The sequence below is a fragment of the Lytechinus pictus genome, chromosome 5 (genome assembly GCF_037042905.1).
Source record: "Lytechinus pictus isolate F3 Inbred chromosome 5, Lp3.0, whole genome shotgun sequence".
Classification (NCBI taxonomy): Eukaryota; Metazoa; Echinodermata; class Echinoidea; order Temnopleuroida; family Toxopneustidae; genus Lytechinus; species Lytechinus pictus.
Genome location: NC_087249.1, coordinates 16,051,246 through 16,339,603, shown reverse-complemented (window position 1 = coordinate 16,339,603; position 288,358 = coordinate 16,051,246). Strand labels below are relative to the sequence as shown.

Genomic DNA, 288,358 nt, shown 5'->3' with positions numbered 1-288,358 from the left:
TGTATTACAATTGATTTGTTGTGATTTAAAGTATAATTAATATCAATATGCGAGCGAGTGAAGCGATAGAGCGAATTGTCAGTAGTTGGAAGACAGGATGGTGTCCAAAGACCTCTTTCAAGTAGTGTGTATATTTATCACCTCACGCACGGGCAAAATAAGTAGGCATATTTGTGTACATCATACTACTATCTTTCAATTAAATGCTTATCAAGATTTCTTTCGATGGGTATATACAGTAAATATCAATATGCGAACGAGCAAAACGAGCGAGAAAATTTTCAATAGTTGGAAGACAGAATATGACCAAAATCTTCTTTCAACGGGTGTGTAATTATTGGAGAAAATCAGCGAGTGAGCATAGTGAGCGAGTCTTGAAACAATAAGTTGCTCCAGTTGTTTTAAATAAAATACATTAACAGTGGATTATAAGGGTATATAATCAATAACTTAAACTTTAGAAGAAAAGGAAAAAGAAGTACACATATTTACAAGACCTTGTCATGCCTTATACACCAGCTCGTAGCATGATAACACCATACCGCATATTCGTTGTTGACATTTATTCATCGTACACTTAACCTGTTAAGTATAGGCCTATATGGTATGCCTATATATTTTAGGTACAAGTTATCCCCCGCTTCCACAAAGATGCTTGGATACGACCCCCTCCCCCCCAGCAACATTCACGCCAGTGTATTCAAAGAATGTTTTGGTTGATTTTTTTTATCAAAGTAATATTGGTATCATATACAATTCATAAATGCATACTCTCATGATATAGCGATATGATCAAAATGTAGGGATTTGTCACGGCCAAAATCTTGTAAGACTATGAGCGAGGGAGCGGAGCAACCGCGCGAGAAATGTTGTATGAATTTTTTTAGAACGCAAAATTGGGTAAATTTTTGACTGCATGTAAAGATGAATCCACACATTAACAGTAGTATTAATTGTTTACTGATAAAAAGAAATCGTGTCTGTCTTGAAAAGTTGGGGATGATTGCCATCCCCCTCTCCTAAACAAGGGGAGGGGGTATGTCCCCCTTCCCCCGTGATTTACGCCCGTGTTTTACGGTAGTTACAAAGATGAACGGAATTGGTATATGATGCAAGAAGGAAGCGAGCTGATTTTTTCTTTATTTATATAGCACTCGGCAGAACAGGATGCGTATATCGCTAGAGATATAGAATAGAGAGCATTTAAGTTTAAAGGGTCATACAGGATCAAACAGTTTCTCTACCAGGGATTTCAATCCTTTTCTTTTTCTTTTTTAATCGTTTGTAATTTGAATAGGCGTTTCCCGGATGCATACCCGGATCTGGAACGAAGAATTCATTCTGGGCGGTTAAATAATTATGCTTTGCTCAATCAAAACATCATACTGACGATACGATATAGGTACAAGGTAGAGCACTGTCTTTCATTTAGTATTTGATAATTCTGAATTACCCAAAATGAAATGAAAAACCTTCCAATCCTGCATCAGCGATGCGGAGACAGACGATGAGACAGACCCCCCCCCCCCAGTTTTTTCTAGAACGTTTTCTCTTTCTCCCCCCTATGCACCTCAACAGTCATGACAGTGCCAGTAAAACCCAGCTCCACACACTTATTTTATACTTCATTCGCAATCTTCACACAACCCGCCAAAACCTCCTCAGCAACTTTTCTAGCTCTAACAACAATAAGAAGTGTCTGCGGTAATTTTTACTGAATATACCAGTGATCTCCGACAAACGCGTAGCCAGGATTTAATTTTGGAGGGGCGGTAAGTGCACGCGAAGCGCGCTCCCTAGGGGAGAGGGTGCAGGGAGGGGGGGGGGAGTTTTCCCCCTTCCCGTCGCGGAGCGTGAAATTTTCGATATTTCATCAAATTCAAATAAAAAAAGGCGTATCTTGCGTCTCTAGTACCCTTACCAACTCGAACATTGACTTGCAGTGATTGAAAAAAAAAATGTTTTCGAAAGAAATTGTGAGCGCCCCCAAAAGGGGAAAAGATTGAAGAATTTGAAATAATTCCTCTGGGACCTTAAAACGTTTTATAAAAATAGAGAACAGAAATTATACAATGCCTACCTTGGTCACATCAGATTTGATTGTAAAAAGTGTATCCACATTAATTTTCGTTAACTCAAGTCGCAAAACAGAAGTAGAAGACGGGTATACAGGAGCCGCGGAAGCGGTGGGGGGCTTCAGCCCCCAACTTTTTTTCCCAAACCGTGTACAAAAACGAAAAAATGACCATAATATGATTGTGATTTTTTGCATGGTCAGCCCCCCCCACTTTTGGCTCACTTTGAAAACCGTTCCGCGTCCCCTGATACAGAAAGGAAATGGGCGCTATTCCTTCCCGCGAATGGCATAGAAGCTCTGAATATTAAAAAATTTCTCTGAAACTTTAACCTGTTCTAGTTTTGATATTTCTGTGATTATACATAACTCGAGTAAGAAGAAAAACGAGCACAAAATGTGAAAGGGATGATGCAAGCTAGAAGAGGGACCTTTCCTTTCCCGTGCTCGTGAAGCACGGAAACCTATGTGATTTATTTTGGAAGAAAAACAATTGTGTGATTTCGCTCATATTAAGCGCTTCCTTTTGATCAAGAAACTTCAGTGATATATAAAATTTCAAATCAATGGCGCAAAACAAGACATGGACGAGCAGCGATATATAATAAAGTTCAATATCGTACATATACTTTTGCATATAGCACGGCACGAAGTTAATGCCTCCCCCTTTGAGCAGATACTTTGCCAAAAATGACTTGCTGAAAAGTGGAAGAAATAGTATTTGGGGACTCAGGGAGTGACGGAAATGTTAATCCGCTCGAACAGGAGAGCCAAAATTTTGTGTCAATGCAATATTGAAAAAATGCTTGTCATGCTTTTTACATCCATCAAGATCCATGTATAATCTCTGGCAAGAATATACGATTCCCGCAGCCGGGAAGGGGAAAAACGGAGCAGAAAAAAGGTGTGGGAAACAAAAGGGAATGGCAATTTTGATATTTTTTCCCGCGCGGAGCGCGGAAGCAAAATTTTGTATGAAGAGAGAAGAACGCCTCATTTAGTTTTTTTTATTCTTTTGACCAAAAAAGGAGAAAAAACAACAAAGCTTTACCTTTCTTCCCTTTTCTCCTTTCGCTTTTTTTTTGGGGGGGGGGGGGAAGCGGTTTTTTTTTTTTTTTTTTTTTTTTTTTTTTTGAGGGGGGGGGGCGAACGCCCCCATCGCCCCCCCTGGCTACGCGCCTGATCTCCGGACCTTAAGAAGGGAGGAAGGATACAAGAGAGAGATGACTTTCGAGCTACCGATGAGGACAGTACTCGACCTATTTAGCTTTCCATACACATCCAGCCTATCATGACAACATTCAACACTGGCCGCATAATAAAAACACAATCATCGTGAAAAATTAAACAAGGTCCACTGCAGGAAAGGACAAGTTGATGATTACCGTGATCTCGACATTATCACTGTGGATGTATGCGTTTTTTAATCATCGAAGGAATGATATTATCTCGCATTTGACATATAACACTTTTGGAGTAACCTTGGAACGGAATTTTATACTGTAGCTGTTTGGCGTGAATAATTAATTGATTATGCCAGCTCAGGGGAAACCCACCCCCGACGGAGGGAGCCGAGACGCCAAAGCTGCTGCGGCGCTCAACACTCAAAGCGTGCAGGACAATTCGATGAAAGTATCTCAAATAACCGAATTTGAATCTCTGTTCACAATTGATAAGGAACTTGGCAAGTGAGTTGGATCTTATATTTTATTTTCCTTTTCACTATTGGAATCTTTGCTCTATTAAACACTATGATGAGGAAGGTTGAAAAACAATGTAAATGTTGAACACGGGTCTTACAAATTTGGAATCTATTGTTGGTCTAGGGCCTATTGTTTTACCTTTTTTTTTTAACTTAAAAAATCTTTGTCGGCCCAGCAGTCACAGATGTCAGACTCAAGTCAAGGAGCCAGTTGTTATTTCATAACCTGTCCTTGTTCATTGAATGAGTGTTTTTAACTTAAATTGAGTATGTACAACAAATGTACAGTTTGTGCTTAAACTACCATCATCATGATCATTTTGGAACATAACCCATTCTTTTCCAGATGAAAACAGGGGCATCCAGCCCAGCCATTGGCGATGCTGATGCAAGAGCATTGGACAGGCTTGACACTGCCGTTCCTTTTTTTTAAAAGAAAGTTGGAATCATGAATTTATGTGTCACTTTTTCAAGATGATGGACTACTGTCGTAAAAGAAATAATACAAGTGCAAACCTTAATCTCAGATACTTAGAGATGGTTTCCCTCGCGAGTCTTCAGCATTTTCACTGGGTTATCTGTTGCTCGTCATGCTAGTTGCATGCATAATCTGATATGGAAATTCAAAGATTTCTGTGCCAAGTATATTCTAACAACTGCAATGCATTATTCTAACAACCGATGCATCATTCAAAGTGTTATTTTATCAATTCAATGTTTACATACACTGTTAAAAAAGTAATAGTACCCTGTATGCTATTGCTTACAATATTATGCTGTTGGGAAAAAAAGTTTCAGTTTATCATTAGATTCATTTAAACTGTCTATTTTGTTACTGGTACTTGAAATGTTGAGCTAATGCCGTGGTATAAAAATACCACTTTAAATGTTTTATGTAGGAGGGCCTATTTTTTTTAGATGTCTTAATAAAGACTTTAATAAGAAGGTATACTGGTAATCAATATCTCATCCAAGTAAAAGTCTGAGTCAGTGTTTAGAAACAATTATACCCCTAAAGTTGTTTTGCTGAGTTGTGCTTCTCATAGACAAAAAATGACTACAGGAGAAGTGTCCATTATTCGACAAAACTGCTCTAATAAACAATGGAGTATGAGACACACTGACTAATGCCTCTTTAGTTTTGATCTTTTGTGATATATTTTTGTTGCGACTTTTTTGATGTGCATTTTGAAGATGGAATCCCAATGAATGAGAAATTGAAATTCTGTTCATGTACTTGTATTTGTACCCTTTTCATCTATTATATAGGGGTGCCACATCAGTAGTGCATAAATGTTTTGAAAAAGGAACAAATCGACCGTTTGCAGTCAAGAAAGTAAAGAAAACGGTAAGTATACAGAATTATTAGTTCATAATCAATTTCTTTTTGCTTGAATTAGCATGTACAGTGTGTGATAAATCATTTTAAATTGTAGATTGATTTGTAGTGAAAGCCCATGTTCATTCTGTACAGGCATGCACAAGACATGTCCCTATGAGATTTGGAATATGCTTTATAAATTGAAATAGGATTTTTGATTTGCCTTTCCTTGGTAGAGGACTTGGGTAAGTATGAAATAAACACAGATATTACCCATAGTTTGTGACTTTTACAGTCTGGCAATAATGGCATTGAAAACATTTGGGTCCTTTCTTCAGGTCACGATGTTCCATTGCCACTTGCATGGGTGATTTATTGAACACCTGCCTGCAAAAAAAAAGAGTTCCTCTTGCAAAATGGATTTTTGACCAATGAAATGAATCGATTGTACAATATTTTTCCCTATTAAGCCAAATAATGAAACAATTTTGAAATGTTGCCATTTTCTAACTTTTAAGTTTCCATTAAAAATGTAATCAATTTTCTGAATGGCACTACCAAATCCATAATACCAATATCTTTTCATTTGTTTTGCATGGCTTCACCCATTGATACTTGATTGTATGGCATCACCAATCATATACTTGAGTGTACATGTGTCATCATGTATGGTATTGATATTGAAGGTTTGCATTAAACACTGTTTCATTCATATTCATTGAAACATTTGTGAAATTATTGAAGTTTCATACCGTTTAACCAATTCATATCTAAAGGCAATGGACGGTGATAAACTAGATGACATTGGGCAATATTTCAAATTTCTATAAAAAATCCTTAACTCTGATACATCATGAATTCATTATTGATTGTATAAAAACAATCTGGAATAAAAAAAAGTCAAATTCATGTAGACTCTAAAGTTCAAGATATCTGTGATTGAAAAATCTTCCAGGTAGATTAATGTACATGTAATAATGGAATAACATTTGGAAAGTCTTTTCCATCACTTTATTTTTCACCTTTTTAAAAGCCCTATTATAATGATATAATGCAAGTTTTTCAGGACTTCATATTTTTTTTTACAACATCACAGATACAGAGGTGACAAGTGGGGACTTGCAGCACAGACTTTTGAAAGAAAATAATTAGTAGTAAAATAAATGTTAACCACTATCAAGTTTGTTTTAATAATAAAAGTCAGAGATACATTTCAGGAAAATCTATCAAAGAATGACAGTGCTCTGCAAGCAAAGCTCTGTGAACATTTTTTTTTGTATTTGTCATATTCCATAAAGTGCAATATGGATTAAAGTGAAGTGAAAATAAATTCCACTTGTACCTTTATCTTTAATAATCACATCCTGTCATGAACATTTCTTATACAAACATGTATTGTGAACCATAAAAAGTCAACATCATTGCAGATGAATAGGGTGTTGCCCACACCACAAAGCTTTTGCCTGTAGACATTGATACATTAGTTCTCATGATTATGTTTTTATTTTAAATTGACAACTTGACTTCAGTTTTGACTTCCCTTTTGAAAGTACATACACAATACTTCAGTATCAAAGTGAAACAGAAAGTATAGACCTTCATTTCCATTTCCACTCTTAATCAATTATAATTGTTTACATTGTACAATGTCAAGCCCTCAAAGAGTGAATAGTACTATGGCTACAGTTTTTTTTTACCATGTCCGTGATTGGCTAAAGCTAGTACTGCAGGTATGGTGTCAGATTGCTTCCAGATTACAGCTCTTAGCACTGCAATAAGCCAGCTAACCCTGCTTTTTATGTACATGTAGAAGAGACAGATAGTACCACATAATTAATACTGTTCATACCCTAATAGACCCACCTATTTCCCAGAGTTAAAGGAACTTCTTTTTTGTTTGTATTCTGAAAAGCGTATCCATGTCTTAAAGGGTGCATTTTACTTTTATATAACCATGTATACATACACTGTAATTATATTTTCAAGCAAAATCAGAGCTTTTTGTTAAACGCGGTAAGGTGAAAAGGTGGTTGCGTCTGTGCTCATTTTCATTTGAACCATGGATTCAAATTCAAATTCAATTTATTCTTGATAATAATTGAAACATCATCAAATTGTACATTCGTATATAGAAATATCATTACAAGAAAAGGAGGGCAACAAAAAGTTAACACTTGATCGTAACTCACTTTGAAAAAGATTGTTTATGATCAGTGTTTCTCAATAGACCGTTGCTGGGGAAAGCAAACGTGACATAAATTTTGTATTTTTTGTGTGGCTTGACTTTAACATTCAACAATCTTTAAAAAAAAAGCAGGTACCCAAGGTGTAGTCTACAGGCACAGACCCTGATTGAAACTTTGATCAACAAGAGGGTCTTGGCACAACACTAGCACAAACGCAACTTGCTGGTTTACCCATACGAGTCACTGAAAAGTCTTTAGGCTGCATATTCAGACCACTTTCCTCAAGTGAAATGTTTGGACAACAAACTACCCAAGCGGACATTTTCTCCCGGTTCAGCGTATGAAGCAAAAACAAGCTTAGAAAATACAGAGCATTTCAAAATTCTGCTTTCCCAAAAGGGGGTACTAAAACATGCACCCTAAATTGATTTATTTTAAAGATTGTAATGTTGAACCACACGATAATAATCAATATTTATCAAATTTTTATCTTGCCTTATAGCCTGACATGAAAGTCTTCAACGCAGAAGTCAGTATACTGCAGAGTATAAACCATCCAAACATAGTAAGTTTGATTTTCTTTGAACCCTCTTCATCCTTTGACACCTCGCCCTCCTTATGTCTCTCTGTTTGTATAATTTTGGGATAGTTTGAGATAAGTTTCCATTGTTGTTTCATGTGTGCATGTTTCATTTGATCCCACTGAACAATTGCCTGATTTATAAATGTTTGATATCCAAACATTTACACAAGTTCAAGTGGTGTAAGTGTAATGAGTCAACAGAAATCTTGTGATTTTTTCTTTCTATTTGCAGGCAACCATGTATACACTGATTTTTTTTAATGGTGGTGTAGGTCTATATTGTTATTCTTTTTAATAGAAATGCAGTATGTTTAATTTTGATTTTCATTTGTTTTCATTCAGTATCAGTATTCTGTACTTATTATGAAAGCTACATACTGTACATTATTTTCCCCTTTTAAACTAACTTACATTTTCGCTCAAATATTTTGTTTATGGTGAATTGGCAAAATCAAATCTGTGCAATAAACAATTTGCTGCAGAAATGTAGTTTACAGTATTTGATCAAAATATGTCTCTTCTTTATATTATACATGTATCATCCAATTACGAAAGAGGTTCTTGTTTGTGAACCTCCATCTGGGCATAAATCCAGGTTTGCTGTACTACTCGCAAGGTTTGGCAACCCATACATAAATGTACATACCTGTGGCCCGTCACATAAAGCTTTAATAGCAATCATCGTCGAACATATTTCTACGATCGATTCCATTGACTACAATGTACAATCAATCATAAAATTCAAGCGTATGATTAATCAATACCTTTGTGTTACAGGACCCAGTACAGGGAGTTTGCAAATTGATTTTCTACTTTTCTCCTCTCATTTCATTTAGGTATCATGGATCTTACCAGGATCCATGCATCTATTAAGCCAATGTATTGCATCATATGAAATATGAGAATCTACTTGTGTACAGTATGTCATTCATTGCTCATACTGTATTGTGTACTATTAAGTAGAATCCAACCCATGTAGAAAGTCATTTTGAAGAGGGGGAGAAAAGAGAGAGAAAAAAAAGAAAAGTAGGTAGGCATACACTGTACATGTAGGTAAATATTTGAGAAAAATGTGACAAATGAAATCAGTAAGGAAATTTTTGAAAGTTGGAACAAATTGAAATCACTATTACCTGAAGTACATTGTACATGTATGGGGATTGCATATTTATATGCACTTGTAGGTAATTCTCCTTTTAAATACACAAAATGACTACCAGCAGTCATATTTGAATTTGAATTTATTAATAAACTTCATTCATTTGGCATGAAGTTAAAAAAAAAAGGGGGGGGGGCATTGACAGATATTAGCCCCGATGGTAAAGGTGCGCTAACAAAACTACAAATTTCTAAAAATGGAATGACAACTGGGAGAGTTTGCCTACTCTTTCAATTTGAGATAGTCAGTGGTTTTAGTGATCACTTTTAAACTGCTAAACATTTTGAGGACATTCCTGTACTACATGTACATAAATATCATATTCCTGTCTTCGTGTGCAGTAGGAATTTATGAAGTTGTCAAGGCTTTGTACATGTCATGTTAAAAGCGAGCTACCCTGTATCATAACAGGAAGTGTCTGTAGGGTATAAGAAGCGAATCTAAATAATGTAATCAGATTTGAGGCTGCCCTTCCCATTTCAAATTCAATGGCCCATCAAGGATATCCTGGTGATTCAATGGGACCTGTTCCCATTGAGTCAACTTGATGCTTTTTTGTGTACAAGCCTCGAATACATGCTCAGTATAGTGTATTGATTGCAAAGTCCAGTGTTAATGAAGGTGCATTCCTTCATTAAAAGTCCACAAGCTGAAACTTAAAACTGAAGCAGAAGTCATTGAACTGTCACCAAAAAAGAGAAAAGAAATGTGTCTTGGTGTCTTATATCGTATCAGGAATTCAGGATAATGGGAAGGGGGGGGGGTGGATTTTGGTTTGCAAGTCAAACTTGCAGTCAAACTCAAATTTTACACAGGTCTACAAATAATACCATGTCAAGGTTTGAGACTAGATACATTACAAGTGGAACGCCTCTGGCAGTCTCGCCTGCATTACGTGATTTAATATAGCAGCAGTCCTAACTTTGAAAACTACTACAAAATAATCATTCACAAAAACACCATTCATATAAATGACATAATACCACGTTCATTGACCATAAATGACATTTGAACGGTGACTTAATACTTGTCAACTACACTCATGTCCACATTTCATTCACTCTATCCATAAACTTTCAAAGTTATGATGGCAATTCAACAATTACCCCAACATGGCCTAATTTTATTGACCTTAACTGACCTTTGACCTTGGTTTTGTGACCTGAAACTCACAGGGAATGTTCAGTGATACTTGATTACTCTTATATCCCAAGTTTTATGAACTAGATCCATAAACTTTCAGAGTTAGGATGTTAATTCAACAAATACCCCCAACACGGACAAAGTTAGTTGACCTTAAATGACCTTTGACCATGGTCATGTGACCTGAAACTCGTACAGGATGTTCAGTGATACTTGATTACTCTTATGTCCCAAGTTTTATGAACTAGATCCATTAACTTTCAGAGTTAGGATGGTAATTTTACAAATACCCCCATCACGGCCAAAGTTCATTGACCCTACATGACCTTTGACCTTGGTTGTGTGACCTGAAACTCAGGCAGGATGTTCACTAATACTTGATTAACCTTATGTCCAAGTTTCATACCTAGATCCATAAATTTTCAAAGTTATGATAGTAATTCAACAAATACCCCCAAATTGACCAAAGTTCATTGACCCTAAATGACCTTTGACCTTGGTCATGTGACCTGAAACTCAAGCAGGATATTTACTAATACTAGATTAACCTTTAATATGCCCAATTTTCATGAACTAGGTCCATATACTTTCTAAGTTATGATGTCATTTCAAAAACTTAACCTTCGGTTAAGATTTTGAAAATAATTCTCCCAACATGGTCTAAGTTCATTGACCCTAAATGACCTTTGACCTTGGTTATGTGACCTGAAACACAGGCATAATGTTCAGTAATACTTGATTAACCTTATGGCCAAGTTTCATATACTTTCTAAGTTATGTCATTTCAAAAACTTAACCTTAGGTTAAGATTTGATGTTGATGCTGCCGCCACCGCCGGAAAAGCGGCGCTTATAGTCTCACTCTGCTATGCAGGCGAGACCAATAATTGTCTCTTTTTTTGCCAATTTTATGGGGTGCGCCTGCACCCTTTGCTACCCCTAATTGCAGTCAATTAGAAAATAAACTTGCAGCATCAGAAAATTACACGTCATACATTTAAAGTGATGCATGCCTATCTTTTTGAAAAGCTATTACTGTATATTATTTTCGCAGATTTCGCAAATTGCTGATCGGCCGCGAACTTAACAATGCACCAAAATATTGACACATTTATCGTAATCACCGCCAATGTCCCCAACACTAATTGCAATTGATATATGCACTTAATATAGGCTATACAAAAAAAATAAGGTTCAGAAAGTATACAGGTGTAGTTAGTAATTCAAAAAGTTTGCTAGAATTTAACTTTTTTATTTCTCAAACAATATCAGAGCCTAAATTATTAATACCTAACATATTATTTATTCAATCTCTAATACAATGTATTTTCTATGAAATAATTTGATTTTGATTATTCATAAGTCACATGACCAGAGGTTAGAGGTGTACATGTAAGATTCTGTTCACAAAATTCAACATTTTTGCACTTAAACAAACTTTAAAAAAATGAAATTGAATCTAACAAAGCATAACTTCCAAAGATTGCTTTTACATATATATCGAACTGTGACATGATGACTTTTCAGATCTAAAGGTACAAAAAAGGTGAAATTTAAGCCACTTTTTTTCACACTTTCTAACTGTTTGTTACAGGGACATATTTATGTGCAAAAGACATCAGCATGGGGGCTTTGAGGAGCATATTTTTACTTTTCAGAAATGCTGTGGAAGTGTTTGGTATGTACATCTTCCGATCGCGAATTCAACAACCAGCGAAAATGTCGGGAAAAAAAAAGTGCCTTTGGATTTTTTTATCAAATCAACATCCAGTATATTTCATTGGGATTCCATCTCTCCCAGTATTGAGTATGTAGTGACCGTACTTGTACTTTACAACATGAAATACATGTACATGTAGATGTTTGAATCGAACACTTTTTTCTGTGGAGTTAGCATATTGTACTGTATGTGAGCACTGTATACAGCACTTGGGGAATAACTTTCTTGGTATCGCATTACAATTTGCTCTTTTTTATGACTGCTGCACAAAATGTCCTTGATACATTGTAGCAATTTCTTCTTTAATAGGACTGTGCAGAACATATACATGTAGTTGAAAGCTTGATTCTAACATCCAGAAATGCCCTACATGTATATCAAGTTTGAGTTCTAAGTAATACCTTATCATGAAGATGTCTGTAATTATATGTTACATGTACATGTTAAATATAAAAGAATTGAGAAGTTACATTATTCCCTGTTAACACTGTACATTTTCCATTTCAGGTCTTTAAAACTGTGTACAGCACTGTTGCAGTTGCGCAAGCTTGCAATGAAGTCATGCTGGGTTGGGGGTGCATATTAATAAACAGCATTAGATATGAACTTCCCAACTCCCTGATATGAAACTGGCATTCGCAGAGCCTCTCTCTGCCAATACAGCTCCTCTGTACAAACCCTATAGGAGTCAGTGATCCATGGACAATATCACTTTTTATGTACAAATGCCGTCTACATCTACAATGCGTACAGTATATATACGGTACACCCACCTATGATTCTTTCTTCTCTCTCTCTGTCTCTCTCTTTATATCTTTCTACTCTAGACTATGATGATATGGATATGAATGCAAGTTATCCTTTGTGATGTGTGTACCTGTTCAGCCAGGTTGCCATGGAAATGCAACATGAATGGTTTATAGTCATCATTTGACAATTTTTGTGTGATTGTGACACAAATCAGCATGCAGATCGCTTTGATATACTGAGCATAATCTACAAAACAGAACAAATTCTCTGAAAAATCTCGTAACTAATAGTAATTATGCTAATTTATTCCAATAATAAAAAAAGAATGCTTGAGTAAACTACATGTACATGTTATTAAGGCCCTCAAACTGCTGATTTCTATTCACAATCTCTCTTCTCTACTCTAAATTTTAATAATAATATGATATAACAAAGATCTTCTCATGTATTGTTTTCGGGATTTGCTAGGGTACATGTACAGTATGTATTTTTTTAATTTTTGACTCTTTGTTTTTTATTGAAATATAGGCTTGCTGTATTATTGCCTGATTTTTGTTAAAAATCAAACTTGAAAATTCCAGGAAATGTCTATATGAATTTGGGAAAATTTGGGATTCAGTTTCAGGAGATTTGTTATGGATCTCTGGAAACACTGAGGCCCGTAAATTCTGAAGTTGGGTTTAACTTAAACTCGGGTTAAAAGATGTGGTTTAAGTATGGATAGCCAATTGTTACATAAATCACTAACAGTAGAGATATCATATTTCAGCTCATTTGGCTCTCAAATCATTTATAATTGTCTAGGAAGTATAAAAAGATGAGTGTCTTCACCATGAATGAATCAGGAAAGAGCACAGTAAACATAAGAAACATACAATAGTAAAAATGTTGACACTTTTAAAGCTTCCCATAATTTTAGCACAGAGTTAGACCATGGTCAAACCTGACTTCAGAATACAGGCCTGAGTGTACATGTACAGTGTACATATCCATTGTACAGTATCTAGAGTAGACAGTGATAGTACAGTGTACCTTGTCTGAATCTTTTTAAAAAATCCGAAACATGAACTAAACACATCTGTATAATTACATGTAGTCTTCTACATTGTAAGTACACCATTGTTTTTTTTTTGCTGTGCATCCTCATCACCACCATCATCTTGTGTGAGGGAAGGGCAGCTACATGTACATGTACATGTACTTGTAGTCTCACTGTACATTTATGTGTAAACATATAACAAAATAATCAAATTGTTTTCTCAGGGGGAAGTCAGAAAATATTGGCCCATCAGTGGCATTTAAATCCAGTAATTGCATTGAACTGCATCTAGTGCAGCCATGGAGTGAAGTCCCGCTTGGGTTTTAGAAAAGGACTCTGTGATACAAGTTCTACATGATTGTGTACATGCATGAATTGAATGTACTGCTGCATTTTTGTTTGTGGCAGTGGGGGCATTTTTGGTCCATGCCCCCCTCCCCATTCCAATGAAAGGGATATGCAGTTTTTGCTTGCCATCTTTGCTCCATCATACTGATTTTAACTTCATGGTGATAATAACACTTGTGGATTTTCATACTTTTCTCTCACAAAATAAAGACAAAAAAATAATTTGCATTGGTATGAATTAATTTGAAATTCATATGTATGCAGGGGGGGGGGGGAGGGGAGGTGGATGGGACCAAAGAAAGGGTTTTTATCAAACTATGAATGGGGTTGAGGTTTGGTAAAAGCATTTTTTTTTTCAGCTTTAAGAATTCAACAAAGCTTACACTCTTAAATTTAATTTAGATGTTGCATGGTTGCCATCAAGTGGCAAATGGCATGTATGAAAAAATAGATTTCCCTTTTTTGCACACATACATGTACATGTAAATGCCAGTGAGATCAGGGTTGAGTTAAAACCAAAGCAAGACCTTTCCCCTTTCCTCAGCATGCATGCACAGGAAATGCATCGCATTCACAGTCAAACGTTATGAAAATGGCCTGGGATATTTATGGACGGTACTCAATGTGCAAAATTGATTCTTTGGTGGGATTTGCCCTTGCGTCGTCGTGTGCGTTTCCCTCAGGGATTCGGAGGGAGCGTAGAGGGGTAATAGACTCAGCATCTGCGTCTGTTTAGATCACAAGGTTGTCCTCTGTCGTGCCCAGCCAATCATCCTCCCCCTCTATGTCGCCTCAATTCAACACCGACCATTGTGACATCCGGTTTAAGATGTCTCAGCGGGGATGATCATCTTTAAAATGTGTAGCATTCTTTTAGCATCCCCAAACTTCTGGAAAAAAATTGTGAATCTATATTAAAATATGTAGCATGTGATTGTTCAGCTGAGCACAGTGCATACGTATTAAAAGTGAAATAATTCATACCTTATCAACATAGAAATTTGTGATGTATGGGTTTAGGCCTTTATTCTGGTAAATGTGGCAGCATAAGTTTGGTGAAGACTGATTTGTTTTATGATCATTTCATCTATTAATGTCCTATTTGAATGTCCTTTTGAGTCAGCAACATTTGCAGACCAGAAAGAGAAGAAAACTATGTTCATATCTATAGCTGATAGCAGTTATCCTCAACTGATCATGATAATAAATATACATTTAGGAATTGTACCAGATCTTAAACAACATTTATTTCATTTCAATGTAAACTCTACATAATTTGTGTTATTACATGATAATTATTATCTTCAAATATTGACAATATTATTTACAGTGTACATGTTCATGTAATTCCATCTACTATTTTTCTTGAGGTGAGTTCAGGGAAAGTCCACACATGAATACACTCTACATCTACAATGCGATGTAAACCCTAGGAACTTGAGCTGCACAATAAATGGAATCACTCTTTTTTATGATTACAAAAATAAGGAAGTAATTTTAGGCTATTTATATGTAGATATGCCCCACATGCAAATTATTTTGTGTGAGGCATGAATGTACATGTAGAATCAATGCGCTTTCTTTGACTGCAGAGTACTTGTAGAGGTTGTTGGCATTATTTTTTAATGGTGCAATATACTAATTGATTTTTTTTACTGAAAGGGAATGATGTACATGTATTTTGGAATGGGGTTTAATTTCTTGCAACTTTTTTTATTTTCAAAATGTTTTTTGCATTGAACCAAATGTTAATTTATGGGAGGCACTTCATAATCTAGTCTGATATTTTTACATTTTTGGGGCTTAATATTACATTTTCCTTGTGTATTCTCTTTGACATCACTAAATAGGCAAAACTTCTCTGTCTCTCGACTTCTCTACAGTACCTCTGAAAGTTTCCTTTCATTTGGGGAAAAATAGCATTTAAATTTTGATCATTGATCTAACAGTATTGTTTGGTAGTATATTTTTTTGCATTCAGGCACTCATACAGTGTATACATGTATACATGTACAGATTTATTGTTCCAAATTGTCTATCTATAAACAAAATGTAAACAAGATGGAAGATCTATTATTATAGAGATGCTTAAAAAAATAGAATGAGAAAAAATATCACATTTACATGTAACCAAAGCATCCTTGATCACTGCTACATGTGTAGAAAGGCATTGTGTGGGAGATACAGGATACCGGATAGAGATAGATAGATAGATGAATGTACATGTAGGTAGATGGATATTAGGAAGGTAGGTAGATCAGAGAAGTAGATAGAAAGATGGATGGCTAGACATTGTTAGAAAGAAGAGATATGAAAGATGGAAAGATGAATAATAAGATACTGTAGGTGGGGACGTGTACGTAGATGAATATGCATGTAGATAGATAAAGCTAGCAAGGTAGATACAGGTGCTGCGGAACTGTTTTGAAAGGGGGGGGGGGTACTGACCATGCAAACAATCAGAGTGAGGAGGTCATTTTTTACGTTTTCGTTCATGGTTTTGAAAAAAGTGGGGGCTGTAGCGCCCCAGCCCCCCTCACCCTGTTTCCGCGGCCCCTGAGATAAATCTATACAGAGGAGAGAGATCGAGAAAAATAATAAATTATGAGAGTACAAGATTGAGTGAATGATATTGAGGAAATAGTCTGTTTCTGTTGGAGAGGTGGTGTCTGCATATTATTTTGTGGAGAGCACAGCCCAGCTGAGTCAATTTTCTAGGGCATGTTTATTCTATGTGCTATGGTAGGCTTGACGGACAGACGGACAGTGAGGAAACAGGAGATTGTGTTTCCCAAGTCATGGTTTCCCTCAAAGAAAAGCTGTGACCCATTTTGAAAGCACCAAGCACAGTGGATACTAGTATTACTTGGGAAGGCGGAAGTCTGATTTTTTTCTGTTCACAAAAATAGATGCACTTTATTAAAGCCTGCAGGCGTTTTTCCAGAAAGTCTTCGCATATTGATAAGGGATACATGTATGTACATGTACATTGTAAATTGTAAATTGTAACGAGTTTAGAATATTCCATGTCAGAAAAGGAAATAGGAAATTTGTAAGTTCCATTGATACCCATTGATCAAAGCACTGTAGTTCACACGTGAACATTGCCATATGAAAATATTATGAAACTAATATGAACGTGTACATGCAGTAAAGGCTACAGATTTGAGTATAAACTTAAACAACATACTACAAGTGTTGATTTGTTTTTATTCAAATTATTGCTAAATTTTGATTCTTGAAAGTCTTTAAGGCATCCATTTAAAATTCATGCATAAATTGGCATCAAGTTGATACAGGGTCTGCAAAATGGTTTTGAAATATATGCGACCTGCAATAAATTGCGGATACTGTGTTTTAGTGATGCATCAAAAATGTGTATCTTGGTCTGCATCATGTTCAATATGAGAGCGTATTGAACAGAGTACCAAAATCCGACGAATTTCCCTTGAGCTCCTGTACAAAAGTTGCTGAATTCAATGTAGTACCGTATTGAATTGTCTGTCTAATGAGCATGCGCGAATGCTCGAGAAATACAATGCATTCAACAACTAACGCGATGTGCAGCATATACACATACGATGAAGGCCACGGCACACCTTATGACCTGACTGGTTAAAAGATTATTTGCAAGTGATTTTTAATGATTGCCAAAACCAGCGTGCATTTGCATAAATTTACCTGGATTTTTCTCCAAACAGCTCTTAAAAAAAAAATAATCAAAATTTCATTATTAAAGGCTACATGTACATTGTAAATTCCAAGGATTCAAAATAAATCCAGATTGGCTTTGAAGAGCGACCAGCCGAATATTAGATTTTGATTTAAATATAAATCTGAAAGATTTGAATTTGAATCTTTTGAATAAGATTTTGAATGAATTCAAAATTTGGCTGGTCACTATTCACAGCTGATCTGGATTTATTTAAAATCCTTGGAATTTAGAATGTATGATCTGGAAATAAAAGCCACAAAATTTCCTGCTATTTTGCATTTCATTACAAATAATCTTAAGATTGCTCTGATCAGAACAAACAGACAGACCTTGTTAAATCAAAAGTTGTGAAAAGTCTCTATCTGCTATTCAGAACAGCCCGTGGCTGAAGAGGGCCATCCAGCCCACGAGTGGAAAATAAATGAACAAATGAGTGAATGAATAATAGAGAAATAAAAAGGAATTATTTAACAAAACAGAAAAAGAGTGATAACTATGTGAAAAATAATTTGAACCTTCTTGGTATGATCAAATGGAACCTATTACTGTGCTCTACATATGAACTTTCTGTCTGCATGTGCATGCATGCCTGGTCCTTGCCAACATCGCCTGTTTATGAGTATTGGATGAGTATACCAAGGAAAGGCATGTCGATGAATGATGAACTGTAAATTTGTATTTAGTCTGTGCTTGCTTGCTTTGCCAGAGGCCACAGGGAATATAAAGCTCTATTTTCTAAAGGTACTTCAAAGTTCTCTCGCTCTACCTTTCACTGTGCTGTGCGTTCACTGTAAAAATACAAGCGTGTCTGTACTGTATAAACGTCATTCAGAGGCAGTTTTTTTTTACATTTCATTTTTTTTCATTAAAAGTGTTAATACATACAATATTTCATCCTTCTAGCTAGCACAAAAACATTATGAAAATGATCTAAACGTTTTTGTCAAAATTTAGGTCAATAATTACTACAAAAAAGAAGACATTTTCACATAGCAAAAATGATTTTAAAAATGTTATTAAAAATAAACAAAAAACAACTTTTCTATAAATTGGAAATGTCATCGCAATACTTAAAATAATCCAATGTGGATGTGAAACATTATGACATTTTATACATGTACATGTACTTATACTTTAAAATGTCTTGTGATGAATATAATGCTGTCTTTAATGTTACATGTTTTAAATACAAATCTTAGTCCTTTTTTAGAACTGTAGAAATAATCAAGGCCCTACATGACATGTCCTAGTGGTTGCTTTAGCATAAAAGTATATCAAAATTTAAATAAATAGACATGTTTGTCGACACTTCATTCCTGCTAGGGCAGGAACAAATCATGTAGCAATCTGTCATAAGTATTGAGTGAATTGCAACTTGATTGTGTTACATTTTCCACTGGATGGCATGCAAAGAGCTCTGTTCACACTGCAGTGACTTCACGAAAATGTACTGCAGGACTACAGTGTACCCATCATCGGTCAATGTCAGGGTCAAATGCACTGTTCAAATACTGTTCGGGTAGCAGACTAGAAATTCTACACTCTTGCGTATCTAGATAGACATTTGTTGCATCTATAGACACTCCAATGAGTAGATGAAGCCACGACCGGGGAACTTCGTGATGGAGAAAATACCATAACACCTGTCCACCCCATTTTGCCACTTTTCTTGTCATTCTGTCAACGCCACATACATGTATGAATGCAGCCTAGACCATTTTTACATTCGGTTTTCTGAACTTGTTCCCTCTGAACCGATCAATGAACCAGATGACCTCTACATGTATGTTGGCATTTTTGTTCACACCATTTGCAAGGACCACATTTCGTGTGGCCAATTTGTTACGTATGATCCTTTGAATAGTGTACCTACAAGTACCTGCAAATCTAATTGTTTCACCTGTTATTTAAAGTGAATGCAAACCAGTAATATGATGTCATATCTTATGAAACTAAATAAAATTCAATTTAAAAGTGAGCTCGATAATGTTATTTAAAAAAAAAATGTGCCTCATGTGAATCCTGCAATCGGCCCCAGATCACTTCTCGGATTCCTTGGAGGTGTTTCATAAAGCTTTTCGTATAAAGTTTTATAAGAGTGACTTTGAGAACAACTGGTGAGGTGAACCTTTCTTATGCGCTAAACCATCGCCAATGAACATTTTGGTGTATACCATTTACCACAAGAAAGGATCACCAGTCGTTCTTAAGGTCGCTTTTACAGTATGAACAGCTTCATGATACACCCATCTGCAAGGGAGCACTCACTTTCATGCAATGCCCACCGTTCAGGAAGGTGTCTGTGAACAGGGTCTTGGAGATGATGGAGATACAGTTCATCTACTCCAGACTGGTAGACTGTTAAGCCCATCATTGTTCTCTTTTTTAGGGAAGTGGGGTGATGACTCTATAGGTGGTTTCAAACCGCCTCGATCAAAAGAATCCCCGTTAAATTACGAGAACTTTTTTAGGCTGAAAAATACCCATTAATTATTCCTGCATTCACACCGCCCTGAAACATACCCTTCGGGATAAGTTCCTGAAGTTACGAGCATGCGCAGTATGGTCTGATAAGCAGCAAGGCGCGAAATTCAAAATCATTAGCCCAGCAGCAACCCATGCACGGCGCCGCACCCAACGACACGCTGGGCTAAAAGTTCCCGTAATTTGCTTTCAGACCGCCAAAATACCCACGACCTTGGAAAAATCCCCGCGAAAGTTCTCGTAATTTCGCCAAGTACCTACTATTTATCGGGTATTTTCTTTCGGGGATATTACGCGTAGTTTGCTTTCAGACCGCCAAAATACCTGGTATTTTCTGATCGGGGTAAATTTCCCGATCAGAGAATACCTGGAACTGGCGAACTTCGAGGCGGTCTGAAACCACCTTACCACGTTTTCTTCTGTAGGAGTATGTTTCACCAACTGTGTACGTAGATGTAGGCTAGAATCCTCATCATTAGATGTATTGAAAAAAATTGTGTGATTTTATTTCAATATATTAAACATACATGTACATGCTTATTTGATAATCGGGTCTACTTTGATATGTTATATTCTTCAGATGATCTGTGGCCCGTAACAAAAAGCTTAGCAATGATCGTAGAACATATTTCTACGATTGATTCCATTGGCTACAATGTACAATCAATCGTAGAAATTAAGCGTATGATTAATCACTAACCTTTGTGTTACGGGACCCTGGGGTCATTTCATAAAGCTGTTCGTAAGTTAAGAGCGACTTTAAGAACGACTGGTGATCCTTTTGTACGCGCTAAACCATCGCCAATGAACATTTTTGTATACCATTTACCACTTTAAGAAATGATCAGCAGTCATTCTTAAAGTCGTTCTTAACTTTGATACAAACAGCTTTATGAAACACCCTCCAGATGGGTAATATGCACTTTTGCACATTTCTCAAATAATTGAAGTACAATTGTAAATTGAGAGACTACAGTACTAATGAAAGATGATATATTAAAAGCCTTTGAAAACACAAGACTGTAGGGTCCAGGTTTGTGGATTATTATGTAACTCTGCAAAATAACGGTTACACTTTGTAATTCCATAGGTTCGTAATTCCGAAGGTTCGTTATTCCGAAAGTTAGTATTTCGGAAACACGTAATTTGCCTATACCTCAATGTTTGTTAATCCGAAAAAAAAGGGTTCGTTAATCCAAAAGATTTGTGGCGATATTCCGATGGTTCGTTATTCCGAAGGTTTATAATCCGAAAACAAAATAGGGTTCGTTATTCAGAAAACGAAATAAGGTTCGCTCTTCTGAAGGTTCATTAGTCTGAAAACGAAATAGGTTCGTTTTACGAAGGTTTGCTAGTCCGAAAACGAAATAAGGTTCAAAATTCCGAAGGTTCGTTAGTTCGAAAATGAATAAAGGTTCGTTATTCCGAAGGTTTGTTAATCCGAAAAATGAAATAATCTGTGGTGAAACGGGGAAAATCGGAAGGGCAAGCGTGGTGGAAGGGGGCTGGGTAGAAACACCATATCATTTTCAATTGTTATGAGGATGGGAAGGCAGGGGTGTGGCGGAACATATTTTCCGTTTGGGGGCAAAGCAAAAAAGGGCCACTTACTGTATATATCTCAATATTGGCCTTAGGTGATATTTTCACTATGAGATAATCAGTGTAATGTCGTTGTGTGAGCAAAGCCTTCTTGAAGTGATTTCTGATTATTATTAGGCTATATAGTTAGGCTTTTTTTTTTTAGCTTTATGCAATAACCAAACAAATTAAAATTCGTAGGTGATCGTGACAGGCTGCTCATCACTAATCATTTTATTTGAAATGGTGGGAACGTAGCCTACATTGTACATGTCGTTGCAAGGCATTGACAAAAAAGTACCAACATTCACGTAACCCAGGCCAAAGACAAGGCTGAAGCCAGTGTTAAGATGTAGCACCAGCACCAGCCAAGGCTCAATGTACCAATGATTGAGTCCACAACTGGGCGTTGTGGCGTGCGTCTGTAATCCAAGCTATGTGGGGAAGTTACAAATTGATGCAAAGCTTCGAGGTTCGAGCCCTGGTCACGTCTTTCGGATGGTGACGTTAAAGGTCGGTCCCAGAAGTAAATTATCATATTTGATTGATACACGTCTGACAAAACTCAAATACACACACAGCATTAGGAGGTTACTTTTTTGCAGAGCTACATGTATCATACAAAGATGTATTGCTGTAACAACAATTATGCGCACGCAGGTGAAATTGACAATAACACTATAAAGCACTTTCATCTTTCAACCGTCATAGAACCTTGTTCATACTACCACAAAACATATTCAATGAGAATCATTATATATTCAAGTGGCTTTAATAGCTATTGTGTAGTCTGTATTCATATTCAACACTTAATTTTGGAATGCAATGTTTACTTTAAGTCTATACACATGTATCAAAATAATAAAAATATATTGTTTTTTCAGTCAAGTGACTATAATGACATTTTAGGAAAGGATTTTCATGAAGAGTACAGACTTTTCCGAAGCATAATTTACTGTGGCCACAAATTAATATTTCTGTTCGTCTATGAAATTCATTAAAGGTAAAAGAAAGAAGTTTCAGAAAACGAATTTTTTCATGAGAAAGCCTTTATAATCAAGGTTAATTACCACCGTATTATCATAGATCTAGATATGGCACATTGAAAGGCATATGTGGGACTGTGAATTGATTATTGCTTGGAAAAATACCCAACATTTAATGGAATTCCGTGCTTATTTTGCTCATTTCTCAGCAATTACACATTTTTCCAGAGCCATTTGGCACATATTTTTTTACATACAAACACTTTGGTGGTAGTTTTATTGGATTCTGTTTTGAGATCATTACCACAACTGGTATTTATTTTTAAACATATAGTGCATCCCAGAAAAAAAAAGAAAACAGAGAAAATTAAAATGAGTTATCATATTAAAGTTACTCACAAATAAAATAGATAAATCTATCACTGTAAATAAAAAATCTTTTCTTTTTAACTGACAACCCAGAAAATTGCTCATTCATGCATGAACAAGTATTATACAAGTTAAAGAAAGGATACCAGAAAGTCACTTGGTGGGCGGTATCTGAGTTTCAAAAAGAAAATAACATGTTAATAGAAAATTCAATATCTGCTCTTTGATATGATAAACATGTATCAATCATACATGTAGAAAATGGTCAAGAAATAACAAATTCTGTTTATGCTAGAATTCCAATAAGTTTATAAAGTGGAGATGTTTTCATAACAGTCTAGCTGACTGACTTTAATACTTGACACTCTTTTGTTTACAATCAGCCATGTGTAAATAGTCTTTTTGTTAATCATGCTATAGCTACAGTCTGGAATCCGTTAAAAGCATTTGTTTATAAATGGAAATCATGGTCCAAATACAACCAATTTTTTAAGGAGACAGAACTTTATCATATATCTCAACCATTTTCTGTGATTGAGGTATTAAATTAAAGAGTAGATATTGAATAAAAATTTTAAAATAATTTTTACTGTGTAGAATGCACTGTATATCAGCATAGGCCTATGCATACTTTTTGTTTCTCTTTCTCTCTCATATATACTTGTATACTGTACAGGTACATGTACCCAGGGGCGGATCCAGGATTTTCAAAAAAAGGGGGGGGGGGCACATTTTTATGATGAAAATCTGACAAGAAAGTAAAGGGGGGGGGGCACACTTGGGTAAAAGAGGTACATAATACATTACAAACTTTTATTATGGCTCTCATACAAATTTTTTATTATGGCTCTCTGGCAGATCCAGGGAGGGGGGGGGGGGCACAGCCCGTGCCCCCTGGATCCGCCAGTGCATGTACACCTCTCCAATATATGATATTCTTTGTTATTGCAAGAAGTTCAGATTTTGATTGAAATGCTAATTTGATAGAAGCAGTGGCAGACCCAGGTAGGGGCACTTCTGGCCCTTGCCCCCCCCCCCGCTTTTGAGAGGCATAACAAATTATTTTTATGGGGATTATGTCGTGCATACGCAAGTGAGGACTTTTTTTTTAGCTTGTCAAATTTTTTTCTGGAACGAAATGACCTATATTTTTATAATTTTTCCTGTACAAAAATACCCACCCCTTTTTAATAGAAAATTCTGGATCTGCCCCTGGATAGAAGAATCTTAATGAAATTGGCACGCTACTCCAGTACTTCTGAAATAATTTCTTTGCACAACATCATATTTATAAAAGTTGGTCGAATTTTCTTTAGTCGGAAAAATACATTACTGCCAGTTATTTGATTAAACTCTGAATACAATACCATTGGATTAGATAATGATCTTTCCCTGAAATACTAGAATTTCCTCTTGCACGGTATGATTATTAACATTTTTTAACTTTTCTTCTCGAATGGCTGAATATAACAAAAAATGGAATCAGATTATTATCGCGAGAACAATCTCTGCGAAAGTGATCGTGATCTTTTTGCTCAATCAACATTTTGCTTTTTATAAAGTGCATTATCATTATTTATCAAAAATTCATAATAACCAGCTATCACCCCTCGAGGATGGCAAATGCATAAATTGTGCTGTAAATCAAATAAAATGTACATGTATGTTAATGAACGGGAAAGAGGGAAGGTAGAATTTGAGGTTGTTAATTTGATTTACCGTGTAGTCCTTTTAATTTGTACAATCCTTCAAAGTAACAAATGTATGACCCCTGAGTAACATTTTGTAAATGTGGCATGGGTTTCTCTTGAACATCCTAATAATGTGTTTACTATTTCCTTTGGAAAGAAAAAGAATCAGCCTTGATTTTATCAAGATTATGATTTAATATAGAGTTCACAGTAGGCCTACACCGATGCAATGGCAGGATGTGATTTTTACTCTTTTATTATTGATTTCTCTTGCTTGAATAAGGAAGGAAAGTAGTGGCCAGCTATTAAAAGAAGTGCTCCATGCGTATGCATGAAATTGTATCGAAATATAAAGACGATGCTGGTTTACAATAGTCCGAGCTCTCTCCATAGTAATACAGTGTGTGTGTGTGTTTCTCACTGGTGGCGTATGGATCTTCAGTGAACTGTAGCTTGATGATACAGATAGACTTGCACTGATTGAAATGCAGCACCATGCCATGGGGGATACAACTATTGGTTGAGGGAAGGGTAACCAAAGGTAAAGGATGGAATGAAGGAGAAAGAAGGGGGTGAATGGGGCTACAAAAGAACAAAAAACATAAATGTTTTAAAATATGAATGCCAGTTATGGTATGAACAAAAAAATGGGTTTAAACTGAATTAAATAAAATGACCACCTAGATGATTGTACATGTACATGTATATATATATATATATATATATCAAAATAAACTGTTGGAACAAAGTACAATGCATTACCACTTTGCCTCATTAATATATATATATTTATATATATATATATATATATATATATATATATATATATATATATATATATATATATATATGTGTGGCGTCGCGCAAAAACCAGACTATTGGTGAGAGACAATAAATGCGCTAGGACGTCATTTAAATACGCGTGTCATCAAACTTTTGTCTGGCGCGCGTCGCGAGGAAAAACAAAACAAACAACCCGCGGGGGAAAAAAAAATGTCAGGCGCATTTTAATTTTTCAGAACTGTGGATATCGGCTCGATATATTTGGTGGCGGGTTCGGATACATGTTGATTGAATTTAATTCCCTTGGCTGAAATCCATGAAGGTAAGTTAAATTATGTTGCAGATTGAGTTGTTTTGTTAAATTCATTGATAATTGCGATGCGAGGAACATGGCAACTAAACACGTGAATGTGAATTTTGTGTTGCGTGTTTATGTGGATCGATCGAGAGAGAACTTTTTTAGGAACGACTTTAAACGTCAAATTACATGCGACTGCTGCAGCGATTCGCGGTATTTGTCCGGGACTTTGACGGCCTTTTTAAGATCTAACTTATGTATGCCTAGGCTATCAACTAGATCTAGATCTGCACGTACTTAGATAGGCCTTCGTTACATACTTGTAACCATTTAAGTTAAATCTATCACATGCAACAAGTTTGTAAAAAATGTATATAAAAAAAAAATCAAAATTGGACAAGGAGTAAAAGAGCTATGATAATTTAAAGATATGGATTTCGGTGAAACAGTTCTATGCATGTTTTTATGAATTTACTTGACAAACTGATGCAAAGATGTCTCACCTTGTTACATGAAATTATGTTTGTTCTATCCCCCCCCCCCCTCCAAGACTAGATATTAATTCATGCAAAAAGGTGACATATCATTCACACACGTATGACCAAATAAAATAAGTATGATTTCATGTTTTGTTATAAGAAAAGTTAAAGTGGGGTGTCATCATCAGCCCATCTAACGAATATTTATTAAGACGTGCATATAACTGTTTTTATAATGCATGAAAAACCCTTTTAGATCTAGTTGTTATCAGATTTTGATGAAATTTGCTTACATTTGATGAAATTATTTTCAGCTCGGAGTACCCTTTTAAATCGGTTAATTATGGACATTTTTCAAATCCCCTCTTCTAACAAATTCTTATTTGTCGGACTTCTGATTTCAATTTTTTTTTTTTCGGAGGGGGTGGGGTCTATTTGGTATGAGCTTCACCAAAGCTGTGCAAATGATATCGAAATTTTAACTAGAAAACAGATTGTCACAATTTATAAGAAATTTATTCAAAAATAACAATGTATTTTGGGGGCGGGTGTGGGGGGTATTTCTTATTTTTTCTACAATCTGGTCGAGCTACATTACATGAGGTTCGCCAACTTTCTACACAAAATCATTCAATATTATAAAGAAAAATGAAAAGACATATTTTTGAAAAAAAAAATTATAGTTTCAATTGTTTTTTTGTTAAGTTTTTTTTCTTAAGTAGTGTTTTTTTTTAAAAATAAACTTTAAATCTGAAAATTTGTTAACTAATTGGCCTTGTTTTCTTTCGTTGTGTTAAACATGTTAAAGGCACGGGATCTACAGAGCAACTGTATTAGTGCAGTGAGAACAAGACATCTCAGAACCAACATACAGCTGACAGCAGCCCTTCAAGAAGTACTTTAAGACTCTGATATGGGATTCACCATTACCACAGCTTCAGGTAGCTTTCCATGCTTTATCCATATTCTATATGGAAATAGTGTGCCAGTTGTTACTTTATCATGTCAGTTGTAACCGATTTTTCCACGAATTAATTGCCGTTTTATAAGATATTGTTTTAAAATTTATTTTACCACTATTAGTACATGAAATCTAGAATTATGGAAAATATAAAAAAATATAAAATGATAAAAACAATGAAAAATGAAAAAAAAATATAGAATTTGGATAAAGGCTCATGCAGAGAAAGCTTTTTGCAAGTGATATATCAAATTAAACATTTAAATATGAACATCTCATGAATTTTGGAGGGATTTTTTTACCCAACAATAGTTAAATCTTATTATTTTTGGTAGAAAAATATGACATCAGGGAGTACTTCCACCTTTATTAGAAATACAAGTAACATTTACACAAAGCCAAAGAGTGAAAAGTTAATGTATTTTAAATATCATGTTGTTGATAAATGTCCATGAATCATGAAGAAATGAGAGTGTAATGTGACTGTTTTTATAACACATTAATATCGGTGAACTTTTCAATTGCATTCATCAAACATGTAGATTTGAGTCATCGGAACGTGGCATTTTTAAGACTGGAACATGAAGAAAGCAAACAATGCAGAGGAAGAAAATTATCCCCTTTGGTGAACCCTGCTGACATAGTCTCTCAGATACTCCCTGATAAGCTATCAACTGGATTTTCCAAATAGAGGGAATATGATATATGGAAAGATCTTAGATGAGGACAAGGCACCTCGCGGCCTCCCCGGTAGGAGAGGAAATTGAACAATGAATACATGTTTTACTTTGAATGAACAAACTCTGAAGTTTTTCGATAAAAAAATTAAACTTAATTTGTAACGTTTGCTAACCAATTAGAAGGATGTCATTGTAGAAAATTGAAATGTGGTAAGTTTGCTGCTGTATTAAGAAGTTTGTGATAATGTTAAACACACACACTAGGGAGAGATTATTGTGTTTTATATAATTTTTAGTGCAAATTTGGACAGTGGAGAGCGATGCACATTCCTGAGTTTTGCTAATACTGCTGCATAGAAGAGAGTAAATGTATGTAGTCTCTTCCATATCAAGAATTAAACTCTGATATTATTTTTTTATTCAAGCACAAGATGTTTACAACGCATATCATTACACACGTGTACAGAGTTTAGCGGAGAAAAGATGACTATGTATTTGTGAGTATTTGTTAGTTATAATACCTGTCGTATTAATATGTGGAGCCAAGTTTTTACGCACAGTTTTATTCTTCTTTTCAAACGAAGTGACCTAAAAAAAATCCTTCAGTGATCCAGATAATTTGGCAGCAATTTGTGAAATATATTTTCATGACTACCCCATCCCTAAAAAGAAACCAAATGTGGCCCATTTCATTAAATATGGATATGATCCCTTGCTCGAATGAAAACTACCATGAAAGCAGTGAACCTTCTGCTTCCTGATTTGCTAGTTCAATGAAAGTTGATATTTCATCAAGAGTTGCTGTCATATTAAATCTTTATGAAATGTAGCTCGCATCAGCTTTTCACTATTGTGTATTGCCACCGAAAAAACTTGGTTTTGCAAAATTGAATTTTGTTTGTGGTTATTTTCCAAAGCTTAAGCATGATTTTTTTTAGATTTTACTTTGCGACAAAGTGAAGTATGGACAAACAGCATGGTGGTGTCTTTTTTTTTTTGGGGGGGGGTTAAGGGCAGGGACAAATCTAGGATGGAGGTGGGCAAGGGCTTTGGCCCCACTTTTTTTTCCCCAGAACGCATGTATAAACATGTAAAAAATTACCATTTGATTGTGATTTTTTTTTTGCATGGACAGCCCCTCCCATTTTCAAAAAATGTTCTGCGGCGCCTGTGGGGGTGGGCACCCCCCAAAAATATGATAAGCTGCCCCTCCCCCCCCCCCCCAACAACAAAAAAATCAGATGAATTACCCAACCCCATCTTCCCCTGGTCATTGGATCTGGGAACCTCCTCTCATGTTAAAAATACGCGCTATGACGAACTATATATAGTATGACAAAAAGTCTCCATAAGGGTTTTTTTGCATGTAATGTGAGTGTGTGGGTGTGGGTTCTAGTGTGGGTGTGGTTGAATATGTAGAATAATTTGTTTTATTGTATTCGCCTAGCTGTGTATATATAAAAATTATGTCTGCACTACAAAAGATCACCTCGCCTATGCCAGGTATGTTGGGCGTTACAAAAGAACCAACATTTCCCTATCATGAAAAGATGAATAATAAGCCCGACTACCATGACGACCCATACAGCCAGGCAGGGGGGGGGGGGGGTACCCCTGATTAAATTGGCCATATCTCTAATTTAAATATGAATTAGACTCTAATATTTCGTATACACATTGTACATGTGTCCATGTACCAGAAAACATTAAAAAACCAAAATCCAAAATTTCACCTATAATACCCATTTTCCCAGGATGGCACACATATATATATATATATATAAATAAATGCACCAAATATGTGCAAATGATTCTGGTAAAAAAAATTACAGAGTAAGCATGGCATTCCAGCAGGTGACTTGGGTCTTTTCCTAGTGCTCAGTAAAATTTTCGGTCCCATATCTGGGTTGGTGATCTTCTGTCTTCTGTGTAATGATTTTCAGCCTAGAGTTTATAATTTTGTGAGTGTTAGGTTTTATTTAAACACAAAGGAACGAGATCTACTATGATAAGGAAGAATTTGAAATCATGTACTGTACTTTGCGGTATGATATCGTTGGCGTTCATCCAAACCGTCGTATCAATCAATTTTGGTAAAAAAATAATTATGAGATTTTTGCAGAAAATGAAAGTACAAGTCCTTTTCTATTCCTAACTAAATTTCGAGGCAGTAATTTATTTTAGTTTCTGAGATATGTGGGGGTTACATTGTTGATAAATTGTTGATAAAGTGCAAATCCCGTAGGAAATGTGTATTGTAGCAAAGCAAACAACAGCTGCGCGCACTTACATGTACATGTACATGTAATATGCAAATGTATGGTCGGTCAAACCATTGCACTGACTTTGCACATGAATAAGCTATACAACATTTTGACTGACCGCGCACATTGAAATAGCGGTCAGGGTTGTTGTATCGCCTATAGCGTTTTTGTACAGGAAAATCTAATCCACTCAAAGCAAAATTTCAAGCAGGTAGCTATTTTGCAATTTTTTCTCTGATCCTTGGTTTTGTGTAAAAATAAAGGTACCAATGTCAAGCGATTGTCTTGGTCTTTCCAACCATGTATTTTTCTAGCAATGAATATGTTGCAAGGCTAGGGAACTAAAAAGTATGAAAATTACACAAACTTTAAAGTCGATTTTCTTTGAAATGGAATTGCATCGTCGTATGTGTGATACAGCATTTTGGATGGCTGCCAACTATATCGCCTGAGGAGCATAGTGACGTTAACTCAAAAATTTCGTCCCCGGGTTGATTTTTTGCTTTACATATCATCTTTTAGAGTTTTTCTTTCTCTTCCGTTTGATCTAATCGAGAAATCACAAATTCAAATATTTATAAAGATATCTATCAGAAACATATTGACGTTAACTCTTTTTCGCACAATTCCTGAGAAGCATACTGACGTTAACTCGTATTATGTTTGTGCGCATTATGATCTGCGCATATTTTACGCTACGCGCACTGACGTCACAAACAATGCCACTCTATGCACACTGACGTCATAATGGATGAACATGCGATTACTAGTGATCAGTATTTGTAGGCATCAGCTGATTTTTCACATGTTTTGCAATCTAACTGCAGATCCGATCTAGCTAATTAGCTGAAAATAATCCACAGACCAATGTTTTTAAATACAATTTCTGAATATTTTTCTCTGATCTTAAGTGCTGTATAGTTTGACGAATATGAATATATTAAAACAATATCATTGTAAAATTAATATGTATGAGAACAAGAAAGCATAGTAGGATTAAGAATAAGATTTTGATAAAATTGCAAGAAAATTTTGGACAATTTGTATTTAAGGAATAAAAAATAAGACATTTTATATACAATAGTTGATTGGTGCCCTTTGACATTTAGCCTTATTTTTGGATAGCCTGCACTAAAACTTTGCTTTATTGAGAATAGAGATAGCGCTCAACAAAAAGAGGTAATGCTTATGAAAATATGTCTTTAAAATAGCTGCAATTATATATTTTTTTATTTCAGCCTATTTTCATTTATTGAATGTATTTTATGAAAATATTATGAATGAAAGAGAGCAAAAAAGATGAAGAAAATTAAACAAAGTAATAACAAGACTACAAATAGAGAACATGGTAATCAGAGAATAAAAAAGAAAGCAAAAAAAGTTGAGAGGGAAATAATATAAATGGGAATATGACGAAGCCACAAAATAAAGAGAAGAAGACAAGGAGAAAAAAAGTTCACCACTAATGAGGGGAAAAAAAGGAGACGAACATGTTAGAAATAAACTGAGGAATAAAAACAAGAAATTCATAAAGAAAGGACGATAAAAAGAGGGAGATGAAGATGGGAAAAACAGAAAAATACAAATGACCTGTGAAAGGTTCTAAAAAAATAAAAAAGGAGAACGGAACAATCATAATCATGTGGTTTACACTTCTTGCGATTCAAAATGCGCATTCGCTGTACGGGTTTCCGCCCTTTAATTTCTCATGAATTGAATAATCAATTGAAAGCATAAGGGCGCTAAGTAGCTTTACGCCCCCACGCGCGCCCACCGATCCACAAAGATTCGGGGCGCTAAGTAGTTAACGCCCCGATGCGCGCCCACCGATCCACAAAGATTCAAGAAGCATAAGGGCGCTAACTTTTCAATCTACTGTATTATCTCGAATAGCGTATATTTTCTCGTAATTCCTTGATATGAGTTTAAAGACATCTTTAAGTTTTCTTGTGTGAAAAATTAAAGGAAATATTTAACGATAACATTGCGAAATCCATCTTCAAACATTGTCCACAAACTTAAAATGCGATTTTCTCGAAATCGTTTTTGCGCGCGTGAAATCAGTTAACGTCACTATGCTTCTCAGGCGACGATATGTTCATCAGCGATCTGTACTTACCACCACACAAAAGAGTTCTCATTGCACAAAAAATAAATTAATTCTAATTGTATTGCTTAGGGGGAAGTGGCAGATTATTTAATCTCATTGATTTAATGAAATTGTGATCATTACCAAGCTCCTAATTGACGTTGAACCTTGAATCCATTCGTCTATTAATACTGCTCGAGTAGTCCTCCTCCTTGCATTGTAATAATTGTACTCTTGTATTATAGGTACATGTATACATGTTTTTCTGATGGATATATTCAGAGATAATATGCTGATGCAACATTCATTGTAGGCCCATATTCCAGTTTAGATTGGACCATGCTGTAACGCTGTGCTATTCATGGAAGCCAAAAATAAAAAAAACATGTTTATAATATTCTTATACATGTTTACTATTCTATTTCCCCTTGCTTTATAGTTTTCATGACGAAGAAAAATACTTATTCCCATTTATGATTTGAGTCTCGAGTGAGTTTAATAATAAATTGAGCATTAAATAGAGATTTGTGCTACACGTACAATCTGCTGTCCATAGTTAACCACAATTTCAAAAAAGAGTTGGATTTAAACCCTAGTTCAGAATGTATATGGGCCATGGAGTTTGCAAATATCTTAAATTTACATGTATACAGTTGTTTATTTAAAAAGATCTGAAATCAAGAACAGTTGGAAAATGAAAAAAAACAAACAAACAAAACAAAACCAAACACAGAAAATATCAAAAGTGTAGTACATGTACATGGGTATGCAAGTGGATTGTAACTTGCATTTCAAATGTTTAAAATGAATTCACTTGTTAACTGATTGATAAAGATGTATAACTGATTGATCGACACAAGCATGATATCTCTGACCTGAAGATGCGTGGGTTTCACTATAGGGTATTCTGTGAAGAAGAGCCCTGTTGCATTGGAAACAAATATGGAGCAGCAGTTCTCCTGGGAATGGAGGACAAAGAGGAACGAGACAGAAGGCAAACAAGTGGAGAATGGAAGAGAAGGGATGAGAGAAAGATAGAGAGAGGGAGGGGGGTAGAGATGAAAAGGGAAAGAGTGATACATGTATGTACATCATACACTGTAGATAGACAGATATTAAAGAGACAGATGAATAGAGAGTGAGAGTGAGGAGAGGGAGCGCAGTAGCGGCGAGGGCCTTCACAGATGTACATGTGGATGATGACTATGATGATGAAGGTGAGATGGGGTTGATGATAAAGGATGATGATGATGACTTTGTTGATGAGGATGACGAGTTAAGATGAGAGAGTAGAGAGTGGGTACTAGTATAAGAAGGACGCAGAAAGCATCAGAGAGAGATTCGCACTGGGCGTTTTTAGAACCGCCTCATAGTTTGTCATTTCCAGGTATTCTCTGATCAGGAAATTTGTCATGATAAGTGAGTATGTACTTGCTGAAATCATGAGATCTTTCGCAGGGACTTTTCCAAGGTTGTGAGGATTTTGGCAGTGTGAAAGCAAATTGCAAGAACTTTCCCAATCCAGCGAGCAGTTGGGCATAAGCGCTGTGGCCTCGCCTGCTAATCGGACAATACCGCGCATGCTCATAACTTCAGGGGTGGTATGAATGCAGAAAATAATTTTCTGGTACAGTGGTATTTTACTATTAAAGGCCTGAACAAGTTTGCATAATTTAACTCTTTGCATGCTGAATTATTTTTTGGGGGATAATAATGACAATTGTTAACATGCTGTTTCCTTTAATTCAACATTTCCATGTTGCACCATTGGTACTTATTATTATGTACTATTGCTTTTATAAGTTTATCTGATTTGAAGGTAAGGGAGAAAACTGATTATTACGATTGTTGAATTTAATTGTATGAATGTGCAATATTGCAACGTCAGTGTGCAAAGGGTTTAACAGGTAATCTGAAGATCAAGGCGGTGTGAATACACCTACTATGGTACAAGTGTAGAGGAAGTGATAGAAAGAGTAGAGGAAATGGGCGTAAAGAAACACCTTGTAAAACACCTGTGATTAAAATGGAAGTGTATTTTGTATTTGGAAATGTCGGAGCTCCTTTCCCTGTCAGACTGCCATGTATGTTTACTATGATGATCTTTTAAACATGAAGATGTGAGAAATGCTGCTTAAAGTATTGTATTAACCAATATGTTTGATAATTCATATGGACCTATTAAATGTTGTTTGAAAAATAGAAATCCCTTACTCTTTGACACGAGTACCTGCAATTTTGTTAAATCCGATTGGTAGCTACATGTACGATGATCATATAAAGATTTGAGCAATTTGCAAAAATAAACATTTTAACCAACCGATAAGTTTGTTTTAACCAACATGGTAGCGATGATGATGCATGAAGAGGCGAATAGTTTTCACTCACATAGATTTTCATTTAATCAACCTGTTGGATAATATGTGCATGTACAGTATCTACCAACCATTGGTAAAAACGGAAATCCTTCAAAGTATGCAAGCTTGTTACACGATAGCAATGATGATCAAATGAAGATGTGAATGTGTTACTGAATATTTTTTTATGTACACAGATTTTTATTAAATCAACCTGTCAGATAATACATACTGTACATAAATTGGTTTAAAAAGAAAATGCCTCACTCTTTGTTATGAGTAGGCAAGCCTGGCAAGGCTTGTTTTATCAACAAACATGGTGTCATGATCATATGAAGATGTGAACATGTTGCTATTACTTATCATACATGTACACATTTTAAAAAAAATCAAACTGTTGAATGGTAGATGTAAATGTATGTGGGCCTACCAATCATAGGTAAAAACAGTAATTCATCACTCTTTGACACCAGTATGCAAGTTTGTTTTAACCAACACATGATCATATGAAGATGTGAACATGTTAAAATATTTCATGCATAATTTTTCAAATATTTGATACAGAATTTTTTTTTCTCCATCAACCTGTTTGATATCTATATGGACAGTTCTGTAAAAAGAAAGATATTCTGCGTCTCTTTAGCATGGTCATAGTATGCATGTTTGTTTTAAAGAACCTGGCCGCGATGATGATTATATGATGATGAGAACATGTTGCTAAATATTTTTCATGCACTGTGATGCACACATATTTTTTTATTGTGTTGGTTAAGACTTGTACATGTATATGTGGACCTACAGTATACATACCAACTTTTGGTTTAACAAGAAATAGCTCACTCCAAATTTTCTTTTACCCAATGTGGTAGTGATGATGGTCATATAGATATGAACATATTTTTATTTTTTGTGTTCACACACAGATTTATTGAACTATAAACTTGTTTATTCAATACATGTATATGCCTATTGACCTACCAACCATTTGTAAATCAGGGAGTTTCTATCCCTTTTGATGAGTATGCACTGTCATTTGTAACCAACAATGGTTATCATATGAAGATGTGATCATGGTTCTTTAATCAATTTATGCAGATTTTTTTTACCAATCTGCTGAATATTACATTTATAAAGACTTACCAAATGTTGGAGACAAAAGGAAATCCCTTAACGTTTAACATTTTAACCAACATCCTAACATTATTTAATGATCTTTACAAGGTCCCAAATATAATTTGTTTATTCAGAACTCAGGGTTGCAGTCTAATTGAGACTGGTATCTCTGTGGTGTTTTGGCAGGGGTTGGGGATGGGGTGCAGTGTATTTGAGACTGGTATATCTTTGTTGTTTTTGCAGGGGGTGGGTGGGGTGCAGTTTAATTGAGACTGGTATCTCTTCGGTGTTTTGGCAGGGGTTGGGGTGGGGTGCAGTCTAATTGAGGCTGGTATCTCTTCGGTGTTTTGGCAGGGAGTGGGGATGGGGTGCAGTCTAATTGAGACTGGTATCTCTGTGGTGTTTTGGCAGGGACTAGGGTTGGGGTTTAGTCTAATTGAGACTGTAATCTCTTTGGTGTTTTGGCAGGGGATGGGGTTTAGTCTAATTGAGACTGTTATCTCTTTTGTGTTTTTGCAGGGGGTGGGGATGGGGTGCAGTCTTGTTGAGACTGGTATCTATTTGGTGTTTTGGCAGGGAGTGGGGTGTAGTCTAATTGAGACTGGTATATCTTTGTTGTTTTGGCAGGGGGTGGGGTGGGGTGCAGCCTAATTGAGACCGGTATCTGTGGTGTTTTGGCAGGGGTTGGGGTGGGGTGCAGTCTAATTGAGACTGGTATCTCTGTGGTGTTTTGGCAGGGGTTGGGGTGGGGTGCAGTCTAATTGAGACTGGTACCTCTTGGTGTTTGGGCAGGGGGTGGGGTTTAATCTAATTGAGACTGGTGTCTCTGGTGTTTTGGCAGGGGTTGGGGTGGGGTGCAGCCTGATTGAGACTGGTATCTATTTGGTGTTTTGGCAAGGGGTGGGATGGGGTGCAATCTATTTGAGACTGTTATCTCTGTTGATTTGGCAGGGGGTGGGGTGGGTGGGGTGCAGTGTAATTGAGGCTGGTATCTCTTTAATGTTTTTTGCAGGATTTGGGGTGCAGTCTAATTGAGACTGTTACCTCTTGGTGTTTGGGCAGGGGGTGGGATTTAGTCTAATTGAGACTGGTATCTCTGGTGTTTTGGCAGGGGTTGGGGTTTAGTCTAATTGAGACTGGTGTCTTTGTTGTTTTGGCAGGGGGTGGGTGGGGTGCAGCCTGATTGAGACTGGTATCTATTTGGTGTTTTGGCGAGGGGTGGGATGGGGTGCAATCTATTTGAGACTGTTATCTCTGTTGATTTGGCAGGGGGTGGGGTGGGTGGGGTGCAGTGTAATTGAGGCTGGTATCTCTTTAATGTTTTTTGCAGGATTTGGGGTGCAGTCTAATTGAGACTGTTACCTCTTGGTGTTTGGGCAGGGGGTGGGATTTAGTCTAATTGAGACTGGTATCTCTGGTGTTTTGGCAGGGGTTGGGGTGGGGTGCAGTCTAATTGAGACTGGTACCTCTTGGTGTTTGGGCAGGGGGTGGGGTTTAGTCTAATTGAGACTGGTGTCTTTGGTGTTTTGGCAGGGGTTGGGTGGGGTGCAGCCTGATTGAGACTGGTATCTATTTGGTGTTTTGGCGAGGGGTGGGATGGGGTGCAATCTATTTGAGACTGTTATCTCTGTTGATTTGGCAGGGGGTGGGGTGGGTGGGGTGCAGTGTAATTGAGGCTGGTATCTCTTTAATGTTTTTTGCAGGATTTGGGATGCAGTCTAATTGAGACTAGTTTGTCCTTGGTGTTTGGGAGATGGATGGGGGAAGCGTGCAGTCTAATTGAGACTGGTACATTTGTACTTAGCAGAACAGATTTAAACTTGGGTGACCATGAAATGTAGGAATTCCAGTAAAAAAGTAGACCAATATTATCAATGAGCATTACCTAAAAAAAAAAAAATCCCAGACAACAGTCCTCAAAGAGTGAGATCATTCCTCTCTGAAACTTGTTCAAACCATCATATACTTGTGTACATGTACAAAGTCTCAAAGTATTCCAAGCACAAAGAATAGCAGCAATTACAGTAATTTGCATGTAGCATGGTGTTAAAAAAAGGAGTTTTTATCATGCCATTTTCTGAAGCTGATAAAGCAAAATTGTTCATTGCCAGTGGCTTCAACAGATAAGGAAAGAATCTCATGAAACAATTTTCAGTGATCCTCACTGTTATAATCTACTGAAATCATTGCATCTGATTGGCTCAGACTTCATTAGTCAAGTGAAAATTGCTGACTATTCACTTCATGGAAAACCCCTTATATTGCTTTAGTAGAAGTCAAAACCTAGTTTGGCTCGTGATCGTATTTTCTCTGTTTTTCTTTGACTGTACATATTGTTGCAATTGGATTGGCTCGAGTATAATTCTTGAGCCAATTATCTAGAGATTATCTCATGGTATTGCTTATTTCCTCAAGGGTGTATCATAGAGGTCTAGTATTAGAGTGGAAGTTCACCCTGACATAAAGTTGATTTTATACAGTAGAAGCAGAAACCCTATAGAAACAAAATTGGTGATAATTTATTGAAAATCCATCTAAGATAAACAGAGTTTAATATGGATTTTTGAAACTCTTATTTTGTGACATCACAGGCAAACAGCTTCCCATTGGTTATGTGATAGAGATAATGCCATGCTCCCAGAAAGAAAAGAAAATGATTTTACATGACATTATATCATCAGGCATGTAATCTTTCAATTCCAAGAAACTGAGTCATCATGAACCGGGCATGGTGGCTCAGTGGTAGAGCGTCCGCCTCATGAACGGGAGGTCGTGGGTTCGATCCCTGGCCGAGTCATACCAAAGATTTATAAAAATGGGACCTTCTGCCTTCTTACTATTCGCTCAGAATTTAGATTGGAGAAGGGTAATAACATATTATGTTTAATATGCAGGGCCCGCTGGTAGAGCAGTATCCTAAAAACCCTGGGTAAATAAAACATTATTGTTATTATTATTATTAAATATGAGAATTTTTATCAAATTTGTAGTAGATGACACGTGGGACAGCTGCTCGCATATGGAGTCACGAATTTAAATCTTTATAGGTCTCTTCTTCTGTGATGGATTTTCACCAACATTCACCAATATTTTCCTCTATCTTTCCTACTTTCAAGCAAACATTTTATCAAGGTAAACTTCTCCTTTAATCTGTTCCCTACCTGAGCTGAGTCTCTCTACAAAGCTTATCATGCCTGAACAACCAAATTTTAATAGCTAGACCAGGTGGGTGTTTCATAAAGCAGTTCGTAAGTTAAGAGCGACTTTAAGAACGACTGGTGATACACCATTGGCGATGGTTTAACACGTAAGAAAGGTTCACCAGTCATTCTTAAAGTCGCTCTTAAGTTACAAACATCTTTATGAAACGGCCCCCAGGCTTGCCACTTGCCTGCTGAACTGTCTTATTCTATAAATCATTACTAGATGCTCATTTGAAATATATATTTTTCTTTCTTATGTGTCATGTTTCTCAGCTCTGCTTTGTCTATATCAGGTTTAGAGACTACTATAATATTGCTGTAATGTACCAACGATGTATAGCTTGCATAATATAAATATATACAAGCTTGGGCATGTGTGGCATGCAAACAGCATGTCTCCATTACAGAATAGCAAGGTACTCACAGGGGCTGCTCCTCAGTCAGAGATAGATGCATGTAAGAAGATTAGTAGGAGAGGAAGAGTGATGATGGATGAAATAATGGACAGGGGATTAAGTCGGAATGGAATAAATTTGAGCCAGCTGACGTTGTATACATAGGCCCGTATTCTGAAGCCAGGTTTAACTTAGATCATGGTCTAGTAACTCTGTGCTAAAATTATGGGAAGCCAAAAGTGTCAACATTTATATTGCATTGTATTTTTCTTATGTTTACTCTGCTCTTTTCTGGTTCTTGAATTGTGAAGACTAAATTCCTAGACAATTGAGAATGATTTGAGAGTCAAATGAGCTGAAATATTATACCTCTACTGTTAGTGATTTATGTCACAATTGGCTTTCCATACTTAAACCACAACTTTAAACCTGAGTTTAGATTAAACCCGACTTCAGAATATGGGTCATTGTGTTTTTGTCAAGGCCTTGGCAGGATATTGAATTCTTCTTCTGTAAAGGAATGGTACCCCTTGCTCCACCCGTTGGAACAAGGTGGTCCCTTCTCCATGTACTTTAATAACTCGGAATAACAATTACAGAAGTCAGTAGTCAACAGGCTCTGAGACACTTTTGCAGTATCTTCTGATCATGAATTCTGGCCATTGCTCATGTTTATGATCAGAATGAGGAAACAAAAGTCAATCTTGTTTCCAATGTAAAATTGTTTGTATTTTTCTAGCATTATGAGTTATGACCATTTTCAATTACAATATTAATTATCCTCATTGGAAATTCATTTCATAGTCAGTACATGTCATTACACAAATGTTTGAATTAATCATTTATTGAATGATGTGCTAAATACGCTCTCAATAAAGCAAAATGCAAACCGGTAACTTTCTTCATTTTGAAATGTGAAAGAGAAAAGGATGAAGGAGGAGAAGAAAGAAAAGTCTAGCAAGTTGGACATTTTACATAATAACAGCCACCATTTCTTCTATAGGTATGAATATAGAGTAATCTACAGTAAATTGTCGCTGCATCTTGATACAATATCATTATTTTCAAATGGGTCACGTATTTAAAAAATATCAGCAATTGATCTTGAACAGTTGCTTTGTATGGTATATAATGATTGCATATTATTAGTCATTTAAATATTGACCACTAATGATCTTGAAACTGAGTCTTTCATGTCTTTCAATTCTGATGGAAACTCTAGTTGTATTCGTGAGAAAATATTTTGGTAAACTGTTCCCTTTAAGAGTAAGATTTAGGAAGGAAAGGCTAAAATACCACTTTCTATTTTGTCTGTTTCTCTTCAGATCAAGCTAGTAAACCTGTTTGAGGATGAATGCAATGTCTATCTTCAGTTAGAGTTAGTAACGGGAGGAGAACTTTTTGAAAGGATTGTTGAGCGAGGGTACTACAGTGAGAGGGATGCCGCAAAGTGTGTCAGGGAAATCTGCCAAGCCGTCTCGGTGAGTACACATACAATTTCTTATGAGCCAAATTTCCCTTAAAGGGGGTGGTTACTTCAGGCTGAAAAAATAATTTGTGATTTTATTTGGTAAAGAAAAAAAATCAAACAAGACACTCAAAATTGCATCAAAATTGGACAAGGAATAACGCTCAGCATGTTTCTACAGAAAATCGCTTAAGAAACGGTTTCTCTTTTCAGTAATCTAAAAACCGTATCACCCTTAAACCAACCTGTTTCTACAGAGTGGATAATGCGATAAACTCACATGCCGCGTCGCAAATACCGCGTCAATCAAAAATCGGGAAATTCAACCAAAGTTACGACATTTTAAATTTTTACATTATTTCTGCGATACAGCTATGCGATGAACAAGCTGATGATGCCATATGTCCCCACTTATATTCTTTTGTAATTGTATCTTATTTTATGAAATTAAATTTATTCAAATTTGGCAACCAAGAGTGAAAAAAATTTGATTGACAGCTGATTCAATGTGTAGAAAAATCTTTGCTGCAACTTGTTTTGTCACTAGGGAGACATATCTTACATAACTGTGAAATAATTATGATTTCTTGTTATACCATACAAACAGGAAAGTGGAAGTCATAACATCATCAGCACACCTACATATATTGCATATTCATGAAAGCAGGCAAAATTGCTTTTTCACAACATTGCCCAACTTCAAAATTTGATAACTTTGTTTGTTTTTTAGCAGATTTTGATAACATTTTTTGCTCGATGGATTTTACTCTATTACGAGTCAATTTACAGATTATTTTTGATAAGTCAGAGTACACCTTTTATCACCTCATAATATGGGGGGGGGGGGCTATATATGGCAAGGCACAAGGTATGATTACTCCACTTTCAGAAAGTTATATGCATGGTGAGTTAACCCCAACCAATAATTTAGAACTCTGTGGCCCTCCAACTTTATAGCAGGGATAGCAGGGCAGTAGCGGTGGTATAAGCATATCTATACAGTGCGTATAAAAAAAAAACGGGACAGATTTGTAAAGTCTATAAAATTTTAGTTTCAGATTATGATGTCTATATTTTGGCGTTAATAGGTGCTCTGAAGTCTTATCTTTAAAATGCAATTAAAAGAATTCAGTTTCGTTCATGCTTGAGCGAACACGGAATGTTTTTGTCTGGGTTTAGAAAGGAGGCTTGCGCCAAAATGGCATAGAATATGATGATCGGACTTCTTGTAATCAGCAGACTTCCTCTTAACCTTTTCTTTATCTTTGCCATAATTTTCAAATCAAGCGGTCAAAATTCATTTTCAAATCTGTTTATTTGCTTGAAATATTCTGTTGTTGTTTCCTCTTTTAGCTTTGAATATTCCTTCTTCAAGCAAGAACAATTTTTTTTCAACGGAAGTATGGGAAAGCGTGTATTTTTTCCAAATCCTTTCATTGTATGCTACAAAGGCTATGGTGCCTTTAAACAGTGGCATACAGATGGGCCGGGCTCAGGGGTGCTCCCCCCCCAATAAACAAAAATTACCAAGAAAAAAAGTGGAAAGGAAATAAAAGGAAAGATAGAAAGTGAAATATGATTTATTTTCTGAATATAATGTCAAAATCAATCACATATTTGGATTTTTTAACAAAAAAGTGGAAATTTTTGCTTGCTAGCTCTGCTCGCCACAACTTTTAAAAACATTTTATCCGATCTGCCATATCTACATGTAGCTCCCTCAAAATTGACTCAATACACCATTGCCATTGAAAGACATGAATCCTTTCCTGTTTGTCCTGTTAAAGGTCAAGTCCAATCCAGAAAAACATTGATTTGTAGAAAAAGAGAAAAATCTATGAAGTATAACACTGACAATTTCATCAAAATCGGATGTAAAATAAGAAAGTTATGACATTTTAAAGTTTCATTTATTTTTCACAAAACAGTTACATGTATATGCACAACTCAGTGATATGCAAATGAGAGAGTTGCTGATGTCACTCACTCACTATTTCTTTTGTTATTTATTGTTTGATTTATACAATATTTCGATTTTTACAGATTTGAAAATATGCACCCTCATGTTAGAACAAAAAAATGTTCGAACAAGGATAATTACACATGTTCAGGAAGGAATAAAACTTATTTCACTTGACAACGAGGAGAAAATTTGAATATTTCACATTCCATGTAATGAAATACAAAAGAAATAGTGAGTGGATGATGTCATCAGTCTCCTCATTTGCATACTGACCAGGATGTGAATATAACTATTACATGAAATTAAGCAAAAACTTTAAAATGTCATAACTTTCTTATTTTACATCCGATTTTGATGAAATTTTCAGTGTTATGCTCGTTGGATTTTTCTCTTTTTATTTAAATCAACATTTCATTGGGGTGGACTTGTCCTTTAAGCACATAACTTGGTCAAGGAATCAATAAACCCTTGAAAATAAGATTCATGTTTTTTATAAAAGGTACCATAACATAATTTGTTTCACATAATAACAGGATTTGAACCATTTCAAGTTTTCCCAATTAACAATGCAAATCTTCTTGCTTGGGTTGACAAAAAGTCTTCTTTTCTTATTTATGAAGGAAAATGCAAAGGTAAAAGAAGTTGAAATGAAAAAAAAATATAATAATTCAAGTAAATAGATAATTTTGTAAATGAAATTTGACAGCATAATTCAAAACTCATTGCGAAGAAATGAAAAGGTTAAGAGGAAATCTGCTGATTAGCAAGAAGTCTGATCATCGAATTTCTCATTTCTGTCATTTTGGCGCAAGCCTTTTTTTGAAACCCCTACAAAAACATTCCGTGTTCACTCAAGCATGGACAAAATTTATTTTTTTAAATGGCATTTCAAAGATAAGGTTTCAGAGCATCTATTAACATCAAAATATAGATATCATAATTTGAAACAAAATTTTTATAGACTTTTCAAAACTGTCCCGTTTTTTTATACGCACTGTAGAGCTGTTGCTCAACTCCCAACTTCAGTAAACACATATTTGCTAGAGCTCTACATTGTACGGTATACATGTAAATGAATGCTGTCAATTCATCTTATGTCGAATAACCTACTGGTTCTTACCTCCTTTAAATGTCAGCATAGATGTACAGTGTATTTTTATATATGCCTTGCTATTAAAAGAAATAGGTGTGATATGACCTATATAAATGAAGAAATCTCTATAGTTCTGATTGATTCTGAATTCTGATAGCTTCATTTGACTTTCAAGACTTGAAATTTGAGCGTTGAAATTGAGATGATGTGTCATTCATATGGATTTGGAGTGGATGTTATGGGGAAGTATATATCTCTAAAGCAGGAAATACATTTACCTTGTTGCTCTTTGATTGGTCTGACACAATAATCCATTGTCTTCATTCTCTTTTACATGTAATTGAAAAAAATAATGGACTTGAGAATATCCAAATAACAATCAAAACAATCTGTATCATTTCCTTATAGCCCATTGCATCTTTATCATTACTGCATTGTTACTTTTTATATACATACAGCAAAACAATTCAAGCAGAATTTTAAACACTGAACAAAATTGCAATAAATGATTATCTTTGAAATCTTTCTTGGACAATCAGAGCTCTGCATTATTTAGACAAGATACATATTTATGTTATATGAAACGGTTTGCCAACACCATACATGTTGATATGTTGGTTTAAAACAATGAAAGTTAAAAGCCAAAATGAAATAGATCTATCACAGTCAAATGACTCCACAAATGAATGAACGAATGATTCAAATCCATTAATTAATCATTGAATAATACCTGAAATTTCACCTTTGAATTAATTAACCACTCCAGCCAATCGATTTACTACTGAATGAATTGATTAATTAATTAATTAATTAATCAATTAATAAAGTCATCAATCAAACAGTCAATTAGTAAACAAATCAATTAGCCTGTTTGTCAGTCAATGAATGAATGATTATTAAAATCAACTTTGAAGTGAAATCAAATAAAATCAATTTTTAAAGCATTCAGTAATCAAATAGAGTCTCCTTCTCTGACTATAATATTGAGCTGCATGTAGGAGGTCACTTCATATCATCCAGCGCTCATGACCGACAGTAGCCCTCGTGGGAGATGATGATATTTCTTGGGTGATATAACCAGAGATAGTGGGAGGGAAGCGGATCATTCAGCGTTCCCTCCTTAATGAGAAAATAGCATTCGAGTGCAACACCAAAAGCCTATTGGAGCGTTGTAACAGACATATGGGCATCACCTGTACATGTTATTTAAGCTTCTTCTTCTTTTTTTTTTTTACTTCTAACTATACATATAATGATCAAGTTGAAAGAAAATCCTACTGTTGAAAGAGGTACAGGCTTTAAAGGACAAGTCCACCCCAACAAAATGTTGATTTAAATAAAAGGAGAAAAATACAATGAGCATAACACTGAAAATTTCATCAAAATCGGATGTAAAATCGTTAGGACATTTTGACATTTTGCTAAATTTCAATAAACAGTAACATGCACATTCTGGTCAGTATGCAAATGAGGGGACTGATGACATCACCCACTCACTATTTCTTTTGTATTTTATGAAATATTCTAATTTTCTCATTGTCCTGTGAAACAACAATTTATTTCTCCCTGAGCATGTGGTATATGTGGTATTACCATTGTTTTAATGGTTCAGTCAAGTTGGTCCTTATTATCATATTGCAAAAATTTAAATATAGTAATAATGCAAAGTTGCAAACAATAAAAAGCAAAAGAAATAGTGAGTGAAGGACATTATCGACCCTCTAATTTGCATGTCACTGAGTTGTGCATATATTTTTGTGAAAACTATTAAAGCGAAACTAAATGTCATAACTTTCTTATTTCAAATCCAATTTTAGTGAAATTTTTATTTTGCTTGATTTTTCTCTATTGATTCAAATCAAAATTTTCTGGGGTGGACTTGACCTTTAAAAACGTAATTAGTTAACTATATGAATACAATAGAGAATTGAATTATAATAGAAGTCGCATTTAAAATGACTTATGAAGAATCGTTTTTGACTTGCTCAAGGTTGACTTCTAAATTCAAATATGTGACAAGCTACCCCAAAGCCAACAAAAAGTCACCATTTTAGGTTCTATGTAAATAGCCAAAACAATAATGTAGAGCGTAGTGGCCCATTGGATAAGTCTTCTGACTTTGAAACAGAGGGTCGTGGGTTCAAATCCCAGCCATGGCATAATTTCCTTCAGCAAGAAATTTATCCACATTGTGCTGCACTTGTCTTAACCCAGGTGAGGTGAATGGGTACCCGGCAGGATTAATTCTTTGAATGCAGGAGCGCTGAAAGGCAGCTCGAGCTAAAGCCGGGGTAATAATAATAATAACAACGCGTCTCGGAATAGAATATTTCTAGATAGATGGTGCTATATAAATGCCTATCATTATTATTATTATTATTATTATTATAATTTGGTCTTCAAAAAAAAATTCTTCCTCACACTGTCAACATTTGAAGTTGTTAAGTTGAATAAAAGACAAGATAAAAAAGTTTCTTTCACACCCTTTTTGGGGTCTGCTCAAAAGCAAGTTGAGATCACACAGTATGCACATCTCATGCTTGAGAGAACCCCAAACTCGTCTTTAAATTATTTTTAAAACTCTCAAATTTTTGCATTCAATCAAACACGTTTGTGGGTTGTTGATCAATTTTAACGAGTGACATATCATTTGAAAGCTTAGGACAGCAATAGAATATACCTTTTCAAACTTGTCCAGGTCTTGCACATCGTTTGATACCAAATTTGTGATGCCCGGGGTCACGCTTCCGAAATTATGAAACATTTTGTAAGTGCATGTCGGACCAATAATTGCTTAAAAAACGTGATTCCATGTACAAAGCAAAGGCAAATGGTGTTTTCCACCAAAAATCTAGTAATATTTTTTTTACTTCTGCTGATTTATTATAGATCGATTTTATACCAATTATAATAATCACAAAAGGGTCCCTGACAAAGATCAATGAAAAAGCTACAAAAGCTTGAAAGAACAAAGAAATGCACAAGAAATTCACCAAGCAATAATATACATAGGGAATTTAATTGTTTTGGCATTATTTTCATATTTGTTAGATTTGCAAAAATTAATATTCCCCCCCACATTCATCTGTCTACTAGCTATTTTAACTAAAAGTCAAAGGCAGTAACATACACATAAAGGCAAACATGTAATATCTATTTCATAATTAATTAATTATAATATATAAGAATTTGATAAAAAAAAAAACTATACTGTAAAGTCTTGTAGTTTACATCAGGCTTTGATATGAGAGTGCAAATTTTTGTGCAGATCACACAATGTGCAGCCAAGATCTAGAAGGAGGGGAGAGTCGATTTGACTCCCCCTCCGTTAAAGCCTGGTCTGAAACAACCCAGTTTGAACTAAGGGTTAAGTACATGTATGAGTTTTATGTTGGACTTAAAATCTTTATGAGCCATCTCCCTGAATTCTTTTCTCTCACTGTGTCTCCCTGGCAGTATCTCCATTCTCAAGCCATTGTGCACAGAGACCTCAAGCCAGAGAACCTGCTGTACGAGAACATGAGCGATGAGTCACCCCTTAAACTGGCTGACTTTGGCCTTTCAAAAATCATGGACCAGGATGTTTTCATGAAGACCGTGTGTGGAACGCCTGGATACTGCGGTATGTGAACAATTTTTCCCCCCATTATGATTGTAATCTGAATTTAATTTACTACATACTCACAGACAGGTGAAAAGTATTAACTTGTTGACTTTGGGACAGAGGGGAATGTTTCATAGAGGTGTGCTTGGAATTATGCAGGTCCTTACGGGGCAGCCTCGCCTGATGTTTTACCCAGTTTATGCCAACAAACTGCAAGCCGTTTTATTGTCTATAAATCTTTAAATACTTTATAATTATATCAAATATTCCATTTATTATAGAAAAAAAATCAAATTATTGATTTCAAGAAATAGGAATCAGTGCGTCCCAGAAAAAAGGAAGCTGGGCTTCCCGTCTTTTTTTTCAAAGGCAAATGAATCATGATATTTCATTGACATTATCGTACAATTCAGTTTATCCCTCTACATGTATATTTTGATACCTAATATGAGACGAACACTTTTTTAATGCCCGAATCAGGTTGCGCTGAAAAGGTTGGACAAGATTGGTTCGTGATGCAACGGCCATGCTTATTTGACGGTTGGCTCATAAAAAATTCTTTTGTATTCTTTGTAAAGTTTCTCTCACTGATCCCTGAACTGAAAGTGGATCCAGATTCACACGTGAGCTTCTGCGCAAATCGTTCCTGAACTTCCTGATATGCCTCAATATTTATTGTTTGTAATCTACCGTGCGTGAAGGATTTGCTAAGCTGTTGGTCTCAAATTAAAGATGAGATTCCACTCTTACCATAAGTATCAAATTCAGAGTAAAAACGTAATTTAAAAATAAATTGTGAAATCTGTCTCTGCAAACAGGTTTCTTTTTTTGTGGGACGCTTTGTATTATATCATAGTATATTATCATTGTTTCATTTTTTATACTGAAAGTTTTTCACAAGTGATTTTGTGTTTATCTCGACAGCACCAGAGGTTCTACATGGGAAGGCGTACCACATGGGAGTGGATATGTGGAGTATAGGAGTAATTACTTACATCCTTCTCTGTGGATTCGAACCATTCTATGACGAAAAAGGAGACAAACATATCTACAAAAAGATACTGAAGGCTGACTATGCCTTCATCTCACCGTGGTGGGACGATATCTCCACCAGCGCCAAGGTATAATCATTTTTTATCGCAATGTTACCTGGTAAAACTATGTAGATTACTATTTTGTGATTGGTCACAGTGCCATCACATGACTAGGGCTGTAAGGGTGTCAATGGTGGTTGGGCAATATCTCCAGTAGACCAGTTCGGAGTTACATCATTGGCAATTTTGGTCAAATAAACTTTCATTTCTTTCATTGTGAGAGGCAGATTTCAAAGCAAGATATTATGTAAGCATGCCTTACATAGCAGGGTGCAGAAATTGTATAGAACAGGTGACTAGAATAGCACACCAATTAACACTCGAAGGTATTTGTTGCATTTCTGCTTTGAATGCATTACCGTGCTGCTATAACACTGTACTTGGCCAACTGTGAAATACCACTCGCTAGTGAATGCATTGATGTCTCTTGAGGATCTAATGAAAAACACAATTCAAAAGAATATCTGAATAATTAATACATCAAATTGGTGCTTATCTCATTAAATATTAAACCACCATGTCACTTTTGGACAAATGGCCTCCTTCTGATCATGCACAGAATTGAACTCCGAACTGGCTTGTAGTGCAAGGGTGTGGTGATGATAATTAGAAAATTTATAAAGGATTGTTGAATTGATAAAACTATGTACATACTATTTCATGATTGTCATATACTATTGTTTCTTGTGAGGGTCTGATGAAATTAAAGATATTTTTTTTTGCAGTCAACACAGTAAACACTGATTTCACGAGAAAGTCTGTAAAACCAGGGTTAATTGTCACCATATATACTCCTAGATCTAGATCAGGGCCCCGTCTTACGAAGAGTTGCGATTGAGCCAATCAATTGCAACTATGGACGGCCAGCAACGTCAACTTGTATTATGCATGTTTGTTCAAAATATTTTCTAGCTATGATGTATATTCATGCATTAATTTGTTTTCTTATAAATTCACTGTGCTTCTCTTTGTTTACAAAGGACATTGTGCAAATTTCCCGTAGAAAAATTTATGACACTGATGGATTTCCATAGAGATGCGATTGATCCAATCAATCGCAACTTTTTGTAAGACCGTCCCTAGGTAAACTGAACTTTATAAAATCTTGAAATAAGATCATAGGACAATGTTTTGTTATTGCTTGGAAAAAGACCCAACATTTGTGTGAAATGTCATGCTTATTATTATGCTTATTTTTCAGCAATTACACAATATCTTCCAGAATCTTCTGGCACATATTTTTTATTCATATTTACACATGCTTGGGTGGCCATTTTATTGGATTCATTAAACTTTTTGAAATTGTTTCCACAATATTGTGTGATATTAATAAATAGTGGCTACTTGTCAGGGTGCTACATAACTTTTAAGAAGCTCTTGCCCTGTCAGGCAAGTAGATTTTTAAATAGTTGGAATATACTTGCCCGAAAATTAATTTCACTTGCCCGAAAAAATTCTTGAAAAAAAAGTTTTACCTCTTCAAAAGAAAATATTGCGGTTTTATAAAACCATTGACCTTTTTTCCCCTCTCTTTTGACATGAACTGATGTACCTTGTTCTTGCTTTTCTTTTTACAAAGTGATTTTTATCTTGCCCACTATGACCAAATTCATGGTCGATATATCATATCAACCTTAATTTTGGTAATTCTACAAAAATCGGTAAGAATTTTGCTTGCCCAATTCGGGCAAGTAGTTTTGATCTTTACTTCAAAACACTTGCCTGACTTTAACTTTTACTTGCCCCGGGCAATCGGGCAAGTGCTTATGTAGCACCCTGCTTGTTTGGTAATACGATTCAGTAATCACTGCCATGCACATATTGTTTCCTTTCTATCAGGATTTCATCAGAAGACTGCTGGTGACAGATCCAGAGAAAAGACTAACGGCAAAACAAGCACTACAGCACCCATGGGTACGGGCAGAGAACAGCGCAGCAAGTACCAAGAACATACCGTGCGCAACCATAGAGAACATCAAGGAATTCAATGCCAAGAGAAAATTGAAGGTATGGCAAGCTGGGAAGGATAAAGGTGATTGATGGTGTTACCAGCAGTAGAGATGATGATCTTTTAGTGGTGATGGTGTTGGTTTTGGTAGTGGTGTTTGATGTGGCTGTTTTGGTAAGGGTGAAAAGAGGTGTTGGCAAGGTTGATAATGGTATTGGTTTTGATGGTGGTGGTATTGGTGGGGTTCATTGTGATATTGGTGGGGTTGATAGGAGTATTGGCACTGGTGGTGGGCTGGATAGTGGTCTTAGTGTTGGTGATGGTGGTTTTTGTGGACTTGATAGTGGTATTGGTGATGGTGGTGGTTTTGATAGCGGGTACTGGTGTTGGTGGTGGTAGTTTTGGTGGTTTGATAGTGGTATTGGTGGTGGTGGTTTTGGTGAGGTTGATAGTGGTATTGGTGTTGGTTTTTTTTTTTTTGGGGGGGGGTTGATAATGGTGTTGGTGGTGGTGGTTTTGGTGATGTTGATAGTGGTATTGGTGGTGGTTTTGGTGAGGTTGATAGTGGTATTGGTTTTGGTGGGGTTGATAATGGTATTGGTGTTAGTGGTGGTTTTGGTTTTGGTGAGGTTGATAGTGGTATTGGTAGTGGTGGTTTTGGTGAGGTTGATAGTGATATTGGTGTTGGTTTTGGTGGGGTTGATAATGGTATTGGTGTTAGTGGTGGTAGTTTTGGTTTTGGTGATGTTGATAGTGGTGTTTGTGTTGGTGGTGGTTTTGGTGGGTTTGACAGTGGTATTGGTGTTAGTGGTCGTTTGGCGTGGAATATACATGTAGGGTGATATGATGATGCCAAGTTCCGAAAGTATGGATGCTTGTTAGAAGACTGAAGTAGTGGTCAAATTCTGGTGGTATTACTCAATCAATGTCTGATAGAAACAGCCTCTAATTGAATTCTCAAACATCTTGACCACTGCAAAAGTGCACATTCTTTAAAAAAATATACATTTCAGCTCAATTTTCACATGTTGTTTTGAAAACATGTCTTTTAGATAAAAAAAATACATGCACTATTATTTTGAAAGGATAAGTACATGTACATGTAGCTATAATGAAGATATGATAATAAATGCCACCATGGTCAACCCCATTTCAACGTTTGATTTGACATTTAGAATTTGACCTACTTTACCCCAGCTGAGTACGATTGCAGCGGGCGGAATAAATTGTGACTGTAATGATGTATGTCAAGATCATTTTCATGGCCACTCGTGAAATGAAAAGGGAAGGCAATAGATTTCATGCAGCGAAACCAGGCAGGCTGTAATTTTAATAGAGGGTGTATGTTTTAATAGTGAGAAGGAAGACATACATGTAGACAAGGGAGTGATAATGAGTAAGAAGAACTGAAGGGAAGGGGGCTTTGTGTATATGTGTGTGTGTGTGTGTGAGAGAGAGAGAAGGATAAATAGAGAGATGACAATTCATTATAATGTCCCCTGTTTGTATTGTAAATTGGTACTGATGTGAGAGTAAAATAATTGCCCTTACTGCTTCATTAGACCACATTCCTATTAAACAAGTCCTATATAGATAATGAAGAGATGTTGTTATGGGTTGATCAAGGGTATATCAAAAGATATGCAATCAGTTGAGAGTTAATTTTAGTTCCCCAAAGTAATCATGAGCCTTCCTTTATCACAAGAGTTTGCAAATACTTATTGGTCTGTTTTTTTATAAAAGAATACAGATCTGATTTGTTGTAACAAGATGGTTACAATTGAAATTAGCATTCCTGATTGCAAATAGTTTCTTGCAAGTTTGATACATCGTATGATGAAATCTAAACTGCATTATCTACCTATCTTCTGTCAGTATTAGAAATAAATGTACACATACATGTATGTGATGATGAGAGCATACATGTATTCTGGTCATGTACTTAAAGGTCAAGTCCATACCAGAATTTTTTTATTTGAATAAATCAAACGAGCATAATGTTGAAAATTTCATCAAAATCGGATGTAAGATAAGAAAGTTATGATATTTTAAAGTTTCACTTATTTTTCACAAAACAGTGATATGCACAATTCAGTGACATGCAAATGAGACAGTCGATGATGTCCCTCACTCACTATTTCTTTTGTTTTTTATTGTTTGAAATATACAATATTTCATTTTTACAGATTTGACAATAAAGACCAACTTGACTGAACCATTGTAGTATTAAACAATGCTAATTCCACATGTTCAGGAAGGAATTAATTGTTGTTTCACTTGACAATGAGGAGAAAATTAGAATATTTCATATTTCACATAATAAAATACAAAAGAAATAGTGAGTGGATGACATCATCAGTCTCCTCATTTGCATACCAACCAGGATGTACATATAACTGCTTTCTGAAATTAAGCGAAACTTTTAAACGTCATAACTTTTTTATTTTACATCCGATTTTGATGAAATTTTCAGTGTTATGTTTGTTGGATTTTTCTCGTTTGATTCATATCAAATTTTGATGGGGTGTTCTTGTCCTTTAAAGCCAAATTTCTCAAGTATCATGATAATGATATGAAGCTGATATCTTGTCATTCGAAGGCATCTTTGAGCTTTAATACATGTAGATTCACTTCTACTTTAATTGAAATTTTGTTTGTTATTGATAAAACTTATGACAACACAGGGGCTATTTTATTAAGGTGCTTCCAAGTTAAAAATGATTTTATGCATGACCGTAGAAAATGCCCTAGTTGTGCCAAAAATCATGCACAAGGCCTAATAGAATTTCTATGTTGCCCTCATGAGCCCCAAATCAGAAAATTGGCTCGGTTGGTCAGTCATTTTTTAAAATCATGTATTGGAGGACTTATTTATGCAATATGTCACAATGCGAAGTGCCCTTTTTAGAGCCATCAAATACAAATTTGGGTAAATTCTTTGCCAAAATCTGACATTTTCACAAAAAAACTTTGCATTTGTATATTTTGAGTCTGCTAAAGAACCTCTCTCCCCCGCAAAAAAAGAAGGAATAGCGCCTTTTTTTTCATATTACAGCATATTGGATGAGGAAAACGTTCATTTTTTTAAGGCCTCGAGTTGTGCATCAAGTTTTGCATTTGAGGTCATGCATAAAGTCATGCATAAACTCGTGCCTAAGGTTGTGCATGAATTTATTGAACACGATCCTGGTCTGCTATTTGTGTGCCCCCTACATGTATATCACTTACATTTGTATTCTCAGTTTTCTCATACGTTGTGTACACCATCTCTTTTCCTTCCCCCCCCTTGCAGGCTGCAGCCGCAGCGGTAATTGCCATGCAACGTCTAGGAGGTATGGGTGATATTTTCTCTCACTTGGCTGCCGGTGCTGCCGCCGCAGGAAGCTCCGACTCCAACACCATGAAAGGAGCCGTGATGGCAGCCGCAGCAACAGCCTCAGCAGCGGAATAGGAGAGTTCAACCTTCTGTGGGATGGGAGCCCCTTTCCTCGTTTACAGGATTTCTCTTCTGTAAACTGGGACGATGGGTCCAGCCAAATGCACAAGGTTTATTGGGTTTAAGAAAAGCATTGTTAAAGTTACATATAGGCCTGTAAGTGAATCTACGTTAATAAAACAGGCTCATGTCACAAATACTGCCCACTGTACAAAACCTGAACTGTATAGCCAGTTGGTCTATCTATTCAGGCTGAACAACATAATGGTTGAATTGAAGAATGATCTCGAACCGATCTGCACGTCCAGGAGGAAATGGGTCAAATTGACGAATAATCTTGAAGAGAACTATATTTGTGGTCTTTTAGTGATGGATTCAAATTCATTTGCAGGTCCAGTAGGGATCTGGAGTGATTTTAAGTGTACCATTCGTTATGAACCGTTCCCATTATGACCAAAGTTGGTATGCGATAGAGTCAGTGTAACATAATTTTTTGATATATAATCAGGATTCAAACTTTCTCCATTTTGAGATGTAATTTGTACTCAAATATAGACTTTATCTGTATAAAATTTTAAGGTTTAGACCCTTTCTCATAATCCATCCATGAGAAGTTGACTCTTACAAAGCTTACTTATTTTGATTATGATGGGCTCTCTATTCCAAAATATACCGGTACTACATCAATTTCTTGATGAAAATTGAGCTCTAGTTAGCATGCCATTGTTTAAGTAGCACATGTCTTAGAAAAACCCCAAACAGATTAAACCTCATTTGTGATAGTAGTAGTTGGAAATTGCTTTTTAAAATTCCGTAGATACTTGTTTATTAAACTTCGCAATTTTGAAATCATAACTCGTAGTAACATTCGGAACTGAAAAATCCCCCCACCAAATTAAACCTCATTTGTGATAGCAGTAGTTGGAAATTGCTTATTTAAATTCTGTAGATACCTTATTAACCTTTGCCATTTTGAAATCATAACTTTGTAGTAACATCTAGAACTGAGCTCTTCAAATATGTGCCCGTCCATTCCAGTTGTAATGCACAAATTGGTATATGGAATCTAATGGACAAAATAGTCAAACAGACTAATTTAACATTCAACTACATCGCAATGAATATTACAGAGTTATATTGAAGAGTTGAAATGCATGTGTTGTGAGTATAACAGTTACATGTATGGCATTGGATGTAATGAAAAGGCCATGTCTATCTTGCTCATTTTCTCTATGACTGTTCACTGCTTTATGCAAAGTTTAGTTCGTAAAATAGTAAAATAGGGATATAAAGTGATGTAAAACATTAAAACCTGGTAGAGATAGTGCAATTCTTTCACAAACTGGAAATACAATAGGTCTTAGAGAAAGAATAGAGAAAATTAAGTTCCCTCGTCATGCATATTTATGTGTTTTAAACTTCAGGCTGAAAGCGTTTTGTGGTTTAACAATGTAGAGAAATACTACACAATTCAAGAAATTGATTTATCGATTCAAGATCAAACATCTATCACTATTTATTTACATTACCTGTAAATATAATTATTCAAAAACATTCTGCACATGTACATATTTTGCAGGAAATATTTGATTGTTCGTTAGGATAGCATTGTTTTGAGATTTTGTTATTTGGACAATTGGAGGTGAGTCTCTCTATAGTGAGGACCATGTCTGGATTGTGTTTTGGGTAACCTCAAGTTATCTTGCTTTATGAAGAGAGAAGATCATTCGATTGTGCTTTTATTGATATACCAAAAAGAGAAAAGTTTGATTTTGTTAATGACACTTCAAGTAGTTTTGATTATTTTGCACGGTGGGAGAAATCTTTAAGAATTTTAGTGAAACTTGTGAAATTATCATCAAACATGATTTTTTTTATATCTATTGGGACCAATGCTGTGTTAGGCACCTTAATAGAGATCATGTCTATGGCTTTGTTGCTCGTGGGATTTAACAGTGCTTTTCCCCGTCTTAAAAAGACTTACGATTGATCCAATCAATCTCAAGTATATGCAAATCCATCAACATCATTTTTTTCCCCAGGAAATTTGCCCAATGTCCTTTGTCAACATGGAGAAGCACACTGAATTTTCAAGAAAACTATGAATGTATGAATAGACATCATTTCTAGAAAATGTTATTAACAAATATGAATTTTCGATGTTGACTTTGCTGGCTTTCAATAGTAAGGGTTGATTGGATCAATCGCAAGTCTTTGTAAGACGGGGGCCCTGATCTTCCCGTTGGTGAAGATATATAAAGATTAGAAATGGAAAGATGTTCAGCGGGATTCCCCAGTTGTTTACGTGACTCAGACTTTTGTTAAGGTGTCTTTTATTTCATATTATTTTGGCACACATTCTGATTAAAGGACGCACACTGAAACTTCCCAAGACGGATGCGCTCTTTTTGGACATTGTGTTTAATCATATTTTCCATTTTCTCTTCTTAATTCTTTTTAGTAAATTTGCATCAGAGGGGTTTATTGTAAATTCAATTCAATCAATATAATGTTATTTTATATATTGCTGTAATTGAAGGATATCATGGAAAAGATGGCTGTTTTTCACTTTGTTTTTATGAAGAGTCTTGAATTGGTTGAGAGACCCAGAGAATAAAGCTCAACCGTGACACAACCAGTCTCCATCCAATATTTTGGGAAAAATTGCAATATTTCAAATATGAATGTTCAAACAAGGAAAATATAAATGTTACTTGATGCTTCTCAATATACGCACTTAATTATGTGTGCTCAATGCAGAAAAATCTGCCTACACATTGGTTTGAAACATGGACCTATTACAATAGGTCCATGGTTTGAAACCACAGATTTAAAACCACGTTCGTCCATTCAGGCTGTTATTTTCTATGTAAGAATCTTCATGTGAAATAATATGATACAGTTTTAAAAATCGTTTTTGACTGGTCATGTAATAATAATTGGCCATTTGGCCATTATACTCATTAGAAAAAAAAAATAATTGCTACCTTTTCCTTTTAAAGTTGTGTCATGACAAGGTCTATCTCTTCTCCAACCATGCACTTTTTAGTCACCCACAGTTTTAGAATTAATGATCTATACTATAAGTATTCCTGGAGTATTTTGTTTTTTTGGGAAAAAACATGGATATCCAGTAGCCTTCAGTCTAATGTTCAATATTATTTTTCTCTACATTTTGTACTTTGTGTGTTTCATTCCCTTTTACCAACCCAAAGGTTTTGTGCATTCCATAATATCCTTGTGTGTTTTCAATATATATTTCATTTTGGGGTTTTCAGGTTATGCTTTTTAATATCATATTTCTGAATGTTGCTTGTTTGTATAAGAGGTCAAAGCTGCATAGAAAAGGCTCCTTTTCTGTTGAAGTTATTGTGTTGAAGAACCTAATGTACATTTATTGGTCAGAGTACTGCTTTAGACATGTCTCTGTCATCATCCAACAAGACCCTCCTATTTATTGTATGTGTTTTGTATGCAACTTCTGCATTCATAATTTTACAAAGAACTCAAAATAATATTCCTTATTTTTACTGAAAGGAAAAACCTGTTATGCATGTTCTTTTTTTCTATGAATAATTTTGATTACAGGCTCGCTTTACTTTACTTTTTATCGGACTGCGGGACAGGCGTGATTCCGTTTATTCATAAATCGTTTTTTGGTTTAAAGCACTTGTCTGGGTACACTGCAAGTAAATTTGCTTGAAGTAAGGAAGGAATCTCCCCTTCAAAACAAACAACAGCATCTTCAAAGAATACATTCTTTGAGGGGATTAATTTTAACTCGGGGAAATTAAGAGCATAGTTTCGAAAAATTACAAGTTATGTTTAATTCTTGTCATTTATTATGTAACCATGACAAGGTAGAATCATATCACAATTTTCTTATTTTACCCACTCTCTAGATTTAACGTTCTATTGGATATTTTATGCTTCATGTGCATATTTAAAACTTATTTCAGGGTTTATTTTACATCATTATCGTAGAAAAAGTGTCCCTGAATATTTCAAGTATTACTCATAATAACTTAATATTACTTTTGTTATTTCAGGGAAGAATAAAAGAAAATTCATTGTTTTTCTTGTGTTCTTAAAACTAGTTCTTACATACTTTAGAGCAAAAACAGAAAATGGCATCTCTAAATTCAATAAAAGTAGGGGACTTTTAAAGTTTAAGGCGATATAAAATGTGTAGTTAGAAGGCTGAAAAAAGGTTTGTCTTTTATATATTTATCTTTTAAACTTGAATATTCAGTTTATAGCAAAATGTTTTGCATACTACTTGAGCTTTGTATTTTTAAATCCCATCATTAATTAGCTTCAAATTGGCAAACTGTACTACATACTAAATACTCACTTTGAACAATTCTGGCACCTGAAAGGTGCAATTCACTTTTGAATTATGCAAATATTAAATTTTACTTACACTTGTATTTTTTAAACAGGACGATTCTCTAAAATGCTTTTCAATTTAGTGAAAATCACCTTTATGCAAATGTACACTTCTTAAAGGTTTATCCTATTTTATCTTGTATTATGAAAAAAATATATATCATGAGTATTATGGAACAATTTTATCTTAAACCACTTGTATATCGTCATTAAACAATTGAATTACATGTATTTATATTTTTTGATAATTTTTCAGTACTACATGTATTTGTATCTGTATTATCAAATTAAAATAGCATCTTGGTGCAAATTAACATAGATATTTATTGGGGGTAAAAATTAATGCACGTACAAGATTCAAAGAAAAGTAAAATTATTGCACAGTATTGGAGTAATTTATGTTTTGTGTTGAAAATATAAATGTATAAGTAAAGTTAGAGTTGATTCATTTTCTCTAATACGTGTGCTTTCCTTTATTTTCTATTGGAAGTCTGAGTTTAATAATAAAAGGGAATCCAACCTTGGCCATAAAATGATGTGTGAGAGAGGGAAAAAATAAGTTAAACAAAATGGTGAAAGTTTTAAAGAAATCAGATAAGCGATAAAAAAGTTATGGCTGTTTTGAAATTGAGATCCCTAAGGCTTTGTCAATTTCAAATTGGCAACAGGGTATGTAAATCATTAGAAGTGGTTGGGACAGCTTTTGGATAGGCCATGTACTTAAATTAGGGATATGTAGTTCTTGCATAAGCACCTCTTGAAAGAAAAAAAATAATGATAATTTGAAGTTAAACTTTTGCCTTACATCAGAATGACATCACCAATTTTTACAACTTTTTAAATTCTTAACTTTTTTTTTGTCTGATATTGTTCAAACTTTCTACTTGACTGTCTTCTTTCCCTCTAATAGGACCTTTTTTATTTGGGTTGGATTCCCCATTAAAGATTAGATCTTTCATTAAATGAAAGTCAATTATGATTAACCCTTGATGATAAATATGTTAATTAACATTAATTATTTAATATTATGAAGTGCTTTTGCACCTAGATTTTTCAAAAAGTATTTTATAGGTATCCTGCTATTAGAAGCGTGAGTCACCATTTACATACATTCAGTAATTCAGTGATAGTGTGAACAATTTGTGTGAAAACGTAACAAATCTAGGTCCAAATTAAAACAGCTTGAATAAAAAGGAACTTTGTGGTTTCTCCTATAAAGCTAAACCTTAGTACTCCTTTGTCATCACAATTAAATAGTTTGTTTAATAGAACCAGATTCAATGCCAAGGAAAGAATACTTAACAATTTGAAATACAAATTGGATTAATATGTGTAAATGTAATACATCCACTTGTAGTATTAATATCTGATGTGTTTACATGAAAATAATAATAATGAAGTCGATGCTCATTTCTCTTCAGACCTATGCCTCTTTATCTTGCAACAATATCCAGGGGAGTGGGGGGGGGGGGGGGGTATCACTTTGCATTCAGTACAGAATGCTTGATATTTTGTCATTGTGTATATTCAATTCAATTCAATTCAATTCATTTATTTGACATCCTTTAAAAACATATGTACAAGTATACAACAACAAAGGAGTACAATAATTTAAATCACAGTATAAGCGATAAAAAATTGTCAAAATATAAAAGAAATGAAAATAAAATGTAGCGGATGTAGGAAGTCTGATTCTGATTCATTATCTTAAAGGGATATTGATTAGATGATGGGATTAATATTGGATTAGCAAAAACTGATTATATAGTTAATCTAGGAAGAACAGTACTTTAAAATGATAGTATTACAATATTTATCCCTTTATAAGAGTATTTTTATGGTAGATCCTTAATCATTGTACACTACCATATATGAGTATGAATCAGTTGGTTGTTTGCTCTGTGTTAAAATATGTAAAAACACCCTGCAATTCCAAGACAAGTTTTTCACATTTGAAGTTTGATGTTTTATTCCCCCTCCCCAACTCGAACATATAATTTTTGTGATATTTTCCATTTCCAATTATTTTTCTGATGATCAAACTGCTTTTTTGTTAAAAGGAATCCAAGATAAGCTGTGTTTTCATCTTTGTTTTATTGCTGTGATTACAAGTACCTCTTCCATATTTATGCACACTTAAAAAAAAAGAAAAAGGTTGGCTGAGCAAAATGCATCTTTTTTTCTTGATTTATATATATTCTTTCACTCATTATGCATACAATGTAAGAAATAACATTTAATTCGCTTTTACAAATGCATTTTGCATTAACTATGACTATTTTTTGGGAATTAAGTGTATTTTTTCTGTATGGTATGATTGTCGTTATCACAATTTTATTACAGGACTTGTAATTCTGTATATTGTCCTTGTAATTGTATGGAGGGATTCCTGCTATATTAATGTATATATAAATGTGAGTAGGCACTTTTACAGCACTGAACGTTTTTAGAATTCTTATACAAAAAACTTATACAAATGATGTAAATATACAAGTCCAGAATCACGTCTTATTGTGTGTGCGTCTACATTATCCAGATGAGTTTATGGTTGATATAATTAGAAGGTCTAATAAAGAGGTACACATTCAATATCAAAATCATTCTTGGGTATGTTGTGTTCATTTGTCTGATTGTTTGAGGTAGCACTGCGTTTTCATGTATTTGAATGATATCAAGACGACTGCAAGTGCTTATAATAATGATGATAATCATAATGATAATAATAATGATAGTAATAATAATTCTTGTAAATATTGTTTTTTATGATTTTTTTAATAAAAACAGAATTATAAAAATAATTTAGGTTTATAGAAAGTAAAAACTTCACTGAAGTATACTACTAAGCTATATGAGACTCCTAAAATGCTAGTCATGAATTAAATAGATGTGTTTTGTGGAGGATATCTTAACACGATATAGAATGTTGTTTTGTTGGCAAAAGGAATGGGAGAGGAAGTCAATATAAGGATAAAAATACCCCAACCCCCAAATACAAGTTATTCTGATAGCCCAACCACCCTCACATAGATGCAGCTCCACGCACATAATATCACCAACAGAATGATGTTTGTTCAAAAAATTTATTTTGTGACGTCACAGACAAGCAGCTTCTTCATTTGTGTAGCAATATAAATTCCCCAAATACCACTTCTTGTGTCGTGGATTTAGCAAATCATTTCATACCCCCTTCTTTAAGAAAAATATTTGTATTCATCATATTCCATTAAAAAATTGGAATTTATGAAACACTATCTGGGAAAGCTTCTCGCATATGGCGTCAGAAATTAAAAACTATAACTCTCATTCTTGGATGAATTTTCTTCAAAATTTTACCAATACCTTTCTCCAATATTTGTTTTGTCAACTTATCTTCAGGGTAAAATCCCCTCAATAATTAAAGAGATTCGACAAGCGCCACCTTGTTACGCTAGTAAGATAGTCGCTGCTGTTTATTCGACAGAACATGAATCGTTACATATTGTAAATTTAATAAAGCCCTGTAAAGGACAATAATAAATGAAGTCAAGCATCGAAATCATGCTAAACTGAGTCTTCTGAAATAAAAATTAAAACCATGTTCAAATGAGTCTTCAACATTTTTTTTGTCTTAAGAGGTGGAGGAGGGCTGTACATGTCATGCATGGTCTGTACCTTTCCTATTTATTCTTCAGTTCTTTTTAAAATTTGATTCTATCCCCTCTTTCCCTCTCCCTTCTTTTCTTGCCCCCCCTTGTTTGAAATGTGATGGGGGAAGGAAGCGTTGGGTGCACAGACCACTCAAACCACTTTTGGACCACTGTATCCATACCCAATTTTTCGAGATGATGTAAAAGTACCCGCTAAAAGCCCTGATAAATAACTCTTCCATTGGCTATTTTTTTTTAAATGTTTTAAATCATGTGAATAATCACCATTATCAGATGTTATTAATTTTAATAAAAATTGAGCTTTTTAACGCGCGATGAGATAAAAAAGGTTATCCGAATTCAATGGGATGATATAAAAAGATTGAAATTTCCCTTGAGATAAAAAAAAAACCCATGCACATGCACACGTTAGTGTTAATAAAATGCATAGAACGTTTTCATTTATGTCTTCTCTATTAAATCAACATCTTACAAACATCCGAAACAAAAAACGCCATTTCTCTACACTCCTACATTATACTTCCATCCCTCCCAACCAACCAAAACAAAATACACAATATACAATATATATTGAGGGATAGCTTGTGGGACGACTAGATAGCTTGTGGGACGACTAGGAGCCGACCGACCGTTTTTATTGTACATGATAAAACAAATATCGAACTTGCAGAACACCGTTCTTGATAGATATTAGGAATCTATAATGGCATAACATACATCGTGTATTGTAGAGTAACAGTGACAAATGAACCGACCTCTTATCCTATATTATGCGACAAGTCAGACCAGTTGAAAAAACCAGAGGTAAAACTCGATGAGCAAAAAACTCTGGAAAAACTGTGAGAGACTTTTGCAAAACCCCCCTTGTGGGACGACTAGAGTCGACCATTTTACTTGCCAAGTTGTCGTGAAACACAAACGAGAACATATACAAATAACATCAAATCATTGATACAAATGCTCATACATATTTATCCTCAAAAACAAATGATTGGTCAATCACATTCGCTCATCTTATACGAATGAATGTGTACGCCCAGGATGAAAAAACATAGATAAAACTCAATGAGCTAAAAAACTCTGAAAAACCCCAGGCCCAAACTAAAATGCATAAAGCAAATTTATATAACAATATGATAAATTTGTCTTGGTGCTGTCACAAGCTAGAATGATTTACACATACACTTTCCATTGCCACGCCCTATAGCGTGTTCATCTATGACACCTGTTATGCATACCATTGTGCCCATTCTTCCTTTCAATCAAGGCGCCGGACCACGGCGTAAGAATGAATACATTAAAACGATAAAACAACATTTGCCTGCTATACAAACGTACCGCAGGCAAATAATATTGATGCAAGATAAAAGAGCAGTGCAGATAAAATACCTTACTCAATGTCAGACCATGCAGGCATCGAACCCCGACATTCTATGGTGTAGTCAGGCGCCTAGACCACTCGACCACGGCACCTCACCGTAAATCTATGTTAATGATCCTCAGTGGCGTGATGAGCAAAAATAAATTGAGGGGATTAGTTCGATAAAGCGTATCACGTAAAATTCATAAAAAGTTGCGATCGAGGAAAGCGAGCAAGCTGAAAAATTAATACATTTTTATTACAAAAATAAAAGTTTGTGATATAGATCTTGACATAATTCAGATAACATCACATTTCACACTTCTCTCTTTTTTTTTGTTTTCTTTTTCGTGAAAGCCCCCCATGCTGTACGCCACTGATCATGTTTAGATATGTTTTTTTTTAGGAACACTGGCGTACTGATGGGGGGGGGGGGGCAATGATTTTTACGAGCAAGAAAAAGTGAGAAAAGAAAGAAAAGGAAATAATAAATGGGTGAAATATAATTTTTTTCTAAATAAAATAATGTCAAAGTCTATCACAAAGTTAGATTTTCTATTATATAGGGAAAAAAATGCTCGCTCGTTTCGCTCTCTCACAGCTGTTCATTATTATAGCTTATAAGCCACGTCTGCAGGGCCCTGGGAACGATTTTTGGCTGGGGGTGCTGAAGTAGGCCTTAATTCAGGGGCGGATCCAGCTTTCGCCAATAAGGGGGGGGGGGGCAAAAAAATCACCAATATCTTTCCCGATCGGCCACTTAAAGATGATATTTGTTTGTTTCTTCGTAACAGTTACTTCTTTGCTTTATTCTAATAAAACAATAATCTCATAAGCCATATTTAAATAGCGCGAGCTATTTTTTTTTGGAAATTGCAGGAATCTTGTCCTGAAAATCGGACATTCTGGGCAATGTTTGTGATCCTGAACAAAATCCGTATATAACTATTCGAAAAGGGACCTGCTGAGGACTGTCTGTAGTTAGCCATAAAGCGATACATATTCAATAATCAAATAAAGCGAGCGCGAAGCGCGAGCTCAAAATTTTTGACATTCCAACCTAACAAATGGAAATGCTAAGCATATTTTGTAATCATGGGCAGGTTAGGCAAATAAATAAACAATGCGAGCCCGAACCATGAGCGGAAAAAAGAAATTTAGACCTAAAAACGGGTCACTCTAGTCATGTTCTGTAAATCATGAAAAGAATGGGTAACTAGGTATCCTAAATCAATAATGTGAACGCGAAGGGCGAGCAGAAAATTTTAGTCTGAAACTGGATAATTTAAGCATGTTTTAAATGAAGAACAAGCTGTGTATCTCAATAAACATGCGTGCGTGTGTTTATCATGAAAATCAATAAAGTGATCGCGAGGCGCGAGCTGAAAATATTTGATATTCCCATCTGAAAAAGGGTAAATTTAAACACCAATTCAAGCACCGTGTAGGAAAATCGTGAAGTGGATATTATGGATCGCTCTTAATAAATGATGTGAGCGCGAAGTGCAAGCTGATATTTTTATTATTTTTATTTTGACCTAGGGCCTGGAAATTCTAAGAACATTTTGTCATCATATGAAAATGATGACTTTCTTCTATTCCTCTTCCTAAGCGAGAGATATTCCATCAGAAAAAAGGACAATTTAATTATTAGAAATTCATGAAGATATTAATATTAATCTAATAAGCCTAATGACAGCTCGAACTTTGTTGATATTACTTCCTGAAAACTTGATATTTTTAGCATTTTTGTAATTATGAAGATGCATGGGTTAATATATTTTTAACAAATTAATGAGAGCGCAAATCGCGATGTCATGAAAAGGGGATTTCAAGTAGTTTTTTTTAGAATTGCTTATTATTATAGCGGAAATTATTGAGGTATACATTACTCACCAATCAAAATACGAGCGCGCAGCGCTGGCTGATAGGTTTTGACAATCAAACCTGTAAATTAAGGGATATTTTGAGAACTTTATGGAATACACGAAGAGAATAGGTACCTGACAAATCAAATAACGCGAGCGCGCAGCGCGAGCTGAAATGTTGATACCGAGACAATAAAACATACATTTTACAGAGCACTTCTTCAAAATCAATTTATAAATCAAACAAAATAATTAGTGCTCGATGTCAGAGCTGAAATATGTTTTGTATATTGACTTCAAAACTTGATATTTTAAGCTCCATAACAGCCTATTAAAGGTCAAGTCCACCTCAGAAAAATATTGATTAGAATCAATAGAGAAAAATCAGACAAGCACAATGCTGAAAATTTCATCAAAATCGGATGTAAAATAAGAAAGTTATGACATTTCAAAGTTTCGCTTATTTTCACAAAGTAGTTATATGACCGAGTCAGTTACATCCAAATGAGAGAGTTGATGATGTCACTCACTCACTATTTCTTTTGTTTTTTATTGTTTGAATTATACAATATTTCAATTTTTACGAAATTGACAATTAGGACCTCCTAGCCTGAACCACAAAATGTTCAAATAATGGAATTCCACGTGTTTAGGGAGGAATGAAACTTCATTTCACATGACAATGACGAGAAAATCAAAATATTTCATATTTCATATAATAAAATACAAAAGAAATAGTGAGTGAGTGATGTCATCAGTTCCCTCATTTGCATACCAACCGAGATGTGCATATAACTGTTTTGTGAAATGAAGTGAAACTTTAAAATGTCATAACTTTCTTATTTTACATCCGATTTTGATGAAATTTTCAGTGTTATGCTTGTTGCATTTTTCTCTTTTTATTCAAATTAAGTTTTTGTTGGGGTGGACTTGTCCTTTAAGGAAGAATCTCACGTAGGCCTAGCTCACCTTATTTTCTCCTCTCTTTTCCCTTCTTTTTCTCTTTTTAAATGCCTTCCCCCTCTTTTTTTGCTCCGCCAATATGGAGTCCCGGGCCCCTTGGGCCCCCTGGATCCGCCTATGTAAATTTGACAAGCAAAACAAGGTTTCACTACAAAATGAAGGTCATTTTGGTGCCAAGAAATTTGATTAGTCAAAATGAGGGGTGTCAACACAAGATGTTGTCATTTTACATACGTTTTTCCGATGTGACACACCATGGACCTATAGGTCCATGGACACACCAACCAAAATTACAGGGGTGTTGCCTATGGAAAATAATACACGCAGTACCCCCTGGGAAAATCTTGGGGGTGCTTCAGCACCCCCCAGCACCCCTGCTTCCCAGGTCCATGCACTTCTGCCTCCTCAACATTTTTAGCTTTTACACCACTGTACCGGTCAGGAATGTCAACCCTTTCAGCCTTGCATCGTTAACATAACATACATGAAGGCTTTTCAAAAATTACGATGCACGATGAAAAAAAAAATCACTCAGCCATGTCAACTAAGAAATTACTTAGACTTTCGCTTCAGGCTTATTCCCAAAACTTATAAATAAAAATTGTGCCTGGTGTCTTTTGAATTGATATTATTAGTGATGCGAGAAAGGTTATTATCTTTCATATTTTATTCAGGGAATATCATCCTGAAAAATTGGATTACAATTTTTTATACGCACTGTGGATTCAATTATTTCAAAATTGTGTCTGAAACCAAAGTCTGCGCCTGATCTTCCGAGTGCACTTCAAGTGCAATGAATAAGCCAGTTCGTAGTTCCTTTCTGCGCATGATCAAAAGATTCTACGCATGATCAGAGGAAGGTCATTTGTACTAAAGTGACATGGTGGTTTAAAATCTAATGAGATAAGCACCAACTTTGATGTCTTGATTATTCATATATTCTTTTGAATTGTGGTTTTCATTTACATCCACAAAAAACAACAACGCGTCCACGAACGACTGGTTTTCACAGTTTGCAAAGTACATTGTGCAACATGCTATGATATGCATTCAAAGTAGGAATGCAACAAATACCTTCCTTAAGTGTTCATTGGTGTGCTATTCTAGTCACCTGGTCTATTCAATTTCTTCATCCTGCTATGTAAGGCAAGCTTACGTAATATTTTGCTTTGAAATCTGCCTATCATAATGAAAGAAATGAAAGGTCATTTGACCGAAAATTATCCATGAGTAACTACGAACTGGTCTATAGGCCTACACTGTAAGCACAAGCAAGATGGCCGTTTTAGCAGAAAATCTATCAACGTTGTTTGTGTAGAAAATATTCCACTAAAAACTGCATCTCATGATGTTTTTGACCCGAAGAAGCTGAATAAGGAAGCAAAGAGGTTAGTTGTTTCCTTGAACTTCGTATTTTTTTTAAATCTTATGACAAGGAACATCGTGTATTTCATATATGAAAATCATGAAATTTCGTGAAATATGTGGGGTTGTGTGTGTATGTGCTGTCTTTTCAATGAGGTTAATTCACATTAATCACGTAAGGGCACGTGAGTGCAACATGCAAATGAGATTCTACTATAACGTTATATCGCTTACCTGTTGATTTATATTGAATTATATATTACTTGCAAAGAAAAAGGATAAATATGCGTTGGTTGATTAAGACTCAAGGTGCTTCAAATAAACAATTGTTAGTTATGCCAAGAATCTATAAAACTTTGTGTTATTATTTAATACTTTAATGTTATCTGATTCTCGACATTATGCCATACGGAGCTACAATGTATTCTTCTCATTTAGATAAATAAATTTATGGAAATGTTTTACCTAAGAACTAAAAGAAAAGTTTGTTTAAAAAACGATTCACTTTATTCCTGGTAAGAGCAAATAAGCGTCAATAAACACATTCTCAAGTGAAAGCATTTCAGAAGTGATTACTATTATTTATATTTTGCCTTATTAATGGCCCACGAAACGGTTTTGAGAATGGGGGGGGGGGGGGGGGGGGGCTGACCATTGAAATATTGCAATTTAATTTTTTTTCTTTTTTTTTCTTTTGACAATTCAGTAATTGGGTCTTATTGCACTCTTGTTAACAGTTTACAAGGAACTATGGAATGAGGAAAATTGATTGAAGTAAAGATGGCAATCCCGTAAAAGCATTTGTTTCTGCTTTACATTTTAATCCGATCACAATACATCATGTACATCGGAACTTTGCAGAACTTTTTTTCAGGTAAGTTTATCGAAAAGTTTCATCTCACGTTTCGCGCTCATATTATTGTTTATGGAGATAGTATGACACTTATTAATACAACAGGGGCGCCCCTCAGTCCAGCACGCCGGGCCAGCACGTCCAGTTTGAGATCAATGGGGCGCCCCTACAAGTTATTTGACGCCACCCCAATGATAAAAACATGTCGCTCCCCAGTCCCATGCCTCATTTGCTTTTACTTTTGTCATCCCCTCTCTATCCTCCTCTCTTTATACCTTTTCTTTCTTCCCTCACTTCCTTTATCCTTTTTCATTTTCTTTCCTGATCTTTCTCTCTATCCTCTTCCCCTTTCATTTTTCCCCATTCCTTTTCTCTTCCTCCCTTTTTCCCTCCCTTCCTCTTCTCGCCTTTTCCATGCATCTCCCATTTTCCCCGTACCCACTTTCAACTTTGCCCCGCCTCCCCTACCCCGGGGGTATGGTCCCTAAAGCCCCCCATACGTGAACGGTAATGATTACAATAACATAATTCATATTCTGCAATTTCCAGTAATGTTTTACAAATATTTCTTTTACATAATGCATTACTTATTTTTTATTGTTACTGTTGACAATTCAATTCATGCATTTTGTCTGAATTGTCATTTTCTTTACAGATTTCATGGAAACGAAATAAATTGCGTTGAAATGATGGGAGTAAATGGATATGACGATCTAGTAAAGAACCTTATTTCTGCTTATTTTGGATGCGATCACAACCATGATAACTAAACAATAATTACATCAGGATGTCAACGATATTTTTCGAGTCTTTATCGATACTTTCGCCCCGTGTTCTGAAAATAATTTACTTCGGAAACAAATTTGTATGAAAGCCATGAATACCAGGTACGTTCATTATTGCATGGTATCACCTGATGACATTCTTTCTGATACATTCTTCGCTTAGCTACATTCCAGGCTTTGTTATGTAAATTGGCGACAACGTTGACCGCTGCAGACGACCGAACATAGTAACATCTTCATCACGATTCACGTGAGCGAGCGTTTTCCATCCTTTTCCCCGGGCCCGAGGCGGAGACTGGCAGATAACTTTGTACTTTGAACATTGTTAATCAAAACTGTTAAAATTCAACAGGAATAATTTGTGATGCAGGCGAAATTGTCATTGATCGGATGGTTTATTATAAACAATGGAACTGTTCAAACAGGGAATTTGGAATACTGAATCAGTTTGACAAGATTTTATCGACGAGAACTTTCAGCTGTTCATCGTCAGCGGGCAAGGATAGAGGCTCACGCCGGAGCTTGACCGCGCAGTACTGCCGTGTCACCGGGGAGACCAGTCCGAACCTCACGGGAGATTTGTTGATGGGTCTCCGCCGAACACCTTGATATTTCTCTCCAAGGCTCATCAATAAAAACTTGATATTTTATGTGTGAACTTTTGCGGGTGGAGAAATGATTTTGAGGCTACTCGACTGTATCTCAAATGGAAAATTATTTCGGGAACCGAATCATATTTGGATTATTGTGTATTTTGGATGGATGCAATTAAAAGGCAGAGTAATCACCGGCGAGAACAGATGCCAATGCCGAGACTGAACAAAACGTTCCTGTATGAGTGAGTCATTTTACCCGGAGAACAATACAGCAATATCACTTACCGATTTTAATGAAACTATGACATTTATAGAAAAGGGTTGTAAGATTGGATCTAATGCCAGGATTTGTAGTTTAAGTCAGATAGGCCAAATTGTTAGATGATAGGAGCCTGACTTAAATCTGGTCTTAGCTCTTCTCTGTAAGATTCAATGTGTCATATCAAGAAGATTGCTGCGTTGTGACCTTCGGGTAAAGTTTTTTCTAATATTTTAAAAAAGAATTTGATGTGCCGAAAGCTTTACAACTTTTTTTCCAAACAAAAGGTGGTAAAGCTTTTTCTATTTCGTATACGGTATTATTGTAATCGATCGTCGACGTCGGTTTGTAAAATACAGGGGCCACGGAAACGTGTACAAAAACGTAAACATGATAGTCTGATTGTGATTTGTGATCAGCCCCATTTCCGGTTCATTCCCCTCTGACTTTTATTTTAAAAGCAAACCTGAATTAATTTTTTTTTACTATACTGCGGTTACTGCACGACCAGTACGCACCTTTCGCCACCGTTCCGTGGCCCCTGAAATCAGAAATCAGAATATTACAACCGTGCGGTGGTTTTCTAATTTCGAAAATTCGGCAAATAGAATTAAATCGATTATAATTATGGATCGCTTAAACGCTTATTGTTTGCATCGGGCAATTTCGTATCTTTAAAACGGTGAGTTCATTGTAGACTTATTTTTCATTTAATTTATTGTAGAATTATTTTGGGTAAGTTTTTAATTTTTTAATGCATTTTTATATTCATTGTAAATTTATGTTTCTTTGCATATATTTAAATCATTAAAACTAAGTCCCAATGTCGGACCTACTCCGTATACAATTTTAAACAGAAGGAGTAGTAGTAGTAGTCGTCGTCGTAGTAGTGGTGGTAGGGAAAGAGAAAAGAACAAGAGGAAGAAGCAGAAGAAGAAGAAGAAGAAGCTAAATATGAATGAGTAGAAATTGAAGTAGTCTGATAGTAGTATAATAGAAGAGTATTAGTATGGAAAGACGGAAAAAGAAGAAGAGGAAGAAGCAAAAGAAGGAAAGTTAATAGTAGTCTGATAGTAGTAGTATCGTAGGGAAAGAAGAAAAGGGTAGAGGAAGAAGTAATGAAGAAGCAAAGAAGAAGTAGAAATTGTAATCTTACACAATGGTAGAAGGGAAAGAAGAAAAATGATATAGAGGAAGAAGCACAAAAGAAGCAAAAGAAGACGACAGTAGTCTGCTAGAAGTGTAGTAGTTGTATCAGTAGTCGTACATGTCGTATATTGTTGTTGTGGTATTAGTAGGGAAAGAAGAAAAAAATGAAATACAGGAACAAGCAAAAGAAGCAAGAAGTAAAAGAAGAAGACAATGTAATTAATAGTAATCTGATAAGTTGTAGTAGTAGTAGTAGTATTAATAGGGAAAGAAGAAAAAAAGAAGTAGAAGAAGAAGCAAAGGAAGAAGTAGAATTAATAGTAGTCTCATATAGTAGTAGTAGTAGTTGTTGTGTCATTACACTGTAAAAACGCTGTTTAAAATTTCATGCGCGTTGTTTAAGCTCGTCACTCTAACAACTTTTGTTTATTTTTTTAAACAGCTGCTTAAACCTTTTAAACAACTGTGTAAACTTTTTAACAACTTGTTTAAAAAGTTTAAACAATTACAAAAAAGATTAAACAACTTGTTGTTAGAGTGACAGGCTTGAACAGCGTGCTATTTTTTTTACTGTGTAGTAGGGCACGAAGAAAAGAGTACAGGAAGAAGCGAAAAGAAGAAGTAGAAATAGAAGTAGTCTGATAGTAGTAAAAGTTGTAGTAGTATTATTGATAGGAAAATAAAAAAAATGCAGGAAGAAGCAGGAAGCAAAAGAAGAAGAAGAAGAAGCAGGTTTATGAGTAATCGGATAGTAGTATATTAGTAGTTGTTGTAGTTGTTGTATAAGAAGGGGAAGAACAAAAATAAAAGAAGTACAGAAAGAAGCAAAAGAAGAAGTAGAAATAACAGTCTGATAGTAATAGTAGCATTATTATAGGTAGGAAAAGAAGTAAAAATTATGAGAAGGAAAAGAAGCAAGAGAAGATGTCGAAATAACAGTCTGATTGTAATAGTAGTAGGAAAAGGAAAAGGAGAAAAAAGAAGTACAGGAAGAAGGAAAAGAAGCACAACGAGATGTAGTAGATTTAATAGTAGTCTGATAGTAGTGTAGCAGAGTAGTTGCTGTATTAATAAGGAAAAAAAAAAAGAAGTACTGGAAGAAGCAAAAGAAGAGGTAGAAATGATGCTCTGATAGTCCTCGTTATAGTTGTAGTATTAGTAGGAAAGAAAAAGAGGAAGAAGCAAACGAAGAAGACAGTAGAATTAATAGTAGTTTAATAGTAGTAGTAGAATTAAATTATGGAATTATTGTGTATTATAAAAAAAATCAGACCAATTATTAGATCTACACTCTTTAGATCTAAACTATTTTAAACAGGTGGCCTGTTTATTGTTTGGGTAGCACATTAAAAGCGTGCGCATTTTGTGTACATGCTTCATGATTATGACTGACAAGTGTTGTAATGACATAGTCCTACACCAGATAATAAAGAAATAGTTGTAGGCACGTTTCTTACATAAAAAAATTATAGAGAAGTTAGTTCTAGACATAATTTAATAGAATTTTAGTTCTAGACTAGAAGTAAAAAATGAAAGATAAAAAAAACAACCTTTGTTGATAGTAGAATCAGACGTAGGAGCAGTAAAAAGAGAAGGAGGATTTAGTAGAAGTATTTGTCTGGAACTATCGTAAGAAGAAATAGAATTAATAATAGTCTAATAGTCGTAATAGTTGTAGCATTAGTAGGAAAGAAGGAAAACGAAGAAGCAAAAGAAGCAAAGGAAGCAAAAGAAGAAGAAATATAATTAATAGTAGTATGCTAGTAGTAGTAGTTGTACTTTTAGTATTGGTAGGAAAAGAAGAAGAAAATAAGGAAGTAAAATATGAAGCAAAAGAAGAAAAGCAAAAAGAGAAGTACATTTAATAGTAGTCCTAATAGTAGTCTGATAGTAGTAGTTGTTGTAGTAGTATTATAGGTAGGAAAAGAAGACAAAAGTACAGGAAGAAGGAAAAGAAGCAAAAGAACAAGAGAAGTAGAAATAGAAGTAGTCTGATAGTATAGTAGTAGTAGTATTAATAGTAGTAGGGAACGTAGAAAAAAATAAAGGAAGAAGCAAAAGAAGCACAAGAAGAAAAGAATAAGTAGTCTGATAGTAGTAGTAGTAGTAGAAGTAGTATTAGTAGGGAACGAAGAAAAAATAAAGGAAGAACAAACGAAGCAAAAGAAGAAAAGAAGAAGTAGTCTGATAGTAGTAGTAGTAGTAGTAGAAGTTTTAGTATTAGTAGGGAACGAAGAAAAAAGTACAGGAAGAAGCAAAAGAAGCACAAAAAGAAAAATAAGAAGTAGAAATAGAAGAAGTAGTCTGATAGTAGTAGTAGTAATATTAATAGTAGTAGGGAACGAATAAAAAAAAGTAAAGGAAGAAGCAAAAGAAGCAGAAGATGACAAAGAAAAAGTAGTCTGATAGTAGTAGTAGTTGTAGTAGTATTAGTAGGGAACGAAGAAAAAAGTAGAGGAAGAAGCAAAAGAAGCACAAGAAGAAATAGAAGAAGACTGATAGTAGTAGTAGTAGTAGTATTAGTAGGGAACGAAGAAAAAAGTACAGGAAGAAGCAAAAAAGCACAAGAAGAAATAGAAGAAATAGAAATAGAAGTAGTCTGATAGTACTAGTAGTAGTATTAGTAGGGAACGAAGAAAAAAGTACAGGAAGAAGCGAAAGAAGCACAAGAAGAAATAGAAGAAGTCTGATAGTAGTAGTTGTAGTAGTATTAGTAGGGAACGAAGAAAAAAGTACAGGAAGAAGCAAAAGAAGCACAAGAAGAAATAGAAGAAGTCTGATAGTAGTAGTTGTAGTAGTATTAGTAGGGAACGAAGAAAAAAGTACAGGAAGAAGCAAAAGAAGCAGAAGATGACAAAGAATAAGTAGTCTGATAGTAGTAGTAGTAGTTGTAGTAGTATTAGTAGGGAACGAAGAAAAAAAGTACAGGAAGAAGCAAAAGAAGCACAAGAAGAAATAGAAGAAGTCTGATAGTAGTAGTAGTAGTAGTATTAGTAGGGAACGAAGAAAAAAGTACAGGAAGAAGCAAAAGAAGCACAAGAAGAAATAGAAGAAATGGAAATAGAAGTAGTCTGATAGTACTAGTAGTAGTATTAGTAGGGAACGAAGAAAAAAGTACAGGAAGAAGCAAAAGAAGCACAAGAAGAAATAGAAGAAGTCTGATAGAAGTAGTAGTAGTAGTATTAGTAGGGAACGAAGAAAAAAGTACAGGAAGAAGCAAAAGAAGCACAAGAAGAAATAGAAGAAATGGAAATAGAAGTAGTCTGATAGTACTAGTAGTAGTATTAGTAGGGAACGAAGAAAAAAGTACAGGAAGTAGCAAAAGAAGCACAAGAAGAAATAGAAGAAGTCTGATAGTAGTTGTATTAGTATTAGTAGGGAACGAAGAAAAAAGTACAGGAAGAAGCAAAAGAAGCACAATAAGAAATAGAAGAAGTCTGATAGTAGTAGTAGTAGTAGTAGTAGTAGTAGTATTATTAGTAGGGAATGAAGAAAATAGTACAGGAAGAAGCAAAAGACGCACAAGAAGAAATAGAAGAAGTCTGATAGTAGTAGTAGTATTAGTAGGGAACGAAGAAAAAAGTACAGGAAGAAGCAAAAGAAGCAAAAGAAGCACAAGAAGAAATAGAAGAAATAGAAATAGAAGTAGTCTGATAGTACTAGTAGTAGTATTAGTAGGGAACGAAGAAAAAAGTACAGGAAGAAGCAAAAGAAGCACAATAAGAAATAGAAGAAGTGTGATAGTAGTAGTAGTAGTATTAGTATTAGTAGGGAAAGAAGAAAAAAGTACAGGAAGAAGCAAAAGAAGCACATAAAGAAAAAGAAGTAGAAATAGAAGTAGTCTGATAGTAGTAGTAGTAGTATTAGTAGGGAACGAAGAAAAAAGTACAGGAAGAAGCAAAAGAAGCACAAGAAGAAAAAGAAGAAGAAATAGAAGTAGTGTGATAGTAGTATTAGTATTGGTAGGGAACGAAGAAAAAAGTACAGGAAGAAGCAAAAGAAGCACAAGAAGAAATAGAAGAAATAGAAATAGAAGTAGTCTGATAGTAGTAGTAGTAGTAGTATTAGCAGGGAACGAAGAAAAAAGTACAGGAAGAAGCAAAAGAAGCACAATAAGAAATAGAAGAAGTCTGATAGTAGTAGTAGTAGTAGTAGTAGTATTATTAGTAGGGAATGAAGAAAATAGTACAGGAAGAAGCAAAAGACGCACAAGAAGAAATAGAAGAAGTCTGATAGTAGTTGTATTAGTATTAGTAGGGAACGAAGAAAAAAGTACAGGAAGAAGCAAAAGAAGCACAATAAGAAATAGAAGAAGTCTGATAGTAGTAGTAGTAGTAGTAGTAGTAGTAGTAGTAGTAGTAGTATTATTAGTAGGGAATGAAGAAAATAGTACAGGAAGAAGCAAAAGACGCACAAGAAGAAATAGAAGAAGTCTGATAGTAGTAGTAGTATTAGTAGGGAACGAAGAAAAAAGTACAGGAAGAAGCAAAAGAAGCAAAAGAAGCACAAGAAGAAATAGAAGAAATAGAAATAGAAGTAGTCTGATAGTACTAGTAGTAGTATTAGTAGGGAACGAAGAAAAAAGTACAGGAAGAAGCAAAAGAAGCACAAGAAGAAATAGAAGAAGTCTGATAGTAGTTGTAGTAGTATTAGTAGGGAACGAAGAAAAAAGTACAGGAACAAGCAAAAGAAGCACAATAAGAAATAGAAGAAGTCTGATAGTAGTAGTAGTATTAGTATTAGTAGGGAAAGAAGAAAAAAGTACAGGAAGAAGCAAAAGAAGCACATAAAGAAAAAGAAGTAGAAATAGAAGTAGTCTGATAGTAGTAGTAGTAGTATTAGTAGGGAACGAAGAAAAAAGTACAGGAAGAAGCAAAAGAAGCACAAGAAGAAAAAGAAGAAGAAATAGAAGTAGTCTGATAGTAGTATTAGTATTGGTAGGGAACGAAGAAAAAAGTACAGGAAGAAGCAAAAGAAGCACAAGAAGAAATAGAAGAAATAGAAATAGAAGTAGTCTGATAGTAGTAGTAGTAGTAGTATTAGCAGGGAACGAAGAAAAAAGTACAGGAAGAAGCAAAAGAAGCACATAAAGAAAAAGAAGTAGAAATAGAAGTAGTCTGATAGTAGTAGTAGTAGTATTAGTAGGGAACGAAGAAAAAAGTACAGGAAGAAGCAAAAGAAGCACAAGAAGAAAAAGAAGAAGAAATAGAAGTAGTCTGATAGTAGTAGTAGTAGTATTGGTAAAGAACGAAGAAAAAAGTACAGAAAGAAGCACAAGAAGAAAAATAAGAAATAGGCTGATAGTAGTAATAGTATTAATAGTAGTAGGGAACGAAGAAAAAAGTAAAGGAAGAAGCAAAAGAAGACAAAGAAGAAGTAGTCTGATAGTAGTAGTAATTGTATAATAGTAATCATGGTAATAGTAGGGACAGAAGGAAAAGTAAAGGAAGAAGCAAAAGAAGCAAAAGAAGAAATGAAGTAGTCTGATAGTAGTAGTTGTAATGGTATTAGTAGGGAACGAAGAAACAAGTACAGGAAGAAGCAAAAGAAGAAAAAGAAGAGGTAGAAATAGAAGTAGTCTGATAGTAGTAGTAGGAGTATTAAGGAACGAAGAAAAAGAAGAAGAAAAAGAAGAAGTAGTCTTGTATTTGTAATAGTAGTAGTTGTTGTAGTAGTATTAGTAGGGAACGAAGGATAAAGTAAAGGAAGAAGCAAAAGAAGCACAAGAAGAAAAAGAAGAAGTAGAAATAGAAGTAGTCTGATACTAGTAGTAGTAGTAGTATAAGTAGGGAAGAAAAGGTAAAGGACGAAGCAACAGAAGAAAAAGAAGAAGTATTCTTGTAGTAGTAATAGTAGTAGTTGTTGTAGTAGTATTAGTAGGGAACGAAGGAAAAAGTAAAGGAAGAAGCAAAAGAAGCACAAGAAGAAAAAGAAGAAGTAGAAATAGAAGTAGTCTGATATTCATAGTAGTAGGTGTAATGGTATTAGTAGGGAACGAAGAAACAAGTACAGGAAGAAGCAAAAGAAGCAAAAGAAGAAAAGAGGAAGTAGTCTGATAGTAGTAGTTGTAGTAGTATTAGTATGGAACGAAGGAAAAAGTACAGGGAGAATCAAAAGAAGCACAAGAAAAAAGAAGAAGTAGAAATAGAAGTAGTCTGATATTCGTAGTAGTAGTTGTAATGGTATTAGTAGGGAACGAAGAAACAAGTACTGGAAGAAGCAAAAGAATCACAAGAAGAAAAAGAAGTAGAAATAGAAGTAGTCTGATAGTAGTAGTAGTTGTAGTATTAGTAGGGAACGAGGAAAAAACTAAAGGAAGAAGCAAAGAAAAAGAAAAAGAAGAAGTCTGATAGTAGCAGGAGTAGCTGTAGTAGTAGTAGGGAACGAAGGAAATAAGTACAGGAAGAAGCAAAAGAAGAAAAAGAAGAAGTAGAAATAGAAGTAGTCTGATACTAGTAGTAGTAGTAGTAGTAGTAGTAGTAGTATAAGTAGGGAAGAAAAGGTAAAGGAAGAAGCAACAGAAGAAAAAGAAGAAGTAGTCTTGTAGTAGTAATAGTAGTAGTTGTTGTAGTAGTATTAGTAGGGAACGAAGAAAAAGTAAAGGAAGAAGCAAATGAAACACAAGAAGAAAAATAAGTAGTCTGATAGTAGTAGTAGTATTAGTAGGGAACGAAGAAAAAATGACAGGAAGAAGCAAAAGAAGAATAAGAAGAAGTAGTCTGATAGTAGTATTAGTAGGGAACGAAGAAAAAAGAACAGGAAGAAGCAAAAGAAGCACAAGAAGAAATAGAAGAAGTAGAAGCAGAAGTAGTCTGATAGTAGTAGTATTCGGGAACGAAGAAAAAAAGTACAGGAAGAAGCAAAAGAAGCACAAGAAGAAATTGAAGAAGTAGTCTGATAGTAGTAGTAGTAGTATTAATAGTAGTAGGGAACGAATAAAAAAGTAAAGGAAGAAGCAAAAGAAGCAGAAGATGACAAAGAAGAAGTAGTCTGATAGTAGTAGTAGTAGTAGTAGTTGTAGTAGTATTAGTAGGGAACGAAGAAAAAAGTACAGGAAGAAGCACAAGAAGAACTAGTAGTAGTATCAGATGGTATATGTAGAATGGAAGGACGTTTTAAATAGAAGTAGTTGGTTTTCATTATGGGAAATTATTAAAACTCAAACTCTTTTTTTTGTTCTGCGTTCATTAGATCTAAACACTTCGAAACAAGGGGGGGGGGGCTGTTATTGCGAGCGTTTAGGTACATTGTAGCACATGAAATGCGTGCGCAAAGTGATGTTTTACAATTACTGTAGATTGTCCTACACCTATTATTGTAATGAAGAAATAGTTGTAGGCAGTTTTCTTACACAAAACAAGAAAAGATTATGGAAAATATACATGTAGTTGTAGACATAATTGAAAAATAATCTTAGTTGTAGAAAGAAGGAGAACTCTGTTGATAGTAGAATGCGTTATATGGAATAGTTAATTAATAATACTCAAACTTAATTGTTAGATCTATACAAATTATTGACGGGCTTATAGTGTGAGCATCGAGGTAGCGCACATGAACTTAAGCATTATTTGCATTAATATACATTTTGTAAAGGTTCATAATTATGATTGACAGTGTTATAATAATACAAATAGAAAGCCGTAAGATAAAGAAACGGATGTAAAAAGTAAGAAATTGACGAACGAGAATAGGTAGAAGTAGTTTGATGGTAGTAGTAGAGAAGAAGAAGTTAAAGTAAAAGTAGTCTGATTAAGTATTTGTAATAGTAGTCGTAGTAGTAATAATAATAAAAATAGTAGTTGCAGAATCAGATGGTAGACGTAGCAGTAGAAGGAAATTTCAGTGGCAGTATTTGTACGGAAATTAATAAAATTTGATCCTTTAGTTAGGATTGTGGGACCTACTACTACCACCGTTCTAAACAGTTTAGTATAGTAGTAGAAAGGAAGAAGAAGAAAATGAAAGGAAAGAGGATGAGGAAAAATCTTAGTTATAGACATTACTTAAGAATGGTAGTTATAGACTTAATTTGATTCTCAAGGCAAATCGGAACAAAAGTATTCGTTTAACACGATATATTGTTTCTTTTACAGGTCTGAAATGCATACATCAACTATCAACCCAGCGTTTGAGTAGACGCAGTACACAGGCCGGGTACCCGAGACCAAGGAGCTATAAAAGATAGAGAACCATCCAACACATTCCCTTAAGCATCTTTGATGCTGCATGGATAAAGCCAGGTGCTTCATAGGATTTTTTTACTGCCGATTTTAGACAAAAGATTATTTCCTAACTACGGACTTATACTGACCAGTTTCAGGAGGAATATGCTAATTACTTCTCAATTCCCCTGGCACATTCTGGTCAGATAATTATGAAAAGACACATTGATAACTGTTACTGGGGAAAAACCAAAATAAACGTGACAATATTTCTTGAAATGTAATCCAAAATTACTCGACCATGTCGCCATGCCTCATGTGACCACAACTGTGATACATATCAGAAATTGATATATCCCCACAAACTAATCTTCATTTTTGTAATGTGAAAGAGTGTAGAAATCTATAAAATGATGATTTAATAACTGTCAAAGTCTGAGGGCTTTTCACATTTTGAAACCGTTAAGCAATATTTCGCCCAATTTCAGGAGAAAATAGTAAGGCTTTGAGATATATTTGTCATGAATTGTGTCCAATATCCATGTTTTGTAATCAAATAAAATTGGAAACATTCCCAATAAATCTATTTTCAACAGAATTAAATTTTTGTTCTTTCATGAAAACGGCGGCATCAGGATTAGTCGTGATTGCTGCCTTGTTTTCCTAATTTGAAATGAGATGGGCTGTGAGATTAAGTTTATTGCCAGGATTTGAAGGAAAATATAACACAAGTAGGGCCACAGTAGGAATAGGTGCCTGGCTGTAAACGTGGTCTTCGCACATCTCATTTTATTTATAAGTTTTCAAGATGATTGATGCATCGTTTACCTAAAAAAGTCCTCTAATTGACTCCGAAAAGCAGCAGAGAGATTGTAGCATTGTTTACATTCATACATGTAGATGAAAGCACAGCGATTACTCTCGGTGGAAAATGTGCGTTAAAAGAATTATTATAATGTGCAATATTTGACTCCGTCTATTCGTTTAGTCATGAAGCCGTTCGTTTACCCTTTCGGACAACCAAGAGCCTGTCCAAGTTTTTCGTTTGTAAGTTTGTTTCCTGCTTGTCGTTTGCTGGATATGAAAAAAAAAACCGTTTCGTCACCATGGTTAAAGACAGCATAATTGACATGGCCTCATTCGATTCGATTCATTTTTTTGCGGTAAGTTCATAATTTTGACAATTATCTCTAAGCTTATGATTTTTGTATGTTCTTTATTATGATTGATTTCTGCATTATATATTTTGTATAAGTTTTGTAATTGGGACGGGCATTGCTGTAACAATACTGATATAAATAGAATGTACACCGGTTTCTTACACAAAGTAAGAAAATGAGGAAAGAGAAGAAGAGAATGAGGAAGGAGAAGAATAAGAATAAGAAGATGAAAATAGGATGCATGAGAATCTAGTTCTAGACATAATTTAAGAATGATCTTATTTCTAGAAAAATATAAGAATAATCTTAGAAACTAGGCATTTTATTTTAATACATGGACTCTTTATTTCTTTTACAGGTACAATTGTACTTCCCAGCGCTTGTGAAAAGATATACAGGCCGAGGACCAAGATCATCCTCGTAAGTGTGGACCATTAACATGTGAAAAATAGAGCAAAAGCACTATTGATCTTGATGAAAGTATGAATTGAAATGAGATGGGCTGTAAGATTAAGTTTATTGCCAGGATTGGTAGGAAAATAAAACACATGTAAGGCCACAGTAGGAATAGGTGCCTGGCTGTAAACTTGGTCTTATAGTACATTTTATTTGATTTCAATATTCTCAGGAGAATTCCTGCTTTGTTTCGGATAATAGTTCTTCTAATTGGCTCCTTCGAAATGGAGCAGAGTTTATATACCCTTTTCACAATAATCACGATGATCAAACGAATTTTGTCAGGGACAATTTGCGTTTAAATAACCACTATTGGTTTTCGGTATTCGTCCGTCTAATCGTTCAGTTATGTAGTCGCACGTCTATCCATTTGGTCAATCAAGAGTCCGTCCAGTTTCTTGATAGGACTTTTGTTTCCTACTTGTCGTTTGCTATACATATAACATAAGTAAGAAAAAGAAAAGATCCCGTCATCGTTGGTAATACAGCATATTCGCATGGTGTCGTTCGATTCGATTGAAATATTCCGGTAAGTTCATCTTCAAATTCATTTTAAGTTTCTCTTTACATATATGTTTTTTTAAGTTGATTTCTGATTATTCATTTTGTATTTACAAGCAACTTAATTATGTGTCACATTCAGGTGACAGTGTTATCATAATAAGCACAGAATACCCTACACACGTAATACAAAAATAGATGTAGACAAGTTCTATACAAAATGTATGAAAACGAAGAACGAGAAGATGAAAAAGAAGAAAAGGATGACTCTTAGTTCTAGTACATTACTTAATTATCAAGACCAAAGAAAACTATAAGAAACAACGCATTTAATTTACACGGTGTCTTGTTTTGTTAACAGGTCTGATATGCTCCAGATATCTACAGTGTCTGCTTTTGTTCATTATTCTGCAATCTATATCAACGATCGTGATGTCCATGGAGTTTCTTCCCAGACTTCTCGCTCAACCACCCTCGCCTGTATTCGATGTCATCTGTCATCCTTCCTAACGATCCTGACGATAATGCCAGCCGTGTTTCACCTGTAGTCATTCCTCAACCACCCTCACCAGTAGTCGATTTCTTCCCAGACTTCTCGTTCAACCACCCTCGCCTGCATTTAATGTCATCTGTCATCCTTTCTAACGATCATGACAATGATGCAAGATGTGTTTCACCTGCATTCTTTCGTCAACCGCCCTCATCGGCATTCGGATTCCTACGGTAAGTTATTTCAAATACTTTCTTCCTTTATGCCCCTGTCGGTAATCAAATTCGCCTGCCTTAAAGTTTCTTCTAGGTTTTGCTTAGCCCCCATTGTCAACCACTCTACTGTGATTGAATTCTCCCCCCATCGTAACTGTAAGTTTATTCTAGGACCCCATTTGTTACCAACCCTCATCCTTGAGGACGCTTATGTCTGTTGTATTTCTTTTGGCTCTCTTTGTCACTCACCCTCTTCTGTCATCTTACTTTCGAGTTTCTTCCATGACTCCCTTTGTACCACCCTCTCTGGCAATCGACTTTTACAATCCTTACGACGTTCAGTCAGTTATGTCTCTTCCGCCTCCCTTGTCCCTTCTTCGGCAATTGTCTTCTACTGCCATCCTTACTGTCGTTTTTTTTAATGATCCGCTTGGTAGTCCACCCTCGTCGGCAATCGATTTCTCGAATCCGTAAGGCGTTGGTTGCAGTTGTGTTTCTTTTGGCTCGGCGTTGGTTGCAGTTGTGTTTCTTTTGGCTCCCCATGCCAATCTTTTCTCTTCGACAGTTGAATTCTGCCATGATCTTTTCTTTCAGGTTTTTTATGTGACTCTCTTGATTACTCACTCTCATCGGCAATCGAATATGCCGCAATTCTCACTACGATGATGCTAATGAAGTTTATTCAGAGCTACGGTGCATAAAAGCTACTATGCTGGTAACCTTGACATCTAATGGTAACTTCCTTGAATTCCTTGATTCTGATTGGCATTGCTACCATGGCAGTTACCATTGGATGGCAAAGTTATCATAGTAGTAACTTTTATGCAACGGGGCCCTGGTTTCCTCTGTCAACCGCCCTCACCGGTATTTGATTTATCGTGCCATCCTTAATGCCAGGTTTCTTTTGTCTCCTGTGGATGGCAGTTCAGTTTCATCCTAGACTCCCATTTTCACACATCCTCATCGGCAATCGACTTTTGCAATCCTTACGACATTGATGTCAATTGTTTCTTCTGCCTCACCTTGTCGACCGCCCTCTACGGCAATTGAATTCTTCTGCCATCCTTACTGTCAAGTTTCCTGTATCACTCTCTCGGTTACCCGTCGTCATGGGCAATTTAATTTTACTACACACGACGTTGTCACTTATGTTTCTTCTGGCTCGTCACCCGACCTTTCTACCATCCTCACTGCTATTATTTTTGAGACTCCCTCATCGGCGATTAATTTCTGCAGCTCCTACGACGTTAATTGGTCTGCAGGCACAGACCCTGATTGAAACTTTGATCAGCAAGTGTGTCTCCACGCAAAGATTAGCGAAGCAAGAGGGCCTTCAATACACAGAGCATGAGTAGGCTGCACATTCAGATCCTTAACTGGAGTGAAGGGTTTGCCCAGCAGACTAGACGTTGATTGCGGTGATGTTTCTTCCAGCTCTTCGTATCATCCGCCCTCTTCAGCAAATTAAAGATGTCATCCTCAGTCTATCAAGTTTCTTCTATGACCCCCTTGGATATAAGTTTCATCCAGAAGTTCCCCTTTCACTCACCCTTATCCATGTCATCGACAATCGACTTTTACTGCAACTCTTACGACCATTCTGGCTCCGCATTGTCAACATCCATCTTCGGCAATTGGCTTATTTTACCATCCTTACTGGCAAGTTCTTCTATGACTCCCTGGATTATCCTCCCTCATCGACAATCGGCTTCTCCTTCAATCCTTACGACGTTGATGTCAGTTATGTTTCGTCTGGCTCCCCTCATGACCAAACCTCTTTTGCCATCCTCTCAAAATTTCCTCTGCGACTCCCTCTTATCGGCAATCGACGTCTTAAATGTTTTCCAACTACATTGATGTCAGTTTGGTTTCTTTGGTTCCTTCATCATCCACCGTTTTCTGCTAATCTTACTATCACTGTTTTTTATGCGACCCAATTGGTTACCCACCCTCATCAGCGATTTAATTCTCCTGCGATCCGTACTACGTTGATGTCGGTTATGTTTCTTCGAGTCCCAATTGTCTCGCAATATATTCTGCCATCCTTACTGTCAGGTGTATGACCCATTGGTTAACAACCGTTCTCGGCATTTGAATTTTCCTGCAATCTTTACGGCGTTGATGTCAGTTATGTTTCTTCTGGCTCCTCCTAACGATGTTAACCGTCCTCTTCGGCAAGTGAATTCTTCTGCCATCCTTATTGTCAAGTTCCTTCTATGACATCATTGGTTACCCACCCTCTTTGGAAATAGGCTTCAACCCCCTTAACGACATTGATGTTATGTTTCTTCTGGTTCGCCTTTTCACCCAGCTTCTTCTACCATCCTTACTTTAAAACTATTTCTGTGACTCTCCTGGTTGACCACCCTCATGGGCAATTCCGACAATGTTGATATCAGTTATGTTTATTCTGGCTCTTCTGAACGACCGCGCTCTTCGGCATTTGCATTTTGTCATCCTCCATGTCATGTCTCCTCAATGAATCCCTGCTATACTTTCGTCATGTAATTTATGATTCTACTGACAGTCCTTGTTGATCGCGCTCTTCAGCAATCGAATTTTCTGCCATACTTACAGTAATTTTTTTTTTCGTTGACTCCATTGGATGTCTCTTCAGTTTCACTAAGACTTCCTTTTCACCCATCCTTCATTGGCAACTGTGTTTTTTCCAAGTCTTTGTCAACCACCTGTATCAACAAAATGATTTGTCTCCCATCAGATTTGTTTCTTCTGGTTTCCTTCGTCACCCAACCTATTCTGCCATCCTTACTCCCTTGGTTAACCACCCTCATTACCAATCGACTGTTACCGACCCTCATCTGTAATCCTTTGGGTCAGGTTTCTTCTACGACCCCATTGGTTACCCACCGGCAATCGACATCTCCTGCAATCCTTAAGCCATTGATGTCAGTTATGTTTCTTCTGGCGACTGTTGTCAATTTGCCCTCTTCGGCAATTGAACTACACCGCCGTCCTTACTGTCCAGTTTCTCCTATCACTCCCTTGGTTACCCACCCTTATTCAAATCCAACCGCAGCACTAGCGTCCTTTGTCAAGGCGTTTATCTTTTTATATTTTTTTATTTGCCACTGTCGACCCAGGTTTAATAAATGGAAACCCGGTAGGAAGGAATTCCTTGAATGCTCGATGCGCCCGATCAGGGTAGCCGTGCTAATAGTATGCAGCGCTAATAAACATTCGTATTAAGCGGTATATGCATATTGCATATTATTATTATTAGAAATCGGCTTCTGCAAACTCCAAACGACATTGATGTCAGTTTTGTTTCTTCTTCTACCATCCTTACTGTGAAGCTATTTTTGTCACTCTCCTAGATAACCAACTCATGTGCAATCCTAACACCGTTAATGTCAAATACTTTCTTCAGTCCCTCCTTAACTACCATCACGGGCAATCGTCTTTCCTGCAATACACTTTCGACACTGATGTCAGTTGCGTTTTTCAGGCTCATCTTGTCAACCACAACCACTCTCTTTGGCAATTGAATTTTCTGCCATCCTCACTGTCAAGTTTCTTCTATGACTCCCTTTTACCCAACCTTCATTGGCAGTTAAGTTTCTTCCAAGGCTTTGTCAACCAACTGTATCAGCAAATGAATTCGTCTTGTCACCCCAACTTTTTGTTATTAGGCTCCCTTTTATTAGATAATGGACCAATTTCAGTCAATGATGTACTTGGTCAAGCTCTTAAGCAATCAACTTCTTCTGCCTTCTCTGCTGTCGTGTTTCTGCCTATTCTTCGTCGTCATCGACTCCATCTGACATCCTAACGATGTCGATATCAGTCAAGTTTATTCTACGATTCCATTCGTCAATCTTCCTCATCGGAAATCGGCTTCGTTTGCCATCCGTACGTCCATTTTAATGTCATTACTCACTACCATGATGTCCGTAATTTTTTCATATGACTCGTTTACTGCCCTCGTCGACGATTAATCTCGTCAAACCTTTTAAACTACCACTACCATCTTCATCTCCGTATGGATAAAAAACATGACGCCTTACATCGACTGTTTTCGGTGCCGACATCCTGCAATCCCTTCAAGCAACAAGACACATTTCGTGGTCCGTGTTTAGCATCCTACCGTTCACCGAGCAGGAACATGCCTTACACGTGTAGCTTTCAAACACGATCTCCATCAGCATGATCAGCCAACTTTCATGGACAGCAATTACTTGCATTCAGTCTAACAATCCCTTTGAACAACGAGTCACCTTTCACCTTTCATCTTCAATATATCGAGTAGAATTCGGCCTTACCTTTCACTGGTCACCCTTGCTTTCTAACCACCATCCTTCACGTCATTTTACCCACCGAGAATCAAGTACTCTTCAGTCTACGATCAGCTTCTTTTGTGAACTATCTTGACCATCTTCTTCATTCTCGAGATGTACGTGTCCACCGATCTTTCCAAGTCTGGGGTGACTGAATATACGTAACTAAGACAAGCGAGCGGTAGGACACCCTCACATCTACAAGGTCTACCTCACCCTCCGTCTATGATTATAAAGGTAAGTATGTGCTTATGAAAACAGTATGTGATAACGGATATCGTCTTTTTTCAAATATTGATTATCTCTATTCAATAAGTATGAAAAAATGAATTTTTTAAATCCTTCAATTTTTGACAAATCCGCAAACTAGATTGTTTACTGGGCATACTTAATTTTAGGGACTGAATTTCAATGAACAATTTACATTTACTATCACACTTACCAATACTACTGGCTTTATATCAGTTTGCCTAATTTTAAAACTTAGCACAATATAAAAACGGGCAAAGTACGAATTAAGACCCACTCAAATTTAGGGTAACTTTCAGGATAATCTTTGTGTTTAATTGTCGTCTTAGCTTACAAATAATGTTTTTCTTTTATATTCAGGAGGCAGGAGGATTAAAGTGAGGGCAGCGACCAAGAATTTACTGAACGTTTTGCAGAACGGGACCAAAAAGATTTGTATAGCCGATTCATGAATGATTATTTTTTTCTACATTCGAGTTTTAGGTTGGATGCAGTCAGAGAATATCAACTTTTCATTAAAAAAATAATTAGTTCCAGTTTCCTGATGTGGTTCAAAGTTATAAAGGATGAAGACTTAAGTGCACAGTTTTGGAACCAGATGATCGCAAACTGGATATTCATGTTATTTTCACTATCTAGCGATTTTCTTTTGAAACAGCTTGTATACTCATTCTAATTTTATATTCATTCAATATTAACAGATTTATTCATTGCCTTTCTTGTTCATTATCCGTCAGTTTCTTTGTTAACTTTAACAAACACTTTGTATTCAAGTGATTGTCTACCTGTCAAGGGTACTCCATCTGTTCGATCTTGATTTCTTTTTGTATTACAGGACGCCAAAGGAGATACGCATTTGTAGTTGTCTTTGCAAGCTTATCAATGATTTGACAATGACCTGTGAAGTCAGTGAAAGCCTTTACATAACGTAAGAGATTTCGTCTTCAGAGCTAACTCTTCTGTACTTTTGTTCATCAGATTGTCTACGTTGATACACTTGTATTCAGAAGAGCAGTGATGGCGATGATGACCAAGAAAGATACCAAAATTAATGATCAACAAAAGATGGCTATGATATTGATATCAAGAGTTATTTACATTTCTATCAAATTACCTTCTACTTTTTCCCTTTTTAGTTTGGAAGCGCTTTTAACAGAACGGTTCTAATTATATATATATATTTTACAGATTACAGTTTCAATAAAAACACTACTACTACTACTTTTGAAATATATTAAACCAGTGTAGCCACTTCAGGTTTAGCTGGGATCCAGCGGGCCTTTCACAGCATTTCACTCCATTTTAATATGCCTGGTGCCTATAGCTAGATAGCCGAAGATCCCGTTGTTAAAAGCCTTTGTTATGACTCGACAGTGATCGAATCCATGACGTCACTGAAGCGAACGCTCTTCCTTTTTACGTCCGGGTGTCCCTTTTTTTTAATCCCACGCTCAAATTTATTTTGCAGAGACCATTCTCCCTTTGGAATGAGATGATTGATTTAATTCAAGTTTACATAAGTAATTCCCCTTTCGAGCAATTTCTCAAGATGTGTAATACTTCTTTCATATTCTATTAACCTGTCATTGTTTGTAAGTTGCCCTTCGTAATTTTATTGAAAATATATTATGGTACGTGTATATGATGTTTTCGATTTTATACAATGATCATTGATATACTGACGTATGGAACTTTAATCTTGTTTTTTTGGAGGGGGGATTTCATGATTAGTTCTCATTTTAAGCAATCAGTCGAGATGTGTTACTTCTCTTATATTTATGCATTTATTAATCATTTTGTAAATGGTCATTATTTGTAAGTTGCCTTTGTAATTTTATCTATTAAACGTAATGTTTCCTATTTTCCTCTTTTGATTTCACACAATCAATGGTCACTGATATACTTACGTATGGTACATAATTAATCTTCACACAATTTTTTCCTTATATTGAACAGGAACCAAATGGAGGGAGATTTTACCAAATTTGTTAAAATTCTAATTCGTATGCTTCAAGAATTTTTGTTTTAATTTTATATACATAATTACCATAGTATTTCAGATTATAAATTTATTTTATGCTCTGTCTTATACAACCATTGATCGTGGAATCAACATGATTTACATGACTTCTGATACTAATGCATTTAAAAACCTAGCAATTTAATTAATCTTACAGTAATGTTGTACACAGACTAAAGGTAAACAAATGTTTTGTTTTAGGGAATTTCATGAAACCTATATTCATTTTATTTTATTTAAATAATCAGGTCGTTTTGTTTTGTTTTAACCAGTTATTGACATGATTGCTTCCAATGTTTAAAATTTGCAATTTTACATTAAACTTTAGGTTGTGGCCCACAGGACCCAATGAGAGAGAGAGAGGAACATAAAAATACATCCAAAATATTATTTTGGATGTATTTTTGGCGTTTTAGGAGACAAAATAAGAATCGTCAAATTTAAGTCTGATGGATTCACTTATTTATTATATTCTTCCTTTGTCGTTGCTATGACTTTATTATGTTTCATACTCACATTTAGTATTCGTTGTTGTGCAGGACCCAAAGTAAGAGAAGAGACGTTTGAGTTGTACGTTGTAATCGTTCACAATTCTTTTTAGGATTTTTATTTATTTTAATTGTTTTTATTTAAACAATTATTTCTGAAGATTCAGAATGGTTCAGTATTCACACTTTGAGTCAAGGTCGTTTTGAAAAAACTCAACGTTTAACCACAACTTTTGATATTCATTTTTGATGTTTTGCATCTTTTTTTATTATGTTCATATTGCACGCTTCGATTGTTCTTCTGTATTTTTCAGGAAAAATGTTTTTTAAAGATGAATTCTTATATTTGTAGTTCGTTCTATTATATTTCAATGCACATAATCAGTGTGACCACTCATGTACGATTTTCATTCTTGAATTTTTATTTTGTACAGGACTAAAATGGACAGATTCACGTTTGTGGTTATTATGATTTTTATTTATCCTCATTTTATTCAAACAATTATCATTTCTGAAGCTAATTTTATGATTTATTATGGTGCGTTATTCTCATTTTGAGCCAAGGTCGTTTTGATAAAACTCAACGTTTAACCACTACTTTTGAGATTCATTTTTGATGTTTGCATCTTTTTTATGTTCATATTGCACGCTTCGATTGTTATGTATTTTTTAGGAAAAAATGTATGTTTTTTTCAAAGATGAATTCCGATGGACTCCGTTCTGTTATATTACAATGCACATAATCAATTTTACTACTTATGTTTTATTTTCATTTTTATATATTGTACAGGACTGAAATGGACAGATTCATGTTTGTGGTTATTAGGAAGTATATTTATCCTAATTGTTTTTATTCAAACAATTACTTCTGAAGATAATCGTGTGATTCATTATGGTTCATTATTCATATTTTGAGCCAAGGTCGTTTTGAACAAACTCACCTTTAATCACTATTTTTCAGATATAAAATGTTTTGTCCTTTCATGTCTGCAGTTATTTAGAGAGACGTTCACACGAATCCCGGTGATTGTCTCCAAACAGGTTTTACGCATCATTGCATTCTTTTAATTAATATTATAGTTTTCCATTGAAGCAGCTTGGAACCCTCTATCGAAGTATGTCATAGTTAATATTTACAGATTTACTCTTTGATTGCAGATATTTTGTTCGCAAATGTTAGAATTTCTAATCCGAAATGTTTTTAACAGTTATTTTTTTTAAAAGGTTTTTGGTGGAAAAATGCTTCTAAAACCTGACCTTTTTGCCGACAGAAATTGTTTTTCCAGTAATTAACATTTTTTTTACTGGAAGTATTTCCGATTTTTTTAAAGACGTTATAAAAAGTTTGACAGGTAAGTGCTTCTGTATTTTTTTACTGGAAGTGCTTTTATTAATGGAGTGTACAATGTACATTTGATTTTTCACATTCTTGAGCCTCCCGAAGCTTACCCTTTTTCAACATAAAAGTATTTCCGCATTTATTTTAAGACGTCGGGAATATTTTGACTAGTAAGTGCTTCCAGAAATTATTATTTTTTCACTGGAAGTGTTTGTTGTAACGCGGTGACCTTTGACAATTTTTCACATTTTTATTTTGGAAAGTGCTTCCGAAATAATGACCTTTTGACCTTTTCTGTTGACCCTCATGAGATTTCCCAAGTACTGTCACTTGTCACTGTCTAGTTATGTGTCGGTGTCTGTTAATGTTACATGGATATAGCGTTTGTTATGCTTGTTTTTATGTATTAAGTGTTATGTATATATATATATATATATATATATATATACTGTATATATATTGTTTTATGTAGTATTATATATATCGCCATGCATCATCTATTATTTTGGTAAAATAACCCAATTACCATTTGTATTCTTTGTGAAATTTATTTTTACTAACATGGAGTCCTGTTGCTACCTTCGCGTGGTGACTCTGTTATGTGCAAAGGTGTCACTTGTCTTTGGTGACCGTAGGTAGGTCTATAAAAAGACCTGGGGTATTTTTCACCAAAATTGATCACAGATTTGGAAAAAAGTATATAAGTGGATATAATAGAGTATTAAAATCCAAAATGAGGGGGCGCCTAATGGCAATACTCGAATTATAAACGTTTAATGTTTATACATTAAACGGTAACACTTTGTACTACTAAAGCAACAATATTGATATGACTTAATCCATTCTTGTCTATTAAACTACTTATAAACAAAATCAGCCCTTCCTTTTTGCTTCATTACTCTTGAAGGGAAAAAACATTGCGCATCAGGGCAGTAAAAAGAAGAAAAAAGGAACGAGAAGGGAAATAGAGAGAGAAAGAGAGAGAGGGGAAAGAAATAGCGGAGGGGAGAAAAGAGGTTGAGTGCTGATGAGGGGGAAAGAGAAGACCCCCCGAAGTTATGAAAGATATTTGACCATTTCATATTTCGATCAGTAGGTCTTTTTGATTTGCTGACATGAATGTAAATATTTACAAAACATGTATACAGTGCTCGACTTTAAAGCCTGCTAAAAATGACGGAAATTCAGTCTAAAAAGTTATAACAAAAATTATAGTCATGTCCTGAGTAACTATTTAGACTATAGACGAGCACAACGGTATTCGTGTGTAAAAAGACCACACAAAATCCCTTTTCACCTGAGTTGAAGCTATGCTATTGTTTCATGTGCTTGAAAATTCCAAGTTTAATGTCATTTAAAGTTTTATCTTAAATATTACACATGCCATCAAACTCTTAAAGAAGTTCTCTAGGTTGAAATTAACATGGTTTGAAGAAAAATCTGACATTAAAGCCTTAAAATTTCATCAAAATCGGACAAAGAATAATGAAGTTATTACATTCCGTGAAACAGTTTTATGCATGTCTTCGTGATTATGCAATGAGCAAATTGATTACGCCATATCCACTCTGGTTCTTCTGTACTTTATTATATAAAAATTAATTTTATTCATTTTTTCCACCAACAAATACAATATTGGATTGACAATTGATTTGATGCATTAGATATTCATTGCTGCAACTTATTCTATTGTACACATGTATGGATTAATTGATATAAAATAATTTGATGTATAATAACATAATGAAAAGGAAAGTGGGGACATATGGCATTATCGTCCACCTAAATAATACAAATGTCACAAAATATTCCTAAACTTCATAATTGAATTAATTAACTGAATTTAATTTTCATTAATTCAATTTAGATACAATAGTTTTCAGCTCGGAGAACCCCTTCAAGGTTTGGAATATGAATTATTACGGATGATTATATTTTTCTTATTATCAAAAGGACTGCATGTATAAGGAAAAGGTATACGATCTGATCAAACTTGAAAATATAAAGGAAAGAGAAACGGAAAGACCGCACATCCCACAAAACGAAAAAAATCAAACAAAATATAATTATTTGCCTATATTTTCATAAAATTTCCATATTGTGAAATACATGTAACCTTAAACACTTGTGGATACGTTTTGATGCTTGACAAATTTTACTCTTTTAACATCGCTGACTCGAGAGACAGGCTAATATGTCATTTTCACACCTTTGAATCGACTCTTGACCGATTAGAGCTATTACAAGTAATTTGTTTCGAATGCCATCCGTCGTTTAGGAGTCAGTTTCGTCGGTGTTGCGTTGTCCCTACAAGTATTTGCATTTTTTGTGGAACATGCCGTTAAATTTCATAAAAAAACACTAGAACAAAAGCGTGGTTCTGTCGTCAGGAAGAAAAGATAAAACAAAATAAACGAAACGACGCATTTTAATAGAAATAGTGCAGTATTATACGTCGGACTAAATGGACCATACACTTATATCGCATAGTCTTGGTATGTATAGAGCGTAGAATTCATGAGTATGATGGTTGAACTGATATATCTTTGCCGAGAACATGTCAAATTACATGTAACTGGATTGTTAATATAGAATATAAAGTCCTCATTCTTTTTTACATCAACTCAAACCTTATGAAATTGAAAGATTCAAGAACTTACTTTCAAACGATAATAAATGATGTATGAAACCGTATAGCATACCCCCTTATCCGATTATTGAAAGGGAAACCTCAGGCTAAAATACAGAAACATATAATAATTGATTCGACGAGGGACTCTGTCATCATGCTGCGATATGAGTGATACCTGCAAAGTAATTTAATTGATATTTGCAAGTCTGAACAGTTTCACCATTCCATTTATTAGTAACATTGTGGTATTGATACATTTTACTTTTACCCATGCACTCGTAACAATTAAAATCCGACGCACTCCTACACGGTGCTACATGGATTACAAATCACTTTGACATTTGCATCAAGTTGGTTATTTACATGTATCTCATTACAATGACTTGTCTGATTTATTGTATGGTAAAATTTCCCGAATTTTTCTCCAAATCAAGTGAACTCATGACAGGGTGTTCGTGCTAATTAAGCTTTACTTGATCCTTTCGCTTCTACGGGGTTGGTGAAAACCACAGTGGGATCAGTAGGGGTGTTCATCACCCCTCTTGGTGTCACTCCAGAGAAAGGTATCTCATCTAATCTTTTGTTCTTGAAGCTGACCCCAAATGGCATGGACGATCCGGAGCGGAACTTGCAAACCGCGACGATGACAACGATTCCGATGACAACCACGACGGCGATGGTGACCCCAATGATGATTCCTAGCTTGTGGTTACCTGCTGGTTGTTTTGTTGGATTAGTGTTCATTGGTTCAGTCGTCTGTTTTGTGGATAGCTGTGACGTGATGGTCGAGGAAGGTGTGGTGGTTGCAGGTTTGGTAGGTGGTGGTATGTCTAGGTAATGTTTGAAGAGAAAAACAAAAACGTGCATTGATCGTTGTCAGGGCACAAAACAGATCTTAGAAAATTGGAAACAAATTTATCATACACGCCCCAGCCAATACTAGAAATGATAATTTAAGTAAGTACATTTATGAAAAATATCTGAGCCGGAATATTGTGGTGTCCTGGCATGATCAAAAGGAATATCATCTTGATTGCCCGTAACTAGTCATCCTAGTTTTTGGACCTGCAGCCAAAAACAATCCCCTCCTGTATCTTAAAGGGCAAACCAACCAACAAACTTAAAGGGGAATTTCACCCTGAAGAAAAGTTTGTCGTAAAAATAGCAGAAAAAAGTAACAAATATTGGTGAACGGTTGAGGAAAATTCGTATAAGATTAAGGAAGTTATTAGAATTTAAAGTTTTGGATTTGTGACGTCATAAACGAGCAGCTTCCACATTTTATTTTATGCAATATAAAATGCATGAATGTAATTTTTATAATGGTTCCTGATAACTCTTTGTTTTCTTTTCATGATCGGGTGTGAAATCATTTGTCTATTGATATACAAAAGGTACAGTATTTGAGAAAATGAAATTTCATTGATTTTGTCTCGCCTGCATAACAGAGCGAGACTGATTATATATTAGGCACCGCTTTTCCGCGCCGCCGTCGGAAAAGCGGCGCCTTATGTTGACCAAGATTAAGTTTTTGAAAAATCGTCATAACTTTTAAAGTTTAGAGATCCAGTTCATGAAACTTGGGCATAAGGACAATGGTTTAGTACTAAACATCCTGTATGAGTGTAAAGTCACATGACTAAGGTCAAAGGTCATCTTAGGTCAACGAACTTTGGCCATGTTGGGTTATTAGTTGAATTGCCATCATAATTATGGATGTAGTTCATGAAACCTGGACATAAGAGCAATCGAGTATCACCAAATATCCTGTGCGAGTTTCAGGCTACATGACCAAGGTCAAAGGTCATATAGGGTCAACTTTGCCCATGTTGGGGGAATATGTTGAATCGCCATCATAACTTGGAAAGTTTATGGATCCAGGTAGTAAAACTTAGATGTAAAAGCAATCAAGTATCAGCAAACGTCCTGTGCAAGTTTCAGGTCACATGACCCAGTTTAAAGGTCACTTCGGGTCAACAAACTTTGGCCATGTTGGAGGTATTTGCTGAAATGCCATAACTTCAAAACGTTTATGGATCTAGTTCATGAAACTTGGATATAAGAGCAATCAAGTATCAGTGAACATCCTGTGCAAGTTTCAGGTCACATGACCAAGGTCAAAGGTAATTTAGGGTCAATGAACATAGTACTAGTATTTATCTTAGGAATTGTGTGTGTGTTTCTTTTTAAACAATTCAATAGTTTTTCAAAGTCAGCGTTGCTGCTATATTGAATGGCGTAATACAGGCGAGACTGCCAGAGGCGCTCCACTTGTTTACTATTCACTATGTAGGAATGCTGCTCGCATGTGACGTCACAAATCAAATAATTAAATTTCTAACAACTATTTAATTCTTTGATGGATTTGTCTCAAAATTTTGGCAATATTTTGTTATCTTTTCTGCTATTCTTACAGCAAACCTTTTTATTCAGGGCGAACTTTCCCCTTAATAGCTCCATCTCAAGAGTAGTCTTGTGATATAGGCCCATTTAAATAACACAATCATTAACTGCTGAATAATGCATATCGCAATAATTATGTTACCAAGTATCAAACGGATACCTTTCCTCTCTTTTTCGTTTCTTCACACAAATAAAATTATAGGATAATTTATCCTCTGTATTTTCTCAAAGGGATGTTTTTAAGACTATTCACATTCGATGAGACAAAACACACAGTGCTGGTCAGTTCGCCTCCTTTTAACGTTTCCAGTGATGATAAAGTAAGTCAATGGACGGTGAGACAGTTTGTGTTGAGTGTCTATTCACTTTTTGAAATGATGGAACATTATCTAAACAATGCCAATCGCTAAAATATTTTTAGGATGAAATTTATGTGTAAAACAGGACCAATTTCATGCAGTAGTATCTAAGCAAATTAGTCTGAATACCAAATACACATATAAATATAATACCATGCTTTTATGCTCTTATTGAACTCGAGTCGATCCAAAACATAATTTAAATTGTGTCTATCAAAAAATATTTTGCATCATACTGCATTAAAAGATATGTAATATAAACCAATCCTTGTAAATCACAAACTCATCAAATTCAGATATTAAATGAAAGAAATTAAATGAAATTAAACACATCAAAATAACTTTCAAAAGAAAAACCCTCACATTTTGCGCAGGCTTCGAGCTGTGATGTAACAACGACGTTGTCAATAGCCATCACCCCTGCTGAACCAGGACGAGCCGTTAAAGCAATCTGAATGTGTTGAACATAAAAAGAAAATATAGCATTTAACGAAAATTATGACTGATCTTATTTTGACAATGCACATTCAAGTGGAACTGAGTTTGCGTAATCAATGAGTGTTGGCAATACGGGTACCTTAATCTAACACATTATAAGAAGATGGCTATTAATGACAGTGGCGTAATGAGCAAAAATATTTTAGGGGGCCAGATAATTGTATTGTGCATAACTTATTTAATAAAAAAGTTGCGAGCAAATTTTTTCGGTTTTTTTATACAAAAATCAAATTTTGTGATATATTTTGACATAATATTTGGAACATAGTATAGATATTTCACACTTCCCTCTTTCCTTTTCTATTTTATGTTTCTTGGTCGTGATTTTCCTTTTTCTTTAGGGGGGGGGGGGGGAGCAAGTGGCCCCATCTGTACGCCACCGATTAATAATTAAAGTCTGCTTGTGCCAAAGTCACATCTATCCCCCAGACCACTCGAGTCAGGAGGCATACCCAATCACCCATCGAATCACTAATTGATTACATATTCGACTACGATACAAATTTGCACAGATACATTTTAGAGTCGTACATAATATATCCATCATTGCAGGTTGTGCACTTTTCTACTGTGAACAAATAGGGGATCAAGAATTCTTGCTACATACGATATTAAATTGCATGAGTAGACGTATGTGCATTTTACCTTCCAGCGCACGACGTCAGAGTGTCGTAATTTTCTAATATTCCAACTAATTTTCATTGAAAAATGGAAAGAAATTAGTCTTTTCAACTCAACATTGAGGACCGTTCAAAGAGAGAAATTCACGTCCATCCTAGTTTATTCACCACTAAATAGCGACGCCATCATATTGACAGTAGATATAACATGTGTAGCTCTATTCCAGTTCGGAAATACGTTTCCCATATCGTAACTTTACCTTGAAAGGACGAACTGAGACCATCGTCGATGGGATAGACCAGTTTCCACGGAACCAGCTACTACCCATATCCCCGATGAGAGTATCTATCTGGTACTTTCTGGCCGTATCTTTCTCCATCACCTCAATCGTGATCTGTTGACTCGTGTCCTCAGTCAGGATGAAGTCAGCGGTCAGGCAGTGGTCCATTCCTTGGAGATTGTGCACTTGTGAGTAGAGTACGGCCTGTCTGCCCATATTCGAAGTCGAACCCTCCACATACATAAATGAACTCGTGACTATCATTGAAAAAAAAGGACGAACAAAAGAAACAGCAACTAGTAATGCTTCTTATAGTTTATGACCCACCTGAGAAGGTTTTCATTGCGGGGTAATCATAGGTAGATCGCCGTAGAAGTATCACATCACACTTTTTTTTTGGGGGGGGGGGGTGAGTGGAAGTAATTATCCCTAAAAGGACTTATTCGTCCTATACAATTATGAAACGGTGTAAATATTGGGTTCTTCATATGGGTCTAGACCAACAAACGTCGAAGGCAGCAACACTTTGCAGTATTGTGGCTGCCCTCTACGTTCGTTGGTCTAGACTAGCGGACGGAACTCACCCATATTCAGTGGTGTGGGATCAGAAGCCAGAACATCAAACCATTTCCAAGGTATGCCATTTGACATCTTATTGATTTGATAACCGCAGAATGATGATCCCTGCTCGAATGTACATCTAGATTCTGTCGGGAAACCAGCGCATGGCTGTGCCAAGAACTTGATATCATCAATTGCGATGTCTCCCTTGTAACTTGAACCTTTTCGTCCTTCAAATACGATCTGTATTTCAAACCAAATAGGAAAATTTGACATTGGTGCTCTCTTTAAGACTAATCTTATCTTTAGGTAGGCCTAGCCGATGAGAAGAATGGATCATTCACGATAACCAGTTCTACCTCCCAAACTGCCAAGCTTACAAAGCAATCAATCTTTAATCATCAGGAGCATATTCACCATGATATGAGATATGAATTTTAAAGATATGATTAATTATAAAGGCTGCAATCTTCCAAAAATATCAATTATTCAGTCAACATCTGACAGAAATTCTCTCTTCCTATTTTGCGCATACACACAGTGACGAATCAGTCAAAATCTCCCGAAGCTTGTAAGAAAAAGAAAATCCACCTGTTAGCATAGTCACAGTTAGGAACAAGTGCCCCTCAAACTACTGAAATAATGGATTAGGTCTGTGCCTACATTAGACCTACACTAAAATTGTCACAGCTTTCATGAAACGGTACCCTCATTTTTTCTTCTGAATGTCTAGCACGTTTTACAACGCCACATGCCAAAAGAACTACACAATATTAACTTGAAGACAAAATTAAAATAAGATAACATTTTAATGTACGGAACATATTCCAAGGCACATCAAACCTCAGCCTGAAAATTATAAAATAGTCATTGGTATATAAGTTGTGCTCAAATGTTAATGAACCCCACCGCATAATGCACTCTTTTATGCCGAGTATTGGATGTAGACAACAGCACTACTATGCTCGGCTAGCCCAGAGAAACCCTTGATTGTAATATTTCATAACCTGACTTCATGATTTGATATCTGAAAAAACGGCAGAACTTGAGCCCCGGGGGGCGGGGGTACTCGAATTATAACGTGATACCTATGTGCCGCGCCAACTAGAAAATAGGGGGCTCTGGAACTAAATCTTGGTCTTAAAACGGGGTCTCCGGAACGGCTCTTTGATCAACGATTGCTAAAAATGCAATGCTCTGGACCGGACTACATAAAAAAAACGGGGGTCTCCGAAACTCATTAGATCGTAGGCGCAAAACGCGCGCGCGTATCGCTAGATTCATATCGGGCCAGCGCAAGTTAGCTGCGGGCGCGGGGAGCTTCGGCAGCCCCGCATAATGGCTCCGCGCCGATCGAGGTCGCCGCTCTGACCGGCTGCGTATATCACGACGGGCGCTCTTTGGAGCGAGAAATCACAAATTTGAGGGTCGCCGGAACGGGAAAAATTGGAATTTCTGAATTGGTGATGCTCTGGAACGGAAATTTAAGCTGAAAATTGGGGTCTCAACCGCGGCACATACGTACATGACTATCATACATTTATACTGAGTATACCCCCCGGACTTGAGCACTTCAGATGTGTTCTTTTTCTGGTGGAGGTCACCAACTTTTGAGCACCTCTTTATACACTTTTGATGTCGAGTAAATTTGGAGAATGTAGTTATAACGCCATATTCTATGAAATATTAATAGCGAGTTCGCCGAACGAAAACTCGCTATTGTCCGAGAAAGAGACGCGCTATTTTAAAGGTTCTCCGCGCTATCCCCAATCGCATCAGAGTATGTGGAAGTTGAAAATGTAAGCCCGTATGCTTACAATATGATCCTCCTAAACTCATATTTTATTCTGACGTGAAGCAGATTAATATCACGAGACATGTAATGTCAGTCGTAAGAAAAAATTATACCTGGAATTTGGACATGCCGGTGAGGGTGGCTGGTAAGTCTACATTGGCTGGCCTCCACTCATTCCCCTGATTCTGAGCCACGCTGAATAACACCTCGTTGTAATAGTAGTCTACACTGACGTACTTCACCGAGAGAAATCCAACGTCCTCACCATAAGCGTGGTAGTAAAAACGAACGCATATGTCGTTGCTGCCGCTGCTGAGCATAGAACTGGTCAGGGTCGCCCGGTCACCAGGACGTGCGGGTAAGGAAGTCTCGATGTAAGCGTAATGACCTACATGTACGATAGTAACATTTTTAGGGATATTGAAAATCCTGAACAGGTACGCGTCAAGCAATATATTCTCAATCGCTATTGTAGGGCCAGGGACCAGAAAGGTTCGAAGGTTATCTAAACAATGCAGCCAGTGCAAAGACAACATAAATGTGGCCAGGAGAAAATTCGCTGTACAAACTTGTTTACAACCCTTTTTAGTCTTAATTCTGGACCGATCCCCAGCCCATTAACGCTTTTTAGTAGTGATTCTCTGAACCGAATCAGATCATCTTATCACCTCACAACTTGGTTTCCTAGCTGGAACCCTTGCTTTAGAAAAACTTCTAACGTGCGAGTGGAAGGAAACTTGTTTATCATGCTTATTGAGCGATCACATTATGGTTTTGTTCGTTGAGAATTAGTGCAAAGAAAAGACAACCAAATTATAGGAGGTGGCTATCAATACAAATATCAAGGATAAGATAGAAATAGCAAGAGACGAAAGGAGGATGCCAAAAGCCTCCCTAAAATATATATAAAGGAAACGCGTCATTCACTACAGGGAGATAAAGAACATTATGAACAAAGTAAATAAAATAGAAGTTAATATAACGATTAAAAGCTAGTATATGACATGGAAGGGGAAAAAAAACAGCTGTGAAATGTAGAAAAGAGAATACAAATAATATTAGAAAGAGCAATGAAAAAAAAGAGATCAAAATGAAAGGTGGAAAGGTAGCCAAATAAAACCCCATAAACATGATAAGGGTAAAAAGAGTAGAAAGGCAAAGAATGATGAGTACAGACATGGATCCTTGTGCAAAAGGCATCAATCCTGTCATAATTTGCATGAATGGATGAAACAAAGGACACTAGTGAAAGGGTAGTTTACCTGCTTCTGTTCCAAGTGTATGATCAACTGCTGGCCCTGTATCATCAGAGCCGGTTCCTGCTCTGTTCCTGGTCCAATGAAAATATCCGCGAGTCTCAATATTGTAGCCACACATCTCATCCTCCTCAAAATCACAGTCGGCATTCCACGAGATGGGCTCGGGAGTAGGACCTAAAACACAATTAGGGGTCAGGCACAATGTATGAGTCGTCTCAAGGAGCCATTCACAAGTTTCACACACAACGCGGATACTAAAAAAAACCCATCTTGTTAGGAGACACATATCTTCATGTACCCTTCTTTGATCAACTAGAACACACACACATGAGTCCACTGATTTCTTCAGACTGGGGTTTCATTAAGGGTTCAGTGGGTTCTACTATACCCCTGAACGCCATCATTGCCCTACTGTTCCGAATTTCAATGAGAGGAATGTACCATGTACATCGTCTGAAACAGATTCCATGCACAGACCTGATGATTATAATGGCACATTGACTCGATCCGAACTTTACAACGAGATGGGTGGATTAAATACCGGAATTAATTTTCAAACGAGCTACATTGTAGGATTGTAGAACTTCATCCTGTCCTAAAATGCGTTTTCTACTATCTACGTGATGTTGGGCGCCACAAGGCTCCGCGCGCCACTATAATTATAGCACTTAGGCGGGAGATATTTCAACACGCTTGCTCTCGCTTGATCTTGTTGAAGTCGATTTAACGAGTGGACAAGATGGATGTCCGCTTACTGTGACGAATATTACTGATCAGAATCCTTGGCTAAAAAACGACCAAAATAATACTTTTACAAGTTCTCACTGTGTACCTGAATTATCACACACTCCTTCCACGAGTTTTATGTCGTCAATAGCAATTTCAGCATAATATCTTGAATTTCCGCACAATCCTACGAATAAAGCCTGTAGGAAAAACAAAATAAAAACAAACAAACACATTGAACATGTTAATTTTTTTCTCAACGAATGCACACAGGGAGTAATTCACTCAACTTAAAATCAAGGTTAATCAGTTTTGATTTTTGTTTTGCCTTAACGAAGTTCAACAGAGACCTAGTGATCACTTTTCCCGTTAGTCTGATGGTCAGTTAGTTTGTTACAAAGATGTTAAAGTTTTTGTTCATCATGTTTTCATTTCTTTACTTCTGCACCAATCATGTTCATACGCGGTACATTATGGTCCTTGTGTAATACCACATGTGACCTCATGAGACTGATGGGGTTAAAGGTCATCTATGGGCCACAAGATCATATGATATGTCGTGTAAATAATTTTACATTTCTTTATGTTCAACTTGTTCTCTATTCTTTTATTTCTTCATCAATTGTGTTTACACTTGCTTGAAACGATTCCTTGGGTAAAAACACACGTATGTTGTTGTGAAGCCTTTGTTCAACTTGTTCTCATTTCTTTATTTCTGCATCAGTTATGTTATGTTCACACTTTGTTTTATTAATCGTGAAATCAGGCAAGACTCGTGGTTCGTGAACCACCCTGTCATTCAAAACTATGTATAATTTTTGTACTGTCTAACGTTCTTTCCATGCCTTTCAGTATCTTCCATAAAGCGTAGGCATGTGGGCCTGGGTAATTGTCTCCTCCGACATGTCGGACAAGACTGTATCGAACTACAAAGCATTTCAGGGGGTTTTCCAAATTACAACGGGGACGTATATATATACGCAATATTTGGAAACATAATTATATCAAACTTTCAAAGCATAAAATTGATTTGTGGTGGCAAAAATAATGGTATTTGATATATTCATATCTAATTGGAACTATTTCTGTTACGAAAATTGAAAGGTACTGGCTATTCTGATATCAGTGTCCAGTGGTTTGTATCATATCTATCTTATCAAATTCGTCAAAGTGAGAATGGGAGTCCCACAAGACTCCATCCTGTGACCACTTTTTTTCTATCTATATCAATAGTTTACCAAAATGTATTCATGATGGAATTGTTGGTATGTATGCTGACGACACAACTCTTACAGTCGGCGGAACTAATGATATAGAAGTAGAACAAAAGTTAACGAGAATTATGAAAAGTGTATTCTCATGGGTAACTAAAAACCGTCTAGTTCTTAATGCTGCTAAGACGAATGTGATGCTTATTGGACCACGATCGATTCTTATTGACTGGAAGATTTTTCTGTTACACTAAACGGCAGTTGTCTGAAAAGAGTTAAAGGAGAAATATATTGAAAATCGTAAAAATGGAGAATCATATATCAAATCAAAGGAGAAAATAAGGAGAACACGATGGTGTACATCATTTATCATGGAGACCGATGGAACTCAGTTAATTGATAGTTTGAAGTTCTCTCTCTGAATGCTTCAAACACGCAGAATTACGTCCGCGAAATTGGGGATTTTTTATGACGTCACTTTCTGTACGAGAGGCGTGATTGGCTCTCCCACGTGAAGCTCCTCTTGCATGCAAAACCTGTTGCGAGGGTACGTTTTCTCCACATTGTCACTGAATACTTCGATCACGAAATGAAAGAAAACCCAGAATTTTATCTAGATTTGGATTTTCAAATTGATGATTTTGAAGATGAAGAGAATGATGATGAAGTGAACAACAAAGTGACGAAGTTGGGGGTAAATTGGGGGAATCGATGATGAGGAGTCGGACAATTCAACTTGCAACACGATCACATGCCGATTCGCTACCAACTCATGCAGCTGCTAAGTGCTAGCTACACCGCGCGTGCCAAATTGAATTCACGAAAATGACTTACCACACTGTCCAGACAGAGTCTCTTACTTCTGTGACTATGAAGAAGGAAAATAATGACAAAACTGTACTTACAAATAAGTGAATGTAATCCGAACCTGAAGGCAAATCAACTCAACGAATAGCAGCAGACGATATGCACCGATGATAAACTTCATGTGGCTGGGATAGATTGTCACTCGTTCTGTTAGATGTAATTTTTATCTCATTAATTTGACAAAATTACGAAACTCGGGGAAATATTTATCTATATAAAAATATAGTAACATCTCGTATAATTTTTAAATTACGATAAAACGTTTTTTGAAGAAAAACGTTGAGGTAAATTAAAATTAGATGTAAAAGATCCCCAACATGCGTAGCTTGATTGAGAGCTGTGCAACACGTGCATAGATCTACTCTCTCAGCCAATGCGAGCAAGCAATACGGCATGTTTGTGATTTTGATTACGATCATATATACGAGCTTTTAAAAGGTTTTATCGTAATTTAAAAAATAATACGAGATGTTACTATATTTTTATACAGATAAATAATTCCCCGAGTTTCGTAATTTTGTCAAATTAATGAGATAAAAAGTACATCTAACAGAACGAGTGACAATCTATCCCAGCCACATGAAGTTTATCGTCGGTGCATATCGTCTGCTGCTATTCGTTGAGTTGCCTTCAGGTTCGGATTACATTCACTTGTTTGTAAGTACAGTTTTATCATTATTTTCCTTCTTCATAGTCACAGAGGTAAGAGACTCTGTCTGGACAGTGTGGTAATTCATTTTCATGAATTCAATTTGGCCCGCGCGGTGTAGCTGCACTTGGCAGCTGCATGAGTTAGGTAGCGAATCGGCATGTGATCGTGTTGCAAGTTGAATTGTCCGACTCATCATCATCGGCGTAATTCCCCCAAGTTACCTCCAACTACGTCACTTTGTTGTTCATTTCATCATCATTCTCTTCATCTTCAAAATCATCAATTTGAAAATCCAAATCTAGATAAAATTCTGGGTTTTCTTTCATTTCGTGATCGAAGTATTCAGTGACAATGTGGAGAAAACGTACCCTCGCAACAGGTTTTGCATGCAAGTGGAGCTTCACGTGGGAGAGCCAATCACGCATCTCGTACAGAAAGTGACGTCATAAAATTCAAGTCAATTCAGAGACCGATGCGAGGCATATTTCGGAGAGGCATTTTGAGCGTTTTTTAATCGGCGATTTTCACCTTATGTATTATTTTCGTTATTTTTGAATGACCCACTGATAATCCCCACATCATTACCTTTCCATTGACATATAATAAGACCACATTCATAATCAATATAGTTCTCCTTTAAGGAGGCCAAGTGCCTTGATCTAATTATTGATGAGGAGTTATATTCCAACAAGATCTCTGAAACTCCTTTACAACGCCATCTTTTTCCCCATTTTGATTACTGTTTCTCCGTATGGTCTGAGAGATTTCAGAGACAAACTATCAAATTACAAAATGTTCAAAAACGAGCTGCACATATAGTGTTGGGATAAGGATTTGATGTTCATTAAAAAGACATGTTTAGTAGGTTAGGTTGGACGGCTATTTAGACACATTTCCAGTTTGGATGTGCAGGGATAATGCATAAATCAATGCATGACATGGCACCAACATACTATAAAGAGTAGTTTACAACATGTAAGCTCGCTACATGATCACTGTACAAGACGTATAAACATAGTCCTTTAATGTCAGAAATTATAGCCTGGAGTCAACTTGAAAGTTATATCAAAATGTCTCCTACTTTGCAAAGTTTTGAATACAATTTGAAATCTATGTTATCTGCAGATGAAGTGTAAATTAATTCTACTATCATGACTATGCATATCTTATTTCTAGACATGGTCCATGTCAATGTATCAAATTTCAGCAGTCTTGTGAGCAATCAAATCTGTAGATGTGTATAGAAATCATTGGTATCAGTGTTGACTGGTAATCATTCTATCGCTTTTCATATTTGGTAATTTCTTTTTCGTTCTAATTTATTGTAATGCTATTTTACGTTTTACCTTCAAAATCTAAATTCATAGATTTGATTCAAATTGTCAAAATTGATTATCAAATGAACATAATTCCCAAGGATACCAATATTTTTTTTTAAATTATATTTTGTGCCTGTACATATTATCTATTACTATATTATATCTTGTTCATTACTTGCCTAATATTTTCATTATTAATATTATTTGTTATTCTTTTGTTGACAGGGCCACATGGAAGACCACCAAATTGGTGATATGTGCCACCCCCTATATAAATGTAAAAAATGAATAAAGTGTGACTGAAGGTCATGGTTAGTGCGGACGCGCAGTCTTATTGAGTACCGAATTGACGACGTCACATTTTTAACGGAATTTCAGCGTTTTTTGTACTATACTTCATCATTCTCAACCGAAGTATGGTATACAAATGGTAAAATACACACACACATACAAAGAACATTGATGACGTCATACTTAAGTACTCTATTGATTAATACGCAGTAGCCCAAGTCCTCTTAGCATGATTTGACCAATGCGCTGATGCCTTATTCGGCACGTAATTTTAATGCGACCCATACTCATACTTACTCTATGTGAAACACCCCCCTGATCTCTTTTATCTATCTCTTTCTTCCATCTTTATTTTCTCCCATTTAAAAAACAAATATTCTACGCTAGGGGCTGCCCGGCGTATTCTACCTGAAAATTCTGATTGAGTCCAGGAATATCCATTGAGAGTGGGAACCATCCTTCACCGTGGTTTCCGTACTCCGAGAAGGGAGGATCGAGGGGGAGACTTTCCCCCAATTGGCGGGCAATTACAATGAGGTAGTCGACTTGATATCCATTCATGTTGGCATAGAAGGTAAGGCAACGTGGCCGACGCGAACCTCTCATCAGCGGGGATATCAAGATTGCGTTGTCGTTAAGACCAGCACCGTTATAACGATAAGGATCAAAACAAGCGTAGTATCCTGAAAAGAGAAAAAGATGGGATTTAATACAGACCACAAGCAGTTATTCCGTTTATAAATATGCGTCTATTATGGCGATTTGTAGAATATTCATCAGATTTTTATAATGAAAACGAATTAATCGTTAAGCATACTTGGATATTATCACTGTACATTGTACATTCTCCAATTTAAGACACTCGGAGACATCGCCATTTATTTGATCAGGCTTTTGAATATACTTTCTTGCTCTTATGAGCAGCTGTCTGAATCGCGATTTTGATATCAAGTGGAATAAAAAAAAACCCGCACCGATTTGCTTATCTTGACTTTATTTTATTATTGGGGTTGAAGTTACTTACCAATGACATAAACAATGAAGATGATGACAATAATGATAATAAAATTCTTAACAATAATATTTAAAGCAACATTAATACTCCTACTACTAATACTAATTTATGATATTTTTCGGCGAAAAATATTCCGCTGGTCAGCATTTTCTGGGGGAAGCCGGCTTGGACGGAAAATATACACAATGGTGTTCAACAGTTAGTGAAATCCACCAGAAAATTTTTCAAGTGCTGCCATTTTTTTAAATAGATATTTAATCCCGTTAATTGTGAAGTCAGGTGATAAAATATTACATTCATTGAAGTTAGTTTCTCTGGGTTCGCCGAACATAGCACTGTTGTTGTCTCCATTCAACACTCGGAATGAAGGGAAGCTCTTTGTTGTCGAGTTCGCTAACTTTTGAGCACAACTGCATACATAGGCGGAAATCCCAGGGGGACAGGGGGGACGTGTCCCCCTCACTAAAAATAGAAGGGGGGGGGGACACAATATAAAATGTCCCCCTACTATTTTTGGTCTTTTGTGATGGTAAGAAATACATCATTCAAAATCGAAATAAACTCATGTATTTTGGGACGAGATGACCTTTCTTTTGGGATGATACCTTTTTTTTGATTGTCATATTTTCCAGCCCCTTGTCCCCCTACCTTTTGGGGGAGATTTCCGCCCCTGCCTGTATACATACACACACACACACACCCTCACACCCCCCCACACACACATATATATATATATATATTATATATATGACATGTATGGCTGAGCATGGACACCATCATACCAAGAGCGTTCCCTAGAGTGTGGTCGTTTGATGGTCCTCTAGTGAGAGATCCGTATCCCGTTCCTTGGTACCTAAACCAGTCCATATTGTCCCCCTCTGTCATCTGCTTATAGCCACACCACCCTTCTTCAAAATCGCAATCGATGCTGTCCACCACAGGTGGTGGATCGGTCGTCGGTGGCAGTAAGGTTGTGACTTTACAGTTTAAAAAGGGGAGAAATGATGGTAATAATGATAAAACTATTGTGTTTTATTTTATTACAACGATAATGATCAGAATAATAGTAATGGCATGTGCGGAAAACCTGGAAGGGGGGGGGGGGGGGACAGGGGGACGCTTCCCCCTACCCAAAAAAGTAGGGGGGACACAATATCAAATATCCCCCTAGTATTTTAGATATTTTATGATGGAAAGAAATACATCATTCAAAATCGAAATAAAACATGTATTTTTGACGAGATGACCTTCCTTTCTTTGTTATAACTTTTTTTTTGCTTGTCAAATTTATTCATGACCTGACATTTAGGGTGATAACCTTTTTTTTTGCTTGTCAAATTTTCCAGCCAATGGTCCCCCTACCTTTGGGGAGAGATTTCCGCCATTAACGTTAATGGTGATAATGGTTATCACAATGACAACGTTGAGGTCAGTGGAGTGGCGATTATGAAGAAGATGATAATATGATAGAATATGATAGCAGTGAGGGCTATTTTCAGATCTAGTAGATCCTCAAAAATTGCATGTCACAATCCCGATTAAATTGCTAGAATATAGGAATGTGTAATAAAGACATTTGGTAAATTTGTTGGATAAATTTTGCGACTTGACATGAATATTTATTTTGATCGGATGCCTAATGTACACATATCTGCATATTCATCTTTTCTCTTTTTGTATTTAAAGTATTTCCCAACTTGAGAAAATGACTGACGATTGAGTATATAATATTTGTAGCTTTCTGATATCGAATTACTATATTCATAATATAAGTGCAAAAAGGGCCTATGGCTATAAATTCATTTCCGAGAGAGGGGACTAGATATCCGAAAATGGAATATTTAAACTTTCAAAGAGAATCGTCGATTGAAAGGAAGAAGGGAGAAATATGGTATATGATGTCAATGTTGTCACAAAGAGATCTTTATAAAAGACAGGACATTTTTTTAACCTCATATCATATCGTATATATTTCATGGTGACGTTGTTGAAAAAAAAAACAATAAAACACATACACATACATAACAACAGAAAATACCCAGTAATATGTAATAAAATATAATCAAATACTTGTCATAAAACAAATTAATGTAAAATGCCTTTAATCTAAGGATGTTTTATCAGAAACTCTTAAATTCTTACATGAGGGACAATCTTGTCCATGATACAAGGTGACATCGTCGAGAGCTATGTCGTCTCTATTTGCTGCTCCCGGTGATGCTTCAAAGACGAGCTGAATCAAAAGAAAAGGAAATAAAATGGATTATACAAATACTGAATATAATTCTGTTTTACTTTTCAACTAGAATGAAAAAGAAACAAAGTCACAGTGGCTTCTGGTAGGTTTTCCTGGTCAGATTCACGTTTGTGCCTTCTTCCATGTTCATATCCGCTCTTCCACCTGCCCATTTCGCTTCACTTCACTACCTTTCTCTTTCATTTTCTTTATAGTTGTCTAGTTATATAGTGTTACCGACATAAGCTCACGTTGAAATATCTAGCTTGTTACCCGGGGTAGCTGTTCTTTAGCGTAAAACCATGACAAGGTACCTTGTGCACACAGTTCTTACCAACCAACATGAACTAAGCCACAGTGTCATTTGCATTGTTGGTTTTGTTTTCACTTTCTCTTTCATCGTCCCTTTTTATTGAAGGATTACTTTATTTTAATATCCATTCTTTTACTGTTTAATTGCCACTTCATATTTCATCACCACTTGCAATTTTGTCGTCCCTTCTTAATTCATCGCCACTTTCTATTTCATTGTAACTTTTAAAATCATTGCCTCTTTCAATTTTGACGTCACTTGCGATTGTTTCATCGCTTTTTACTAGTCGCCCCTTCTCGTTCTTAGCAAAATATTAAATGCTCCATGCAAAGACTTCTGTATGTTTGATGTACCTTTGCTAGAGTTGGAAAACCATTAGGATAATTATCTGAAAAAGATATCTGTTTTGCAGAAGGACTATACTTGATCAGACTATTGTTTATCCAACGTACCTCATAATCATCAGTGCTTGCAGCGATATCTATAGTTTGCCGATGCCAATAGTTCCGTTGATTTCCAGTCAAGGTCCACTGTGGCGTCCCCAATCCCCCATTGATTTTCCTGACGTAGACATTAAGCGTTTCAACGTCATCCCCATACATATGGTACCAAAAGACTACGCATGATGGCGCTGAATTTGCTTCAATGGATGGAGAGATGAGCCGGGCCTTGTTGCTGGGTTTCAGACGGTAGGTGCTACTCACGAAGACGAAGAATCCTGAAGACAAAAAAAAAAGAGAAACAATCAACGAAAGTTGAAAGTAAAATTAGCAAACAATAAGACAGTTATGAGCGTTTGAATGTAAACATTACTAATTTGTGGAAGTCATCCTATTGGCAATGCGTCCAATATTAGTGATGTCACAGAGCAGTACAGCTCTCCCATGCGAACACTAAAAATATTCCCCCGTACAAAGTTTTGCTCATTCATATAATACAAACTCTTTGTTCATGATACATTCAATTGAACCCGTTTTAAAGTGAAGCGTGGAAATTTTAGTAAAATATAGAGAAAAGTAATTGGGGTGATGTACAACTGTGACATACTTCATGATCACTTTGCCAATGGGAGGATTTCCAGATCATTATTGATGTCTACATCCAATTGCTCATAGCCATTTTCGTTATTTGTTCATGTTTTCTTTTCTCAAACTTCCATTGAATTCTTTCACTAACTTTTCTGATTTCATGCAAGATAACGTGATCCCAAGATTTCTCATTGGAAATACTTATTCCTCAATTACTCATACCAACCTGGCGTTATGAAATATGCTTACATTCCACTAATCATGCTCATATCTGGAAGAAATCATTTACTATGTATACAATAAAGTCAATAAATATGGAACACTTGTAAAGCGGACCCAACTATCTCAACAATTCCCCTACGCTTTTGCACCCTCGCGTCGCACAGCGCCATACTGTGTCCTGTTGTCATATTCACAAAACTCGACAATTTGTTGAAATAAATATTCTTAAAACCAATTGTAATAAAATAAAAGTCACAGGGACAATATTTCAAATACTTTTGGATGTTTTAATATTCATTCCGTTTGCCAAGGTATAGTCAAAGAGGCAATGGGTCATAGAGCTCTTTAGGACCAATTTAAGTCTTTCCCAACAATCAACATTTATTCGCTTTATCACATGAAATTGTGATAATTGTCGTTTTGGTATTCGCTTTGTGTGTGGGAATGTAAAAAGATGGTAATTTTGGGGTGTATCCCTTATTTCATTTAGGCCTATCACAATGAAATGAAATTCATCCTGATCAGATTAGGAATCATAAGTATGACTCTTTTTATCGAGGTAATCTTTTTTATCGAAGTCACTCTTCTGGAGGTGATTATAACCTTACTCCGACTACGTCCGAGATTATACAATTAGAATCATCTCTCGAAGAATAATCTAGGGGATTCCAGGCCTACCTAATTCATTTCCTGTAGTGTGGTCCACTTCGGGGCCCGTAAACCCATCATTAGTCCCTCTGTTTCTCCAGCTCCAATCGAAGTCATCTTTATCGTCCTGTCTATAGTAACACAATTCTGCCTCCTCGAAGTCACATGTCACATTTGATGCATTGTTGATTATGTCTATGGGATCGGATTTCAGTTAAAATGAAGAGTGTCAAGAATATTAAGGTTTAAGGATGCATTAGAACCAATTACATGGTGAAAAATTGATTCATTGGTAATTCAGATTGAGGAAAGGAAAATGAACGAAAATGCCAACCAAAAAGATATAAATTGACATTAAGTTTCTAATTTCATTTAACACATACCCCGATCTTGATAGGACCACGAAACTGTTCGTAACGATCGAAGTAATTAGTTTCGACTGCATGTTGAGATGCACGCGCGTTCGAAGACATAATTAGAACATTGGAGCATAATGTGGACATAAATGAAACAAAATAAGGTCTTTCTTGTGGCATCAGAATTTGTGTTAGCATGAATATACACAAGCCGATAAATTCCGGCCGGCTTTAAAATTTTAAGGAAATGTAGTTATTTACAATTTATATTTTATTGGCATAAAAATGATAAAAAGCTACTAACATTTGATGGTATTTTCTAAGAATACTGTCAATGCACATCAGTGGGTGATTCAAGTACGGTGTTCGGTGTTGGTGTTGAGAGCATAAAAAGGTCGCTAAACCTAGTTCCAACACCGAGCTGGGTTCAGAAGATCGATACCAATTGCGAAAAAATCTTCATTTTAAGCGAGAAGTCTCAACAACGAAAGTGAAATTAGTCTCATCGTACAGAATGCCATTGCTTTAATCAATTTGAGAATTCGAAAGAGCAAACATTATTGTTCATCAAAATATATAAAGCTTAAATGATTTGTACTCAACTGCAAAAGCTGATTTTACGGTGATGTTTCATCGTGTTCGCCGCCTGCCCGCGAGCTTGAGATTACCAACACCAATACCAACACCGAACTTGAAATCACGATTTTCCCAATCATTGTGAGTTGGTGTTGGTGAATGGGGAAATTACACATAGACCGTTAACACCAGCCGCAATGCTGGGTTCAGCAGACGAAATTCAACACCAGCCTTTAACTTGAACTGTCGGAAATACGTCATATTTTCCGAGGTCAATCCCAACACCCACACCAGATTTCAACACCGTATTTGAAACCACCCAGTGCGAGAAATCATACTACTTCTCAGTCCTCAATGTCTCTAGTAAAGGTTAATGTACCGAATAGTTAATTTGAATTATTGTAATAACCAAAGCATTACTCTTCATATTTTATGAAAAATATATATTTGGCTATATTTCACCACAAGACTTTTGAAGTTTAATTTTATGTGAATGAGATCGGAACTAATATACTCCGTAATTTAGATGTTAACCTTTGGTTAACTGAACAAGTGTATGAAATTACTGTCAAATGTCTTTAAAGGTCAAGTCCACCCCAGGAAAATGCTGACTTGAATAAATTAAGAAAAATCAAACTAGCATAGTGCTGACAATTTCATCAAAATCGGATGTAAAATAAGAAAGTTATGACATTTTAAAGTTTCGCTTATTTTTCGCAAAACAGTGATATGCACAACTTGGTGACTCAGTCGATGATGTCCATCACTCACTATTTCGTTTGTTTTTTATTGTTTGAATTATACAATATTTATTTTTTTTATAGATTTGACAATAAGGACCAACTTGACTGAACCATATAGTATTAAACAATGCTAATTCCACATGTCCAGGGAGGAATTAATCGTTGTATCACTTGACAATGAGGAGAAAATTAGAACATTTCATATAATAAAATACAAAAGAAATAGTGAGTGGATGACGTCATAGTCTCTTCATTTGCATACCAGCCAGGATGTGCATGTAACTGTTTTGCGAAATTAAGCGAAACTTAAAATGTCATAACTTTCTTATTTTACATCCGATTTTGATGAAATTTTCAGTGTTATGCTTGTTGGATTTTTCTCTATTTATTTAAATCAACTTTTTGTTGGGGTGGACTTGTCATTTAATAGATATACTTACGGTGTCCTGGGCATCCATAGCTGTTTATCTGAATATCATCAAGTGCAATATCGCTATCATAATTTTGTCCACGAATAGCCTCAAAGTAAAGCTGAAAGTAAGATTATGAAGATGAGGTTACAAATTGAAAAACAACCTATAGAGTCAGTGATAGATTAATTGGCAGTATTGTTGACCAAATATTGTACTATTCCTAGTAGGTTTAGACGTTACGAACTACGAGGTCCTTTGAAAATAACTTAATGTCTATGGGTTATTATGGGCTATTATTACCTGGAATTCTTCAGGAGTGTTGATCTCAGCTTCTGCAGCCCTCCACTTGTTTCCTCTGTTACCGCCCATCCACCAGATCGGACTCCCAAGATCGGTGGAGCTAGAGTTGTGGAGGTACAGGTTGAGTTCCCCTACTGTACCTCCGTACATATGATACCAGAAGATGACGCAGAAAGTCTCCTTGTCGTTCGGCTGGACACCTCGGAATGTAGGGAGTATAATACGGGCCTTTTCATCCTTTTTCGAATTTGAAGCTTCTATGTAGACATAATAGCCTGCATTGAGAGAAAGCAAATCAATGACAATATCAACAATAATGATACTAATAATAATGATTATAGTGTTTGAAATTACCTGTTTGGCGAATAACATGACTAATTATTCATGATTATTAATCTGCTGAATAACCTATTAACTAGTAAAGATCATCATTGAATCACATAAAGTTCGTAATGATTTGTCATGCGTAACAGCATAAATCACATTTCGATTTAATCAGATTTTAAATGGCTCATTTTCATTAACTCAATGAAAACGTGTTAAGTATGATTAAGTCATGGATATAAAACCAGGAACCTAATTTATGTAAAAGCGTGTCCAAAGTAAGTTTGACACCAATTCCATCGGCATCAGACCACTCACAATAAATTATGAAATTGTGCAACATTTGCACATGAGAGCACGACCATTTGCACAATCTTTTGCGAGCAAATGCAAATCACTGCATTACGGTCTATTCCGGTCGCGCAGAATTCCCGCCAGCTTTTGGAATTTTGAATGTGTTGTCATGTATTTGAGACCCTAATGAGATCAGTTGGAATTACAGCTTGTCGCAGAATAGATCTATCATTCAAGGAAAACGTCGCAAGCGGTCGCATGAACAATTGCGAAAAGGGTTTAGGAACACCCAAAGTCAAGTTGTATTGTGATATGAAGAGTTTGGTTGCAAAAGGGGTTAGGTCCATTCTGGACCATTCCGAGAAAATTCATGTTTTTTATTCTCACTTATTCATGTTATTCCAATATTCAAATGAGAAACTAAATTGTCATGATGTACTACCCTATCGTGTGAATATAAAATTGGCTATAAAAGAAATCTACCTGTCTTCATTTTTTTTTCTTCGCTACTTTTACTCACGTTTTAATGAGAATTTCAAATTTTCTTTGGTATCATCAGAGCGACTAAAAGTCTATAGGTTTTGAGACTGAAAACAATAAAATTAATGAAACATGGACCTAACCCCTTTTGACAATTGAGCTCTTCAGAATATTTTGTTTGCAAAAGGGGTTAGGTCCACTCCAAGAAAATCATTTTTTTTTAATTCTCCCATATTGCAATATTTTTATGCGAAACTAAATTTTCATGATATCCTATACCATGCGAACATAAAATTGGGTATAAAAGAAATCTACCTGTCTTCATATTTTTTAAAACATTCTTTTCCAAAAAAAAATTCTTTGTGGACCTAACCCCTTTTGCAACCAAACTGAAATGGACCTAACCCCTTTTGAAAAAATGCGATTTTTTCTTCGCCATTTTTGTTCACTTTTTAATGGGAATTTTAACTTTACTTTTGTATCATCTTTATAGATCTACTAAAAATCTATACATTGAGAAAAAGAATCAAATTTGATGAAAAATGGACCTAACCACTTTTGCAACTGAGCTTTTCATATACTGGTCACATGACTGCAACAGATAATACGCACCACTTCCAGAATGATCAGTTTCAGGGCCAGTTCCAAATGAACCTGTGCTGCCTCGTTGGCGAATGAAGTTAAAGTCATCTAACACATCCTGTTTGATACCACACCAACTTTGATCAAAGTCACAAGATAGACTGTCTGTAAAATGAAGTTATAAAATAGGTATTTTGAAAGGCGAAATAATAACTAAAACGGTAAAAATAGAAGAAAAACATGAAAGAGAGAGAGAGAGAGGGAAAGAGAGGGGAAGAAAAAATAGTGCTCCTGGCTTTACGTAATTAATAGAGTAGAATTCACTGAGCAAAATGCTGAAAATTTCATCAAAATCTGACATCATATAAAGAAGTTATTGACTTTAAAGAATTAGCAATATTTTGTAAAACAGTTATGTGCTCGTCGTCATGAGTATTCATCCGGTGGACTGATGTCACATCCCCACTTTCCCTTTTGTTATTACATGAAATCATTATTTCATATTTTGACACATGTATAATATGTCTCCCTTGAATAGATTACACGAATGGATATCTAATGAATACAAGCACTTGTCGGTCCAATATTTTTGATTACTGGAGGACATAAATTGAAATTATCCCATATTTTCATAAAATAAAATTAAAAAGAACAAGTGACGATATGACATGATGCATTTGCTCATTATATGTTCATAGATATAGGCACAGAGCTGTTTCACCGAAATAATGAAATAATTAAAATTGTTAAAACTTTCCTTGTCCAAATTTGATTAATTTTTCAGCGTTTTGTTTGTCTGATTTTTCTTTATCTGTTCATATCATATCATTTTCAGCCTGGAGTACTCCTGTAATAAACTAGTGGAAAATAATAAAAAAATTAAATGTTGAGCATAACACAATAACCTATATACTCGGATGCATATTTTTCACAAACTGAAAAATACTATTACATCTAATGCATTTGCCACTTGATAAGGGAAGGTCGTTGCATGCTAGTTTTATTTATGACTAAACAAAGATCGTGGGAGTCGCCCATCTTTATTTTATAAAAATGGGACTTGCCCTTATTTTATAAGCTGGTTGTGTGAGTGACTTTACAGATTAGTCTTTCTTTTCTTAAAGAAGATTATTCTGATATTGATTACCATTTCCGGGCTATAAAAAAGCACACCCCCAAATCACGCAAACAAAATATTTACATTAAATGGAAAATATACATGTATAAATGAAAAGTTACCAAGTGGACACGCATTTTCGTCATCGAATACTCCTACGTCATCTATTGCGATATCGGCCAGCTGTCCCATTCCAACTTCTGCTTCAAATATCAACTAAAAAATACAAGCCAGGTGAGAATGTTTCATATTAGTAATAGTCGAACGAGATGAAGATTTACACATTGAAACAATTTCCAACCATGGACCTACTTCAGTAGGTAGGTCCATGTCCAAACCAATGACAACTATCGAACAATCATGACAATGGGTAAAATGGATCTTCGAAAAGAGCCTATAGCTCAGTCCGGGATACATCATTCTAACAAACATAATTTATGTTTGTTAATTAAATTGACCAGCCCCCCAAAACATTAACATTCGAAACTGACATATCACCAAATACAATTATTTTGGTGGTATTCTGATAGACATGGTTTAGTTAAACCTGGGTTAACTTACACCACACTTTATGGAGTGACAGTTGTCAACCCAATCACCAATTTAAAATGATTCTTATTCTACTGAAAAAAAGTTGTAAAAAACAAATGAGTTGTGACATGGGAAGAATACAAAATATTGTAAACTTTAATTTTAATTTATATTATGATAATTGCCATAAATATGGAAAAATATTATGAAGCCTGGTATTCCAGAGATGTATGGTTTGAAATCTAGTTAAGACAAGGGTTAAACCTAGGTTTAACTCTCAGAATACCATCAATTGAATTGAAAAATATAAGTATTTGATTCATTTTTAAGTACATTTCTTTATGTCATTTTAATGATAAGTCCGTGGACATGGTGGATGGCTCTTTTAAAGCATTGTCATCTAAATCTACAGTATTTTTCTGGCACAGTTGTTAATTGGACTTACTGGTGATGTTATCAAATTGACATGATTTTAATAGAAAATTAGGCTAGGCCGTCAAAAGATAGCATTAACAATTTATTTGTCGATGTATCTCGTTCAACCCTTTCCGGAAAATAGATAAGGATAAAACCTCGAATCCGAAATACGTACTTTGAAGCCTCTTTATTTACGGGTCGTGTGGTCCAGTTGTTAGAGTATTAGACTCATAATCGCAAGGTTGTGAATTCGAATCCCCACTCTGCATTGTCTCCATTTTGATAAAAAGACCCGAGATTAATATCTGTCGTCTATAAGGTCTGCCATTATGACTAGATTAACCTAGACGTAAAATGTTTCCTAGGTATACTGGTTGTATACCAGCTTGGCGTTTACCAGCAAAATGCTGTCCTGCCGAGTTCCTACGGGAGTTACCGCAAACAGAAACAGAATATATCTGAAATACGACCCCATTCAGCTACTTTAAAAAACATGCACCTACCTCTCGAAATTTTCCCAGACTCACGGTTATATCGACCAAACCACGATACCAGCCCTTTCCTTGCTGCCCATTCCTGGTATAAACAGGGTCTCCGAGTTCAGTTGTATCATTGTTCCGAACGTAGACGCTTTGTAATTGAAACAATAAATATTAGTTTAAACAACTTAAGGTTTAAAATGATTTATTAAGGATGTGTAATTTACGGTAACGAGTGATCAACACTTACCTAGAATCAGTAGGCAAGTCTATATTATCGACCCATGGGCAAATAAAAGTTACTGAAGTGTTAAACATGTTTCACTGTTTAAAACACGAGTTTAAGATAATGTCTGTTGTAGTAACGATTTAAAAGTGATTTCTGACATAATCCGATAAAATAACAATCCAAGTGTCTGTATGTATAATTCAGAAATATGCGGCGAAGTATTCTGGAATAAATTATGTAAATGCAGAGAAATTGGCAAAATAAGCATGGCTTTTCAGCCCAGATACCAGGTTTTTTTCCAAGGAATAACAATGCACACTCCCGCGTGTGCTTCTCTTATATGTCTTAGTTGGTGATCTTCAGAGCGATCGTTTATAGCTTAGATTTTAGGATTTCACAAAGTTCAGTTCATGTACCTGTATCAGATCGAGATATGATATGGTGACAATTCCTGCAAGAACATTTGCCCTAGATTCACATAACGAACAAGGTTGTCTAATTGAACAGGCGGTTTAATTTTCTTTTTACTGTGTAGAAAAAAACCTATTACGTTAACAATCTTCGTAGAATCAGACCATTGAACCGGGCATGAGGGCTCAGTGGTAGAACGTCCGCCTCATGAACGGGAGGTCGTGGGTTCGATCCTCGGCCGAGTCATACCAAAGACAATAGGACCTTCTGCCTTCTTGCTATGCGCTCAGCATTTAGATTGGAGAAGGGTAATAATAAGATTATTATGTTGCAGGGGCCGCTGGTAGAGCAGTTTCCTAAATGAAGTGGCTATACCCTGGGTAAATAAAACGTTATTATAATTATTATTATTTCAACTGAACATAACTTTACCTGAGTTTGCCACTTCCATCACCATACATGTAATAGTAAAACTGGATGCATTGTGGTTTGTCGGCAGATCGAGGAGGAGTAATTATTTGAGCCTTGTCTTTGAATGTCTGAGAGCTAGCCTTGGCGAACAGATAATAACCTGTAAATGTGAAAAAAAGACAAAAGGGTGCTAAATTCTAACGAGCGCTTTATTAAGACGATGCCTTAGAGAGGGTCTGTGGAGCCGTGTTATGTGCAAACGCCGGGATATGTGCAAACAACGTTATATGTGCAAAATTTCGCCGGGATTTGTGCAAACAACGGTATTTGTGAAAACGTCAAGCCGGGAAATGTGCAAATCTGTCAAAATTTATCAACGGCATCTGTGCAAACGCGACGACGGGATACGTGCAAAAGAACAATTTTCACGGGAAATGTGCAAACCTCCGGGATAAGTGCAAATCACTGTTTTTATCAATATTAAGGCTATTTCTCATGAAATGTTTCAGAACATTACTGTTAAAATGAGAAACTTGCCTGCATAAGGGAGAAGCTACATTGCCATCGGCAATGAAGCCATTTTCAGAGAGGCGCCGGGGGGGGGGGCACCAGACTTACATTTAAGGGACACTCAATTTCGAACACTGCCTGATGCAGTTTGAAGGCAAATGGGGCACAAGAGTATGTTGTTGTTGTTGTTGTTTTAGCTTATACGGCGCGTGTCATTCAGTATTTTTTTTGTATAGAGTGGTCTTTACTCCAGACTCAGTTTCATAAAAAAATGTTAAGAATCTTCAAAACAATAAGATTTATGTACTAAAGCATGCGTAGATGAGAACAGAGTCTTTACCCAAGACCCGGTTATTTCAAAACTTACAAAAATCATAAAACTAAGTCCCACTATTGTTTGTAATAACATGGATATAGAATGAAGTCTTTACCAAGGCCCTGTTATATCAATAATAATAAAAAAAAAAAATCAATTTAAGACCCCAACTTCTCATTCCTGTAGAATAAGATGAGTATAAAGTGTAGTTTATTACTGCAAACCAGGTGATTAAACAAATTCATAAATATTAAAGCGCCGCCATCTTCCACTACTAAGACTCTGTAATAATTAAAGTACGTGTATATAACGTATTCTCAATTCTCCAGACCCGTTTATTTAAACAAATCTTCAAGACCCCACAATTTCATTCCTGTGAAAAAAGATGGATAAAGAATGTAGTCTTTACTCCAGACCCGTTTAAAAATTATGTTATAATCTTCAAAAGTAAGACCCTGTAATAAAGCATGGATATAAGAGCATAGTCTTTACCCCGGACGCTGTTATATAAAATTTTTGGAAGTCTTCAATTTGAAGACCCCACCGTTTCATCCCTGTGAAAAAAAGTGTGTGTGTGTGTGTATTTGAGTTTTGTCAGGCTTGTATCAAACAGATATGATTATTTACGTCTGGTACCGACTTTTAACTTTCCATCCGAAAGACGTGACCAGGGTCGAACCTCGAACCTCTTATTTGTAACTTCCCCCACAAAGCTTGGATTACAGGCGCACGCCACAACGCCCAGTTGTTGTTGTTGTTGTTGTTATCTTGGGTTTTGAGGCGCGTGTCATTCAGATATGAATATTTACGCCTGGTGGATATAGAGTTTAGTCTTTACTCCAAACCTGCATGGTGATTAAAAAAAACTTCAATACAAAGACCCCACCATCTTCCAAACTAATAGTCTATAATAAAGCACGGGTAGATAGCATAGCCTTTACTCCAGACCCATTTATTAAAAAAACTACACTGTACACTGTATACCCACTGTGTAATTACCCTGTATACCCATGTGCTAAATTATAGGGTCTTGGTATTGAAGATGAGATTGAAGCCTCGAAGATTCTTGACTTTTTTTCAAATGACTGGGTCTGGAGAAAAGAAAACACTTTATATCCATATGCTTGATTACATGGCAATGGTGAGGTCTAAGTTTTAAAGTTTATTTACATTTTTTTAACCACCGGGTCTTGAGTAAAGACTACGTTATGTACCCTTGCTTTATAACAGAGTCTTAGTTTGGGCTCTTAATTTAGAAGGATTTTAATCACTGGTCTGGAGTAAAGACTACACTCTATATCCATCTTTTTTTCACCGGAATGAGACTGTGGGATCTTGAAGATTTGTTTAAATAAACGGGTCTAGAGAATTGAGAATACGTTAATACACGTTCTTTATTACAGAGTCTTAGTAGTGGAAGATGGCGGGGATTTAATATTTATGAATTTGTTTAATCACCTGGTCTGGAGTAAAAGACTGCACTTTATACTCATCTTATTCTACAGGAATGAGAAGTTGGGGTCTTAAATTTGATTTAAAAAAAAATATTATTGATATAACAGGGCCTGGGTAAAGACTACATTCTATATTCATTTTTACGGGGTCTTAATTTTGTAGACGATGAGGTGTTGCAGTTTTTTATTATTTTTGAAAGACTATGCTCTTTACTTATGATTTAGTACAGGATCTTAGTTTAGAAGGATCTTCAAATTGTTAGATAACCGGGTCTGGAATAAAGACTACACTCTATATCCATGTTATTCCAAACCATAGTGGGTCTTAGTTTTTACGACTTTTTAAAGTTTTGAAATAACTGGGTCTTGGGTAAAGACTCTGTTCTCATATACGCCTGCTTTAGTACAGAAGTCTTATATTTTTGAAGATTCTTAACTTTTTTTTATGTAACCGAGTCTGGAGTAAAGACCACTATATATATATATATATATATATATCCATTCCACACAATGGTGGGTCTGGAGTACAAGGGTGCGTTTATCCGCCACTTTTTTACCCTATAATCATGATTCCAATCATGATTCAAATCACGATTCTGCAGAATCACGATTGCGTTTAGTCGAAATTGAATATAATCATGATTAGAATCACAAACATGAACTACGAAAAAAAGGGCGTTTGGAAAGACGTTTCTGCAGAATCACGTACGAAAATGTTCGGATAAACGATATCGTGATTTGAATCATGATTATATGACGTCATTGTGTCGAGCTATTTCCGGTTCTTGCCAAGGCGCGCGCCCCACGTTGTCACATCACATGTACGTCGCCGACCTCCAATTAAGTGTCCAACGTTGACCTATACTTCCTGGGTCAAACTGCGCACTGTGATGCGCACTGGATCGGTCCGAATCCGAGGAGAAACAGCGTTGGAACGAAGGTCGTCTAAACCCTGATTCTGTAGTAATTGTGATTCATGTTTGTGATTTGAATCATGATTCCAATCATGATTCAAATCACGATTCTGGCTTGAGGTCGGATAAACGCAGCCCAAGAGAGTTATTTCATTGTGGGTATAACATCTCTCGCCCGAATTACAAAAAGAAATACTCTTATCACCCATTGCCTTGAAAGTACCTCAGGCAGTTTTCGAAATTGAGATTTCAGTCTGGTGCCCCCACCGCCTCTTTGAAAAGCGTTTCATTGCCGATGACACTGTAGCTCCTCCCTTATGCAGGCAGGTTTCCCATTTTTACAGTAATGTTATGAAACATTTCATGATAAATAGCCTTAATATCGATAAAAACAGTGATTTTTGCACATATCCCGGAGGTTTGCACATTTCCCGTGAAAATTGTTCATTTGCACATATCCCGTCGTCACGTTTGCACAGACGCCGTTGATAAATTTTGACAGAGTTGCACATTTCCCGGTGTGGCGTTTGCACAAACACCGTTGTTTGCACAAATCCTGGCGAAATTATGCACATATACCGTCGTTTGCACATAACACGGCTCCACAGGGTCTCCTCTCTGTTGAATGTTCTTAATCCCTCATTTCTCATTACATCTCAAATAGCCCAGTCCTTTTAGGGTTAACGCCTTGCCAAAGGACGCGAGTATTACGGTGGAATTTCATCCCCGAACCTTGTGGGGACGTAACTTCTAAGTCAAAACACCGCTGCATATCATTTCGGTCCTGTTGTGTGATCTCTTTGTGAAAACCTTCCAAGATATTTGCAAAAGTTCGGGTCGATCGTTTGAGATAAATTTATCTCATAATTATTTTTATGATCGCGTTTATTAACCCTGCGCTTTGCAAACACCAGGCATAATTATTGTGAGCCATGTATATGGAGGGTCGGACAATTATTGCAAAGGGTTAAGGACGTTCCACAGTTATGTTTGTGCGCATCATGATCTGCGCATATTTTACACTCCGCGGACGTCACAATGGATGAACTGGTGATTAATCAGCTGTAGGTATGTGAGCTGATTTTTCTCCTTATCTGCACTAACTGCAGATCCGATGTGTTATTTTATGAAGCTAAGAAACTGGAATTATTCCATGGACCATTCTTTTTATTCCTCTACAATTTCAAAATACTTTCCTCTGTAGTGCTGCAAAGTATGATGAATATGACCCCGAGTTTGAATAAAATATATGGTAGAGTGGTTCGGAATTTTTCCTCACAGATACAAAGCTTTTGGCGTGTTTTGGGGTGTTTTAAGAAGCACATTTGCTCTAATAAGAGTGATGATAGTTTGAAAACAAGCACATGAACCCATATTTTTTAATGTTTACACCTCTTATGTATACCTTCCTCTACGACTTTCCAAAGTTTGGTGAAAATGACATGGGTTTTGAATAAAGTGCTGCATTTCTTTTACTTCTCAAGTTTGTTATCGAAATTTGAAATTTTTGAAGTTGAGTATTATTTTGCTATCGTTCCCGCAATTTCTAAGAACTGATAGTGCTATTAGACTTAAACGAGCAAACAATTGAAAGCAATATGAATAGATTATCCATTTTAAGGATACAATTATTAATCATATTGCAAAATTTGATGAAGTTTTCATGGATTTTGACTGAGTAATAGAGCTTTAAACTCATTTTTGTGATCTCGTGAGGTCTAAAAATTTCAAATTCTTTTGAATGCGTAATTCTTAAGAACACCTATTTGGGTTAACTTTGAAGCTCTATAGCAAAAAATCAAGCACATGGACCTATGTTGAATTGTGCATATTTGGAATATTCAGGTGCTAAAGTGTCTATGTGCAAAGTATGATGAAAATGACATGGATTTTCAATGTTTGGGAACAAGACTACGGAACCATTCGCATTTTAAACGGTATTAACAGACTTTTGCTTGTTTTCGGCGCATTTTGGGCTGTTTCAAGCCAACTCGCAACACCTTGGACACGGATACTTTGAAAACGAGCACATGGACTCCATAGTTTAAATGTCCTAACTTCTTCAGAATATATTCCTCTACAAATCTAGAGAGTATGATGAAAATGACATGGATTTTCAATGTTTGGGAACAAGACTACGGAACCATTCCCATTTTAGACGGTGTTATTAGACATTTGCATGTTTTCGGCGCATTTTAGGCGATTTTCAAGCCAACTTGCAACACTTTGGACACTTACAATTAAAAAACGAGCACATGGACCCTATATTTTTAACTTCCCTACATCCTCCATATACATTTCTCTACAGTTAAGCCGAATTCGATGAAAATGACACGGATTTTTAATACAGTGCAGTTTAAACTATACTTTTTTAATTTTTGAGTAGATTCACGTCTTTGAAGATTTGTTTTTTCCGAGTTTTTGCACCGTTCTTGCCACATGAGGGCGCTGCTGACTCCAAATAGATATAGTTTTACCAATTAAAAGACTTTCTACTACTTTGGTATCTACTATGTTACACATTCTGAAAGTCTGATGAAGTTTGATGCAATATCGAGAGAGTAAAGATGATTTAAACTCATTTGGTGAATTCATGAGGTCTAATGGGGTGTTGCAAGAAACTTGCGATTGAACGCAAATCGAACGCAACTCCCAAAATTGAGCGTAAGTCCTCCGATTAAACGCAAATCTGCAATTGAACGCAAGTTACGTTCAATCCTGTTGCAAGAAGAAGTTGCGTTTGATCAATTGAACGTAGATCAAGCGCAAGCTTTGCGATTGATTGCAAATCGAACGTAACTTATGTAAGATTTTGGAGGATGCGCAAAATTTGCGTTCGATTTACGTTCAATTGATTGTCCATAGGCTTGTGTACTAAAAATTCTGCAAAAATTTTTTTTTTTGTATTTTGTTTAGAAAACTTGTGTAAATTATGCCATTTTCAATTTTCCATGGGTTTTTTTCAAGAAAAACTTGAAATAATGTTATTTTCAATCTTATAGGCCTCTTCAGCAATTATGCCATTATTTTCACACAATTTCACTACATTCTCTCCTAATCTCATTTTAAAGTGTGTCAATCACCAAAAATATTCTGCTCTTGTTATCAGAGGTCATGGAATATTCAAATTGTGATTTCTGAAATAATTTGTATGAAAAAATATTGAAGAAATAATAACTCTCCATAGGCACAAAAAAGCCACTCTTCATTAAAACACTTCATGCACTGGCAAATGCTTATCAATATTTCTGAGGGTTTGCAGTAAATACAACTCAGAATTTGTTTTGCAAGAGCACCAAATTGCTTCAATGCTTTCATTCATAAATATCATAATGAATAACATGCCCAATTAAGTTATTTTAGTTTGATTTTCAAATAAAACATACATTTCAGGAGATTGCTACACTTCAAAATCTGAAGCTCTCTTGTTTCTCTCTCTTTAATCATGAGATTGCATGGTAGATATATATCACACTTGCATACAGGGATGAGGTCGAGGCTGATTCTTCCGAGTCATGAGGCAGCTTGAGAGAGATTCCCATAGATTCTGTACAGTGACTCGGACCAAGGCCAGCAAAATGTTGTCTTGAGGTCAGCATTGACTACATCCCTGCTTGGAAATGAAAAGATCCATTGATCTGTGCACAAAAAGAACACTGCTCAAGACATTCATTATTGATGGACCTTTTATTTTTAATTTTCATTGTTTCTTACTCCTGAGGAATTTTATATCAAATAAAAATTCATATCATCTTCATCAAGTGTTTTACCACTGAATGTCAGCCCACAGTCCTTAATGTTGGCAAGAAGAATCCATAGAAGTCCAGTCAGGAAAGCCACAAGCGTCTCTGCTTGAAGGAACAAATCTGGTTTCCAGAAGCAGTCTAATTTGAGATGAATTTGGAGAGCTCCATGGAGTGAAGTTTTTAAACAAGCAACGCCCTCATTCTGAAGTCCACTCTAATAATGATGTTACTACAGACAGGAGCAGCTCTGAATTCAGTTCTGATAATCAACCTGTTCATAAAAAAATAATAATAAAGGAAATAATGCAAGCCCATAACCATACATAGCTTGGGTTAGTTCAAATTTTGTCCTTTCAGTGCAAGAACGCCCTTAGCAAAACATTTTTGTGCACCCCATCAGTGCAGAAATGCCCCTATGCCTGCTGGTAAGGGCGTTGTTTGCACCGACAAGATGATATGATAGAGGGATAGTGGCTTACTCCCGAGACCATAATAATTGGCAATTTGCCATGATGTAATCTAAAAAAGTGTGAAAACTGATTGTTTTTCCCCAAATAAATGAATCATGGAAATTAAAATATGCAATAAATTAAATCAATGAAAGCAAAATAGACAATTCCATACAGTACACCTTGGATGAGCACAACAACCACCCCCTCCCCCCCCCTCAATGGGGGTGTCTTCATTGCTGAGAAGTCCAAGTCAAGATAGAGATTTGTGTTTGCCTTTTTCATTTTGCATTATCCTTGGGTTAATGTGTACAGATTTCACCCCCATCCGCATTACGATCATGGTGAATTATTAATAATAATACAGTTTACATGTAACCTACCATTTGAGAGTTGATAAAATGAATCAATCAGCTGGTTGCAAGAACACACATTGTAGCAGACACAGTTATGGTGGTTCGGAGGTTTCTTGTTTATTCCAGACTTCTTTGTCATCATAACTGTAGTAAGCAATTAAAAGCAAAAAGCAAAAAGATAAAACATGTTCATGATATTAATATACAAGTTAAGCTCAGTTGCCAGTGTGTTAATCATTATAGTAGTCCCAGTGTGTTTTGATTAAAGTCACTTCTGGCCTGGGGAGGGGCACTATGGTTCCTCAGCCATGGGTGGCGCAATTAAAAAATGTATGATATCATACCTTTTGCTTTAATTTACTAAAAAAAGCTCGTAATAGAAGTATTAATTTTGGTGTACATATTCCTTTCCAGAGCATTCCTAACAACTTTACTTTAAAAAATCTGGTATCAAAATAAATTCCTTTCATGTTTTTTTTTATATATTTTTTCTTAACTTCTTAAATGTATTTTTGTTAATTGTTAATTTCAAGACAAAGTTCATCAGTGACATTAAATTACTATTGTCAATAAAAATTACCCAATTATGAATATTGACTTTTTACATGTAATCATGTTTTTGTCTTACATTTACTTAAACAAACACAATGTTGCAAAATTTCCTGACCCTGCACCTGGGAATTGCAAATTTGGTCTCAAAAGTTGCATGAGACTTAAAAGTAAAACGTCAGTCAGCGGTGCGGTAATAAAATGTTGAGTGGCAGATTTATTCTGAAAAATGTCAAGGGGGACCATATGCCCCCCCCCGAGTATTGTGCTTGATGTAAAGGATGTAAAAAAAAATCATGATTATGCATTCAATATTAATAATGATGCACCATATGAGACACCCTTTAACTGAAAGCACCTGGAAAAGCATTCTAATCATCCATTAAACAATTTAAAGTGAAAAAAAAATCTGTCATCTATATAGCACCTCATGTGCTTGCATAAAAATCAAGTTAAGAGTCAGCTACTTAGTAGCCGGGGGGGCGGGGGGGTATTCACGAAATAAGGCATATGGGGATATGTCGCAGGAATGGGTCGCCATTTTGGAAGAAATCCCTAAACATGAGGTATGGTTTTATGCTGGAAAATCCCTAAACATGGCCCAATTTCTAGATAATGTCCTTAAACATTTTTTGTTTTTGCTTGTCAAGTTTTCCAGGCGAAAATGTGCCCCCCCCCTTTGGAAATCCTGGATCCGCCCCTGTAATGAATCCTTAATAATGGGTAACTTTTTAGCCAAAATGGCCTGTAAATATGGGTACGGGTTTCGAACCTTCAGCCGCACACCTTTGTCCAAACCAAATCTAAGTACCTCCCCTCCCGGCATAGTAGATGTACATATTGAATCTAAAAAATAAATGTATTTGGGCCTACATCATGTAAATGTATATCTTTTTATATTTATATGTGATGGATATTAAAAATGTGACTCATACGGCACATCATTACAAATCAACGACACAAATAGACTGTCCTCTTGAGCAATCTGCCCGTAAGAAATTTTTAAAAGAGCCCTGGGCGGGTAACTCCCTATTCAATGTTAAAACTTCCCCAAGAATGTGGCCAATAGATTCTGAAAAGTAGCCCAATACATGTAGACCCCCTATACCTTTGTTGTTTTTTTTGTCTGGCGAGATATGTGGAATCTGGAAAACCCCCCCCCCAAAAAAAAAAAAAAATAAAATAAATAAATAAATAAATAAAAATATAAAAATATAGGCCTAGGCCTATATTTTTTTAATCCTCCAAAGACAAAAGTCGAAACAGCAAAATTTTCACTTTATCCCAGGCCAGGCCAAGGAAAGTCATAAAAAGGGAGGTTAACGTTAGACAGACTCTTAAAAAAGAGAGATAAATGGAGCTGGAGAGGATTTTTTTTCTTGTGGAAAAAAAAATTAGAAGGTAGTAAAGTACTAGTACTGGAAGTCTTTAATTTCTATTTACTTAAAAAATCATTTCAAATAGGAACAAAAATAATCTTTAAAGGTCATTTTCGATGCTTCATACATAATTAGAGCCTACACATTTACTTGCTTCAGGGTGATTTTTAACAGCACTGCACCGGCAGTGACCTGCCGTGTTGTTGATACAACCGTGCATTACCGACACAAAAAGTAAAGTGTGGGACTGGGATTAAAACTGTGCGGTAGAAAATGTGTTGAAGGTGAAATTTCGACCGGCGATAAAGATACATTTTCACTTTTTGCAAAATAAATTTTTCCCTGGCATAGGTCTAAAATATATAAATTCTCTGAAAACATACATAATGGAGAAAGAATTGTCTGAAAAATGAATATTTTCTACTTACTCTCTTCCAGATCCAGGATTGTTGCAAGCCATTATTTTGCTTTTTCGGCTAGTCTTGTGCTGCAGACCCTGTTTACAGCTGTAAATCGTCTGCAAATCAGCTGCAACTTGCGTTCAATCGCAAGCCTTTTTCTTGCAACGCAAATTGGCGATTGATTGCTAGTTGCAGTTGATCGGAATCGGCTGCAAAGTTGCAGTCGATTAGCAATCAATTGCAACGTAACTTTCTTGCAACACCCCATAAGAGAGGCATAATTCTCATGATTGCGCAACATTTCAGATCATTAAAATACGGCGACTTTGAAGTCCCGAAGAAAAAAAAAGCACATAAAAGCTATATTATTTTTGCATTTTTATAATGCATAGAAACCAAAGTAACTCTCTGCAAAATTTGGTGAAAATGACATGGACTTCATTTTAACTGTGGAACGTCCTTAAGCAGTTTTTAAAGGGCTTGTGCCATCACACCCGGTTATCGCGTCCGGTCGGGCAATCGCGTTACCCGACCATTCGAGAAAAGGGTTTCCTAATTTCCTGAAACATCGGGTCTGGTTTACCCGACCTTTTGTATATTTGGCTATAATTTTCACAAAACATCGGGTAAACTGGACCCGACATTTCGGAAATTTAGGGGGCCCTTTTCTCAAATGGTCGGGTTACGCGATTGCCCGACCGGACGCGATAACCCGTAATGGCACAAGCATTTATAAAGAACCAAATTTACTTCATGGACAATGATATAGGGGGCCTACATATTACAAAATTTTAGTAAGTAATGGAGGATGTTGTCATGAAAGAACAGTTATGTTATAACACGATCAAACGCTAGCTTGTAGTAAGTGCGAAAATAATGCAAATCTGGTAGTACGTTGTTTATCTTTAGAAAGAATCAATAAAACAATTATCGACCCGTCAGCATAATTTGGAATTTGGCTATAAAATCATGTGAAAAAAATATTCTATGTATCATAGATTGTCTAAAACGGTTGGTATTGTATAGGCTACTGATTATTTGAAAACTACTCTCATTAAAGGCTTATAACAATTAATATTTGAAATAAGATGAAACAAAAATGCGAATACAATTAAAAAATAAGCAACATAATAAGATGACAAGAGTCATAATGTTGCAAATAAACAAGAAATGCCTAGTAAGGTGAAATAACAACTTTTAGAGAGGATAACCAATGAAGAAGTTTAAAAAGGACTGGAATGGAAGAGGTAATCAAGTGAGTAAAATATGAAGAGAACGGGTCTATTGGAGGTACTCTGAAGTGCCAAACGGAGAAACTATAGAAGAAGGATGAAAAAAAAAACGACCGAAAAACTCATAAAACAAGAGACAGAAGTAATGCTAAAGAAATGATTAAAAAAAAAAAAAGCTAGAGAGAAGAATTGCAAAGAATAAAATGACATGCATAAATTACCGATGGAGATTGCAGTGTACAAACTCTTTTACAGAAGTATATAAAATAAATTCAATCGGATATATACAATTTCTTAATTTTTCTGGTTTTAACCTCGTCCATGTAAGATCCGACATGAAGTGGTATATTTCTGATGTCCATCCTTTTTTCCTTTCTGCACAGGCAATACACATATTGTTTTTTTCGAGAATGTAATATAGGAGCTTATTTTTACAAAAAAACATTAATTCTCCGTGAACTTATAAAATCAGAAATGCTAGAATACGATAAACTTTTTAAACTTTTTTTATTTAAATAAACAATAAATAAAACCGAGCAAATTATGTTTTGTAAAAACATGAACAAACATTCGATATTGCAAATATTAATCAAATAGGATGTTGTACTTTGTCTCGTCCGTACGAAACATAAAGCATGCTCAACATTTTAAAGTAAACACTACACAGGGGTGGCTCTACAGCAGACATCCACCCCTATCAATTTTTAAGGTAGTAAAAAAGGATGAATAAAATAAAAACAATCTGAGGATGGCGATAACGAAAGGAACAGAAAAGAAAGATGACCATATAAACGAGAGGAATTTTCGTATGACTATGTTACCCATGTAATCATTCGAATGATAAAAAATAGGTCCCGCCCCCTACTCCTATTCAAAATATACTTAACGTACACATGACAAAGTAGAGTTTGCTACTCATGAAGAAATAAATTCTCTGAAACATTAAATAGGAAGAGATGCTTACCTTGGCTGGTACCGTCTGTTCTATCTGCCGGAGGCCCGGTTCCTGTTCCCTCCACGCTGTTCGAACCATTTTGGCGGATCCAATCGAAGTCGTCCGTTGATTCTTGCGTGTAGCCGCACATGTCCCGTTTGAAGTTGCACGTCATTCCCGCATCGCAAGCAGCTTCAAATGAAAATAGGCTTCAGAAGTTAATAATGTGTCTATAATATGTTTCACTCTAAATTTCACTCTAAAAATTTGGTCTGAGAATTAATGGCGATCAGCAAAGTCCGTCTAATCGTATAACTAAGACATATACACTTAAAAAAAATTTGGGAAATTTTTTACCACCACGAGGGTAATCATAATTGTGTCCAAATTGTGTCCAACCAATTTTGGGCTGTATTTTACCCTACGCCGGAAGCATATTGTCCAGTAAGATTTTACCCAATATTTTTTTACAGTGTACCTTATGTTGAATAAGGATATGTATTTTAACCCAAATTCTCCCGGGGGGGGGGGGCATTATGGCCCCCCCCTCGACAATTTTTGCGATATATCTGCTGCGCAAAATTTTTTGACCTCGCCGCTCACTGACTTTTTACTTTCAAGTCTCACGCAAATTTTGAGACCAAATTTGTGACGCCCGGGTACGCGGTTACGACATTACGCAACATTATGTAAGTGCATGTCAGACCCAAAATTGCTCATAAACGTGATTTCATGTACAAATCCAATGCAAATTGTGTACTTGGCCAAAATTCATAAATGTATCATTATTTCTATTTTTAATGATCAAACTTAATTAATTTTGCCTTGTTTATGATTAGAATTAAGTCTGGAAAGATTTCCATTGAAAAAACAATAAAAAACAAAAAGTAAAAAAACAACGAAATACATAAGAAATTTAAAAAACAATAAAATACATAAGAAATCGGTCTTGGTACCAGAATTCTTTTCATTCACAATTGTTAGGAATGCTATAATGAATATTTTCACCAAAAAATAGCATTCTAGGAGCTTTATTTAGTGAATCAGAGCAAAAAGTATGATTTCATGAATAAATTAGCATAATTAATTCATATAAAATAAAAATATATGAATTCAGTGAAATTTACCAATGCACCTGCGTAGATTACGTCATTCTCTACCATCATGCAAATTTTCGTTGTGATCGCGCAATCAACGGCTGAGATCTTAAGGGGGGGGGGGCCATAATGGCCCCCTCCGGGAATGACAAGAATCAGAATACCCCGGGAGATTGAGGGTTAAGTAACTTATTTTCCATAATGAAATATGTTACGCGAGAAAGTAAATTTTTGTAGTACTATTTAAAAAAATCTTTGAAACGAAGCAATTTTGAATATGAACAAATGTTATGATTTTATATCTTGAATTTACATGTGCACACATTTTATTTCTAATTTGTTTGTCCATTTTGTTATCAGTAATTCTTATTAATCTTTGCATATCATGTATATTTCATTGTCGTATGTAAGATTTGCGTTTCTGTTCGTTTGCAGACCCCTTTATAAAACAGCCTTGCAGCTGAATAGGGCTTTCACCGGGAATAAATAAATGAATGAATGAACCAATCAATGTATTGTATCGCTTCTACACCTAATTTGCACATTTCACTTTTCCTCCAGTACATTACACTATTCGATTATCCGTTTATTGGAATCTATTAATGCCCCCAGAGAATTGATTTTTATCTCATATTTCTGCTTTCGTGATCGTTAATTCCTAGCAATTAAGTTGCTCTGATTCATTTCATTTTTTATTTTAACACGCGTTATTGAGTTCCTTTATTTTACAATAACAGTCCATTTCCGAGATAAAATATAATAATTATTTCGAATGATATATATATATTATATACATATATTTACTTTCAAACATACCTTTAAAACTAAAGTAACGCTTCTAGAATGTTTTGTGTAGATTAAGTAATTAATCCTTTATGTCTATGCTACTTAGGACAAATAATATTTATTTCTTCACTTTTTCTTTCAATAAAGCTATATATTCTAGGTTTCAGGAATGTGGGAAATGCGAGAATTCTTTAGCTCGCTCGCAAGTCCAAGTTGGAATAATATGAAAGTGGGAATGGCCATGCGACACTCAGAGGCTGATTGGTATTAACCGTCATAACAATAATATGTCAACGAAAGGATAATAAGAGGATTTTTTTGTGAAAATTTCAGGAATTTCCAAGTAATCATTTAAGAGTAATTCAGTTGGAAAATTGGTAGAATAATAGAAATGCTAAACATGAGACCTTTCGAGGCCTTAGTAATTATGACAATTGCGCCATCCATACACTGCAAAAACTCCGGTGTTGATTTAACACCAGCCCGGAATCAATATATGTCCACACCAGAGAAGTATTGAAACAACACCAGTTTGGAATCAAATTGATGCTGTTTTGATACCAATTAATGTTGTATAAACACCTATCTGGTGTTAGACCAAAACGAAACTGGTGTTGTTTAACACTTCTCTGGTGTGGAAATATATAGATTCCGGGCTGATGTGAAAACAACACCAGAGTTTTTTGCAGTGTATATATGTATTTAAAAAAAAAACGTTTTCATTTTTCTTGAATAAAGTTAGATTAATACAGAGTTGGTATCACTAAACTTGAAATTATACTTACCGAACACTACAGCAACCAGTACTATCCTCGGCAAAATCATCGTTATAAAAGTCTAATTCCAGGAAAATTTAACTCTATTTGTGACTTCCCGAGTTCGACTTCCAATATCATTCAGAATAATCTCGCACACCGTATCAATCTGGGGTACTGTAAGCCGGTTCACGTATTTTATAATATAATTTTTAATACTCGGATTTGGCACTCGTTTTAATCTAACTGGTTATTATCGCCTTCTTATTCAAACAATTGTGCATGATTATTAAACGCCCCTTAGAATCATTAAATTAAAAAAGAATGCAATAGAAGTTGCTTACATTGTTTGTTACGAGGTGGGTTTTATGGAAGATTTACTGGCCTGACATAATTACCTTTAAAGAAATAAAAATGGAAAAAATGCACCCCCTTGCCAAAACAGATACTTACTGCATTTCGGAAACACCTTTTTTTGATCAACTGATTCCAATTACATAAAGACTTGATATAACAAATGTACAATATCTATAACAAGTTCACTATCAGCCAATCAAACTGAACGATTTCATTAGCTGTAAACCTTTATTGCTCATTTCTTTTTGTAACAAACTTTATGAAATGGACCCCTTGACTATGATGATCACAGTACGTGTTCGAAAGGATGATTACAACTTGCACAACCAGGATATTGTTTAATACGAACTCTGCAAGGAATAGTTTGAATCATTATCAGCAACCATATTGAACGCCAGGTTTCATCTCAAATGTTCATAACACGATAATGTAATAATAATAATATTAATAATACTAATACTACTAATACTAATTATTGTTATAATGTACAACTAATTATGAAAATATCTTGTATACCAATTTATCAATTCCTTCGCATTCCAAAGTGATATAACTTGTGTTTCTGGGAGATTTTTCACTGCAGCAAGAAGCCGAGATCTACTCTATTACATAAAGGTTAGGTCTAAGACTCAAAATGTTACTCATGACAATCCCACTCCTTAACATTAAAAGGATTGTTAGTGAGCATAATGGCAAATTATATAACGTAGTTTTGTGTACATTATTGATAGAACACAAACCTTTTATCCTTTTTCAAAGAGAAGAAAAATAAAGTTCACTGTATGACACGTAATCTGTAAAGTCTAAGGGACAACATTTATGATGGTTTCATGAGCTCTAACGAGTCACGATGATATCCACAAAGAATGTGTATCAGCATAAAATGTTCAGAACAGGGATGGAGTAAGGAGGGCAGCATTTTAAGTTTAAATGCACAGAATATACAAGATAAATTAGTGCCAAACAAAACCAACACCAAATGAATAAAAAATACTTTTCCTGGAACAGAAAACCGGATGCAAGGCGAAAAATACATGAATTTTGGAGATCAATGAAGACCCTACTTCCTCCCAAGACTTCATTTTAAAAGTGTTATACAAAAATAATTTTTGATTGGAGTAATTATTATTATGATTATTATAAACCTTATTAATTTTTGTTGAATTACATGATTTTCATTGAGGTAAGGTATCAAATCGAACCCGGTACGCAACGCCCCTAAAAAAGACTTTAAAACAGATTTATTGAAGAGCAGTAAATATAATAAAGCGATATAAATTTGACGGACATTTTTCAGTTGTGAGATAATGTCTGGCAAGGTCGAGCTGATCAAAAGTATGCGGTCTCCATTCAAATTTTCGCAGAATTGCACTGAATTAATGAAAGTAAAACAGGGAGAAATGATAGTAAGCACGATGGAAAAGAGAAATATGTAGGTGTTAGGGTGAGATGTGTTAAACATACACACAAAACGTTAATTTTTCTTTCTCACACACGCGCACAAACAATCTAGGGTTCGGGCGTGCACCATCCCTAACCTCTATTGCACACGCAAACCGCCATAACAAAAACATAAACTTATGCACGTCACACACCCTCCCCACGAATGGTCATACACACAGCCCCACTCACACATCATTACCAATCCCTCCAATACTTGCATACTTTGGTACTGAAAGTACAGGACAATTTTCATTCAGATGATTTCTGAGAAAAAGGGTGATGCACACACACACCCACATGCATCCACCCACACACACACCCTCTTACATAGTTTCACCTTCTTACATAATTTCAGCCTCTGCACATGAATGACCTAAAAGTAGTCGTTCACAGCTTTTTTTTTTCATTTGATAACATACACCACACAACACAATTCTTTTGAAAACATAAAGCATAAAATTGCATGATATATGAAATATCGAACCTAATCTTACTTATTATACAGTGTATTTATACAAAAAAGTAGAAACCGAGCATTATCGATGATATATCTTAACTAAATCACAAATACAACATAAAAATTCCTATTAGATTATAAACGAAATTCCCATGTAAGCCGTACATTTGCTATGGTAAGAAATTCGCGAAAACACGTCATCAATCGTCTGTTTCATGAAATGTTATGGACTTCTGTAATTGAGTTTAATAAATTAAAGAAAAGATATTAAAAAATTAATACATGTGATTTTCTTTTTGACCTCCATTTCACTCTTGGTATCCATTAATCAATTTAAACATGTTAGTTATATCAGACGAAAGAGGAGACTCTAAGCGTTACAATGATAAGTCACTTGTACATGTATATTGTATTTGCGCTTTTAATAAGTTGTGGTATGCAATAAAAATAACAATAATAATAGTGATAATAACATTAATGATAGTTACATTTATTTATTGATATGCAAATCAGTAGCAACATCTTCAGACGTCACAGATTTTCATTATGTCTTGATGAACTAAAACTTTGAAATGAATTTGATATCTTATCTTATTTCTTGTTAAACTCTTTAAAAAAAGACACATGTTTCAAAACGTTTTCATTTATTTTTCTACAAATACACTATTTTGCATTATATAATATTGTGTTAATTATTTTTTTAAACTAAATACCAAAATTTGAAACAGATATTGACAGAGTAGGACCATTTAAAGCAATCTAAACTACTGGCCCATGGATATTTTTATTTACATCAGCACCTGAGAGATTAACATTGATATTAAAAAATCCACATACCTGTACCTTGATATTGATTGTCATGTAACCTTTGTGAGTCATTTTTAAGCCTCTAGTCGGGTCTGTTGAATTACTGCACAAATAAACACATTTGGGAAATACAAATGATTCCACATTTTCATACTTTCAAATTTCCTATGCCTCTTTCAATTTGGTGTCAAATTTATCAACAAAATATCTGAACAATCGTTTACTTGAATATGCATCCTACATAACTAATGACGTAACCTTAATCCAGATGGCCATAAGCTGCAGTGAAATATATTGGAAACATATATTTACTTGAAGTAACATGTAAATTGTACAATAAACACTCTCTACTCACATTTCCATGGTTACTCAACCTAAAAGGTATTTGCTCAGAAAATTACTGCAACTCTTGTTGTATTATGGCATCATGGACAAAAAAAATCATTCCTTACTTGGACATAAAGTCGAGTTTAACATCAATTGAAAAAAAAACCCAAATAGTTCCTATTTATCAGAATGTATACATAGGGGCCAGCGTTTTTTTCCAAATCCGTGTACAAAAACGTACAAATGACCATCTGATTATGGATTTTGTACATTGTCATCCCCCCAAACTTTCAGCTCAGCCCCGCACTTTCAAAACCGTTTCGCGGCTCCTGATACACACAACTCTTCAACATTGTATCAAATTGTCTTCCAGTAGCAGAAGATGAAAATATCTACCGATTGATTATATGGAATTATCATTATGACAATCATTCAATTGATTATATTTTTCTGCCAACAATAATTGATAAATCTTTTCTTATCTGATAATTATTACTCTAGTTCAGATTGCAAAACTAAGCTTGCAACCCCTGGTCAGTCCCATGATTAACCATTTGCGGATTGGAGTTACGCTCCCCTCCGGTATCCTGGGAATCCATAGAGAACGGCTTTGCATCCAGCCTTTCATTCTTATTCCCGACAGTCAGTGACCCAGTCGAGCTTCTATATTTTAAGAACATGAGGACACCGATAAGGACTACGGCTGCGATGACGACGGCCATGATGACACCGACGACCATGCTGACTTTAGGATTACTTCTTGTTTGGGGTTGACGACTTATCGTTGTGACGGTCGGCAGTGAACTGCTCTTTATGCGCACCTTTGTAGGATGTGCTACATCTGAGTGTAGATGAAAATGCATTGAATTGAATGTATTGTTTGATTGTACATTATTATTTTGATAAAACAGCATGAATGTGTACGTAAGAAATCATATGAAAACTAAATCGATTCTGAAGGACTAAATATTTTAGACAAGTTACAACTACAATCTGCAGTAGTTCGGATTCTCCATCAAGGATAATACCGTGATTGCCATTTGTCGTGTATGTATACCTATAAATTGTTAATAGATAACAATTGTTTACTATAAATTTGCCAGGGAATGCTGTATTGTGTAACCTTACTTTCTTTGCAAACGTCGAGATGTTCTGAAAAGAATACGTTGTCAAGAGCTATGACTCCATCGGTACTCTGCCCATACACCGCTTTAAAAACGAGCTATAGGGAAAGTAAAAACACATATTAAGCATGAATTTCGACATTAATTCAAATCGATTCGATTACGTGTTATATTATGATCAATGGACATAAATGTAACATCTGCGCCGCATGAAGGGGGGGGGGGGTCGTCGAGAGGACGTCAAAGCGAATAGATTTAATATATGGGAAGAAGAGAGAGGGAGGATATCAAGTGCGTATCGATTTTTCTAGGGATAGGGGGGTGGGGGTGCTCAAGTATTCCAGGGCTTTATAGGGACTCCTCGGTCTATTTATATTTCGGGCATCTCATTTCCCAAGTAATGTGTATGATGCCATACATTAAACAATGATTTATAACCCAGGAAGCTTAAGGTATAGGAACTGAAAACTACGTCCACTTGAACTGTGAAAGCTTATACATTTCAGGGGTTAGATGTCCAAAAAATTACTTGCTCCATCAGTAATACACCTGACATTTTCAGTCTTTAATTATTAGGGGGAAGACCCCCAGCCGATATCCACAATGGTTCCATTAAAAAAAAAGTTTATTAGAACATGAATTCAACGGTCATATCATTCTCTAACGTTATTTCAAGTCGTATACTCTTAATGATTGTCAGAACGTAATTAAATAAATTGGGTGTCGTTTTTCACATGCATGATAAAAACCTCCAGTGTAATGGAGTCGGCCATTCGATATGATACGACTTACTTGAAATGGAGAATTCAGGAGGTCTCCCTGTAGGGGCCAACCCAATGTAAACCAAGACCCATCGATGTCTCCGGTTAGACTGCCTATATCGTGTCTTGTCTCTGCTTCCATTTCTTGTGCCTGAATCAGGAGTTGTTGAGTGTTGTCTGATGTGAGGACGACATCGAATGTCAGACAATGGGTCCGGCCGTTGAGGTCGTAGATTCCAGAGTAGAATTCGGCTGTCTGACCGGGGCTCGGAATCGAAGCCTTGGCATACATGTATGAAGTTGAAACTGGCGTCAAAATATGAAAGAAAAACAAAATCATGTTTATCCATGGGAAAATGTCAAGAAAGGCAAACACTTCCTAGCAAATAATAATGAAGTCAAAGTTCACAGCTTTTCCGGAGCACTTTTTAATCACAAATTTTCTTAAAAAGAGAAAAAATAAGGTCAAAGACAAAAGTCACAACAATTTACTTAACCGATGTCAAAACTCCGGGGGGGGGGGGGGGGGTGTGGGGTCCCTTGTCTGCCTCTCCGTGGCATACTACAGTATGCCACTGTAAATTTTCTCGTTCCATTTTCTCTCTTTCCCCTATTTATGTCACGCCTCTAATAATAATATTCCGCCGTAAGACATAATATGCATAATATGCAATATATAAGTGAATTCTTCGAATTGGTATTTCATTATGACTTCCAAGAGACAGGGAAGAAAGACGCTACGATAACCTTAACACTTCAATGAAGTGCGGTTCCAGTATTCACACTAATTTGCAATATTCGAGGAAAAAGATAATAGCCAGGTAACCAGAGTGGAGCTCCTATCCTTTCTTGAACTTATTAATTGACGTTTAGATTATTCGAATAAGAAATTATTCCTTCCACCATTAAAATCATAGCATAAACCAAGCCCATTTTACCAACTCACTCAAGTTCAGAGGTGGCTCTTCAACAGCCAGGATATCGAACCATTCCCACTGGTACTCGGCAGTTTGGTCGTCACTGTATCCACAGCCAAATAGACCTTCCTCAAAGGTACACTCGCTTTCTGACGGATACCCGTCACATGGTTGCTGCAAGAATAGGATATCATCGATAGCGACGTCGCCCTCGAAACCATCCCTTAGTTTCTCCGTAGAAAATTCAATCTGCAGTTAGACGTTCGTTTGAAATAAAGAAAAGATATGTATAGCGAGGTACGACATGTATTACTGTTCATGAAGGAGATGACTCATGTACCATGTATACAGGAAAGTGAGAATGTTAATACCGGATCAACATTGTACACCATTCAAACTTGTATACGTCTAAGTCATGATTGTGGCGGCGGAACCCGAGACTGCTCGGCCACGTTACGTCCATTTTCGCCCATTGGTAATCATGGTAAATTGAGTAAGAAGAACTTCGTTCCTTAAGTTACAAACTCTCCCCATCGGTAGGGTATTGATAGGAACAATATTTAGTTCGGGTAGTTTGGTTAAAACACAGTCGCTAGGGAGTTGTTAAATCTAACTCATTTCACCGAAAGATAATAGTTTGAACAGTATGAAAACTGGAACTATATAGCATTTCATGGTTCCCAACGTTTCTTTTAACCCGTGTTTACTATGCATCGAGTTCTACTACTTCTTGTGATAGTAATAAGGTCGATGGACGTTCATATGAAGTGTAATACGTAGGCACGCTAAAATATCAAGCAGCAATATATTCAAAGTTTGCTGCAAAGGCACTCAAAGATGAAAGTGCATGATTGCAAACACGGCATATCACAAAACTACATGAAAATCCTCACTGCCCATAAAAAGCAACAAAGTTTACGTCATCTAAAAATACAACGAAGTTTACGTTTTCTAAAAATACAACGCATACAAAGTAACAAATTTAGACGGAATTCTGAGAGAGAGAGAGAGAGAGAGAGAGAGAGGTAGAGAGAATGTGTGTGTGTGTGGGACAGAGAGAGAAAGGGGCAGAGGGAAGAAAAAAAAGATCAGTGCAGTCACTATCAAGGGTGCCGGCAATATATAATTATATTATTACTCAGGTAATCCAATGCAATTTTGTCGTACTTGAATTTTTAATGATTAAGTTAATTTTTCCTAAACGCCGTGTGCAGATTAAGTTAAAATGATTTATCATTTTGTTGCCGAAAGTTTTACTTATTGAATTTCAATGAAATATGTGAAGACCTTTAACATATGTAATTTATACAACTTTTTTTATCGACGTCAACGTTTACAATGCTACAAAATCAACACCGATAACATCAATACAAATTGATTAAACACACACTAGCTGCCGTCAAATAATAAACTTCAATATTTGGAAGCCTGACAAATGTAGTAAATGCAATACAAGTATTAAAGGACCAAGATTTGATCCCTGCGGTACCATATATTTACGAATATTAAATTGTATATTTGACTATTCCCAGCAAGTATATAACAATTCTGATATGACAGATGACCTCTGAATCTAAGGCTTACATAAATTTTTTTTAATCTGGTCTTTAAAGATTATTGTAATTTCGAAGATCTTATTAAAAAGTTTTATCAACGTTTACAACTTGGCTTTTTGATAACAATTATGTCATAAGCTTGAGTATAAAATTGAGTACTAGGTGCCGTCAAATAATAAAATAAACTTCAATATTTGGAAGCCTGACAAATGTAGTAAATGCAATACAAGTATTAAAGGACCTAGATTTGATCCCTGCGGTACCAGATATTTACGAATATCAAATTGTACATTTGACTTTTCCCAGCAAGTATATAATAATTTTGATATGACAGGTGACCTCTGAATCTAAGGCTTACATAAAAAAAATATTATCTGGTCTTTAAAGCTTATTGTAGGTTCGAAGAGCTTATTAAAAAAGTTTTATCAACGTTTACAACTTGGCTTTTTGATAAAAATTATGTCATAAGCTTGAGTATAAAATTGAGTATTGAGTACAAGATCTTCGACATTCGTCGTAAAGAGTATACACAGTGGCAGTGATATAATAGATTAAACGGCAATATTTGACAAAGATAATTAATGCAATAAAAATAATGGGTGAAATGATTGACCCACGTGGTACCCGAAACCTGTATTGATCATAATCACGGTATATTGCTTTTAATTTCGCAGGCGATCTTGGGAATGGATGTGAGAAAACACAATGTCCTAAATAGATTATTGCTCAAGAAAATAAAATGATTAATATAATGATATTACGACATCTTTGTCAGGTAACATACAATCTTAAAATAAGTTGTATTCGAATATTTATCACTCACTGGAAAAAATGTTTTGAGCTGAAGAAATACCCATGAGCAGATAAGCAGAAAGAAGGGAAGGGAGTTCCTACATCTTTTTTTCACTTGGTCCATATAGAAGCCATTGATCTATTTTATATTAATTAGTCTGACATCTGTGACACATTTTGCCCCTGCGACAATCAATTGATCCAGGCTTTATTTCGTCTAGGATGCAGGGTAAGGGCTACAGTATGGGTTTATGTTAGGTTTATCCTGAGGTTAAGGGTAGGGTATGGTGTAACATCCAGGGTTGAAAGTAATCATTCGATTAGTTATCAATTTGTTATACCATCAATTTGTTCCTATTTCCGTGTGTTCTACACCACACTAGCTTTAATAACCACTTAGACAAAGTCTCACTTAGTTTAAGCCCATTTTGGTTTGACTACCACGTTATTTGTTTGTTTTTTGTCAAAGAAAGTTTCGTCCATAAATAGTTCCGATAACTGTACATACTAAGTGTGGGTATTAACCGAAGTGGACAGATTAAATGGAAATGGTTTAATTAGAATTTAGATAAATTGGTTAGAAAACTGGGCGTTGTGGCGTGCGCCTGTAATCCAAGCTGTGGGGAAGTTACAAATTGATGCAGAGGTTCGAGCCCTGGTCACGTCTTTCGGATGGTGACGTTAAAGGTTGGTCCCAGACGTAAATAATTATATCTGATTGATACACGTCTGACAAAACTCAAATACACACACACACACACTAACACACACACACGGTTAGAAGACGAACTGGTTTACGAACTTTGATTATAGGTTGATGAGATGAAACCGAAATAAGACGAAGCGGGTGAAGACAGATCGTCAATTTTCCATTGTTCTAGCAGTGGCCCTTTGGATATTCACCACAAGCAAAATAAGCAACTTGTGTGACAAAGCAATTCTTCTTGTAAATGTTCATAATACATTTTGATATTAATAACAATAAGTAATAAATACAGTCCATATTTACTTGATTCATGGCGTATCATAATGGTTTGTTAACAACGTTTTCAATACTTTGCCTTACCCTGAAGTTATGGATGAAAGTGAAGCTAGCTGGGAGGTACACGTTTGCAGGATTCCATATGTTTCCCTGGTCGCCGGAGATCGAGAATGGGGTGATGGCATCGTAAGAGTCTTTCAAATCAACCACAACGGATAGTGATCCGACGTCTTTACCATGTGCGTGGTAATAGAATCGAATACAGATATCCCGATTCCTGCTATTAAGGATAGGAGATCTCATGAGAGTGCGCTCTTTCGGCCGATGTGGAATAGAAGTTTCGACGTAAGCATAATGTCCTGTAGGATAGAGATGGAATGGGGAAAGATTATTTGGTGTTTCATCCCCCTCCACCATGTCCACAGCTTCTCTGTATTCTTTAAAGAGTTGGCAGTGTTCGGAATGCATTTTTTTTCCGTCAAGAATAGGAGCTCTTGCTGCTTTTGAAATAAATTCTACTTTTATCTTGCAAGGTCAAGGAGCTCTTGATTACACTTAGCATGCGAGGCTTAGTACCTGGACAGAAATGACGGATTTTCACCAAAGTACATTTTTTTACGGTCATATATCATGCTGCAGGTACTAAAAGAATGGAGTGATTTGCATGATCGAGATGCTTCTTCTTTATTGTTTGTACACGAATATTTTCTAGAATTTTCTCGGGTATTTAGATTCGACAACAATATAATTAGATCAGGTAAAGGAATACAAATCACATTATTTTGACATTGTGGTAAGGATACACTGAATAGAGGTAAATATCAGATGGTAAACATAAATTTCTATGTGTGCGCAGTCAATCCAGCTACCCCGAACATACGAATTAAACCGGATTTATAACTTGGATGATTAAGTTTTGAGTTAATGGTCAGATATTTTTGATATACTCTATATTCAGACGCTACCTGTTGCATTTCCTGTTGTGTGATCGCTTGGAGGGCCAGTGTTGCTGGAACTGGTACTGCCGCTATGCACAACCCAGTCATATTCGTTGAGTCCGTAGTTAGTATAGCCGCAGAACGGATCACTCGTTGATTCAAAATCACAGTTGGCGGCCCAAGGAACTGGTGGTTCGGTGGCTTCGAATAACAGAATAAGAAAAGTAAAGAATAATCGCAAATATATCGGAAATGTGAGTAGGGAAAGTAATACACTGTAAAAAAATGAAGAGCTAATTTAGCACTTACAGTGCTTGTATAGTGACTGCACTACGACGGCCGATTTTCTAGCTGAAAGTGCTAAATTAGCACTTCAATTTTGACAGTGTAGGACTACAGATATTTTAAGAAGTTTGGTTTTTTCGCGGGTTTGTGATGTACTCATAACTACATCCAGGAGGCAAAATCCATGCAAACCACATAAAGTAGAGTAAAGTAGCAGAAATTAAATGAGTATTACTGTTTTTTTTTTTGGGGGGGGGGGGGGTGGTGAAAATTTGGGTATATTCTGATAACTGTATAACATTAGTTGCGTCGTAACTTGAGAGTCAACCATGATAATCTAAACCGTCGTATCAGTTGGTTTGTGGCAATATATCAATTCTGACATTTCCAGAAAAGAAAACAAACAGACGGAATTTGATGTGGTTTTCCGTCTGTAGGGAAATTTCTACTGGCCTATACACATAAATCTTGTCCAAAATACGCTTTCTTCACAATTGGTGGTGCGACTGCTTACAACCGTTGTGATTGTGCGCAACATGATATTATTACCAAATGATCGCCAACGATCACAAAAGCGATTGTGAAAGCCCATTTAGCCCGTTCACGATTGAATTGCGACCATTTGAGAATATTTTGTCGCACGACAGGCTAGAACAGGTGCCAATCGCTATACCTATCTCATATCGCAGAAAGGCTTTCACATATACAAGAGCTGTCGTACAGCAAGCCGTTGAACGAGTAAGCCACATCGTTCGAGTGACGGTGCGTTCAACGATTCAACGACTGCGCGCATTCAATATGTTTGTAGAGTAGTGTACGATCCAAACAAATGACTATGAAATATAGTGTTCTATAGGGTTGAAAAAAGTAAACATTACCTTTCGCCTGACACTTTCCGTTCTTGAGAGTGATGTCATCGAGACCTATTTCAGATGTAGATTTTGAGTGGCCAACCGACCCAACGAATAAGATCTAAAAATGAAAATTAAATGAGTAATAATGAGGGGGGGGGGGTAATTTTGCTACTATCGAATGGAAAACATTCAAGTTGGCTATCGTCAATGTGACACAATCGCTTGGTTGCACTTAGTTACTCGATGTAAATGACGGCACAAGTGCTCAGATGTGTAGTCACATTAAACGGAAAAAAACATTTGTATAGTTGAATTTACAATTTGTAAATAATGCTCTATACGCATGATATATTTCTTGCCAAGCCTTTCGTATTATTGATTTATAACATTTCTGTTTTGCAAAGATTGTTCATGTCAAAATGAATTATATTTCAATGTTTAGTTATTGTATGACATAATAATGGTAATCATATGCATTTTTTTCACATCGCTTATTACAGTGTTTCTAAATGATGCATTCTATTGGTTCCATGACATTTGCTCCGGCAATAATTGCTCCGATGGAAAATCTTCACGTGAAGCCAAACTTAAAATCTATCCTCCAAAACTAAATAATACCTTATCCTGATCTTTATAGGTTTTTGAACAAAAAATTATAATACAATCCTAGATCTAACCCTATGCTCTCTGAGATATTAAGATCGGAGACAATGTTCCAGGAGAAAATATCGTATCACCATTCTTTTGCCAAGGATTTGGGACGGATATCCTGATCGTGAACTTGAGCTAGATCATGTAGGTGGAAAGTGGCAAATTTATATAAACGCCCACATTGTCTAATCTCATGTCTTACCTGGAAAGACAACGTTGACGAGGGAACATCCATTTCGAGTTCCATCCACCTTTCCCCGTAATTGCCGAATATAGCGAAGGATGGGTCCATGGTCTGTGTGCCACCCCATTCAACTATCTGAATGGTGAAGTAGTCTATTCCATAACCAAACATGTACGCGTATAAAACCAAGCAACGTTCGTGTGGCTTTGGTGAGATGAAAGGTGATTTCAGCACAGCCAAATCTCCTACGACTGCCCCCTTCAGGTCGTACGGGTCAAAGCTTGCATAGTGGCCTTTGAATCCACAGACGATTCAAAATTTAAGAGCAGATATACATGATGAATGCAATTGTACAACTTTTGCTGATATTGATGAACACTCCATAAAAGAAAAGGAAAATAAATCAATGAAAATGGTAGTCTCTGTGAATATAGTCTGTAGCTGAATGGGCCACTCACTTCATCATGGTGTTCTGAGTAAGAACACCATGACTCCATCTTTTCTTAGCAATGAAAACTTTGCATTTGATTCACAATTATATCATTAGCATTCGTAGCATATTACGAACTCGTTCGTAATCTACTTATAAATTTTGGTTGGGTGTCGGTCTACGAGCGGAGTTGTAGTGTGTAGCGTATCTATTTAAGTATGTTGCTATTTTGATGGATTTGGAGCGGTTCGAAAAACGGTGGAGACACCATGTAAAATATGTAAGGTTTTTTTTATAGGGATAGAATTACCCAAATTTAACATCGAGCTTTTGGTACTTACCGTATCTCGAATCCAACGTGTGATCCTTTGTCGGTCCCGTACGACTAAACGCCGGCCAATCACGACCATCCAAACCCTGACGTCGCTCCCAATCCCCGTAGTCGGCGTCCAACTCTTGCATGTAATCGCAGAAATCCTCTTCGAAATCGCAATCGATGTCGTCTCTTCCTGGAGGCATGGTAGTAGGCTGAGGGGGCTCCGTAACAACTGAGAATTTAACATCATCATGGAAGATGCTTAAGTGATGGTAATGCAGAAATACGAGAGTGAGCTAAAAAGGGCTAATGGTTGCGCTGACCCAAGCGGAGCATCAATAATTAGATAGTATTGTTCATATTCTGTATATTCAATCTATAACTGTGGTCTACAGTTTACGGATTAACTATGGATCGCCAATGTGAAACACATCTCTATCATGACAGGTTCAATTTAGCAGCTCATTTGACTCTCAAATCATGTGGAAATGTGGGCATATTGGCCGGAATAGTTCTCCTTATGATAGAACATGGCGAAACAATGTGAACACCATGTTGGTATCGTCTACTGCCCATTACTTTAGCACAGAGTTAGACCACGGTCTAAGATGAATCGGATTTTGGAAAACGGGACCATGATTTTATGTCTAACCATGATGACATTAACAGCACAGAGACTTTCCTGTTACTCACTGGATAATGAACAAACTCATTTTCCTGTAAACGTTTGATAACCCCCCCCCCGCAAGCTATCCACTCGTACTAGCCGTTTGTTCATTTCACCACCCAAAAAAATATGGTGATGGGAAGGGGAAGGGGTGGTTTACAAGCGGATGACAATTTTGAATGCCTAAATCTTTCTTTCTATGACGTTCGTAAGAAAATGCTAGAAGAAAACAGGCGCTCCCTCCTGATCAATCTTGGATCAGTGGCTGCAGGAGTGACGAAGATTCGGCACAAACTCTTGCATTTAATAGGCTCGATGCTTTGTCTACATGGTATATGTCTGAAAGAAATATAGGTGGATTTGCACAAACATTAATAATTGTGCATTTATATTGCGCAATTCTCAAGTATATACTCAACTGCGCATTAAAACAATGTTGTTTATTATTACCCTGGCTTTATCAGTGTTGCCTACAGCTTGGCGCTCCAAAATTCGAGGAATTTCTTTTTACTGGGTACTCATTCACCTTAATTGAGGTTGAGTGCTGCACAATGTGGGTAATTTTTTGCTGAAGGAAAACACGCCATGGCTGGGAATCGAACCCACGTCCCTCAGATTCAAGACGGGAGTCAGAACGTCTAGACCACGCCGACCGTATGGCATTAAAGGTACGTTAATTGCGCTTTATTAATGATAATGTACACGTGTTCACTCACATTCTGGACAGCTTTGATCCAGGTATAACCTGACGTCATCTATTGCGATGTCATCACGTATGTACACCCCAGGTATACCTTCAAATACCACCTACGCAATAAAGGGGGAATCATAATGACTTTATTGTAAAGAAAAGAAGCAGGAAGCGAAAACAAATCGAATAATTATGAAATAAGGGGAAGCGAGGGAAGAGTGGGGTGGTAGTAGTATTCATTATGATCAAAATAAATATCTTTTTATCGAGATTTTATAGTACGTCATGTCATTAAGTAGAAGATATCCATGCCTCGTAAATTAAAAAAAAAATTGTCCTTAGAGAGGTAGGCTGGATTTATCGATGGGTAATGGAACTCGAATTTGATTGGTTACCCTGTATTCTCCGGACCCTGCTGGTACAGTGAATGTTCTTCGATGCCAGTAGTTTCCCTGATCGCCTGTTAATTTTGTCACTGGCGCCGAAGGCAAGGCCAAAGATTCACGTTTGATGTAGACATTGAGTGTTTCGACATCCCTTCCCCACATTTGATACCAGAACTCTACACAAGATGATATTGATGGTGATGCTGTGGCAATTGGTGACATGATGCGAGCGACGTCCTCTGTATCATGGTAGATTGAACTACCGACAAACAAGTAAAACCCTGCAAGTGAGAGTAAACATATCATTGCCATCATCATAACCATCATTCTCATTACCATCATCAAGATCAACATCTTCACCGTCGTTGTCCTCGTTTCCCTCATCATCATCATCATCACAATCATCAGCACCATCGTTATAATTAGCAGCAGCACCATTATCGTCATCATCATCATCATCATCATCTTTGACAACATCGTCATCACCATCAAGATCATCATCATTACCATGACCACTTTTATCTCCATTTTTTAGAACCTACTCGCAACCACCAAAATCGGTGCTACCAACACCACTCACCGAATTCATCCCCTCTCGTGTGATCCATTTCTGGTCCGTTATAGCCATCTTTTGTTGCTTGGTTCTGCCACTTCCAGTCAATGGTATCTGTGTCATCCTGGACGTAATAGCACAACTCAATTTCTTCGAAGTCACATGTTACACTACTCTCATTCTTGATAATATCTATAGATGGAGAGAACAAAGCATGATTATAATATTTATTTTCTATATCTATTTTTCCTCCCAATGATAGAAAGTTCAATTTATTATCTCAATATTGAAGAACTCTCATGTTTTCTTCTTGATCAGAGTGAATAGGAAATGGTACTTAATGAGGAATGCAGTATTAATACTGAAACAATATGAAAAATATAGTGACACCTATAAAGAAGTCATTTATTGTTTGTATGGTTGTGTATTTGCCTTATTCTGTTTTGCCGTACACAGCAATGAAGTAGTTGCGATTGTTTGGTTAATTGTAATTTAGACCTGTAGATTTTTGGTTCGCAAAAAACTTTTTAATAAATATGTTAATTAGTTTATCTCAACTTCTGATGATAAAGCCGAAATGTAAGAATTTAAAATGATATGATCTAGAGTTTGAGTTTAATTTTATGAAGTCATCATCATCGTTTGCGACGCCATTGTTTTCACATTGTATCATATTGGTATTTTGTTATTAGTCGCACTGTCATGACGGTGGTATATCAATATACTACAAGTTCATGAGGGGACACTGCAATAATGTCAACATCAGGTATCGGTTCATCCTCCAGTAGGTTTATTGTTATCGGGAAGGGGAATTTCCCAACGGTTGAGATAAGCAATGGAATAATGTATGCTCAAGGAACACGTCTCTCAGTTTTGTGTGCATGTAACCATGCCTAATATCATTTTTTAACAGGGAACTCCACTCATTAACATCATGATTATACTTACGACGACCGGGGCAGGCAAAGCTTGTGATTAAGATATCATCGACTGCGATATGACCATTGTACGACGAGCCACGGGCGCCTTCAAAGACGATCTGCATACAATCACATGGGTGCTTATTTCTTTCTTAATCAACTATATTCCACTGTCTTTGCTCGGAGGGTAAAAACGTGACTCAAATATACATGTAATGCAACATATTATTATATTATTAGCTTTGTGTTACTATCCTAGCCGAATTCTTTGCAGACTAAAGCCCATGGTGTTTCACTAAGACATAAGAATATTGGGGGAGTACAAGAAGGGTTTGGCAATTCTAATAATAAAAATAAAGCCTCAGCTGGACTTAATTGTGTATACTCAAATAACCGTTACACTTTTACGTTACGTATTCTATGAAGAATCCCCACGTTTGAATCATGAGAGTTTAGAAAAAATATCTAAAGCATTACATTGAAATCCTTATGAGTGTTTATCTCTGCTTCTGCCCCTCTCCAAACGTCCCCTCTGCCACCGGCCAGCGACCAGATGGGTGAGCCCACAGAGCTGCTATTGGTACGGAGATACAACGTCAGTTCCCCAATGTTTGCTTTATACATGTGATACCAAAACACCACGCAAAAGGTCTCCGTGTCGTCCCCCTGAATGCCCCGAAAAGTTGGTGATATGAGCCGCGCGATCTTATTCCTTGTCATCCAAAGGGCTTCAGTGTACATAAAGTAACCTAAACGGATATGAAATTAGAAAATTAGAAAAGCTACTACAATGCTAACAAAGATGATAATATGTATTATAATGATAACAACAATAATGCACTCCATATTCGTTGTTCCTTAATGGGCAAACACTTAATCAGCAATTGTGCATAACATAACTTAAAAAGCAAACACGAAAGCTTAACTCATTAACGCATTAACTAAGTAATTGTGTTAAACAGCTATTAAAAAAAAAAAAACCATTATTGCGTTACATACTCACCTTCTTCTGTTCCCGTTGTGTGGTCGATGGCAGGGCCTGGGTCTGACGAGTAAGTTTTTCCGTTCCAGTGGATGAAGTCGAAATCTGCTGTTTCATCATGAACGAATCCACACATTCCAACTTCTTCCTCGAAAGTGCAGTTCAGGAAATCTGTCAAAATTAAATATAATTTACAGTGATTTCATGAGGAGTCTCTTGGAACAGCTCGGGTGAATTTGCCGTAACGGTATCAAGCGTAAAAATAGGACTCAAAGACAAAGTTTCCATGGTCATGATGGTCTGTTTGCTATCATAGTTACCATAATTTTGAGTTTTATGCAGTGGGACTAAGATGAGCGTGGTCAATCTAGATATTGTTAATCACACCTATTCAATGAAACTTTCATTGCCCCCGTTTCTCTCTTAAAAAAAATTTCCTTCAGAGTTTCACTGTATTTGGTATCAGACTTCCTAAAATTTATAGGCCTACCGTTTTATTAGACAGTGCTTCCGAATATTACAGTAATTATTTGCTCACAAAGTATGTCATATATCAAACTCACGAGTGTCAGAAAAAAATCTCAAAGCTACTTATCCATTTGAAAGCATTAAGATTAGTAGAGCTGTAAGGAGCCCTAGAAATGACGAGCAGGGTATGAAGATGATAAATCTCCATGTGGACATCTAAGGAACCACATCTAGCGGATTTCGTCGTTATAATTGTGGTCGTTCGGCCAGGGTTTAGAAATATCCTGTGCCCTAAAAGGAACGGTTATTCCAAACATCTTAATTGCACAGAAACTAATACAACTCACAAGAAGTGAAATATTTGTTTGGAAATCAATACTGTAGCAACATTGAACAAGAGATCTTAATCATGTTATTAGAGTGATGTAGAGTGTGAGCACCAAGGGACCATAAGCACAGCCCTGTTGTACAACAAGAAGAAAATGTTCCAAAGCCACATCAAACCATTTGTTGTTTTAATTTTCATCAATTTTGGAAGTGTAAAGAAGTGGTGGGCCCAATGAAACAAGAGGAAATTATTGGCAATGAATACAACGAAATCAGTGACATACACAAACAAATTTCAAATTTCCCCTGTACATGTTATTTATTATTTGTAATAAAAAATAAAGTCATTCTTCAACAACATGTCATTTTTGAATTTCGAGTCAATTCACGACCAGTCACAAACACTCGTTCTTTCGCACATAAAGCTATATAGGCATGTAAATATTTACCAGTGCCCTGAAGTGAAGTCGACGCTCGTTCCAAATCAAAGTATGCCTATACACCAACCTTTATATTTCAAACCGGAGTTTATACTTACCCAGTGGACAGAGTCCTTCCTTTACTTCGACATCATCAATTGCAATGTCAGAATACTCTCCAATTCCCATTTCTGCTTCGAAGACCAGCTGTACAAGAAAGTTAAACAAATGGTTTGAAATATGTGTCTTCAATAAGATATTATATGTTCTGTTTTAGGTTCTCAGTTGTCATAAACACACTTAATGTGCAACAGTTCAACATTTAAAGAGTGAGAGAAAGGGATAATGATATAGGGAGAGAGATATAGAGAAGGGGTACAGAGGGGAGAGAGAGCTAGGCTTGAGGGAAAGATGAATATTGCAGGTAAGGGAAAACAAAAAATGCAGCTCAAAATACTTTAAAAAGAAAAAAATGATACAATATAAAAAAAGCTGAGGGGCAATATACAGGGGATATATATATATTTTATAATTAGTATAATAATGGAACACCTAGGATCTCCCTTCTCTCTTAAAACTTTCCCATTTCACATACATCGCGCAATAAGAATATCTTCTAATATTTGCCATTACCATTCTAGCATTATAGTTCCAGCTGAACTTTAATGGTGCTATTGTGTATGCTTGCTAATTTTCTACAAGCCATTTCGACAAACTCTTGAGAGAGACCTCGCTGAATCACCCAGACATGAGCAAACTGTGACTTTCAATTCTGTGTTAGGGTGGGGGTCTCTATGCTAATGGTGTGTAAACTACAGATGAGCAGCACTGTGGCAAGATCTAAGACAATTATACCTGAATTCTATTGGTGCTATTTTGAATGCTCGCCAGTCCTCTATACCAGCCGCTACCGCGATTGTCTGAGAGAGACCACACTGGATCACCCAAACTCGAGGAAGTGATATCTTTGACGTAGACTCTATGTGAAATAGAAAACAGAAAGGGAGCTTTTGACAGAGATAGAGCAAGAAAAACAGAGAGAAAGAGTTATAAAGGAGGGGGGGGGGGGGTAGGGAGAGTGGAATGGTGAGGTGAATGTTGTTACGATACTGCAAAAAATAACAATGAAAATTTAGTTTTAGATTTGATTTCCTTCTTTTTATTACAGGAAATATAACAATCATTAACTAACAAAACATAAATAAATATTTATCTTACATCTCTTGAAATGTCAGTTCTGAATTTATTCTAAATGATAATATCCAGGTTGGCTGGCAAAGGTTCCTTAAATTAATGTCCACAATGCTGACGATGATTAAATTGATGTTGAAGCACGATAAAGACGATGTTGATGATGATTAAACAGTCAATTTCAGCAATCCATGGGTTGAAAAGCGTTCATTAAAACAGGTTGATGATCTCGATGAGAACTGATAATTCCTCTCTCAAAGTAACTGCAAACAGTTCATTGACGGCGTGCAAATGATTCCACAGAAGATAAATGTTATATTCCAGTTGGAAATAAGTCTGGCGTGAAGCTCTGAGTTCTGATCTGATATGATGTGATGATCTCCTTGAAGAAACTGCCAGCTTATATACAAATTATTCACTATTCTGGAAGCTTCTAGTATTGTCTACAAAAATAATTTTTTTCTGGACCAATCAAATTCTAGAAGACTTTTGAATGACCTCAGTGAAATTAAAAATTGTAAACAACAACGCTAATCCTATTGTTCTTTTCACTGCCACTAGTCTAATGTGTAGCAATCTATTGTTTAGCAGTCTGTATTGTCTCCCTATGGACATTCCACAAATAACAAAGATTATTCAAAGATTACTCATGTCTAACAAAGCTTTTATGAGACATTCTGGAATATTCTTAATCATTCTATGCTATGAATATCCTTAAAGAGAAAATAACTATATAAATGATGGTAATTGCTCTTACAATTCTTATATGTAACAATATTTTAAAACAAAGTTAATGTAATGTTTTTTGGATTTCATTGTATTTCTTAATTGTCATTTAGGGCCTCAAATACAAGCACAGGTTGCTTTTTCAGAGGTCCTGGCTCATTTATATGTATTTGTTTACTTTGTAACTTCTTGATTGTTTTATTTTGCCAAATAAGTGAAATTGAAGTGAATGTGATGCGCCGAATAGAAGGCGCCGAGATGCAACGACGTGGTACATGCCACGGCACCATTTTCAAGCCATGAGGCTCAGGTAACTAAAATGCAGGACGTACAACACAGGAGGCACCAATGACTAAAAGCCACACACATTGTGTGTTCTGCGTGGTACTCCTTTCCTGCAAGTATGGTTCTGGCATGCGCCACAATGACTTTCTACAAACTCGCCTCAGATCACACGAACTAAGGTGCGCTGCGTGTTGCGACCAATGTGTCAGTCCAACCATCACATTGCGTTCCATGTGCATTCGACGTAAAGAACACATAATTGCAGTTTGTATAGTGGCCTTGCGCATCACTTGCAAGTAAATTTAGAGGCTCAAGTGAAATCTCTGGGTGCCACGGCTGCAGGCAGTGACCAGATACCGATCGCGATAGTTTAAGCTAATTCAATATTACTTAAGCTCATTTTTCTTCAAGATACGCGGTTTGGTCATAATACTGATCAAGACTTGAATTATTTAATTATTTCAGTGTATAGTAATACGCCCCCATAAATGAATGGACTGTCCGTTTTCTATGAATTTTGTTACGAGGTCGGAGTAAATTTTGAGGGTGACCTTGATGGCGTTATTCTTTTTACTTTGTATAGAATTATGAACTCAAATATAAAACAAATATACATTGCCTATTTTAAACTATATGCGTCGGTATCTCCAAAAGTGCTATTCACTTTCGGGCTACGCCCCTCAGGGAATAGTACTTCTGGAGGCACATTTGGTCATAGTAATACCACAAAACTTTCAAGACAAACTATATTTGTATGATATTAAAATAATTATATTTTACATTAACATATATATCAATTTTCAATTCGTATGTCTCTCATTTATGTATCTTTAAATAATATCATCATGTAATCCAGGTTCTTGATATGTTATGTAACACCCTAATACAGAATATCCACATGTATGATATAATCTAATATTTGAATCATCATTCGAATAAACCTTTGGAATTAATTCTTTCAAGTCTTGTTAGGAGAAATTGTCTGGAAGGGTTGCGGCGTTTTGTCCCGACTATGGGGCGGAAGGATTCCCAGCACATTCCTAGAAATGTCCGCTCATTATTCGAATATTATCAAGGGAATTTCCTAGGAATCAGTCAAGAAAGTTGTTGAAACTCATGATTGTATCTATTCAAATGGTAGTAAGCTCGCACCTATTATTGGTTATCATTCTTTGAAAAGTCGTTTTAGGCGATAATCGAACCTGCGTCAATGAAATCGTCAACAGGAATGGCTTACTGATTGACCCACATCAGTCGAGCTGATCGATGGGTCGATAATTACGCTATATCCTAACGTTTCGGATAGCCATGAATATCCATGAGGTCTGACTAAATTAACCCTGTTATTTAGACTTATTCATGAAAAAGTTACGGCTACAGTATAATGCCCTCTTGCATCGGGTACACAAGTACTGACGCCCCCCCCAAAGAAAATATCGCTGTCCGGACAGGTTGCGGAAGGGACGCGATATACAAATTCTGCATTCCGCATCTTGACTTTGTCCTGGCCAAAGTGGGCGCCTCGTCTTTGCGATAGTTTGTATATACACATTCTACGAACCTGAGTGATCCTGTTGTGTCACCATACAATGAGTAAAAGAAATGGATACATTGCGGCTTAATAACATCCTCTGCTAAGCTTGTCAAACGAGCTCTGTTGCCTTCTGACCTACCAGAAGCTTCGGCATACAAGTAGTATCCTGCGTGAAATAAAAAGGTAATAAATTACATAAAATTGTAGCAGTAGTATAATGGTGAGGAGAAGGGGCAAGTTGCTGTTCTGAAAATGACGACAATAATAATGATACATGATTGGAAATGAGATGATCATTCCAATAATATTTATTAGTATTTAAAGTGATCATTTTTATGGTTATTATACAGCAAAGATGTTATTTCGTCTATGATAATTCATCATGCAAATAAACTTTGGCGGCACTTTGGTTTTAAGGATCAGGGGAGTCGAAAGCCAACGTAAATTCTAACAAATCGATTTGCTAAATTCGGCATTTTAGGAGCTTATACACTCTTAAAAATGTTGGGCAACATATTGTCCACACAACAATTGGTTAAAACTTTATCCATTTCTGGGTTACGTAGTTTTAAATCAATAATGTTTGCTTTGGGTGAAAACTACACAGTATTGGTTGAAAACTACCCACTCAGAGTTGGAAAAATTTATTGACCCATTGTGTGGACAGAATGTTGCCCAACATTTTAAGAGTGTACTTATTTTCAGCAGTTGTATTGGCACCCTAAGGGCAGTCTCTTCTATAGTTTAGTTTTAAAGAATTACTTAAATGGCTAGCATTGCGGCTCAGAGGCTGTTTGTAGAATGCTCTTAGGAGTGGAATAAGAGAACATGGATTTCGCACCCCAGAGTCCGATGAATGGGGTAATGACATATCTGTTATTGCTTTCTTGGAGAAGTTGTCCTGATGCACTAAGTGCTATTTAAAAGTGCTATATGTATATCACTTTCATAATCTTGGAGTGCACCATTCTCTGATTTTACATCAATTCTATGATCTACTGCAAGTCGGTCATTACGTGACAGACTTTCAGATAATGAATTCACTGTATTCTAAATTACCAGATGATGTATGATTTATATATTTTGGGGCACTAACCACCTTGTGATTACTACAGATATACATGTATGCATAGGACCATGTCCTTACCAAGGCGCGTTCCATGGGTATGGTCCACATCAGGACCAGTCTCGCTGGTCTCGGTACGACCCTGGAACCTGGTCCAATCGAAGTCATCTCCTTGGTCCTGGGTGTAGCCGCACATACCCTTTTCAAAGTTGCAACTGAATCCTCCAAGAACATGTTCTATTACATAACGGATAGTGCACCAGTCATGATAATGGTGATAGTGGTGAGTTAAAGATTTACTCAAATACACTGATTTGCCTTTGAAAAAATTGCCATTTGTCATTCTAGATTCAAACCGTCACAACGTGGTAGGATTCTATGATGATTAACTCCATACGAAAAACAATATATAAATATATTTCATATTTCGATCACCATTATTATGGTCTTTTTGAGGCCGAATCGGTATAATAATTAGTCATACAAACATGACATGTGTTTTACACTTTTACTTTCTCACTCCCCCCTCTCTCTCTGTACACACGGTCTCTCTTAATTTCTTATCAATTTTCTAACTTTCAATTTCCATTACACATGTTTTCCTATTTTACCATTTGAATACATTTTTGTTAGATCATCACTGACACATTTCATTCCACATTCTTCTATTCGTGAGACGTCACAGTTACTGTATGTCCGCGAAGTTAGTCTTATTTTAGAGTTTTCGCATCTACTACGGAGCCGCTCTCTACAACGCAAAGATTCCTTTGAAAATCTTATTAAAATCACAATAGAGAGCTGAGAGGCTTTTTTTTGAAAGTTGGTGGACTGGGACAGCAGATCATCCGATATTTGCACCGGACGAACAATTGAAAATATGTCGTCCAGAGTCAAGAGATTCCGCTGCTGCCTCGGTCGCGAAATTATTTTTCCCACCGCAGTTCTGGAAGCTAATATGAATATTCATGACTTGCGTTTTCGGAATAAGAATACGCATGCACGTGGACTTATCTTTACAAAATTAATTGTCAGTGGTAGTTAGCGTTCACGTTGCCACGAATGAATCGCCACCCTCAAATTACCGGTACCCTTACATTAGTTACATATGCCTTATGGGCTTATACTATATCTAAATCCAATTCTTAAACACTTATCAAACTGCCATTAATGACAAGAGAAAATGCTAGGCTAGGGCTAGCTTAGGCTAATGCATTAACTTTATCTCAAATCTGGACCTGTCTATAATGCCTATAAATGCCGACTCGACTAATGCCATGGTTAACTTCGAACTGGTTAGGCCTAATTCCGAACTTTACATTTGATTAGGTTAGAACATTTAGCTTAGTAGCCTTTGTTTAATAGGTCTAGTCCGTATACAGATCTGGTCCTAGATCTAAATAAATTTATCTTAGATCTAGTCTAGTCTCTAGACCTTGATAGACTCTGATCTACGCTGTATCAGCATGGAACGTATTCTAACGTCAGGGCCTCAGGCACAGTGAGCAGAATATGCACATAAACTGTCTATGTTTAACGCACGGCTCTGCATACTATTGCAACTCTCGATCTTAATCCTGGTCTTGATCAACGAAATATATTAGATCGATCTGCATTTTCTCACCAATTATTAAGTATTTGATTTCCCGTGCTCCAAATCGGCAATTTTGTTACGAGTTCTATATACGGACTAGACCTATTAAACGAAGGCAACCAAGCTCATTGGTCTAACGTAGGTAAACGTAAAGTTCGGAATTAACCAATTCTAAGTTAACCATGGCATTAGTCAGCTGCAGGCATTTATAGACAGGTCCAGATTTGAGATAAAGTTAATGCGCTAGCCAAGACTAGCCATAGCCTAGCCTAACACTTTTCCCTTTCATTGTTAATGGCAACTTGATAAGTGTTTAAGAATTGGATCTAGATATAGATCTAAGCCTATAAGGCCAATATAAGGGTATCTGCAAGTTGAAGGTGCTGATTTGTTAATGGCAACGCGAACGACCACACTCTTGTCCATGCGCATGCGTACTCTTATTCTGGCCAAAGACGCAAGTCATGAATATTCATATTGGCTTCCGGAACTGCGGTGGGAAAAATAATTTGGCGCCCCGGTCCACCAACATTTGACAAAAGCTGTCCATTGTGAATTGAATTGCATTTTGAAAAGAATCGGTGCATTGTAGAGAGCGCGGCTTCAAAGCAAATGCGAAAACTCTCTTATATTGCGGAGCCCGACATAACATACATTGGGTCAGAATCGCCTTTTGCCGTGGGACATCGAGTTATCATAATTGATGGTTGTTGTAAGGAAAAACAAACATACCAAAAGCTGTTGCAAAGAATATTATCCCGAGTAAAATCCCCGTAGTCATATTGAAATAGTCCTGCAAACAAGTCATTTTTAGAATTTCCAAATGTACAGCTTCCAGCATATGGAATATAACCAATTATTGTTTGTTCTGTTGACTGCAAGGCATGGTGTTAATTCTGTAGCACAGTTCCAATCTAAAATCGACTCTGATTTAATTACTTCTTTAACGTTCAAAGATTCATGGTCAATTGTTAACACAATTACGCGAGTCTCCTGGAAGCCGAATTGCTTGCATAATGCGCTGAACGGTATACAACTGACCTATAATATACAACCTTTCAGAAAACCTTTTCGCTCAAATAAAAGCTTCTGCGGACTTCACTGTTTGATTATCCTCACTCGAGTTATTTATTTGTCAATTTATTTTGTCTAACTCTATTTGTATAAAATTGCTCAAATTTACTTTGTATCGCTGTGCAGCCGAATTATAAAAGAATATGATAAAATATTGAAATATCGACAAAGGGAAGAGGAGGGAATTCTACTCTTGTTGAAAGGGGGTGGTTCCTAGTCCCAGGATTATTTCAAAGGTCATTTTGACCGAAGAAAGCTATGCGTAGGTAGGTTCTTGTATGACTAAAATGACTTTATGTCTTCGTTTTGGACGAAAGGTGAGGTATTGTGACTTTATATCCCATGCTTATTATTTTAGGCATGTAACCATTAGTTCATTTTGATATTAGTTTGAATACTTGTAACAAATATCAATGAAAATAAAGTAAGACAATTGAACTGTTGAATTTCGAATTTTTACATAATTGTCAAGTGGAAGATCTCTTCCGGTATTCTGCAGTCATTCTGTAAAGAGAATGATTCGTATATTCTTAACTAACTTAGATACAAAAATCTTAAATGTTTTTCTTTCAATCAGGGTCTCCAAAAAGATGTTTCTCTAGATGAACAACTTTATCTCCCATTTCTGTAATTATTTATTTGACACACTCTATTTAAACATAATAAATGCAAGATAGTATAATACAAACAAAACTGACGGATTGACATTTGAAAGAATTACCTTGTTCGACTCAATTTCAATTATTTTATTATATTTCTATCCAAAATTTAAATGTTTAGTAATATAAATTAGAAAAAACAACAACAGATCGTTTGATACTTTAAAGAATGACATTATTCGATTCAATTTCAATTACCATTTTCTATTTCTATTCAAACATATACATGCAAAGTAATATACATCAAAAAATAAAAACTGACGGATTGACATTTTGAAGAATGACCTTATTCGATTCAATAATCAGTTTATTTCATTTCTATTCAAACATACAAATGCACAGTGATATAAATGAGGTATAACAATGACGGATTAATATTTTGAAGAATAGCAGTATAAAACATTTCATGCGGAAACAAAAATGAGGGGGCTCCACTATAAAAGCAATGCTTGCTTTTGAAGTAGCTGTCGATTTAGACACTTATACATTTAAGGGGAGAGGGTATTTATCCATAATTAGTGGCGTACTTTGTTAACGTCGAAAAGTGGGGCTAAGATTACCCCCAAAAAAATATGATAATGGATAATTTTCGGAGGCATTTATAACTACGAAAATAAGGATACGCAAAATAAAAAACATGCTATCATCATTTTCGGAATCTCTTTCTTCTCAAAATTATTCTCTCTCTCAAAGAAAACTAAATTCTGCGCTCCAGAAAAGGATAATTAGCTGCTATCACACTTCACATCCCAAATCATGGCAGTTATGATGATAATATTGTTTGAAGCAGTATCTATTCTGGTATGATTTTGCAGCATATATAAGGGGGTATTGCAAGGTTACTTAGCCTGTGACAACATTTATTTAATAGATCTTTTATCTTCTTTGAAAGATTCGAGCAGGTGTTAAACTGTCAGTGGGTTTCATGCATGCTTATAAGCCACTGTACGATAGTGCGTAAGTTATTGCATCTTCTATTCGCTTGAAAATTTTTCAATTCAATAATCGATAGGTCGACTTATTTGTTCGACAGTTTGACTATAATATTGAATTTACCCGCTGAATTGTAACGATAGTCAAGATCAATGTATGTATAGTCATATATCCCAGACAAAAATGGTTAACATACAGCAACAATTCTTTCAGACCATTTTATCAATCCTTGGAGGCATTTTTATTCATAAAATTATAATTATATCGAAACAAAAGAGTAAGATACATTTAATATTGTCTAAATGTGGTAAGGATAATAATTCAGAGCTTAATAATGATGAAGAAATATGGAAATATTTAAAGTTCACCTTCCATAATAATGAATGTTAAAATATACCAATACCAAGTGAGGTCCAAAGGATGAAATTTATAATGGCAACATTTCCGCCCTGAATGATTTGAAAGCCATTGGATACTATACAAGTTAATCAAACCTAATTAAGTATCATAGGAAAAATAAAATTAAGAAGAGACTGATTCAAATATTATTGTCATTCTCGAAATTTATTTAATATAGTTGAGACGATAAAAAATAGGTCCGCGTTTAATTAATAAAGTTAAAAAGGGAAAACAACTGTATGTAGTCAATCTTTGATAAATAAAATGAATGTAAGCGACATGTCCAATCAGCACGATGCTTTGCTTACCAAGGCAATTTGACGTTTATATCTCATTTACCTGTCGCATTGGGAGGAGATCCAAGATCGTGCTCATGAGAGACGCAATAGTTTAACATTTGAAACTTTTTTTTGAGTAGATAGATTTTTAAAAATTTTAACCAGAAATTTGAAAAAAAAAATAGAAAAATATATGCTATTATTACTATTGTTAAGAATACAATTGATAAAATGTTTAAGTTGAATATTTTCAATAAACTTAATTATTGCAATAGTACTCCTAATAATGATATTACCATAACCACACTAATTATCAATATATGATCATATTCATTCATACATCATCGTTATATATATATTTATGTAAATCCTGCTAAAATTATTTATCATGATAATCATAATTATAAATACTTCTAACACTTCTGTCGTCATTCTCATCTTTTGATAATGTATAATTATCAGGTGGGACATTTTTTTTAAATAATTTTGCCCTAATAAAATAAATTATGGTACAAAGTGATTTAACTATAAATTGTATATATATAACACATTTTTTGTGCAATTTTATGATTACAGGGGTAATAGGAGATTCCATACGCTTGAAAACTACAAGAAATGAGAAGAGTCGGGCTTCGGTCCTTCTGAAGTCCCACGAATAACCACCTGTGAATCTTCACGACCTCCATCGCGACTGTGCGTGTTTACCCCAGACACCGAAATGGAATCCAAGTTCTCGTTCTTATAGCCGACAGTAAAAGATTTTAAACTCGACTTGCGGTATTTGAAAATAAAAAGACCACCGATGATGGCGACGGCTATGAAAACAAGTACGGCCAGGACGATGGTAATGATCATTCCGACGTTAGGATTAGTACCTCGATGTGGTTGCCGAGAAATAAAAGGTCGTGAACTCGTCTTCAATGGATGTTGTGGATCTGCGAATAGACATTGAATGTTTAGGCCAAACTAATTTCCACGTCTAAATTATTAAATTTTACACATAGATAAAAGGAAATTTCTAATCAATTCGATATTTTTTCTATTTTTTTTTGATTATCCTCACTCGAGTTATTTATTTGTCAATTTATTTTGTCTAACTCTATTTGTATAAAATTGCTCAAATTTACTTTGTATCGCTGTGCAGCCGAATTATAAAAGAATATGATAAAATATTGAAATATCGACAAAGGGAAGAGGAGGGAATTCTACTCTTGTTGAAAGGGGGTGGTTCCTAGTCCCAGGATTATTTCAAAGGTCATTTTGACCGAAGAAAGCTATGCGTAGGTAGGTTCTTGTATGACTAAAATGACTTTATGTCTTCGTTTTGGACGAAAGGTGAGGTATTGTGACTTTATATCCCATGCTTATTATTTTAGGCATGTAACCATTAGTTCATTTTGATATTAGTTTGAATACTTGTAACAAATATCAATGAAAATAAAGTAAGACAATTGAACTGTTGAATTTCGAATTTTTACATAATTGTCAAGTGGAAGATCTCTTCCGGTATTCTGCAGTCATTCTGTAAAGAGAATGATTCGTATATTCTTAACTAACTTAGATACAAAAATCTTAAATGTTTTTCTTTCAATCAGGGTCTCCAAAAAGATGTTTCTCTAGATGAACAACTTTATCTCCCATTTCTGTAATTATTTATTTGACACACTCTATTTAAACATAATAAATGCAAGATAGTATAATACAAACAAAACTGACGGATTGACATTTGAAAGAATTACCTTGTTCGACTCAATTTCAATTATTTTATTATATTTCTATCCAAAATTTAAATGTTTAGTAATATAAATTAGAAAAAACAACAACAGATCGTTTGATACTTTAAAGAATGACATTATTCGATTCAATTTCAATTACCATTTTCTATTTCTATTCAAACATATACATGCAAAGTAATATACATCAAAAAATAAAAACTGACGGATTGACATTTTGAAGAATGACCTTATTCGATTCAATAATCAGTTTATTTCATTTCTATTCAAACATACAAATGCACAGTGATATAAATGAGGTATAACAATGACGGATTAATATTTTGAAGAATAGCAGTATAAAACATTTCATGCGGAAACAAAAATGAGGGGGCTCCACTATAAAAGCAATGCTTGCTTTTGAAGTAGCTGTCGATTTAGACACTTATACATTTAAGGGGAGAGGGTATTTATCCATAATTAGTGGCGTACTTTGTTAACGTCGAAAAGTGGGGCTAAGATTACCCCCAAAAAAATATGATAATGGATAATTTTCGGAGGCATTTATAACTACGAAAATAAGGATACGCAAAATAAAAAACATGCTATCATCATTTTCGGAATCTCTTTCTTCTCAAAATTATTCTCTCTCTCAAAGAAAACTAAATTCTGCGCTCCAGAAAAGGATAATTAGCTGCTATCACACTTCACATCCCAAATCATGGCAGTTATGATGATAATATTGTTTGAAGCAGTATCTATTCTGGTATGATTTTGCAGCATATATAAGGGGGTATTGCAAGGTTACTTAGCCTGTGACAACATTTATTTAATAGATCTTTTATCTTCTTTGAAAGATTCGAGCAGGTGTTAAACTGTCAGTGGGTTTCATGCATGCTTATAAGCCACTGTACGATAGTGCGTAAGTTATTGCATCTTCTATTCGCTTGAAAATTTTTCAATTCAATAATCGATAGGTCGACTTATTTGTTCGACAGTTTGACTATAATATTGAATTTACCCGCTGAATTGTAACGATAGTCAAGATCAATGTATGTATAGTCATATATCCCAGACAAAAATGGTTAACATACAGCAACAATTCTTTCAGACCATTTTATCAATCCTTGGAGGCATTTTTATTCATAAAATTATAATTATATCGAAACAAAAGAGTAAGATACATTTAATATTGTCTAAATGTGGTAAGGATAATAATTCAGAGCTTAATAATGATGAAGAAATATGGAAATATTTAAAGTTCACCTTCCATAATAATGAATGTTAAAATATACCAATACCAAGTGAGGTCCAAAGGATGAAATTTATAATGGCAACATTTCCGCCCTGAATGATTTGAAAGCCATTGGATACTATACAAGTTAATCAAACCTAATTAAGTATCATAGGAAAAATAAAATTAAGAAGAGACTGATTCAAATATTATTGTCATTCTCGAAATTTATTTAATATAGTTGAGACGATAAAAAATAGGTCCGCGTTTAATTAATAAAGTTAAAAAGGGAAAACAACTGTATGTAGTCAATCTTTGATAAATAAAATGAATGTAAGCGACATGTCCAATCAGCACGATGCTTTGCTTACCAAGGCAATTTGACGTTTATATCTCATTTACCTGTCGCATTGGGAGGAGATCCAAGATCGTGCTCATGAGAGACGCAATAGTTTAACATTTGAAACTTTTTTTTGAGTAGATAGATTTTTAAAAATTTTAACCAGAAATTTGAAAAAAAAAATAGAAAAATATATGCTATTATTACTATTGTTAAGAATACAATTGATAAAATGTTTAAGTTGAATATTTTCAATAAACTTAATTATTGCAATAGTACTCCTAATAATGATATTACCATAACCACACTAATTATCAATATATGATCATATTCATTCATACATCATCGTTATATATATATTTATGTAAATCCTGCTAAAATTATTTATCATGATAATCATAATTATAAATACTTCTAACACTTCTGTCGTCATTCTCATCTTTTGATAATGTATAATTATCAGGTGGGACATTTTTTTTAAATAATTTTGCCCTAATAAAATAAATTATGGTACAAAGTGATTTAACTATAAATTGTATATATATAACACATTTTTTGTGCAATTTTATGATTACAGGGGTAATAGGAGATTCCATACGCTTGAAAACTACAAGAAATGAGAAGAGTCGGGCTTCGGTCCTTCTGAAGTCCCACGAATAACCACCTGTGAATCTTCACGACCTCCATCGCGACTGTGCGTGTTTACCCCAGACACCGAAATGGAATCCAAGTTCTCGTTCTTATAGCCGACAGTAAAAGATTTTAAACTCGACTTGCGGTATTTGAAAATAAAAAGACCACCGATGATGGCGACGGCTATGAAAACAAGTACGGCCAGGACGATGGTAATGATCATTCCGACGTTAGGATTAGTACCTCGATGTGGTTGCCGAGAAATAAAAGGTCGTGAACTCGTCTTCAATGGATGTTGTGGATCTGCGAATAGACATTGAATGTTTAGGCCAAACTAATTTCCACGTCTAAATTATTAAATTTTACACATAGATAAAAGGAAATTTCTAATCAATTCGATATTTTTTCCGCTCTCTGCATGAAGCCTGTTTTTAAGTAACGATGGTTTCCGATAATGTAGTTTAAGTAAAGATGGTTTTCTTTTGGTGATTCGTTTATTTTAAAGGCATGAAAGCCGGAAAGGAGGGATGTTTAAAACATATTCATCGTACCTCCCTAGATATCACATCCCTATCTTGAAGGTAGATCCAGACCCATAATTTCACACAATTACAGCCCCCTAAAAATCCCCCACAAATCTTGCCCTCTTTGTATTAGATAAAGTTATACTTTTCTAAAGTAATAATCATTTATGCCGAAATGTTCATTTAAAACTTTAATTTCTTACGTTCCATGCACGCATCCATATGCTTTGAAAGGTAAACATTATCGATGGCAATAATTCCTTCGGAGCTTGAGTCATACATCGCCGTGAAGACAAGCTAGAGAACGAATAGCAAGAGATGAATATTAAAGACATTAATGGACTGATTTGCACTGATCCTCAATCATATTTCATAACGTCATCTGTATACACATGCGTATAATAAGATTCATCATCAGAACAATCAGAACAATCAGATAGGGCTGTTATGATTATTATTGATATCATCGTTGTATTTATTTACATGCTTATTTCCATAACTCATAGTGATATTGTCCTTATTGTTATCCTCTTATCATATAGCGATAATTTTTATATCATTATTATTATTTTTTATTTTAAGTTTTTAGTTGTCATTATTAATATTTTATTATTATCATTACGTTTCTGTATTGGTAAGTTGACATTGCTAGTCACTTATTATATGCATTACATAATTACCAAACATATTGAGAAGTGGGTAGTCTACTTTGAATTACCTGAAACGTAGGATAAATGAGATCGCCCTGTATTGACCAGTTTCCCCTGACCCACGACCCACCAAGGTCTCCCGAAAGAAGGCCTATATCGTGTTTTATCTTCGCCTTCGTCTCTCGTGTTTGAATCAGAAGCCGGTGAGTGCTGTCTCCTGTGAGGACGACGTCGACTGTCAGACAATGGGTCCGACCACGGAGATCGTAGACTGCGGAGAACAGTTCAGCGGTGTAACCGGTGATCGGAGTCGGGGCCTTGGTGTACATGAAAGAGGTAGAAACTAGAGAAATCGAAAAAATCGTTGAGAAACAGCAACATGATTACTATATCTTTAAAGGAGAATGAAACCCTTGAAACCAGCTGAATCCATATCAAAGAGAAAAATCAAAGAAACATATTGTTGAAAGTTTGAGGAAGATTGAATAAATAATAAGAAAGTTATGAGCATTTGAATATTGAGATCACTAATGCCATGTCGATCCTCCCATTGGCAATGCGACCAAGATCTGTGATGTCACACACGTTCAACTCCCTCATTACTTTAGTACTTATTTCACTTATATTCTAACTTTTATAGAGTCTATCACAAGGTGAGGTGTTCTCTTTATGAGAGGACAAGTACAGAGGTTTCACAACATTATATCATTGATGAATCGTTTGTCATATATGATTAGAATGAGCAAAAAGAGATGTTTTGGGGTATATTTTCAGTGTCCAAAAGGGGAGAGTTGTTCATCTGTGACATCATAGATCTTGGTCGCATTGCCAATGGGAGGATCTCCATAGCATTAGTGATCTCGACATTCAAATGCTCATAACTCTTCTATTGCTAGTCCTATTTTACTCAAACTTTTGTTGATCTTATTCTTTGATTTTTCTGCTTTCACAAAAGCTAACTTGCTCCAAGAGTTTCATTCTTCTTTAATATTTTCCAACTCTATATGGGGATACACTCAGAAACCACACCTTCTTTACTATTAATGTTTTGCTAGAATAATATCATAATAGTAATTACTTTAAAAGACCTGAAGGCTAAAGGAGCGCCTACAAAGAGGATAGAAGGTCCCGTGTTTAAAGTTTTTTTTCCCTCGATGTGACTGGGCAGTCATCGAACCTATGACTTACCTTTCATGAGCTCAGGAACTATACGACTAAGCCACCATGCCCAGTTATGTCGAAAAAATAAAATTTTAAACTCTCCTGTATCATTGTATTAGACAGATTTAGATAATAGACTTGATTTTAGTTTATTCCATTCCTGCAATGAAATTTATACATTAGAAGATAAAAATTATTATTATTTGTACTGAAAAGAACGCCCAATAGCCTATACAGATGACTTTATTCTATCTGCAACCCACCCTAACTTTTCCTACTCACTCGAATTCAGGGGTGGTTCTTCTAAGGCTAGGAGATCGTACCACTTCCATTGGTATTGAGCGGTCAAATCGACACTATATCCACAGCCTACTAGGCCTTGTTCGAAGCTACACGCGCTTTCGGACGGATATCCTTCGCATGGCCTCCTTAAGAACAGGATGTCATCGATAGCGACGTCGCCTTCGAATCCGTCTCTGTATTTCTCGGTCGAAAATTCAATCTGAGGAAGATGTATGAAATCAGAAACCAAAATATCGCAACAGAAGAATAGGTGGCTTCTGAATAGTCGGACATGAGGTAAATCATCACAGGAACCGCTCCTCCCAAAAGAGTATAAATAAATCAAAATAAATGAAAAAAATATAACAATGAAAACTGAAATGAATTAAAATAAATAAATGCAATAAAATAAAAATTAAAAAACCTAAAAAATGAAAAATATTTCCGGCAAACCCTCCTCAAAACATAACAAAACAAACAAATAACAAGGACAAGTCCTTTTGGTCTTGGCTGACCTTAAGACTTTTCAGAGAAAAAAAGCTAACTCGTTTGCTTTAAACCAGTTTAATATACTAATACAGGATGATTGAAGATACCTAAGAAAATTCACTATTACCCTGAAATTATGGATACCAGTGAAGCTAGCCGGTATATTCACATTAGCTGGGCGCCATTTATTCCCGTGGTCGCCGGCGATCGCAAATTGCGTGATGTCGTCGTAAAAGTCTTCCAAATCGACATCGACGGTCAGAGACCCGACGTCCTTACCGTACGCGTGGTAGTAGAATCGAATACACATGTCTTGGTTCTTGCTATTAAGGATAGGAGATCTTATGGAGATGCGAGAATTGGGCCGATGCGGAATAGAAGACTCGACGTAAGCATAGTGTCCTGTGTGATAAGGCGAATAAAGGATGATGTGTGTGTGTGGGTGTGTACGAGGGTGCATGGGTGTGCGGGGGGGGGGGGGGGCTGTGAGTAGGTTCAGGACTATAACTATGCTTGATATTGCTATCATTTTTCATTATTGATATTTTGTCAACACCTACTGTCAACATAAAACAATTCTTATAACCATTTATAGTTTGTTTTCTGAAATCGATTGACCAAGTAGCAATTATGATATTACCAGTACTGTTTGTCTCACGCGCAAATCTTATGGAATCAGAATCCACTTGGTTCAGAGCAATTACAAGCTGGACACTGGCATATTCAGAACTTTTGGAAAATAGAAACTGTTAGACTTCACACATTGAAGAATATTAATTTTTGAAGAGCATGAACAACTAGATAGAACGAGATGAATGGTTATCGGAAATAGATTAGTCATGTGAGTAAAATCAATTCGTCGCAATCGGATTCAAATAAACAGACGTTATGATTCTCATTACTATTATTATTATCATTATTATTATGTTTTATCAAACTCCAAATAGAACGTTACGTTAATGCGCTATATACCTATGGCGGTTCCCGTTGTGTGATCGCTTGAAGGGCCTGTATTGCTCGAGCTGGTGCTACCGCTATGCACTGTCCAGTCAAAATCGTTGTCGTCATTATTAGTATAGCCACAGAGCGGGTCCGTCGTAGACTCGAAATCACAGTTGGCTGCCCAAGGTACTGGTGGAGCTTCCGTGGCTAAGAAAAATACGATAAGGACGATAGGGGGTAAATAGTAAAGTAACGTGATTGTAAATAATTTTCTGAATGAAATATTCCAATTAAAAAGAGTGATTGGCTAGCATTATACAAAATGCACGTAAGCACGTGCATGCAGGGCCAAATAATGAACGAGAAGATGTGCGAGAAGAGCCAATGGATATACCGCACCGAGGTCCGCAGGACCAAGTGCGGTATATCCATTTGGCGAGTCGAGCACAGAGTTCATTATGTAGGTCCTCTCCCGGGGGGGGGGGGGGGGCACTCGACCAAAAAAGTGGTAGGGGTGTGCCTTGGGCGAGGCAAAAAATGGGGGCCTTGGAGCGGGCTTATTGTAAAAAGGAGGGTCCTCGGAACGGGCTTTGGAACTACAAATGTTTGTGAAAACGGGGGTCCTCGGAACGGATCTCCGTATCTCTGTGAGTGCGTATGCATCCCTATGGAACGGGCAATCGTGCATGACGCAGCTAGCGCGGCCTCCGCCGGGTGCGCTCTCGCTTAGGCGATGGTCGAAAAGCGCTCTACGGCCGCTTTTCACCAAAATGCAGCTCCTTGTAGCAAATCAATGCGACCGGAACGGCGTAACGAAAAATATGCAAAGCTTTGGAACGGATTTCTTTCTTCTTTTTTCTCGATAAGAAGGAAATGCTATGCCTTGGAGCGGCTTTCTTTGTTCTTTTTCTCAAAAAGACAAAAATGCTATGCCTTGGAACGGAAATTTGAGTGTAAAAATGGGGGTCCCCTCCGCGGCACATACCCACTATGCATTATATACTGAGTGCCCCCCCGGGGGTCCTCTATGCAAAATAATGCGTGTATTGTTTGTTTCATACAAACCCCACCCTCACCCAAATACTGAGTTGCCCCGAATGTTATATTTGATCTTTTGATCTATATTCTAGACAATTCTAAAAATTCCAGAACTCGCACTATCCTGCAGTCTGACGTCAGAGAGCAGGATAGTGCATTTGGAATGACGTCACAGTGCAGGATAGTGCATTTCGGATGCAATAGTTCAATTTGCTGAATATCATGTGATCCGATTTGGACCAATCAGATTACAGAACATTCTTTGGGGTTGTATGATAAGTAATGTCTTGCAATTATAACGTCAGTTATAGAGGAAGAAAAAGGAGAAACAGAATCGAGACAATTCAAACAACAATGCGATTTTGTGAAACTATTTTAGAAGTTGTCAAATGTAATGTGCTGCCAGATTTTTACAACCCTTGATGATATTTTCTGTCAACCTATCTTAAGGAAAAAAAGATGGAAGGAGCTCAGAAATAGAATATAACACAGTAATATTACCTTGAATCGGACATTTTCCGTTCATGAGGGCTATGTCATCCAGAACTATTTCAGAAGCGTATCTTGACGTGCCTATTGTTCCAACGAACCATATCTGAAAGGCAGTGGGATTAAAAGTTTTTAAATAAAAATAATAGAATGAACTTATTTCTTCAAAAAATATTTTGGTGTCCCATCCCCTGAAACAAATATCATTACATCCATGATAATCTGTTGAGAATCTGACATCTTTTTCTTACGTTACTCTTCGACTCCGCGCGCCCTACCCGACCACAACAGACAGCCTTCAATCTTTTAGGATATAATTTGGATGCAGTCATCGCAGCCAGGAAGTCGACGTTGCAACTGCTGTCTCCAACGAAAGTGATAAGGAGAGACATTTGCCCCCATTGAACGTAATGATCGCACGAGAATTCGTGAGTTCGCATGCACGAATGAAATCCACATCATAGTTTTTTGAAAACGAAGTTCTGAAAGTCATACCTGACAAATTAATTATTCCAAACGCTTAATCATTTTCATGCAAAAATATGAAAATAACAAAAACTAGGTGTTTTGCATGAATTACAATACATTAATCATAGAGGTACACATGAATTGTGGTTTCTGCAATACGGTAAACACTACAATTTACCTTTGAATAAAGTATGAGGTAATGAGCTATTTTCTTTTAGGGGGGATATTGCCGGCATTGACCTAACAACCAGAAATGTCTAACGTCCTGGCTAAATTAAAGTGTGATTAACTAAACATTGATGTGTAATTCTTCAACCCACACGTCAAGAAGACGAGTCCAGTGGTTCACAGTATAAGGGGTTTTAAAGCCAGGTGACCACAACAGCCCCTGAAGTAGTTGTTGAGGGTCCCTTTGTATTACCTGAAACGGCTCACTTGACGCGGGGACGTCCATTCCGAGCTCCATCCACTTCTCCGCATGATTGCCATAAATTGCAAACTGTGGGTCCATGGACGGTGTGCTTCCCCATTCAACAATCTGGAGGGTAAGGTAGTCTATGGAATGGCCAAACATGAACGCAAAGAAAACCAAGCAACGATCCTGTGGCTTTGGTACGATGAACGGGGATTTCAGCACAGCTGTATCGCCGTAGCGGGCTCCACTTAAGTCGTACGGGTCAAAGCTTGTGTAATATCATTTTCAAAGGGTTTCAAGAACAAAGAAAAAAAGATATACAAAATCAATCAGATGAATGCAAAATATATACCGGTTAAATGAAGCTTTGATATGTACAACCCCTGAAAGAACAGGTTAAACTTCTGGATTTAGTTTTAAAGGTGTCAAGCTTTCATACAACTCTTTGGATAAACAAATTGTTTACAATGAGTTTTCAAATATGTGACGGTTTTGCAAAAATAATTATCTTTTTTTCTCATTATCGGCACTGACAAAGAGTGTGACTTAGCCTTTCATTTTGAGAGCTATGCTCCGTTTTCTTTTGAAATTACACTAACGTATTGACGAGGGAGAGGGGGTCTTGATCCCGTTACAGTGATTCAGACAGATCTTATACTCACCCAACTCTGTCCCTAGCGTATGATCCACTTTTGGCCCAGTTATAGTAGAGGTCGAGCCGTCTTTCGCTTGGCGTCTTGTCCAGTCTCCGTAATCAGTGTCAATGTCATTAGTGTAATCGCAGAAATCTTTCTCAAAATCGCAGTCGATACTTTCTCTTGCAGGAGGCATGGTACCAGAATTAGGAGGCTCGGTAACAACTAATAATCAAACGTTAGAACATTTAAATAAACCCTTTGATCAAGTTACAGTTCATGGAGAAAATTATTGTTTTATAGAAATATCATATTCGTTATACCAATCTAGAAAATTGATATCTGCAAACAATTATTGTTCTTCAAATGCCCTAGGATACATTACTGAGAATACATGTAATACTTAAACTACGAGGCCGATCATTTAGTGTGACTACATAAACCTGATACATTTTGTAAAGTGCATATTTCCAAAAAAAAAATTTCAGTCTCCCGACTTTGATTAAAACTTTATTATGATTCTCATTTTTTTTTTAAGTCGAATTCGATTTTAAATGCTTGAAAGATCATTGTATGTCTGTTGTAGGTTTATGCTTCACAAACTCACATTCAGGGCAATTCTGATCCTGGTAGAGCGTAACGTCGTCCATTGCGATGTCATCACGTACTTCATCTCCCGGGATACCTTCAAATACTATCTGTGATAGGGAGCAAAGTATCAAAAGAATGAATTAAAAACAAAATATACCACTCTTTAATCCGGTTCATTTCAGAAAAGTAGTAGTTCCCCTCATTCTTTGACACACAACCTTCGTATAGCATATTTTACACTCTAGGGGCCACGTATCGATGACAGAAAAATTATAAATAGAAGTGTCGATAATGCACATCATTTAGGGACCCACCGATTATTTATTGTATTCGGATTGAGTGAGTAATTTCACCAAGTATCCAGTATCTTTGCATCAACATAGGATAAAAAAGGATCTGACATGAATGCATCATGACGTGACATTGAATCGCAATTTTGATTCATAGCGACCAGTTATAATCATTACGTGATACCACGCACAATGCTGGATGGTACAGAATGTGCATGTACACTATCCGATGTGGCAGAACTGAATATACCAAAACAAGTTGAAGTATGATACAGTACTCTATATTCTCCCGACCCGGCTGGTACAGTGAATTTTTTTCGATGCCAGTAGTTTCCCTGGTCGCCTTCAACTCTCGTCACCGGTGTCGACGGCAGCAAGTCCGAGGATTCAGGTTTGATGTAGACATTGAGGGTTTCAACATCCCTTCCCCACATGTGATACCAGAACTCGACACACGACGATATCGATGGTGATGAAGTGGCAACCGGAGACATGATACGTGCGACGTCTTCTGAATTTATTGTTCGTGAGCTTGAAATATACAGATAAAACCCTGCGGTTGCAAATTTAACATAACATTAGTTCCCTCTATAAAGCAACTCAACCACTGTGTGAACCATCGTAATAATCACCACGGCTATAGTTTATCGTTATCACCGGTATCATTATTATTATCGATTATAATTATTTCATATCCTCCTCTTCATTATCATCATCACCATCACGGTCATTACAGTCTTGGCCTTTGTCACATTCGTCGACATCATCACTATCATCACACAAGCCTTCCAACAAAACCGCACTTTCTTCCTCACGTCCCCTTACATTCCCTAAATAGCATTACTGATACCAAGGCAATGTTACGATGATGACGATCATTAGAATTACCACACCCCAAAATATCAAATAATCTTCATAATCGTACACCGCAATTTCTGTCCTAACCCATCTTCAAGTCGTCAAAACCCCAGACTCACCAAATTCATTTCCTTTCGTGTGATCGTAATCTGGACCAGTAAAGACGCCGCCTGCTGCTCTGTTGTGCCATTTCCAGTCAATGGTATCCGTGTCATCTTGGACGTAAGCACACAGCTCAGCTTCTTCAAAAGTGCATGATACACTACTCTCGTTTTTATCGACAAGTTTGTCTGTTAATAAAAGAAGATCTTTGAATTACACATTTGTGTCTAACCAAGGCTATCGTATTTTCAAATAGTCGTAAGTGCCGCAACGATAATTGAACCATATGATTCCATATACTTAGACCTGTCGACTTCATATGCCACAACTTTTAAGAAAATGTTTTATTTGTTAAGCAAATCATTCGAGGTAACTGGAAATAATCTCGCAATCACATGACCAAGACAGAAAATTGCCTTTTTGCACAAAACACGAAAAGTTCTACATTTAATGCTTGCCAGTGACTAATTATGCTATTAAATTAGCAGCCTATAAACCAGGTATTCGCCGCTTTACATTGTCACACCCTTTCTCGTCTAATATAGAATACAATACGGTAGTGTTAGTCCTCTTTATGATTAATATTTTTGGAATGTTGAGGTTTTAAATTTCACTGATGAAATTCTTTCCTGAAGGAAAACACGCCATGGCTGGGAATCGAACCCACCAGGTTGAAAATAGAGAGTCATAACCACTAGACCACGACGCCCCCACACATATAAGCTTTGGGCTGAAGCATACGGCATGTAATCACAACAATCCGATACTCTTAAATGTATACTTACGGTGGCCGGGGCAGCCATAACTCGTGATTAAAATATCATCTAATGCCACATCCCCATTGTATGATGAGCCGCGGGCGACTTCAAATATGATCTGTTTAGGAAAAACATACATGACGTAAGAGAGATATATATAAAAAATAATTTATTTTGGTCGGTATCGTCGACCAAAATAAACCCCGTATTCATTTCCTATGGTTACTTATACCGTTCTGTACTTATGAAATTAGCAGAAATGTCTGGATATCATCGCCATTTTTATCTTTCCGATATATCCAGTCTCATGTTCTGACTGTTCTGATTTCCTTTTCAAAAAGAAAATTACACGTTCACAGGCCAGTGCTTTAAAAATCTGATGAAATCTTTTTAAGGCGAGTTTACTTTTTCATGTGAGTTTGGGATTTTAAGTAATAATTCAATTTGGATAGGCCTAACATTTACTTTATCAACCTTCGTCAGTGCTTTATTCTGGGTTTGATGCTTTAAACATGTCTACATGTTTGTTATGTAATCAACAATTATTTTATCAATCGCGTGAAATTGCAAAGCAATGGCCAGAAAACAGACTCCTTTATGCCATTAACAACTTTTCTTAAATGTTGCTGACTATTGACAGCCTAAATTCGGCAGTAAACGTATTGACTTAAACCAGCAACAATATTTTGAATGTGTTTTCTGATGACGCGCATGTCAACGAGCATTGTAAGGTGCCCCAGAGCATAAGAATACAATATGATTATGTAAATTATTTACATTGAAATCACTTGGAGTGTTTATCTCTGCTTCAGCCCCTCTCCAAACGTCCCCTCTGTTTCCAGCCAGGGACCAGATTCTTGAGCCCAAAGCTGACGAGTCCATCGTATTGGAGGTGTTGTTACGGAGATAGACGTTTAGCTCCCCGATATCGTCACCAGTCATGTGATACCAAAATACCACGCAAAAGGTCTCCTTGTCGTCTCCCTGAATGCCTCGAAATGTTGGTGATATGAGCCGCGCGATCTTGTTCCTATTAGACCATGACGCTTTAGTGTAAATTAGGTAACCTTCGAATGTAACAAGGAGAGAGAGAGACAGACAGAATGGGGGGGGGGGGGGGGGTAAGGGAAGATAAAGATAACGAAATAGATTGATTTGATTAATGATTCTGAGTCTTTTGGGCCGTGGTTGCAATGAGAACGATACAGAATGACGAACGACAGAACAAGTTGAAATAATAGTAATGATAAATATATCAACAATGCCACTGATAATGATGATCAAATCGATGATAATGATACGAAAAATATAGAAAATATGATAATTAACAACCTACTACCAGTACTACTACTCATACTTTTAGTACTCCCAGGGCCCTAGGAACGTTTTTATTTTTATTTTACAGAGGGTGCTGAAGTATATTTTACAGGCCAACCAAAAAAAGTTTCTCTGCCCAATTAGGGTAATTTTGGTCCCGAGATATTCGACTAGCAAACAAAAAAGGGTGTCAACATAAGATATTGTGCTGCCTATGGATAATAACACACACAGCACCCCCGCTTCCTTGGGGACAACTAGAGCTACTAATACTATTATTATTTTTGCCACTGCTGTTCCTGTTACTACTTCTACTACTACTACTTCTACTCGTACTATGCTGGTACTACTGCCGATACCGCTACTACTACCGATACCGCACCTACTACCAATACTAATGTAACTTCTAGTTCTACTACAATTACTAATACACTGTTGGTCATAAAGGTGGAATATTTTTTTCACCAAATTTTCACAGCGTAATTATTACATGAGTTGAATATGGCATTTATGGTGCATGATAACCACTTTACTTTATTATTCTGCCTTTTACACACGTTTGACAGTGATATTTTACAAGTTTATGTCCTAAGCGATGGATGTCATGAGCAAAGAACAACAATGACGACAATTTACAGTAAATTAAAGGATTATGAGATATTTATTTTCAATCTCAGTTTTCCAGATGACTTCTTTTTTGTGATTTCATGGACAAATTTGCATCAAACTTGAGTCATTGTTCTTACTCAGTCACTAGTATCGGGTATGTCCACCCCTGGCACGAACCAGCGCATGCAGACGTCGTGGCATGCTGTCCACTAGCTTGTTGATGACGTCAACAGGCATGGCGTCCCATTCTTCCCTCAGAGCATCTGCCAACTCCTGCAGATTTTGAGGAATGACCTCTCTGTCGTTGATGGCTCGGCCTAGGGCATCCCATGCATGCTCTATGTGGTTCATTTCCGGCGAACAAGCTGGCCATGGCAACTATACGACGCACTCTGCCTCCTGGAATTCCCTTACTGCAGCAGCCCTGTGCGGTCTAGCGTTGTCATCCTGCAGTCGGAAATTGTGCCCATACACTCGTCCTGCATATGGAAGACAGTGGAACTCCAAGATATCCCTGTAGGCGGCGGCGTTGACGTTTCCGTCCGGAACCACCAGTGGCGTTTTCCCTCCATAATGGATGCCGGCCCATATCATCACTGAGCCGCCTCCGCCTTGAGTCGTCTCGTGGATACATTCATCGCGAAGGTTTTCCCCGGCTAATCGACGAACTCGTTGTCTCCCATCCTTTTGGTCAAGGATGAACCGGCTTTCGTCCGTGAAGACCACCTGTTGCCAATGTCCTGGATGAAGCCTTCTGTGCTCCCTAGCCCAAAGAAGACGAGCTACTCTGTGGCGAACAGACAGGCGTGGACATTTGGTCAACCGTCGTGCTCGGTAACCATGTTGGAGCAATCTGCGATTAACGGTTGACCGGGAAACGTTGATCCCATGATATCTCCTCCACAAGCGACGAAGACGGCTCTTGGCAATTTCCGGTTTCTGCGGCTGAAATTCAACAGTTGGCGATCATCTCTTCTTGTGGTCAATCTGGGACGTCCTGGAGATTTCCGTGGCGACACATTCCCCGCCTCACGTTGACGTTTCAGGATCTTAGAGACTAAACTCTGTGATATCCCTAGGACTTCTGCGATATCAGTCTGCTTGTAGCCCTCCTGTCGCAGTGCTACCACTCTCTCACGTGTTGCTGTTGCCGGGCATAGTCCAGGGAACGTCTCTACCGATTTTTAATTCAAACGGTACAAGGAACTCGAAAAAATGCAACCTTCTTATACACAGTGCTAAATCAGGGAAAGGGACTGAATATCATATGCATAGGCTTTTATAGTCTACAATAAAATAATTTATTACGTAATCCAAATTTCTCATGTTATAATGTCACCTGTGTAATGGGGAAACATTATGTAATCACTCAATTACCATTTTGTCTACGCGTAGCCTTTCAAATACCAACAAAACTGTCGATTTTTATGCAAAAATATTTTATTCCACCTTTATGACCAACAGTGTACTATTACTACTATTGCCACTGCTGTTCCAGTTACTACCACTACTACTACTACATCACCACCCATAAAATAACAACAACAAAAAATCAAGGGGCGACAAATATCGGAATGGCCAGGCAATTGGAACGCGTTATTCAGTACTTTCCCCAGTCATAACACCAACACACAAAAAGTATCTCTTTGGAGCATAATCATTCCATTTTGGACATGGGCACAAGGTACCATGTTTGTACTGTTCAATTACTGTTTGCAGAAGTGCAAAGTCTCGTTTTAGGGTACGTTAATGCTTTAGTGAAACGATTGTGATTTTACCACTAATATTCGTAAAGAGGCCCTTGTTTAAAATAAATATTTGTCATCTACAAGAGGGGAAAGGGAGAAATAAAAGGGGTAAATAAAATTACTCTTCAGATTGTTAGCCATGCCAATGGTAAGATCAATATTACTTGTTTGTATTATTGAAAATGACGCAGCAATTTTGATCGGTCATGAGTCTATTTCGCTGGTTGATTCCTACATATGTTTTTAAAAGACCTGGTAAATGAATGGATACGAGAATAATAAGCTTTATACATGTTATAAACCCCCAACCAAACAAAACAGAAAAAAAAATAAAAAAAGAGAAGAAAACAAAGAATCGAAATGCGAAGATACGCTTGCCCTGAAAAGAGTTGCCGTGACATATCAATTCCTTTATTGTTATAATGGAATAATAGAGATCCATCACACCAAAATACAATATCTAAGTTTAAGTTTTTAATCATTTGTCTATTCCTACTTATCGCAATAAAAGTATTCCACATTATTCTACTACATATTCCCTTTACCTTTTACATTAAGATAAATCAAAGTAGTTGCATTAAACACTGCACAGCAAAAACTGTGGTGTTAATCGGTGTACATAGAGGACCACACCAGTTATTTTACACCGGTGTGAGGCATAAGGTTTGACTCAATTATTACCCGCTATGGTTCCAGTTGTGTGATCGACGGAAGGTTCTTGACCCAGTCTTCCGCTTACACGTGATACGTCAAAGCCATCTGATTTATCCTGAACGAATCCACACGTCCCGTCGTCCAGGTCATCCACTTTCTCGAATGTGCAGTTCAGAAAATCTGTCGCATTTCAATGATTTCAATGATCATGATAATACTCTCCTATTTCCTCATCACAGCAAAGTTAAAGTCAAATGACGAAAAACTCAATTATTCGCAGAAGCAATATACATGATCATGCTGATGAAGAGATTGATGGTTTTATTTTACGGATACCATACTTCGAATACACTCGGTCTATAAGGCATGCATTTATCTATTTTTCCACATTGTACAAGAAAAACAATCGACAACAGTAACAATTAATTTTCTCCTTTTACCGTTTATACTGGAGAAGCTAATAAATGTCTGTAATTGTTTTGTAACATATAAAATATATAATTTGTTGATAATGCTATATGGAAATTCTAAATTCAAAGGACATTATCATCAAAACAGTTGCCATTGTTACCCCCCAGAATGTATTCAGCGAACAAATAGTTAGAGGCAAAGGCAAATATTGAGTTGACTTAAAAAAAATCCAAGTCTTACTTGTCTACTGTGCGCCTCCCAAATCACCTAGTTACTGCTTCAAAAGAATGAAATATAATTTGACCGGCAGCTCCTTCTCAAGTTTATGCCACACGCTACATGTATTATATTATTCTCCCAAGAAGATTGAGTGAATTAGGATTTTTTTGTCACAGATATCTAAACAGTGTCTGCACGATATATGCCCTACATTTTTTACGTTCCAACAGTTTGTACCTTTTGGGCAGAGTCCGTCTTTCACTTTGATGTCGTCTATTGCGATGTCAGAATACTCTCCATCCCCTGTCTCTGCTTCGAAGATCAACTGCATTAAATTGTGAAAATATTAACATGTATATTTCTTCTTCATAGAAAGAAGAACTAGTAATTCAATTGAATTCAATAAGTTTTTATTGTATTTTATTCTTAGAAAATATCTGCCCGAAAATATACCTCAATTGAAATTATTGTTAGTGTAGGATTACACAAATATATGCATCCAGTTTGCGTTATGTTAAGTGATGAAAAACAAGAGGGAAAACTTTATGTTGTGTTGTAATTTATTGTTATGACGATGAGGTTTAGGAGAATTGCAGGAAAATAGCAATCCTGTTTGTTGTAGAAATTATAGGCATATGTAGAACCGGGTACTATTTACATTAAGACTTTAGAAAGAAATATTAAAAGATATAGGCTCATATTCTGAAGTCTGGTTTGACTTAGACATTGGTCTTACTGTTTCTGAAATCATGGAAAGCCAAACTTGTGAAATGTGTAATGGCATTATATGTTTATATTGATGACCTTTTTGTTTCCCCATGATTCATTTGTGAATAAAGCCATTTCTTTGACATTTATGCTTGATTTGAGTGTTAAATGAGTTGGCAGAGAAGAGTTTGAATTGAACAAGAGTTCTAGAAAAGGGCCATGACCATAGAAACTCCCCTGGTGTTACCTGAGTTGTATTGGTGTCAGATGGAATGCTTACAAAACCTCTAAACCATCCACTTCCACGATTGCCCGAGAGGGACCATACCAGATCATCCGAATTTGAAGGAGGACTTTCTGTGACATACACTCTGTTTTAAAAATGGCAAGAGAAGTGCGAGCAAGTTAGAGAGGGGGGAGATGGGGGGGGGGTGGGGGCGAAGAGAGAGAGAGAGAGAGAGAGAGAGAGAGGGGGGGGGGAGAGAGAGAACGGAGGTGGAAGTGAAGTTCTATCATAAAACATGAGTTTCATATGACATTATGGCAAAATCTTCACTTTGGAGATGTATGATAAAAGCGTGGCTTCTGTTGTTGCTCCAAGGCATGCTCATAGCGGTCGTACGCGAACTCGTTGATTCCCCCCTTTCCCGTACCACAGATAATCCTTTTGAAGTTTTGTTAATTTGCCGCAGGGTTTTTGTTTTCTTAAATTCTAAAAAAAGCGAAATAATTTATTGCCCATACTGAAATTCGAAGTGCAGCGATTTATCAATTGCTTCACGCTAATGGGTTACTCGATAATTTGCAAATTACTATAAAAATGTTGAAAAGTCGTGTTCATGAATAGCCGTTTTATATATATACACAGTAAAAAAAAAATACATGTATGTATACACAAACCCACACGCACACACACATACACCCTTTCAATGGTGTCTGATCATTCTGATGTGTCCCAGCAAATGTCTGACGGACCGACACTCTGATTACAAACCTGAGCGATCCCATTGTATCACCGTACATTGAGTAATATAACTCAACACATTGTTGTTGAACAGTGTCGTCCATTGAGCTTGTTAAGCGAGCTACGTTGCCTTTTGCCCGACCAGAGGACTCTGTATACATGTAATATCCTGCATTGCAGTAACGAGAGAGAAAAAAAATAAAGGGAGAGAGAGAGAGAGAGAGAAGGGAGATGGATGATGAAGGTAGAACAGCAATGACGAAACCAAAAATAATATCAGTGATGATGATAACGCCAAAACCAATAATAAAATATGATTTATCAACACAATAAACCAGTACAATGGGTTTATACATCTGATCATACTTTCAAGGCGAGTATCCAGAAGTGATTAGCAAAAGGTGCAAGGTACATGTATATATCCTGACAATTATCAAAGTTATTTGGTCTTCAAACCACAAATGTATCAAATATCGAAGACATGCCGTCCCTATGCCAATACCAGATAGCTACTAATGTTAGAAGCTCCATGCCAATATGTAATTCAAATTTTTTTCTATGAAAGTGAAATTTTCATAAGCTCTTCTGAATTCATTTCAATTAAAAAACAACAGATACGGCAATCATAAAGTTTACATTGCCAATGTAAACTATTTTGACTTCGGCAGTTTCTTTTGCAACATGCAAAGCATTTTAATTCAATTTGATTCGAAAAGGGATTATCATAAAAATAAAGACTTACCTTGTGTAGTTCCATGGGTGTGGTCCACATCAGGACCAGTATCACTGGTCTCGGTACTACCTTGGAAACGGGTCCAATCGAAGTCATCTCCCTGGTCTTGACTGTAGCTGCACATATCTTGCTCGAAGTTGCAGCTAAATCCACCATGAACATATTCTGTCCGATATTATTAACATGGTAATATTTTTTATATAATACATTCGAAGTGCGCTTTCAAAATCAGTTGTTGTTTTATCATCACTGAATTCGGAGTAGATACTAAAAAGCAATCAAAGTTCTTCTCTGCGCTAAGACCAAAAGCACTGAGACGTTACATCAAAAACTCAAATCAAATTAAAATGCACTTACATTTGACAATATACGATTAGGAATATTCATGACCAACTTTCACTTCCTTAAGTTTGGTATCAAAATGATATTTTACGCCAGTTAATTTAAGTTGTAGTGTAAAATAAGTGCATGCATGTTGCAACATCACATTTCCCGTCCGTTCTCTATCTCATGAAGCGAATCATGCAACAAAATAGATATGTGAATGATTTTATACACAGTATGTCAAATTTGGAAGAGTAATTTTGAATAGTAATTTTTAAATAGTACATTTTGGTAGTATACCAAACATTAATACAATCAAGACAAACTATCAGCACTAACCGGATGAACTGAGAAACCCAAATGTATGTATGTACTTTTAAATAAAAGGGAATCTCTTTAATTACTGCTATTTGAATCATACATACCTAGTACTGCAGCAAAGACTATTATCCTCATAGAAAACATTGTACACATTCGAAGGTCCCCAAAATAATTATCTTCGAGTTATTCAGAATGATATGATTTCCCGTTTATCATCATTTCTTCTTTGTGGGACCTAGTCAAAGAATTGTAATTGGGGTTCTCTTAATACGTATAACCTGGCAGTCAATGGTTTCTGTTCGAGCTCTCAAAGACAGTCAGCTCGAATGGATGATTTATTGCTTCAGTGTAAATAATATTTTTGGTTTGTATGAATAGCTTTACCTTTGGTCATTCGTACAGGCCTGAAGGCCCGCTATGAAAAGAAAAGTAGTTAAACTTAATAGGGGCCCGGGTGGGAGATTGGGGCTTGAAAGATTTCGAATAGGCAAACTATCTCAATCTACCTCAACTGCCGATAGTTTTGGGCGGATAAGCCCTCACGGGCTTGAATAAAACACACAAATAAAGTTAAAATAAAAGGCCCACAATAACCCCTCCATTTTACCATTCCCACTCAGCATTTTTTTTTTTGGGGGGGGGGTGGGGCAGGAGTAAAAGCGGACACGATATTTTTGCCTGCTGCACAAATTCGGGCGCGAAACGCGAGCTACATTTTCTAATATAGGCCTCACCGAATTAATAAGGGACCTCTCAAGGATTGTTGTAGTGACTCGTGAAGATGATATCTCACCAAATAAAAAATGCAGGAACTGAAAATGTTTGATATCCTGAGATTTTAAATTTAATGATAATAATAATAACGGTATATTTACCGAGGGTATCCGTTTCAGTTCCGAAAACTGTTCTCCCAGCGGGCCCTACTATTATTATAACCCGGCTAAGCTTGGCTACCGATTCAGGTGCACACAGCTTTTTGAGGATTTATTTCCTGCCGGTACCCATTTACCTCACTCTGGTTGAGTGTAGCACAGTGTGGATAAAATTCTTGCTGAAGGAAAACACGCCACGGCGAGGATTCGAACCCACGACCCTCTGTTTAAAAGGTGAGAGTCAGAACCACTAGACCACGACGCACCCATCACTGGACGTTCTAAGCACTTTTTGTAACAATGAACAAGATGTGCATCTAATTAAACAATTGAGGCGAGTGCGTAGCGCGAGCTAAAAAAAATGATATTCAGCCTTTCTTGTAATTATGAACATCTCGCTAAAACAAATACTGAAAACTCAAATCATGAGAAGTATGATGTCTGCATATTGATTTGAGCACCGGATTATATATATATATATATATATATATATATATGTATACATATATATTTATCTCAATCCGCAGCCACTGCAATTGAGAAGAGCGAGCAAAATTTTTAATTGTATATAATGACTTGAAATATTGATGTTAGTGACTAGTATTGTTGGGAGCTATGTGACTGGATGGGAAATTTGTCATAAATTGAAGAGTGAAAATGCTGTTTTGGAGCACTGTACTGCTTGTTGAGAATGTTATGACTGCATTTACTATAGGCCTACATTTCTTTTCAGTTTCCAAAAAAAAAAAAATTCTGAGGGGGGGGGGGGGGCGGCTGCAAATACCCCCGTGTCCCCACCCCATTGATGCTCCCACTGGGTGTATCAACTATATATATTCGAGCATTGAATAATAATGCATATGTTATATTAGAAAAAGTGCACCTTCCAAGATAAGGGGCATAGAGCAGCACAAAACCTTGTTGCACCACAAATGGTCGCCCAGCGACAATTTGTGCAAATATTGACACCACGAATTGCCACCCCTGCACAAATTGTCGCCTCATTTAGGCGATAATTTTTGGAGGAGGGGACACCACAAGTTGTCACCCCATTTCACTTAACGAACAAATTAGGTAATGTAGAGTTGCAAATGCAATTAGACGATTTGGCTATTAGACGAATTGGTCATAAGACCAAATGAGAATTAGACCAAGTATATTAGACCAATTGCAAATTAGACCAAATTATTAGTAGACCAAATCGGTTAAACCCATGTGTTATGACAAAAACGGAGAATTAGTCCAACTTTTGTTAGACCATGTGGATAAAAACCGAATTTTCCACGGGCTCTGCTGCTGTTCTCTATATTAGCCTCCCAAAGGTAAATAGCCAGTTGGTCTAAACCCGATTTGAGTAATGGCCGTTCAGCCTCATCCTATACATGGTCTAATTCCATTACGTCTACAACCAGTTTACCTTTTGGTCTAATTGTCATTTTGTCTATTTAACATTCCGTCTAATTTCCATTTGGTCTAATTTCTATTTGGTCTAATATCTAATTGGTCTAACACCACTTGGTCAGTTCCTTTAATAGACTGGAAATATTTATTTGGGATTTAGACGAAATGGCGATTAGACCATTTGGCTATTCGACGATTCGGAAATTATACCGACCAATTATATTCGACCAAGTCCTATACTTAGACCAAACTGTTACTAGAACAAATGGGTTGAGCTCGTATGGTATAAGACGATCAGAGAGTTTGTCCAACTGCTACTGCTAGACCAAGTGGATATAACCCCCCAAAAAATAATACCAATAATAATATACACATAAATACACACACATACCAACACAACACTCACCTCTAACACAACGCACACAACCTTACCACAAACAACGACACACACCAGGACGCACATACACTACACACCAGACTGGTGCATGTAAAGATTATTTGTGTAATGGGCGACAATTTGTGGTTCTAGGTTTCTTTTTGCCGACACAAATTGGCAGAATATGCTTAAAAAATTGAGACACGTGCAGCACAAACTGTCGCGAGGCGACAATTTGTGCAGGGGCGACAATTTGTGGTGCAACAAACCTGCCTTGTTATTGATTATGAGCGATGGAATTTGATCATCCAAAATGTTCGTCATCAAATTAGCATCTTTGCTAGAAAACCAGTCCCTATAACGGACCACGATTTATCATTCGTGTTCTTCAGAATAATCAATCGATTTAAAAATGGTTTTCTTGCGCGCGTAAATAAAAACCATTCAAGTAGAAAGTTGACCAAATGTTTCTAATCACAAATATGTTACTATACAAGACCAAGGCACTGGAGGGTGTATGAAGCCAAAGCTCAAGTGTCCATTGTTACCTCCTATGTTTGAAGTTTATCATTTGATGCCATTTGTCTTATGATGTAGCGAAATGTAGAAGGCAATTAAATATTATAATGAGTTCGAATCATACACAACTGTCCCTGAATATCTACCCACAATGCAACACATTGACTCCTTATCTTAAATCAAACATGGCTCTGGTCGGTCCGTTTATATACTAAATTAAAGGTCAAGTCCACACTAGAATGTAGATTTGAATAAATAGAGAAAAAATAAACTAGCATAACGCTCATTAAGATCCGATGTAAGTAAGAAAGTTGTAACATTTTAAAGTTTCACTTATTTTTCACAAAACAGTGATATACACAAATCAGTGACATGCAAATGAGACAGCAGATGATGTCGTTCACTCACTATTTCTTTAGTTTTTTATTGTTTGAATTATTTCATATTTTACATGAGATTAAGCAAAACTTTAAGATGTCATAACTTTCTTATTTTACATCCAATCTTGATGAAATTTTCAGTATTATACTTGTTGGATTGTTCTCTTTTTATTCAAATCAACTTTTTATTGGGGTGGACTTGTAATGAGAAAATCATCATATTAATTGTCACAATATTAATACCACAAATATAATAAATGCAAGGAACAAAAACATGAGTTTAATTTTATTGATTTCCATAATATTTCATTTATTTCAAATACGTATTGCAATCACATGAAGTACGAATATAAATCAATCACATTTCAATGTCATGCTTCTTCTGAACACAAATATATATAACGGCATATTCATTGTTCCATGCTTTCATTATCGTTAGATATTTACGGTCTTTAATTTTCAAAATGATTTGATTGTTGTGAAAGGGAATGATGATAAGTAACATTTTGTCAATGCCAACACTATTTCTACACACTAAACAAGATTACACCCGTACAAATGAATTCCTAATATCATGAACATGATGAATACAAAATGATAATAAACTTTATGCACGGTGAACGGAAACAAGTATATACGATCTGTCATTTCTTTTTTTCTTATATACAACTTTATAATAGCTGAGTAAATGAGGGACAAAATTATTGATAGACTATTAACTTTATTTATAATAGACCCACACCCAAACCCACTCCTACATGCAAGCATGTGAGATCAGACGCACTCACAGACAGCAAACACACCCTAACACACACACCAACATTACCCCTACCGTACCCTCACTCTTTCTTTTGACCCACGTGGTTTGTAGAATTTTGGGCTTCTTTTCATGAAATTCGTACGTTTCTAAGCTTAATTATGATCAAATTTGCGTTGAAGATAGTAATCATGATAAGATGAACTTATTTGTATTTGACATGAGTATATATTTAGTTTGATCATCGGATGTAACGAAGGTGGAGGGACGGGACTTGAATTTAATAATCATGCCAATAAACTGTAATCATGATTACTAGTCATTATGTTTTTTTTTTATGTTTACAAAATGGAAGGAGATTTTTTAAGAAATCGTATTTTCAAACATTTCGATATCAAGTTATGGTAAACTTATTTTGCCTAAAAAAATATATCATGGGTTACTAAGCATCTGACCCTAAATTAGCCCCACCAATTACGACCTGTGGATCCATATTGCCTCCACCACCGTTACCCGGGGTTACCCCAGAGAATGGCATCGCATCCATCTTCTCGTTCTTATATCCGATAGTTAAAGAACCCAAACCCATCGAGCTTCGGTATTTGAAATACAGTACAACACCTACAACGGCTGCCGCGACAATGATGAGAGCGATGATGATTCCGACGATCATGCCGACATTAGGACCGTTGTCTTTTATTGGTTGACGACTTGCGACGCTCTTGGTTGTCATGGTCGGTACTGAAGATGCCGAGGAGGCCGACTTTGATGACGGGCGAGCACTTGTCCTTATAGGTTCTTTTGTCGGAAGTGGTGCATCTGAGGTTATGAACAATAAAATTACGTTAGTTCATACCTTGCAATACGTGGAAAATGACGATAATAATAATAATAATAATAATAATAACGATAATAATAATAATAATGATAATATATAATACTAGTAATAATAATTATAGTAATAATTCACCTAAAATGTAACTAGCTCATAAATATTGCTTCCTACAAACATGACAAACTAAAATGCACTGTCTTAAAATACGGCCCATTTTTATATAACTGATGAAATAAGGATTTATATCTTTCACATAATATTTGTCGTATCCCTTTATAAACGTCCAATATTGTCGATCAAGAAGTGTTTTTTGCTTTCATTTATTACTGAGTACGTATTACAACATATTTGTATCCATTTGAAAAGAGACAGAGTGCAATTTTATTTTCATTGTTCCTATTCTATTGAAATGCATCCTTCTCTGAATTAATTCAAAATTGTTAATTCATTTTTCATTAGCTTGAAAGCTACACCAATGATAACAATGTACAGCCGTTAACCCTGAACACATTGTGTAGCCAAGCTTTATTCTTAATACTTTAAATACCATATATATATATAAAAAATCATTACTGATGTATTTTGCGATAAACCTTTGATGTTATACACGAATCCAAAACGAATTGCAATTTGGGTGTGAAATTCAGAATTGCATGACTAAAACCACTATCATTTAGAGAGTAATTCCTTACAGACCTCATTTTTATGGTTTAATATGACGTCCTCGAAGAAATAAATGGAAAAAAAAAATATTTTACACAAGAAATATGAAAAATGTATTGAAATTAGATTGTTCGGCAATATGTTCGATGCGATCGTGTTGTCAGCATCAGGGATCTTCTAGGTAGAGATGGGTTTGTTCAGGAGAGAATTAGAGGGGGGGGGGGGGGTCGTCGATCAGCCTTTTTAATCATCAAAGTAGTCTTTTCAGGAATGAAATTTTACGATTTACATATTTCCTGGAATTTTTGTTTTCGTTTTTTAAATTTCTAAATAACACTGTTTGGTGATATTAGATTTTATTCTATGAATACAAAATAACAGTCTTCGAATAAATTCTTTTAATCTTAAAATATGTAATTATCTTACCTTTCTCGCATGCATCCAGATGCTTTGAAAATACGACATTGTCGATTGCTATCACTCCTCGTGTAGTGGAACCATATACCGCCGTAAAGATGAACTAAAAAAGCAAACAAATATTTGAATGGTCAAAGATATTTGCTTTGATTGTTTGACGTTTATATATTTTTCGATGGAATCATTTATCATACACAGATGGGTTTGTGTGCTTATGTTAATACCACGGATACCAAACACTCCTTTTCCCCATCAATTATTCCATATTTATATAAATATAAATCATTGCAATATCATGTAATTATATATATAAATACATGTAAAATGCAAATAAAGAGGTAACAGATTTAAGTAGTTTTCAATAAAGTTCCCTTATCTACATTGAATAGAGTCATCATAAGAATCCAGTAAACACGGCATACATACTCATCTGGTTTAGGTAATGCAAATATAAGTTTATTGAAAGTAATTGCAGTAAACACTGATTTCACAAGAAAGTCTCTAAAGCCAAGATTAAATGTCACTGTATCATCATGGATCTAGATCTTGTACAGTTACATAGCATGAACTTTGTGAAATCCTGAAATCTAATCTGAAAAAGAATCACACTGTGTTATTATTTTTTAAAAATTACCAAACACATTTTTTGTTTACTCGAATCGATTGCTAGTTTTGCTAATTACTTAGCAATTGCACAATGTCTTCCATAATCTTATTTTTTTCTTCTGCAAACAGACACTTGCGTGGCCATTTATTGGATTCTGTACGAAATCATTTAAAACCATTACCACAACTGGCACTACGTTTTAAATTGTTGATTCCTTCTGCATGATTTTTTGCGTTGTCCGACTTACTTGAAACGAGGAACTTGTGAGGTCGCCTGGAATCGTCCAGTTGCCGGCTATCCAAGAGCCACTGATGTCTCCCGATAAGCTACCAATATCTATTCTCCTCTTTGTACTTGTATCTTGTGCTTGAATCAGTAGCTGTTGGGCGCTGTCAGCAGTCAGGACAGTATCGACTGTTAAGCAATGGGTCCGTCCGTTGAGATCATAGATTGCGGAAGAGAGTACGGCAGTCTGACCAGCACTTGCACTCGAAGCCTTGGCGTACAAGTAAGACGTAGTAACTGGTACCAAGAAGAATAACAGAAGTCGATTAGGTTTAAATGTTGAGTTGATATGTATCTACCTCTCTCTCTCTTTTCTTTTTTAGGAACAACCTACTGCATCGCAGGATCACATTGTGGTATATACTGTAATACGTATGTTCTAATTTTTGGCCTCATTTGGTGAGTTTTTACCAAATACAAAGTAGATCCTGTTCATTTCAGTCTTCTAGAATGTATTCAGGTTGTTTTTGTCGCATTGTTGATGAAATGCTCCCTCAATATCAATGTGCTGTCAATATGTCAATATGCTGGTAATGAATGCTACCTATCTTCATAAGTTAAATTGAACCTTAGTATCTTAGTATGAGATTACATCAACGAGATGACATCTTAGGGGTACAAACCTGATTTCAACAGTTTGTTAAATCTCTTTAAAGCAATTTAAAGCAACACTGATACCGGATATTTCTAACGTATGCACCGAGCAGAATGACAAATGCATCGCGCACAGTCTTAGGTCATAAGGGTCGTGTAGTCTAGTGGTTAGATTATTGGACTCATGATCGCAAGGTTGTTATTTCGAAATTCAGCTCTGTCATCGTCTGAAAAAAACCCGAGGTTAGTTTTCTGTTGTTTATAAGGCCAGCCACTATGCCTGATCACCTTAGACGTAAACTGTTCCCTATATAATTGGTCATATGCCAGCGTGGCGTTATACGGACGAAAAGCTGTCCTGTCGAGTTCCTGAGGGAGTTGCCTTAACAGAAATAGAAACAGATGTTTCATCCTACTCACTCGTGTTAAGAGGCGGTTCTTCGATGGCTAGTAGATCATACCACTGCCATCGATATTGGGCGGCATTATCCGTACTGTAGTCACACCCGATCAGGCCTTGCTCAAAGTTACACGTGCTTTCAGATGGATACCCATCGCACGGTTGTCTCAAGAACATGATGTCATCAATGGCTATGTCACCTTCAAAACCGGAGGAGATTTTCTTAGTAGAAAATTCAAGCTGGAGGGAGACGCATCGATGTAAATGATGATCATAGCGATGATGATGGAAATGATAATAAAGATTTAATAACAGTAGCAATGTTTATATCTATAATGTCTTGTCCCCCTCTTAACCCCATAAAACTTTTATATATTATTGATTTTTTTTTACAGAATCTCATCCGACGTGCACAACAGGTCTTTCATTTTTCCATTCAAAAAGCACCCTAAGAAAAATCTCAGTCGATTTGCTACCTTTGCTATCTTGATTTTCTTTAACAATTTGGTTATGGGTACGTTCGCGAATCTACATTCCGGACTTCTCGCATTTCCTAGGACGAAACTCTCTTACACCGTACCAATTCTTTTGAAAAAAAAAAATGCAATTCAAATCACAATGGAGAGCTGAGAGGCTTTTGTCGAAAGTTGATGGACTGGGACAGCATCGGAATCTCTGGACTCTGGACGACGACATATATGCTATTGTTCTTCCACGGCAACTCTTCGTACGTTCTGCTGTCCCAGTCCACCAACTTTCCATTGTGATTTTAATTGCATTTTCAAAGGAATCGATGCGTTGTAGAGAGTTTCTCCGTAGTAAAGCGAAACTTTCCTATTACTTAATTATACATAATAGATATAATTGAACCCATTATCAATTTTTCAGGATTGTGCCTTTATTACTCATCTGAACAAAGGTAAACCAGGGGGGCGTTTCATGAAAGGATTTGTCGGACGTTTTATCCGACAAGTCCCATTTTATCCGACAGTTACCATAGGAACAGTGTCACTCAGCCAATCAAAATCATGGAAAGATGTCAGATCTGACAACTTGTCGGATGAAAATATTGATGAAACGCTCCCCCGATCACTGTTCGGCAATAGCAAGGATGCATGGTATGGTTGAATGGATCAATGTAAAAAAATGACACAGATACCATGCAACAAATACCAGAAATTGAACTGTCAGACAGAGAGGTAAGAGCAGTTTAAATTCATGTAAAGTCTCGCATGAAGAATCAAAAGAAAGAGGATAAATACAACATTTCGTTTTACCCTAAAATCAAAGATTCCAGTGAAGCTAGCTGGTATATCAACATTAGCGGGAAGCCATCTGTCCCCCTGCTCGCCTGAGATAGAAAACGGAGTGATGTCACTGTAGAAGTCTTCAATATCAACATCTACTGAGAGAGATCCTACGTCTTTACCGTGTGCGTAGTAGTAGAAGCGGGCACAGAGATCCTGGTTTCTGCTATTAATGATAGGAGACACCAGCGTGGTACGATACGTTGGCCGATGGGGAATGGAAGACTCGACGTAAACATAATGTCCTGTATGACAAAAAATAAATTGTAAGTCGTCGTATATATATGTTATGTCCCCTGGAAAGAACAAAGGCGGGTCTCATCTACTGTTACACTTGAGCATTTCAAAAGTATGAATCACATCTTTACATAGTCCAATATAAGAACACACAGTGCACATCTACACTGTAGAGGAAACGTGTCCATAGTGATATTCAAACTGCTCGACATGTTAGATTTAACTATTTTAAAAATGTGAATCATATCTTGGCAAGATCCACTGTATAAATGCAGTGCGAGCATAATGGCATTGGGTTCTTTTGTCGAGCAGGGATAACTTTGATGAAATGTCATTTTTTTAATCGTCATATTAATCCCTTATTTTGGAAAAGATTCTACTTTCTTGGAAAAAAAAGTTTTATCATAATATCTAATACACATTGTTAATTGCCAAGTTTTTAATAGCGCTATTTTGCGCCAGTGAGGTTATTACATTATAAATTCTCAGTAGGGAGTTGATAATAAAAATCATATACACACTAAGAAATAGGGGTGCAAGAAAGGTGCAACTTTGCTGGAAAAGATGCAGAGCGACTAATCGAGCATAGTTGCACCTCTCACTCGCCACTGCGCCTGTCCAGGCCCGCGGCTGGCGGCAGGGCGCAAGTTTGAACCCCCTGTATACAGTGCGTATCAAAAAAAAAGTTACACTTTGAAAAAGCCCTGGGAATGAAAAAATATACAACATGTGGGTAATTTTGTCACATATATTCTTGGGTTTGGGTCTCATCTATCCAATGAAAGTACACATTTTGACAGAATGTTACACTTGAATGAGCACTGTCCATTTTTGTAAAGCTCGCAGAAATCTGTTTGCGCAGACATGGCAGAAATGCTCGTTTTCACGCTGGGTCAAGGGGAAAAGGCGAAATCAAACTTACCCTGCGAAACATTTCTCATACATTTTCCTTGCACTTTGAGTCAATTGAAGTAAAACGGATACATGCAAGCATTTTGTAACAATTTTGCCACCAAAATTACAATTTTAACACTTAGTAAGCACAGCCTTTACCCTTTTTGTGCCAGCTGGATCTGAGGACATAACTAAATTTAAACAAAAGCTTATATCAGACATCTCTAACATTTTTTCACCAAGTTTTTATCATTTAAAGTAGGTTTACATTTCATTTTTCATTTAATACTTGTTTCTCCACACTTTTCCCAAGCTTGACAATGATTAACAAAATGAAATTCAAGCCTAAGCAATTTCATGGATTAGGCTAAAGTTTTAAGCAATTGTTGTGTGGACAGTATTTAGCCCATTTTTAAGAGTGTATACGTGTAATGACAGTAAAATTGTACTTTGAATTGCAAAATTGAGTATAAATAAGGTCCCAGAGACCTTAAAGGGTCTTGGAACAAAGAATACGTAGAAATCGTACGTGTCGAGGGGGTTAGTGAATTAAAAAAATATGCGCATTTCGCATGTTTTATGAACATATTACAGTTGTCATTATTTTTTTGGGAAAATTAATTCTAAGAATTTTTTTTTTAAAGTTTTATTTAAGAAATCGGATTGTCTGGCAAAAATGGGTAATTTCGGTAACTGTTTTATCAAGCTTTTTAGAAATCCTTAAATATGGGGAACCAGCCATTGCACTTTGGTTTGTATTCTAAGGCTTTATTCTACCCCATTTCACATGATCCACCATTTCCTATCTTAGCCAAGAGATCAATGTGGAATGAAAGGTAGAGTTAGAAGTCACGAACTCGGATTATGTGAGGCGCAGAAGAATTCCGTAACCAACTTGGCCAAACCATTGCAAACAGACATTGCGGTCGGCCAGGCAAGGTGGCATCCTGATCGGAAAACGTGTCCAGTTACATCCGTTGCAGTCTTAGGTTTAACTTTGTACCTTCAAAACTGCAGACCAGGGGTCCATTTCATAAAGAGTTACAACTGTTGTAACTTTGCCATTATGGCAACTACCATGGTAACTTTGATTTTGATTGGCTACTGAGCCCTGTTGCCATGGTAGTTGCCAAAATGGCAAAGTTACAACACTGTAACTCTTTATGAAACGGGGCCCAGATGTCACAATGGGAGCACTTTTAGGGTTTACCTTTGTACCTTTTTTTGATGCAAATAAGCACCTTTGGGGTGACATTCTGCACCTTATGGGTGCTAATTTGCACCTTTCCAAAAAGGTACAAGGTTGCACCTTAAATGTGTCCCCAGTGTGACATCTGGTCTGCATCTCTAAAGGTGCAAAGTTGAACCTATTTTTCTTAGTGTGTAGGAACACCCTCGATGGTTCGTTTATAACCAGGGCCCTGATGCATAAAAGTAACTATTATGGCAACTTTCCCATCTATTATGTCCAATAGTAACTACCATAGCAACGCTGATCAACAGCCAATCAAAATCAAGAATTCCACGCAAGTTACAATTGCATGGCAAAGTAACCATAATTGGAACTTTTATCCCACGGGGTCCAGAACCTTTCAAGGGATAATTTAACCACCTGCTGCCGTTCCCGTCGTGTGATCGTTGGAAGGGCCAGTATTGCCGGTGCTGGTGCTACCACTGTGCACTATCCAATCGAACTTGTTGTAGTTGTAGTTGGTATAACCGCAGAGCGGGTCGGTAGGCGATTCAAAATCACAATTGGCAGCCCAGTCTGTCGGAGCTTCCGTGGATCCTAGAAGGTGATAAATTGTTAGTTAATATACGAATACCGAATATAATGGTACGGCATTTTTTGCAACAGACGTGATAAACTTGCTTAGAGACCATTCGATAGAAGGAACGTCACTTAGAGTTGTGCGACGCCATGCGTCATTTTACCTTCAACATAGTTGTGGATTGGCCAATAATGTAACACGGAATGGCTTTTCTCAACATTAACCTTCTCCTCAGATAATTATATGAGATTAACACTTGGCAACGCTCCCTTTGGATTGAGTGTAATGGTTCCGGTATTCTGTTTTGTTGAGGGGGGGGGGGGGGGCTGATCACAATCAGATGGTAATTTTCACGTTTTTGTATTGTACTCGGTTTTGCAGCCCTTGTGTATGTTCTGGTTTTTGGCTTCTCTATATTTTATTTAAAGATTTTCAGGGAAGGAACAGAACGGAATGTAAAAAATGAATACTCATTATTTTACCTTGTGACTGACATTTTCCGTTCTTGAGGGTTACGTCATCCATGGCTATTTCAGAAGCGTATTTTGACGTGCCAACTGTAGCAACGAATACGATCTGTGAGGATGCAATGATAGTGCTCATGAGTCAATTCCTACCCACACAAACCTTTGTCTAAATTCAATGGTATAATTCATCCTCTGTTTGGTAGATCCCATGACACCAACAATGTCTATTTATCCAGATGTTTATTATGACGTATGCAAACACTTTATTATTTTGGTAGTAAGTAAAGACAGGAATCGCCGTTTGATACATATTCGTTATATGATTGTAAACTGTTTTTAACTGATATCAGTCCTATTAAAATTCGTCTGAAGGGATTGTAAGTTTTGTCTGTGATAATATGCTTCAACACAAAACTCAATATTTCCTTCTTTCAACTTGAATATCACCTACAGCCATGATGACATCCATTCCTGACCACTTCCGGCTTTGATTTCAAACCCGATCCTGCAACTTTTCCACAAATTACCACGATAAATTTAATCTGGCAAAATAATTATCGACAACCATCCACAAAACAGTTGTGCCCAATTCCGAGTCATCTCACCTGGAAGGGCAATTTGGATGAGGGAACGTCCATCTGTAGCTCGAGCCACTTCTCCCCTTGAGCGCCATATATCGCAAAGGGTGGGTCCATGGAAGATCTACCTCCCCACTCAACAATCTGAAGGGTGAAATAGTCTACTCCATAGCCATACAAGTAGGCGTAGAAGACCAAGCAACGGCTGTATGTCTTCGGCGATATGACGGGGGATTTCATTGCAGCCTGGTCACCCAATTTGACTCCCTTTAAATCGTATGGATCAAAGCCAGCGACGTAACCTTTACATGTTACAGAATTGAATTACAATAATATCATGTTATCAATCTTGTCTTGCCCTACGGAAAATGCGTTACATATTTTATTATTTTTGAGGTCTTCAATCCGCCTACTTTTTTTCTTGTACTGATTTTCTTATGAAAAACTGAGTTTCAGTTTATAATTTTCCGAAACGATTTACTCTCTATATACGTAAGAGCTAGTCTGGTCCCTGATTACACTCCTCGTGGAGTGAGATGAGGGAACAATCCTTTTGGGGTGAACAGTACATCCCAACTAGTAGAGTGCATTATACCTCCTTTTGGATTGAAAGAGTATCAAACGATGCACAGTTCACTCCAAAACGAGCAATAATGCACTCTACATGGATGTAGTGTTCACTCCGAAAGGATTTGTCTCTCGGTTCACTCCAAGAGGAGGATGATAAGGGACCAGATTAGCTCTTGCGTATTTAGAGGGTTGTCCTGGGAGTCACACTGAGATGACTTTGTCTCAATTCCTGATAAAAAATAATGATGTATATGTTACTTTAAAGATGCACATAAGGGTTATGGTCGAATATAACGTAACAAAGAATTTTATATTTAAAAGTGTAAAGAAGCTTAAATCTCCTGCCTTTTCTCTTTCTGGTACAAGGGAAACTTATAATATTAAAATATAAATTCAATGCCAGAAACTGTTTACCAGTTGATGTAATCGTAACGACCATTGTTCGCTTTTCTCAACCGATTTTCTTTTTTAAAGACCTATAGATCTTAATTTGGCATTTACCAGATATTTCATTTTTTGTAAGTAACACCATATATCGAGTTTCGATCCAAATAAAAAAAAATACAAAAAAAAGTGTTTAAGGGCAATTCACCCTGACATCAAGGTATAATAAATATAAACAGTAAGTTAGAGAATGACATTGATAAAAATCCATGACTTCCCACATAAATACTTCATGATAAACATTTTTATGAGGAAGAGTGTATGGATGCCCACTGAAATAACTTTCCATCTTCTGAGAAAATGTTGAAAATTTGATATGCTATATGTCTCGTGGTACACGAGGAGAGCTGATGGAATTCCGATTATGATTAAGTTTTTAAATACAAATATTGATAATATACAACATATATGATACGTCGATTTTCTAATTTCCTATCCGATGACACACTGTACATGTATATTAGTTTCCACCTTCCCCTACTTACCCTCGCCAGTGCCGAGGGTGTGATCCAGTTTAGGTCCAGTATTGCTAAAGCTGCTTCTAGTGTCTTTCCCCTTGCGTCTTATCCAGTCTCCATAATCAGCGTCGATCTCTTGCGTGTAATCGCATAAATCCTCCTCGAAATCGCAATCGATGTTGTCTCTCGGTGGAGGCATAGTGGTAGGCGTAGGAGCTTCAGTAACAACTGATGATTAAAATATGTCATGGAAATTAACCATTGCGATATACAATGGCGCCACGCGGAGAAGTGGAATAAGGGCATACCTATCTAATATTTTCGAGTTATAGTATAATGTTGGCAAGGTTACCAGAATAAATTACGTCATTCAGAATTAACGACCAGCTTTATTTAACTCTTGTTACTTAAAAGTATTTCTTTGAGGTCGTTACAAAGTCTTGAAAATAAATTGCACGGAAAGAAAAAAAGAAGAAGAAAGAAATGGATAAGTCTTGGATTCACTCGCCACTTTTTGATTGTGCTCGTGATGTATTAAAATAGTAAGGGTTTGAATATCCCTATACAGTGATGAAAATGCAACACTTTACGAAACGATACTGGTCGTGAACGGGTAAGGTCAGATAATATCTAAGTCATATAAATGAAGATATTGTTTTAATTAGACAGATGCATACTGTAAGTCATATAAATGAATGTAAGGGAAATGCTCACATTCAGGGCAATCCTTATCCTGATAGAGCATGACGTCATCTATTGCGATATCATCACGTACTTCTTCCCCTGGAATACCCTCAAATACTACCTAATGTAAAGATAAAGGACACACACAGATATTGTTTTAATTGCATGATGCATGATAACAATGAAGAAAGATTATCCGGTATATAAAAATGAAGTCATACAGATTAGATAAAGTGAAGGAGGGAAAGCGAACGAGATAGAAGGGGATTAATTTTATTTTAAATCTAAGTAAGGCCTTTTTATTCAATTCATTGTTTCCGATATAATGCGATTTTTGTAGTTTTATATTTTGAAAATTTTGGAAAATATGGTGTCAGACAAAGCCCTGATATCAAGCCTTTTCACACTTCTAAAACCAGACCCAATGGAGAAGGATGGGGTACTAGATTAGGAAGACTGGACGAGACGGAATGAGTTGGTCAAATACATTTGTAGTTTCTTACCCTGTAATTTCCCGACACTGCTGGCACAGTAAATGTTCTTCGATGCCAGTAGTTTCCTTGGTCACCTGTTACTTTTGTCACCGGTGTCGAAGGCAAAGCCATTGATTCACGTTTGATGTAGACATTTAGGGTTTCGACAGCCCTTCCCCACATGTGGTACCAAAACTCCACACACGACGATTTAGAGGTTGATGCCGTTGCAATTGGCGACATGATGCGAGCGACGTCGTCTGAGTCTACAAGGAGTCCGCTGGAGACGAACAAGTAAAACCCTGCAATAGCCAATAAGAAATTAGTTTTTTAATGATCTAGGCAATTTCAGTGTCCTTTTTCATAAACATTGTCCATGTTGTCACAACCGTCATCATCATCACCATCATCATCGTGAATATAACAATTATTATTGTAATCATGGTTGTCGTGGTCACGGTCGCTATACTCTCATTCTTTTCCCTTTCCCCACAACACACTTCTTCCAATTTCCATCATTCATCCATTTCCATCAATATTATGATCGTCATCAGCTACTTAAACATATTTTTCGTTATGTTGATATCACCATTGACACTATATCACTCCAATTCTAACCAACCTATTTCTCGTCATGAACCAACCTAACTCGTCCCCTCTCGTGTGATCTGTTGCGGGGCCAGTGTTGTCCTCTTCTGTAGCTTGGTTTTGCCATTCCCATTCTATGGTGTCCGTGTTGTCTTGGACATAGTAGCACAACTCAATTTCCTCAAAACCACATGATACACTACTCTCGTTCAAAAGGATATCTATAAAAAGAAAGATCATATTAAAAAAAGTTATCACATGCTGTACTAATATCTTATATTCATCAAGTTTATTTCGAATTAATGTATTATGGAATAATACCAGTTACTCCATTACAGAGAATGAATGTAACTGGACTTTCCACACGCTTATTTAAACTCATCGATCTGTAGTCTCTCAAGGAGAGCCATGTTATCTAATTTTTAAAAAATAATAACTCACTAAAACACGAACCCCCACAACCCCCTAATGTGCACTAAAGGTACATGTAATTGAGCATATAGAAACATCTGCATTAAGCACCTTATAAATGTTATTATTATTATTATAATCTGCAACTTGGTCGTCAAAGAGTCTAGAGCAATTTCCAACTTGATTTGTTGATTTAAGGTTTGGTGAAGAGCGCGAGTGAAATTTTCATTCAGCCCATGTAATATCACAATATGACCACTGTATACACACTGCTTGTTAGCGCTCATGAACTATTATTCATTTATTTTATAGGGACATTGTGTTTTGTTATACAAGGTACTTACGATGTCCAGGGCAGCCATAACTCGTTATCAGAATATCGTCGAGTGCGATATCGCCAGAGTACGAACCTCCCCGATTGCCTTCAAATATGATCTGTTTTAAAAATTTAATCACAGACATGAAAAATGATTCTCTTGCAGCTCTTAGGTGACTTAAAAATATGATCACAATAAGCTGATCATGAATACTTTGGGAGAAGCTTTGATGGACTATTATAGGTTAGTAAGGTCATAGTTCATATAAGTAAACAATGTACGTGGTCATGCGACGTCGGCCGATGTTACAATAAAAAAATCGAAAATAAGCCCGCCATTGCTTGACGATATTTCTGCATAGAGGTTAGAAAATTTAATCCCTCTCAATATGAAGAAGCATTGCCAATTAGTGGGAAACGTCAAACCACAGAACAATGAAAGGTTGGGTAGAAGGGGATTTTTCCGACCCTTGAGTTATCATCTTCTGTGACGTGTCTGTCGGATAAACAAACGTAGTGGAGTTGTCTACTCTCAGTCCGTTAACTTAGTTTTGATGTTGGTTATATAGTTAAAGGTGATCGAATCGTGTAGAGGGGGGAGGGGATGCTTGCTGGTCACGAGAGTTACAATCTTGTGGGAAGTCAAGAGTGGCAGATTGAGGTACCATTGGTCAGTTCACTTGCATGTTTTTTTTTTCGATCATTGTGGTCGTAAGTGCTCAAAATAGTGTGATGGGGAGGTTGGGTAGGAGGTAAATGCTTATCGGTCTGTTCACGTAGTTTTCAGGTGCTCCTGATTACGAGGATTCAAAATTATAAAATGGTGGGAGGTTGGGTAGAATAATCGTGCAGACAAATAGTTTCTCGTAGGCCAGGATACCACAGTCCACCTCCTTTGCCAATCATCCAATCACTTTGTGTAGGTTGAATTTTGATTGGAAGATCACATGGGACAACAGATCACATATGAGTGGGAGGCGTGTTCAAGATGTTTGGGGGCATTAGCAGCATCACAATAAAGATGCAAATTGCCACTGGAGGTACCATCCCGTTGGCAGGTACACCGCTTGCTGTATATCGAGTTATTATCGATCAGCAATATAAAAATAGTGCTCCCAGTCATTCTGTCACGCAAACAAGTATTTACCCCTGTGTCGTAATCAAGTCACTCTGTGGGGAAAAGGGTAGTCAAACACAAAGTTTAGTATGTTATTTGTTAGGTGTTAGACACGTGTGAAAGTGTCAAGTTTCCATTATTATTATTGTATTATTAACAAAAGTGTCGACAAATGTCAGTTTCAATTTATATGACAGTTTTTTTCAAAATGCATCACGGTTTAGTGCTACCTCTCGCAGAAATAACAAGCAATGGCAATCTTGAGTCCAATGAGCTTTCTTTCCAAAATTGGTGCAAATATCTTGTTAGAATTTTTCATATTTTTTTCGTTAAAAAGGCAGGACATTGTTAAATAATGGCTATAAGGAAAGAAAGTACTTAAACACTTGCAGATTTTTTTAAACCTAACTTTTGGGTTGGTTAACATATCAAACTACCAACTGTTGGTTAAGCGAAATATTAAGTCGTTTCACACGCACTTTTGGACCATTGTATATTGGACTTGTAATTTTTACAAAACATCTGGTAAATTTGACCCAATCATTCCTATATTTGACTAATAATTTCTACAAAGCGACGGGGAAACGGAACCCGACCTTTAAGGAATTTATTGTGTCCTTTCCTCGAACATGTCGAATGGTAGCGTTACACGATTTCCCCAACTGGACGTGTTAAACCGATGGGATGGTACAAGCCGAATATAGTGCACGATTCTGCAATACGTGTTTACCCCTTGAGGTAAGAGGCTAAGAGCTTTATTATTGTCACTGTTTAAAAAGTCAATAAACTCCACTTTTAAACGGTAAAAAATAAAGTATGAACAGTTAAAGTAATCCTTGCCTTCTAGGAAACATCTCAGTAACTATGCCAACTTGTTACTAATCGGAATTGTACCGTTACGATATTGTTTTATTAAAAGTGTAATCATGATGATAGTTCATAATATTGATAACAGTTATCATAGTACATTAAAATCCTCTGGAGTGTTTATCTCTACTTCGGCCCCTCTCCAGACGTCTCCCCTGCTCCCGGCCAGCGACCAGATAGGTGAGCCCATCGAAGTGGAGGATTTGTTGCGGAGATAAACGTTCAGTTCTCCAATGTCGTCTTTAAACATGTGGTACCAAAATACAACGCAGAATGTCTCTGAGTCGTCTCCTTGAATGCCTCGAAACAGAGGTGATTTGAGTCTTGCGAATTTGTATTTGTTACTGTAGTAACCTTCGACGTTCATGAAGAAGCCTATGATTAAAAAAAACACGGCAAGTGAGGGCACCATCAACACGTTTTAAAGCATGATTGGATATGCATTATTCAGTGATGACAATATGATCAAAATGATGAAATTTATATCGATGTTAGAGATAATAATTATGTCAAGAATAACATTACTTATTAATTATAATAGTATCGATAGTACTGATTGATGAAAATAAAGCCAAGAAAGTAGCATTAAAAAATATTGCAGTAATGATAAATTGTAGCGACAATTATATTTCTTATGTTTTGTGATAGATTTCTTAAAATGTGATTTAATGCAAAAAGGTGGCCACATTATCAAAGATTCAACATGTTAATTCCTATATTTCACTGTTGTAAGATATAATGTGATAATGCAGCAGTGGTTACTAAAATGTTCTTAATTTTATAATATCTTGTGAACTGTAAATTTGATAGTCATATCATTTTCACCGGTGTCATTTGTTAATGATAGCATATTTCCAGAAACCAAATACAGCTCGAAAGCAGGGTGACTATTTACATTAAATATTTATTTTATGTTAAAACAACTTCGGAATGATTCTTAATTCTTAAACTTGAACTTCTCTCTGGCGTAGTGAGTATTGGTATGTGTGTATAATTTAGCATGCAGTGATGCCCGTATTCCAAAAGTTCGGTATAAACTTAGGCCAATGTTTAACTCTGCGTAGAAATTATGGAAAGTCAAACATTTGACAATTTAATTTTTATTTAAAGTTTTCTATCTTCACTTGGCTCTGTACTCATGATTTAGTGATGGATGAAGAAAACGATTTTAGTAATTAATTCCTAATCATGATTTTAGTGTTAAATGAGCTGAAAATGTGAACTTGTAGTGTTAGAGATACATGTACCTGTCTCGATTGGCTATCCATAGTAAAAACACAACTTTAGACCACAGTTTAAATCAAACCCAGGTACAGAATATGGATCCTTGTATTTAAATAAATTTGATAAACACACTTTACCTAATTCGGTTTTAATTGTGTGATCGACGGACGGCGCGCGAAAAGACGAAGCTGTCTTCCCATTTGTCCGTATGAAGTCAAATTGGCTTGTCTCATCTAAAATAAATCCACACATCCCGTCATCATCTTCATCGATGCTCTCGAAGGTGCAGTTAACGACGTCTGTCGAATTCAACAATAAATGAAATTGAAACCATGTCATTTTATTTTTAATCATACTCGAATTCATTAAGCAAACAGCGATATCATGTTTAAAAGGCCAGTTCATCATGATCATTCATATCTGCTTTCTTTAGGCAGGGTGGTCTCTTGAGAACATAGAAACTGGTTTCAGAGGGAGACCTGCATTTGCATATTACATACAAGTCAATATCACAGAACGAAACTGCTACTGCAGTTTTATTTATTCTAAAATGCATTACTAACTGAAGAAGGTATGTAATGCGCTTTGTGTGACATTTTCAACCCTTCAAATTTCTGTGGTGCGTTTCGGCACTTGAAGATGAAAAGTTTTGATTTTATGTCAATATGATCTTTAAAAGGCGCTTGCATGCAAATTTTGTAAATGTATATTTAAAAAATACACAAATAATATCGAGGCGATAATGACAATATCTTTATCCGACCCAACACACGAGTGGATTAGTATCCGGACTAAACCGCGGGGTACGAGGTTCGAATTCCACCACTGTGACAGCCCTCGCATCCTTTTGCAAGGTGTTTATCACTATCCATCAAAGTGTAATTAATGGGTACCTGGGAGAAAAAAAATCATCCTCGAATGGTTGAGCGCCTATAATTAGCCGGATGATAATAATAATAATATTCAATTTTTATAAAGCGCTTTTCCCAGAATGGCTCAAAGCGCGTTACAGCATATTATTACCCCGGGCTTTGGATTTATTTCAATCCCGCACGAAAAGTGCACAATTTCCACTCCCTGGGGAACATTCCTTGCATTCATCGCAGCCTCATTATGGCGCTGGCAAAATCAAACATACTTTTTGATAGTACTATAACCATGTTAAGCAGGGCCCGCTGATTGAGCAAGCCATTGTCAGCTCATCTCATCTGGTTTACAGTCCTTTTCAGGACTTCACTCACTTTCAAGAAAAATAATACCTCTCAAGAAAAATAATACCTCTAATTTCCTCTTTTCATCCTTTCTCGTCTTTCCATTTCAATTTTCTGCCTGTATTTCCTTTCCCTTCTTCATATTACACATGGTGAACCGTAAACCTTCTCCACGTTATAACGTTGTTGTTATTATTATTACATCTACGTATGCCGTGCACCATATAATTTCAATTCGACTATTCAACTTACCACTTACGGGGCAGGGTCCATCTTCCACTGTAATATCGTCGATTGCAATGTCTGAATACTTCCCGCTGCCTATCACCGCCTCAAACACCAACTGTAGAAAAATTACAAACTAGCTTTAATTAGTTTGATAAACAACGAATGGTGGGGATGACATTCGAGGATCGGTTAAAAAGGTTTGTTGATTTGCTTAAGGAACAAACTATGGAATGAGCGAGTGACAGAGGGAAGACAATTATAAAGAAAACGAGTGGCAGAGGGGGGGGGGGGGCTTGCATATTGAAAAAAAAAACAATAGAATAATCTAATTGGAAGTGAATTAGCTAGAGTAAAACCGGATAAACATACTAACATGCATAGACATGATCGAAGAGTTTACATGTAGCTAGAAAACAGCTATAAAAATAATTCTGTTATACCTGAACTTGATTCGCGTTATCTTGTATGCTTGCTAGTCCTCTATACCAGCCGTTTCCACGCTCACCTGCGAGAGACCACACTTGATCACCCAAACCCGAGGAACCGCTTTCTTTCACATACACACTGTTTTAGTGGAAGCAAAAAAGAAACACTATTTGACGAAGAAGCGCAGAAGGGAGAAAATTTGAGAGAAAGAGAGTGGGTTGATGTGCGTTATGATTGGGTGTGTCTTCTGTGTCTGGGTCATGTGTGTGTGTGTGTGTGAGAGAGAGAGAGAGAGAGAGGGGGGGGGGGAGAGGGAGAGAGAGTTGACGACCAGAAATACGAAACAAAAGAGAGGGGGATACACCCACCCACCTAACCTCAACTACAACGACAGCAGCAACAACAACAATGACAACAACAAAATAACATATTAAAAATCCAAAGCAGATTTGTAAAAAATATTTTTTTTCAGTTTCCAAAGCATCAGCAAAAGCAATCCTTTTCGATGTTCAAAATAACTGAGATTTCTAGAATAAAAAAATTGCTTTCGTAGACCAGCGGTAAGGTGCGCATGAAAATATATGACAAGATGACTGAATATAAATTATTGGATCGGGTTAGATGCAAAATCTGGAATTTAGCTTTTTTTACCACGATCAGAAACAATAAAATTTTCTTTTCTCCACGAAGCACATTTGATCATGGGAATGCGAACATATCAATAGTTTGAACTAGTCACAATCTTTCCGGTTTGGAGCATCCTTCTTTACAATGCCAATGTTTAACCAATTGCCGCCTGAAGTAAAGACATATTGTGAACCCGGTAGAAGTTCGAATAAAAATTATTTTCAAAATACTGTAATGAAAATGCTGACTTATGCACGAATGACAGCTTATTTAACTTTATAACGGTGTTAATTACTACGGTTAACCGGTGTCGGAGAATTAGCGGCGATTAATACAAACCTGAGGGATCCCATTGTATCACCGTACATGGAGTAAAAGAACTGGGCACACCGCGGCTGAGCAGCGTCTTCGGCAGTGCTAGTCAGGCGAGCTTTACTTCCATCTGATCGTCCGGAAGCTTCTACATACATGTAGTATCCTTTTAAAATAATGATAATAAAGAATCTAACATGGTTGAGATTAAAACAATAAAAGTGTTAATTATGGCGATGATGATGGGAAGTATGATGTAACGAGAATGAAGAGATACTGCCACATACAACTATACTATCACGACTACGTACTGCTTCTACCGCTGCTGCAGCTACTTGCTTTACCAGTGATAACTATATTAATTGCATGATCAATAATATAATAAACACCAATACTACTACTACTACTACTACTGATAATAATAATAATGATAACAATGATAGTTACAATTTTGAATGGAAGTGTATTTTGATATGTTAATCACTTGTCCAATCAAAATTAGTTATGAGGGTGATTTTTCATGTTTGCTCATTTTTATAAGACAACAACCACAACTTCATAATGCAATGCTCCACATACCAAAACAATAAGGATACAATTTGTCTATAGGCATTACCATTTTGATATCCAATCATTAGATTTGTAAGATAACTGATAACAGGACCAATTTTTAAATAAAATTATCATGAATAAGAAAACGGCGCCAGATACCTTATAAATCAAAATTTACATTTTAACAAAGAATAGCAGTTAACAGATATGAAAGGTTACTACCCATAATTTAGATAAGAATTAGCACGGGGTTTTAACAAAACGTCGGGTGGGTTTTAAGCAAGCCAGACCATTTTACTGTGGTGTCTTTCAAAGAACAAAGCTAACCCAAATAATAATGCGATACGGGCATTGCGGGCATAGAGAGCAAAGTTGGCTCAGTCGGTAAAGTGTCTGCCCGTCGAACCAAAGATCGTGGGTTCGAGTCCACCCCAGGCCGACTGAAGCCAGTGCGTTGTGTGTAAACGTCTCTCTCCTGTGTCATAGATGCAGGCTATTTCACAGTGGAAAACACTCCGTCCCTCGGATAGGTCGTTAAATGGAGGCACCGTGTAGAGGAGAGTTACCACCTTTGCACGTTCAGAACCCACTGAATTAGTCGAAGAAGAGTAAGGGGAAACCCCGGTGTAGTGGTCCACCTGCATTCCCCCAACCAGTTGTATCGGGAGGAGAGACCTGCCGGTCACAGTTCTGTGTGCACGCCCTTCTAGGCGACCCAGATTGGCTGGCTCCTCAAAAAATGCGCCTTTGGATGTCTTTGGCAGATATATGGCGCTATATCTGTGCATCATTATCATCATCATTGCGCTTGCGATGACTAAGTTTTCTAATTATCAGATTAATATGTAGTCATTTATATTTTCACCAAGATATGATTTTCACCTAGATAGATTCTGAGTTGCACGTTTAGCTAAGCTCAACCCCAGCTTAGGGTGAAATTTGTATCCACTCGATTCGCCCGGCTATGGTTATTATTACCATTATTACCATTAACCCAATTTTCTTTAGAATAGATATCATGATCAAGCATACCGAGGACAATCCCAACATAGATTCCTGTATTATTTAGAATTCTTTAGTACGGGATACATGTTCCCCTCTTTCAATTTACTCCTATTTGATAGCTTTTGTTTGTTTGTTTTCTTTAAAAAGCAAGTATTATATCATACAATCCATTATTTACTGTGAGGGATTACACAGATATATATTGTTATTCTGTCAATATTGCTCAAGTATAGACATTTTCAAAATGTTCATTATGTTAAAATGCTCTATATAACTTTAGTCTACTCCTTGTCTTTTCTCATCCTTATTTCTAACATTACTTCTTCCTTTGTATATGTCTCTGTATCCCCTCCCCATATTATACATTGATATAAATGTACGTTGTTTTTATTTACTGTTTGTTTATATGTATACTGAAATTTTACTCTGTACAAATTCTTGTAATTCAGCCTTTGGCTGCTAATTGAATTTTATCATAATAAATACCATGTATCTACTATCTATCTGGGCGCGTCGTGGTCTAGTGGTTCTGACTTTCGCATTTCAAACAGAGTGCGTGGGTTCGATTCCTAGCCATGGCGTGTTTTCCTTCAGCAAGAAATTTATCCACACTGTGCTGCACTCGACCCAGGTGAGGTGAATGGGTACCCGGCAGGATTATTTCCTTTCCACTGAGCGCCAGTGATGGTACCTCGAGCTAGAGTCGGGGTAATAATAGCAGCGCTTTGTATCCTCAGGCAAAAAGCGCTTTATAAATCCAGCTATTATTATTATCATTATTATTATTATCTATTTATCTATCTATGGTCCGCTTGAACGATAAGCACTACAGTGTAGGTGATGTAGGATGTAGGTAGTACCTATACGAAGTCTTAGCTAGGGGTCTGGGCCGGCTTTGTTCTATGAAAGACACCGCAGGGAAAACAAAAGAAGATCATTGATTGGCTAGCTCCGGACATTGAAGCTGATTTTACTCGAAACATACTCGGAATTCACCCGACATTTTATATCAAGCACTTTAAACGTAATTTGTGTACTTTATATGCCCACATGTTGCTTATTAACCCACATTAAAGGATTAAATAAAGTGTTACAATTTCATATATTCTATTCTTTATAGATACGATTGTATTATCAAAAGCATTAGTACTTAATATATATATATTTTTTGAAAAGCAGTTCGCATAACGACCTATAAAATCAAACTGGAAAAATCAAATTCCGAGAGGTTGAATAAATAACTGAGGTAAGAATGGACCTACATAGCTGACCTATTTTTATGTAAACATATTGGGATCGCTTAATCATCCACTGAACTTTTGAGTGACAGAATGCATACGAAATTTACAGTGATCGTCGTGATAATGAACCTTTCCATTGACAACTTTTTTTGTCTTGCCTGCGTAGCAGAGCTAGACTATAGGCGCCGCTATTCCGACGGCGGCGGCGCATTGTGGGCCGGGGCGAAACCAAAGTGTGCCAAAAGTCATTTTGGGCAATTTCAGATTCATAATTTTTGTCATGCTCAGTAGAAAGACAACACTTTGGAGGATACATATTGTTAAATATCTTATTCTGGAATGTGCATTAAGGTTGTTAATTCCTACTTAAAATCATAAAATGTGACATTTTGCGAGTTTCCGCATATGTGATGACCAAGTAAAAAAAAAAGTGATTTCACTGAAGGTTTTTCATGTATGAATCTGAAATGGCTTCCTCATAATCCTGATATATTTTTTTCTCGTCTGAAAGGGTTAAAAGCAGATTACAAACACCTTCCATGTGGTTTATAGGATCATTATTTCACGAAATGGGCTGATTATCCACTTTTATGTTTGAGCTATGTAGAAAAGTTAAGATTTCCGTGGATTTCCGTCTAAACTATCACCACCATCTTCTCTGATGTCACAGTTTTTTTATGATACTAGATTTAGCTGCAAGTTTCTGCAACTTTTCTTTATGTTAGAGCCAATTTTACTTGACGGTCATTTGATACTATGCAGTCATTGTAACGCACCGTGAGGGGGCGTACATAGCTATTCATTTTTTCACGTCAAGATCGATTCCCCGTCGATTTCATGAAAATTACATGAAGTTCCATGCACAATGTATACAAAAATAAGGTTGATAGCCCATATAAGGAGGGTTGATCGACCACCCCTCTTCCAAAGATAAGTGACGTGTAGAATCATTTCAGTCATTAAACTCTCCTAAGTAATACATTCATTGTGTGATATACTATATCTGGGTTTCGACCCCAGTCTAAACAGTTTAATACAATCCGGTTAATATTTACAGATTTCAAAGTATTTTTTCATTTAATGATAATTTTGATGTAATATGATTATTTTCAGGATTTCATACACACTTTTTAGACATGTGATACATGTAGGTATAAACCAAGGTTCTGTCAGGTCAATCTTAAAGTAACACACACATTTTATATAGTCCATAATCGTTTAGTGTTATTCGCCACTTCACAGATAGGTTTTAAGTAGCCAATCAAATTTTAGTATCAAGGTTTCAGTATAAATATAACGGGGAATATAATTTTGGCGCACTTCGCGGCGGCGCACAATGGGCCGGGGTGAAACAAAAGTGCGCCAAAAGTCATTTTGGGCAATTTCAGATTTTTTATTTTTGTCATGCCCAGCTAAAAGACAACGCTTTGAAGATATTTCATTCCGGAATTTGCATAAAGGTTGTTAATTTCCTACCTCAAATCGTAAAATGTGACATTTTGCGAAATGTCGCGTATATAACAACCTAGTTGAAAAACAGGCCATTTCACAGGAAGTTTTTCATGTAGAAATCTGAAATGGCTCCCACATAAATCCTGATATATTCCTCTTTCGTGTGAAAGGGTTCAAAGTAGATAAAAGACAACTTTCAGGAGGTTTATAGAATGATTATTCCTCGAAATAGGCAAAAAATACATGTTTTTTGCATTTACATTAGAAACATTTAGATTTCCGTGGATTTCCGTCTAAATTCTATAAACATCATTTTTCCCGATGTCTAAGCTTTAAGTCGATACCAAATTTAGCTGCCCGTTTTTGCCCGTTTTCATGTTAGAGCCGATTTTACTTGACACAACACCCAAAAAAACCTGTTCAAAAGCGGTTATTTTTATACCGCGCAGCAATCGTAGCGCACGGTATGGGTTTACATTGCCGTTCGCTTTTGCACGGCGAGGACGATTCCTCTTCCATTCCATGAAAATGACATGAATTCCGGGCATAATGTAAACAAAATAAAGGTTGCTAACGCAAATAAGGGCTATACCCACAACTCTTCCAGAGATAAAACTTACTTGTAGAATAATTTCAGCAAAAAAAAAACACTCCTCATATAGTGATACATTCGTGGTGTTATATACTCTGCGTTTTACACAAGTCAACACAGCTAGATAAAGCAGATTTTAAAGGTTTTTTTTTTTAATAAATCTAATTAATTATCATTTTGATGCCATAAAATTATTTTCGACATCTCATACACACTTTTTATGCATTTGAGAAGCACAAACCAACATTCACTCTGGTCAATCTTAAAGTAGCACATAACACAAAGTTTATATACTACACATTGTTTAGCGTAATTTGTCTTTTCACAGCTAGGTTTTAAATAGCCAATCAAAATTTGGTATCAAGGTGACGTCATATCGGCTTTAAATTATGTTCAGTCGATTTTACGCCCAAAATTACCCTTAATCATGTTAATCAACATGTTAAAGTAAAAATCTAGCACGGAATATAATTTTGGCGCACTTTCAACTCATTCTGGCCCACTGTGCGGCGGCGTCGTCAACATCAAATCTTAACCGAAGGTTAAGTTTTTGAAATGTCATCATTACTTAAAAGTAATTAAGCTTAGCTTATGATATTTGAACATAATGGTTATCAAGTATTACTAAACACCCTGCTCAGAGTTTGTAGTTACATGAAGGAGAGCAAAGGTCATTTAGGGTCAATGAATTTAGACCATGTGGGGAGAATCAACATCAAAATCTTAACAGAAGGGTAAGTTTTTGAAATGTCATCATAACTTAAAGTAACTTACACATATTTTAAGAGTAAACTTACACATAAGGGTAATCAAGTAGTACTGATAATCCTTCTTGAGTTTCAGGTCACATGACCAAGATCAAAGGTCATTTAGGGTCAATGAATTTTGGCCATGTTGGGGGAATTTGTTGATTTCCTTCATAACTTTGAAAGTTTACGGATCTAGTTCATGAAACTTGGACATAAGAGTAAATTTCTTGCTGAAGAAAAACATACCATGGCTGTGATTCGAACCCACGTTCCTCTGATTGAAAGACGTGAGTCGTAACCCTAAACCACTACGCCCCACATAGATGTATATAACAAAGTAAACAAATCTACTTAATGCTTTTGCCAATCAAATGTTTACTGAAAGCAAAAGTATAAACACGATTTTTTTTTTCACGCTTTTTGGCAAGTCCTGTGGTCGGAGCAAAGTTCAAATTGGCTTCAAGTCGCAACTTATGATGACGTCATTGCAATTTTGAATTGAATTTGCTGTTATTGTTACAGGGAGGCTCGAAGTAGACTAAATTTCAATTTCAGTTATCATGGTTATCCTTCCACTATTCTGAATTCTAATCGAAAAGAATTTTTTTTTTGGAATGCTCATATGAAATATTACTACAAATTATTTTATATTTGAATCGCAACGAATCGTATTGTGGCGGACGCTGCGTTGTATTTTTGATTAGGTTTTCGTCACAGAGATGGGGCTATTTAAAAACACTTCAGTTGATAATACAAGAACCCAGCTGTTTTGTAATGTACTCCATGTTACTGATACATTTATAAACTAAATATGCTTTGTTATTTTGCCGAGATTATGAATCTTATATTAACCTGAAGATAACACAAAGCCATAAATAGTAATTTCAGATCATTCATTCAGTATATGTAATTTTCTTAATTGTGAACTACATGATTTTTGTTTGTTCAGGTATACGGTAAAACTACACTTAATTGCATAAGCAGCTAGGAAGCTATTTTATTAAGCTAGTTTAGTTTCCCTCATTAAAGTCCCAAAATTATGTGCTCACTCCCATCTTACGGGGCTTATTATATTCACTCGCGTTCGTAATCACTCGCGTCGCGTTGGTAATCACACGCGTTTTTGATTTTTGGCGATTTTTTAAAATTTCGGTGCGATTTTTTTTCTAACGGTGTCTTCAATGGGACAAACACGCTGGGAAAATAAAATGAAATTGAAATTCGAGTTTTGTTTTAAGCCGGCAAGTGCTTTAAATAAGATGTACTCGACTACTGTTTTAACATAACAAACAAGCAAATCAGCCATGTGGCTCAACTAACTTAGAATAGATCCGGACTTCTACTGTGTCTTATACGAGGACTCCGAGTCGGAACTTGCCATATCTGTCACATCGATATTACATCGTATCATTCCCATACGCGGACATGCCTGCATGCAATGGCCCCAAGGCGGCCGGACCCGGCCGTGGTCGGACACGACGTGCATCGGTAGCATGGAGCAAGCTAACGTGAGTCGAGCTGAGTTAGATCCCACGTTACATATGAGGCGCCGATTGTACCAATATTATATAGAACAATTATTTGTTACATAATCATTATTCATTAAATAAAAACTATTATTTATATACAATTTACATTCTATTTGTTAATAATTACTATAATATAAAATAAAATTTATAATTATTTATGTATAATTCCAAGTAATACCTCATTATTTGTAAATAATAATAGTTCGACATTCTATTATTTATAAATAATGATTATTTGTTTTTGATTATTTATAAATACTGATTATTTGTTTTTCATTATTTATAAATAATGATTATTTCTTTTTCATTATCTAAAAATACTGATTGTTTGTTTTTCATTATTTATAAATAATGATAATTTGTTTTTAATTATTTGTAAATAATGATTATTTTTTATTATTATTTATGAATAATGATAATTTGTTTTTCATTATTTATAAATAATGATTATTTGTTTTTCATTATTTATAAATAATGATTATTTGTTTTTCATTATTTATCAATAATGGTTATTTGTATATAAATAACGATTATTTGTATATAATGGCAAACTGTAAAAATCGTTTATAAATAATGATTATTTATAAATAATGGGATATTCAAACAAAAATGTTATTTATAAATAATGAAACACGATGAATTTTCATTATTTATAAGTAATGGGAAACTCAACAAATTATTTATAAATAAAGAAATGTGCACTGGCATTGTAAATAGATAATTATCATTTACAAATAATAGAAAACTCGACAAACTTATTTATAAATAATAAAAAAACGAATTGCAATTATTCATAAATAATGAAGTATGCAGTGTCATTATTTATAAATAATGAAACACAAAAATTATTATTTATAGATAATGAAAAACAAATAATCATTATTTATAAATAATGGAATGTCGAACTATTATTATTTACAAGTAATGAAGTATTACTTGGAATTATATATAAATAATTAGAAATGTTATTTTATATAATAGTAATTATTTACAAATAGAATGTAAATTATATATATATAATAGTTATTATTTAATGAATAATGATTATATAACAAATAATTGTTCTATATAATATTGGTACAATCGGCGCCTCATATATAACGTGGGATCTACCTCAGGTCGACTCACGTTAGCTTGCTCCATGCTACCGATGCACGTCGTGTCCGACCGCGGCCGGGTCCGGCCGCCTTGGGGCCATTGCATGCAGGCATGTCCGCATATGGGAATGATACGATGTAATATCGATGAGGCAGATATGGCAAGTTCCGTCTCGGAGTCCTCGTATAAGACACAGTAGAAGTCCGGATCTATTCTAAGTTAGTTGAGCCACATGGCTGATTTGCTTGTTTGTTATGTTAAAACAGTAGTCGAGTACATTTTATTTTAAAGTGATTGGCTAACATTGATTTGACTTTAAAAAATCTGAGCTAGAAGGTCACACTTGTCACCTGTGTCTGTGATATGTTACAAAAATGAAGCCCAGAAAAAATTGCGTTCGAAAATAATTATTTAGTGCTTAAAAAATTGAAATATAAAGTGACCGAAAACACCATCTTAATTTCATCCCATACACTTATGTGTACTATTTAGGCGTCTATTAGACGCCTATTTACAAAATCGGGGTTTGCCTTGTAGTTTTAGCTTTTCATTCTCAATAATGGTTGTTTTCAGGGTTTATTAGTTCTAATACATGCACTTGTACACATGTTTCATCTTGATTTGAGAATTTTTTAAATCGGCTGCTCACAAAGTTAAACAATACCTTTAAGGCACTTAATTGCCGGCTTAAAACGAAACCCGGATTTCAATTTCATTCTATTTTCCCTGCATGTCTGTCCCATTGAAGACACCGTTAAAAAAAAATCGCACCGAAAAAAAAAAAAAAATCGCCAAAAATTCAAAACGCGAGTGATTACGAACCCGCACGCGACGCGAGTGATTATAAACTGCCTCTTACGTGCCCTCATCCATTAACTAACGGAAACAACAAAATACAAACAAACAAACAAGAACCCTCCAATCACGTTGAAAAAAAAATCAAAATATATCTCCTGTCTTGCAGCGTCTGTTTGATATATCACTTAGTCAACAATCTCTACCAGAAGGATGGAAATCTGCACATATTGTTCCTGTGTTTAAAGCTGGCGATAAATCAGTTGTATCAAATTATCGCCCAATCGCACTAACATCTATTGTTATCAAGCTGATGGAGTCATTGATTTCAAAAGCGATCTTTCACCACATGGAATCAAATTGTCTCCTTACTCCAGTCCAACATGGTTTTGTTGATCAAAAGTCATGTGTTACTCAGCTGACGACCTTGGCCCACTCTTGACCCCAGGACCTGGACAAGCGTAGACCTCCTTCCATCGATGCAGTATTCTTCGACTTCGCCAAGGCGTTTGATCGCATGCCTCATGATGTCCTTGTGCAAAAGTTAGCTTTATATAACATCTCGGGTGATATCTGGTTTTGGATTCATTCATTTGAATTTGAAATCAAACGGAAATCAAACCAAGGATAGAAACCCAAGTCTTCCGTTTTCTACACAAATATGACAATTTCATTTTCTTCGGTGGTCTTAACACCACATTCAGTGTTCTTGGATATCATGGTCAAAACACATTTTAAAGTAATTATAGCATGCATAAGTAGCGAAAATAAGCGAAAAAGCGTAATTTCCCATGCAAATAAAGTATGGATAAAAAAATAATACAAAATGTTTAAATTCATCCAATATGAACTGAGAAATGAGATGGGTTATACGAAGCAAAGACCTTACCCTGTGTAGTTCCATGGGTGTGGTCCACATCAGGACCAGTATCACTGGTCTCGGTACTACCTTGGAACCTGGTCCAATCGAAGTCATCTCCCTGGTCCTGACTGTAGCTGCACATATCTAGCTCGAAGTTGCAGCTAAATCCACCAAGAACATGTTCTGTCAGAAAACCGGTGAAATGGTTTGCATTTAATTAATTTATTTGTTTATTAAGTTATGTATATGTTTATTCATGTATTAATTCAGTGAATCAGGTAACCCTATAATGACCAAAATAAGTGTGTTCAAGAGGTCAGGTAAGAAACTAAGGGTGCATTTCACATTGATGAAAATAGTATCAGATCCTAACTAGGCACCACTTCTGGGTCCCGTCACACAAAGGTTAGCGATTGATGGTACGCTTGATTTTCCCGATTGATTATACATTGTAGTCAATGCAATCAATCGTAGAAAAATGTTCTACGATCATCGCTAAGCCTTGTGTTATGGGCCCCTGAAATGCTTATTGGCTAATTGTCGTGATAGCTATTTGCTGAAAATACGTAGAATATAGAAGTGCGTCAATGTCATAGTGGCTGACCTCATAGACGACATATATCACTCGCGGGTCTGTAACACTATTCTTTTATCTTTCTACCTATTTACTTCAATTGATATTACCACCTCCGAAAAAATAAACATAATTTGCTAATGAATTTGCCCTACTATATCTAATAATTATGCCAGTTTCGGTCGAGAACTCAACGACAAATTTCCCTCATTACGAATAACATTAATATAATCAAGCTTATTTATATCACCACAACCGAAACCGAAGCTATTGAAGTATGCACTTGTCCTTGACTGAGATGATGCAGTGGAGGGTTTAATATAGAAATAATAGTATGAGAATGAATAATATCCAGGATACATGTATAAATATACGTGTAAATAATATGCATGTACCTTGAATGAAAAAAATAATCACTTTCAAAATGCACAAGTGTTGTGTTTCCCGATGTTTCTTTAACGCTACTCATAAATGCCAGCATGCTATATAAAGAGATCGTTATTAACATCAATGTCAGTTGAGATGCAGTAGGAGGTTAAAATTTATTTTTATGTCCCTTTTATTGAATGGTGTATTATCAACAAATAACCTTATTTATCTTATCCCACGAATGAAGACAAATTTCACATAATTATCCAAAGTATAAATTTGTAATTCTTAGAACGAGGAAAGATATTACCTGGAAGGCTAAATATTAAACTGGATACGAGGAGGGCACAAACAACACAGAAATTCGCCATCCTGGCATGAAAAGTTAAACGGGTCTTCTCTTAGATGGCTGAAAGTCTACTGAACCCCACGAATTCGAGGATCATCTGAATCTTGGCCTTCATATCAGTTATTGGCATCAAACAATGGACATATGACAATAAAATTATGTTTGCATATTGTATAATGGGTAATGAAATAAATATCCAGAAGTTATTTATTGAGTACCTTTGTCAATGCAATAATGAATAGGGCACCTTCCTTGGGTGTATCCAACCATTATTGACAGAATAAGCAAGGGGGAGGGGCGAAGTATTGACATTACTAGCCATGCTATACACCCCCGAGAATTTCGGATGAATAAGGGACTTCTGTTGTAATGCATTTAGTCGAGATAGACCTCCTTGAATTCACTTTAGGTATAACTTCATTATATTTCATGTTGAGTGTTGTATCGTAGTTTTACATGTACAAACTATAAATAATATGCAGCAGTATAATCATTAAGAAATTGTGCAATATATTACTATTACATTATTACTCTTCAGCGGGGATGCTGAAGCACCAATTTTTTTCCGGGGCCTTATAATGTGTATCATTAGGCTTCGTTTTAGCAAATAATCAGACAGCCCAGAGTGACTTTTTAGGGGGATTTTATTTTGTGATATACATTATGTATATATAGGGGAGGATATCCTAGGGAACTTTGATTAAAGCCACGCCTACCCGTATTCTCTATCCATATAAAACAATTGCAATATCAGTTAAGGAGTATAGTGCGACTCTATGCTTAATTAATTGCTTAATTCACTATACTCTTATTACCTCAAATACTTCATCATGGTATGCGTAACCCTTATTCTGTTTCACGTACCAGCTTGTAACACATTTAGAGATATAGTGCCCATTGGAATGGTTTTATTAATTTATAGCAATGCAAAGGAATCATTTGGCAGTAAAATATCAAAACAAAATACATATTGACTAGAGACCGATTTCTTCTTGTGTGTAGATTACTTTATTGTAATGCATAAAAGAAGAGAGTAAATAAAGTAGAGAATAGAGTATCGATGACGATACAACAAAAAAGGCTTGAGAGAGGGAGAGTGAGATATCACACGAGGTACAGAAATAGGTCGAGAGAGGCATGTAGAATAAGGGAGAACATATATATAGATATAACCTTTGCACAGAATGACTCGAACACATCATGGCGTGCAATGGGAAACTTTACAGGGAATAGGAATACTAATTATGGTCAGTAAACTGTAATACATACTGATTCAAATACTGGGAAAGTATTTAAATGTTGGAAAAGTATTTAGCCGATATTTGGATATAATTTGCGGCAAATGGTTTAAATGATACCATACTTTGACGTTGTATTTTATAATTAGTATTTTTTTCTTTTATTGGGGGAATTTGTAATTGAAACCCTAAAATCTTGAACGAAAATCCCACTTTATCACTTTATTATATATATACAGTGCGTCCCAGATAAAAACGAAACCGAGATTAAGCGATGATTTATCATAACTTAATCACAAATACAATAGACACATGACCTACCAATGTAAAGCTTAGAATCTCCTCTTTCATCTGATATTACCTAGATTATTCCTCATTCACGTATGATTGAGCAAAAACGATTTGAAGAAAGGATACCAAAAACTCATTTGGCGGGGGGTATCTGAATTAAAAAAAAAGAAAATCACATGCCTAAAAAGTTCAATATCTGCTCTTTTATTTGATACCTTAATCACAAAAAATGGTCAAGAAGTAAACAAGTTATTTCCATAATTTCATTAAATAAACGTGTTTTCACCGGTTTCCCACAGAAGCTATCGCATGGTTAACAAAAGACTTAATGCATGGCTGATCGTCAACAAAACGGACTGCCAAGTGAGTTTGAACGCTAGCCTGCAGAACCTCTTCATTTTATGAAATTATTGAAATTCAAGCCTTATTTCAAATAAATAATTTTTGACCATTTTCTGTAATTGAGGTATCAAATTAAAGAGCAGATATGGAACTTTTTAAAAATGTGGTTTTCTTTTGAAACCCAGATAGAGCCCGCCAAATGACTTGTTGGTATCCCCTCTTCAAATTGTTTTTGCTCACTAATGCGTGAATGAGAAAGAATCTAAGTAATTTCAGATGAAAGAGGAGATTCAAAGCTTTACAATGGTAGGTCATTTGTCTATTGTATTTGTGATTAAGTTATGATAAATCATCGATAAATCTCGGTTTCGTTTTTTGTGGGACGCACTGTATATATATATTATGTGTGTGTGTGTATGCCATAAAATGAATATTTGTAATTTTTTGTATTTATCTAGAGTTTATGTAATCCATTTGAATGAAATCCTTAATAAAAACATGTTGAAAAAAATACTCTGGGAGTTGTTGCCTTTGAATAATTTTAGAGATAAATTAATGGGGCTGTACAATTGAAGTTCACCAAATGTTATCCCATTTCGAAATTCTAGAGAATGCGAAACATATAAATTATATTCTTTCCATACCTTTGACCTCGAATATTTTTAGGCATTAGAAATAGTAAAGGGGAATGACTTCTTCAAATGCGAAAGTTACAGATGACACACGTCCACATATAACAACATATAGAACTACCAACCGTCCCATATACAAAAACAAAAGGCATAAAACAAACAAAACAAACAACAACAACAACAGACAAACACAATGGACTCTCTACAACGGCAGAGATCGCTCAACCCTATGTGTGGGTTACGCTGGCGTCGCCTTCCCTCCCCCATCTTCATCATTTTGGTTAGTGTTACATTTTCAAATGGTCCCATTGCTATAGTGTTACGTTAATGTACTCTGCTCTATTAGGATCTTCCTATTTTAACCCTTTTTATTTTGCTTGAAAACAACATTTCTCGTATCTCTTCACGAGTTGGTGGTTAATCTTTTCCTCTCCCTTGATGTATCAAAATATTCGGTAGTAAAATAATATGATTTATTATTATTTCTATTCAATATATAAATATTTTCTCAAGTCTAATATGAATATTCTTTCAACTTGCTTCTCTAAGAATTGGAAGACCGAAATTTAAACAATGCTTCAAAATTTCTACAGAACTCCTATAGGAGTACCCTTTCATAATTAAAACAAAAAATATATTTGTACATTCAATCATATTCAATATAAGATGAACATTATAACTCGCTATGAAGTGAAACTTTTATAATAATGGATGATTCACAAAGATGGTTAAAAAAACATGCTGATTTTTTTTAATTAGTCACCAGCCTCCGAATATAGACCGTAAAATAAACCAACTTGTCATTTACAAATATGGCTTAGAGAGCTCTGCTCTTAAGTTGCGGATGCCATACCTTAACCAGAAGCAAAACATTGTTGTATAGTTATGCAGCTCTGTTGTCTATTCCATGAATATATAAGAGGGGGTACCCCAGGGATCGGTTATGGGATCTTTGAAAGTCGTTTTCTTCATTGGGCTGTTGAGTGATAGCTGCGCAGCTCGAAGTGACGGGGAAATTATTTCATTATACATGTATGTATAGGGTATATTCGTATATACATACTAATATATGCATACACACACACATACATATTCTAATTCAATTCGATATCACTTTATTGAAGTCACAATAAAGGAAAGACATATATAAAGTAAATACAATGACATAATAGAGATTAAGATAGGCCCAGGTCATGACGCATTACTGTCGATGCAGGGCAGTAGAATAATATTTAATGTACAATTTCGATGTAAGTAACAGGTACAGAACTTATACATATAAAATATCTTAAAAATTAGTATGTGAAATGATAAATAACAGCCAAACGTTAGGGTAAATATTAGAAAAAGAGAGAAAAAGAAATATACATACACACACATATATATTTATACTAAGTTTACAAATAAGCATAAACAAACATGAGTAATTCCGACCACAATACTAAATCTAATAGGCCTACTATTAAGATAAAAAAGAAATTATGGATAATAAACAAACTGTATATCATGTCATCAATGTCAATATAATATCTTAACTTCAACGTGTACATTATAGACTTAGAGAGAAGAAAGGGAAAGCAATAGAAAGGAAAGAAGGAAAGAGAAAGAGGAATGGAGATGGAATGAGGGGAGAAGATAGGGGGTATAGACAAAAGGAAAGAGAGAGAGAGAGGGGGGGGGGGGAGAAGAGAGAGAGATGGGAGAGGGAGAGAGAGAGATCGGAAATAATTAACAACAGTTATTGCTCCAAAAGATTGTAGTCGCCCCAGATGGATTCGTCCTTTGCACAATATATTGAGAAAGATTAAACAACCGCCATTTTACTCAAATTATCTCTAATCGAAGAATATTTTGTACGTCTGGCCTCAAGAAAAGAAAAGAAAGATTTGTTTCGTTGGGTGTTTTCTTTGGAAAGAAAACCCCTTGAACCAATTTCAATTGCTAGGAAATCTACTCGGTAGCCATTATTCTCAATGTCGGTAATCAAGGCAGTGTACTTTTATGTTTTGTATTGGTGTGCTCTGTCAATTGCGAGTTCGAAAGGGACGGTTAGTTCTAAAATTAATAATATTTTGCTACGTTCATTTAAGATACAAAGATCTGGTCTTAAATTCGTTTACGTGCATGACATGGGGATGGTCGAGGCCGGAGCTAACCATTCATGTTCGGGATGTCGTGAACGATTTGCAGTTCGGGTTTATCAATTATGTTTTCTGTAGCCAGACGTACAAAGTATTTCAAAATATTGTTATGGCGCCATGTATAGCCGCCCTGTGAGAGGAAGGTAGGGCAGCTATTCAAGACATGATTTAATGTTTCGATACCTTTACAATGTTTACATCTGTTTGTAACAGATTTACCCCATCTAACCAAATTAGCTCTTGTGTTGGTTGTGTAGGTTACAGAATTAATGAGAAATTTTAGCACTCGTACAGGTAAGTTATACATTATACTTTTACACATGACACAATTGTCTTCTGTTGACAGGAGATCCAGAAACCGACCTTGAACTAGTAGATTCTTTACATGTGAATGCCAAATCTCACTCACTTTTTGAGTGAGCAGCTTTTTCGCTTCGGTTTTCTCCCCTTTCAAGCTATTTTGTTCGATTTGAGAATATACAGTGTCAGATTTAACAATTATAGTTGATTATTTCCTAACCCATTTCTTATCTCGTTCCAGTCGAGTATCCAAACAGTGATTTACATTTTCGTCACCCTGTTCTCTCATTGTTACGTATGAAAGTGTATGACATTCTCTGTATACATCTGAGATATTCGGAAAGTTTAGACCATTTGGCATATGTATAAAAACCAACGTCGCGGAGGGAGGCATACCGCACCATTTCTTAAGATAAACGTTAGAACGAGAATCCAAAGCTAAACAGTGAGAGTGGGTAATATCATTTACGGTAAGATCAAAGCGTAATGATGGCAACAAGTATCGAGAGTAAACCTTAATTTTATATTCATTACGTATCAGATAATCATCTATATTTTTCAAACGAGTTTCAAGTTTATTTGAAATGTACGCATGAACGTCAGAGGAGGCGAGGTTTTTGGTTATAACAGACCCGATAAATTTATGAATGTCATTTCCCAATCGAAGACACTTGCTCCTCCCCAACCATGAACTCCAGTTCGTTGAACTTTCCAGATGTAAGCGAAAGAGAGCGACATTTTGAGGTTTTTAAAGATAGTCCCATTGATTTAATGTGCTTGTCTATCTGATTTAATAACCTTTGATGTGTTCTTTTATTATTAGATATCAGGCAAAAATCATCGGCAAAAGCTGTCGTTATGATCCGTTTTCCACTCAAATCGTAACCATAAGCCGAGTTAACCTTAAAAAAATGAATTATTGGATCGAAACACATAATGGAAATTAATGGAGAGAGTGGGTCCCCCTGGAAAATGCCCTTCCGAAACTTAAACTCGTTTGAAATCCAATCTTTAGTAATTACTCTTCCAAAAAGTGAGCTGTACAAATGCTTTATGTATAACTGAACAGAATTAGGAAATTTATGTCTTTGTGACATGTAATGAATAAGATCGTGACTAACCGATCCAAAAGCATCGGTCAGATCGAACCATGTCACATGTACTGTCCTAGATTTACTTTTCGCATGGGATAGTACTTCATGCATCACTAAATTATGTTCAGTACACCCATTTATACCTTTCAGAAAAGCCTTTTGTAAGTTACAATCAATTAGATTATTATCTATCATGAAATTTTCAAATCTTTCGGCTAATATCTGGTGATAGATTTTTCCTACAACATTTGACAGTAAAATCATCCGAAAGTTGCCTGGCTGAGAAGTATCGTCAGATTTGTATATTAGTGAAACTTTACTTTTAGACCAACTAGGAGGAGGAATACCAGTTTGCATCACCTTGGTGTAGAGGGTAGCTAAAAAGTGGTGCGTGCAAGGTAACTTCTTTAACGTACCATAGTACAGTCCATCGGGTCCAGGTGAGGAATGTGAACTCTTCTTCCGTAGAACGTTCTTCACAATTGATGGACGAATTGGAGTAGTGTCAAATTAGGGTGGGGTTGCCTGTGTACTGGTACGGGCTGTGTCTGGAATCCAATTAAGATCTGAAGTTTTCATTTCTGAAGGCGATTGGTAGCGGGAAGTGAAGTATTCGTCGGCGAATTCCTGGGAAAAAGAAGGCCTTGGAGTATCACTATATAGCGAATCGTTGACGAGCTTTTTACAATAGTCCCAAAAATTTGAAGTGAAGTGCTTTTCTTCCCGGGCAGTAGTTCGTTTTCTTTCCGGGCGTCTGTCTAAACCCCTAAGATGTATGGATGTATGTATGGAGCGCATCGTAAAAATTCCGGCGATCATCTTCCGTGGCGTCTTTAGCGAAGGCTTTCTTCCTTAATATATTCTTTATTCTTTTCACTTGATTGAGGGTTTTGGGATCTTTCAAAAAAGGGCGATGTGCTATTTTTCGATTCAAAATCTTTGATCTCGCTGAAAAATTCCTGCAGCAGAATCGAAAAGCAGTCTCCTGCTTCTGAGGGGGGGGGGGGGGGGGGGTAGCCCCCGGTCATGATGAAGGGGTGCGACTCGTTTGGCAAGGTCGCTGTCAAGGTCATTCCAATGCGTTAATGGCAATTCTGGTAGAGCAAACCGTATAAAGGCCGCGATTGAACAGGCAGCGGACAGTACCGGTATCATGACCGCTAAACCACTGGATAGCGAACACAGTAGAAGGCCGTGGAGCAAAATGGCGATGGGCTGCGTACTTCAGTAAAATTATACCTCAGAAGTTTCACGAGATGATGTTGCGTTTTGAAGAAAATATACGCACTAATATGATGACAAAACTTATACAAAACAGGATGAGCACAAATAACAGTTAAAATTATCCTTGTTAGCGGAGAAAAGGTGCGCAATTGGCAAAGGATAAGACGTCCCTTTTTTCTCCACCAACCAATAAAAAAACCCATATATATAAACAAAGAAAGAGGGCCCTTTGCACAGCGTGTGTTGCAGCGCATCATGTTCTATGTATGCGTACAATAATCCAGGCATTGACGCTAGACGTAGCTTTCAAGGTATCTCATTTAATGCTAGCTTTCGTCCAGGAGGGCCTTCATCAAGCCTATATGTATTGAAATAAACAAACCAAAATACATATAGGCCTGATGAAGGCCCTACTGGCCGAATGCTAGCATTAAATGAGATACCTTGAAAGCTACGTCTAGCGTCTATGCATGGGTTATTTTACGCCTATATATATATATATACATATAATCATCAAGAACAATCCTCTGCAGACATCTGTCCTACCCGTCATGGCTGCATCATTGAAGACATTGTCATTCATTATAGTCTCATGTCTGATCATCACTGCGTCCGGTTTGTACTCAGGTATCTTCGGCCGGTGGTGAAGACAGTTTAAGCGGACTTTCAGGAACTTCAAGGAAATGGACATCGAAGGATTTAGTGAGGCACTGATTGACAAACTTAATAACTTGTCCTCGGCTGGTGATGTCGATTCAGTTCTTACTGCGTATAACACTTCTGTAGCAGCCTGCGTCGATGAGTTTGCTCCTCAGAAATCATGTCTCCGCTCCACAAGGGTTCGCAATCCTTGGTTCAATGATGAAATCCTTACTGCGCGTCGAGAAAGAAGACGGATTGAACGGAAATGGATCAAAAGTTCTTCTGACACTGATCACAAAGCTTTTAAGCTAGCTTACAAGCATTTTAACGACCTCGTAGTTAATGCTAAGCAAAAATACTATACGGAGTTACTCTGTAAAGCTAATGTCAAAACAGTTTTTATCCATTCTATTCTTGCATTTTCATGATTGTGGTGGCGTCATAATAAGTGATTGTGACATAACAATGGTATCCTCACGCGATAGTTTTTACAGCCTGCGCCTCCAATATGCTTTTTTTTATTATTATGATGGTGATGCTGTTTTGTGCGTGGTTCCATGACTACCACAATCATGAATGTTATTATTTCAGTTCTTGTCACTGTGAGCTTTATTGTATCCCTGAAGAAGACGTAAGTTTAACGTCGAAAATTTGGAATTCAAAATAAACTGTTGGAACTAAGTACAATGCATTACCACTTTGCCTCATTAATATATATATATATATATATATATATATATATATATATATATATATATATATATATATATATATATATATACATACATGTATATATATATACATGTATATATATATACACTCGGCAAAAAATTTTCGTGGACACTTATAAAAGTTAAAATATTCCATATAGATATTTGATTAAAGGCAAATTATTGTATGTCAACATGACCAGACAATATTCGTCTTCTAGTATAACATGACAGGTAATAGAAAATTCAATATCTCGTTTGTCCACCCTGGCTTTGAATGATTGCAGCACATCGACGTCGCATGCTTGAAAAGAAACTCGACTCAAGGCAAGCATCCTTATCCTCCTATCTTCTGCAGGGGTGGTGGCCCTAGGTCGACCACTCCTAGGGCGGTCTCTAACTTCATCAAATACCGCTGGTTCAAATGTGAAATTGTTGTTGGTGAAACTTGGAAATATCGAGCCACTTGTCTAAATGACTGCTCAGACTGCAACATTCCTATTGCTCTTGCATGCTCTTGGTCGGAAAGTTTCATATTGAAAGTGAGTGTCCCAATGATCCATCTCATTATGCTTCTCATGATGCATCCCTAAGCATTCAATTCAAATGATCACCCCCTGTTGAAATTGTTAAATGTATGCCTACAGGATGGCCAATATCACTAGCATATGAATGGTCCATTTCTTGCAATTTTCTTTTACTGACATTGATATTGTTTAAAGCATTTAACCACCCATGCATGACTGTTCACATGAAAATGTCATGTCATACTGGAAGAGGAATATTGTTTGGTCTTGTTGACATAAGTGTCCAAGAACTTTTTTTCCGAGTGTATATGTGGGCCATCCTGGGAAAATGGGTATTGTAGGTGAAATTTGGGATTTTGGTTTTTTTATGTTTTCTGGTACCTGGACACATGTACAATGTGTATACAAAATATTAGAGTCTAATTCATATTTGAATTAGAGGTATGGCCAATTGAATCAGGGGTACCCCCCCCCCTGCCTGCCTGTATGGGTCGTCATGGTAGTCGGGCTTATTATTCATCTTTTCATGATAGGGAAATGTTGGTGCTTTTGTAACGCCCAACATACCTGGCATAGGCGAGGTGATATTTTGTAGTGCAGACATAATTTCATATATATACACAGCTAGGCGAATACAATAAAACAAATTATTCTACATATTCAACCACACCCACACTAGAACCCACACCCACACACTCACATTACATGAAAAAAAAACCCTTATGGAGACTATTTGTCATACTATATATAGTTCGTCATAGCGCGTAGTTTTAACATGGGAGGAGGTTCCCAGATCCAATGACCAGGGGCAGATGGTGTTGGATTATTCATCTGATTTTGTTGTTGTTGGGGGGGGGGGGCAGCTTATCATTTTTTTTTGGGGGGGTGCCCACCCTCACAGGCGCCGCATAACATTTTTTTGAAAATGGGAGGGGCTGACCATGCAAAAAAAAATCACAATCAAATGGTAATTTTTTTTACATGTTTATACATGCGTTCTGGGGGAAAACAAGTGGGGCCAAAGCCCCTGCCCACCTCCATCCTAGATTTGTCCCTGCCCATAACCCCCCCCCCAAAAAAAAATAAGACACCACCTTGCTGTTTTTCCATACTTCACTTTCTCGTACAATCTAAAAAAAGAATCATGCTTAAGCTTTGGAAAATAAACACAAACAAAATTCAATTTTGCAAAACCAAGTTTTTTCGGTGGCAATAAACAATAGTGAAAAGCTGATGCGAGCTACATTTCATAAAGATTTAATATGACAGCAACTCTTAAAGAAATATCAACTCTCTTTGAAGTAGCGAATCAGGAAGCAGAAGGTTCACTGTTTTCATTCGAGCAAGGGATCATATCAACATTTCATGAAATGGGCCACATTTGGTTTCTTTTTAGGGATGGGGAAGTCATGAAAATATATTTCACAAATTGCTGCCAAATTATCTGGATCACTGAAATTTTTTTTTGGTCATCTCGTTTGAAAAGAAGAATAAAACTGTGCATAAAAACTCGGCTCCACACATTAAAACGACAGGTATTATAACTAACAAATAATCACAAATACATAATCTTCTTTTCTCTGCTACACTCTGTACACGTGTGTAATGATATGCGTTGTAAACATCATTAAAAAAATAATATCAGAGTTTAATTCTTGATATGGAAGAGACTACATACATTTACTCTCTTCTATGCAGCAGTATTAGCAAAACTCAGGAATGTGCATCGCTCTTCACTGTCCAAATTTGCACTAAAAAGGATATAAAACACGATAATCTCCCCTTAGTGTGTGTCTTTAACATTATCACAAACTTCTTAATACAGCAGCAAACTTACCACATTTCAATTTTCTACAATGACATCCTTCTAATGGGTCAGCAAACGTTACAAATTAAGTTTAAGTTTTTTTTTTCGAAAAACTTCATAGAGTTTGTTCATTCAAAGTAAAACATGTATTCATTGTTCCAATTTCCTCTCCTACCTTGTCCTCATCTAAGATCTTTCCATATATCATATTCCCTCTATTTGGAAAATCCAGTTGATAGCTTATCTGGGAGTATCTGAGAGAGTATGTCAGCAGGATTCACCAAAGGGGATAATTTTCTTCCTCTGCATTGTTTGCTTTCTTCATGTTCCAGTCTTAAAAATGCCACGTTCCGATGACTCGAATCTGCATGTTTGATGAATACATACATAAAAACAATCACATTACACTCTCATTTCTTCATGATTCATGGACATTTATCAACAACATGATATTTAACATACATTAACTTTTCACTCTTTGACTTTGTGTAAATGTTACTTATAAAGGTGGAAGTACTCCCTGATGTCATATTTTTCTACCAAAAATAATAAGATTAAACTATTGTTGGGTAAAAAAAAAATCCCTCCAAAATTCATGAGATGTTCATATTTGAATGTTTAATTTTGATATATCACTTGCAAAAAGTTTTCTCTGCATGAGCCTTTATCCAAATTCTATATTTTTTCATTTTTTATGGTTTTTATCATTTTATATTTTTTTTATATTTTCCATAATTCTAGATTTCATGTACTAATAGTGGTAAGATTAATTTTAAAACAATATCTTATAAAACGGCAATTAACCAAATTCGTGGAGAAATCGGTTACAACTGACATGATAAAGTCAAAACTGGCACACTATTTCCATACAGAAAATGGATAAAGCATGGAAAGCTACCTGAAGCTGTGGTAATGGTGAATCCCATATCAGAGTCTTGAAGTACTTCTTGAAGGGCTGCTGTCAGCTGTATGTTGGTTCTGGGATGTCTTGTCCTCACTGCACTAATACAGTTGCTCTGTAGATACCGTGCCTTTAACATGTTTAACAGAACGAAAGAAAACAAGGCCAATTAGTTAACAAATTTTCAGAGTTAAAGTTTAAAAAAAAAAAAAAAACTACTTAAGAAAAAAAAAAAAAAAAAAAAAAAATTAAAACTATAATTTTTTTTTATTTTAAAAAATATGCATTTTCATTTTTTTTAAATATTGAATGATCTTGTGTAGAAAGTTGGCGAACCTCATGTAATGTAGCTCGACCAGATTGTAAATAAAAATAAGAAATACCCCCCCCTCCCCCCAAAATATATTGTTATTTTTTAATTAATTTCTTATAAATTGTGACAATCTGTTTTCTAGTTATAATTTCGATATCATTTGCACAGCTTTGGTGAACCTCATACCAAATGGATCCCACCCCCTCCGAAAAAAAAACAAAATTTAAAATCAGAAGTCCGACAAATAGGAATTTGTTAGGAGAGGGGGTTTGAAAAATGTCCATAATTAACCGATTTAAAAGGGTACTCCGAGCTGAAAATAATTTCATCAAATGTAAGCAAATGCTGCAAATTTCATCAAAATCTGATAACAACTAGATCTAAAAGGGTTTTTCATGCATTATAAAAAACAGTTATATGCACGTCTTAATAAATATTCGTTAGATGGGCTGATGATGACACCCCACTTTAACTTTTCTTATATCAAAACATGAAATCATAGGATGGGGGGTCGGGTGTCCGGACACTTTATATTTTTGAAGCCTTCTTTTTTTATTACACTAAAAATACGAATTCAATACTTGTAATCATCTTCTATTTTGTTCTTTATAATATTTCCTAACATTTTGTACTAAAAATTGATGAAACTTCACTTGTAATTTTTTCCAAATGACTTTCTAAAATTGATCGTCCGGACACACAACCTGTCCGGACACACAACAACTGGGTATACTTATTTTATTTGGTCATACGTGTGTGAATGATATGTCACCCTTTTGCATTAATTAATATCTAGTCTTGGAGGGGGGGGGGGGATAGAACAAACATAATTTCATGTAACAAGGTGAGACATCTTTGCATCAGTTTGTCAAGTAAATTCATAAAAACATGCTTAGAACTGTTTCACCGAAATCCATATCTTTAAATTATCATAGCTCTTTTACTCCTTGTCCAATTTTGATTTTTTTTATATACATTTTTTACAAACTTGTTGCATGTGATAGATTTATCTTACAATTAAAAGAAACCGCTGATAAGCTCACTCATCACCACGGAAAAAAGAACAGTGACTTTCAATATTGTGTCATTTTGCAACTTTTGAATTTTGACCTTGCCCCATACTTCAAGGCACTGCACCTCCATGTGAACCATAATCATATCATGTAGGGTATCATTTTAAAGAAAATTAAATGATCTATTCATTGATATCAATAACATTTTGATATTTACTAGAAACCGGTAAGGAATTATCGATCAAATTAAAAAAAAACCGCTGAGAAACTCACTCATCACCACGGAAAAAAGAACAGCGACTTTCAATATTGTGTCATTTTGCAACTTTGACCTTGCCCCACATTTTAAGGCACTGCACCTCCATGTGAGCCATAATCATATCATGTGGGGTATCATTTTAAAGAAAATTAAATGATCTATTCATTAATATTAATCACTTATTGATATCTTCTAAAATGCGAGGAGGGATTATCGATCAAAGTCAGATTTCCAAACTTTTTTGAGGAGTTTATATATATATTACTATTTTTCCCTTTTTGTTTCGAGCAAATAGCCCCATTTCCATTACAGGGCTGTTCGCATAAAAAAAGGTAAAAAAATTATTGTCCTACCGTCTTTTGGTATGATTTTTGTGGATTGATCTGCAGCAAAATCACTCGATTTCATTCATATTCTGATAAATCTTTCATTGTTTATATTGATTTGGTTTGAAGAATAACATGGATACCTATTGCTCTACAAAGGTACGTGGTGACCAGTGATGCTTTAGCTTGAAAATGCAAACGATTTTAACCCCCTCCCCAAAGAACCGCATTTACTTCCGTTACAAAATAAATTTTAAATTTCATCCTTATTTAGGAACATCTTGCACGGCTTCTTTAGATTTCGTTGAATTGTCATGAATCGATGACCATGGTAAAACCTATTTTGTGAATAACATTAGCATCTGATAACAAGATCTTTTTGAATAATATGCATTTGTATTCGGGAATGGAAGTTGCTTGTCACTGTAAACGGATAAAGTGTGCATATCTTTTTAAAATTCTGTTCACTTTTGCGAGGGTGTGGCGGCGTGGGCCCCAATATGGTTGAGCAGTGATTTTCATCAGACATTTCCTTGGGTATAACCCTGCAGCTAATTAAATACTTTACTGCGTCATTGTACGAAAAAACACAAAAACCCGCTATGTTATAAAGTATCATGCATATTCGTCTCATTCTCTCTCTACCGAATCTAGTTTGGTACTTTCTGTTGATAATTTCTAATGATTAACAGTAAAACCAGGAAATTTGTCGGTTATTGCAATAGTGATATATTTGACCTGCACGTATTATAAAATTCCTTCTAGGAAGCAGTTATGGAAGTCTGACCAATTGCACGTGTGAAACAATCATCAACTTAGTCATGTTAGTAGGGCTAATGATAAATGCATTAATTCCGGAAATAACATTCAGTATCTATTCCAAAAACTTCGCAGGATTACATTAAAAACACGTGTGTATTTTTGCTTCACTCAAATCATTCTCTATTGACGTCGTCTGGTTTAGAAGTGAAACAAAAAGTACTGATAGTCACACTGATTAGTCATCATTAAATTATATAACTGAATTAAAATTAATACATTATTTGGTTAATACATGGTTAAAACAGAAAATGGAAGGTGAGGGGGAGGTATACATTGTAGAGAGCGAGATAGATGGATAGAAAGAGAAAAATAGAGAGAGGGGAGGGCTTTGGCAGCGGTTGTGGGCATTTTTGCGTGAAAGTGAGAGAACAAAAATAAAACTATCAGCCATTGCATCAGTAAAAGCTTCTTTTATAGGCTTCACACGTGCTTGTAAAACGCAGAAAGTGATAAAGTCAGTGGGTAAACCAGATGAGGAAGGAGGCTACAACTGTATACCATTTTCACTTGCCCAATACGACGTGAAACACTGGACGAATCATTATGGCTCCAGTACAATTGTCATCAATTTTATCCGTGGTTTGCGTTTTCATCTGTAATGGGAACACAGTTCACACCTTTCGTAAGTATTGTTTTCATGTTTAGGTCCACTCATACCTATAAACGGCAATACTCTTTTCCCCCCAAAAGAACTGTTCGTACTTTTAGAAAAACAACCCACTCACTATCATTATCAATCACTTGCTTTTGTATATTTTCATTCTTGAATGATTGGATGTTTTTGACCAACTACCGTTGGAAAATGCAAAGAATGATAACCATCTTTATATCTTTTCCGCTTCCCAGATTCCGGAAACGCGGAACAAGGCCGAACGTTTGTGTTTGCTATTCCACAATTCTACAATAATCCAGAAGGACTTGTAGCAACCCTCACTGTTATTGGTAGATCAAGAAATGCGACCCAAGTTAAAGTTAACATCAGGGAAATTGACTTTGCAGAATCCAGAGTAGTATTTTACCACCAAGCCTCTATGATCGATTTACCGCGGTCAGTGGTAGCAGACGTAATAAACAGCCATGCTACGACAGTGACAGTGTCCTCTTCGAATGACATATCGGTACGGTGTCGAGTGGAATACGAGTATGACCTAACTTATCCCGGTGAAGGTTTCCTAGTTCTTCCAATAGCATCTCTTAACACCGAATATTTCATAGTGACAGCGGCGACACCTGGGGAAAACCTAGCTCAGTATAAAGGTAAACCATATCATTCTCTTTTCACCATATCTGCAGCGTATGGCGACACGGTTATTCATATCGAAACAGCTGCACCGTTGAATGTCTCCCATCAATTCTTCCCTTCCAAGGAACATATAAATTTAACTCTAAACAAACACAAGAGCATTTTAGTAAGCAGCTCGGAAAACCTTAGCAGGACACGTGTTACTGCGTCTAAGCCTATTGCAGTAGTGAGTGGAAACGATTGCGGTATTATCCCTGGCATCAAGACCCATCCCACTTCCTGCTACTTTATGGTGGAACAACTTTTGCCAACATCTTTTTGGGGTGTTGAATTCGAAGTGAGTCCCTTTCAGGTTGAGACGAGTCATCATGTATTACACTTTGCCGTTCTGAGTGAGGCTACAGAAGTTACCATCAATGATGACATTAAGCGAGTACTCATCCCGGACAAGAACACGGGCTTCATCCAACGCCTCTCTGGTTCGCATGTTACGCGTGTATCGTCAAACCTTCCGATCATGATCGTGCACTTCATTCAGAAGACAGTACCTTCGGGAGTATCAGGTGCAATGACAATTGTCCCATCAGTTCAAGAGTTCGTTAGACGCGCGTACGTGGCCGTACCCGCCCCAAGAAGATTACCCTATAGGAATGTTGACTTCTCGGTTTGTATCGTCACTAACTGCTCATCTATTAACACTATTCGGGTCAACGGGAATTCATTAAACCCCCAGTCCAAATCAGTTCATCTACTTCGAGGGCATTTTTGCTCTATTGATCTCCGCATTTATACCGGTGCTGGAAAAATAGTTACCATCTCAAGTTCGTCCGAAATGGCCCGCATGTTAGTCACAGCAAAGAGACACGAAAATGGTCTTTTAGATTTCGCATATCCTGCCTCTTTTGGACTGGGGATGAATGGTTTCACAGGGGGAACATCAGTTTTCAATTCCAGTTCCGGTTCAGATGATGTCGGTGAAGAAACACCAGAGATTGATCATATCACAGTTGAAATGTTCCGGTTTGTCTGGTATGCATGTGTTGGAGGTGCTGGACTTATCTGCTTACTAGTTGCTGTCATAATATTTGCGTCTCGTAAAAGGTATTTATTTTGTAATGATAATACTAACTTATAATAATGGTACTAACAATATTTTTATTATTGTTATCATTAATATCATTATCATTCGCTTTCAACAAATTAAAAATTATATAAAATATCTTGATAGGAAGTGTTTTGGCCCTTTCTGAATGGGGTGATATTACCCGAGCGGTATTAAAAGTTACGTTTTTCTATTTTGATGTTAATATAGAAAGTGAAGGATAATGATAAAGAAGATAACAGATCTTAAACATGTTCTTACGGAAGAAATGTTACCAAGCCAAGCATATCTGTTAATTCATTAATTAAAAAAATTATTCCGAACTTTGTTGCAACACAATCCGCGGATTTTTCATGATTAACAACCCTGTCTATCATGTGTTTAAACTCTTTCAGACGAATAAGCTTTATTTTCTCTTTTTATCTTCTGACTTCCAACACATTCATACCACTTAGCTTAGGCTAACTATTTTGTGAGTCTTTTAGATTACATTTTTGTGCTTTTAGCTTTGATGCAGTACAATCTTTGAATATATGTAAGATCAGAAATTTACTTGCTTTTTGTTTACTCTATCTGTGAATATCTGCGTAGTTCCTCAAGGATACATTGCGATGTCAACTGCTGTGTCCGTCGCTCTCAAACCACATCGTCCACGGACTACGACGATTTCAGTCTGGACCAACTATCCTTCCATCGGTGCCCATCATCCCTGTGTTCAAGCAACGGCATAACGTCTATGTCACATTCTCACGAGTATCAAACAACGCGCTATAGTAACAGTACATCCCATCAGATTAGTATTGTACCAGAGTGTCGTGTTGATGTCGCTGCTGATGGCTCCTACACCACTATTGGACACTGATTTGACTTACTAACCCGTTTACCAGATTGGTAAGCCTGTATCGCATTTCGGAGAACCCATGGCTCGCTTTGGGATGTCAATAGTTTTGTTTCTTAAACAATATAGTTCGTTATGTTTGCACTTTCACTCCTAAATGATAAAAACGTCTTTATTGGAGATATTCGGGATTTGGGAACGTTGGAGTTTAGTTTAAAATAGCCTAATTTCTCAACAACTTCACTCGCATCAACTTTTACATTACTGCGTATTCTGTAAATCACCATACTAATTGTTAGATTACGCAATAAACTAGTCATGATAGTTTAAATCATGTAAAGGAGTAATGAAAACAAAAAAAGTATGGCATTGCTATTATTTTGGAAAAAATATACAACTGATCTGTGCGTATCAATAAAAAGTTTACATTTTGCAAAAGTCTTGGAAATTGAAAAAAAAAACATGGGGATAATTTTTTTTACATGAATTCTAGGGTTTGGGTCACATTTATCACATGTAAGTGAAAACTTTTACAGAATGTAACACTTGAGTGAGCACTGCCCATTTTTGTAATGCCCGCAGAAATCAGTTTGCGCAGAAATGCTAATTTTCACGCTTTATCAATATAAAAAAAGCGAAAACAAAAATTTCTCATGCATTTTATACGCCCGTCCTACGGAACGTATTATGGTATCACGCTCGGTGTCCTTCCGTCCGTCCGTTAACCTTTTCTAGTAAACGCGATAACTTCAGTTTAACTTAACCTACACACAAAAAACGAGAACTATTTTCCATGAGTAAAATTGTTTTTTACATAAAGAATTAAGTGCAAAAATTCGTAACGTATGTGTTTTTACTCGAGAATCTGGGTTTCTGTTACACCTGATCTTTTTTTCAAGGACATTACTTATTAACTACTTTTCTTGAGTATCCCTGTCAGTGAAAGTATGTAAAACAATCCGTACAAATGAGTTTTTCTTCAAGTGTGTAAGGTATGATAGCAGAACGGGTGAAAAAACTCACAGCCAGGTAAAGCGATAATCTGACGATTAACTGCGCTGAGAAAATGAGTAGTATATGACTCTTGTATGTGAGTTTTGGGGTGTTGAGATCATGCATCCAAGTAATTTTACTCGGATCTCGCGTTAATTGCTTGCGCGCACACGTGATACCGGCCAAATGTGCAGAGCATGAAGACTTTTCTGGTAAGTTCTACATGTCTTTTTATTCATTTTCCCCCTTTTCTTCTATAATTACTTTTCTTGACAATAATAGCTTAGACCTACATGTATGGGGCAAACATAAATGCTATTTATGGTGACAACAGGGTGCATTGATCTACATTCTCATCCATCCGAGGCTCACGCCTCTCGGTTTGGGTAACCACACACCAGCCTGTTGTTGCGCCGCTACCCCGGGGCCAGAAGGGAGTGAAGGCCAGTGTGCCGCTACGATTGCTGGAGTCATTTATGAGGAGGGCAAATAAGTGACATCGTCCATGATTTATGTAATCATGGACGATGTCACTTATTTGCCCTCCTCATAAATGACTCCAGCAATCGTAGCGGTAATCATGGACGATGTCACTTATTTGCCCTCCTCATAAATGACTCCAGCAATCGTAGCGGCACACTGGCCTTCACTCCCTTCTGGCCCCGGGGTAGCGGCGCAACAACAGGCTGGTGTGTGGTTACCCAAACCGAGAGGCGTGAGCCTCGGATGGATGAGAATGTAGATCAATGCACCCTGTTGTCACCATAAATAGCATTTATGTTTGCCCCATACATGTAGGTCTAAGCTATTATTGTCAAGAAAAGTAATTATAGAAGAAAGGGGGGAAAATAAATAAAAAGACATGTAGAACTTACCAGAAAAGTCTTCATGCTCTGCACATTTGGCCGGTATCACGTGTGCGCGCAAGCAATTAACGCGAGATCCGAGTAAAATTACTTGGATGCATGATCTCAACACCCCAAAACTCACATACAAGAGTCATATACTACTCATTTTCTCAGCGCAGTTAATCGTCAGATTATCGCTAAAACTAATCAAGTGTGTAATATGCTCACATACTCAAAAAGTCAGTAAATATACTTTAAACATACTCATTACACTGGGTTAAGTTACTCATTAGATTGAGTTATTCAAATTTACTCACTTGATGTGTCACTATAGTGTCAAATGAAATATACTCGACAAGATGAGTTTTCAAAGTACCTTCATTGAGTGAAAGTACTCATCAAAGTATGTCGCTATAGTGTCAAAATTATTTTGACATTTGAGTACGATTACTAACACATGCAAGTTTCTGTTTTTTGTGTGTAGGCTCATACAATTTGGTGTGTACGATACTAGCATGTATAAGGAAGCCTATTGATTTTGAGGTCAACAGTTCAAGGTCACAGTGACATTTTTTCATCTTACTCTTCTGCAGTCCTTTTAAACGCGATAACTGTAGTTTAACCATAGAGCTATTACAGCTCTATGGTTTAACTTAACCTAGGCTCATATAATTTGGTATATGATACTAGCATGGTCCCAGGAATATCGATTTTGAGGTCGAAAGGTCAAAGGTCGAGATCACAGTGACATGTTTTCATCTTACCCTTTTGCAGTCCTTGTAAACGCAATAACTTTGGTTTAACTTAACCGAGGCTCATATAATTTGGTGTGTATGTACGTGCATGGATCCCAGGAAGCCTATCGATTTTGAAGTCAAAAGGTCAAGATCACAGTGACATTTTTTCATCTTACCATTCTGAAGTCCTTGTAAACGCGATAACTTTAGTTTAACTTAACCTAGGCTCATATAATTTGGGTTGTATGATACTAGGATATATCATAGGAATTCTATTGATTTTGAGGTCAGAAGGTCAAAGGTGAAGTCGCCACCTTCTACATTTCCTGCTTGACCAATAACTCCGTTTCTCGCGTTACAGATGGGCGTATTTTGTGCTCGCCTTAGCGACACTCTTGTTAGCAAATTAAAATAAAACAGATACCTTTAAACATGTTGTAACAACTTTGCCAGGTAAGTATAACCGTTATTAGTCCAGTCAATCTAGCCAGAATAGGGGGGTAACCCACCACTAATTGCAACACGAGATATTCCACTGAAATTCTTTTGAGGAAGGTCCCCTAAACAACATACTAAAAGTCCCAAGAAATCCAAGCAGTGGAAATTTATGAAATTTGCATATTATGCAAATTAGCCATGAAAAATTAGAAAAAGAAGGGAAATAATCCACAGATTACAAATTAAATGTCCAAAACAATTTAATGTGAATGGAAATTTATGATAAATAAATGAATTCAATGTTTTTTAGTCAAAAGTGCAAAAAAAGTCTACCTCATTTGCATATTATGCAAATAAGCATCCTTATATGGAAAAAATGTCAAGATATTGATTTTTCTCATATAGACTGCTTGAAAACATTTCATTAATGTTGACATTAATATGCTACTATATCGCTAAGCATGAGAAATCATCCCAATGCCTGAAAATTAATTTGCATATTATGCAAATTAGCTATTTAAAAAATAGAAAATAAGGACAATAATCCAAAGATTACAAATTAAATGTCCACAGCAAGTAATTTGAACAAAAGTTCATGATGAATACATAAGTTAAATCTTTATTTAAAAAAGCTAGCAAATCTGCCTCATTTGCATAATATGCAAATAAGTATCCTTATATGGAAAATGTCAACAAATTTTGATTTTCATCACATTTACTGAAGTGAAAACATTTCAGTTTTTCAAATATGCTGCTATCAGTAAGCATTCAAATCTATCCTAATATGATTTATATTCAAGGAAAATACTGGAATATGTTCTTCGCTTCCTAAGCCGCGTTGTTAGTCTGAAAAGATGATGGGATTTGCAAGAACAAAGCACAGTATTTGAATTGGTGTGTAGTTTGTTAGAGCTGACAACCCTTTCTTATATGGATGGGAACAACTTAGACTTTCTTGAAATTTCACCGTATAAAGGGAGGCCAGGAAAAGCAAACTTATGGCAGGTAATATAAGATCTGATGAGGAGTCTCATTAGGACGTGTAGCAGAGATTCCGTCTGGCCTAGTAGCTTCAAGCAGGTTGTTTTCTTTAACAATTTCTTCAGTAGTCTGGCTACACCACATGGGTCAGGACTTGGTCCCAGGAATGGGTCCCATGACTTGTAGATCAGCGTCATCATCATCATGATCAGTGGTGAATACTAAGAATACAAATCTTTGCCTTCCTTTAATAATGTTATTCCAATGTAGTCATAGCAATTGATATTAAGAGCTCCCAACATGCTAATTGTTACAGCCTGGATCATTGTCAATCCGGTCAACAAAAGATGTATTATAGGCTTGTCTACAAACCCTCTTGTGGTCCTCTTTAATGCATTGTAGCAATTCTGAGCTTTACCTTACAGATGCTTTCCTAGCCTTTCTCTAAAACTCTTGACATCTTCCGACACAACTTATGTTCTTTGTCTCATTGAGGCAACTCGTGTCGGAAGAATATGGGTAACGGTGTGTTCTTGTTAAAGTCCTCTTGATTGGCATTCAATCTCCTATGCTCGACTTGTCGGATTTCAGTACAGAGAGTTGCATGATTGTCCAAAGTACATCTGCATGACACTATTAAAGTCAGCATTTCTCCAGAAGAACATCCTCAGTCGTACCATAAAAGATTCATTCTTCTGTATACCATCACAGTATACAGTACACATGAGTAACACGTTGAGGCAAATAAGTCCACTTGTTGGAAAGGCAATAATCTGGCTTAGTCCTCCGTCTGGTTTGTTCATTGTCTCACTGAGGAATTTCTGTTTGCCATAAATATCAGGAAATTAATATTATCATTTGCATACGATTTGCTTAGAAACTATAGCTATAATATTTGGATATGGCTGCCATCCTTAGGAGATTTATCAAAGAGGAAAGAACAAAAAAATGGATGCTTCATCCTGAAGCAGCTACTGGATTCAGCAATAACGTCTAATCACGATTCCATCATGGATTTATGAATGTCTTTCATGTCACCCGTGTAGGCAAATGCCCATTTTTACTCCTATTAACCATGCCCAGAGATCTTCAAGCAAGTACCAAGACAAGTGGTGTGCTACAAGGACCAAATATTCGAAGCTAATGGGCTTTTATTTGTACTGGGTGTGACATCTTGTGCTGATCACTTGGCAATCCAGGAGCTTGATAGCGTGGACTATACTCGCAAGAAACGCAAAGTCTCTACAAAGTCAAGAAGAGAGGAAGACTTGGACGGAAATAATGAAGCATTCAAGCAATGGGATCCATGTAGAATAGACTCATCATTGTACAGTATGAGTGGGGTAACTGCTCATGAAAAAAGTCAATATCAACCAAGCAAGAAGTGTAGGGAAGGTCATCATGGTTAATACACATAATCTACATGGAATTTTAGAGGAAAGTATCACGTATGTGTTTCCTTGAAAATGTATAACATGTCGGATGCTTATTGCATAATGTGTAAATTACACTTCAGATATTAAGCTGATAATTAATGTATTGTCCATTCTTAGTGATCACATCATATTGATTTAGACTGAAATTTTTCATAACTGTTTTTGTGAGAAAAATAAAAATTTCTGGATTTTTTCCGTATAAGGATGCTCATACATAATTATGCAAATGAGGTAGATTTATTTACGATTTTTATTTAAAAAATAGATAAATTTGTAAAACTTATCATGGGCATCAGATCAAATCATATTGTTTTCTGTACTTGATTTCCAATATTTGGATCATTTTCCTTATTTGGAATTTATTATGGCTAATTTGCATAAAATGTAAATTTTGTGATTTTCCTATATGCTTGTATATTTAAGAACTTTTAATATGGTGTTTAGGAAACCTTGCTGTACGGTATTGCCATATTCCAATTTCAATTGATAATCTAATTTTTTTGTGAGGGATGTATCACCAGTGTGTTTTCTTGAATATTTATAACATGTTATATACTTTTATTTGCATAATATGCAAATTACACTACAGACACTAAGCTGAATACAAATGTATTCAACGTCCTTAGTGATAGCAGCATGTAAATTTCAACATTAATGACATTTTCAAGCAGTTAATGAGAGAAAAATCACAATACCTTGACATTTTTCCATATAAGGATGCTTATTTGCATATTATGCAAATGAGGTAGATTTGTTTGCACGTTTGACAAAAAACATTGAATACATTTATTTATCATGGACACTCAATTTGTAATCTTTGGGCTATTTCCCTAATTTTGCTAACTTTTTATGGCTAATTTGCATAATATGCAAATTTCATAAATTTCCACTACTTGGATTTCTTGGGACTTTTAGTATGTTGTTTAGGGGACCTTCCTGGAAAGCATTGCAGTGGAATATCTTGTGTTGCAATTAGTGGTGGGTCAAACCCTATATTGACTGGACTATATATTTTGTGTGCTAGCTGGATCTGAGGACAAAACCGAATGGAAACAAAAGTTTATTTCAGACATCTCCAGCATTCTTTCACTCAGCTTTTATTATTTTAAATGGGAACACATTTCATACTTTATTTAGTACTTGTTTCTGCACACTTTTCCCAAGCTTGACAATGATTAACAAAAGAAAAAAATCAAGCATATTAAGCCATTTCATGTGAATCACAGCTCTGTATAAAGCAGATATCATCACGATGGTCTCGGTGTGTGGGGTGGGGAGGGGGCGCAATGGCGCTCTATGAAAAGTGTTGTGCAAGGAAACAGTTTTAAAAGGTGAAATATCTCTTCAAATCATTCTTCCTTTAAAGTCCATGTGTTCTTCTCTAATAATGTCTACTTTTATTCCAAATTCTGCGCAAATAATTTTCACGAACTTTTCAAACGTAGGTGCTGCTCAATCAAACAGAAATATTTTTCGACAATTACATGGTAATTTGCTTAAAGAGATCTCTAGCACTGTTTAAATGTGGAAAAAGCTTCAGGATATTGCAAATATGCTATAAAACAGTATATTTTTAAAGTGCTTTTTTATACGCACTGTATAAATGGTAGTTTATGTATGTTTATGTCTAAGAAGAGGTGTCCAATGTTAATAAGTGGCTAGTACGGTATAGGCCCGCCATACTCTTAGTAAAGAAGTAGTGACAACCGACGTCTTGACTCTTTATACGGAGCGTTGCAATGTCAGTGACTGTTCCATTGGGGGGGGGGGGGGGGGGCGGTAGGAGGATGCCCCTAATGATTTTGTTTTCAATTTAAAAAGAAAATAAATCACCTTAGGGTCCCCCCGCGATAAAGTGTCCTTGGCACCGCCCCTATGCAATTAATTAAATATAGGGTTTATTCAGGACAAGTGTAGGCCTACCATTTGTATTAATTGTGGGATATTTGTTGCAAAGCCTTATTTTTTGTAAAATTATATATTTTAGAATAACAACCTACAATGAGAGAAAGGGACACGTATAAATATTGACAAGATGGTGCTTTAATACTATGAAGTACGTGATTTTATTAATGTAGAACAAGTGAATAATAAAATTCTGGTTTTATGTAGTCTAATTGTATTGATGACAGTGTTAATATTTTGTCTACACAGCATTACTTCCATAGATTTTTATTTATACCATCAATTGCTAAATGACCTGACATAAAAAAAACATATTGCAAATAATAAAAACAACCTTAATAAACTAAAGAAGCATTGTGTACACGAATTCCTATTTTAGCTCTACATAAGGATTGTTTATAAATGCAATAAAGTGTACCATTATGATACGTCAAACATAAAACATAATGCAAGACCCTGTGTTGTGAAAATTATGTGACCCTGGCTTGGTGGTTTAATTTGGACATCCATTATCTCTACGGTTTGAAACCTTTAACCATGGGCCCTTGATAATGCCCACGAGGCCGGGAAGTATGTTATTGATAAGAATGTAATTATAAGCCAACATATCTAAGACTATTTCATGGAAGAAAAATATTGACCCTCGAAAAGACCAACTTTGGTCTCGAACACAATCATGGGGCCGAGGACAAAGCCTTTGATGTCTTGTCCTTGACTTTTGCATCGGATCTCTGAAGTTTTTGAACTCTTGCAATGCGGGCATGGCCTTGTCCTTGCCCTTAGATAGACATTCAACTCAGATTGTCCTGTTACCATTTAACTTTTTTTGGTGATGGCCAAATTATTTATTTACTTGCTAAATCTAAATATTTTGAAGTTTTAATAAACGAATGGGTAGCTTGTTCTTTAAAATATGTAATACACGATCAACAAGATCAAATATAGTTTGAAATTGTAGGCCAATTGAAGAAAAAATATGGACCCGACAGCCTGTTTGCAAAACCACTCTCAACATGAAAATTATTCGAAAATTTCACAATATAACTTCCGCATACACTTTTCAAATACCGTAACTAAATGTATCCGGTAGCTTCTCCAATGCCCACCATAATAATAAAATAAATCACACATCAGCGTTCGGCACGGGCACTAAATCGAACTATCAAATGTTAAAATTATGATGAAGAATCAATAAAAATGATACGAAGTTCCCTACAAAATCATTGCAGGTATGGACAGTTAAAAAGATAGTTCCATATATAGATTAATATCGTTTAACCTTGATAAAGCTTTAGACAGGTATTTAGGACAAACTAAGTGCTATGTTGACGATTAAACTTGAGCTTCACCGTTGTCATGGTCGTAAGTGGCCTGCATAAATGATGTCCCCCTGATACCATCTGCATTATCAACACTGTCCTCGCCGATCACTGGCTGCTCATCCGGCTGCCTACTACTGTAGGCGGTGATTGGCAGCTTCGCTGAGAATGATTTCCGAAGACGTATCATAAAGGCAATGATGATAACCGCAATAAGGAGAAGAAGAACGATGATGATACCGGCGATAAGACCAGGGTTTTCGCCAGAACTCCCCGACCTCGTGGATGTTCCATCACCACCTGTATTGGCTGAGGGAGGGATGATTAAAACCTTGTGTATTATATTTTTCATAATAAGATGCTATACTGTTAGAAAATTTCTACTTAACAAAACAAAAACAAAAATTCCTGCAGAAGAGTCTCGAGAATACCTGTAATCTTACCGCACTCTGTAATCTTACATGCATTTGTGTAAAATGACGGAAAATTGGTATTTGGTGTATGTAACCTTACAAATTTATTGTAATAAATCTGTTTCCCCTGTTTTCAAACAAACATGTTCTGTAAAATTGTATAAAAATTATAGAGAATCTTTCCTGTTATAACAATTTACAGAATGATTTGATTATTTCGTTCTGTAAAATCTGTGTTTTCTTTTTTATTTTTTCTTCTGTAAAATATTCTGTTTTTTCTAACAGTGTACAAATCACATGCAGGAATAAACCCACACAGAAACAAATGTCCAAAGATGGAAGATCGAATATTTCAGATAAGAGGAGGTATCAAAATAACCGTGACGACACGTGGATATTATACAGCATCTTTAACATATATGAAATGCAAAATGGTAAAATGTATAAAAGACTTTCTAAACCTCTGCTTTTTTAGCAAATTTAATTGCTTAGAAGGTCTATGGGGCTGGGGAGGGGGTTAATACATTTAATGATATATAGTATTTATACTTATTGATATTTATAACGTATTTATGATACTATATATCTTAATGATATATAGTATCATGTTTTATGATAAGCTCTATACAAATAATGTTAATTATTGTTACATGTATTTACTCAGCTGATGTTTCTTTAATAACTTTTATACGTATATGTGTAAATAATATATGAACACTTGCCTTGTACACACTCTCCCGATAGCGGAGTAAAATTTACATCATCGATGGCTACGATCCCATTAGATCCACCTTGAATGGTTGTCGAGAAGACTAACTACATGTTATGACAAATTAGACAAATTGAAATATAAATCAATATGAAATCGATACCTGAAATGTGAAGTTAAGGAATTCCATTTTCAGTTGCCAGCGTTTGTCCCTTTTTTACGGTTTGCTGCATTACTTTTAATTTTCTGTAATGCCCGCTATTTTTACTTTTATTTTATTTTTAAAAATTTATTTTAGAAGGGAGGCTGCACGTAATCATGGATCTTTAAAATAAAACCTACATGTACCAAGAAAATAATGATGCATTCGATTTGTTAAAAGGTCCCTATTTCTTATTGTACCTATGACGTTTATGTTAGGGATTTCATTGAAAGATGTAAGCATTCTCCGTTTATGGTTAGTATTAATAATATTAATAATAATAGCAGGGCCCGCTGGGAGAAAAGTTAAGTGGCTTCCCTGGGTAAATATACCTATATTATTATTATTATTATCTTCACCCTTATAATCATAAACTACTGTCAGTTGTATTGATTTGTACAATTTAATCTTCTAAATATTCTGATGTCTTTTTTTAATGCGATGTGAATTAAATGAATTACTAATATTATTGTTACTTTTATTATTATTATCACTTGCTGTATATTAACCATCATATATATATATTTTTTCTATATTCATCAGTGTGTGCATGATTTTGGATCATGACGTAAGCGAATACTGACCCTGAAAGATCCGGCCACCGAATCTAAAGGTACCTTCCACGCTTCAGTTACCCATTCGAAGGCTGTTGTAATCCCGCCAAAAGTCCCGATAGTACTACGCCGGCCATTGGTACCTTCTTGTACCGCTATGTTTAACTGCATCCCGTCGTCATTAAGAAGCAAAACTTTCGCTGTCAAGCAATGATCCCGAGCACGAAGCTCGTAGATATCAGAATACATGACCGGAGATATATTTCTTGCATTAGACATCGAGTACATGAATGACGTCGAAGCTGCAATAAACAATAAGACATGCATATGTCATCATGTAGTAAAAATAATTATACTAGCTCCTATCAGTAACCTTGTCACGCAGTATGATGACCTTGATTTAAACAAAGCAGCTGTTACACGTTTCTGTACATTCAAAAAATTACCGCAAGTACCGATTTGGATTTACCCAACCTGGTTTGTCTGCAGCACTGTACGGAATAATTTCTTGCCGTAATGAATGACATCGTGGCTGGAATTCTAACCCACAAACATTTCATTAAAAACACGAAGGAACATTAAATGATTTAGTGTTATGATTATGACTCTAATTTACATTAATTTAAATCATCAGATAATCAAAAAACAATACAAACTTTAATATAGGCTTATAATGGTAGTACATCTTTCTCGGGATATTCAGTTTTAAACCCACTGCTTTTTATAAATGAAGGGTATTCATCCATAATCAAAACAGTCATCGTCTTCGTAACAGGTTCCTTCTTCCAACATGCCTAGGAAACCCAAGTTCTACAACCGTTGCACGTTTCTTGAAATCACACCTCACTGGCATTCTCAGAGACAATGCCTCTTCAGGTATCCTCTTTTACATTTTCACAGGATTCCTTATTATAATTCATTAAAGAAACTTACTTATATTTTTCAGAGGTGATGTTTCGACAGCTAATCTGTCGTACCATTGCCAAGTAGGATAGGTGACATCATTTTCTGTACGTAGTGTGTATCCACAATATTCTAAACCTTGTTCGAACGTGCATCGACCTTCAGTGGGATATCCCTCACATGGCTGACGTAAGAATTTGATATCATCGACGGCAAGATCTCCCTTCAAGCTGTATCCTTTATACCCATCAAACCTAATCTGAAACAAAATTAGATGTTTTTAAACATCGCTAACAGATCGACTTTTTTCGGGGGAGGGGGAGTGGGATTTATCTCCTTAATAACCACTTACATGTAACAAAGCAAATGTTCTAAAATGAATTTGACTCGATATAAATTGTACCTCTCGTACCATTGTTGAGAAAGAATTGAGCGTACTTGAGATCACACACACACCTGTTTAGTCATATATTAGGTTAAAAAACCCTCATAGAATGAACACGAACGAGTGGGCGTTGCGTATACAGCAAAGTGGTGCATAACATATTGAATGTAATACCTCGAAATCGGAAAAGCCTGTTGATGAGGCGGGGATATCAATATTAACTGGTATCCAACGATCGCCTTTGTTACCAGTGACCCGGAACAATTCGACCAGAGAAGACAGTCCTTCCAATTTGAATATAATTCTGAGTGTACCGATGTCGCCCTCTCCAGTCGCATGGTAATAGAATCGAAGGCATATGTCCGTGTTCTGGCTGTTTAACGCAGGAGAGATGAGACTAGCGCGGTCTCCAGGGCGTTGAGGTAGTGAGGTCTCGATGTACATGTAATGGCCTATGCGATTTAAGAGTTTGGAATTGTTTTAGGGAAGACATTGTCATGACAGTATAATATAAACAAGATAACATGTTTCTAGGTATATTCCAAGTCTATGTCACCACATGCATGCATCCCCGGATATTTTGAAGTTGAATTAGAAAATGATAAAAAAAATCATATTCATTGTAAAATAAATATAACAAAGTGTATTTATATTTCTTGTATATGCGAGTATCAGGTTTTGTTTGAATAGAAGTATAAAATACTTCCGAATTGATATATCATAATCAATGTTCTTTGCATTAATCATACCGAGAAGAGTGTTTCATCAAATTTGTCGTCGGGTAAGTCGCCATTGATGTTGATTGGCTGAGAAGAACAGGTGTTTGCCCGTTACAAAGGGAACTATCCGAAAAATAGGCTTTGTCGAATAGATCATCCGACATGTTCCTCCTTGAAACACTCCCCTAACCTACCTTCTGGTGTTCCGAGTGTGTGGTCTGCATGTGGCCCAGTGTTAGTGCTTCCGGTTGAACTCTGGTGCCAGATCCAGTCAAAGGCGTCTGAAGATCGCTGGGTGTAGCCACACAGCGTTCCGTTCTGCTCAAAGTCACAATCGGCTCCCCATGGCAGTAGGGTCGGGGGAACTGATGAAGGGTTTGAAGAAGAAAGTAATTATCAATGGAAAAGAACCCCTAAGCAAAAGTTTAAAACATGTATACTGTAACTTCTGTTTCCATGGCGAATAATGAATAGTGTATTGCTTAAGCACTGTACATTAGCATTCTTTCGTGGGTGTATGTTGTTCCTGAAAAGGACTACCGGAAACTGGATCTTTCGAGAAGAGTGTTTATTGTCTAACCATTGTAAAATACTAATTGATGAACTACATTAGATGCATGTTTTATTTCATTTTTGACGTCTATACAAATTGAAAATATTCATATAGGCATTTTGTCATTTGCACTGAACTCCAAATGTTAAACTTTTATTTTGGTTATGTATTTCTGAATAAAACATTTTCATTCGACAACAGAGATTGGATTGTATTTGAATTGCTTTATTTTCCCTTCACGAAATACATACTGTACATGCAGTGACGAAACATTGCAAATTAAAATACATTATAAAGCATGTTAATCATAATAACAAATCCTAGCACGGTTCTTGCGTATGAATTATCCATGTTTATTTCATTTCTCGTCGAATTTCATGTTATCATGGCATATTCTATATAAAAATAAGCTACAATCATACCTTCCTCAGGGCACATTCCGGTAACTATTCGGATATCATCGATAGCAATTTTTCCCGATGATTTGAATCGACCGACATTTGCTTGAAACAGTACCTAAATCAATATTCATTTATAAAATACAACAACGATAAAGATAATTAGCACAGTCACATAAATCACAAGTTCGCTTCCTCAAAGGTGAAGGTCTGACTAAAAATGGCAGTTAAATTCTTTGTTGTGTGTACATTCTAACACATTTATACTGCATTGTTCAGACCACGCCCAGCTACAGCGAATTAATCAATGAACGAGATTACGCGATAAGTGTCATTTGCGCGTTGGTATTTAAGCAAGTTTTTTTTTCGAAACATCCCTAGATGCAATAACTTCAAAACATTAACTAACATCTCCATGGCATTGTGATTATCTGCAAAATAATTTCAGAATAAAAATAAATGAAGAATAGATAAACGGTTTCCACCAAAACAACATTGACAGATATGAAATTCTGCCAATGTTAGTTTATCTTGTTAATTGTTACTGATATGTGTATGCCCAATAGAATGGTCAACGCGAGTTGGTTGATTTTGACTAGCCCTTTTTAATAATGTATAAGAATTCCAAAATCAATATCATATATCGATTCGCGGGTCAATGTAAAATCAAAATGGTTCTAAAAATCAGAATTAGTATAACAATACATTATCTTACATGGAAGTGCTCATTTGATCTGGGTACGTTCATTCCGTAAAGTCGCCACTCATTGGCTATATTTCCGTAGATTGAGAACTGTGGATCTAGTGAGGTAGTTGCTCCCCATGGTCTGATGTAGATGTTTAGATAGTCCACGTTCGTCCCGTACATGAACGCATATAACTGAATGCAACGAGGGATGTTCGATGCCTGTAGAAAAGGAGAAACCAGTATGGCTCCGTCGTTCCTGTCAAGGCTTATGAAGAGTGATGGATCGAACGTCGCGTAGTAACCTGAAGGGGAATCGGATTAAGGCATCGTGGGTTTCATTACATCTCCTTATCACTGCCTCAACAAATTTTAATTACAAAATGGAATAGAAAAAATGTGTCACACCTATTTCCACCTCTCCAATGGCAGATGTGACACACCTTACTGTTAAAGTTGCTTTGCTCGATTAAAGCTCAAACTACCAGTAGTGATAGGCAATTGCACCAACAATATCCATCAATTGAATCATGAGGCTGTTGAATACAATTTAACTTTTCCGTTTATATGCCTTGTCGATTACTAGGTCATTGAGCTATCTAAGAACTTCCCACTGTGTCTGAGGCTACATTAATATCAGGAAGTGGACGAAAATGTAAATGTGCAGCCACAATATATTTACAAAACTTTTATAGTTTGATTTGAAAATTTCCAAAAGCAATACCTTCGCTTGTCCCAAGACTGTGGTCCACTTGTGGTCCCGTTTCAGAACTTGCAACATATTTTCCCTGCTCTCTTGCCCAGTCCGCCTGGTCGTTTTCATATTCCTGTTCGTACCCGCAGAAGCCAAGCTCAAAATCGCAATCCAGGGAGGTCACCGCCGTTGGCGATGTCGCCGGAAGTGGTGGAACAGTGCTTGCTGTAAATCAAACAAGCCATGTTGGAAACCAAAAGAAGGAAAAGGCAAGGGGGCATCATTAACGTGGTCAAGATGGCGTCGAATGGGGATCTTGAACGTAGCAGTTCTCGTCGCCAAGGATATATGCCAGGGGCAGAGCCTTGTCGATCATTGTCCACATATAATTGAAATTACGAGGCTAAGTTAGAAGAGTCGTTTTACCGCCCTTTCACACGGCAAAATAGTAATTTGAATGATGATTCCAGTGAAATATAAGGCAAATGACGAATATTTAGAACATTATTATAATCACGAACGCTAATCACAGTCACGATTACAATAGCAATCATCATTGCAATCATTAAATATTCACGTGTGAAAAGGCCCTTAGTTATTATGATAATGGATATAGCTCTTTAGTACAAAAGGCATAGCATCAATGAGATCTAACGCTAAACATACTATTTGCCAATAATAACATTAAATTCAAGGCATTTTCACACGTGAATCATAAATCATCATTGTAATGATGATTGATATTGCTATCGTGACTGTGATTAGCGTTCGTGATTCGAATCATGTTCTACTTTGGTTTCTCATGTGCTAAATATTCGTCATTAGTCGTATTCTTCACTGGAATCATCATTCAAATTACGATTTTTTATTACCGTGTGAAAGGGCGGTAAGACTTTCTAATCTGGTTTCACCTTGGTTTAATATATTATTATGACTTGTCTGTATATTGCTATTTGCTACCTTACATTTTCTTTTTGAGCGGAGGAGAGAGAGAGAAAGAGATGGAGGGAGAGAAAGAGAGAGAGAGAGAGGGGAGGGGGGGGGGGGTGGAAGGTGGCAGCCAGAGCGGAAAATGTCAAAAGAGTTAATAATATATCCATATTTTTTTCCTTTTCCAAGGGCCCGTATAATGAAATCGAAATAATACATATAATACAATGTTTTTGTTTTCAGATAGATATGAGTAGGTAAAGAGCGAAATACTTTATTCCACCCAACAACTCACGTATTGGGCACGCTGTGCCTTCGTAGAAAGTGATGTCATCAATAGCAACGTCATCACTAACGGCATCACCAGGGATGGCTTCAAACACAAGCTGTAGATAAATGATGTGAGTAATCATGAGAAAAAATCTTTAGACCAAGTTGTTTCGAGGAGGATGTTAAGGTAAGGTCACACAGGTTCGTATGAATGATGCGTTCGCACAAATCTCACCGTTCGTACGAATTCTGGAGTTCATGGACACTCGTAAATGGGCCATAGATTCTTACGGCCTTCTTACGAATTCCGTACGAATGCCGTTTAATTCCTACAAACATCTTACGAACTTATTGAGAAACGAAATGATTTTCAGTAATTTTATGGCCCTATAATTCGTACGTTTTTCGTAAGAATGCCTTGAGTTATTCTTTCGTCAGACTTACGGCGATCTCACGATTTCTGTTTTCGCAAGATATTCGCAAGTACAACTCACGGCACTCTCAAGTCATTCGTACTAATATTAAACGAATTTGTGTATATTTTGTCGGATTGTAAGGAATACGATATCGTGACTTGTGGAAAATTCTGTAACTGTTGAAAGTTTGATACTTTCAAGATGGCAGTAGTGCCAAGGAGACTACAACTGCAGCTGCATCTACAATTAGAGGAGGAAGAAGAAGATCGGGTAGTTGTATTAGCTGCTTTAGTTCAGATGAGAGAGGAGGAGCTAGAGAGAAGAAGGCGACGCTGGTGGGTGCTACCATGGATACTGAGGAGGCAACTCACTAAAGGTATTGAGGTCTTTGGCCAAGGTTTCCATTATATGTTTCTTGTACTTGGTGTTGGCATATCTCTCACCGACAAAAAGAACGAGCTTTTGTTCTGTGGTGGCATCAAAGTCATATTTCTCCTTTGATTTCCCGTTACCTCATCTTCCTTACCAGCACCCTGTCGTCTTGATGGTTCTTCTTCGTCTTCGTCATGTTCCAGCACCACCTCCTGGTCACTTCCAATGTCCATCAAGTTGTAGCTCTCCTTCTTTCGATCCTTCCTCATCTCTCATTTATTTCCTTCCCCATCGCCCGTTTCCCTTTGAATAATTTCCCATTTGGTCTCATATTTCTTCGACAGGACATGCTTCTTTATTGAACACCACAAGCAGAGTGATGATTGAACTAGGCGCGTTTGGCTTTATATCCACTAAAACTTCCCCCAAAGCCCTTACGAATCCCTTACGAACGCCTTACAAACCCCAAAAGTCATCCGTAAGAACACCGTACAAATATCTGTTCGTAACCGTAAGAACACTCTACGAACAACTTCAGGCCTTCTTACGATCATCGTAAGAATTGAAGGTTGCTAGAATTGTCTATTAACCCCTTTAGCGGTCCTAACGATGTTCATACGACGTTCGTACGGCCGCCATACGAAGGGAGGGTTTCTTACGAAGTTAAAAAATATCTTGGACAAGACCATCGACCACACTGCAAACTTACGAACGGTCTGCGAACGCTGGTTTCGTACGGTCATCTTGAGAATATCTTACGAAATGGTCTAAAAATCGTTCATGCCGGCGGCGTTCGTAGCAGCTCGTAATGGCATTTGTGACCAAGCCTTAAGTTATTTTCTTATTTCATTCTAAAATGTTAACGGAAAAGTTGATGCAACAGCCTACCCTATAGTTATCTGTATTGGCTGGAATATTAAACGTCGCACGATGCCAGTAGTTTCTTTGGTTCCCCGTTATCGACCATGCGGGTGAATTCGGTAGCACCACCCCCTCCAGATTGACGTACACGTTGAGCGTCTCAGTATCCCTGCCGTAAACGTGGTACCAAAACTCGACGCATGAAGATGCACTTTGGCGCTCCGCGACGGGAGACAAAAGGCGGGCTCGATCTGCTGATGTTGACAACGTTGTGCTGGATACATACATGAAGTATCCTAAAGAGACAAACGTTTAAACATCTGTAGCAGCAGGATTTTATTTTAGGTTCTTATTAATGATGGTGTACGTGTACTAGAAATTCTTAGAAAATCATATTTTCTAATTCATTATTTATATTGTATTACCATCGTCTTTATAATTAATTTTTAATCAATCATTGTGGCTTTTATTTTCATTCACATCATTAATATTATATTTTTGTTTTGTTTTGATACTATAGTGCACTTTATTTATCATTTTCCCTAACAAACCATTTCCAATAAAGTTATTGAAATAATGTTGTAGTTATGAACATTAATTATGATTGTTACAGTGGTCATTATCACGACCACCATCATTAATATTCTATCATACGTAAATGACTAATCCATCACAAAATATACAAGGGGTGCCTTAGCAATGAAAAGTTGTCTGATGAATAAGAGTAAAATTCAAGCGAGATATAATCATACTTGATTTCAATGTAAGGCCTAATATTCGAGCGCGTTGACAATGTGAAACACATCTTCACACAGTTCACTATGCGAACACACACTGAACCCTCCTACACTGTATAGAAGTGTCCACAGGCTTAAATTACTTTAACACTGTTAAATTGAGCGTTTCAACACACTCTAAAAAAGGGTTTACCGAATATTGGGTAAAATTAGAAAATGCATGTTGGTTGGGTAAAAAAGATACCAAATATTTTCTAAATTCTACCCAATGTTACGTTGAAAGTTACATTTTAAACATGCATTTTGCCCAATATGGGGTTAAAAACAAATCCCCAATAAACATGCATGTCCCCTTTCTACCCAATATTGGGTAAAATTTTACTCAGTATTTTTAGAGTGCATAGTAAATCTCATTTACACATAGTCCACTATGTGAACGCACTGATGTAGACCTGTACATAATATTGAGGATATATTTAACACATATGCCATAGACGATAGACCTACATGCATATAACTTTATTCTATTTACCTAGTTCATTGCCGATCGTATGGTCTGTAGTCGGCCCTGTACTTCCCGGTGATGCACGATTTGTCCATTCCCAGGATATAGTGCTAGTCGGATCCAGACTGTAAGAGCACATCCCTTCTTCTTCGAAATCACAATATATATTTCTTTCATTTCCGATGTTATCTAAGAAAATAATAGAATGAAGAAGGGATTATTAAAACATTTTGCACATTCAAACTTATAATGATACTAAATTAAAGATCTCTTAGTTTGTTAACTTTTCTATAAATATATATCTGCAGGTCGTTCACTGTTAGTTCCAATTAAGTTAAATCAACATCCTCAATTACAACAGTTCAAAAATGCATTACTAATAATGACTAAGTTTTCACACAAAAAAATCCTCACGTAGGCGCGAAAAGATCCTTGTATAAATTTCGCATTGTTATTGGTCTGTCAAGAAAGGTCGATAAAGTGTAGCATGGGTGCATGCATGAAATACTTACGAAATCCAGGGCAGCCATAATTAGTAATATCGATGTCGTCAATTGCAATGTCGCTAAAACTAGTCAAGCCACGCGTTGCTTCGAACACAACCTGTCGAGGTCAATGATAATTACATATAATGCATATCCAGGAGTTCATGATGGGTAGGACAGAGACATCAGAGTAAAGATAAAAAGCAAAAGACTTGGCAATTTTATAGCACATTGTTGTATAAGATTTATAGTTAAAAACCCTGAAAATTTCCACGAACAAAGAAACTATTCAGTGAATTGTCATTAAATATGAATACATGTATATTTTGGTAGCTTGAACAGGACATTTGTAGAATACAGTCAGACCCCCAAAAATATATTTATTTTTTTATAGAATATTTCTGAATTAGAAAAAAACCCTCAAAATCTACTTCATTTTACTTTAGACAAATTAAGGAAAATAATAAACGTTACATATAACATGATACATAACTGTTTTCCTGAAGCTTAAGTAGGCATAAATAGGACGTCACAAAGCCAGGAATATTTTCCCTAAATTGAGTTCTTAGTATATACTGCGTTGGTCAACCGAGTAGCTACTAATACTGTTTTCAGTAACTCGTGATTTTTTTTTTTTTTTTTTTTTTTTTGGGGGGGGGTCCGCACTAGGCCCTCGCTAAAAATACTAGTAGTCCCCACAACACAATAAAAACTGCGTTCAGAAACCATAGCCCAGCCGCGCTTCTTTTAAGATCACCCATAAAAAAACTCGGGTACGTGGGCCTTGCACTGGTCTGGTGCAGATAATAGCAGCACCAACGTAGCCCGGGCCTTGCGCGGGTTATTTTAGCCCACACGATTCATAGGCATAAACTCAAAATTTTACGACTTACCCCCGGAACGGTGCGGATCAGCGAGTTACTGAAAGCGGTATCATTTGACTGACACAGGAGCTCAATCATTATGATTAAAGAAAATCCAACAAATTTAAAGAGACGATTCGGTACTTAAACACCATACTACAAAATGATCAACCGTACAATTATTCATCATCTTAAAAAAATCGAAATAATTCGTTAAGATGGTAAAAATATTAATCTCACGTAAAAATCTTCGGGCGTGTTCAGCTTCACTTCTGCCGCTTTCCAGTATTCCCCTTTCTCTCCTGCTATCCCCCAGATTGGTTGACCGAGGTTTAAGGAACTTTCATTGCGCAGGTAAACATTAAGTTCACCAACTGCGCTACCATGCATGTAGTACCAGAACACCACACAAAATCCCTCGCGGTCATTGGCCTGAACACCACGCATTGTAGGTGAGATGATGCGCGCCCTCTGGGCTATGACGTTATCAGTTCCTTCTATGTAAACGTAGTGCCCTTGATTATAATTGAATATATAATATGGAAGAACGAATTTATTTTCATCAAGTACCCTGCATGATCTGTTGAAAAACTTGAAAATGCGGAGAGGTGGTGGGTCATTACCATGCAAAGCTCAGTAACCGATTTAAATAGGGGATGATGGGGTTTTGTTTAGAGGATTGTGATCTCAGGAAAAAGAAAATGACAAGCAAAATAATAGTAATAATAATAACAGCAATAATAATAATGGGTTTTTTAATGTAAATCGTTCCCAAATCTCCTTCATTTAGGATGAATAACCCTTTTTTGGCCTATCAACCTGATTTCCAGGGGAAGCTGCCTATGGGAAATAAAATACGCAGCACCCCCTGAAATATCTTGTGGGTGCTTTACCCCCCCCACTTCCCAGGGCCATGTGGCCATGCAAAAATCGCAATAAGATGATGAGGAAAAAAAATCGACACTCCTTGCCCAAAAGCGTCACAATAAGAATAATGGTACAGCTAAGTTTGACCATTTCGGGTAGATGTAAATTGAAATGAAAGCAAAACTTTGATAACAAGGAGTGAATTTAATTTTTTTTTGTTCTCTCAGTCATTATTTGTAGGATTGTTATAATTGTTATCTTCATCGTAAAGGGGCCATCGAACCCTGTACAAAATCATAAAATGTATCATCTGGTTGTGACTTTTTGCATGATCACCCCCCCTACATACTTTCGGCTCAGCCCCGACATTCAAAATCGTTCAGTGGCCCTTGCGTCATAATTGTTTATTATCTGGAACCCCCTTTATTTAAAAGTTACAAAGATTAGCAAGGTAGCAAGGCTCAAGGTTCCAATGGTACTTTACTATTGCAAAGCTGCCATTTCCTGTTTACTTTAATGAAACAGGTCCCAGAATTTAAGCAAACCTGATGTATTTCCATAGGTATGATCTTCATTGGGTCCTGTAGCAACCGTTGGTGTTCTACCCTGAATCAATAGGAAATCAAAGTCATCTGTCTGGTCTTGCGCAAAACCACACAATTCATTCTCGTCGTTTTCGAAGTCACAATTCAAATTTTCTGTGAAAATTTCAGAAAAACACTATGTAAGTTCATATAAAGAGCTTAATAAAAAAAAGCGTGTGATTTGGGAATATTGCTTAAAGTTGACAAAAATGGATTACAAAATATGTTTTATTCCAAAGATGAGTTTATCCCCGACAGCTTTATTTGAAATAAAGAACTCTCCACATTAGTAATTTCGAAATTGTTAAGTAAGCCTTTACCTTATGCTATGGATTCAGATCTGTGGCTACGAGTTTACATCATAAATGCAAAATTTACTACTTTTATTTATTTTTTCATCTCCTTTTGGAATAAAACTCCTCATATAATTATATTAAATAATATCAATTGGAAATATAAAGAAGAGAATAAAAAATTGAAGAAACACATATAAAAGTACAACATTTCATTTTATGCAGTGAGAACAGACACCCTCAAAACATACGTGTGTATTCAGTTGGATATGCAGATACCTACATGTACATGTACGTGCAACTTTAGGTTTTCCGAACGAAATGAGAATGAATGCTTGATCTTTTAGAAATAATATTTTAACATTGCCTTACCAAGTGGACATGCTCCATCAACAATATTGACGTCATCAATTGCAATGTCGGATAGTATGCCAGAACCAGTGATTGCTTCGAAGATAACCTGGGTTAGAACAGACAGTTGTAACGGGAGTTTGTTGAGGTTCTGATACATTAAAGTTAAAAGGAATACCGCAATCAACAAAAACAAGAATTGCAATAACAAACTGCGCGCACACACAGTTGCATATTGGATTAAGTATTTAGATGATTTCAAGGTAAGTTTTGTGGAAGGTGGGGGGCGAACCAACTATCTAATTTCATATCACTTACTAATTTTGATGCAATAGATTTTGTTACCCTCATTCAAATATTAATATTATAGCGCATCGGAGTAAGGCGCATCAACAAGCTGACTGTGTGCACCTATAGATTCATGAATCAAAGCGCGTCACATAAGAATGAACACGATAAACTGCTTTCATACGCTATACGTGGGGCAAATAATCTTGTTATGAATATCCGAAAAAAATGAGTTGCTGGACAAAGGCAGTTACACAACTCATGCATATATTCTTGTCATGTGATTGGCTGAAATCCATTAAATATTTGATCCATTTTGTGTTACATGCAAAGTCATTTTCCATTGCGTGGGAATCGTGCAGATTTGTTTTAATTTTTCTATTGCAAGGTTGAGACCGCAGCTCAGTGTCTACTACTGATCATATGACACCTAGATAGATCCTTTCATTTGATTGGTTGTTTGATATCGATCATTCAACCCATTTACAATGACGTCATCAACCGTGCAATTTTGGATCCATTTATCGTGCTGTTTTGGATCATTCGATTTTGTCCATTGCACGCGCGCACCGAGACAGCAGGCACCGCAAAACCACTCGTGTTTGAAGATCGCACGTTGTATGTACGCTATAACCAGCAGACCGAGCTCGCACTGCATGACCATATTTTGAATCGAAATTCATAAATTTCATATGAAAAGAATCAATTTTTAGGTGTCATATAAACCAAATAATGAATGTTCTTTTCATCCGCGCAATTGACAGAATACTTCATTCGATCATGAAAGATGAAATGAATGATCCATTCAACTCGGCTACGCATCGTTGAATGGACCATTTTATCTTTCACCTCATGAAGACTTCATACTTCATACTTAGTATCCTGTCCATTGCAGTCATGAACATTCATTATTTATATACTATATGCATAGAGCTAATAGCTCCATGCTATATGTGTGTACGTATTATGTTGTATGTGTGTGTTTGCGCGCATCGAAGTAAGCGTATTAACAAGGCTGACTGTGCATAGATTATTGATTCAAAGATCGTCGCAAAAAATGAAAATAATTAAATGCTTGCTTACATGCGGACAAATAATCATGTTATCATAGAAAATTAGTTGCTTAACAAAGGCAAAAATATTTTAGTTCTATTTGCTTCTTTTCTTGTATTTTGTCAAATAACACGATTTAGAAGAGTCGTATAAACCAAAATGATGCGTGTCTTCATTCGTCCATTATGCGACCTATCCACTCTCGTTGAGACTGCGTTCAACCCATTGCATTCAGCCTAACTGCATCGTGCAATAGATTGAACAGAGCCTCAACTCAAATGAGAATAAATCGCATTATGAACTCAATGACATGTACATGCTTTATTTCAAACAATTAACAAAAAATCATCAGACCAACCAAACATACGTAAAATGAAATGTATCATTCTAAATTTCTGAATATTATGGCAATATGACAAAGAAGTCATTTTGCTTGTTCTGCAAACAGGTACGTCACAGTCACTGTATTTGTAAGTCAATATTTAAGTACAATTCAAATTTTCTAACATTGTTGTTATGCTAATTTGGTATAACCAAAGGTCGATAAAGCACTATGAATCTATTCAATTTTCGTCTGAAAACGGATCTTGTAATTTCACATTACTTAGGGGATATTCTCATTCATCAGTGTCGTCTGTCGTTTGTTATGAAAAAAATATGGATAGTAGAGATGTTTGACTAGAATGGACCTTTAAACTTTAATCATGTTAAGTCGCACTCACTCTTCATGATCAGGTCTGGAAAGAAATTATATCATTTTTAAAGAACATTCTAACTTATATAATCTTAATTATCAAAGTGCCAAATTAGTGATGTGAATAATGAAAATTGCAGTTTGAGCCTCCCTGTGTTGTAGGAATAAAAGCAAAAACGATTAAAAATCGTAAATACGTCATTATTGACTGCGACCTGAAGCCGATTTGAACTTTGTTCCGTAGAATGATAATTTAAGCATTCCTAACATTATCCAACCGTCTGGGAACATTCATAAAATCACGTAAAATGTATAACGCGTCTTGTGAAAACAGGTCGTATCAGTGAGCGTAGACCCATCTCTATTTAACCTTGCTATGCTGCTATGCGGTATAATATGCATTCTTCGAAAGCATGAACGATACATCAATTAGCCAAAATAGAGAAAACATTCTTCTTTTTCATACAAGATTTGGCCTTAAGTTAATGGCAATTCAAAAGTTGTAAAATTTACTTATTTAAAATGGCTTCACAACCATAAATTTACCTGAGCAAAACCGGGTGAAGGTTCCAAGGTGGCCAGACCTCTGAACCATTGTCTGCCTTGGTTACCTGACCGACTCCATACTGGATTTGAGGAAATTACGTCAGTGTATACTCTGGAATAAAGGATGGAGATGCAAGATATATCTAACAAGTATTTTCATGTGCAAGAAATTTTTGTTGATATGGAATCACTTTTCAGGAGAATAAACGCATGAAAAATGGATACAAAAGTCTGTGAACAATGATGATAAACGATGCAAATCAAGTTCTAGAAAAATATGAAGATAAAACTCGTATAACCTTTAGCGTAATCTACATGTATATGAATATTTATGTAAGCATACCTTACGTACGCTTACCCCCAAGGAAAGGTGCGTCATGGGTGGGTCAATTATAACATCAAATTACGGTACTCAAATTGGTGCGTGACAACGTAGATCGTGGTGTGCGTCAATGTCAGTCACTTTACCTTGGGTGAGTCAATATCTATGGATCTGAGATAAATGTTTTTTTTTCTTTTCTGTAGCAAATCAAACACTGAGTATGATTTTTCCTTAATTACTAGTAAAGGTTTCTTCAAAACAAGAAATAGTAATGATGTTTATTAATGACAATGACAAAGACGATGGTGATAATGATATTAATAATGGTAGTTATAACAATGAAGACGATATAATGATATTTATAACAATTATAACAATACCATAATGATTGAAATACAGTGATATGAATTATAATTATAAAAATGATAATATATATGACATTATCAATACAAATAATTGAAATGATGATAACAATGGCCATGACAATAACAATGGGTGATATGTACACCTACCGAAGAGAACCCATATGTTCTCCATGCATGTAGTAATAAAACTGGAGACAGCTGGTCTGCATAACTGGTATAGGTTGACCGATCAGTCGAGAAACTAAGCCAGGCGTTTGAGGTAAACCAGCATTGGTGTAGACATAGTATCCTTGTAATAATAAATTTACAATATATTTTGGATAATACATGACATAACATTAACCTAGCAAAACTAGTAAGCACAAAGCAACATCTAAACAAAACATCACTGCAAGACTTATGCAATGACACCGCTTCTATGAATTTATACGTATACGCCCTAGAAATGTTATTAATATCAATATATTATTATTATACAACCCTTTCAATGACTACTAAACCATTTGGTCTATTTTCCATTTAACCCATTAATAACCTTTTCCTAATGAAAAAAAAATGTTATAGGCCTACTCATATCGTCTAATATCCGATTGGTCTATTTCTGATTAGATTTTTTTTTACCAACCATTTTATTTTTAGTGCAACTTAATAAGCGGACAAAGTGGAAATTTGGACAGTTGAGTAAAAGGAAATTCTAATACTTTGGTACCATACTAAACGTAGTGTGGACAAAGCGACAATGGGCTGGACCAAAAGGGTCCAGCCCAGGTAATTAGACTATCTAAAAAACGGTAGACCAAATAATTGCAGACCAAGATAATGTGACTATGAAGGCTGTTCCAACCTCTGCCCAAGACACACCTTGTGATGTTCCGTGTGTATGATCTGCATCTGGCCCAGTGTCATCCATGGAAGATGCACCATTAATCCTAATCCAATCTAAATCATCCGTAGCATCCTGTGTGTAGTTGCATAGGTCGACATCAAAGCTACACGGTGCTCCTTCACCTAAACTCAAATATGTTGAAATTCACATAAAGCTTTATCCTCTCATTTTAAGGAGAAAAAAAATCAAACCTACAAGTGGTATCATGTGCAGTAAAAAATACGCGCATGAATAGGCACCTTAAAGTTGAATATGATACCACCATCCCTAAAAAAAAACCTGAGAAAGAAGTGAAATCCATCCATATTTTCATGTTTCTGCACTTTCGAAAATATACTTCCCAACATATACTATTTAATGCGTTGTCCTGATCCTCCAAAGCAAAGGCATATGAGAACAAAACCTAGGTGGAAAAGTTTGGCCTTTTAAATCATGCGTAATTCCTAGTGTATATGTAATGATCTTGTCGTGTATCTTATATGTCGTGGACTTGCTCTTAATCAGAATTCAAATAAAGACCACAAGTAATTATCACTATTAAAACAATTATTATTTACTAGAAACCAGTAAAAAAGTGTTTATTTGTTGGGATTCCGGTGAAAATTTTCGAAATATATATGCACTCTCCTAAGATTTTGATTTTTGTACTGCAAGTTCGTCTCTTCTGGATTTATCAGCCTTGAATTCATAGCTTGACCGTCATATTATGTTTACACATCCGTCTATTTACATATATCTTTCATTCGAAAAGCAGTGGTCTCAAATATGAATATATGAGGAGGTCCAAGCAAAATCAAACCCACAAGTGCATAATTTAGATACTATTCATAACAATTGCAGACCGATCTGGAATAAACGCAGATTATTACAAAATGCACGATATGACATACTCACCAACGCGGTAAATAACAGAAAGACCAATAAATATAAAAAGAAACGTCAATGCCATCTTTGTGGGCTGAACTCGATTAACTGCGATATTAATTTTCACCATCCATGCTTTTTTGTATACCATGATGCCAATTGCCAATGTGTTCTGGTTCCGGTCGATCAACTACACATAAACATGGTTTAGTCGAGAAGGCTTTGACCGTGCGAAAGAGTTATATTCAAGCCACGTGACGCTAAGAACAGGTAGACAATGATCATGCTGAGTCCTAACACTTACCGCACCCAATTCCATTCAAATACAGTTCCCAGCGTTTTATCTTTTAGATCTCCTTTCCTTATACTTAGCCCAATGCAAGGATTGCTTATCGATAAAAGGTGCCCTTGAGCTAAAAATATTAATCTTTGTTTCTCCTAAAAGATGAATGAATGTACACAACAATGCTATTTCAAAGACGAAATTGACCTTTATAAATACAACAGGTTAGATATTAGAAAGCTTGAACGAAATCGGAAGGGGGGGGGGGGGGGGGGTCACGATTTGTATTGTAGGCATACCGTAAACGAAATTTGAGGGACTCTCTTCTAGGAGCCAATTTCCCCCAAAAGGGTTGTAATAACAAATGTACAAATAGCATCATAGTAATTGTTCTCGCAATAGAAAGATGCAATTTTGATGTTTCAGTCATTTTGAGTGGTGCAGTATACCATAAATCACAATGAGTCTACTAATTTGCAATTTAATAAAACTTATTATTACAATTATTACACCTAAGCTTTTTAAACTTTTAATTTATGATAATTACTATTATTATTTATTTATATCTTTGATTATTTTATTTATTTATTCATTTATTATTGCTATCATTATTATTATTATTCATTTTATTATATAAATTATTATTATTAATATTTTTTATTTATTTATTTTTCATTTGTTATTCCTTTTTTTTTTTGGGGGGGGGGGTTAACTGTCAAATGTTTTACGAAAGATATTGCACAGAGGAATCGTTTTTATTTCCGGCTGGTTTGGGAGGGATGGGGTGGGAATTATTAAATGATTCCCCATTTCATAAGACAAAAAGAATACATATTTCTCTTTATTGACCTCATTCTTTCAGCAAATGTATTTTATTATGACTTCCAAATTCTTTCGTTTGCAATGTAATCCGAAGGTGTCTTTTTGCGAGCACCCAAATACCAGCGTCTAGTGAATGATTCTCAGTTAATACAAACATTATACATATATTCTATAGATATACCTTCTATCATCGGACAGGCAAATAACTGCATTATTGAAAATGCAGCGCAAACATCGAAAGTCAACATCGAATATCTTCTCTTTGTTCGTTCACTTTTTTTATGGCGTATTTTGTTTTATTTCTACCGAGTTCATTCATTCCACTCCTTGCAATAATCTTATCGACATGAATTTTTGCAAATAATTGTTCATTCTTTCACTTATTCGTAATTCCGGAAGATGTGGTCAATGCCATTAATAAAGTACTATTAGAATCTGCACCTCACCTATTCTATGGGGAAAATATAAGGAAACAACACCCACTTAAAAGTTACCTAAAAATGTAGATTTTAAAAATATAAAACAAAACAATGATTAGGTAAAAGATAATTAAAACATATTTTATTGCTTGAAATGCACACTTTAAATCTTATTTAGAAATATACAATCTTAGCTAAGTAAAACAAAAAAAGTTACAAAATGATATATTCTTAAACCAAGATTCACATAAGACTTGGAACATTACCAAAATATACTTTTTAAACTTTCATTCCATATTGAAATGTATGATTGATTGTGTTTTTGGAAATTTTGATCGTTTACAATGCAAGTTCCAAAGGAGCCCTCGATACGAGAAAAGAAAAGCAAACAAAATGCTCAATCAATTAGCGATGGACCCCTGCTGTCGCATTTGAATTCATTTATCCTCATCAACAATTAATCTGTGCTGTGATTACCTTCCCCGGCATTCTCCTGAATAAAAGCATTATAATCGGTTTATGAATGCATTTCTACACACTTTATACACACTTAAATTTGTTTACCATTTCAATTTTTATTGTTCAGTGTGGATCACGGTGTGAGGTCATCTTTTCACTTTTTATTTTGACTATTTGGCTATCTTGATGTGAATCACATTTTAATATTGACGACTTTGTGAACTTACTGCGAAAACTTACGCAATCGAGGTATCCACTGTATTTTATTATTTTCTCACTGTTTCAAATTTCAGCATTTTAATAGCGTTGACAACATTTCTCCACGCATGGGTCCACTATATGACTGCACTCTAGTCTTCTCATTTATAACAATTCTGCATGATATGCCGATCGATGTAAAAACAAAACATGATTGATTGACGAACATCAGCTATCATCAGGGGCAACATTCTCGAATGTATGGGGATAGAAAACACAATTAAAGTAATCATCGGAAATTTAAGGACCCAGTACAGTAAATAATGTCATAACAACCTTATCAAGCGAAGAATTTGGCATTTGCTATAGGTATTAATGCCACCTTACGACTGGTCCAAGATCCAATTTTTGAACGAATCGCATTTTGCTCATTTTTTGAAATTATGAATGAAAATTATCTTTATTTGATTTGTAAATTGACTGAAAAATACTAATATAACATTTTCGAATGACTGCAAGTCTTTCATTTGGAGTAAAGTAAAAATTTCTATCAAATTGTAGCCAAACGTACAATTGTTATGACGTCATTACGACTTGATGTTAATATCGCTTTTTTCTAAAAAGGATGATAGCATAATCACTCGTTTAAACATAGGTATTCGTAGGATGATTGAGAACATTATACATTAAGATATTCCATGTACAATATTATTCCATGATTTATGTTCATATTGCAACTTGGTAAGCTATAATGACCTTAATATAGTCGGTAGATAGCTCACGTGTTGGATCAATATTAATCAAAACAAGGTAGAAAATGTCATGTTTATTCCAACGTCGACATCAAATCAACTGAATTACGTTGAAATAAGCATGAAAGTTTTTACATTTCTACGAAGTTTCTACGTAGTGACCATGCTGATTGTATTTCATAGCATATTTATCAATATTATTTTTCGTTAGATCCTTGGGAGAATATGTAATGAAAATATTTCGGGGGAGTGGAGGAGAGTGGGGGTGGCTCTGCCCCCCCCCCCCAGTCGATTGTGTACAACCTTCCATAAGATATCATTGTAAAAATTCAAAGCCCTGCTGTGGTAGGGAATGGTAATGATGGAAGGGGATAGGAAACAACTGACTTTGCCCTTCCATAAAAATCAGATAACCACTTAAATTTAGAATTGAACCCTAAATTTGGCTTCAGTGATGCTCAAGAATGCTTGAAATCGTTGTTCATATACTAACTCTTGTTCACAACCGACCGCACTAGAGGAACATGTTTAATCTGATAAAGAAATTACAGGTGATCAAAGCAGCATCTGATGAACATGATGAAGGTTACTTGTTACTGTGTAAATTTGGGTACAAATGAAATATCAGGTACTGTACATCGGATTGTCTATCCCATTATTTGCCCCCTCCTTTCCGCTGTTGATGACAACAGGATTGGATGCCATATGATCGTCTTTTTGATTTTTGTAGCCGATGGTCAAGAGATCCGAATTTCGTGATCGGCGAACCAAAATGACGATGAAGACGACAATGATGGCGACGATGGCGACAGACAGGAGTACGCCGAGGACGATGGTCTCCCCGCGGTAGGAATTGATAATAGGTGCCGATTTAGTTGGCATTTCTGATGGAAGAAAAATGATGAATACGATTCCTTACATATAATTACATGCAATTTTTCTCGCCCACCAGAGGTGAAGGCGAGACTTAGGGATCCAAATGTCCGTCCGTCCGTCACAAACCTTATGACACCTAACTCCGCAACCGTAGGTCACTTTGGAACCAAACTTGGATGGTAGATGTACTTAGGCGACCTGCATGTTATGCTGCAGTCGGATGTCACATGGTAAGGTCAAAGGTCATTTTCAGGTCAACAGTAAAGTTTACGTGCGAGACTCTTATGACAAGTGTTAATCCATCCCAGTCATTTTTTCAATAATGTTTCGATACAATTCTGTTGCGTGCCCTTACAAATCACGATATTTCTGGTTAGTTTTCATAAGTGGGCGAGACACAAAATCGCTTTTGCCTTGTTTTTTTTATGAATTTGCTTGATCATTTCACTTTCTAAATGACACTAGTAAAGGTAAAAATATTCATTCGGCTATTCTTCAATTATTTTGTCGATTATTTTCTATCCCTTACGGATAACGTATTTCATTTTTCGTATATATATATATATATATATATATATGTATATATAATTTATATGAATGGCGAGCAAATGAAAATTGTGTACATGTACATTTTTTTGTATTTATAGTCGTCAATCCACTCTTACTACTATAATATAAATTTCATTTGTATCGTAGTTTATGTCAATAGTATATTCAACTTTAATCATGGGAGTAAAAAGTGTATATAATTAATTAATACCAAATTTTCAACAAGACAAATATTTTGTATTTGAGCATTTAAAGGTACCAGACCCGACTAGCATTCATGCTTTTCCTGGTTCCTGTAAACTATTACATTTTATTATACTTCTTTGATGTACCGTCTTTTTTGCTTTGTTTGTTTCTTTGGATAATAAAATTCACGTTCAAGTTCAAGGGTGACGCCACTCTCTCTCTCTCGTGATTCGTCAAGTAATGAAAGAGAGAAGACAAAAGAGGGAAATGCATTAAACATGATAAAAAGAAATAAAGACTACAAAAAGGAGACGTTTTGGGCCATGTAACTCCATGATACCTATACAATTAAATTAGGGGGAAATATGACGTAACTTTCTTTATCTTGCTCTCTATCAACATATATTTAAGCCATCACTAAACAACACAAAACAGACACCCCTCCCACCACCCACATTTATACAAACTAGTTGATATGAATGTACAAGCAGACTAACTTTACCTGGGTGTTGGGGTTTGAACTCCACATTATCAATAGCCACAACGCCACTCTGTGAGGATGATGTTGTAGATGCTGTGAATACAATCTATCGATAAAAAGGACACAAAAATGCCATAAGAAAAAAAACATACAGATGTTCTGCTTATGTCAGAGATTCTTGATGAAATTTCTAAACGTCAATACATATGCTACGAAGTCTCTCGTTTATCCTTTTAAAAGGGGGTAATTATGTTAAAAACTTAAAAATGAGATTTCTTTTTGATATAATTTCGAGGTGAAAACTAAAATCATTGATTGATATAACTCTTTCCAAAATATTTTTGCATGATAGATGAGGAAATTGATAAATGAAAGGTTAAATTATATTTATACGAATCCAAAACACATATTACGTGTATTTTCATTACGGTGCGGACAAATGCATTTAGCTCATATCAGTGAATCATTCGTAAAACTGTGATGAAGATGCAATTTAACCACGAACATTGACCGCGGTTCCTTATGATACTGTATATTGGAGAGAGACACTGATAAATTGTACAAAGATTCTGGTCGAACATACCAAGGCGTCGTCTCACCTTTGCAAATTTGAAACCGAGGTCCTCTGTATTAACATCCCATTTTCCTTTAACTACCCCCTCTACGCCATGGGTTAGTTGAAAAATCATTTGGTTGTCCGTCTGATTCTCTCTTTCAATACTGATGGCGAACGCCAGCTTTGAATCGTTGAAAAGCTGGTAGTCGAGTGAGAGGGAATATTGTTTACCAGATCTTACATCAAGTGCCGGTGTAGCCAAACGTACGGTCACCCCAGGTGTAGGAATGCTAAACATGAATGATCCATCTTGAATGAAACAATGGTTGTTTCAAGGTCAGAACATAAAGAATAAGTGGCAAACTAAAATATATAAATACATTTTTAAAAAAAATCTGAAAAAAATTGATAAATTCTAGAATTTATCTAATGAACTTATGAAGATACACTACGGAAACAAATCTTAGTTTTAATATTATCTGATAATAGAAAGCTACTTCGAGAGTTTCAAGGCGACCGTTGTACGCGCAATTATCAGCCAAGGCGGTAGGAGAAAACTATTGGACTGGTGTTATTCCGAAAACAAAATGCTTTTAATGATCAATCGTGAATTACCGAAACATCAGTAAGAAATTCAAAGATTAAGATACGACATAGCGGTAATGAACATGTATTTCAAATATGCGTCATTCTAATGAAAACGGTATTTAATCATAACTCACCCATCTCCTCGACTGGTGGAGAAACAACGACGTTGGCATCATACCATTCCCATTCATCCCCCATCCCGTTAGCCATCCCGTAGCCGCATGCCTGTGATCCGCTCTCAAAGTCACATACACTTTCCGTCCGGACACCAGAACACGGGTGATTGAAGACGGTTATATCATCAATAGCGATGTCCCCCCTCGGACCACCCCCGACAACACCCCTGAAGACGATCTGAAGTAGATATAAACACACTTTCATTGATTATTCAAGACATAGGCACATCAATGATTAAAGAAACCCGGAGTTGAGCAAGCGTATACATCACGTCCTTGTATGGAGATCACGATACTATTTTATAAACTATATAATGGAGTACTGAAAAGGTATTCCCCAATATTATTTGCAATGAAATGAAAGGCAAAATATTACATTGTATATCATCAATATCAATGATATCTTTCTACAAGAGAACACTGGGAAAACCCAATTTATTTGACAAGTTAAAGTTAAAGTCCTGAAAACTGATTGGGTCTTCAATACGGGCACGGTCCCTGTACCCGGCCTAACAACATAGATTACTGAATGATCAGTTATATCTAAAATTCACCTGAAATGTTTCGAAGGGCATAGGATCAATGTCGACGTTTCTGTGGAACCACCTCTGCCCCTGGTCCCCGCTGACCTCGACCAGCGCAATACGGAATGAGGAGAGAGCGGGTAAGAGATACGAACCCAGGAAGCCGATATCCCGACCGTACATGTAAAAGAAGAACTGAAGGCATAAACCTGCATGGTCGCCGGAGATTTGAGGAGACATCAGGTCGGCAACATCTCCAGGTCGCCTGCCCGAAGAGGTCTCAGTGTACATGTAATAACCTAGCATAGCATTGGGAAATAATGGGCAGAATTACTGTCTATTTTATCGTTCATACCCCATTTCAACAACACAATAGTTCAAAACACATACTGGATTTGCATCGAAACAAATATTCTTTAGCCAAAAACTTCACTGTATTCAAACCCTTGATAAAAGTATTGATCCATTCATTTGATAAAAGTTCAATGAGCTACACTTCAAATATTAAGTTGAAGACCAAACTGGAATACATCGAGAATTCAGTTTATTTAAAACCACCCCTGGCTACATCTCTTCCATCATCGTAAACCAACAGTCTGGTAATTCTAACAGTATTCTATGGTTCAAGTGATACAGTGATGATATATTCTAACATATCGGCTCTATGACACAATCTTCCTGACTAAATAATCAGGAGTAATTTTACCCTGTATACGGTAGTTGGAACCCATTTTGTCGTATAACTCAGGCGTTCTTTGAATATTGACCATTTTTACCTTCCAGCGTTCCTGTGGTGTGATCTGTTAGAGGACTTGTGTATAGTGATGCCGTTGGTCCGTTCCTCCTTGTCCAGTCGAAATTATCTTTCTTGGATTGTGTATATCCGCAATAATTGTTATCGAAGTCACAGCTTCCTTTCCTGGGTGTGGGCGTTGGTACAACTGCGTAATTATACAAAATGAAATAACACATTTCATGGTGGGTATTCCATCACTTTCTCTTTAATTGAATAGTAAATCCGGTACAAATAGACAGTTGAGAAAGAAGTGAAAAAAATCCTATGAAAATCCGAGCAGATAACTGACAAAAAATTATCAACAACATGTACAATAAACAAATTATCGTTCCTTTGTAAGCTGTTTTGTCACCAGAGTACTTTTATAGGGATTTATAATTTATCTCCTAATTATTTTGTTTGTGTGATGTACATGTATGAAAAAAAAGGACCTACATGTATTCCATGTCGCTGTTTATCAAAACACGAATTGCAATTAGGACGTAATCTTTATCACAAATCTGTTATAAAAAATATTTTTCCGCTGCAGAGTAGCATGTTAATATGTGTTATGCCGATAGGTATAGTGTTTTTAATAGAGAGAGAGAAAAAAAAGATAAGAATGTTTAAATTTGGCCAGTGGGTAACTGTCAGTATCACCTGCCACCATCTAGTAACAAAATGAACAAATTAAACTCTTAATGATTTTTTGGTCTTCAAATGTTTCCTAATTTTATTTCTTCTGTCAGCACGCTGGACATACACTGTGGCAAATGCGCATGGCGTGGATCAACGAAAGGTATCACTAATATACATTATATTAATCATGACATTTGCACTTTCATACAAAAAAACAATTCCAAAAGGCTTGGCATATTCGACCTTTTGTTTATCAATCGTCATGATAGGGTTTTTTATATCATCTTTGATTTTATCTGTTCTTACTAATTTCTACGTAAAATTTGTAATCATAGAGTTCGTCTTTGCAAGCTTTTTCAAAGAATAATAATAGTAGTAAAATACTCGGGGGACAATTACGACTTGACTAATCCCAAAGACCACATAATTTGCAAATAATAATGTGTGTTTACCTTCACATGCCCCATTCTGAACGCTAATATCATCAAGGGCAATAGCAGAATTCCATGTTATTGGTCCAACGCTGATATAAAAACATACCTGCAAGTATCAAGTATCAAACAAACACATTTATTATCATCACTCCGCATTTGATTGCGTATGCCTACATGATGTAGCTCTTAAAAGAAACCAAACAAACAAACGAAAAAAGTGGGTATTAATTATTAGGAGATGGCAGTTTGGGTAGTAGATTTGAAGTAATATGGACATACGGCAACAAAAAAAGAATGTCAACAATACAAAAGTATTCGTGCTACTCCACTTTTCCATCGGCAGCTAAAGCTGGCGCACTCCCGAATATACTTTGCAAGGGAACATATACAATAGCTTTCGAGGCTCAAGCGGTAGTAACAACCTGGGGAGTGTTTCATCAATATTTTCGTCCGACAAGTTTTCAGATCTGATAACTTTTCTCGACATTGAAACGCCAAGAAGCCCTGTTACTATGGTAACTCTCATATAAAACTAGATTTGTCGGCTAAAAATGTCGGACAAGTCCTTTCATCATGTTCATGAAACAATCCCCAGAAGATTTAACCCTGTATGCACATGGGTATGCACAACATGACAATGATGAATAAACGTGTGTGCATTGTGTGTTAGATATCCCATGTCACTTACCTGGTACACTGTAGTATAGTTCTAGACGATTTTAACTGCATTCTGTTCGCCGACGCGACGAACTGGACTTATCCCGTGAGTACGCCAAGCCGAGTAAACGTGCGAACCAGTTTTCAGTTTCACGTGTTCACTCGTCTTTTCGTACGCAAGGGATAGTACGGTACGTTGAAGAATAGAATTCAGTTACAACTAGACCACTAACCTGGAAGTATTTATCGGTAGGGTCAATGGTGTATTTCTGCTCATGCCAGCCCCATGGCTGTTTACCGAACACAGAGAGAACGGGATCCAGCGGTAGAGGTTCGTTGAAGTTCCTGATATGGAAACCCATATGATCGACATTCTGCCGCGACATGTGATAGTAGTAGGTCAGACAGCGTGGTTGGTGTGACGGAACGACCATGGGCGAATAAATGCGAGCGCGGTCATTCTTCTTGAACTTGCCACGATTTGGATCAAAGGTTATGATGTAACCTAAAGACAATAATGTAAACATTGAATATGTCCAATATTTTATTTACCGGAACTCGTAAACATTAATAACATTAATGACAAATAATAAACGTTGATATAGCACTGAGGCACATTGCCTATGCGCCTTAATTCTACCACATAATCCTCTGTATGAAAGTCGAGATCAGAACAAGACTGCTAAACGCGTGTACGTCGTATTTACCGTTTAGCACAGCAAAGAATTTTGCTAAAATTGTTACACCAATTCGCTAGTGAATATCCTTTACAGAACTGAAAATAAAGAAAAGCAATGAAAATTGGCAGAATTTAGTCTCAAGCGAAGTTACAGCGCTATTGATGTCCATAGTCGTTGGGTTTCATAGCCTTAATGATTTTTTATGAATATGTTTAATTTAAGTTTATTTAAGTTATAACGTTATATTTAGGGCATCATGTCTTTGAGATTGTACGTCACCTTGAGGAGATCTAGTAGTGTGGTCCCATATATTGTTTAATTGAAAACCCTCTGTTTTAGGTGTAATGCGACTCCAATCACCCTGGTCCCATTGCGCTTGAGTAAATCCGCACCAGTCGTCTTCAAATCCACATTCGAATCCATGAGTGGATGCAGATGGCGTGGGAGGAATGATCTCGGGTGTCGGTTCTGGCAATCGGAAAATATGAAAAAAAAACCTATTTCTAAAGGCAAACACCTGTAACTGTAGAAAATGTGCAAACAATCTTTACGAGTTTTTAGTATTTTTCATGTTCTTTATCACTTAAGTGTGTTTATCATAATTATCACGCAAAGGCCAACTTTACACTTTATACACGCCAATAATTTATCAGATAAACTAACATTGCAATACCAAAAAGCAGGTGAAATGTTTGGGGTGGACAGTAGTATACTTCATTTGACTCAAGTGATGACTCTTCGGTGAAACATCTTACAGTACTATTCTCGAAAGCAATCGATAATATGGCAATCACTTTGAAACAGTCTGGTCATGCTGGTGGACGATTGCAATCGTCTACCAGCATGACCAGACTGTTTCCAGAACCTATATTTATGTCTAAGGAAAAACAAACTTCTTGTCACAAAACTGAAAGTTTTGACAAAAAAATCTCAATTAACGATCCGTGTCGACGTTAGATTTACAAATTTTGAATTTGTCAAGCCCATGATCGATAAAATAATCACTAATCGGATAAAGGTAGGTTTGCCAATGTAAGGAAATAAAGATCATGGGTCTACACTCACTCGGCGGGCAGCTGTTAGGACCATCGGTGTACAAGAAAACGTCATCGATAGCGATATCATCTCGAGATTCGATACCACGTACTCCTTCAAACACCACCTGCAACGGAAATAAATCGTTACTAATTGAGTCAAAAGTAATACAGCATCCCTCGCTCCACATCATCACAGAGCAAAATTTAATGTTTGTGGTTTCATCATAATTTTCCTAAACATGGTTCCCCAGGACAATAAAAATACATTGCCTTTGTGACATGCGCAAGAAAGAAATCTGTCTTGAACTATAATTGTGTTCGTTCATTTCATCTTCATTATCAATTTAGGCCTCTTTATGGTTATGTCTTACTGGTTATTCTGCTAGAGAGAAGAATAACCATCGGATTATTTGGATATAACTATTATAAACATTGTCCGCGTCACTTCAACAACATCACGTAAAACTTCTGAAAAAAATAATTCACTTTCACATAAAGTTTGATGACTAGCTCACATCCCAAAGACAAGGTAAACATTTCGTTGTTGTTTTTATCAAATCAGATAGCGATTATGAATTCACGGTAAGGTGTAAGAAATGCCTCCCTACCTGGAAGACTTGATCCCGTGGGGTTGCAAACGTGGCCCTATGCCAGTAGTTCCCTTGGTTTCCTTGCTTAGTCCAGACCTGAGTACCTGGCAGGTCCTGGTCTTCCGTCTTCGTGTACACATTCAGCGTCTCTACGTCGATTCCGTACATGCTGTAGTAAAACTCCAGGCAACCACCATCGGGTAAGGGGGATGAGGGTGGTGAGATGAGCCGAGCTTTAGCTCCGATTGGTTTCGAGTTTGATGGGTTAATCAACATGAAGAAACCTTGCATGACAAAATGTGACTGGTTAATACAATAGTTCTATCGGACAACTTGGGGGTGGGGATATTACCGTGTTTGTATCAAAGCTCAACTCGTTTTTCAAACGGGTTAGGGCCTTTACAACGTTTGTAATAACATGAGCTAATAATAAACTTGGTACTGTACGTCATCATGACCAATTGACCGAACTCCGAAGCGAATTAAGAGCCAACTGGAAACTAAGGAGCCTGGGTCAGAAGGAACATAGCGGCCATAGCGGCACCAATGATTTTTTTTTCACGAACAATTCCTTTTTCCACGCATATTCTGAGTAAACTATCTCAGAGAATTGGTAACCATGAGTCTTTTTTTTATAATGGACTCACCATATGAATTTCTCACTTCTAGATAGTTCTGAATTCAAGCTTACCAAGTTCGTCACCCCGCGTGTGGTCTACATCAGGTCCAGTATAGTAGACCGGTGTACCTCTGTTCTTCCAGGACCAGTTGTAGTCATCAGTCGTGTCTTGAATGTAGTAACAAATCTCGATCTCTTCGAAGGTACAGCTTATAGAACTGTGATTTAGGAGGACATCTTCGTTGGGCAACAACAAAAAGGGAGTGGATAAAAGGCCAGAAAATATAATTATTATAGTATATTAAATAAAGAGATAAAGCGAGAGAGAGAGAGAGAGAAGAGAGAGAGAGAAAGAAGGATAAGGGGAAATGGGAGAAACAGAGAGGGAAACCCAGATCGACAGACATGACAGAAAGATTTCAAATATGAAAAATATGGGTAAGATTGTTTAAGTGGTTATTATCATCCCCTTAAAAAAACAATGTCCCTTTTCCTTCTCTGTTTTAAGTTTGGCTTTCGTTTTCTCTCCCCTCTTATTCACTTCTTATTCGTGATTTTCCTTATCATACTAATTCATCTTAAAAAATTAACAACGAAAGAAGCCCTAACCCTATTAAACCCGTATATGATGCTTTATAATAAGAAACAAATACAAATGCATGCATGTAAGTGCAACTCACTATGACCAGGGCAACGTGCAAAGCCATCAAACTCGACATCATCTATTGCGATGTCAGCCTTGTCAGTGTCTCCTCGTGTAGCTTCGAAAACAATCTATTAGAGAAAAAAACACACACGAAACAGTTAAGTGTATGCATGGTAAATAAAAATTGGAGTAAAACAAGTCCTTTGTTGTACTCTCTGCAGTTGTGTAGGTAAGATCCCCCTCACACCTGACCGAATGTAGGCGGACGAAGGGTGACGAATGGGAAAAATCACGAAATGCATGCAAATTCAACGAATTCGATAAAATGTCCATCAAATCATGCGATCATTAACTATTGTCAAATTTAATCAACGAACGGTAAGCGAAGGATAATATGACATGCGAAATATATCGATTTTTCGGTTCACCTCTTTGAGTAAATTGCAGCCGAAGGCAAGCGAAGTTTTGATATAACCCAATAAGACGAACGAACAGTGAGCAATGGTTTGATATGGCGTGCGATTAGAAACGAAGACGAGGGAATAGATCAGGCGTTCTTGTACGTTTGTGCCATCGTGTTGCTTCGTTAAGGGTTCGTTCGAGATCGGTCCACTTTGGCAAAAGCGCGATGAGGAACTATGTGCATATGTGCAACAATAACACACGAACGATTACCGCATACTAAATAAGAGATGCGAATTGAAACAGATGACCAACGATTTTGCAATTCGTCGGGAAATTTTAAGCATGTTCAAAAGTTCCGCGCGAATTTGAATAATCGCAGCTATTAGTTCAGAAGGTGTACGAACCCAAACACGAAGGGTAAATATGATTTACTATCAGTAACCATTGAAAACGATTAAAAAATGCCTTTCGCCAGACATCGCAAAGCATATTTCAGGCAATTCGGTTAGGTTCGAGGGGGCCTTAAGTCAGTGGTGCCCCAAATTTATAATCAGAGAAAATAAAATGAAGGGTTGAAGAATTGCTAAAATAATTAGCCTCTCAAACATGCAATCAAGTCCAGATTGACGGATGGTGTGAAAGTAAATTAATTTCTTTGGTCGGTCGATCGATCGGTCAGTTTCGCGTATGTGACTGTTGCATCATTCTGCTACGAACGCTTCGACGCCATTGAAAGAAATCTGTGCTTGCTCAGAAAAATGGCACCCTAAAACATGTAGGCCTATTCACATTACCTTAAAGTCTTCGGTGGTGTTTACAACCACCTCTGCACCTCTCCACTGGTCACCTCGGTTACCCGCCAGTGACCACACCAGCTCACCCGGGAATCCCCCATCATCCCCTGGAATGGTCAGGTAGACATTGAGCGAGTCAACATCCTTGCCGAACATGTCATACCAGAAAATGAGGCACGATGGTTCGGTTTGGTCGGGGGTACCTTGGAGGAGGGGTGAAATGAGACGGGCAACGTGTCCAGTGTTGGCTCCGTTTGCTTCGATGTACATGTAGTAACCTGGAAGAAAGAACGTGAAACTTACCCCTTTATCGAAGTATTCCAAATGGGCCAATCCGTTCTTACGTTTAAGAGAGCAATGACGATTTAAATCTGGAGTCAGAAGATGTATATAACTATACATCCGGGCAGCTGAATGTTTCGAAAATGTCTGTGTATACGTGTTTTTTTCTCATTAATACCTATTCATAGTATTCCAGGATGGTTTCTGTGCTTGTTATATACCCTAAATGCTTAAATTATGTGAAATTAACCTAATCAAGCATGTCAAGGAAGCTTATTTCACACAAATAGCCACATCAGCTTTGAGAAAAGGGTATTTTAAATTCAACGCAACCATGGCAACGGAGAGAGTAGAAAAACCAAAACGACATGGTCCTTTCCCTCGTACTTCACATCTTTTCTTACTACACTAACAAATAAGACCTTAACTCCTTTAACGAGCTACGCATGCATTGCATCTTAACCAGAACACGGTACCCTATTGGCAGTATGCATAAAATCATATATTGTACGATTACGATGTCGATTTTTCCCCGTTCTGAAAATGCTAACAGTTTATGCAATATATGGATAAATATAAAGTATGTTTTATTGCTCCTATATCCATATTGCATTTATTTTACAATTCCAAATTGTAGACAAAAAGTAAGAGTCGTAAAATTCAATAAAGGTGGCGATTCAGGACAATCAATATGGACGATTTGCATTACCGGAGGCGTTGTTGTATGTATGATCGTGCTTCGGCCCAGTATTCCACGTGCCTGTCTTTTTATTCTGCCGTTTAAAGTCGAACTCATCAGTTTTATCCTGCTGCATACCGCATATATCAGGGTCCTCAAATGTGCACGTCCAGTCAACTGCAACATGAAGAATGCGAAAAATCATAGTCTTTCTTCGCCACTTGCAAAAATAACACATGGAAAGTCGCTACGAGGTAAACTTTGTAAATCCCGAACATGTCTTTTTCATCAGTTGATACCCCATCAGAATAGTATATGCTAATAGGATGGATGTCTTGAATATATTTCATAACAATAATTACACCGTAATGCAGCATTATTATCCTGGCCTTAGCAAAGTAGTCGTTACGCGTGCTGATTTCAGGAATAAATTCCTACCAGGTACCCATTCACCAATACCTGGGTTGTGTGTAGCTCAATGTGGGTAAATTTCTCGCTGAAGGAAAACACGACATGGCTTGAAATCGAACCCAGGTCCCTTAGATTGAAAGACTAATATCATAACCACTAAACCACGACGCCCCCACATTGATATGCCGAATCATGAATTTGCTTTAAAAAAATAAATAAAAGAATATGTTCTTCCTGGAAAACCCGCTATACTCCCCCCAAAAAGAGAGAAATGAATCACACACAAACACTTTAAACGAGCTTGTGGGAACCCATTAGATAGTGACGGTTGAATACCTAGTCGGTTTACAAGGACCTTTTGGTATTGCACCTTTTTCTAACTTCACCAGGTGTTCTTGCTGCGTTCTATATAGGCATTCGTGTTTTCTTAGCAATCAGATACAAATGTGACCCACCTATCATCGTCTTAGGTTTCGAATGATCCATCCTGGAAAGAACACAGTGTGATCACAGTGTGTTCACATAGGAAATTATGTTAAAATATCCACACTGTTGAAATGCTCAAATTCAACAGTGTGAAGATAATTTCATACTGTGGACACCTCGATGATGTGGCTGTTCGCATCGCGTTCACATGGTCGACTATGTAAATATGTGATTCACAATATTGAAATGTTCAAATTTAACAGTGTGAAAGTGATTTCACATTGTGTTCCACACTGTGGCACACACTGTGAGACACTGTATTCTTTCCAGTGAGGATCTCTTTATTCGAAAGCTATTACCATCATGTGATATATCCAACTATGACTTCATATATCTTAACATTAATACTTATAACAAATAAGACAAAATGTAAAAAAATACATACTTTGTGGACACTGGCCGTTGACAATAGACATATCATCTATGGAGATCTCGCCATTCTTCCCCTCAATTACGATCTGTCAGAGTTGTTAATATGGGAAACGTTTAAAAACTGGTTGGTTTAAAATAAGGTAAGATCAATCGTAATTATGATGATCTTTCGGCTAGCTAGGTCAGTAATCAGTGGGGCAAAACTTATAGGGGCTGAGCGGATACGGTGTATAATACCGTGATTATTATAGAGGACCAAACCGTATTGAATGTCATCCAACCAGTCAAGGAAATGGGGACGGTTGTCAAAGGGGGTACCTTACCCTCCCCATCTTTAGCCAAATATGTACATGAATGACGTTTTGTGGTATACAGTGTATCGTCCCCCTCTTTGGAACCGACAATGAAAACAGGTGCGGTATTTTTTGTTTGTGTGTGAGGGCACCACCTCTTCCTTTTGATCAAAAAAACTATCTGTGCCAATTAAATACGAACTTTTCAGCCAGTGTGACGGTATGAAAATAAAAATGAAAGGGGAAGTCTTTGTATTCCTTGATTCATCATACTCACAGCCGCCAAATACGATAGATGCCAATTCTAAGGATTACAATATTTATACCGATAATGTCTGCAACTTTTGACGAAAATATCTTTACAATTCTTAGAGAAATTTTAAGTTTATTCAAAGGACCTTCAGGAGACCTGCCTGAAACGTCGAGTAACCTCTCTTCACTTTAACCTGCTACTACTCAAAATTAATGATCGCTACTCGAGCAACATTCAGTTCATCTCATCTGGTTTACAGTCCTTTTCAGGACTTCACGCCATTTCAAGAAAAGAATACCTCTATTTTCCTCTTTTCATCTTTTTTCGTCTTTCCATTTAAGTTTATGCCTGTATTTCCTTTCCCTTCTTCATAATACATGATTAACCATATACCTTCTCCACGTTATATATTTCCGTCTAAACATTAGGCAACAAATACAATATATATCATTCGTACTTGAAATAACGTTGGCTGTGGCTCCACTGTAAATAGTGCCCGAACCCACTTTTTCCCTTGGTCGCCTTGGATCGTCAGAGTCGGTTCTACCGGTGTAGGTTGACCGGACTCCCGGACATAGGCGTTGAGGATGGCGTTACTCTGACCGTTCATGAAAATGAAAAACTCTGTGCATTTTCTATTCGTGGTAACAGGTAGATCAGAGGTAATTACGCGAGCAGTTTGGCCACTACTCAGAGATGCGTACATGTAGTGTCCTGAATAAGGTATACAGAACAACAACAATATAATCCACATCTCAGTTTCCTTAGAAATTAGGCCTACTTTATATTCTTAACTTCTAAATCCAAAGAGCAGCTTAACTCTTAATCTCCGATTGAAAAGATAAATTTAAAATGGGAGAATTCACTTAAAAACACTGCGTGTATTGTTCTGGGGTGGATGGAAATGGTAAGCTGTATTATATAATGCAAATGAAAGTCTGTGTAAGATAATATATTTCAGCCAAAAGACGACCGACCGACGTATATGAATGTTGTAAATTTGAAAATTGATATCCTCTTCGCATATCAAAATTAATTCGTATAAGTTCCATACCTTATAATTAACATATCGTTTTATTTTTCTTTAAACATTCAATCATGTCAATTGATATTGATAAGCGCAAAATCTTAGCATGGAGAACAAAATGCGATTGTAAGTGAGCCATTTTTAAGGTCGCATTTTTTAAAATCCGGATAGCAGTTATAACACTTCTGTAACATTTGTGATGTTTTCTTTAAGAAATAAGTTTTGATTTTAAAATACTAGTAGGAAAAGACCATTAACCCCCAATACTATCACACACAAGATTGCATGCTTAATAAGCATGTTAAGAGTGAGTAATAGAGCCGCTGATTTTGCGGAAGACGTGCTGTAAACTTGATTAATATCGATACTTCTTTAAGCCGATTTATTACTTTGTATTTTTTTTTATTCACACACAATGAAAGAAATACTATCAGCCGTAAGATTATTTCTCAGTGAGTCCGTTTACAAAATAATACATGGAAAGAAATAAGTACAAACATAATAATTTGAAAACAATAATTCAATATAGATTTACAAACTAAAGGTTAATCAAATGCAATTTATAACATGTAAATAAACTTCTTACCGCCAGAGCTTTCGTATGTATGGTCGATACCAGGATTTTTTGCTACCCCTGCTTCCACGGTGCTCCATGTTGCTGTAGTGTCGGAGGTTAGATCACAGATATCGTTTTCAAAGTCACAGGTGAATAGCTGTGCGCGTACTCCTGTAAAGAATAATGTCCAAATAAATTACATTAAAGGCCTGTGGCGGCCGCACAGAAGCGTTGTTCCCGACCTTTCGTTGGAGAACGCGAACGCTTATTTACGACGTTAGTTGATTTTGGAAGAGACTTTTGGGCCCGTCGTCATGGTCGTAAAACTCTGTCCTGCAATGCAAATTGTGTGACATGAGATTTTTTTTCGTTTCGCATCTGCAACGGAAACATTCAACATGCGTTTTGTGTGCAAAATTCTGGTTGCTACTATGGTAACAGCGATATATCCGATCTAGGACGACTTTCCAAAGCCACATTTGGTTCCTCCCAGAGCTCGAGAGGCCGCCCTCTCGAGCCCACTTCCTTTGAAGAGTAGATACCAGGCGCGACCACGCTTTACAAGTGAAAGAGTGGGCAAGTACGTTACGTATAGGCGTATGTAACGTTATAAAGGTGTCAAAAACGATGTTTAAAATACTGAAAAGGAGGATATGTTTTTAATACTTGTAGGGTTTCACAAGCTAAATACTTGTTAAGAGATGCATTTTCCGGCATTTTTATAATCTGGAAAAGCTTTGCTTCCCTTGCTTAGGGTGCTTTTCGAAACGGCATGGTCGTGCCTGGTATCCACTCATCAATGGAAGTGCCCCCCCCCCCCGGGAATTCGAATCTAATCCCCCAATTCTGGGGAAAGTAGAACATAATGCCCATTACATTGTGTGCTAGAGTCATATCGCTTGTGTAGGAGTAAACAAAAGAAAAAACCCGTGTTCAGACGTATACATGCTGTGTACATAATCAACGCATGCGAAATGGTTTCGGCTGGAGAGGTGATTTGACCCATGTAATAAATTGCCAGAGATCCACCAATAATTCACATTAAATGCAATATCGCTTCGATGGATTGTAATGATCTATATCTAAGCCTTAATTCAGTAACTTTTCCCTCACTCAATATGTACTCGATTTGTTTGAAAAACCACTTTCTTATCCATGTCATAATATATTGTAGGTCCTGCATTTCGAATATCTCCAGCCATCAGTCGTAATGCATATACATAATCAAGTGTATGATTAAGCATTACATTTTGTGTTAGGGGACCCTAATATTAGCGTCCGTGATGATTGCGAAAGGTCCCAGTTAGCGTAACAGAACGCTAACCATCACGGGCGACCACCGCCTAGACGCATTGTTTTCACTAACATAGCACTAACAGGAGGCCTATCGGTATCGATGAACTCACAGAAGCTTAGCCGAATTCCTAGTATTCTAACAATAAAAGGCCCAGCAGAAGCTAACAGTGGCGCTAATGTTAATATAAATCGCTATAAACAGTGCCAAGGGCACCAATAGTGACGATGTTAGTGAATAATTTCTCCCTTTAATCTTGTCTCCCTTCCTTATACCAAGTAATTTAAATAGACCTCGACCGAATTATAGGGATATTCCGGGCCCACATAACAATATATGAATAAATGGAATAAAATTAGATCAGCAAATTGCTGAAAATTTCATCAAAATCTGATAAAAATAACAAATTTCTTGAATATTAAAAATTCAACACTGTATTTTACAAATGATATTACTGAGCAGCATGTGGCAATAAATATGCAATAAGTGGAACGATGATGCCATATCCTCTATATAGCTCTTTCCCCTTTTTCTGATTTTATTGAAAAGAACTCGTAATTGTCTCAAATGTGTGTATGTCACCCGAGTAACCAAATGATAATCTTTGAAGCAATATTCTGGGTGGACAAAATTTAAATAAACCTAATTTTGCATGATACAACATACCCTCATTGCATATTCCTGAAGACATGAATATAGATTTCACCGAAATAGGGCCTAATACAAAATTTTAAGATAGCATAATTTTTTGTATTTATTTTCATTTTTTGTCAATTTCCCAGTGTTTTGTTTGTCTCACTTTACTGTTCAAACTGTATTATTTTCTTCAGCTTGGAGTACCCCTTTAAGAATGGGTATATAGCGGGGGATGTTGATAAGTGCCAAGATATGATCCTTTTCATCAAGATATTTTTTTTCTCCAAGATCATTTTTTAAGTGTTTGAGGACATTTCTAAGAATAGACCCTACATTAGAAAGAAGAAGAATATCTGATGAAATTTATTGCATGATAATCATCATTGGCAAATACTCTATCAAGAGCATGATGAGTGAAGTCTGTGAAGAGCATTTTCAAACAAAAGAAACTGGTGAAAATTGGAATCGCATTTTCTTTTGGTACAGAATATCCATCGTAATATCATGATAGGCTAATTTTCTTGACCTTTTTAAAGCTTATTTGATATTTAAAAAAAATTAAATTAGTAAATATATATTTACTATTTGCTCTCATTTCATGTTTAAAATGTAATAATAAGGGAATTTTTGTAGGCCTATATAATAATAAATTAAATTCATTTGCCCTTTCCTAGACAAGATTTTAAACCCGTAGAATGTACAAATAAGCATAACTAAATCTTAAGTTTAATCTAGATCACTACGCACAAATTATAGATTTTGCCTAACTCAAATCCCCTAACAATACCCGCGCCTAACGGCGCCCTAAAGCCCCTTTCACAATTGACGTACGACCTGTTTACGGCCACCTGCAACAGTTTTTTTCTTGTTGTTGCATGATCGATCTCTTGGTGTCTTGCGAGCACTCGCAGTGGTTGTAGACGAACGCACTAATTTGAGGTGGTCGGAGGTGGTCGTGACTGGTCGCATCTGAATTTGAACATGTTCAAAATCCAAACGCGATCAAATACGATTGATTTACTCGCATCAGGTCGTACCATCAGTCGGGCGATCATCGTGTGAGTGTTGTTCAACGTTGTACTACTTGGTGCGAGAGGTGACACAACTACGTATAGTCGCATTTAGTCGACTGGAGGTCGTACAACACTTGCACATGCGCTAGATACCTACAGAGACCAGTCTTGCGACTGGTTGCAATAATATAAGACTGTTGCAAGACCGATCGAAATTACGGCTTACAACATTCCACTACCGTTGCATTCGCATGTATGCGACCGTACAGCCCCTTTCACAATTGACATCCGACCAGTTTACGACCGCCTGCAACAGTTTTTTTCCTGCTGTTGTACGATCGATCTCTTGGTGACTTGCGAGCACTCGCAGTCGTTGTAGACGGTCGCACGAACTCGAGGTGGTCGTGACTGGTCACATCTGAACTTTGAACATGTTCAAAATCTGAACGCGATCAAATACGACCGATTCACTCGCATCAGCTCGTATCCGGGGTCGTACCATCGGTCGGGCGATCATCGTGGGAGTGTTGTTCAACGTTGCACGACTTGGTGCGAGAGGTGGCACAACTAAGTAGTCGCATTTACTCGACTGGAGGTCGTACAACACTTGCACATGTGCTAGCGACCTACATGTACAGAGACCTGTCTTGCGACTGGGTGCGATAATATGATGGGCCATAAGACTGTTGCAAGACCGATTGCAACGGCTTACAACATTGCACTACCGTTGTGTGCGACCGTTCCCCTCGCAATCCCTCGTGCAACACTCGCATGTGATCACACGAGCACAATAGGATCATAAGCGACTTACTCGTGCAACGGGTTTTACTGGTTGTTTTTGTTGTACGACAGCTGTTGCAACTGTGAAAGCCTCTGTGCGATATTATGAGATGACTGGCGATTGATGCCTGTTGCAGCCTGTCGCACGACCAAAAGGTCGCAAGTTGTCGTACGTCAATTGTGAAAGGGGCTTAACAGTGCTTTGTGTGCCTTCTGTGCGATCATTCTACCCATGTTGTTAGTAGCTGATTTGTTAATGAATAATGGTATACAGATTGTGATGTCAAGCGTTGATCCCAGATGTAAATAGTGCATTACTTTGACTGTAGCCATCGCGGCGGGATTACCAGTTGTAACAGGGCCCTTTGTTAGCGCAGTGTTAGCGCAATGTTACGCTAACAGCGTTTCTGTGCGGCCGTTGGCCGACGGACACAAAACGTACTCAAAACGGATTCAGCTGACAAGCACAATTTCGGGGTGGCTCCATTCGTTTTCAACCGCTCCAGATAATTGACAAAATGGGCAATCCATGAAATCACTTTGGACCGATGCTCGATGGATGTAGAGCGTATGAAACAAGTATGCAAAGAGCACACAACGGATGCATAGCGTTTTCCAACGGATGGCAAGATTCTTATACACATTACATCCGCTTTGCATCCGTAAGTGCAGTGGGACCAGGCCTTTAATTGATGGAGACGAGTTTCGATCTACATTCCCCATCTGAAATGTAACACATGACAATATCCATACTTCCATGCGTCAAATGGCAACACAGGGAGAAGGGTAAGGGCGGAGGGGGTGGGGGGTTTTCATAACATTTGTCATATATATTACTAGTATTTAACATATTAACCTTTGTTACTGAAAATCACTCGTAACCATTGAAATACTATTGTGATTAGAAAACACACACACTTGATATGGGCAAACCTCATGGATCTCATTGTATGGTCGTATTCAACCGAGTAACCAGGAGGGGGTGGTAAGTGCACGCCAAACGCGGCAGCACTTACATTGCGCGCGAAGCGTAATCTCTAATGGGTGGGTGCAGGTTATAAAGAACCCGATTGTTTGAGGCCATTCACCTTAAATGTATATATTTTTATAAATTAACTACAGCAACTAATAGCTTTAAGTTCTATATGCTAGAACTACACACAGGGCCTAGTAGAGTAGTGTCCATCCATTCAATCATACCCGAACACTCATCGGCAGCTGTAGCAGGTAACCCCTCCCTGGAAAGGATGCAAAGGTCGAAATTATAGAAAGTGTTTATTATGGGACCGCATGTCAAATGCATGTATATATGTATATACATAACGTGGATAATGCGACAAATAAATACCGAAGGCGCTCACTTACCTGATGCTATTACAAAAAACAAGACAAATGGCATCGGATACATTGTGAATTTTGATTTCCTCTAAGACACACAGTATATCGAGAGCAAGTTGTCGAAACGGATGTCGGTCTACATGACACATCTAATATAAGATGCATGAAGAATGAATCCTATATTGAGACCAAAGATCGTCTTCTAACTTTTTGTTCGTATGTCATAAGGAACGCAAACGTAACCATGTCATTCGTAGTGCCGTGTGCGGCCTAAAGCAATCAATATATACATCTGATGGCCTTTTTTATGGCCCACCTACATTAAGTTGACAAATTTAATATGTGAAGCCAAGTTTGAATCAAGTATTAACTAAGAAAAACAATTTCAACTTCACTGCCTTTTGAAATAATCACGAACTTTACAAACTTTTTACTTTCCCCTCGTTTCGATTGTTTTCTGAAATTAATCGCATTTGTGTCATTGAAATTCCAAAATATATCATTAACCTGTGTACAGTGCAAAAGTTGTTTAGAGTTTAATAATCAAAATAATATCGCAACTACGACATTTTAAAAATGTCGTAGTTAAAAAAACAAAATGTGTTTAAAGGCATCTAAAGTGGAAATAATAAGAATAACATTGCATAAAACCAAACAAGCATGATTGAATTGAATCAGACAAGTAACATGTTAAATGTCTGCAACATTATGTATGCGATTCCATAATTACACTTAATCTCACCAGTTTTAAGCATGTATAGAGTATATTCTATCAATCGTCATAATGTAAAGCAGGTATTCCATAAACCATACCACATCGAATGATGCCTTTAAAAGGGGGGAGGATCCTGTAAAATCGACAAATAGTTCAATATTTACATCAAATACCAAACAGTGGATATTTTTATCATATTTACCATGTTTGCTGAGTGCAAACATATTGCTTGGGATCATGCTAGTGTTTATTCGTTTGTTCGCTTCCTGATAATCTTTGTAACGCTTCGCAT

The 288,358-nt window shown here is 36.3% G+C and overlaps 8 protein-coding genes and 3 long non-coding RNA genes across 11 annotated transcripts; 4 read left to right on the top strand and 7 right to left on the bottom strand.

The window, feature by feature from the left end:
- The first annotated feature begins 3,294 nt into the window (after positions 1 to 3,294).
- On the top strand, positions 3,295 to 61,064 carry LOC129262359 (calcium/calmodulin-dependent protein kinase type IV-like). Its single transcript, XM_064099897.1, has 8 exons — positions 3,295 to 3,762; positions 5,046 to 5,124; positions 7,786 to 7,848; positions 40,798 to 40,953; positions 47,453 to 47,618; positions 48,525 to 48,721; positions 50,534 to 50,701; positions 53,935 to 61,064. The coding sequence occupies exons 1-8, from the start codon at positions 3,608 to 3,610 to the stop codon at positions 54,091 to 54,093; spliced, it is 1,143 nt and encodes a 380-aa protein (XP_063955967.1). The 5' UTR covers positions 3,295 to 3,607; the 3' UTR covers positions 54,094 to 61,064.
- Positions 25,697 to 28,470, top strand: LOC135154125 (uncharacterized). The gene is made up of 3 exons (XR_010293545.1): positions 25,697 to 25,955; positions 27,219 to 27,351; positions 27,914 to 28,470. It is a non-coding gene; the product is annotated as an uncharacterized LOC135154125 (long non-coding RNA).
- Positions 61,065 to 67,572: 6,508 nt separating the features above from the next.
- LOC135154124 (uncharacterized) lies at positions 67,573 to 80,059 on the top strand. The gene is made up of 4 exons (XR_010293544.1): positions 67,573 to 67,693; positions 68,408 to 68,544; positions 69,179 to 70,146; positions 79,406 to 80,059. It is a non-coding gene; the product is annotated as an uncharacterized LOC135154124 (long non-coding RNA).
- An 11,950-nt stretch (positions 80,060 to 92,009) lies between these two features.
- LOC129261731 (MAM and LDL-receptor class A domain-containing protein 1-like) lies at positions 92,010 to 123,313 on the bottom strand. Its single transcript, XM_064099386.1, has 19 exons — positions 123,213 to 123,313; positions 119,308 to 119,446; positions 118,260 to 118,386; positions 116,931 to 117,024; positions 115,722 to 115,856; positions 114,012 to 114,286; positions 113,739 to 113,829; positions 111,654 to 111,818; positions 110,178 to 110,443; positions 109,319 to 109,409; positions 107,959 to 108,153; positions 106,570 to 106,844; positions 101,928 to 102,021; positions 101,099 to 101,269; positions 99,950 to 100,224; positions 98,065 to 98,284; positions 97,460 to 97,737; positions 96,445 to 96,532; positions 92,010 to 94,149 (listed from the first exon to the last, which is right to left on the bottom strand). Exons 1-19 carry the CDS (start codon positions 123,250 to 123,252, stop codon positions 93,782 to 93,784), a joined length of 3,387 nt encoding a protein of 1,128 aa, XP_063955456.1. The 5' UTR covers positions 123,253 to 123,313; the 3' UTR covers positions 92,010 to 93,781.
- A 2,081-nt stretch (positions 123,314 to 125,394) lies between these two features.
- LOC135154251 (uncharacterized) lies at positions 125,395 to 129,472 on the bottom strand. The gene is made up of 3 exons (XR_010293661.1): positions 129,388 to 129,472; positions 127,059 to 127,175; positions 125,395 to 126,497 (listed from the first exon to the last, which is right to left on the bottom strand). It is a non-coding gene; the product is annotated as an uncharacterized LOC135154251 (long non-coding RNA).
- Positions 129,473 to 136,457: 6,985 nt separating this feature from the next.
- Positions 136,458 to 144,040, bottom strand: LOC129260460 (MAM and LDL-receptor class A domain-containing protein 1-like). Its single transcript, XM_064099385.1, has 5 exons — positions 143,772 to 144,040; positions 140,387 to 140,606; positions 139,472 to 139,746; positions 138,684 to 138,777; positions 136,458 to 138,396 (listed from the first exon to the last, which is right to left on the bottom strand). Exons 1-5 carry the CDS (start codon positions 143,988 to 143,990, stop codon positions 138,071 to 138,073), a joined length of 1,134 nt encoding a protein of 377 aa, XP_063955455.1. The 5' UTR covers positions 143,991 to 144,040; the 3' UTR covers positions 136,458 to 138,070.
- A 601-nt stretch (positions 144,041 to 144,641) lies between these two features.
- Positions 144,642 to 178,382, bottom strand: LOC129261732 (MAM and LDL-receptor class A domain-containing protein 1-like). The gene is made up of 25 exons (XM_064099348.1): positions 178,209 to 178,382; positions 176,133 to 176,223; positions 175,365 to 175,535; positions 174,666 to 174,898; positions 174,114 to 174,204; positions 173,534 to 173,731; positions 172,878 to 173,011; positions 172,001 to 172,094; positions 170,492 to 170,668; positions 169,647 to 169,921; positions 169,031 to 169,250; positions 167,656 to 167,930; positions 167,141 to 167,234; positions 157,642 to 157,797; positions 156,522 to 156,660; positions 153,614 to 153,737; positions 152,878 to 152,965; positions 151,566 to 151,715; positions 149,670 to 149,834; positions 149,099 to 149,370; positions 148,729 to 148,819; positions 147,371 to 147,577; positions 146,618 to 146,892; positions 145,789 to 145,882; positions 144,642 to 144,826 (listed from the first exon to the last, which is right to left on the bottom strand). Exons 1-25 carry the CDS (start codon positions 178,380 to 178,382, stop codon positions 144,642 to 144,644), a joined length of 4,173 nt encoding a protein of 1,390 aa, XP_063955418.1.
- A 9,300-nt stretch (positions 178,383 to 187,682) lies between these two features.
- Positions 187,683 to 218,670, bottom strand: LOC129262360 (MAM and LDL-receptor class A domain-containing protein 1-like). Its single transcript, XM_054900470.2, has 20 exons — positions 218,559 to 218,670; positions 217,333 to 217,488; positions 207,458 to 207,596; positions 206,506 to 206,629; positions 206,090 to 206,180; positions 204,764 to 204,925; positions 203,503 to 203,777; positions 201,447 to 201,537; positions 200,748 to 200,912; positions 200,134 to 200,405; positions 199,661 to 199,751; positions 198,974 to 199,174; positions 197,502 to 197,776; positions 196,912 to 197,005; positions 196,270 to 196,446; positions 193,497 to 193,771; positions 192,240 to 192,459; positions 191,188 to 191,462; positions 190,343 to 190,436; positions 187,683 to 189,237 (listed from the first exon to the last, which is right to left on the bottom strand). Exons 1-20 carry the CDS (start codon positions 218,617 to 218,619, stop codon positions 188,861 to 188,863), a joined length of 3,615 nt encoding a protein of 1,204 aa, XP_054756445.2. The 5' UTR covers positions 218,620 to 218,670; the 3' UTR covers positions 187,683 to 188,860.
- Positions 218,671 to 233,493: 14,823 nt separating this feature from the next.
- On the top strand, positions 233,494 to 236,796 carry LOC129261733 (uncharacterized). The gene is made up of 3 exons (XM_064099384.1): positions 233,494 to 233,801; positions 234,026 to 235,523; positions 236,116 to 236,796. The coding sequence occupies exons 1-3, from the start codon at positions 233,723 to 233,725 to the stop codon at positions 236,384 to 236,386; spliced, it is 1,848 nt and encodes a 615-aa protein (XP_063955454.1). The 5' UTR covers positions 233,494 to 233,722; the 3' UTR covers positions 236,387 to 236,796.
- Positions 236,797 to 243,834: 7,038 nt separating this feature from the next.
- LOC129262361 (MAM and LDL-receptor class A domain-containing protein 1-like) lies at positions 243,835 to 264,142 on the bottom strand. Its single transcript, XM_064099896.1, has 20 exons — positions 263,817 to 264,142; positions 262,898 to 263,044; positions 262,184 to 262,325; positions 261,350 to 261,461; positions 258,790 to 258,877; positions 258,086 to 258,238; positions 256,914 to 257,188; positions 255,838 to 255,928; positions 255,353 to 255,514; positions 254,111 to 254,379; positions 252,460 to 252,550; positions 251,265 to 251,459; positions 250,571 to 250,845; positions 249,880 to 249,973; positions 249,099 to 249,269; positions 248,360 to 248,637; positions 247,831 to 248,059; positions 246,928 to 247,199; positions 246,155 to 246,248; positions 243,835 to 245,328 (listed from the first exon to the last, which is right to left on the bottom strand). The coding sequence occupies exons 1-20, from the start codon at positions 263,935 to 263,937 to the stop codon at positions 245,033 to 245,035; spliced, it is 3,555 nt and encodes a 1,184-aa protein (XP_063955966.1). The 5' UTR covers positions 263,938 to 264,142; the 3' UTR covers positions 243,835 to 245,032.
- A 769-nt stretch (positions 264,143 to 264,911) lies between these two features.
- On the bottom strand, positions 264,912 to 287,612 carry LOC129261734 (MAM and LDL-receptor class A domain-containing protein 1-like). The gene is made up of 19 exons (XM_064099382.1): positions 287,379 to 287,612; positions 282,321 to 282,461; positions 281,165 to 281,421; positions 280,175 to 280,247; positions 278,923 to 279,069; positions 277,932 to 278,209; positions 276,767 to 276,860; positions 276,159 to 276,323; positions 275,486 to 275,751; positions 274,906 to 275,002; positions 274,120 to 274,308; positions 273,394 to 273,665; positions 272,522 to 272,609; positions 271,432 to 271,596; positions 270,686 to 270,954; positions 270,090 to 270,309; positions 269,411 to 269,676; positions 268,833 to 268,917; positions 264,912 to 267,603 (listed from the first exon to the last, which is right to left on the bottom strand). The coding sequence occupies exons 1-19, from the start codon at positions 287,419 to 287,421 to the stop codon at positions 267,344 to 267,346; spliced, it is 3,375 nt and encodes a 1,124-aa protein (XP_063955452.1). The 5' UTR covers positions 287,422 to 287,612; the 3' UTR covers positions 264,912 to 267,343.
- Positions 287,613 to 288,358: the final 746 nt, after the last annotated feature.

Coding starts and splice junctions, on each gene's coding strand:
- LOC129260460 (XM_064099385.1), bottom strand. CDS start 143,990: ATGAGATCTCCTATCCTTAATAGCAGGAATCGGGATATCTGTATTCGA. Junction 139,747..140,386: donor AGAGCCACCTCTGAACTTGA/GTGAGTTGGTAA, acceptor TTTTGACGCCAG/TTTCAACTTCATACATGTAT. Junction 138,778..139,471: donor TCCTGAATTCTCCATTTCAA/GTAAGTCGTATC, acceptor CTTTCCCTATAG/CTCGTTTTTAAAGCGGTGTA.
- LOC129261731 (XM_064099386.1), bottom strand. CDS start 123,252: ATGCAGCGGTGTTTTGACTTAGAAGTTACGTCCCCACAAG. Junction 114,287..115,721: donor AACTGATCATTCTGGAAGTG/GTGCGTATTATC, acceptor CTCTCAATGCAG/GCTATTATGTCTACATAGAA. Junction 102,022..106,569: donor GACTCAATCAGAATTTTCAG/GTAGAATACGCC, acceptor TTTTTCCTACAG/GCTTTATTCGTAGGATTGTG.
- LOC129261732 (XM_064099348.1), bottom strand. CDS start 178,382: ATGAACCACATAGAGCATGCATGGGATGCCCTAGGCCGAGCCATCAAC. Junction 173,732..174,113: donor GGATCAGAATTGCCCTGAAT/GTGAGTTTGTGA, acceptor TTTGATTATTAG/TTGTTACCGAGCCTCCTAAT. Junction 147,578..148,728: donor GGATCAAAGCTGTCCAGAAT/GTGAGTGAACAC, acceptor TTAAATTCTCAG/TTGTTACGGAGCCCCCTCAG.
- LOC129261734 (XM_064099382.1), bottom strand. CDS start 287,421: ATGTATCCGATGCCATTTGTCTTGTTTTTTGTAATAGCATCAG. Junction 275,752..276,158: donor CACGCGGGGTGACGAACTTG/GTAAGCTTGAAT, acceptor TTGTCATGCAAG/GTTTCTTCATGTTGATTAAC. Junction 270,955..271,431: donor CACCACAGGAACGCTGGAAG/GTAAAAATGGTC, acceptor ATGCTATGCTAG/GTTATTACATGTACACTGAG.
- LOC129261733 (XM_064099384.1), top strand. CDS start 233,723: ATGGCTCCAGTACAATTGTCATCAATTTTATCCGTGGTTTGCGTTTTC. Junction 233,802..234,025: donor GAACACAGTTCACACCTTTC/GTAAGTATTGTT, acceptor TCCGCTTCCCAG/ATTCCGGAAACGCGGAACAA. Junction 235,524..236,115: donor ATATTTGCGTCTCGTAAAAG/GTATTTATTTTG, acceptor ATATCTGCGTAG/TTCCTCAAGGATACATTGCG.
- LOC129262359 (XM_064099897.1), top strand. CDS start 3,608: ATGCCAGCTCAGGGGAAACCCACCCCCGACGGAGGGAGCCGAGACGCC. Junction 3,763..5,045: donor ATTGATAAGGAACTTGGCAA/GTGAGTTGGATC, acceptor TCTATTATATAG/GGGTGCCACATCAGTAGTGC. Junction 40,954..47,452: donor AAATCTGCCAAGCCGTCTCG/GTGAGTACACAT, acceptor TCTCCCTGGCAG/TATCTCCATTCTCAAGCCAT.
- LOC129262360 (XM_054900470.2), bottom strand. CDS start 218,619: ATGGCGAATTTCTGTGTTGTTTGTGCCCTCCTCGTATCCAGTTTAATA. Junction 203,778..204,763: donor CACAATTAAAACCGAATTAG/GTAAAGTGTGTT, acceptor TTTTAATCATAG/GCTTCTTCATGAACGTCGAA. Junction 199,752..200,133: donor CAGTGTCGGGAAATTACAGG/GTAAGAAACTAC, acceptor TCTTTACATTAG/GTAGTATTTGAGGGTATTCC.
- LOC129262361 (XM_064099896.1), bottom strand. CDS start 263,937: ATGGTATACAAAAAAGCATGGATGGTGAAAATTAATATCGCAGTTAAT. Junction 258,878..261,349: donor CTTCACCCGGTTTTGCTCAG/GTAAATTTATGG, acceptor GTTCTAACCCAG/GTTATCTTCGAAGCAATCAC. Junction 251,460..252,459: donor AGGCACAGCGTGCCCAATAC/GTGAGTTGTTGG, acceptor TTTGATTTACAG/CAAGCACTGTTCCACCACTT.